Below are 288,358 nucleotides of genomic sequence, written 5' to 3' on the forward strand. Positions count from 1 at the left end.
GCCTGGCCACAAGGGCGCGCAAATGGCCCATCCAAAATTGATGGATGGGCCATTTGCGCGCCCTTGTGGCCAGGCCTTTTTTAGCCCCTTATAGGCCAATCTACCCCCTAGGGTACTTAAAAAGCACAAATTTATTGCAATGGATTGGTTTTGCATCAATATTTTATATGGATCCTTATGGACACCTTTTTTTTGGTCATTTCAAGCTTTGAATTCCTTATAAGATATCAAAACAAATAACATATTGGGAAACCAAGTGTCCAATGTAATTTGACTTTTTGGTGCAAGGGTGTAGTAGGTAGAACTAAAGCAAGTGATAGTTTGCTGGAAACTTCATTTCATAATTGATTTGAGCTTTTCTAGTGTCCTTGAGTGTGAACATATACTGGAATTGCCATAAAAAGGTTGCATTTAAATGAATGCTGCAAAACCAATCCATTGCAATAAATTTGTGCTTTTTAAGTACCCTAGGGGGTTAGATTAGCCTGTAAGCTGCAAAAAATGCCTGGCCACAAGGGCGCGCAAATGGCCCATCCAAAACTGATGGATGGGCCATTTGCGCGCCCTTGTGGCCAGGCATTTTTTGCAGCTTATAGGCTTATCTAACCCCCTAGGGTACTTAAAAATCACAATTATACTCAATTTGACTTCAATTACATACCTTGAAATAACAAAGTCAAAAAACAATTCATATCACCAATTGAAACAATTTTCAAGATTGACAAATCAGATTGAAAAGAATTTGCAATATAGAGAGACAATTTCAAATATTTTTTATTCCTTCTAGCACGGTGATTTTACATCATGTATCTGAGGAGTTCAGAATTTTTTTGACCATTTCCTGGCGCCTATTTTGCGCGTAAGGCAACTCCCCAGTCAAGAGGGACTGCGCTATGGCATTTGGGTCAGTTGAGCCAATGGAAGCATGTATCCCTATCTAGGCAAGCACTTTACCACGAAAGCCAGTGCCAAACGCTGTGCATACAAGGGATCTACGCACTAGGAACACTTGATGCGCAGTTTGAGCAATGGTACTCAAACACAAAAACTTGCTCAAAGCTTTTAACGACCAAGTCATAAAATGGGCTTGGGGAGTAAATTCATTATGGATAATGGCCACATCGCCAGGGGGGAGTTGTCCGAGGTAATGCGCAAGGGAAGCTTGAGGTGCAAAGCCCGTCCGCTTGCCACCCGTCCTTGCAGCAAAATCATCAACCTCCACAACATCCTGTCATAAACCGATGAAGGTTGAGAAAAAAGACAACGAAGGATAAAATAGTAACATGAAAATTAGGTACAGTTTACCTCCTGCTCCTTGTCATCCTCCTCCCTATTGCCCTTTGCATCCAAGTCAATGGTCCCATGCACCACAGATACAAGCTTTGGATCATCAGATGGGAGGTTGCATAATGGCATAGGCATCCTAGCAGCCTCAACCTTGGCTTGTGTGGCTTGGAAATCTTCATCAGCCACGTGCAACTACTCTGCTGCCAGGACCTCCGCACATACAACTGCAATAGTGTCAGCAACAGAGTCCCCATCTGGCAAGAGCTTGCTTTCTAGGGCATCTGGTGTATTGTCTAAGGGACATTTTCTGCTGTTGCATAGCACGCTCAAGCATTCATCCATGCGCAGGCCAAATGCTTTTTCCAAATCATGCAGGAACACAAACTCCTCCCTATCCACTAACACTGAGGAGAAGCGGTTAATTTCTACCTCTGGGATAGCCACATCCGTCAGTGGTAGTGGCACTGGAGTGTCACTAGGGCCAGCCGCAAATATGGATTTCTCAACCACTTCCTCAAGACCCCTAGGGTACTCCAGCTGGTGTGCTTTTCCTTCCGCTGCAGGGTTCATGGGGATAACCTGCTGCTCCTTGGTGTCCTTGATAAAGGACCCAACTTGAAGGTGTGGTAAGCGGAGCTCCTCCAAATCAGGTTCCTCGCTCACCAAGAAGATAAATGTTGCGAGCCGAGAAAGGTACTCCACCCCCAACTTGCGCTTCTTGAGCGCTTACACCCCAGGGGCTTGCTCGTCCAAGTAATGGCCTGCATTGGTTGCAATTTCTTGGAATCGTTGCAACCGCTTGGCGAATGGACGATCACCTTTGTGTATATAGCGCAAAAGATCGCAAGGCACCCAGATCCCTGTATGTGGGGGGATAGATACAGAATATTTTATGATGTGCTCCTCCATGAATGCAGAAATCTCCTCAAATGCATCCATGTGAAGGGCAACTGTGGCGTCAAGGTCGGGGAGACGAGTAAAAAAGGTGTGGAGGTCCAACTTCCCTTTGTATTTGGTGTCCTCGAGGAAGAGGATGAAGCGTGACAAAGGGGTGGATGTGGGTACACAGATGTAGAGGCTGTGGCAGCATCCATGTTTAGCCTGGGGTGTGGATAGAGAGTGGAGGAGCTCAGGAGTTGCAAAAGACATTAAAAAAAAAAAAGGCACTTTCACCAAAAAATGATTTGTCATCCCAATGCAAAAAATTATATTCAAAGGCATGATTTGCCGAAGCAAATCATGTTGATTACAGCGGGGATCAATATGAAAATTGCAAGAGTTACAAAGTTATAAGATCGATAGCATAGTTCCATCTATCCCCCAGTCCTCCTTGACCTTCAATTTGTCTTCCATTCTCTTCCCAATCTGCGGACATTCATAACAATAAGCATCTAATGATCGACAAACCATGATGTATTGAAAATGTGGTGGAAGGATTCTCACCTTGTGACCTTGTAAACGAAATTGTGCTTGTTGAAGGGCCTCAAAACCCATAATAACCAAATGTTCTCGAACATTACTGAGAGTCCAATGCTTGTTCACTTGGACTGCCTCCAAATCATCGTTGGGCATCTTCACTGCAATGTCAAAGCTTGCAATAGCGCCGTCTACACTCTGTAAGGGAGTCCACACTCCAAGCTTGCACATCCAACGATCATAGTGAAATCGTATGTACAAGGAGGTGCGGGATTTCAAATAGCGCATTCCAATACCTGAAGCTCCAACCTTACAACGGTACCGGTCCCCGTTGCGCATGCCCTCCACAAAATCCCAGTCCTCTTATAAAAGCCTTCCTAATTCCTCGTAATGCGCATCTTTACATACAAGCATTGTGGTAGTCTCCACAAATCCAAACTCTTTAAAAATGTGCACAAAACAATGAATAGGCAAACACCAGCTCAAGCCCACAGACCTAGAAGCTTTAGAGTATTTCAAAGAGTTTTGAACATCCATTATCATCTTTTGCTTGAAAGATGCTACCGACCACAAATCTGGGACCGGCCACTCCATACTTAATAAGGAAGTTACTTTGATGGGTTCAAGCGTTCCAAATGCTTGTGTAGAAGTAGGGACAATATAGGAGTGAGAATAGAAGAAAATCATTCTTTGAACCAGTTTGGTTGGGCAAAGATGCGGGAACATTATTGCTCCAATATCCGCATGTATAGCATTGAATGTGCCGGAGAGACTATGTAGTGGCTGCTCCTCCACCAACGTGGATGAAAATATGACTATAAATGCATGACAAATGTTAAGTATGAATCCATAATAACATTACACTGTGATTTCACACCTAGCTTTGTATTCTCAAAACATGTACTTACAATGTGTTGGAAATCGAGGTGGTTGTTGCAAGTGCATGGTTGACATTGAGAAAACATGTTGCACAATGGCTATGGTCCCCTTGTCTTTGCGGTTCTTGAAGCCAAGGAGCTTTCCTTTCCAATGAAGATCCAAGTTTGCACGATTCCGCACACGATGAGGGCCAACAGCAGATGGTTGCATGTATACCCAAGCACCTTTGGTGAACTCTTGTGGCACCCACTCATCATCTACACCTCTAGTGTTGTGGCATGCAAGTGCTGTGACCTCATCCTTTGGTCGCCTTTGCGAAGTAGAGTTGGCCATGGTTGAGCAAAGCAAACTAGGAGGAGGAGAAGAACCTTGCTTGTTGCTACAATGTAGGTGTGATAAAGTGATATGAGAAAATGGTCAACCCTTGTGGCAATGGGAGGAGAAGGTGGACAACCCTTGCTTGGTGTGGCACTGGGAGGAGAAGGTGGATAAGCCTTGCTTGGTGTGGCACTGGGAGGAGAAGGTGGATAAGCCTTGCTTGGTGTGGCAATGGAAGGTGGTAGGGGAGGAGAGAGGAGCTTCCTTGCTGCAGCAATGGAGATGGTGTAAAGAGAGAGAGTGTTGGAGTAGAGGATGAGTGTGATGGTTGCAACCAAGGAGGGGTTGGAAAAGGGGTTCTAGAGAGAGAAAATCCCTTTTTGCCTAATAAGTAATTTTGGGGGAGCTCTGGATAGCAAAAAAAGATTTTTTAAAAGTTTTTTAAAAATTTTGAATTTTAGGATTTTTGGATGCACGTTTTGACTTTTTGAGATCAAAAAATGCTTTTTTGACCATAAAATAGTTTTAGGGGGGTTTTCAGAAGATGAAATTTAAGTTTTGAAATTTTTGAAAATTTTCAAATTTTTGGGATTTTTTCAAAACCGGATCAAAAAGGAGGGAAGTTGGAGGTTCCATATGGCCCACCCCCCCCCCCTACCCCCCCCCCCCCCCCCCCCCCCCCCCCCCACCCCACCTTCTCACTAGGTAAGAGCCCATTTAAAAAGTGTAAGACTACTTTGTCCCCCTACATTTTTGAGGGCATAGAATGTGTCCACCACCCTCTTCTCATTGGCTGGCCTCTAATTAACGTTAATCCCAAAGGGCCCCTAGAGGGTTCATATTTTTCCTAATGGATGTCATCAACGCATATATCGACGCACCGCATCGATATCTGCGTCGATATAGACGTCCCTGTGAACCTGTCGCTATTTGCGTCGATATCTGCATGGAAAGGCTTTATTTGCGACACCGATATCGACGTAAATAGCGACGCAGATATCGACGGCCATAACAAAAAAAAAAATATTGGGCAGAGGGCAGGTAGCCTGGCCTGTGCCCAGTGAAAAGATGGACACAGCCACCACAGCCAGACTTCCTGCCCTCTGCCCAAGAAAGCGAGAAGCACCAAAATCAACCGTGCTCCCGCAAAAATTTCGGTAGAGTTCCCTTCATTTTTATATAAACTTTTCAAAAAATATATATCATGTATACGCCTCCTACATGATATCCATATAGGATCTCACATGAGATTTAAGGCCAATGACCATAACGAACCATAACCATAACTTAAAAGCATAACCATAACGAACCATAACCATAACTTAAAACCATAACCAACCAATATAACCACTTTGATCATAACCAGAAACAAAATTAACAATAACCATAAGCATAACCAAAAAGTTAAACATAACCATAAACAAAACATGAACCATAACTATATATGTCTATACAAGAATAGGAGAAATAACCGTGTCTATACAATGACAATGACAATAACCATGAGGGTCAGAAAAAAAATAACTGTCTGAACAATAATCATAACCATATATATATGTCTATACAAAAGGAGACACAGAAGCGTGTCTGTGTCTCACAAAGCATATATATGAAATCCGGTCTAGTGATGACTAGGCGTCACAACCTGCACATAGGACAACTCACAAAATTAGTATTGATATTACTTCACATATACTTACTTAATTAAATAAACTCACACATATTAACGTCTCACCTCAAGCGATCAGCGAGATTGTAAGGCCGCCCAGTCTACGGGCTCTCCTGAAGCATCAAGATCATTCAATACTTCATAGATACCTCTGCGATATCCATCTGACTCCTCCTGACGTATCGGGGCTCGATGCATCGCAAGATTCTGCGTTTATACAAAAATCAGAGTAATCAGAATACATGATTCATCGCGTTTTAAGAAACTCCATAGTTAAGATTGGATTAGAAACTCACAAACTCATAGCGAAAGGTGTCGAAGCCTCTGTTGCCAAGATGAGATGTCCCCCTGGTCGTTTGTCATATTTGTGCGGCCTCACGCTGCTGTCTGAACCGCGTGGCCGCTGTTCGCTCATCCTCCCTGATCTGTAGCCACGTCTCGTGTGGGATGCCCGAAGGCTTCGGCGAGCCGGTCCTGAAAGTCTTCCGAGATGCATCTCGTCGATGTTTCACGGTGTCCCGTGAAACACCCTTGATCCACCTCCTCGGAACAACGTTAGAACTCGGAGCAGGCTGGTACTCTCTTAGGATGGTCTCCACTACGTAAGTGACTTTGTCCTTTTCCTGCTGATCCCAAGACGTCAGAATGCTGGTCGAAAATTGTAGCTCCGCGAGCTGGCAAATCCGTTGTCTCATCTCAGTCCCGACTCTATCCATGTCAACGAAACCATCTAGCCGTACAATATAGAGCTTGGAGGCACTAGGATCGTGTGCCCCCCAAGGTGTCCGAGGTGTGCCAAGAGGTGTGTCGAGAGGTGTGTCTGGGTAGGACGGGGGTCGTGAGCGAGGAGGGGTCGAAGCATCTATGGACCCTCCTCCACAGCAACCACCACCTCCACCTAACGATCTTCGAGATCGGCGAGTGTGCCTGTACTGCGGAGATGAGGACGTACCCGCCTCTGCCCCACCCCTAGGTGTCGAAGCGGCCGTGATGGGAGAAGCAGGCGTCGTACCCATAGGAGTTCCCCCCCTCCCATAGGCGTCCCCCCTAGGCGTCGGACCCTCGGGTGTGAAGCCCGGAGGGGTAGTACCCGTGCCTCTGGCTACCCAGTATTGAGAAGCCTCTGCCATCTGAGCAGGCGTCATCCGTGTAACGAAGCCCATGAATGCATCTGCACTCATAGAAGCGGGATCTGGAAACTGGTCTGCCATACTAAATTCCTGCACAAAGAAAGTAAAATAAAGCGTCAAAACACAGTTGTTTAAATTAACTTTAAGCTTAATTTTAAATCAACGTCTTCACACAAACACTTACAGTCCTAGGCCTTGACGAGTGAGGCATCATTGATAAGGTCTTGCACCGTTTCATCATCTATCTCTAATTGCAAACATAACTCTGCCCCAACTCATTATGGAAGATTGTCTTCATCCATTGCATCTTCATCTACAAGTGTCAATTCTGGCTCGTCTGTGTCATCCCTCGTATATCTGTCAGCTTCCTCTGCCATACCTTCGTCCATCTCATCTAATGTCACAGTAGTATGGACGTCGTCTGACTGACTTTCCTCCAGGAGATCTTGCCCTTCAAATAATTGTTTATTTCTTGGAGCAACCTGAACCACAAACCACCACTGTCGCTCTCGAGGGTCCGGTACAAAGACCACTTGCTCGCAATGTTCGGGGAGAGAAAATGTGTCGCTCGCATCTGTCCAAACCTTTGTAGAATCTATTTGCACAAGTTTGTTTCCATCTCTGCGTACCGTTGCATTGCGATCAGAAGTAATCACCTTGAACCACTTCACATCCAACCAAAATATCTCAAACCGCCTGAAGCTTACTTTCAAGATATCTGACACCGGACCACAGTAATCTAGGTTGCTAGTGCTCTCATTCGTGTCTCTGGCACTAGCCCTGCTCTTTTGCATGAAACAAACCATTACCCCACTGTCAAACGTGTTTCTTCTACTGTCAATTTTTTGTGTTCTGAAATGCTTTCCATGCGATCACAGTGCCATGTATGTATAATACTTCCAGTCACATCCAATAGCCAGCTCTTCCTCTTCTAGAGATATGGGTTCTCCGATCTGTCGATCTGATCGCAATTGAAAGAATGAATTGCAAGAACTTATGCCAGTCGTGCGATTTTAGTCCTGACAGTTGATCGTCACGGGTGAATGCTGTCTTGAGACATCGCATATATCCTGTTGGCGTCCTGAACTCTGAAATCACCCTTTTAACTTGTGGCTCTTCGTGTTTTAGCAATACCCATGGCGCTCTTGGAAGTTTTGTTTGGCCAGCTGCATTGGTGAAAGGCCACAGCTCTGGCATCTTTCCAATTGACTACAAATCATCTCGTGAAGCTCGATTGTCTTTCATTCCCATGATTGTCTTCCAGAGAAGCTCTCCCACATTCTTGAATATATGCATTGAATCCAGCAAATGGTTAATTAGTAGATCACCCCAGTACGGCAACGAATGGAGAATGGACAAACGTTTCATTCCTGGAACAGGTTGCCCCTCATGTTGCTCCCATCGGCGACGCCACTCTTGTACATGCATAGGACGACATTCGATGCGACCAAGCTGACCTTCGCGCAAGTGATGGCCATCTGGAAGATAACGGTGGTGGCCTTGATAAATTGTCTTTCGAAGAGAGGCAGAATAGCTCACATCCAAAGACTGCCCGCAAATTGGATATGCATTGTATCCCGAAGTTGTTAGCCCTGCATATATTAAAGCATGAATCAGGCCAACGCAAAGTGCTTGCGAATAGCAAGAATTTTGTAAATCAAGAACCATTACCAGAAGCTTCTTCGTATCCTAGCCAATCATGCATAGTCCACATAAGAAGTCCATGGATCCTTGCATGTTGTTGTCCTACTAGTTCAACCGCATTTGCTATATCGATCCCATGCCATAACTCCTAGAGCTTGTCAACTAGTGGAGCTAGATAAACATCCATGTTTTTTTCCTTGAACTTACCAGGTACAATCAAGCTTAATATCAAATGACCCTTCTTAATGGCAAGCCACAGCGGGAGGTTGTAATTGATGAGGCACACTGGCCAAGTGCTCCATGACGAGCTTCTCAAGCCAAATGGATTGACTCCATCCATTGCCATGCCCAAACGCAAATTTCATGGTTCACTCTTAAAATGTGGCCAGGTATCTTCAATGTGCCTCCAGGCCTTTGAATCAGCAAGCACCCTAAATGTTGCGTCAGTGGATCTATTCGTAGAATGCCACCGCATCAACTTTGCAATGGAACCACAACGAAACATGTTTTTTATCCTAGGAATAATAGGGAAATGCCGCAACACTTTAGCTAGCACTGTCTCGCCAACTGCATCTTGTTTGTAGCGCATTGCTCCGCACTTAGGACACGATAGACAATCTGCGAATTCATTGCGAAAAAGAATGCAATCATTTGGACATGCATGAATCTTGTTGTAGTCCAAGCCAACTGAGGTCAATAGTTGCTTTGCGTCTGGCCTGGAGGGGGCCATTTCATTGCCAGCCGGGAGAAGTTGCTCCCGCAACAACCTCTTAAAAAGCTCTCCAAGCACGTCACCATTGCAATCGAAAAATCTCTTTTGTAAATTACGTACCTAAACAAAGCAGTGACGCTTGCATCTGACCACCCGTACACTGACTGAAGATTCAAAAACTCCAGATAAGTACGAAGCATCGATATTTTGGCACCTTCATAAATTGGCTAACGTGCCAACTTCCTCAACATGTCTTCAGGAGATAGGCGCACGGCTTTTGGTGCTGCTTCGTTAGCGTTCTCCTCGCTTGTCTGGAAGAAGGCATCCAGCATCTCCTCCATGCCGTCGTCTTCTGTCTGTAAGTCCTTTTCTGCTTCCATCCTTGGCTCTATATTGGTCGAACCTTTACGCATAATCCTTTTTCTCTCTCTCTCTCTCTCAGATGTAGGTGCTATGTTGCAAAAATCAATGCCCGTTCCGTAGGAGTCGTATCGTAGATTCTGTACGGTTTCTTTAGCAAACTCTCCGTACTTGTGCACATGCTCATTACATATCCTACGCTTGCGCAAGATTTGATACTTGCAAAGCGTACACGAGCATGCAATCTTTTCCTCCATGTTAGTTGATGACGTTGCCATCTACAATGATTATGAATGTTGTTTTAATATATATACTCCTCACAATGTAAACTACCTCGTATTCTCTAGTCTTGCCCAATCTCCGTACACCTCGGTCCAAAGGTGTACGGAGATCAGGACCACCGGGTCAAAATCTCATCTTTATTGGTCAAATCCTATATGGGTAGACACATATGTGCACTCCCAGGTGTACATGGCAATGCATGTACATAGCGGGCAAAACCCCTTTGCCTCTTTTGGTTCCATAGTTTCTTCAACATCCAACGGCTATCCGTTTCTTCTATCTGTTTGACCTACGGCTTGCCTTACGCTCTCTTGACATTGCTTTAAGACTACCTAATGGACTACGGATGGTTTTGGTAGGCATAGAAGCCATTTCCGAAGTCCGTTTGTGTTTTTTCGTAGAAAAACGCAACCGGATTTGACCTACGGTTGTATATTTGGTGTTTCTTCTATCCGTTTGACCTACGGATTGCCATACACGCTCTTGACATTGCTTTAAGACTACTAAATGAACTACGGATGGTTTCGGTAGGCATAGAAGCCATTTCCGAAGTCCGTTTGCGTTTTTTCATAGAAAAACGCAACCGGATTTGACCTACGGCTTGTGTATTTGGCGTTTCTTCTATCCGTTTGATCTACGGCTTATGTATTTGGTGTTTCTTCTATCCGTTTAACCTATGGCTTGCCATACGCGCTCTTGAAATTTCTTTAAGACTACTTAATGAACTACGGATGGTTTCGGTAGGCATAGAAGCCATTTCCGAAGTCCGTTTGCATTTTTTCGTAGAAAAACGCAACCGGATTTGACCTACGGCTTGTGTATTTGGCGTTTCTTCTATCCGTTGGACCTACGGCTTTCCATAGGCGCTCTTGACCTTGCCTAAAGACTACCTAATCATCTACGGATGGTTTCAGTAGGCATAGAAGCCATTTCCGAAGTTCGTTTGCGTTTTTTCGTAGAAAAACGCAACCGGATTTGACCTACAGCTTGTGTATTTGACGTTTCTTCTGTCCATTTAACCTACGGCTTGCCGTATATGGTCTTGACATTGCCTTAAGACTACTTAATGGACTATGGATAGTCTCGGTAGGCGTAGAAGCCATTTTCAAAGTTCGTTTGCGTTTTTTCATAGAAAAACGCAATCTGATTTGACTTACGGCTTGTGTATTTGGCGTTTCTTTTATCCGTTTGACCTACGTCTTTCCATACGCGCTCTTGACATTGCCTAAAGACTACCTAATGGACTACGGATGGTTTCGGTAGGCATAGAATCAGTTTCCGAAGACCGTTTGCGTTTTTCTGTAGAAAAACGCAACCGGATTTGACCTACGGCTTGTGTATTTGACGTTTCTTCTGTCCGTTTGACCTACGGCTTGCCATACACTCTCTTGACATTGCCTTAAGACTACCTAATGGACTAGGGATGGTTTCGGTAGGCATAGAAGCCATTTCCGAAGTCCGTTTGCGTTTTTCCATAGAAAAACGCAACCGGATTTGACCTACGATGTAGAGGCCGTTTATGAAGTCCGTTTACGTTTTTCCTTTAAAAAACCCAACCGGACTTCAAAAATGGCTTTTATTTTGGGCGTTTCTTCTATCCGTTTGACCTACGGCTTGTTATATGCCCCCGCCCAACCTTTTTTGAGGAGGAAGCTTGTCTCTAAGAGCAACGACGACGCTGTTGTTGCTCCCTAGAGGAATTTCATGTGTAAAGGTGAGAGTTGAGCTTCGAATGTATTTCGAGCTGGTCAAATGAAGTCATAGACTGCATCAGAGGATCCAGGTCACTTTGCCTCGACATGCACAACGCCCGGTCAGACTACTGACCATGGAGGAGATTGATGAGATCCGCCAACGACAGCTGGATCTCCTATGATCTACCTATCCTAGCTAGCTGTTTTAGCCGTTTAGTCCACACCCAGCAGTTTAGGATTCCATAATATTTTATTTTGTCATTTTGTCATCTTTTTACTCTGACTTTGTATCAGATCCACCACATTGTAACTTTCTTGTCTCATAGGTCACTTTGGCCTTTCGAAGACGTTAATATAACATTTCATTTCATTGATCTCTTTGATTTTTCGTTCTTTAATTTTAATTTCCTACGCGCATACATTAATTCTCTCTCTCTCTCTCTCTCTCTCTCTCTCTCTCTCTCTCTCTCTCTCTCTCTCTCTCTCTCTCTCTCTCTCTCTCTCTCTCTCTCTCTCTCTCTCTCTCTCTCTCTCTTCCTACAGACACACACACACATGATGTAGAGAGAGAGAGAGAAAGGTTGGGGGGGGGGGGGGGGGCAGAGTGACATAATACCTGCGCAACAGGTTTCGGCCACGATTTGAGCAGGCAAAAATGGCCCCTGCGTGCGCGGGTTTCGCTTTTTTCCCCCAAATTTTTTAGCATCGCATTGAGCGTCGATATAACCGTGGGTGGCTGCGTCGATATAAGCGTGGCAGATAAAGCCTTTCCACGCATATAGCGACGCTCATTGCGACGCATATATCAACACCTATATTGACGTGCTCTAATTCCATCGATATATGTGTGGAATGTCAGGCCAAGGGCAGGGCCAAGGGCCAGGACGGACATGCGGTCAAGGGGCGCTATATTTAGGGGCTAGGAGTCTATATATAGCACGGTTGGGTGGAGAGTTGCATGGTCCAGTCCCCCGCGGTCTCACATTGGTATCAGAGCAATGTGAGACCGCGGGGGACTTGACCATGCAACTCTCCACCCAACCGTGCCATATATAGACTCCTAGCCCCTAAATATAGCACCCCTTGACCGCATGTCCGTTCTGGCCCTTGGCCCTGCCCTTGGCCTGACATTACTCCCCCCTTGGAGAAGCGTTTTCATCCTCGAAAACACAAGTGGTAGTATCTTCATAAGACCACTAATGTTTTCCTTATTGGCATCCTCTACACGGGCCGATTGTCCATATGACCGATACCTGGTGCAGTGAGGAGGTTCAATGAAACCAAGAGCAACATCTTGATTTTCAACATTGTTGTCCTTTTGCAACCACCCGTATGGTAACTCATGATAACTCATGTGAGTATCTTGAAAATCTCATAGCTACTGAAAGATAGAATAGGGAGTGTCCTCATGTCAGACTTTTGAACATTTTGGAACACACAGAACCACATGTTCACCCCTAACAAAGGTTACATGCCAACATACTCTGTCAGCACACCTACTAAGTCCTTGACTTATGAAACTATCGATATCCAACCCCACCACAACAGGTGTTCAAAGTTGAAAACCTAACCTAAGCAAATTCTAGATCATATTCTCCACATGTGGAATATGTCTCAAGTAAGGATGCCAGGAAAAGTGACATCCATCAAGTACGAGTTGTACTTGTGTGTGGAGGTAACTACTAACACTCTGCGACGCGAGTGAGAGGGACCCTCATTATCATGCTCCACATTGGCTAAACCAAACTCCTTGAGTTCCTAGACCATGTTGTATCCCATGTGACAACATGTGCCAAATCGAACCCTACAAGTAGGTTCGTAACAGCGTAAAGCAAAAAGGTAGATTGGACACTTGGCCCAGAATACTTTGGGCCGACATGCCCTTGGCATGGCTCTGTAACATTCAAGCGTACTTATACATCTTGAAAAAAAAACAAGCAAAGCGTACGAAAAATGGAATAACACCAAATTAATAGATGCGTACCTGGAGGTTTGAACGTAATGTTCACTTACCAGTATTCAAACGGAGAGGAGCACATCTCCTACCTGAAAAAAAAACAGCATTGCACTGGGAACCGTGGGTGTTGCCTTCGCAATCCAACCCCTTTGGTTAAAATCTACGTAGCCAAACCCCTTGGTAAGACCCTTTGAAACTGCTCAACTAGCAGGTAACGGCAACCAACATAGTTAACCATGTACATAATGATTGGAATCAACTTGAAAAGTTGAGTTTGTCCGCTACCGCGTGGTAGATTGAGGAATTCTTTCCTTGAAAGTCTAACTGAGAAAGATCAAACTGTGATCCTCAATGCAGATCAACTGTGATCCTCAATGCCTATGGGGTGATGTAGCAGTCACCCATCGGGTCGTACCCCAAAACAATATGTCCATAGACACTCCGTAGGGATATAGAGAGAGCAGGAAATCCAAACAAGTGAACTGGCTAGCTCGTGTGGACAGCCATGCTGTCACCACTGATTGCTGCATCTATACTTCCTTATAGAGATCAATTGTTATGAGTTGAAGATTATCAAAAACTCAGCTTGAGTGTTGCACTGAAAACATGTAGTGCAAAAAGGACACCCTAAACATCCGTAATGACAAGACTCTTGCTCGTGCATTAACTTCGATGTATACTTCCCTGGGTAGATCTGTTCAATCTTGAAAACAATCACCCCAAAGAATGCCGATAGTTGGGTCTTACCTTTGGCTTGATAATGGCTCTTAGCCGGTGTGGCTCATAGCCCTTATGCAAATTAGTGTTCAATGGATGAACCGATGATGACTAATTTGAGTAGCATCTTAGTCACGTGCTAGCTGAGAGTTAGAGCACCTTGGCTCAGGCTGACTCACGAGCAAAACACGTATCCAAAGCTTCTTAGAAGATTTTTCATTTTTCCCTTAAAGAGAGGGAGAGAGAGAAGAATGACATGCTGGGCTGAGGAATTTTTCTTAAGTTTTTAGAGTGTGTGCCCAAACTGTGTGCTCTTACGCATCTTGTGTCTGACTTGCAGCTTATCGTATAAGCATTCCACAGATTTTCGGTATGACCGTCTCATCAAGAGAGATAACAGAAAAACACAAAACTCACTCCGACCCACCTACCTTGTAGGGGTCGTGAGTGTATGAGTACGACATAGCTTTGGCACTTTGCCTGGAAAATAAGTGCTAGATTGAGGTTCCTTTTAGTATTGTTGGGTGGTAATAGCAACCAACCATCAGGTTCAATAATCCATCACTTAGTCTGTCCTTGACAGAGTTATAGCGAAAGTGTAATCTATGAAGTGGTGGATTCCATGCCACTTGCATAGCATTCCTTGCAGGAAAAAGCGTAAGCCCTTGGCTAATATGACGGCCTCAAGCGTGAGAGCGGAAACCAAAAGTGCCTTGCACAATCTGCATTGGTAGTGGTACATCATAATGGGATATCACCAAACCTAAAATGGGAGCAAACTGCTCGTTATACCAGTTCCCCCAACTTGTGTGCCAACGCCCGTGATTCGAGGTCAATGGGCAGTAACGCGGCACAAGGGAGAAGCCTTGCTTCGTGTAAAATTGCCAAAGCACTTTGCTTTGCACAATGATAGTAATTGCCAAGGAAAGTGTAAACATGGAAAAAACAAGAAAAACTTAAACTTGGCGAACCTGGTTGTTGCTGTAACCAGTTGTCCCGAGATTTTTTAGGAGAAAACTTGCTCACAGATGGCTCATAGCCCTATCCTTCCCAAGTTGTATGCTCATAGCATATACCAAATATGGGGAGTGTTAATTCAAGAAGCCTGATGTGAAGCCTTGCTTCATAGAAATATGTTTGTGCTGACAGTCAACGAATGTGGCTGGAGATATCATAAAAATAATCGACCTTGTTGAGCAATTTCAAGTGAAATTAACCAATATTGTGTGGCAAGCATCCTCTGTCAGTTTGTAGAAATAGTGACAAGGAGTCAGCCATGGCAAGCAACTTGCTGCCCACAACAAATCTAGAAATAGGCCATGCCTATCTCCTTGAGATATTGAAAATTGGTCCTTGGCCGTGCCTTTGAAGCAAAATGTAACCTATGACGAGCGTGATCGATCAAGGTACTCAGGAGAAGCCATGCTTCATATAACTATGTCCGTCCTCATTGCCAACAAATGCTATCAGCGACGACAGATGTCATAGCAAAGAGAGTCAACCTTGTCGATCATGCACAAACAATTGACCGTGTGGAATTGTAATGTAATGGAAAAAATAGTAGAACCCATGCAAATTATGTAGCTCGTACCTGCTTGGCTCTACGAATGATAGCCGTGATCATCCATGCTAGTGCATACTAGAGTTATCAAACACATGCTCAATACTACTCTACTTCTGGCTGCCCTGGGCCTTGCCCAATGCGCAACCAATTTGGAATCTTGTGAGAACTTCCATAGCGTTGCCGTAGAATCATTCAAGCCTTGCTTGATAAATTCTACCTATCTCTTGGGCAGCAACTATTGCACCAGTCGGAATTCACAAAACCAAACAAAGTGCAGATGATTGTAAAGAATGCAAAAAGTAATGCCGAAACATAGACAAAAATACCTGGAGCGTTAGCAGATGCACCTTGAAGCCTCGCCAAGATGCCAACCCACGACCTTGTCATGCATGGTGTTGGATCTCGAGTCTGGTATCCAAATCGATTCCTTTCAAAAACACTAAAGAGCCTCGAATCGGCGTCCGCTAGTAATGTCGTGTATTCGATTGGCAATCCATGGCGAAGGTAGAAACCGTGTTGCCATAGCCTCATGGTGAACTGGAAGCCTTGATTCCCTAGCACTGCTGCATGCATGCCTTGGAAAAACCACCGTTGCCTCTCTTCGAGACACTCATGCATCTTAGCAAACCGGCCAGTTAGTCCGCGAATGGCCCTTACGGAGCATTGCGTGCAGCCATGGCTCCTTCAATCATTGCATGCAACCTTGGGTGGGGAGTCGCTAGTTCTTGGATGCATAGCCTAGGGCTTGCCTGTGTGTAACTACCCTTGCATGGGCAAGGTTAGGGCATATATTTTTTTAAAAATAAAAAAAACTTTGGAAAAAAAGAACCTGCAGGTCGTCATGGCGGCAGCGGACTGTGCAAGCAAGGAGTCTGAGAGGGTCGATGTTGTACACCGTTTCCGGGCAAGTCCCTGTGACGAAAAGTTCCCCCCATGGCAGCGCGAAGCCATCCCTACCCTCTGCGTTCAGATCCGAGCAGGTCGACTTCGGCTTCGTCTTGTGTGCAAGGGCCGCTTCCCGCGGCCTGCCTGTCGGCTCCACTGTCGAATCAAGGGACTATGCCCCCGCCATGATGACTTGACGACCATCGAGAGAGAGAGAGAGAGAGAGAGAGAGAGAGAGAGAGAGATAGAGAGAGAGAGAGAGAGAGAGAGAGAGAGAGAGAGAGAGAGAGAGAGAGAGAGAGAGAGAGAGAGAGAGAGAATGCAGTATAGCAAGGCTTCCTCCTCTTTCGCCATAGCTCCTCCATGGCTCTCCCCTCCCCCTGGCTCTGATACCAATGTGAGACCGCGGGGGACTGGACCATGCAACTCTCCACCCAACCATGCCATATATAGACTCCTAGCCCTTAAATATAGCGCCCCTTGACCGCATGTCCATCCTGGCCCTTGGCCCTGCCCTGGGCCTGACATGGAAAGGCATGGCCGTCGATATATGATGTGTCGATATCTTCAGGCTATGTTGTAGTGCATGATAGTGATTTTGACTTCAAAATCCATGAAATCCATTATTTGGAAATATTTAACAACACCTTTTGGGCTTCAGCTTCTTAACATGTTGTAGTCTAATAGGACACTTAGCTACATGATGTGTGTTGGGTTTCAAGCCCATTACCCATGGGAACACTCTCTTGGAGCATGCAAATACACTCCACTTCTTTTAGAAGTTTTCATAGCTAAAGCTATATATGTAAAAGGTTTCCAAATGATGAATAATAATTCATAGCGTGGTTTAGTTTTCCAATTAACTCTCTCTATGTCTCCATAATATTCTATTTTTCCTTGTTGTGCACGCTCTCAAAGCTGCCATGGCTCCCCGTTGCATTAGGAAACATATGAACAAGGTAGCCTTACACCTCTTAATTGTCTCTTACCTAGTGAGAAGGTAAGGGAGGTGGCTAGGGGAAAGAGCGAGGGGACCACTTTGACCTCTTTTCCCCCACTTTTTGGCTCGGATTTAAAAATACACTAAAAATTTCAAATTTTCAAAAAATTTCAAATTTCAAGTTTTCCCTCCTTAAAAGGTCCCCAAACCTATTTCATGGTCAAAAAAATATTTTTGACCTTCAAAAGTTAAAAATGTGCACTCAAAAATCCAAAAAATTGTTTTTTTTAAAAAACAAATCAAAACATCATTTTCACCCTCCAAAGTCTTTCCAAACCTATTCTATAGCTAAAAAGTGTTTTTCTCTCTCTACAAACCTTTTTCCAAGCTCTCCATTGCTGCAACAACCACATGCACCCCCTATAGTCTATCATTATCTCTCTGCTAGCTTTCTCCCACCTCCATTGTAGCACCAAGCAAGCTCCTCCTTCATCTCTTCCCCTTACCCACCACATAGTTTCACACCAAGCTAGCTCCTCTCCCTTCTCTCATCTCCATTACAACATGAAACAAGATTCTACTCCTTCTGCTTTCATTCACTCACACTACATGGAAACCTCTACTCCCGAAGGTGGCAAAAGTATGAGCTCACATGAGTTGCATACCACAACAATAGGAGGTGTGAATATCGCGTGGGCATTGCAAGGGTTCATCTCCAACATAAAGATAGAATGGTAAGAAAACTACCCTTGTAGCTTACATTCAGAGCTTAACATCATCTCCATCTTTAAGTTTATCATGCTGGAGAGAATTAACCTCTTTATGGATTTCAGTGTTTAGGCTTCACACCTCATAACACTGGGTGGTGCTATTTTGTTGATGACTTTGGTGCGCCATCTATAGTTGTGTAGCATGTGATTTGAGTCTCACAATGTTAGTAAGTTGTGTTATCTATGGAAAGTCGTCAAAGATTTTTCTTGTAATTTATTCTTTGTATAATTGTCATTAGATAATTGGAATGATATCATTTTGTACTTTATAACTTTGTGCTCACATAATCTTTTGTTTACTTACAGATTCAACTTGTTTTAAGAGGACATGAGCAAGCAACCATGTGCAGAGATGGAAATCACTCTATTTTTGTTCCTTGAGGAACCTTTCACTACCATGTTAAAAGATTTTGATAAGAATAATAGGTGTTTTTTAGAATCTTGAACCAATAGGGACTCTCTAGGAGCTCTCATAGAAGCCATCCATATAGTACTACTATCTTCCCTAGTGTCATAGACACACAAATACTCAAGTGTATATGAATCTCTAGATGAGGAAGACAAATACTTGTAAGATAAGCCTAACAACAACAACATTGTCTCCATTTGTAATTATTTTTCATGAGGCTGGATTCCTCTATAAATGCAATATAAATATGTTTTTTTGTTAAATGGTGTCGCATTGAGTGAGAGTATTTAATTTAGATTACTGAAGTTTCAGACAGATCTGAGAAATATTGTTTACTTTTATGGATATTTTGATTTGCATGTACGATGATTCAAGTCGCAAGTCTTAAGCACTCCACCTTGAAGAAATTCAAGCAATATTTTGATTTCAGTTTAATCATTAATGGTTATTCTTATTAAAGTGGATCGTAAACTTTGTCAAGATGTCCTCATTTGGGGATGTTGAATATATATCATTAGCAATGTTTCACAAGAACACTAGGTGGACACAAGGAAGTAAAAATTGGCTCCTTGTTTGGTCGATTTCTAGTGTTTAATGTTTAGTGCACAGGATTTGTGAGGCCGTTGACATGGGGAGTTCACTAAAGTATATGTAACATAGCACATGTGTTTAACAGAAGTGATTTTATATTCTTGTAAAGTTGCAGAAACATGTGTAGATAAGGCCTATAAGGGGTACTTTTAATCCATTCTAGTGAACGCACGTGATATAGGAAAATTTTACATAGTGAATGCTCCGGACCTTTGAACGCAAAGAAAGGGGGGGGAGAGGGGGGGAGCTCTAATTACATATGAGTGAAAAGAAGTGGAATTTTTACTGTCATGTTACATAAAGATTTGCTTTCACTTAATCTAAAAAAAATTTGGTATCTTGGGGTGCAGACAAGGCCATATAATGCAAAAAAAGGGGTGGCCACAAGCGCGCGTAGTGAGCCATCCAAAACTGCTGGATGGGCCATATGTGGGCCCTTGTGGCCACCCTTTTTTTGCATAATTAGGCTATTGCTGCACTCCAAAACCCTGGAAAAGATGAGATGAACCTAAAATTGAACTTTTCAAGCACATTATGTCTTCCTTCAACTCAACTTACTAGTTTCCTGCACTAAAAGGGAAAATCACATTGGACAGTATAAAAATCTAGTCTCATGCTGCATAAACATCTGGTTTCATCAAATATTAACATTCTTGCTATTATAAGGGGCAGACAAGGCCATATAATGCAAAAAAAAGGGTGGCCACAAGGGCGCGCAGGTGAGCCATCCAAAACTGTTGGATGGGCCATCTGCGCGCCCTTGTGGCCACCCTTTTTTTTGCATAATTAGGCTATTGTTGCACTCCAGGACCTTGGAAAAGGTGAGATGAATGTAAAATTTAACTTTTCAAGCACATTATGCCTTCCTTCAACTCAACTTAATAGTTCCCTACACCAAAAGGCCAAATCACACTGGACAATATAAAAATCTAGTCTCATGCTACATAAACATCTGGTTTCATCAGCTATTAACATTTTTGTCATCCTAAGGGGCAAACAAAGCTAGAAAATGCAAAAAAAAGGGTGGCCACAAGGGCGCGCAGATGAGCCATCCAAAACTGCTGGATAGGCCATCTGCGCGCCCTTGTGGCCACCCTTTTTTTTGCATTTTCTAGCTTTGTTTGCCCCTTAGGATGACAAAAATGTTAATATTTGATTTAAATTTAACTCTTCATGGCCAAAAACACTTAACTTAAAACACATGGATAAACAGAAAAGCCAAATCACTATGGAGACAGTAGGCACAACTCTTAATCATTTTGTCATTGCAAAGTCATCTGAAATGATGTGAGCCTCTACAACTTCTTGAATAGCCTCGAACGCTATTGCTTGCATTTTATACTGATTTCCATAGCTTTGAAGCACCTCCTTCACCGTGTGAGCATATTTTTGATGCATGGCCATGATTCAAGTGTTAAGTTTTTTTTTTTTTTAAAAAATTTAAAGTGTTGAACTTTTCGGTTGTTTTCAACAGCTTCTAGATTTCAATCGGCTCCGAATCTGTCTGGGCTTGTCTCACATGAATTTGTTCATCTCATCGCGTTCTTCGACCATCATGTGATGAGAAAAAATCATATCTTGCTCGCATTCTCCAAAAATCAATGTGCAAGTTGACAATTTATTTAAAAATGATGTAAAACATACATTTTTTACTTTTTTCTTAATCTACGGGCTCCAACGAGCATTAAAACCATGGAATCTGAAAATACTCAAAGAACCATTGTTTTTTATTGTGTTAAGGACTGTATTTCCTACATACAAAACTTTCCCAAAATCTCGCCCTAACACCTTCAAAAGTGGCTTCCAAGGAGTGTACTCGGTCAAAATTTGAAACTGAAGAAAAACAATCAGAATGAACTCCTAGACTGTGTATAAATTTTAGAATAACCAAAATTTCCTTCAAAAAAAAGTTATGCTAAAAATTTGAAAATAGCCCCCCATTGGACTCCCCATAATGATAGAAGTCAAAGGGTTCAAGGAGAGGTATGGTGTCACAAGTGCATGGTGGGAATCTCATTGAGGTTTATTCTGTCAAGATCTCTTGTACTTTATCATGTCTTCTCATGTACAATCTTACGGAAAAAAAAAAGATACTTTAAATGACTACAAATCTTATTTAACTTATCAAACAATCTAAAATATGGTAGACCAAGAGTGCTCTTACACATCAACAAACAAAAAAGTCCAAACTTCTTCTCATTAACTTTGATAAACATACATTCGTGAACAACTTTCAAGGGGTAGTGCAGTCATAGTTCTTACATCCATTCCATGACATGGTATGCTCATGGGGTGACCTATCATATAAAAATATCTCTGGTGGGGGTGCCCTCGTGTTAGGAAAGGGTGTGCTGCTGATGAAAAGTTGTTGTATTGTCCTACTAGGGGTCTCTCCATGTTAGCATAGTGATTTTTGGTGTAGTGGGAGCCACATTGCTTAAGGAGAGCTTTGTGCCACCGTAAAAGCTTCATGTTATGCTAGTTCCTTGAGCCATTCTTGCATTAGGATGAGATTACCCACCTCTAATAAGGGTGGATTTAAAGCACCTACTTGCAAGATGTAACAAAGAAGGCTGTTTTAGAGGAAAAGTGGTGACACTTGACCTCTCTAACCTGCACCCACTATTTCTTGTAATGCCACTGTTTTGAGCTAAAGAGCTTGACATTCGTGCATCCACGAATGCAAAGAAGCACCTGCACCCATACACAACCAATTGCAATAGCCTAACAAGCCTACTTCTCCCCTCCCATACACATTCGTCTCACCGACAATATGACGATCTTGGGATGACCTCTGCTCACCCTCACGTGCGGTCTTCGGTGCAAACACTGCGGACAAGCAATATGTACACTTTTGTTGTGCGGAGTACATGGTGGTGGAGGGATACGATTTGTGATGCCCGTGAGCACCATGGCAGTTGTTGCGTGAGGAAGCAAAGAATGAAAAGAAAGAGGGGGGAGGGAGAGGGAGGAACATGGGAGGAGAGAAGGGGGCAGAGGGGGAGAGGGAGAGAGAGGGGAGGAGGAGGAGAGAAGGGGGTAGGGAGGGAGAGGAGAGGAGAGGAACATGGGAGGAGAGAAGGGGGCAGAGGGGGGAGAGGGAGAGAGAGGAGAGGAGGAGGAGAGAAGGGGGTAGGGAGGGAGAGGAGAGGGAGAGAGGAGGAAGGAGGAGGAGAGAACAAAGGTTTTTTTTTTTGGGGGGATTTTTTTTTTGAAAAAGTGGACTTTTAGTGTTTGTAGGTTTTAAAAAATGTCAAAAAATGATTTTTTGATGTGTATATATGTTGGGAGGGAATTTTAAGTCAAAAATAAGTAAAAATAACTTTTTTGAAAAAAAGTCAAATTTTGGCTCTTAGTGACCCACGTTTTTGCTGATGTGGCCACACCCATTTACTCCCTTCACTTTCCAAAAGCTAAAGAGAGAAAGTGACCTCTTAGGTCCACATCCTACATGTGTCTAAAAAAAGGCTAAAAAAGTCTACTCAAAACTAGCTTCTTGAATGCCCTTGTCCCCTTAACCCTACACAACATTAGCCTTAATCCCTAAAAATTAGGATTCCTTACAAGGCCCATGCAAGGTTCATATTTCTCCTAATGGGCATCCGTCTGTGAGGTTTACCTAGTAACCTCATGAGAAGTGGTTTACAATAAGGACTTGAACCAAAAACATTGTTTTGGGAGGCCTTGCCACTTTTATCTTGTCGTAGTGTCTATAACTCGTACAATATTTGGCATGGAAGTAACTGGTAACTGATAGCCTAAAACAACCCCCCCTCGATTGAAACGGGGGGTGCCCATAGTACATTTTGAGACATTTTCAGCCATCGCCAGAGAGAGAGAGAGAGAGAGAGAGGGGGGGGGGGAGAGAGAGAGAGAGAGAGAGAGAGAGAGAGAGAGAGGAGAGAGAGAGAGAGAGAGAATTTTTTGAGTTTACACATTCTTTACTGGCAACTGATCACACACTATGTTCAGATGCTATTCCTAATATATTTTCTATTTTGAACTCTTTTTGATGGATCAAGTCCTTGTTCTTCGGTCTATCTGGTGGTTTTTGTACATCTATCTTCTTTTGGTAAGTTTACTTTTTTTTCTAAGTCTTTTTAAAGACCCAAATTTATAATTATATTTTTCTATACTACTTTTATGTAATGAATCCCTTTTTGGCTAGAGATCACTATAGAATTGCAATCCACTTTGGCTTGATCTGGCCTTTGAATTGGTATCACTTGTTGGTGAGGTCACTTTCTAGTGTTTCTCAAAGTCTTTTCAGCTTGTTTGGAGTTTAAAATCTCCAAATTTTCTTGTAATTTGGTCCGATGAGTCTAAATTTGAGACATTACAGATTTTTCAATTTTGATGTGGTTTCACAACTCTTTTAGCACCCTACTTGTGGCATTGATGATTGCAAGCATTAAGTGTTCAAATCTACAAGAATTCAATTTTACTACTTTAGGAATAATGGATCACAATCCATCATTCATGCCAATTGGATATCAAACTTTTCATACTTTCTCTATAGGATAAATGGACACCATTCCCTTGATGTTTTATGATTTGATTTCAATTTTCCTTGTTTTCTATCACTTTCCTTCAAATTTTCGAGTTCATGGTCTCTTTGTCCAAGTATCTCTCACTTTTATAGAGGGAGATGGGTAGGTACCGGTCGGTGTGACGCATTTAAGCCTTGAATAAATTAAAATAAAGTCAGATCATTGTCATCTCGCTATAATCAATCTTCTCATACATCTTACTAAAAGGCACACATTTTACTCTAGGGAATGTCAGAAATGTGGTTAGAAAAAGTTGAAAGAGGATTTGTGTGACACCCAATAAATACTCATTACCTTTATTTAAAAGAGAGGTACACAAATGTCAACTCCCTCTCAAAAGGGTCTACCTCTCAAAAGGGTCTACAAGAAACAGGCAAAAAGAAAGCTTATTTCCATGGGACACTAATTAGCAAGCTTTATCCAATGGTCCACATTTGCACCCAAAATGGAACCCTTTACTAAGGCCTTATGTAGTCAAAAAGAAAAGACGTTTTTTTATTGTTTTGATGAAAAGGTAGGTCTTATCGGTATTGGAAATAATAAAGCTCTCTTCTCCTCCTTCCTTGTTTTGAAAGAAAGTGGTTGAATTTAATTGGAATGATATAAGGTGAAGTTTCGCTTTGGCATTATAAAAGAATACAAAAATAAAATGCAAAAAAAGTTTAAGCCATGTGAACTTGTGAACTAAAACATGTGAGGTTCTCATATGTAGTACTGACAATTATAGATAAGTATGTCAAATGCAGTGAGCTTGATGGTTTGAGGACTTTATTACCCGAGATGGTGTCATTTGAAGATGATCATGAACAAAAGGCATGGAAGTGGTTGATACGTATTTCCAATACGATGCATTTTAAGGAGTAGGGGAGGTGCTTCAACAATTTATTATCTTGGATGGCGTTACTTGAAACACATTGATAGCAAGCAAAGGCCAATTTGGCAGTGGCAATACAGCTTTTGATGGAGTTTGATTTGTGCCATATGTTATGCTTGGCGATGCCGATAAGTTGAGAGATGACCATAAGGGCTTGAGGAGTTAATTTCCACGGCGAACCCACTTGAAGAACATTAGCAAATGGTAACCAACATGGCAATAGCAAGGATACTTCAATCAATATGACTCGGGAACCCTTTAGACAATATGTGCTTGGTTATGCTTTGAGTGATATGTAAATCAAAGTGGTGCTCTCAAGGAAAGTTTTTGATGAACTTTTGGATGTGAAAGGAAGGTTCTTCTCGAATGCATACTGCACCATGAAGATAATGGGTTTTGGGCATGTGAATGAACGCCTAAGATAGGAGCCAAAAATAAAACTCAACTATTGCTATTGTTAAAAACAAGCCGGGATCTTAAAAAGTGGGGCATCGTCGACAGCAAAAAGGGCTGTGGCGTGTCGCTAATTAAAGGAAGGCCGTCAGACAAGATGCCAGAGCCGTCATCGAGCACACAGTAGGAGACCAAGAGTGCTAGCTTTGGCAGAGACACGAGGAGCAGCCGGGCTGTTTGTAGTGCAGATCCGAGGAGGAGCACAGGAGGCCGTCAAGCAGCACCTTCTGTAGAGGAGAGGAGGTTAACGAGCAGGAGACTGTCGGGTTGCTTTTTGGCGAGGGTGAGCAGCAGAGAAGGCGTTTTTTAGGCCGTCAGAAAAAGCCAGGAGCACGCGACGAGAAGAAGAGAACGAGGGCCGACGGGCCAATTGGCAGAGTTGTGACGAGAGAAGGTGGCGAGGGCGAGCTTGGACGTAAGGCCGTACAACAGCTTCAGAAGGAGCGGATGTGCTGTGCTTTAGGAGCGAAGCGGGACGAGTTAGATGTGGCCGAGTTGTAGCAGGAGGAGCGTGCAGGTTGCAGTCATTTGTCAAGCAAGAGCTGCAGCGCATCTTGTTGGGAGCCGTTATCAACCAAGAGGTGGAGGTCAGTACTGTTGACGACGCTGTAAAGGCCTGGGCTGGCGGCAATTGTGTGGAGTTGGAGTGGAGCAGGAGGCCGACGTGAAGGGCGCCGTCAATTGTAGAATAAAAGAAGGCCGAGACCAGCAATACGTAGGGAGGAGCAGCGTGAGAGCTTTTCGGCGAGAGATAGTAGCGCAGGTGTGTGAGCAGGTGTAGAGTCGAGCTGTAGACGCCGCCTTCGGGCAGAAGGGGAATAAGGTGGAGAGTATAAAAAACAGGTAAGGAGGCTGTCGCCGAGGAGGAGCGCCGCCTTCTGTGCAGGAGTAGACTGGCAAAGCAAGAGGGCTTCGAGGTGAAGACGAGAACGGGAGTTGATGAGTAGTTGCTTGGCAAAGCGGGTTGTTTTGAGGGGTGATCGTCATACTGAAGATTGAAGGTCGCGTAGGCTGACGTATAGAGCATTGGCCGCATGCAGGACCACGTCGTGGACTACAGGTAGACCAAGAGGCCGACAAAGGGCAGTACAGAGCGCAAAGAAAGGGCTCTCTCTCTCTCTCTCTCTCTCTCTCTCTCTCTCTTTTTCTTCTTATCAAGAAGCTCCGAGTGCCATTAACAACACACTTTTGTGATTAGGCCCATCTTGGTTATGTATTATCAAGTTCCCATCTTGGTTATGTATTATCAAGTTGAGGTCCTCCAGAAATCAGTTGTAAGCCTTGAGAGTGAATGTTAGGCTCATTGTTTGGTGTTATGTGTCATTTCTCTCACTGGTTTCGCACAGCGGCCAGCAGCTCGGTGTTGATGCGACTCACTAATCGAACATAAAATGCTCTGACATCTTTAGTGAACCTGACGTGAAGCGAGTCGGGTTGAGAAATTTTGGCAGAGAGGATGACGACAATATCTCAAGTAGAAATGATGCAGCAGATGATGCAACTATTTGATGCCTTCTTACAGCAAAACAGCAGAAGGTTACTTTCGAGCAATTTTCTTTGGGCCAAGCTCTCGTCCAAATGAAGTTGAGATGAAGCAAGCAAAAGTGGATGAAGTCGTGGACGAAGCTTTGGATCAAGTCTATGCTGAAGAGGTAAGTTTGATGGCTATGATAGTGATGGGATACCTTACATGCTATAGGTCAGAGATGGAGCTTATGGGTATTTCAACTCAGCACATGATCAAAGAGTTTGAACAGTTAGTAGAGCGAGAATTACTTGAACAAATATGGGAGTTGATCGGTATGTATGCAAATAACTGGGTAAAATTTGAAGAAGCAGTTGTACAAGTGGGTTATCGGCATATAGCCTTGGAAATAGAGCAGATGACTCAACAGAAATAGGTTACCTTCAGTAAAGGTGATGGAGATCAATTGTAGACAATCAACTATGATGGATTTTGGGACCAGATTCATGCAAGAAGTAAAGCTAAAACAAATGCAGCTTTGTAAGTATGAGATTTAGCCCTAGAGGATTATCGTTCAGGTAACCTAACATGGGTAAATAATGAATTCCATTTTAAAACCATTGGTGAAAGTTTTTCAAAGCCTACTCGCCTGGGAGCTACTTCCATCATTGATTCTTGTGCGGATTTAGATGAAGATAGAGATAATACTGACATGCCTACCTATGCAAATGTTTGTGAAGAAATCCGAGCTAAGCTTGAAGTTGTTGTGGACCATTAGGAGATTTCGGAGGTCTTTTGGAGGGCCTTTTGGAAGAGAGAGGAAAATAAGCTCCTCCAATGAGAGAAGAGCCTACGTTACGTAGAAAAATAGATTGATATTAACAAAAATATAAAAGGTGTCCCTCTCCTCATTTAATAATTTAGTGGTCCTTGAAGACGATCACTCTCTTTCATTTAATGCGAGCACCTTTTTCAGAAGGTAGATGCGGTGCATTTGATACGGCTTACGTCATCACTAGAATTCAAAAAGTTACAAAACTATCAAGTGGTGGAAGATTTTGAAACTTTTGATACTGTCAATGCGTCCGGAACGCCCAAATATCCTAGAAATGAATGTCCAATTGCCTAGCTCTGACATCCAAAGAGGCAAAGAATGTCAAAAACCCCTAAAAGAACATTTTACTAACAGCGCACGAGGGGGCATTCCAAAATTTTGGAATGCTTCATCGCGCGCCGTTAGTTAAAAACGCCTTTTTTTCTCTTTTAGAGAGCTTTTTGAGAAGAAAATGTCAAAAAATCTCTAAAAAGGCCTCCATCTATCACATAGGTTTTTTCTTCATCATCTTAGCCTTAGAGATCATAATTTCGGATCTATAAAAGTGAGCACGCACACCCATTGTTACAATTCTACAAAGTGCATGCATTTTGATCACACACACACAGACAAATATAACATACACATAAACACACAGAGACACAAATATAACATACACACACACACACACACTCACAAACACACAGACACACAAATATAACATACACACACACACACAAACACAAAGAGCCCCTCTCTCTCTCTCTCTCTCTCTCTCTCTCTCTCTCTCTCTCTCTCTCTACTATAGGCGCGCGTAGAGAGGCACAACCGGTGTGCATGTCTCTATGCGCGCCTTTAGTACTGTGCATCCACCAGTGTATGTGTTTATGTGTGTATATGTGAGTGTTATAGAGAGAGAGAGAGAGAGAGAGAGAGAGAGAGTCTTTCTGTTACCTTATACTAACGGCGCGAGGAGGTGTTTTTTGAGGTCAAAACATGCTCCACGCGCGCCGTTAGTAATGGGAGTCTCTCACTCTCTATCTCTTTAAATATGCTAAGCTATAGAAAGGAGAGGGAGAGAGAGAGAGAGAGAGAGAGAGAGAGAGAGATACAGAGCATGGTGCAAAAGTGCAATAGAGAAACATGGGTAGGCTTTCTTGATAGATAATTGTCCAAAAATCACTAAAAGGAGCTTTGTACTAACGGTGCGCAGAGGGGCATTCTAGCATTTTAGAATGCCTCCTCGCGCGCCTTAAGTAAAAAACCCATTTTTGGAGGTTTTTTGACATTTTTTTCCTCTCCGGATGTCGGAATGAGACAAGTAGACATTCGTTTTTAGGGTATTTTGGTGTTCTGGATGCATTGGTGGTGTTAAAAGCCTCAAAATCTATCACTATTTGATAGTTTGTGACTTTTCAACTTTCAGTGATGACGTAAGCTCTCTTGAATGCGCCGCACCTACCTCCTGAAAAAGACGCTCACATTAAATAAAAAGTGACCGTTTTCAAGGACGATTGGGAATATAAATCTACTTTTTAAAGTGTCTGGTTGTCCTTTTGGACGTACTCACAAGGTGCAAGTGCATTTTAAAAAAAGTTTCTAGAGAGAGAAATACAATTTCTTACAAGGCCCTCCAAATGACCTCCGAAATTTTCTAATGGAGTGTTTGCTTGAAAATGACAAGTTATTGTGTAGTTGCAGATGATCAAGATTGCAAAGATGGTGTATGTAAAGCTTGGGATTCCATATTCTACAAATCCAGTTATGCCATTGGATAAGAATGACGAGATACGTAGTCTATAGATACATGAGGATTCAGATGGCTTGGATGTGCTAGAGCATATATCTATTGAAGTTGCAGATGTACATGGTTTGGTTGTGCGAGAGGAGATACCTGATGAAGTTGAAGATTTGCATGGCTTATCTGTACCAAATGAAGCTCCACATGAGGAGGAGTATAAATGGAGCACTCTAGGTAAGCTCGGTGAACCTACAAAGGGATGCATACAAGTGCATAATTACAATCATATACAGGTGCATATGGGTGACGGGATAGATTCACCACTTGATGCATACATATTTTGTGATCTTCACTTTCAACCGATGGTAACTGAACTTGAAGCACCCAACTTTATATAGATTACTCAGTGCTTAGTATTAGTTCAGAGGGGGTGCAGGAAGGTGTTGTGCAGTCATGCAATGCTCTTGTTAACCCAATCTATTATGATGATGCTCTTACTAGAAAGATTAATGACATCTTTGAGATGCATGCGAGATCTTGTGTTGATGCAGTTGAACGATATTTGATGGAGAGTAAAAGGGATGTAGAGTGTTTTACCAAACCGATGATCTCTATGCATGCTAATACTTATTTACATCAAGGTTCGGGGAGTTTACAGGTTTATGTGGACCAAGATATACAAGTTTTACAAGATTCTTGCAGATTGAGAAAGATCTAGAGCTTATTGCTCTTTGCATGATGCTTTAAGAGAATTTTTTGTTCCATATGCGAAGGACGTTTGAGGCTTGCATTTCATAGGCAACTCAAAGCAACGAAAAGAAGTAGATGATACATAACTCATGAAGATACTCGATGAAGCTTAAGAGGATTTCAAGCTTACCAGAGATGACATACCTACAACTTTTCAGGTACTAAACAATGATTTGGATGCCATGAATAGAGATGGTTTCTTGTTGCATACTAATACCTCCCTTGCCAAAGGGGGTGATGTCGAAATACATTGATAGCAAGCAAAGACCAATTTGGTAGTGGCAATAAAGCTTTTGATGGAGTTTGATTTGTGCCATATGTTATGCTTGGCGGTGCTGATAAGATGAGAGATGACCATAAGGGCTTGAGGAGTTAATTTCCAAGGCAAAGCCACTTGAAGAACATTAGCAGACAATGGCCAACATGGCAATAGCAAGGATACTTTAATCAATATGACTCGGGAACGCTTCGGACAATATGTGCTTGGTTATGCTTTGAGTGATATGTAAATCAAAGTGGTGCTCTCAAGGAAGCACGAAAAGTTCTTAATGAACTTTTGGATGTGAAGGGAAGGTTCTTCTCCAATGCATACTGCACCGTGAAGGTCATGGGTTTTGGGCATGTGAATGAACGCCTAAGCTAGGAGCTAAAAATAAAACTCAACTAAAGCTATTGTAAAAAACAAGCCGGACAGCTTAAAAAGAGAGGCATCGTTGACAGCAAAAAAGGGTGTGGCCGTCGCTTAAACGAAGGCCGTAAGACAAGACAGGGAGCCGTTGTTGAGCACACTGCAACAGCTGGAGACCAAGAGTGCTAGCTTCGGCACAGGACGAGGATCAGTTCCGTAAAGAAGGGCGTGAGATCTGCACCACGGGAGTTGACGGGCTGTTTGTAGTGCAGATCCGAGGAGGAGCACAGGAGGCCGTCGAGCAGCGCGTTCTGTAGAGAGGTTGACGAGCAGGAGATTGACGGGTTGCTTTTTGGCGAGGATGATCAGCAGAGAATGGATTTTTAGGCCGTCAAAAAAAGCAAAGAGCACGCGATGAGAAGAAGAGAGCGAGGGCCGACGGGCCAATTGACAGAGTTGTGACGAGAGAAGGTGGCGAGGGCGAGCTTGGAAGTAAGGCCGTACAACTGCTTCAGAAGGAGCGGATGCGCAGTGCTTTAGGAGCGAAGTGGGACGAGTTAGATGTGGCCGAGTTGCAGTCATTCGTCGAGCCAGAGTGCAGCGCATCTTGTTGGGAGCCGTTATCAACCAAGAGGTGGAGGCCAGTGTTGACGACGCTGTAAAGGCCTGGGCTGGCGGCAATTGTGTGGAGTTGGAGTGGAGCAGGAGGCCGACGTGAAGGGCGCCGTCAATTATAGAATAAAGAAGGCCGAGAGCAGCTGCACTACGTAGGGAGGAGCAGCGTGAGAGCTTTTTGGCGAGAGATAGTAGCGCAGGTGTGTGAGCAGGTCTAGAGTCGAGCTCCAGACGCCGCCTTCAGGCGAGTATAAAAGATAGGTAAGGAGGCTGCCGTCGAGGAGGAGCGCCGCCTTTGACTATGCAGGAGTAGAGTTGCAAAGCAAGAGGACTTCGAGGTGAAGACGAGAGCGGGAGTTGATGAGTAGTTGCTTGGCAAAGTGGGTTGTTTCGAGGGGTGGTAGTCATACTGAAGATTGAAGGTCGCATAGGCCGACATGCACAGCATTGGCCGCATGGACCATGTCGAGGACTACAGGGAGAGCAAGAGGCGGACAAAGGGCGGTACAAAGCCGCAAAGAAAGGGCTCTCTCTCTCTCTCTCTCTCTCTCTCTTCATTATCAAGAAGCTACGAGTGCCATTGACAACCCACTTTTGTGATTAAACCCATCTTGGTTATGTATATCAAGTTGAGGTCCTCCAGATATCAGTTGTAAGCTTTGAGACTGAAGTTAGGCCCATTGTTTGGTGTTATGTGCCATTTCTCTCATTGCTTTCCCACAGCCAGCAGCTATGTGCTCACACAGCTCACTAACCGAACATAAAATCCCTGGACAACATACAAAAATACACACACACACACACTATGTTACTTTAGTACTCTTGGTTTTTTTTTATAAAGATTTTTAACTTACTTTAAATAGACCATAGCCTTTCTTTCGGGACCCTTTGGGGGTGGTTTTTTATTTTTATCCTACTTAGGACCACTATCGTATATTATCACCATGGTGCATAGTCCTTGTAGTTAACCTATGAACTGTGTAGTGTTATTACCTCTGGCGTGGCCGAGCGTAAATAGATTTGGGGGTTCCTCTTTATTACACCGCGAAGGCGGCCTCACCATACCCGCTGTGGATCTCCCCACTCATGGATATCTACGTGCCAAGCAGGGCAACCGCCCTCATTCCTTCCTCTATTTAAAAGGTGAGGGCGCATCTCTGCCCCTCACTTAACTCTATTTGTGTTCATTATTTTGCATCAAACAGTTGCGTGACTGTTTCTACATGGAGCTCTCAACTCAAATAACACAAGTAAGCGGTGTTTTTTTACTATGGCAATATTGGTGCTGCTATATCATAAGGCATGACACTTTAGTGAAAATTCCCCGGTATTAAGGAATGTTGCAAAAGGGTTGATCCTCCACGAATGATGTAAACCTCATTTGGGGAGTTCTGATATGTTTTTGCGATGTTTCTGTTGTTGAATCTTATTGGGTACTTTTTTTGCGTTTTACTGTTCATTGGGGTATGTTGTTTATTATTACTGTTGCCTAGCTTGGCAATGTAGGGCCTCTTGTTGATGGCATGACATAATGTTGATACATTAAAATTTGTGGGATGGGAGATTACCCTACATATTTACTAGTCTTTTTTACTAACTGATGTTGCAGGTCGCGCAATATTACAAGCCGAACTAAGGAATGGGGTTTGGCCCTAATGCGTACTGTTATTGGTTTTTTTACAATGGTTGGTGGTCTTTTGTGTGAATACCCCGCAGCTAATAAACGCAGAAATCGTTCAAATAAACCTTTTTGAGGGAGATATACCCCGAGTGTTTTCTGGTTTTAGACTTGTTATTGGTTACGGAGCGAGCACAACACTGGCTTTATGGTAAATTGGGGGTTTGGCCCGGCTGCATACGGATGTTGGATTGTTTATAGCTGTTTGGTTTTGGGGTATGGCCCGGCGACTGCATATTGATACTGGACTTATTCGTTTACTAGTTGTCTTGATAAGGTATTACAATACTTTTGCATTCACAAGGTCATGTATAACTGAAATATAAAACCATAAACGCAGTTATTTCTTTGACTTCATGGTTTGACATACGGTTTTTCTTGATACCGCAAGGGCTCCTTACCACTTGGTTTGCTAAGGGATGGATAATTAAGCTAAGTGATATACAAACTGGGGTAAGACTAGTATTCCATGAACCCTAATGGGCATAAACTATATCTGATCTAAATAAACATAAATGAGCTTGATATTTTTTGAACTTCAAATGGTAAGGCTTCTTTTATAGCTTCATGTGGTGGAGCTTCATTAATTTGAAAAGATAACGAAAAAAGATATTGATGGGGAAAAAGACACTTGGATTAGAAGGGGTTATGGCCTTCTAATCAAAATCATATTTTTTGCTAAAAACTTGGGGTTTTAAATAAGTAACAACATCTTTACTTTAAATCTATGGACTAAGCTTGGAAAGGTTTAAAAAAGTTTGTAAGATGGACGTGGATAACAACTGATATAGTCCATTGATACCTGTAAAACACATCCAAGGCTAACTGAATTGTTGTCTTGTTTGGATGGATGCAGGTAAGGACTCTATGTTATCTTGGAAGGTTTTTATGACTTTGGCAAGCTGTCCTACACTGGATGGAACACTCACTTACGATTTGGAAAGTTCTTTCACTATCTGTATACTGAAAGAGGACCTCTTTCCTACAAACATTGTACTTAAATAGTTCTAATACTGAGTTGTTTTCTGTCCTTATCTATTCTTTGTTCCATTTCCAACTGTCTTTTGAATGTAAAAGTTCAATTATGTTTTATTATCTAAGATTAAACAGCTAGACACATATCCTATACATAAGGTTTTTCTTTTTTGAGAAATCGGGATGCTGGCTTTGGAAATTATCTTTGAAATTGAGTTGTAGGTTGGATCCATAGTCTGTAATCCCTTGATTGGTTGACTCGTGTTAGGTGGTCCTTCATAGACTCTATTTCTGGTCCCCTGCTCACGACTACTATAGTCTTTGACTTTGTCGATTTAAGGATTGCGGACCCAAAACTAGAGTTACTGTTTCTACTTTTATTTATGTTTATATTGTTCCTCTTTCAGGATTGCATTCCCTATAGAAAGACAGCCCGCATGAGCACTAAACACAACCCTGAGAATCATGCAAAGATTCTCGAACAGATTAAGCTATACCTTAAGGACCGTAAACCAAAGAATGCTTTGGCAATTAGAACTAGACCCTTCCTCTCTAGGAAAGCCAAAGATTGTATTACTTACTATGGTAAGTAAAAGTAAACCTCACCACGCTTTTTTGAGTTATTGCAGACTCTTGCTCTCTCACAAGGATTGGAATTGACCTCGGAGCCCCTCTCAGTGGCTACTTCTCTTATACTCAAATGTATTAGCAACTTGGATGTTTCTCAACTAATTTATGACTGGGCTCTTACCTTTGACAAGAAATTATTTGTCTTACATATGCTGTCTTTTAATGATTGGATCAATTGGCTAATCTAGTTAAAGACTCCATGGAAGGGGTGAATTTAATTACCCACTACATAGCCCAGCTTCCCCTACTTTCCTCACAATACCAACAAGAGCTTGCCCTATTTTCTTCCTCTGGTGCTGATGTGTCTAGCTTTCTAAGAAAGTTGTGTGGTCTCAGTCCCTCTTTTGTCTGTACACCAGCCACTCCAACCATTTCACAAACTGGTGGTATCTTTTGTCGGGATAGTGCAACCCTTGAAGCAGTTAAGGAATTTCAGAGTAATCTTTGTTCCCTCAATGACTCTAACCTCCTGGAGATGGTGCCTAAAATTTTCAAAGTTTTTCCTGTCTTACATGTTAGACTAATTGAAATTGAATCCCTTGGGGTTGACCATCAGCTTTGGGTCCTGCCCAACTAAGCATTCCTAGCACCCATTTTGAGTGAAACTTGGGTTTACCTTGCCAACCTCCCTGCCTCTACTGTGAAAGACTACAGACTCAAGATTTAAGAGAAGGACAATTTCTGGACAAAGAGGAGCTTATAAAAGCACCCCTTAACCTCAATCTCATCGACCACTCCAAATGCCTCTCCAATACCGGCCTCTACATCCGTACCAAAGGAAACATGGAATTTGCCAATAGTAATCCTGATTTTTACACTGAATCCATCTGGAATGTCTTTCGACCTTATGTAAAATGTGCCTGCAGATTTCTTGACCCTAAAGTCTCTTGTGAATCCAGCATCATGTGGTTCGATCTACCATTTGGTTTATTCTCAACCATCTGGACTTACTCTTCCAAGAAAAACCTGTGGATTTTCACCTCTCCCTCATTTGCTCTTGGTTAGGTGGCCAAGCTAAGGAAATTGTAATTGCGCAGATTGCCTTAACATCTTCTGTGGATTAATGCTGGATATCCTGAAGGAGTTAAAATCTGATGAACCTGGGATTTACTTAACTACTTATGGTAACTTTAAAGGTGTTAAGATCATCACTATTTTACTTAAACCATGTACTGATGAGGATGACTCCCCTGCTCTTAAAAGACCCAACTCTTTGACTACCCCCAACTCCTTCACTTCCTTTCTAACACCTAGCTCATCCTCTAACCGGGAAAAGCTTGTAGCTACACAAGGTATAGAGGCAGGACTCCCCCCATCAGGAGTTTCCCTAAAATGTAATCCTTGGTGATATTGCAAGTTACTACAAGCCCTTGCGGAATAAGAACTCTCGACAAAGTGGATCCGGACAATGGATTCATCTACATACAGTGTCTCTTTCACAATGTACTCCTTGATTGGATTTAACCAAAAGCTTTGAACTGTTTTTTGGCAATCACAAATTACTCGATAATATACTCTTAGGATGGAAGTATCAACATCCCATAAAGAATTTAGTTTACAGTAATGACTTTCTTCAACAGAATTCTATTCCCCATTGTACATGCTTTCAATTTACCACCTTTTACAGGAATTTTGAGGCATATGGTAAACATGTTTGTACCTGTCATCTTAGAATTATTGGAAATATCAAAATACGTAGAATCTTGGCCAAAGGGCTCGATCATATACGTAACTTTCCCAAAAACCCCTACCTTGCTCTATCAGCTATACTAAGCTGCCTCACTAACCTTGTCAGTGCTCTCCAACTGGAGATGACAATCCTACCGAACTTAAGGAGGAATGCTTCCTTCGAAAAATATCACAACTACCTAGAAAATGGTTATCCTCTGATGAATCCTGGCTTACATCTCAGCTAGCTTTTGATTTTCAAAAATCTCTGATAAATGGTTTGTTGTCGGGCTTGACAGAAGCTCTAACTGTCCCACTATTATATGCAAATACCTTGCTTGGAAGGCCGTCTGCAATCGAGTATCTGGAAAGGAATTACGTAGTATTAACCTCCACTACAAACAGTTACCGATAATGTTGCAAAACACTTAGGGAATCTAGGCTACCCTGTACAAAACACTAAGTTACCTGTATTATTTCCCACCTATAAAATTCATAAGCATAAGTTCAGATGGATATATGATGCTTCCAATAGTATCTTTACTTATATCACCAAGGATATTACGCTATGCCTTGACCTTATACTAGCCGAATTTGAGCTTATTTGTGCCACTAAACAGAAAATCTACCAAGACTTCTTACATATTTAGTACAATCCCTTTTGGCTTACAAGAAACTCTACAGAAGTCTCGCTTAATCTTCCTCAGCAAATCTTCCACATTTTTACTGCAGACATTACACAATGCTACGAAAACATTCCCCTTGAAGGGGATCTTGGCCTTAAGACCATTCTTGCCAAGGTGATTAAAATGGCATTCTCCAATGCTAAAAAGAAGAAACTTTTCTACATCTCTCTTTCCAAGAAACCCAGGTGGATTAAAAAAACTCACTCCTTACACTTCAATGAAGCTAAGCTTTGCTTTTACATCTCCTAGCTGCTTTGTAATTGCACTATATATAGTTTCCGGCGGTCTACGCTTCAACCAATGGCTAGGCATCCCCATGGGATTCTCTTGTTCTCCACTTATGTGTAATATTTACCTTGCTTTCTTTGAAAACAATTGTTTTCTCAAAACCATGGAATCATGCAAAAATAATCTTTCACAGTCGATGGATGACTTACTAAGTGTCAACAATAGAGACTTCCTCAAAGAAATTTGTCTGATTTATCCTCATTTCCTAAATATTGAATCCACATCTTTACATTAGATCATCACACCCAATGGGGCTTTTTGCACATTAGTTCAATTCCTTAACCTTTCTATCTCCCTTCACATCCCGTCTATCGGTGGGTATGACCTTAGGTTTTTTTGGAAAAGAGATCTTCTGAAACTACCACTTGTGGAATTCATAAAAAAGAATAGCAATAGGCCTCACAAGGCTACCATTTGCTCATGTATCAGCATGCTACACTTAATTTTCTATTCTTCCTCTGATTCTTTTTGTGCCTGGGAGGAGTTAATCTACTAATCAGAAAGTATTGCCTTAACGGGTTTAATAGAAACCAGGTCTGCAACATTATTACACAGGCTATCACCTAGCATAGTTGGCCTGGGTTACACTTTAACCAAGAGAATCTCATTTCTCTCACTACAAGCCATGCTTAACATTAGCGACGCTCATAGTGCGACGCTAAAAAATGAAAATGCACGGCGTCGCTATATGCGTCGCTATAGGCATCGCTATGTTACAAGTAACATAGCGACGCCGACAGGGCTAAAAAAATAACCGAGAGCGTCCGAAAACTCAGATCTCAGATCTCAGTTTTCGACGCGCGCTCAAGCAAGCAAGGTAACGCTCTCCCTCTCTCTCTCTTTCTTCTCCACATACATACATACACACACACACACACACACACGAAGAGAGGAAGGAGAGCCAGGTATGCTCCTTCCCTCTCCTCACTCTCATGTTCCCTTCCCCTCTTTCTCTCTCCTTCACACACACACACACACACACACACACGAGGAGAGGAAGGAGAGCCAGGTATGCTCCTTCCCTCTCCTCACTCTCATGGTCCCTTCCCCTCTTTATCTCTCCCTCTCTTTCACACACACACACACACACATTGTGTTTTTGAGAGAGAGAGAGAGATAGAACGCGAGAGAGAGAGAGAGAGCACAAGCATAAACAAAAAACGCACACACACATGCATACACAAAGAAAGCACACACACATTGAGAGAGGAAAAGAGAGAGAGCATGCATAAACCAAAAACGCGCGCACACACATGCATAATCAAAGAAAGCACACACACATTGAGAGAGGAAAAGAGAGAGAGAGAATGCATAAACAAAAAACGCGCACACACACATGCATAATCAAAGAATGCACACACATTGAGAGAGAGAGAGAGAGAGAGAGAGAGAGAGAGAGAGAGAGAGAGAGAGAGAGAAAAGAAGAAGAAGAAGAGAGTCTTAACATCATAGGAAAGTATCCCAAGAGACCTTAAAGATCTAGTCGACAGGAGTTGAACTCAAGACATGTTATTCGTAAGGGAAATGGCATAACCAATCTATCACACTTTGGTGATAGAAAAGTTATACCATTTTTCTCCTTTTTTTATTGGCATGCACACACACCTAAGAAGAAGAGAGTTTAATTTAACGTCATAGGAAACTAATTGAAGAGACCTAAAAATCTAGCCAACGAGGAGTTGAAACCAAGACTTGTTATTCAAGAGGAAAATGGCATAACCAATCTACCACACTTGGGTGATAGAATGGTTATACCATTTTCTCTTTTTATTGGCACACACACACACACACACCAACACAAGAAGAAGAGAGTTTAATCATCGTAGGAAACTATCCCAAAAGACGTTAAAGATTAGGTTAGATGTAGACTTACGTTAAATTAGATTTAGGTTTATTTAAGTTAAATTAGATTAGATTTAGGTTTATTTTTAGTTAGATTTACGTTTGATTAGATTTAGGTTTATTTACGTTAGATTTAGATTTACGTTATATTAGATTAGATTTAGGTTTATTAATTTAGGTTTATATATGCTATATTAAATTAGATTTAGGTTATTTAAGGTTAGAAGAAATGGCGAGGAAATCGTTTAAGATAAGGTTAGAAGAAAATGGCGAGAAAATTTTCTGCGCTCACAGCCTCGACAGTCCATGCGGACCAGCAATTCCACCCGCATGTTCGACTGCTGCTACCATACAATAAGCCGTTAGCTAATGGAAGAGAAAATTGAGCATACACAGAAATTAGTGATGCAAGATGACGATTCCAAGGGTCACACACACACACACACACACCACATCCCGTCAAATCTAGAATAAAAATTAAGTGCCGTGAGCAGACATGAGCTACATTGCAAGAATGACGTACCTGCATGCTACAAACAAAGATCTACTATGAAAAGATGTTAAGATGCTGTGAAATACTATAGCTAGAGAAGAGGCAAAGGGGTTTTGTCCACTACATGCAGTATCATGTAGACGTGGGTGTGTAGATTTCTTGTACCCACAAATATAGGCATTGACCAATAAAGACAAGATTATAACCCGGTGGTTCTGATCTCCGTGCACCTCTAGACCGAGGTGTGCGGGGATTGGACATGACTAGAGAATGTGAGGTAGTTTACAGTGTGAACAAAGAGAGAGAGAGAGAGAGAGAGATAAAAGACGAAGAATGTCAATAGAAGATTAAATTTGTTGTCCAGGTTATAAGATTTTTGCCCTCATTATGAGTAGTGACGAGGATGTGGGGCCATCCAACCGAAACACCTATCTCTCAACGAGGATCTTATGTCCTTGTAACCATTGCAAGCATGTTGTGCGACGGACAAGACGGGTTTCTTTGCAGCACGTTCGCGAATTTGGCGAGTTCGATTCATCTATTATAGATTGAGTTGTTGCCAATTATAACTCGTCGGACTCTGACGCTGGCCAACAGGCAGCAATCTTGCAACCCAAGAGACGTGTTTGCATGCGCTTTGGTCAAGCAGCATATGTGAGGCCACAAGATGTAGCCTATGACAGCTCTGGGGATGATCATGCAGACCACATTTCCAACGAGGCAATGTTTGAGCCCGAAATTGATGAAATGATCGAGACGATCATGGATTCAGAAAGGCTTGTCTATGATGATATGAAAAGTGAAGCCGATACGCCATTGTATAATGGAGCAAGTGTGTCTAGATTGAAAGCGCTCCTTGTTCTTCTCAATATGCAGACAAAGTTTGAATGGAGTGACACTAGCATCACATCGCTTTTCAGGTGATCTATTACAATTAGTTTACTTTAATAAAACTCTAAATGTATAATGATCTGATAGATTTTTACACAATTGTACGGTATTTTTATGTTGTGTAGATTGCTCAAAGAGCACATACTACCAGTTGATAATGTGATGCCAGATTCTCGAGAGGAAGCAAGAAAGATTTTGCGAAACTTGGGGATGCATTACAATTCGATCCACGCTTGTCCTAATGACTGCATTCTTTTCAGAGGGGAATACATAGACATGGAGAAGTGTCCGAAATGTGATTCCGAAAGATATCGAGTAGATCTCCACGGAACAAAAATTCCGCAAAAGGTTTTGTGACATTTTCCTCTGCTTCCTCGCATCAAACATTTCTTCGAATGTAAGTCCATGGCCGCCCTAGCATCATGGCATGAGGAGAATAAATCTTCAGATGGTGTGCTACGGATTCCTGCAGATTGTGTAGCCTGGAAACATATAGATGAAACATGGACGGATTTTTCCAGGGAAGCTCGAAATTTGCGCTTAGGCTTGGCTATGTATGGTGTAAATCCATTTGGTCAAAGATCAACATCTTACAGTGTATGGACCGTTGTCATCGTCAACTACAACATTCCCCCGTGGTTAACTACAAAGAAGGGGCACCTATGGCTAAGCTTGATTGTGCCGGGGCGATATAAAGTGAAGAATATGGATGTGTATCTTCGTCCACTATTGGAAGAGCTACAACAATTGTGGATTGGAATAGAGGTGGTGGATATGAGCCGACACACAGGTCGACGGAATGCTTTGATCAGAGGCATTCTAATGTGGACCATGCATGACTATCCCGAACTAACAGAATGCTCAGGTGATCTATTTACACTCCTCACTCAGACACTGTAAATCTTGCTTTTTCTCAAGTTGATCTATTATCATGTGTATACATGCAGGGCTTCAAAGATGACACGACTGGCATAAAATGTGTCAGGTATGTTCATAGTGGAGTATATCATAGTGAGAATTGTGTAACAAATTCGTGTGTGGACGTACTTTAATATCATTGTTGCACGTGTTTTGCAGTTTATTTTACCGGTTTCCATTGAGGGATGTCTGTCTCCTGACGTCCGTAACACAATCTACAAACTTGCGAAGTTGGTACAATGGATCTCACAAAAGGATATCAACGTAGACTCCATACCATTCGCCAAACTAAACGCTGCGGAGGTTGTGTGTATGTTTGAGAAACATTTTCCTACTACCATGCTAACCATTCAAGTGCATCTTCTTGTTCACATAGTTGATGAGGTGGAAATAGCCGGCACAGTACATTCCAGATGGATGTTCTTTTTAGAACGTTTCATGAAAACGCTCAAGGGATATGTGCGTCAGAAGGCACGTCCGAAGGTTAGCATGGCAGAAGGTTGACCGGTATCAGAGTCCCTAGTGTACATTGGAGAGTGGCTAGACGGATTTGATAAAGCCCGGGACACGCTATGGCGAACCATAGATGATGAGCACATATCTGGAATTGTCATGTGCAATCTCGGTGTTGAGAAGAAGATGACGGAAGATCTAGAGGCTAAAATTAACCGATTTTGCATGCTTCACAATCCAGTCATGCAGAAGTGGATCTCACAATATGAGGATGCAAAGCAAGAGCGACAAAGGGCAAGAATCAAGTGGAGACGGGGAAGACGACCACCGATGCACTATCTGACGGGTCTGGAGAGCCTACCAACATTCATGAGCTTAAGATGGTTGCACAACCAACTGAAAAGCACACAACAGTGTGGTGAAGAAGTGACTGAGAAGAGTGGGAGTACTCTAGGGGTTGCGCGACCAAGGTAAGTTTGCAATGTATGACTAGTAACTTTCTAGATGTTTGAATGGCCACTCATAATCTTTGTTGATTGTAGTATAAGTCATACACAACAGCATGGTGTAAAGGTCGACATTTTAGGGTGGAACGGATCAACAAAAAATGTTTTACTCAAGATTGTAGAATCATGGAAAAATTTGAACAGTCTAGTTGACGACGGTCCTCTGATGCAGATCTTGTGGTGGCGGAACTCACTTACTTCGGCACGCTACAAGAGATTTTGAGGATCGATTATAGAGGATTTTTTTTCGACTTGTTCGGCGTGCAATGGTTTGAGATAATCATGGAGGGTCGCAACGCTACTGTGCGTAGAGGAGAGTCTGGTTTTCTTGAGGTGGATTCAACTAAGAAATGGACTGACCTAAGAGACACTTTCGTACTACCCGAGCATTGTGAACAAGTAAGTATGTAAATAGTTAACGTGTGTTTAGAATTTATGTGCTTGGAAGCTCTCATGTAAGTTATGTGGCTCTGGCAGGTGATATTTCATCCCACAAAGTCTGCATCAAACTGGTGGTACGTCATAGAGGTAGCCCCTCGTAGTGCACGGACATATGAAGGCTACCATGTGCCAATCACAGCAGCATCAATGGAGGAGATCGGAGAAGATGCCAGTCAAAAGCCGTGGAGGTGGTGCCAGACGAACATCAAGCTGTTACTCTCTATGGGGTGCATGCAAAGAATCTACAAAATGAAACAGAGGACTTCCGTTTAAACGGAGAGCTCTATACAGATATAGGAAGTTATGCTGAGCCATGAGAGGATGAGAGAGAGATCTCTTAAAGCCATAAATATTGTATTTGAACAATTTTGCTCCGTTTTGTAAATTCAAAGTTATGCACTTGCCTCTTTCATCACTCAAGTTGAATAGAAGAAGAACTCTTTCTGTTACTGCTAGCCTTTGAACATTCCAAAGCTACAAGCACATTCAAGTTCTTGTACGATTCTCCGGCTCTTTAAGTATTTGAGTCATTGTATTTATATGTGTCATTGCATCATTGTATTTAATGGTCTTTGCGTCCACTCTAGGTACGTATTCTCTAGGTATGTTCTCATTAGCAGAGATGACGAGCACCTCCTCTCTCTCTCTCTCTCTCTCTCTCTCTCTCTCTCTCTCTCTCTCTCTCTCTCTCTCTCTCTCTCTCTCTCTCTCTCTCTCTCTCTCTCTCTATCTATCTATCTACTTGTTCATGTTTTCTACTCCATTCATTCAATATTAAGTTTAAATGTTCGTGTGTTTAATGCATGTATGAATGATGAGGAGTTTCTTTCTTCTTTGTCACCCCAGCAGAGACAGTGGTACGTGGATCGTCATCGCTCTGGCGCAACATCGCACGTTCCTACTCCATCCGCATCTCCCTCTGTTTTGGAGTCCTCAACACGCTCCGAAGCTTCGGTGTCGACGAGACGATCTTCACATTCGTCTAGGCACCGGCGCTCTAGTGGTGGCGGTGCCGGTGGCGGTTGTTGTGGGGGTGGCGCCACCGATGCTTCGACACCGCCTCGTGTTCGACGAGGCTCTTTACCCTCCCCTTCTTTTCCCGTCCCAACACCAGCCACGGCATCGCCATCGACACCAGGTTTTGCACGCCTGAGTGCCGTTCCCCACATCTACACACCACTAGCTACTCCTCCAGGAGTCACTCCAGTGGGCACTCCTCGCTTCAGGGCTCAGACTCCAGTGGAGACACCTGGCATCCAAACCCCCGTTGACATGCCGCTAGAGACCCCTTTCGAGACACCCAGGTTCACGCGTCAGCGGCGAGAGGGCTTGCCTTACTCCGTCGACTTCAGCGGCGACATCATCTTGGATGATGACGGCAAGAAGGTGATTTTGCGCATGCGCGGTCTTTGCTCTCAGGTGTTTAGACACTACATACTAAACACCTGGAGTGAAGTACCGAATGAATTAAAAGACAGAGTCATCATCATGCTTCATGACGAGTTTCCCGTTCCAACACGGGATGACCGCTTCAATGAAGATGTCATAAAGGTTCGAATGCGCGAATACTGCAAGCATAAGCGTTTCGAAGTGCAAAAGCAATCAAGCATGGATGGAACAGACCAGATTGGATGGCCAAAGAAGATTGGAAGCATGCGAAGAAAGAAGCGCACGAGAATCCCGACAAGTGGAAGCAAAAAAAGGAGGCAGCCAGAGCGCTAGTAGCTCGCACCACTTGGGGAGCGGCGGGTGGGCATCATTTGAGGCCGATTTTGTAAGTGTTTTCGCATCTATGTTCGATAGTTTAGGGTTTATGGGATTTGAAATTCTAACATAATGGATTCTTTGTATGTTTTGACAGTGGTCGTTTAAAGGATGTGATCCCACACTATACAAGCATGAGTACGCAGGCAGGAAGGGCTTAAACACCCTTATAGACATCATGACTTCTCGCGGCGGCATGGTTAGTATTAGGGTTTATTCTTTTTTATTTATTGTATTGTTTTATAAACGTCGCTCGCTATATGTTTATACTTACAAAAAGCTATCTTTTTTTTTTTTGCAGAATCCGACAGATACACCACTTGGACGCGATGAGACGTCTGATTAGACGACGTCAGTTTAGCCATAGCTAGATAGCATTAGTTTCTTTTTGTCATAGCTTATGTATCATGAGACCATGTAACTATGTATTTTTGAAAACCATGTATATTTTTTAAATAATGACAATGGTTTGTAACTATTACATTTGCAATGATTAACAATCAAGTGATTTTTCTGTTGTGTACAATTGTCATTTATTTACTTCCATCAATTCACGCTTTTCATTTTTGTATCTTTATTTTGCAAACAATACGTACTATGGATGATGGAGTTAATGATTATATTGTCTTGTGGGTGACTATTTTGGGTCTATATTTATCTTTGCACTTTAATTCAAAGGTAAAAAGACCAATGAAACATTCAATATGGTTGATGGGTGGCAGGGCATTCTATGTCCTGTCACCAAAAAATTTTAATCTCGGGAGTCGCTATGGGCGTTGCTATATTAGGCTATCTATGGCCCTGCAGCGTCGCTATAAAATTTAGACTAAAAATATTTAATCTCGGGCGTCGCTATAAGCGCCGCTATCTATGGCCCTGCAGCGTCGCTATAGCTGTCGCTATAGGCATCGCTATATAGCGACGCATATAGCGACTGCGATAGCGACCACTATAGCGACGTTCCCATATCGACGCTAATAGCGATGCTAATAGCGACGCTTTTAGCGACGTCGGGGGTTTTAAAAACCCAGTGTATTTCCGTCGTTGTAAGCGTCACAAGAGCACACAACCTCTTGTAGTGTCTAATTAGGTAGTAGGGCCATACACAATGGGCCTACTACCAACCCTTTGTGTATGGTGCCTCGGTTAGGGCAGGTACACACACACACAAACACACTGTGTTACTTTAGTACTCTTGGTTTTTTTTTTTCTTTAAGATTTTTAGCTTACTTTAAATAGACCACACATAGACCTATCCCTTTTTTCGGGACCTGTTGGGGGTGGTTTTTTATTTTCTGGCAATGATAAACACACACACAACTCTCTACCAAGGGCAGCTTAATTACCTAAGATCCTACTTAGGACCACTAGTACCATATATTATCACCATGGGACATAGTCCTTGTAGTTAAACTATGAGTTGTGTGTTACTACCTCTGGCATGGCCGAGTGTGAATAGATTTGGGTGTTCATCTTCATTACTCCGCGAAGGCGGCCTCACCATACCCGCTTGGATATCCCCACTCATGGAAATCTGCGCGCCAAACAGGGCAACCACCCTCATTCCTTCCTCTATTTAAAAGGTGAGGGCGCATCTTTGGCCCTCACTTAGCTCTGTTTGTGTTCATTATTTTTCATCAAGCAACTGCGTGACTGTTTCTACATGGAGCTCTCAACTCAAATAGCATAGGTAAGCAGTGTTTTTTTACTATGGCAATATTGGTGCTGCTATATCAAAAGGCATGACACTTTAGTGAAAATTCCGTGGTATTAAGGAATGTTGCAAAAGGGTTGATCCTCCTACGAATGATGTAAATCCCATTTGGGGGGTTCTGATATGTTTTTCCATTGTTTCTGTTGTTGAATCTTATTGGGTACTTTTTCTGCGTTTTACTGTTCATTGGGGTATGTTGTTTATTATTATTGTTGCCTGGCTTGGCAATGTAGGGCCTCTTGTTGATGGCATGACATAATAATGATACATTAAAATTTATGGGATGGGGGATTACCCTGCATATTTACTAGTCTTTTTTACTAACTGATGTTGCAGGTCGCGCAATATTACAAGCCGAACTAAGGAATGGGATTTGGTCCTAATACACTGTTATTGGTTTTCTTACAATGGTTGGGGTCTTTTGTGTGAATACCCCGCGGCTGCTTAATGCGGAAATCGTTCAAATGAACTTTTTTGAAGGGGGATATACCCCGGGTGTTTTTTGGTTTTAGACTTGTTATTGGTTACAAAGTGAGCGCAACACTGGCTTTATGGTAAATTGGGGGTTTGGCCCCGGATGTTGGATTGTTTATAGTTGTTTGGTTTTGGGGTATGGCCCGCCGACTGCATATTGAGTACTAGACTTATTCGTTACTGGTTGTCTTGATAAGGTATTACAATACTTTTGCTTTCACAAGGTCACGTATAATTCAAAAATAAAACCATAAAGGCAGTTATTTCTTTGACTTCATGGTTTGACATACGGTTTGGCTTGATACTGCAAGGGCTCCTTGCCACTTGGTTTGCTAAGAGATGGATAATTAAGGTAAGTGATATACAAACTGGGGGAAGATTGGTATTCCATGAACCCTAATGGGCATAAACTGTATCTTACCTAAATAAACATAAACGAGCTTGATATATTTTAAACTTTAAATGGAACTTTTTTTTGGCTTATTTTATAGCTTTATGTGGTGGAGCTTCATTAATTTAAAAATGTAACCAAAAAAACTGATAAAGATGTTGATGGGGAAATAAGACACTTGGATTAGAAGGGGTTATGGCCTTCTAATCAAAATAATATTTTTTGCTAAAAACTTGGGGTTTTAAATAAGTGACAACATCTTTACTTTAAATCTATGGACTAAGCTTGGAAAGGTTTAAAAACGTTTGTAAGATGGACATGTATAAAAACTGTTATAGTCCATTGATATCTGTAAAACTCATCCAAGGCTAACTGAATTGTTGTCTTAATTGGATGGATGCAGGTAAGGACTCTATCTTATCTTGGAAGGTTTTTTTGACTTTGGTAAGCTGTCCTACACTGGATATAACACTCACTAACGATTTGGAAAGTTCTTTTACTATCTGTTGACGGGAGCAAAGCGAACCCCGAGCCCCGACGGCCTCTAAATCGCTGGGGACCAAATGGCGCGCCTCGAACCTGTCACGGTAAAGGGAACAGGGGGCACCACCTAGCTTTGAGCGGCTCGGAGGCAGACCACAATGATATGAACACCGTAAACTTACACACAGTGAGAGAGAGAGAGAGAGAGAGAGAGAGAGAGAGAGAGAGAGAGAGAGAGAGAGAGAGAGAATGACAAATGATGAAAACCCTCGGGGGTGTGAGGGAGAATTATTTCTGCAGTATTTACAAATGACCTTCTTCCAATGAGGCGGCACACCGTGGTGATAGAGAGGTAGGGAGAAAAGATGGTGCAAACTACTTGGTGCGTTCTCTAAGACGACTCAATGATTGTGGATCTTGCTACCAAGAGCGTGTATACGTGTGTGCATCAACCATTGGAGTCGAGAGGTGGACGTGGGTCCCTTTACATGGTGCAAATCCCAAGGCAAACCATCACACAAGCCCCCTCCCTGTGATGCCAATAGTGCCAACTCTTCCCACTACACTCTACCAAGTGCTGACCTTTCATGAACTGCCCCCCCCCCCCCCGATAGTGACCTCTCAGTGCCAATTTATAGGTGTTGGATGCTTGGATTATGGTAATCCCGGTGTGATTAGGGTAAGCTAATCGGGGAGAGAAAGCAAGCCGTGGGCCCGGTGTGGTTGACCCTTGCTTTATTTTGGGAGGTTAGTAAAAGATGAGAATATCTAGGTGGGCCTTTGTGACCATCACCTAGAGAGCGGGAATTTACAAATTGAGGAATTTTACAATGGCTTGGTGAAAACTGAAGAAATGATGAACATACCTTACAAATTACTGAAAATGGTGTCGTGGTTGCGTGATGCCGGCGAATGGTGTGTTGCCGGTGCGTCGGTGTAGCGTGTACTCCGTTCCAGGGGTCGGCCGGGGCATGCCTTCGGCGCATTTCTCCTTTTTGTTGTTTGCGGGCATGCTTTAGGTCCTCCTTCTTTTTCGTTGTCATCGTAGTCGTGGAATCCTTTGGTTTTTTTTGTATTTGTGGTGCGCGTGTGTGTGTACGTATGGGTGCATGATTAAGTATGTGTGTATATTTATAGATGTGGGTGCGCATGCCTGAGTGTGTGTGTGTGTGCATTTGTACGTGTATGTGTGTGCACGAGCGTGTGTGGGAACGGGGCCTTATTATTATGTATATAGTATATATATTATATATTTATTTATTTAATTTTTTCTGTTTTTCGGGCTGGTGGCTTGCTGTAACTACACGATGCGGATGGGGGGGGAAAGGATGGTGAGAGGGGGGGTGTGAGTGTGCGTGGTGTGTGTGTGTGGTGTGTGTGTGTAGAGAGAGAGAGAGAGAGAGAGAGAGAGAGAGAGAGAGAGAGAGAGAGAGAGAGAGAGAGAGAGAGAAGTTTCGGCACCTATACAAGCCAAGAGAGAGAGAGAGAGAGAGAGAGAGAGAGAGAGAGAGAGAGAGAGAGGCTTGTGGGGCAGGCTCTGTGTGCAGAGCGCAAGAGAGAGAGGGAGATGAGTGGGGGGAGAGAGAGAGAGAGAGAGAGAGAGAGAGAGAGAGAGAGAGAGAGAGAGAGAGAGAGGAGAGAGAGAGAGAGAGAGAGAGAGAGAGAGAGAGAGTGAGGAAGGAAGAGGATTAGGCGTGTGTGTGTGTGTGGATAAGAGAGAAAGCATCCCGTTTTTTACGCGCCTTCATAGGCTGGGACGAGAGCGAGATGGATAGAGATAGGCCGGCTGGGGCTGTGCGCAGAACGCGCGTGAGAGAGAGAGGGATGGGGTGAGAGACTCGGGCCTACCCTTGGGCTCGACACAGAGAGAGAGAGAGAGAGAGAGAGAGAGAGAGAGAGAGAGAGAGAGAGAGAGAGAGAGAGAGAGAGAGAGAGAGAGAGAGAGAGAGAGAGAGAGAGAGAGAGAGAGAGAGAGAGAGAGAGAGAGAGAGAGAGAGAGAGAAGGAGGCCTTTTACTGCGTTGTGCTAAAGAGCGAGAGGGAGAGAGAGAGAGAGAGAGAGATTAATGAGGTGGTGGGGGGTGGGGGGGGTGGGGGGGGGGGGGGGGGGGGGGGGGGGGGGGGGGGGGGGGGGGGGGGGGGGAACGCCCTGGTGGGTCTCCGTCAAGAGAGCGAGGGAAGGGGGGAGGGGGGGGGGGGGGGGGGGGGGGGGGGGGGTTTTTTGGCATGAAGTGGGGTAAGGGGGGGTATGTGGTGAGAGAGAGAGAGGGGGGAGAATATCATCCTTCTTGTTTGGTGGCTCAAGGACGAGATGGAGGGGAGAGAGTCAATGGGGTGGGGAGAGAGGGAGAATATTAGCGGGCCAAGGGAGGGAGAATGAGGCCGAGGGAAGGGTGAGGCGAGCGGGTGGGGAAGAGAGAGGGAATATTTTCTGTCTATTGGCTTGCATGGGGTTTGGCACATGTGTGGATAAGAATACGAGAGAGAGAGGGTTCGCATGCGGCTTGACACAGAGAGAGCGCGAGAGAGAAAGCGAGAGAAGGGGTCGGGGTGAGTGCTCGAGGCCGCTCCTGACCGAGGATGGCCAGGAGCGGCCGAGGATGGCCAGTAAGGGGGGGTGTGGGTGAGAGAGAGAGGATATTAGAGAGAGAGAGAGAGAGAGAGAGAGAGAGAGAGAGAGAGAGAGAGAGAGAGAGAGAGAGAGAGAGAGATCTCATTCGATGCCCGCCTGGGGAATAAACTACAGGTAGAGAGAGAGAGAGAGAGAGAGAGAGAGAGAGAGCGAAGGGAGAGTGAAACCGAGGGCGGCCTGCTAGGCTGGGCGAGAGAATGGGGGGTGATAAGGCCGGCCAATCAAGAGAGGGAGCCATATGACGAGGCCATGCCAGTAAAACCAGCGTCATAAAGTTTTCCAGGCATTGCCGAGCCTTCCAACAATGCCGCCAAGGCTTCAGCAAGGGAAAAATAAGTTTTTCTTTTCTTTTTTTCTTTGATTTTCAAAAATCGGCCATCATTAGTCCTCCCCTTTTGGCTAGAGGCATTCATGTCTCTAGCCCTGACTTTGATTCTTCTTCAGCTGAGTTGTAGGATCCGATATCAAGTTGCCTTCAGAACTAGCCATTCAATTTGGCCATTGGTGAGATCTCTAGGATATTCATGAATCTGTAACAGGTCCGGGTGATAGCCTGTTCCTTGGAATAGTGTCGGTTGATTAAATGGGAAGCCCATGGCTTCCAGAACTTTGTGCCAATGTCCTCTTGGATCCCAAGTGAAAAATAGGATCATTGTCTGCGGTGTCTAAACAATAAAATTTGCATGCCAAATTGGACCAAATTTTATAACCACCAGTAGCGAGAGGGGAAATGAGCATCTTGGCTCCTGCAAAGACAAAACTTAAAATTATGATTCCCAAGAGTGTGCCAAGAATCCACCATATATGGCTGCCTTGTTGGTGTGGTGAGCTCCACTTGTCTTCAGAATCCTGCTTATTGTCGCGATTGGAAAAACCTACAAGCACATCATGCTTCTCTTGGGTGTGCTCAAACATGTCAGCTTCCTTTTCTGATGCTAGTAGTAAGCCATCTACCTTGCGGCTTAGATACAAGCGTGATCCACTTACCTTTCTCCAAAGAGAGGATGCACTATTTGTAAAAAATTGTATTAAATTGGGAATGAGGCCTTCATTCTTGCATTCTATCAGCCTTTTGTCTATCCATGGCTCCTTAGCTTTTATCTCCATGCTGATCTTATCTCTATATATTATATAGCGGCTAGCCATAGCCATAGGTCTGATGCATCCCATGTAAACACAATGCTGTGTTGTGGAGGAGTCTGGAACATCCTTAGAAGGTTGGCAACTGCATATTGATCATCAAACTTACTCTGAACACCCTCACATAAACCGGAGGCATTACCCATCTCCAAGTTTATAACACCCTTCAGTAGACTAGAGGCATTACCCATCTCTAAGTCTATGACACTACACAATAAAGTCTTGCTCGGCTGCCAAGCCTTTGGAGCAATATCCAACTCCAAACCTTTAGTCATACTTACCTCTTCGTTATGGTCCTCTAGTGAAACTTCCTGGATGCGAAATTCCTTTAGCTTGCTACATTGTCCTTGGTCCATGCTAATGCACAGGATTCCGTTTTCAAATCCCTCCCCTTTGCTTGATATGTTGTCGATCTTCTGCAAAGCCTTGCTAGCAAGCTGGTCTTCCTCTTCTCTTGTATCTTCCATGCTCTTTGCATTCCTCTTACTCTGACGATGCCTAATCAACACTTTACACCTTCTTACCCTTACTGCCCAATGCTGTCGATTGATTGCCTTGGTGCCAATTTCATCTAGGGTTAAAGATGTACTCACATTTGTAACACAATTTTCTTGACTTACCTCCCCCACTGGGGTAGCATCTTTTGACTCTTTAACCTCTTGTTCCACTGCTTCCGTCCTTTGAATAGACTTCTTGCTTGATCCTTCTTCTGTTATCTTCATCTTGACCTCTTCTACAAGACCAATGATACTTGGTGTGCTGGTACCAATTGGTGGTGGACGTAGGATGAGTGTAAGTGGTGATTGTGGTGGTTGTTGCATCGCTGGCTGTAGGGATTGAACTGGTGGGGCTAGCCATGGTTGCACCACTGGTGGTGGGATTTGAACAGGTGAGATTGGTTGCCTGGGCGGTGGTGATCTTGACCTTGGCGAAGAGATCTGATTCTGTCTCCCCCCTCTATTGAAATTCTACCTCCTTGGATGTGGGCAGTAGTACATTCCATGGTCATCTTCCCCGCAGTTGTAACAATGGTACTCTTGGTTCTGCCTTCGTTGTCCTCTTCCTTGTTCTGGATTCCTGACAGGTTCATGCCCTTGCTGCACCAGATGCACAGATAAACTCTCTAGTTGGGTGGTGATGTGACTCATCAAGTCTTGCTTCTCTTCCGATGCCTCTTGCTGTTGGGCTCTATGACTGGTTGTTGCAATCATTGGGGTTGGTCGGGCTGAGCTTGTTTCCTCTGACTCGTTTACTCTTGCTTGCATGCATAGCTTCTTGTCTTTAAGGCGGCCTACTTCGACTGCCAACTCATATGTTGCAGGAAACCTTCCCTTCACCTTCTCTCTAAGCGGCGACCATAGACCAGCAATGAAATGGTCCTTCTTTAGGAAATTAGGCGCTCCTTTGCCTTCCTCCAGTGAGGCAACCCTTGTAGGTGGCATACTCTAGCAGACCTCCCTGCTTCAATTCCGTCATTAGCTTCCATAGCTTCTTCGAGGTTGTGCCTCCACCAAACCTCTTTACAAAGGTAGCTCTTAACACATCCCATGCATTCTTGGTAGTCTGGGGCAATGCATTATACCAGGACTTGGCCTCTACTTTCATCAGTAGAGGAAAAATTTGAAGTCGTGAAGCGTCGTCATCTTTGTTGGAGATGACACAAGCAATGTCGAAATCATCCAAAAAGTCAGTGGTGAGATCCTCTCCTTTCTTTCCACTGAAAGTGGGGAAAGAAACACATGCCATGGTAGTGACTTAGAAATTACAAAACTTTTTTTTAAAAAAGATTAATACATTAACAACAATAGCGGCTCATAGCGGCTTTTTACAGGGTTGGGTGGATAGGTTAAAATAGGATAAAGAATGGATCACACAGCTAGAACAAAATAAAAATAATTGCATCAAAAGAGTGGTAGTAGTCCAGAAGGGGCAAGATGATGGGGCATGGAGATCTTAGGATTCCATCAAGCATCTCGGCTCCGAATAGGAAAACAATCTTTTGCTAGTAGAATATCTTCCTATCAATATACATGTTTACGTGCATGTGTTGCAAGAAACGAAAAGGAAATACTTCTGGCCTATTGTTATTATCCATGTTGGGTGTAGGGCAAGGATCTTGACCACTAGGGTTGCGTACCTCAGGTATTGACGAGGTGACACCTTCACCACATGCTCCTACCTCTTGTAGTAGTCCGCACAATCCTCCCCATTAGGTTCAAAACAGACTGTGCGAGAAGAGTCTACCTCAATCGGCTTTCCATTCTGCATACGGCGACGGCGCTTAGGTGGTTGAACTTCATTTGAACTCTCCAGGACTAGAGAGAGTGTAGGCCCACTTGTGTCCACCAAATGCTTTAGGCTTTCGTACTTAGACTTTGTGGTTGATGTAGTTGACGACTCCTTTCGAAGCATTAGAGAGAAAACACTTGGTGCTACAGAAAATATGACTGTTGTGAGAGTGCCGCAGTTTTCAAAAGTAAAACTCACCGTTCTTTCTTAACTTCCTGTCGGCACTCATTGACAGAATGTTGTGGCTGACAGCAGTGATGGCACTTCATAGGCCTCCCACCTGATGCTCTCAATTTGTGGTTAGAACGAGCAACACGAGATGGACAATTTACCTCTTGAATACTGACGACACTGCAGCCTGGTAGTAGTACTTCAATGAAGGCGGCTAGTGCCTCCTTAGTCTCCTCTTCTTCCGTCCTCCATTTTAAAAAATTCCTTCAGCCATTCGTCCATGATTGATGGCGTGCGTCACTTCCAGCATTGTAAACTGAAGGGTCTTAGAAGCCCTCCTCAGTGGGGGAACCAAATGACGGGAGCAAAGCGAACCCCGAGCCCCGACCGCCTCTAAAACGCCGGGGACCGAATGGCGCGTCTCGAACCTGTCACGATAAAGCGAACAGGGGGCACCACCTAGCTTTGAGCGGCTAGGACGCAGACCACGATGATATGAACACCGCAAACTTACACATAGTGAGAGAGAGAGAGAGAGAGAGAGAGAGAGAGAGAGAGAGAGAGAGAGAGAGAGAGAATGACAAATGATGTAAACCCTCGGGTGTGTGAGGGAGAATTATTTCTGCAGTATTTACAAATGACCTTCCAGCGAGGCGGCACACCGTGGTGATAGAGAGGTAGGGAGAAAAGATGGTGCAAACTACTTGGTGCGTTCTCTAAGACGACTCAATCATTGTGGAGCTTGCTACCAAGAGCATGTATACGTGTGTGCATCGACCATTGGAGTCGAGAGGTGGACGTGGCTCCCTTTACATGGTGCAAATCCCAAGGCAAACCATCACACAAGCTCCCTCCCCGTGATGCCAATAGTGCCAACTCTTCCCACTACACTCTACCAAGTGCTGACCTCTCATGAACTCCCCCCCCCCCCCAATAGTGACCTCTCAGTGCCAATTTATAGGTGTTGGCTGCTTGGATTATGGTAATCCCGGTGTGATTAGGGTAAGCTAATCGGGGAGACAAAGCAAGCGGTGGGCCCGGTGTGGTTGACCCATGCTTTGTTTTGGGAGGTTATTAAAAGATGAGAATCTCTAGGTGGGCATTTGTGACCATCACCTAGAGAGAGAGAATTTACAAATTGGAAAATTTTACAAAGGCTTGGTGGAAACTGAAGAAATGATGAACATAACCTACAAATTACTGAAAATGGTGTCGTGGTTGCGTGATGCCGACAAATGGTGTGTTGCCGGTGCATCGGTGTAGCGTGTACTTCATTCCGGGATCAGCCGGGGCATGCCTTTGGCGCATTTCTCCTTTTTGTTGTTGGTGGTGCGTGCTTTAGGTCCTCCTTTTTCGTTGTTGTCGTAGTCGTGGAATCCTTTGGTTTTTTTTATATTTGTGGTGCGCGTGTGTATGTACGTATGGGTGCATGATTGAGTATGTGTGTATATTTATAGATGTGGGTGCGCATGTGTGAGTGTGTGTGTGTGCATTTGTACGTGTATGTGTGTGCACGAGCGTGCGTGGGAACGGGGCCTTATTATTATGTATATAGTATATATATTATTTTTATTTTTATTTTGTTTCAGGTTGGTGGCCTGCTGCAGCTACGCGATGCGGATGGGGGGGGGAGAGGATGGTGAGGGGGGGGGGGCGGTGTGAGTGTGTGCACTGTGTGTGTGTGTGTGTGTGTGTGTGTGTGTAGAGAGAGAGAGAGAGAGAGAGAGAGAGAGAGAGAGAGAGAGAGAGAGAGAGAGAGAGAGAGAGGCTTGCAATGGTAGGCTCTGTGTGCAGAGCGCAAGAGAGAGAGGGAGATGAGTGGGGAGAGAGAGTGTGTGAGGGAGCGAGAGGATTAGGTGGGTGTGTGCGTGTGTGGATAAGAGAGAAAGCATCCCATTTTTTACGTGCCTTCAGAGGCTGGGACGAGAGCGAGATGGATAGAGATAGGCCGGTTGGGGCTGTGTGCAGAACGCGTGTGAGAGAGAGAGGGATGGGGTGAGAGACTCGGGCCTGCCCTTGGGCTCCACACACACACACAGATATTAATGAGGTGGCGGGGGGGGGGTTCTTTGGCATGAAGTGGGGTTAGGGGGGGTATGTGGTGAGAGAGAGAGAGGGGGGAGAATATCATCCCTTCTTGTTTGGTGGATCAAGGACGAGATGGAGAGGAGAGAGTCAATGGGGTGGGGAGAGAGGGAGAATATTAGCGGGCCAAGGGAGGGAGAATGAGGCCGAGGGAAGGGTGAGGCGAGCGGGTGGGGAAGAGAGAGGGAATATTTTCTGTCTATTGGCTTGCATGGGGTGTGGCGCGTGTGTGGATAAGAATACGGGAGAGAGAGGGTTCGCATGCGGCTCGACATAGAGGGAGCGTGAGAGAGAAAGCGAGAGAAGGGGTCGGGCTGAGTGCTCGAGGCCGCTCCTGGCCGAGGGTGGCCAGTAAGGGGGGGTGTGGGTGAGAGAGACAGGATATTAGAGAGAGAGTGTGTACGTAGGGAAAATGAGAGAGAGAGAGATATCTCATTCGATGCCCGCCTGGGGAATAAACTACAGGGAGAGAGAGAGACAAGGGAGAGTGAAACCGAGGGCGGCCTGCTAGGTTGGCGAGCGAGAGCATGGGGGGTGATAAGGCCGGCCAATCAAGAGGGGGCAGCATGTGACGAGGCCATGCTAGTAAAAATAGTGTCATAAGGTTTTCCAGGCATTGCCGAGCCTTCCAACGATGCCACCAAGGCTTTGCCAAGGGAAAAATAAGGTTTTTTTTGTCTTTTTTTCTTTGATTTTCAAAAATCGGCCATCACTGTATACTGAAAGAGGACCTCTTTCCTACAAACATTGTACTTGAAGAATTCTAATATTGAGTTGTTTTTGTACTTAATTATTCTTTGTTCCATTGCCAGCTGTCTTTTGAATGTAAAAGTTTAATTATGTTTTATTATCTAAAATTAAACAGCTACACACACACACACACACACACACACACACATATACATACATATATATATATATATATATATATATATACATATATATATATATATATACACATATATATATATATATACACATATATATATATATATATATATACACATATATATATATATATATATATATATATATAGAGAGAGAGAGAGAGATTAAATGGAATTATAAAATGAAAGGTGTATTTTAAGAAACCTAGTTAACATTTTAAAGTCTCAATCATCACTATACTGAAAACATTAAAAGTATGTCTAACTTAGCTCTCCTCTAAGGCTTCTTTTAGAAATCCAATGAATGTAGCTTTGGGAACCTACATTTGAAAGGGCGTGATTCCTTTCTTTTCAAGATTTTTGGACTGCATTCCTTAGTAAAGGGTTGGATTTTGGGTGCATCTCTAAACCATTGGATAAAGCTTGCAGATTAGTGGCACATGACAAGCTAATCATAATAAAGTTTTTTATTATTATTTCTTTTAGACACTTGTGAGCCATGTGTGGACATTTTTGTACCTCTCTCTTTAAAGAAGGCCATTGAATATTGTGTCAAACATTATTTTTTATGCTTTAAAAATATATTGTTATTTAATTAGTTCATTGTTACACTTTTTAAAAAAAACCTAATATTTTACTATGATACCACATGCTTTAAAATACCAATGTCCCTTTCTATTTTTCTCTCTCACAAAGAAGTCTCTTATTATGAAAATCTTCTCGGTAGCGTTATGTTGGCCATAGTGAATTTTCACCTTGTTAAGGTTCTTTTGAGGGACACATGTCTCACAATTAGAATTGAACAACCTTCACCAAAATGGATACTAAGGCCTTTAGCAAGCCAAAAAGAGCATATGTGATAGAAAATCAAGCATCATCCACTTTGTGGGATATCTCCCTTATACCATGCATAAGTGTGGCTTGGAACACATGTAGGTAGAGGTTGTTGGACCTTAGGGTCTTTTAAATAGAATTTTGATTTAATTCAACTCTCTTTGTATTCTTGAGTTGATCTCTTTGTCCATACTCTCCTATTCTTCTTCCTTTGTTGACTCTCTCTCTCTCTCTCTCTCTCTCTCTCTCTCTCTCTCTCTCTCTCTCTCTCTCTCTCTCTCTCTCTCTCTCAGCTATCGTGTAAACCAACATGGTATCAAAGCTAATGGTCATCATCCTTATCTTCCATATTCCACGCTTAATCCATTGTGCTTCAACTTCTCAAGTAGATGGCGCCTGAGTTACAAGACCCCATAAACTATCCAGCATGAGATGAAACCTCCCAATGCATGGAAGTTTGTCCCATCAAATTTGTCCATCTTTAGTGAGACTTTGATTTGATGATGCCATAAATTTTTGTATGAGGAAATTAGGAAAAACAATTTAATGACTTTGTAAAAACTTCATAAAAAAGAAAGAAACGTAGAAAATAAACCTTTAAAAAATAACTTTAAAGTTGAATCAAAAAAATTCCAAGAAACTTGTTGATTTTGAAAGACCTCATAAAGGAAGCCAAGATGTCGAACACCATGGGTATGAAAAGCCTCTTATATCTTTGAAATAAGTTGACCAAAAGCAAAAAATAGAATTAAAAAATTTAAAGTTGAATAAAAAAATTTTCAGGAAACTTGCTGATTTCGAAAGACCTCATAAAGGAAGCCAAGATGAAGAACACCATGGGTATGAAAAGCCTCTTATATCTTTGAAATAAGTTGACCAAAAGCAAAAAATAGCTTCAAAGAGTAAAAAGTAATGGAAAGCTTGAAATCAATATGCAACACAAAGATAAACATGGCAAGGGCCGAATTTGGAGCATCTACAATATCAGAACTTCTTCACTAGCCCTTGGTGATCTCTTTGGTGCTAAATCTAGTGCATCTCAACACAGCCCCTTTTCTCTCTGCACAGGATTTCTCTCATAGGTTAAAGCCAAGGCTACTGGCCCTTTTGCTATCATTGCACTAGCTCTCAATGATGTTTTTATTCATCATGTTGATAGTATGAATTCATATGCTTTTGCATGTCAAAAGCTTGACAAACTTCCTGTAGTTCAAATAAAAGACGCCAAGATTGTTCTCAAATGTCCAGTTTTTCTCACTTCTTAGGAAGAAAGATAATACACTTGATACTCATATCAACAATAGGCAGAGGCTCATGCTTCAAGTTTTTGAAATTTATCCTGAAGTAGATGAAGAGGTTGTTATTGTTGTTCTCTCGAAAACATTCAAGATTTGCTAGACTGTGAAAACATCATTACCACTTTGCAAAACTCTTTCTGGTTTTAATTTCTAAAAGTGATGGCTTCTCTTTAATAAAACACGAAAGTGTTCATTCAAATAATAATATATCACTTGAAGAAGTTTACATTCCTAGTCTTACAAATCAGCAAGGAAATCAGCTACAACTATTTCTTACACTCTATCTGTGGTAAAGGTGAAAATAAAATCAAGTGTTCAACATGTGGACAAACTAATTGTGTTCAACATGTGGACAAACTATCTGTGGTAAAGGTGAAAATAAAACAAGTGTTCAAAATGTGGACAAACTAATCGTGTTGAGAGAAATTTCTTTTACAAGAACAAATAGAAGGTCAATTGGTTTAGACGACCATCAACTCCTCCCAAGAGGAAACGTTCAACCCACAGTCCTTCTCCTTGTTACTCCAAATGGGAAGAGAGGAAACAAAGGAAGAAAAGGGGAAGAAAGAGGTCCGCCTCTTCTCCTTCTTCACCTTCCTCCTCTTCCGACGAAAGTTGTGGCTATTCTCCTAGAGAATACAAGAGGGGAGGACACCAAAAATCATACCATGCATGACGAAGGTCACAAAGCTCAAGAAGTTCAAAGAGGGAGGAAAGAGTATCTCTTTTCTTACCTATGATGGCACCTTTGGTGCTACCGACAAAGTGTTGGCCTTCATCTAGCAATTTGATGTGGCCTTTGAGAATGAGGGCTTCACAGAGCCCTCCAAGCTACGCCATGTAGCTATGCACTTCCAGAAATTGGCTCGTCAATGGTGGGCTAGCCTTCATAGCAATGGCGAAGCCCCAAAGACATGGAAAACTCTATGAGTTTCCATCATGAAGCAATTTCTTGCAAGCGATGCAAAGGACAAAGTGCTTACCGAATGGCGCATATTGAAGCTTCTCTCCCATGAGTCTATTCACAAACATATGGACAAGTTTTGGGATTTACATCTCAAGACTACTGTCTTTCAAAAGATAGACTTCGCCGCGAGCAAAAGCAGCAATTTTGTGCTGGATTACTTGAAGAGATGGCCGAATACGTCAACTCTCAACGGCTTGATTCTAGTACCGAAGTAATCCACCACACCATGGTTGCTTTCGCGCATCAATTTCCAGCAAGGAGCTACACAGAATGTCAAGCCCATGGAAAACAAAGACAAAAATTATGCAAATGGGAAAACCAATGCCTAAAATTCTTCCCAAGGCAATTTCAACAGCAATCGGTCCAAGGAGAAGGGAGTTTACAAAGGTAAAAACAAACTCTCTCCTAAAGAGCTTGAAGCTTTTTGCAATGACCATAAACGTTTTAAGTGTGGGGAGCAAGGGCACGGCTATTATTCTTGTGCCAAGATAAATGCTCGCAATGAGACTCATAGAGCTTCCACCATCGAAGCTCCAAAAGAGGTCGCTCATTGAAAAGGTTCACCTCTCTCCTATGCTTGGGGAAAGGTAAGGGAGCATGATGCCTTCATCTTGTTTGACCCTGGCTCTACTCACAACTTCATATCAACGGAGTTGGCCACCAAGTTGGGCATTCACGCTTTCGAGATGGGAGATGATGTGATGGTCGACACTGCTTTCAAGGGACAACGAGCCTTCGTTACTCCCTTGATTGGAAAATTGAGGCTCCATGTCCAAAGCTATGTCGACAAAGAAGACTTTTCCGTCTCTCCTCTCCAACATGAGGATGCTATCCCAAGGGCACCATGGTTTAACTCCATGGCTGCCAACATGAAGTTCCCTGAAAGGAGAATCTACTTCACCTACATGGAAAAGAACATGTATATAGATGCTCGTGAGTCTGATCGTACCATACCACTTGTAAATCCTCTTGCTTTTGATTTATTAAAGCAAAGTGTTAGGAATCAAGAATAAATAGACTTGTCTAATTTTCTAGAAGGATTCCAAGATGTGTTCATCGATGATATCTCTATGGACTTACTTCAAAAACCAAGGGATGCTGACCATTAAATTGAGCTCCTACCATGAAGCTCACCGCCTAACAAGCGTCCTTATCGAGTTTCTCAAGCTTAAGAGCGGATCATGAGGCAAGTACAAGAATTGGTCGACAAAGGGATGGTGAGGCGTAGCTCCTCTCCCTTTTGTTCTCCAGTCCTTTTAGTGCAAAAGAAAGATGGTACATACTGTATGTGTGTGGATTATCCAGCACTAAACCATATCACTATTAAAAACAGATTTCACGTGCTTTGGATAGAAGATCTGTTTGATAAGCTACAAGGCTCTACCTACTTCAGTAGGATTGACCTTAAAAGTGGCTATCATCGAATAAGGATAGTGGATGATGATATCCTGAAGACCGTGTTTCGTACAACGTTTGGTCTTTATGAATATCTAGTCATGTCTTTTGGCTTGACTAATGCACCAGCCACGTTCAATCGTCTAGTGGAAAAAATCTTTAGACCCTACCGCAAATTCACTGGAGTGTTCTTTGATGATATCATCATCTACTCCAAGTCCTTAGAGGAACACAAGAAACATCTCCAAGTGATTTTTTCCCTAGAAACAGAAATCTCAAGCTGTCTCAGATAAGCCCGATACCTGCTCATGGAGCCCTTCAAGCTGGACCTGTGCACACACAATCCCCACTCAACCTGAACCTGCTTCCTTCTCATCTAAGGATCTCCTCAGATGAAGGCATCAGACCCATTGTAAGGGAAAATACGCAACAAATGCTACTTCTTCAAAATTTTCTTTAGGGTATCAACCAGGCGTCTCATCTTACTTATGTAGATGCTATCAGAGGACATGCAAACAAGTTTGACAACCCACTAGAAAACCTACATGGTAAACCAGGTATGGGCTTCATGCCTTCTCTCATACATAACAATGGATGGAATGGGTCTGCTCCTATCGGACTCCAAAATTTATTGTATCTAGACCCATGTAGACTGAAGTTGTTGTTTCTCCTTCTTTTCCTACAGAAGCCCCTTCTCCATATGTTAGTAAATCTTCTCATTAGCAGACTGTGCCAGAAAATCAAGCCTAATGCCCTGAGGGAGGAGGAGGAATGTGTCACCATTAGCAGAAGTGAATTAGACTCTGGCATAATCAACTGGTAGATAGATTGGTTATAGGACTCTATTATGGCCCAAGCCCCTCTCGAGAAGTCCTCAAAACATGGGTAGCAATTAATTCGGAAAATAAAAATGTCTTCATTTTAGTAGATTGAATATCTACCAAACAATCATTATCTTTTTTTTTTTAGTATGCTAGCAATACTCTTCAAGTCATTATAGAAGGACAGTGGCTTATTCATAACAATCCCATTTCTTTTTTTGAGTGGTTTAAGGGGTTCAACCCTAGATGTGATAAACTTACTAAAGCCCTTGTGTAGGTGGACTTTTGTGATCTACCAGTAGGGTTTATTGCTAGTTAAGGAACATTGGGGCTTATGTTGGCAAGGTCTTTGGTCAAAAATCCAAAGGAGGAATCAACCCCAAATGGGACACACAACTTCTAATTGAGGTTGATCTATGCAATTCTCCTAAGCTAATTGCCCCTATTAAGGATTGTGAAGGCAACCTATCGCATGAACAGACAGTGTTGTATCGGAATCTACCTAGTTCCTGCTTTCACTTCTTCCAGCAAGGTCATCTTGTAAAAGATTGTCCTACCCTTGCTCAAGCCAAACAACAAAATAAGGTATCTAGGAAAATCAAACCCAATCCTCAAAAGGCCTTTCAACTAGTGAATAAGAGAAATAATACTAAAATGCCTACTTTGATGTTCTGCTAGAAGATGTTTTGATCCTTATGGTACTCAAGATGTTTCTAATGTTAAGGGAACAAGTAAACCCACTCATGTTGAGAAAGGAGAGACCAGTTCACCCAAGGTTCCTCACCCCACTCAAGATCCTAATGATAATGCAAGGGGACTCTCAAATTCTGATAGTGACCTTGAAGAATGTATCGAGAGCACTCAACTACACACTAAGGAAGCTTCCATGGATAATTTGCAGTTTGCTAAAGAGCTAGATGCCAAAGACAACCTAACAAAGGTGACTATGCAAACTCCCCAACCCCTACAATGGACACTTTCATGACTCAAATCCAGAAGAGGAGTCTCTTCCTAATATGCAGGTAATCAAAAGCAAAAGAAAGGTTGAGAAGTCTACTGATCCCAATAGGGATTTTGTCTCCATGGTCAAACCTAACAAAAGGAGTAAGAAATAATTTTCCCTAATCTTTCTCGTTTTTCCTTCAAATGTAAGGATCTTACAGACTCACAAGAGCTATGGGTATCAAAAAATGGATTCAAGATTTGTCTATGCATCGACTTTATATGTCTTCAAGAGGTCAAGCTTACAAGGAGATTGAGAACAATTTGAACGATTGGATTCTAGTTTTCAATGGTATTCAACTAATCATGATGTAGGTAGAGGTGGAGCAATTATAGGAATCTCATGCAAGTGGGCTAACCTGGTATCAAATGTGCAATACGCTGCTAGAGGCTTCTGGGTAGCCATCACCTTTTCTGATCCCATAAGATATACCATAGCTAGTGTTTATGCTCCTAAGTCTGTGAGAGAAATATCTCAGTGCTGGCAAGAATTGGCTACTCTTCCAAAGAATGTGGTCTTGATAGGTGACTTCAACATGGTGGCAAAAATTATTGACATATCCAGATCTCTACGGCATGTAATTTTTGGTAATGAAAAGGTACATTGGCTTGACTTGGTTGAGTTCTTGAATTTTTTCTTGATGTGTCGGTGTGGGATACACTTGGAGCAACAAACATGTTGGTGAATGCTTCAAATCAGCTAGACTAGATAGTGTACATGTATGCTGATGTCTTACAAGATCACTGGTTAGTATAGTACAAATCTAATGCTTCTATTTTATTATTTAATCACAAGCCTGTTCCGTTTGAGTTCATGAGATCTGAAAGTAGCTATAAAGCTGGCTGGCCTCACCTTGACCAGTCCCTGTTTGACATTGAGTTCATTAGAAACAAGCTTCAAGTGATTAAGAAAGAGTCCTTTGCTCTTCACCCCTCTCATCCCAAGGCTTGGGAGACAACAATAAAGGAAATACAGAGTGTTTTGACCAAGTACAAAAAAATGGCTAAGGACATTAGGGCTAGTAGCAGGATGATGATATCTGAGGAAATTCTTCAACTTGAAGAATCTCTCTCTAAAGCTGACCTCCCCCTCCTAGGCTCCTATAGCTTAGGTGTCTCTCAACCAGGAAGAGCTCCTTGAGGCTAACAATGCCCTTGCTTCCACTAGAGAGTTTTGGGCTGGTAAAATTGCTAAAAACATTTATGACTTGTTGAAAAAGAAAAAATCTAAAGATTTCATTCCTTTGCTGAGAAATAACGATGGCATTTTGGTTAAGTCTCATAAGGACAATGTTAAACTAGTCCATGAGTTCTTTGCTAAAATTTTCTCTAGTCTTCCTAAGAGAGATAGAGCAATTCAAGAGGCTAGGGCTTTTATTGCCCAGTCTAGAAGGAAGACTATAGCTCCACAGCAAGCACACTTCCTAGATCTGCCTATCTCTCTTGAGGAAATCAAAGATACTATTGGCAACCTCAAGACTGGTAAATCCCCTGGTATTGATGGCATCTCTAATGAGTTTTACATATAGTACAAGGATTTTGTGGCACCATATCTGATTCTAGTGTGGCAAGAAGATGTTAGACTAGGAGCTCTTCCTGCTTGTGTTAACATTAGAGTAGTTAAGCTCATCCACAAAAAAAGGGAGTAGGGAGGATCTCAGCAACTGGAGACCCATTACCTATCTCACTTCTATCTACAAGGTGTTTGCCATGTGTTTAGCTAGGAGATTCAATCCCCTTATCACTAGTTTCATTCTACAAGAGCAAAAGGGTTTTATTAAAGGAAGTTCATTTTGGATGCTATTATTACCCTCTAGGAAGGTATGGAACATGCCTTGGAAAATGAACATGACTTCTACTTCTTCAAAGTTGATTTTGACAAGGCTTATGATAGAATGGAGTGGGAATTTATTTTGCAATCTTTATTTGATTTGGGATTGGGCAAAAATTTTATCAAGTTTGTTCATGTTTTTTTGGAAATACCTTTGCCAGAATTTCAATAAATGATGAGAATTTCAATAAATGATGAGCTGACAAATGTAATCAGATTGATGAGGTCTATCAGGCAAGGTTGCCCTTTAGCACCAATGTTGTTTGCTATTAGCTCAGATGCTTTTGGTTGGCTGATTAAGAGAAGGATGCAGGAAGGAAAGTTGAAGGGTATCAAGATTGTTGGGTCCTCAAATGATCTTTGTTTGCAAATGACACAATTGCTCTTACTAATGCAGATATTGATTCAACAGATGCTTTCATGAAATGCCTAAATATTGTTTGTCAAGCCAATGGGTCCCAAATTAATCATCAAGAGGCTGGATTCAAAGCCTCCAATGGGATTACTCCCACCTCTGTCATAGAAGCAGGATGTAAAGTGATTCCTAATGGGCAGGTTTTCAGGCTGTTGGGGATCCCAATGGGTTTCAAGATAACCATGGAACAAAGGTGGGAGTGGGTTATGGAAAAATTCACAAGGAAAGTTTTTATGTGGCACGCTTTTCAACCCTCTCTGGCTTCTAGGACCTTTGTATTGAATCATTTTTTGCTTCTTTCTCTGATTTATTTCCTCTCTTGTTGGAAACCCACTTGCTCCAGCTAGAGCAAGTTGTCTCTAGGTATAAGGTTTCTATGGGGAGGCTCAAAGGACTCTACTAAAATTCCCAAGGTTGCTTGGAAGACTTGCTGCCTACACAAAACAAGGGGAGGCCTTGGTATTTTGGATATTGACAGTATGGCTGTTAAAATGGCTGGCAAATAGATTGTTAGAGCCAGACACTGGGGATTTTTGAGCCTGCTTTGATAAAATGACATACTACTAAATTTTATGTGCAGGATTACTCTCTCTAAGATGTGATATCCTCTAGCTGTAACTCAAAGCAGTAGGTTTAGGGTTGCCCAGAATTCTATATGGTTGGGGTGGGCTGCCAATAAGCTTGGGAAAACTCTGTAAATTAATGCTCATAAGTGTTTCAAAGCAGGAATCAAAACTTGGGGTGATCTGGAGCATGGCTAACCCCTAACCAGATCTATAACCAGTTTAATGTCTCTTCTTGCTGTCTGGAAGAAATTGTCTGCAGGTAAGATGAGCTAAATCTTCTTTTTCAAACCTGCTCAGTGTTCAGGCACAACAAGGGAATCTCTCTACAGCAATATGCTTAGAAAGCCTACAAGAATTTCTCCTGCATTCTAGAGTTTGAAGAACAGCTGAGAAGGAATCTGAACAAGAAATGGGCAGCTCTAAACAGTGGGTGTACAGGTTTAAGTGCTTATGGAGCTTTGCAATTCCTATAAAGCATATCTTCCTCGCCTGGCTGATTTTGCATCAAGGCATCTCGATTGATCAAAGAGCTCTCAAAGCTGGAATTGGGGATGGAAGATGCCACAGGTGTAATTCCCCAGAAGATCTTCAACACATCTTTGTGGACTGACCTGATAATTCTTCAAAGCTTCTTTCTCTACGCATGAGCTACAAAGAGATCCATCCTATGCAACTATCAGCACATGAAGTATTGGTGGGAGACTGCATTAGGATGGATATTCCACTCTGGAATATATGGAGAATGGCATACTTGGGGACTTGCTGGACTCAGAGGATTGAGACTATCTTTTAGCAGAAATTGGAGGACAATTCAACATGCTTTGTCATTCAGTTAAAGAAGATTAGTATTTCTTGTCTTAACCATATGAAAGATATGGCTAGTGGCCCTTTGTACATTATCCAAAGAGAGCACAGATGGCAGCTTTGGCAGGATCTTATGCTCAAGTGCTACTCTAGAGAGAGATAAATTATGGCTTTCACCTGTTTAGAGCTCTAGTTTTCTTTTTTGTATAAGGGATGCCTCTCGCCCTATCTGTGAGGCACAGTTGTATGGCTTTCTTTTTTCTTTAATACATTTCCTGTTCTCTCAAAAAAAAAAAGTTGGGCTTCTCTCCTTTCAATAATCGAAAAATTCATGCTGGACTAATTGAGTAAATATATGTCTCTCTCTCTCTCTCTCTCACACACACACACACACACACACATATACCATGTATCTTGTCCCTGGCCTCCCATAAATCGCCCACTTCCCCCCCTACCTCAAGACCACATTTTGTTACTTTGTACTCATCTTTTTCCGATAGATGGAGAACACACACATGTATATGTGAATTGCTCGCTCTCTCTCTCTCTCTCTCTCTCTCTCTCTCTCTCTCTCTCTCTCTCTCTCTCCACCCATGCTAGTCAAGCTATTTTGCAAACAGTTTTCCTTGCTCAGAGGATGAGAGAAATGCCATCAGATAGACTCACACGCAGAGCCTTCAAGGCCTCGGGACAGACTTCAGAGTTAAGTGAGCAAGAATCTTGGTACTCGTAGGTGAGACAGAGGTTTGGAGCACATGGACAAGACATAGATAGATTAATCCAGCTCACACACAATAAGAGGAACACAGTACTCGGATAGGATCTGTGGGAGCTCTATCATCCTCTTCCCCGAAAGATGTATCACAATGAGCAACTCTTGACCATGTTAGAGGGGCTCATCCAGAGACCACGCTACACGGACACATACATACCACGTTAGCTCACGAGTGGCGATTGTTCAGCTCCGGGAAGAGCTGCTCATACCCCCCGAGCTAAGAGGTTTTGCCAGCTATGCACAGAGAGGGCGATTGAGGACCAGGAGCACTTTGTCTACAGATGTAGAGCATATAAAATTATCAAAGACAGATTGAGGCTGTTTTCACAGGACAGCCCACACTCTTGACAGCTGCTGGCACCTGTAGCAGCACCAGAGGGTGGAAGACAGTCACATCTTACATACTTCATTGACACCACAACCCTTGCTTACATACTTCCAGAGGACCACCACTCTTGCAAACAAGACAGCACATAGTAAGCCGAGTAGGCGGTAGCTTAAGGGAAACTATGCTGACCCAACCAAACCCCAAACTTTGCCAAGACCACCCGAAAAAAACAAAACAACACAGAAAACTAAAACATGCAAGCACACATCTGCAGGTAGCCAAAAGCGCAGGCCACGCACACATAAAGCAAGCACACAAGCACATGATAGCCAACTAAAGAAGCCCCACAGGCATCTCTCTCTCTCTCTCTCTCTCTCTCTCTCTCTCTCTCTCTCTCTCTCTCAAACACGTCTTTTCACTGAAGTTTGAAGTCAAGATACAAACTAAGTTTTGAAAATTTACAAAAGTGTTCTGTACAAAACGTTTACAACGCCTTCGTATTTCTTAACTTCAATGTGAAGCTCACTATTGTGGTAGCAGTGTGTACACATTTAGAGATTCCAATATTTTGGCAAGTTGATTGACTAGTACTGAAGCTCCATTCTGTGGCAATAGTGTACATCTAAAGGTTTTATGGAATAAATAAACAGAGGCATTCAATAATTTTAGACTTGCCTCTTTTTGTAAGTACTTAATAATAAGTAGCTGCCTGTCTCTTACTGCTGCCACTGAGAGCTTTAAATTCACTTACCAACCAAAGCAAGATGACAGACGACGATGTTTCTTTGACGGCAAGGGTGCAGGGTCCCGAGGCATGTCTGGCGGTAGATGCCTGTGAAATGCTTTAACAGCACCTTCAACTCCGTCTTCCTCTTTCATAGCTTCAGCCAAACTGATGGCCCTTTGCTTAACCTTCACCAAAAAAACTCTCAAACAAAGCCTTATGCTCGGAAAAACCACATTAGCAGCTATTTTACCTTGTCGTCCAGCATGAAGCGTATAGCATGGACTAGTTTATCCAGAGAGAACTGATCAACAGGAATGGGAGACGGGCCCACCCCTCTTACATGCACCCGATCACCCCAGAAAGCCTGATCTCCGAAGAAAGGTACAACAGCCGTTGGACACTGTAGCAAATCATTCAGGTGACTACGTAAATCTCAGGAGTGAAGAACAAGGCAATGCTTCCCAAAGGCACATTCACTAATGAGCATTGAAAACTGAATGTTAATGACAAACAAAAGGCTCTACTTAGCTGAAGGAAACAAAATCAGCCTCCACCTCCACCTACCTTCATACTTGGAGACAGCTTCATAAAAAGCTCTTGTGGGTAAAAGAAGAATGTCTATATGAATACCTCCCAAAACACCACAAAGATTTGTGCGCAAATGCCAAGAAGGGATTTTGGGACTCTGGGAGACCTCTTTTCTTTATTATATATTGTGCTCCTTTCTTAGCGAACTAATTATCCATAAAATACCCACCACCCCCCCAACCCCTCCCCAAAAAAGGACATCTCATGGTGCATAAGAAGCAGCTAGGAAGGTCGTCAAGGCTGGCCATTATTCACACAGAATGTAACAACAATTTGTCACTTTTGTCATTAGTGTGCTCTCTTTAACCATGCCATCACTCATGTTGTGTGTCTATAAAGTCCCTCTTCATCTCCCCCCTCTCAAAATAGTAAGCCTACTCTTGGCCTAGTGTCTAAAAAGTGTGTCCATAAACAGCTCCCTGTTCAGTTCTCCCTCTTTTAAAAATTGCGTTACAAGCGTATCGTACTATCCTCCTGGCTTTACGCATGACAATCATCAGCTCTCACACTGGTAGCTAGCATGCACATCATTGGGCAAAGCTGGATTTTTTATGGGAGATTTTAATAGATGCCCTTTCATGGACCAAACTAACGCGGCACACTTTATAATAGATGATCCAGAAAGATGTTTTTGGGACTCTTGAGTCTTTCGTGTCCATGTTCATTAAACTGGACTTGTGGTCTTGGTTACATCCAAATGATCAAGGGTTACGTTACAATCTACTCAATATATCTTTGGACATTTTGCTCTCTAGGTGCAGAATTACTGAAGAGGGCATTGCTTGTGTGCTTCGCCATCTACCTAAAGATAAAAATCCACACAGGGATGGGCATCACTAAGGAATTATTATGCCTTCGCCCACTTATATGAAAAATTGGAGATCCATCTCTTAGATGGGTATAAGATATTTGCAAGAGTGTTGACCAACCTATTACATAAGGTATTAACCCTTCTGAATCCTGATACATCCTGCTCATTCCCAAGGGGGTGCAATGTTTTGTTAAGTGCAGCCGAAGGGTTTAAGGATTTTAACTCACGTCTAGTACTTTGCTCACACACAAGGCTACTTTAATTCACTTGAGAAAATTGAACAAAATGAAAGAGAGAGAGAGAGAGAGAGAGAGAGAGAGAGAGAGAGAGAGAGAGAGAGAGAGAGATGAAATGAAATGTTATATTAAACGTCTTCAAAAGGCCAAAATGACCTGTGAGACCAAATTGATACAATCTTGGTGATCTAATACAATGTCTGGGTACAAAATAAAAATGAAGTAAAGTGAAAAACTAAAATCATCATCATCATCAATGCCCGAGGATGCCCTGCCTCGGGCGCTATCCGATTAAGTATTGCACCGGTCGTTGAAGAGCATTGTCACCGCCTTTGTAAATAGTCGTAATGGACGTCTCCCATGTCGTGCTAGAATAATCCTGATCCTCTGATGGAGCCTCCGTGGATGTAGTGGTCGCCCTCGTAGACGTGGGCGTCTAGCCCTCCCAAGCTCAATGGCTGTGTCAACTAATATACCTCTGGTATAGCTGGGCTCTGAAGTCTGCTGTGAAGCTTGCTCATCTAATTGCCGAGTCCTTGCTCTAAAGAAGTGAGTGATCTCCCTCTGTGAATGTCTCCCACTGCCTGATCTCCTCAAGAGACTCTCCATGTGTCTTAATGTAAGAGCACCCAATCATTCTCCTTCAATTTCAAATCGCGACAATGGCGATCTACTGCCTTTTTGTCTTTCCTGAAATTTCTACAAAGCCTTCCGGACCAAGTCCCTCATGAACTGGTCGGCTTCAAAGAAAAATCTTATCTTTCGTGCTAAGGGTGAAACTTTCGTAGCAAATTCAAAAATCTCAAATGGCACCTTCCCCATCAAAGAGTTAAACGTGTTTCTGTAGGCATATTCCACCAAAGGTAAAAACCTTTCCCAAGTAGTCTTCTGATCCAACAAAGAAGACTTCAACAAATCTAGTACCACTGAATTAGCAATCTCTGATTGCCCATCAGTCTGTGGGTGGAACCATGACGAGAACTGCAACCACGTGCCTATGTTCTCTGAAATAGCCGTCCGAAACCAACTCGTGAACTTGGGTCCCTGTCGGAGACAATCGTCTCAGGCATGCCATGTAATCTGAAGGCCTGGGCAATAAACAATCATACCCACGCTGTGTTCTCGAGAGATGAAATCCATTGCAATACTCTCCCAGGGGTGGGTGGGTATGGGTAAAGGTTGTAACAATCCCTGTGCTTTATGCCTGTCAAACTCGACCTTCTCGCATACCAAGCAACTGCCCACAAACGTGGCCAAGAGAAGTATCTCTCTACCCCCTTCACGGTCGTAGCAATGCCGCGGTGACCCGTAAAGGCAGACAGTGGCATTCAGTTAGAACCTTTTCCCTCAACGACTGTGTAACGCACAACATGGTTTTCTTCATCCCCTTTCTGTACTCAACTGCATACATCTGCAAAATTTGTTATGTGGCGTATTGACCGACCATATCCTCGAAGTTCCTATGATGGAATAGTCCACTACTATCTCCCCTTTCTGTACTCAACTGCATACATCTGCAAAATCTGTTATGTGGCGTATTGACCGACCATATCCTCGAAGTTCCTATGATGTATCGCGGAAATAGCCAGAACCAATGGCTTTCAGGACAAAGTATTTGCCACCAATTTCTTATGTCCCTGCACATGGACAATCCGGAAGTAAACTGTGACAAGATATTTGCCCACTGCATCTATGTTTTCAATAGCTGCTTCTATGACAAGAAGTAGCGTAAACTCCCATCATCTGTGAAAACTGTAAAATCGGCTCCGAGTAGGTAATGTCGCCACTGAATAAGAGCATGGATAGCCGCCAAAAGCTCTTTCTCACATATCTGTACTGTCAATTTCGGCCTTGAGAACAATGGTAGGCAATGACATTGGCCTTCTTGCATTAAGACCGCATCCAGACTACGACCACAAGTATCACAATATACTTCAAACGACTTCTGCAAGTCCGGCAAAGTCAAAATTGGTCCCGTAGTCAATTTCTCTTTCAAAGTCTGAAAGGCAGTCACCTTTGTGGGTCCCCACGAGAAAAGGAACTCCTTTCTGTGTCAAGATATGCAAAGGGGAAGCAACCTTTGCAAACTCTCGAATGAACCGCCTGTAGTACGAACACCATCCCAAGAAGCTTCTAACTACATGGACATTCTTCAAATCGGGCCAATCACAGATAGTCTATATCTTGGCCGGATCCATTTGCACTCCTGCTGCTGATACAATGTGTCCCAGAAAGTGTATCTCTGGTAGGAATAAAAATTCACTTTTCTTCGCCTTAATCACTAACTTGTGATCTCGAAATGCCTGAAAGACCTGAAGCAGATGATGTCTATGCTATGCCTCATCCTTGGAGAAAACAATGATATCGTCAAAGAAAGTGCCAACAAATAGCATATACTCTCGAAAAATCGTATCCATCATCCGGTTAAATGTCGCAGGAGCATTGGTTAGGCCAAAAGGCATCACCAAAAGCTCAAATAACCCAAAAGTCGTACGAAAGGCTGTCTTGCAGACGTCTCCCGGCGCGATTCGGATCTGATGATATCCACTCTTCAAATCAATCTTGCTAAAACAGGAGGATCCCTGTAATCTGTCGAGTATATCATCGATCCTAGGAATCGGAAATCTGTTCTTGATGGTGATTTTGTTGAGAGCTCTATAATCGATGCACATTCTCCAAGATCCGTGTTTCTTTAAAACCAACAACATTGGAAAGCAATACGGTGAAGTACTAGGCTAGACAAGACTCTTTTCCAAGAGGTCTTTCACTTGGTTCATAATCTCTTCGTTCTGGGCTCGGCTCACACGGTAAGGTGGCCGGTTCGGTGGTGTGCTTCCTGGTATCATATCAATAGTATACCTAGATGAATCCAGGATAAGCCCAGCTTCATCTTTGAAGGAAAGTGCAAGGTATAGACCCATGGTAGTCACCCACAAGACAATATAACCATCAGCTCCATCATGCATAGTATTGACTAAATACCACGCCATCCCCACTAACGTCGTCAGTGCCCAATAGTGGGTGTAGAACTAGGTACTAACATATGCTCCTCAGCACAACACACACCAAACGCACACACGCATGAGCATACATCAACACAAAGTTTAGCGTACTCAGTTTCTGTCATGACTCCAGAGATCAAGGGCAGACTCAGCCATAATGAAGCCTAGCACTAAAAGAAGCATTAAATCAGAAGAATTAGCACAAAAAAAAGGTAGTTGATAGGGTATACGCACCACAAAAGATAGAAAGAATTAGCAATAGTATGATCCTCAAGACGAGTGGATGGTAACTCGCCTGACACGCCCTCTGGATGGCATGAGTGTGGAGAAAATCTTGGCGTTCTTTTGTTCAAGTCAAAACATATTCGACTTCATCCATCGTTCAGTTCTCTCCCAAAAAAAAGTGAGTGAAGAAACTGAAGTTCATCAAGTACAATCTCAGAGCCCTCAATTTGTCAAAGTCGCTTTTTCGCCCGGTAGTCAACCACGGCGTTGTTCTTGTGGTACCAAGGGATTTCGAGTAGAACGTCACAACCTTCCAAGGCAATTACGTACAACTCCGCGTGCCCTAAACACCCCTGTCATTGCAAACGAAGTTTGCCAATGCTCGGTGTAATGGCAACATCCCGTCCAGGTGCCACTTGAACTACCTCTGCCCGTGGCCTCAGCCTGTCGCACGTAATTCCAAATCGAGCCGCCAATTCAAGAAGTTGGCCTTGGCTCCTTCCAAAGAGCTTCTTAATCTTTCCCTTTGCTCGACAAAGTTTGCACTTTCATTCATTAGATTCGGTTCAGGCCCCACACAATGTGGTACGAGTTCTACTTTTTATCTGCCTTTTCTGCCAAGTCTCTCATCTGCTTTAGAACTTTCTGGCCTTTCTTCATCCTGTTCATTCGGTGCCTTGTTAGGGCACTTGGCGGAGATATGCCCAGTTTCCCCACATTCAAAGCACTTCCCCTCCTTTATGTAGAGAGCCCTGTCTTGAGGAGTAAGCTTGGGTCGTGCATCCTTTTCTTTCTGTTCTGGGTTGTTGTTTCTCTTTCTACTTTCATTTTTCAAAGTCTGTTCGGCTCTTTGCATCATGATCTCATATGTGGGGTAGGTCAGACTGCCAGAGTGAATGGAAAAACCCCGTTTCACATGACTCATCAACTCTTGAATGGAAGCTGACTTTTTCGACAGCCCCCCCTCTCCTGGAGTTCCCCCCCTCCTCTTCAGCCCCCCCCCTCCTCCCCCCCCTTGCTCCCTCCGCCTCTCCACCTCGCCCTCCTACCTTTGCCGATCCCCCTCGCCCCCCCCTCCCCCTCCCGCTCGAGTCCCACAGTCAACCTAGGGGGCAGGGCCCTCCTCGACTGCTAGGAGATCTCTTGCCAGCGCCTTTGCCACGACTCGTTTGGCGAGAGAGGGACAGCCTTTCTTGCGACCCCCTCTTCTTGTACAGACGTCTTCCCCCCCCCCCCCCCATCCCGCTCTAGTCCCACAGTCGACCTAGGGGGCAGGGCCCTCCTCGACTACTAGGAGATCTCTTGCCAGCGCCTTTGCCACGAGTCGTGAGGGACAGCCTTTCTTGCCACCCCCTCTTCTTGTATAGACGTCTCGCTTTGCAGTAGTCCCTCGTGGTCTGACGAGCTTCGACATTCGACGTCGGTGGGACTTCTTTGCCTACGACTTTACACGGTATCTCGGCGACTCCTCACCAGACCTTGAGGCAGCATGCTTCCGGGTTCATATTCTGTTCCTTGCAGCTAGGGGAATAGAGGCCTTGGACTCTACAGTTGGCTTCTCTTTTCCCCTATGCGGCAGGGACCAGACTGAATGGACTTTTGACTCAGTGTTGAAGTGGCTACAGACACAGGCCCTAGAGTTCTCCCATCACATGGGAGACCTATGGGTTACAGACATACTTCAGACTCTTTGGCCATTGGCCAAGTTTGCTGTGACACCTCTAGACGCAGCAAGATGTAGACACATTGTGGTTCACTTTTTTGCTGATACGCAATGCCCGCCATGCTATGTCCACATACATGAGGACTCCTGGACAGAGGAGGTTGCTTTACACACGGGTCAGTCTACTTGGCCTTGGGCTAGGCACTCTTTGCAGTCACGCTTATCTCGAGGACGCTCGGATGCAGATTACTCCCCATCCAAACCAGCCTTGAAGATCGCACGTTTAGCTGCTGCAGCAATAGCTGTTCTCTCTCGCTGCCCATGAGGATCGTCTCATGGAACGTACAGAGATTAGGTGGGCCCTAGTTTCAGCGTCAGAGGGGCCGACTGCGTCAGGAGCTTCAGCGATGCCTTGTGGGAGGACAGATTGACATTCTTATGCTACAGGAGCATCACCTGTGTAAGAGCCGCATTTGACGTTGTGGTCAGCTTTTGCATGGACATTATGATACTTTTTGGTCTGCTGTTTTTGGACCTAGTGGCATCCAGGGCAGGGTATGTATGACTATTGCGGATTCTTTGCAACAGACCATTGTGGGCAGAGCGATTATTGTGCCAGGCAGGGCTCAATGGATCACTATGCAGGTTCAAGGTTGTCTTGTGGGCTTCCTGAACATCTATGCGCCCAATGTGGCGAATGCACGAGCAAAGTTTTGGTTACCGATTGTTGAGTCTCTGCCACTGCAGGCAGAGCAATGGTGCATAGGGGGTGACTTCAACATGTTGGAGAACCCCTCTGACAGGATTGGAGGTAGCCATGCTACTGTGCGTGGAGTTGAGCTGGCAGCTTGGGAGAGGTTTTGTATGACTCTGAGGGTTTCGGATGTGTGGCAGCATTCTAGCTTTCTGAGACCCACAAACAGCCTGGCCTTCTCTCGTTCGGACCGCAAAGTGGGAGAAGTGAATCTACCGCAGATAGATCGCTTCTGTACTAGTAACCACTTCTATGACTTGGGTGGGACAGTTGGCATTCTGGCAGGGACTTCCTTTTTGGACCATGTACCAGTGATCCTCACAGTGACAGATAGGCAGAGGAGCGAGGGCACGATGCTACGGATCCCTGAGAGGGCCTTGCTGGACTCTACGCTCAGAGAGCGAGTGGAGGTTCTTTGGACAGAGTGCTTAGACATGCAGGATTCTCCTACTGACAGAGTGGCCTTGGGACTAGCTCAACTTAGTCGGTTCTTTCTTCAGGAATCTTTGGCTCGCCTGGCTGCAACGAGAGAGGAGGAGCAGCATCTCCGACAGGGCATTGCTTCCTTGCAGAGGATGCAGGAGTAGCATCCAGATAGTCCTTGGTTGGAGGAGCAGTTACAGCAGGCTCGCTAGGAGCTTGTTAGCAAAGAGGAGAGGCGCCACAAGTTTACTTTCCAACGACAGGCATCTCAGTGGACCCAAGTGGGTGACAGAGTGAAAGGTGCTTTCTTTGAGACAGCGGGACCTCACCATACGCATGCGAATGTCAATCAGTTTAGGAGGACATGCGTGCAGTTTCTACTGACTTCTACCGCGATTTACTGTCTGCAGAGCCTCAGTCAGAGCGTCAGAATGCATGCAGAGAGCAGGTGTGGGCACAGATGCCTTGTCTTGTGAGTGAGGAGATGCGTCAGAGGCTTGAGCTGCCTCTTCAGCTAGAGGAGCTGCACACGGCTCTTAGTGCACTCCCCCGTGGTAGCTGTCCAGGTGAGGGTGCCTTGACTCCCAGTTTTTTCTTGGAGTACTAGGACTTGCTTGGCCTAGATCTCTGTAGTGCTTTTCAGTACATCCTGCACACAAGGAGAGATGCCTGACAGCATGAGTGAGGGCCTGATCTACCTCATTCCCAAGGAGGGTGGCTCCTAAAATGAGATTCGAAAGTGGCACCCCATCACCATCCTCAACTCAACCTACAAAATTCTTGCCAAGGCTCTGAGTTTAAGGATTCAGCCACTTCTAGAGAGCATTATACATGGGACTCGGATAGGTTTTGTCAAGCAGTGTAGTATCCTTGACAACATCTTTACTTTTTGGGAGGCTTCTGCCCTAGTGCGGCTCCGTGGTGAGGATCTGGTGATTCTTCTTCTCGATTTTGAAAAGGCCTATGACAGAGTTGACTGGGACTTTTTGGAGGACACTCTACGCAGGATGGGCTTCTCAGATGTTTGGATCAAGGGGGTGTCAGCTTTGTACAGACGGACACATAGTCAGGTATTTTTGTCAGGAGGTAGAGGTGATCGCTTCATGCTCACACATTCGATCAGACAGGGCTGCCCTCTTGCTCCCTTCCTCTTTCTGTTCTATGCTGAGGCGATGAGCAGGTTTTTCATGTCGCAACAGGTTGGTTTACGTGGCTTAGAACTTCCTATTCCGAGAGATGAGCTACTGGACGTTGAGTTTGCAGACGACTTGTACTTGGATGGCCAGCAGGCCAACCTTCACAGGTGTGAGCACGCTCTTTGAGACTTTCTGTTGTGCATCTGGCGCATTGATCAACTGGAGAAAGAATATGGCTTTCTCAGTTGGTAGTGCTCCTATACCCGATTGAATGCCAGGTGAGGGTTTCAGGTGGATTCCCCCAAGGACTGTTGTTCGATACCTGGGTTGTCATGTTGGTTTGGACTTGTCTCCCAAGTAGCAGATTGCTCCCCTCCTCTTGTCTATCACAAGGAAGTTGTTACATTCCGCATGACTTTCTCTGGCAGGCAGAGTTGTAGTGGCCAACCATATTGTTGGCTACTATGTGGTGATGTAGGTGTTGTTGGCTACTATGTGGTACATCACTTCTTGCTGGATCTTCTCGAGTTCTTGTATCAGCCAGGTAGAGAGGCTGATCAGGAACTTCCTTAGGTCAGGGGTTGACACTCAGATAGCCCGGGCTAAAGTGGCTTGGCAGGTCATCACTCTTTCTTGTTCTCAGGGAGGGCTTGGGATCAAAGACCTTTTTTCACGAGGGTCCAGGGTGTACTCAGATGGCACTACCGTCCACCTGTGTGGCTTTTCCTCCCTCCCATTTCTTGATTTAGCCTCATTGTACATATGCTGTTTTTTCATTGGGAGAGTCTCCCCATCATGATTGTTGTAGCCCTCTCTCGTAGAGGTGGTTGTAGCCCTATGGGCAGTTTCATTAACTAATAGAAGGATCTTTTTCTCAAAAAAAAAAAAAAAAAAAAAAAAAAAAAAAAAAAAAACGAGGTCAGCTGATTGGTCCATCATTTCAGCTGCACAATGCTCAAAATGAACTGGTTTCCTGGCTGGAAAGCAGGCAGTCGATGCGGCCAGCAAGTGGCCAGTAAGCTGATTGGTTTCTTCATGATGAAAATGTTCCCAGGATGACGGGCTGCAAATGGGCTACTTCAGGCCGCTTCCCGGAGGCAAAGGATGGCTGACTGGAACGGAAACGGAAGCCTAAAACGCAGCTGATGTAGCAGCGCAGCAATAGAAAACTCCACAGCTGAAACGCAGGTCCTCCTTGCTGAGAAAAACTCCAACACTGGCCAGATGGGCTGACTGCAGAAAACACTGGTATGCTGATGGCGATGGGTGCCTAGCAGAGGAAAAAGCCAATGTTCGAAGTGCGTACATGTCCCATCACTGATCTATATAGAGCCATAATCCCCCGAATCAACACTATGGGCACAACAACTCCTGCAGTCTGCGCATCAATCGAGCTCTCGGTACCATGTCAAATGCTTTGCGGAAATCCACAAAGCTACAATAAATCTGTCTCCCATATGACCCGCACTCCTCAATGATGGCTCTGAGTGTCAGAATATGATGGAGAGTGGAGAAACCCCTGCTGAAACCGGCCTAGCCCTTTGCTCATACACCCTCACCCTCTTACCAATTATTCAAGTGCTGCTCAAGAATGGATGCATACAACCGTGCCAATGTATGCCCAACCATAATAGTGCGGTAATTTCCAGGCTCTGTAGGATCACCTGCTTTGAAGATAGGCACAATAGTAGACAACCTCCAAGACTCAGGTAACCCCTCACACATGGCACGATTGAACAACACTACCAGAACCTCTACCAGCATATCTCTAGCATGTATAAAGTACTCTCCTACTAGACCATCATGATCATATGCCCTGCTGGTCCTCATCCTGTCAATAGCTCTCTTTACCATCTCAGTGGTAAAGAAGGTACTAGCAGGTGGGCATGGCTCTGTAGGATTTGAAAGGGAATCCTGTCCAAGAACCATATATAACGATGAGGAATATTGGCCCCACACATCAAAAGAAGTAATCACGGGGGGAGGGGAGTGCTCATGAAAGAATCGCCATGCCTCTCCTAAGTCTCTACTTAAGAACAGTTGATACAAGTCTCGCTCCATCTAGTCCAAGTAAGCTCGTTTCTTCCGTCGCACAAGGCGTTAAGAAGCAATCCGACATTGCTTGTAAGTGATGACTCCTAAAAGAAGATCCCTCTGAAGCTGGGCTCTCATCTCTCTGGACTCCTCATCATACCAACTATTCTCGGGCATGCTCCCAGAATGTCGCCTCCGACCCGGCTGAGTGTGTGGGTATGCCTCTGATGTTGCACCATGCAGTGTCTCAGTCAATAAAGTAGTGCACTCCTCCACTGAAAGGCGAGGACCAACTATGCATAGACGGCTATAGATCTCCTCTTTATAAATCGAGTCAGTCTTTGGTGTAAATGTATAAACAAATATGTGAAATGCCTCTTGAAGTCTGGGTTGTACTATACTGAAATGAAACAGATAAAGTCAAAAGAGCATGATCCACCGCTACGCCCACTGGTCTGGCTCCTACTATGAAATCCTCACTACAAGTGAGTGTACAAGGACCTTCCTTACCTTTCCCTTTCTTGGCAACCTCAATCCATTTTTTAGCCTCCTCTACTTTCTTTTGTGTTGCAGAGATGACCGTGGCCCCTGACTTCTTCTCCTCGCCTTCCTTGATAACCCATATTTCTTCTCTCATGGTATTTGATTCTTCCATCATGGATGGCTGAATTTCGCCTTCTTGGAGCCGCCCACTTTTTGCTTGTAGATTTCGGGAATCTTGGATGACCACTTTCTCCTCGAGGGAAGCGATCCTCCTATGCATGCCATCTCTTTCTTCAGTCCATCTTTGAAGAATAGGTGCTCCTCTCCTTCCTCCACTCTTCCACTTCGTTTCTTCATTCTCTCATTTCCTTCTCTATTGCCGACATCTTCTTCCCTACCCCCATGAAAGAGGCTTTGTGGGTGGCCGACGAGGGATGCTTCTTCTTAGACGTGGCGGAAGCCGTTTGGCACTTCGCCAATGCTTTCCATGAGAGAGAGAGAGAGAAATGAAATGAAATGAAATGTTATATTAACGTCTTCAAAAGGCCAAAATGACCTATGAGACCAATCAGTTACAAAATAGTGAATCTAATACCATGTCTGGGTACAAAAGAACTAGAAAAGAACTAGAAGTGGAACAAAATACTACTACTACTACTACAATCTAAAACTATGTGGGTGTAGCAGCTGATACAATAGGTACCCGGTAAACTGGATGTAACAGTGTGTGAAACAAAGATGGAAGAAATGGTGAGGATCCATCCTCATCTGCACTCTGGATGTCGAGAGAGTATGGCTCGAATCTTCTGTTGTAGTCTCCGTCGATGCTGTGTAGCTCCTCTCCTCAGTCGCGGTCGTCTGTATCTCTGTAGCTCCAATGCTCGGTCGATGAGAGTGCCAGTAGTGGTCGAATGAGTGTGGGACGAGCTCTGCAGTGGTGGCTGCTCCTCTGGCTGTCCCATATCTAGTGAAAAGAAATCTCTAATGTGTCTCTGGGACTGCCTCTCTCTAGCTCTCCCCAGTAAAGTGTCTCTATACCTGTGTAACTCAAGTAGATATAGTCCAAGACATCTCTGATCCTCATAACTCATGACCCTAGATAGAGGACCAAAACCCTCTCTGAATAAGCAGTGGAAACGCCCCCGTATCTCATAGAACACTGTGCAATGACATATGTAGTGCAACTCTGTCTCTGACTCTCTCTGGCATAATCGGCATATCCTGCTGTCTGCTGGTATCCCTCTGAATCTACCAGTCTCAATCTCGAGCTGATGTGAGGATGTGCGTATCTGACCAATGGCACAACGCAAACCATGAGACATATGTGTGTCCATGTAGCTGGGTCGAATCACAAACCCATCTCCTGTGAGGTGGAGAAGATGCTCTCTATAGAAAGCCATCTTCGTGCTCAACTCCTGAGGCGGCTCTATCCATGTCCTCCTGGTGTCGAGCTGGATCAGGTCCTGACGAATGAGTCTAGTGATCTCCACCTGTGTAGGAGACAGCGAGGGTGCCTGAAGAGAATACTGGAAAGGGGGCAACCTGTCCATGGTGAAGCCATGCGTCTGAAACCATGAAGTCATCTGTGCATACCAGCATGAAGTGTCCCCCTGTAGAGCTAACTGTCTGGAAGACTCAAGGGCCAGTCTAGCATATCTGTCTCTAGTAGTATCCCATAGGCTGTGCACAAAGGACACTGATCTGGTAAGCGCCTCAATCTCCATGGGGGGGGCAGCTAGCTCTGCTCGAATGATCGCGTGAGGTACGGAGGCCTTGGCTCTAATCCATCGAGAGATCATAGATACCAAGGGCCTCTCCATACGTCTCCAACCATCCTGGCCTACAGAAGGTCCCCATACCTGTACCCCATACATCATAGCTGAGGCTACTAAAGTATCAAAGAGCCATAACTTTGTCCGAGGTTCCTGGAACTGAACCTGCGAACACATCCTCTCCAAGCCTCCCAAGGCCGCATAAGCTCTGGTCAGTCTAGTCTCTACTGCTCTCCCCAAAGAAAACCTCGGCCCAGTGAAGACTATCCCAAGGTAAGTGTATGCATCTGTATAGTCCACAATCTCTTGACCATACGTGAAGGTCGGTGCCGATCTCCTGATCCACTGCGGTGTGGTGTTAAACACCATGACCTTGGTTTTACCAAGGTTTACAGACAATCCACTATCCTCTGCAAAACTGTGTAATGCATCCAACTGTCGCTGCATACCCTCTAGTGAGTCAGAGATCAAGACAATATCATCAGCATATAACAACAATGGGATCCACGTCCCTGCCAGCTGGGCACCTCTATCACCCTCTCTGTCAATGTAATAAGACACCTCATCAACATACATACCAAATAGAGTAGGAGACAATGGGTAACCCTGTTTCACCCCGATAGTGGAGTGAACTAAGTCAGATATCCCCTCTGGGGTGCGTACATGTCTCATCACTGATCTGTATAAAGCCATAATCCCCCAAATCAACACTGTGGGCACCCCCATCTCCTGCAGTCTGCGCATCAGTCGAGCTCTCGGTACCATGTCAAATGCTTTGCGGAAATCCACAAAGCTACAATAAATCCGTCTCCCATGTGACCTGCCCTCCTCAATGATAGCTCTGAGTGTCAGAATATGGTCAAGAGTGGAGAAACCCCTCCTGAAACCTGCCTGTCCCTTTGCCCGTACACCCTCACCCTCTGCCCAGTTACTCAACTGCTGCTCAATAATGGATGCATACAATCGTGCCAGTGTGTGTCCAACCATAATAGTGCGGTAATTTCCAAGCTCTGTAGGATCACCTGCCTTGAATATAGGCACAATAGTAGACAACCTCCAAGTCTCAGGTAGTCCCTCACACATGGCACGATTGAACAACACTGCAAGAACCTCCATCAGCATATCCCTAGCATGTATAAAGTGCTCCACTACTAGACCGTCATGATCGTAAGCCCTCCTGGTCCTCATCTTGTCAATGGCTCTCTTTACCATCTCAGTGGTAAAGAAGGTGCTCGTAGGTGGACATGGCTCTGTAGGATCTGGAAGGGGATCCTGCCCAGGAACTGTATATAACGATGTCGCATACTGGCCCCACACATCAGGAGAAGTAATCACTGGGGGAGGGGAGTGCTCATGGAAGAGTCGCCATGCCTCGCCTGAGTCTCTACTCAAGAACAACTGATACAAGTCTCGCTCCACCTGGGCCAGGTAAGCTCGTTTCTTCTTTCGCACAAGGCGCCGGAAAGCAATCCGCGACTGTCTGTAGGTGATGACTCCTAAATGAAGATCCCTCTGAAGCTGGGCTCTCATCTCTCTGCACTCCTCATCATACCAACTATTCTGGGGCATGCTCCCAGAATGTCGCCTCCGATCCGGTTGAGTGTATGGGTATGCCTCTGATGCTGCATCATGTAGTGTCTCAGTCAGTAAAGTAGTGCACTCCTCTACTGAGAGGCCTGGAGCAACTGTGCATAGACGATCCCAGATCGCCTCTGTATAAACCGAGTCAGTCTCTGGTGTAAATGTATAACGGGTGTGTGACGTGCCTCCTGATTTCTGGGCTGTACTAAACTGAAAAGATACGGACAGTGTCAAGAGAGCATGATCCACTGCTACGCCCACTGGTCTGGCTCCCACTGTGAAATCCTGAATACAAGGAATAAAGCTCGGCTGTGTCATAACATAGTCCACTGTACTGGCCCCATGTCTGTGTGGAAAGCATGTGAAGCCTGCTGCTCCAGGAAACCGCTGTAAGCCATTAAGTATGGCTAGCCCATGTGTAGTCGTCATCTCCGTGAGGTATCTCCCATACTCAGTCTGCTCTCTGTCATGTGAGCATCTGTCAAACCCAGCTCACCCACATCCAACTCTCTAAGCATCTCATCTGAAGTGTCGTAGAAGACTGTCTGACAGTTGCCCGTTCGAGCATTGAAGTCTCCTAGGAGGATGATATCACCATCCCTAGAAAACTCCCATATATCATCATCTAGAATTGAGAAAGGCGACTGCCCTCTGGATACAGCATATACTGACGTACTGGGGGGGAAGTAACATATAGCAATATATAGAAATCGACCTGTGTCAGCTCTCAGCCTCACCCACATGTATCTAGCTTGATCATCTCTCCGTACAATATGTAGTAGTGGCTGTAGCTCCTCCCTAAACAACACCGCTACTCCTCCTGAACCTCTACTCCCATGCTCAGATCTCGTGACTGTTCTGTGGGCTGTCTCCCATTTGTATCCCACCACATGTGGCAACAGTTGGCCAGGGGCCTGGTGAGTCTCTGAAAAGAAAACAATGTCCTTGTCTCTGAAACTGTCCTCAAAGGCACCAACATCCAACCTCATAGACCCATTACAATTCCAAGTCGCCATCCTCAATGTGGTCCCATAGGTCTCGCACCGTCATGTAGAGCGCCGCTCTACAATCACCACCCGACCATCTCTGTAAAAGGCCATCTTCCCCTTCTCCCTTGCCGCTTGAATCTCGGGCATTACTTCTCTCATATGCGCAAGTTGTGAGAGAGTGAGGTCATCGCCTAAGAAAATACCTGTCTTCTTGAGAGTAGGTCTCTTCCTCAAGAATTCCTTCTTCTCTTCCAATGAAGGGAAGCGTAGTATGAGAGCTCTTTCCTTTGAAGATTCTCCGGGGCCCTCACTCTTCTTGCCCACTCTCCATGCCTTTGTGTGTGAAGGCTTCTCCACCCCCATCATTGATGTGAGGCTTGTGACCTCTTTTTCCACATTGTTTATGTCCTTGAGGCCGGTTACCCTCACATGTAGAGCCCGCACCCTCCTTCTTTGTTCCTCTTCAAGAGTCATGTTGATAAGAGTGGGTGTACAAGGAGCTTCCTTACCTTTCCCTTTCTTGGCAACCTCAATCCATTTTTCGGCCTCCTCTACTTTCTTTTGCGTTTCGGATATGACCGCGGCCCATGACTTCTTCTCCTCATTGAGAGAGAGAGAGAGAGAGAGAGAGAGAGACTCTAAAACAGCAAAAAAAGAAACCCGAAAAAATAGCAAGAAACGCTTGTGAAACCTTGAAAAAACAGCAAAATACATATTCGAAACCCTAAAAAACACGTAAAAAACAATGGCAAAACCCTAAAAAACAATAAGAAACAGTGACGAAACTCTAAAAACACAAAAAAATACTAACAAAACCCTAAAAAACAGCCAAAAAAACAGTTTCAAAACCCTAAAAACAGCAAAAAAATAGTTTTGAACCCTAAAAACAGTGACAAAACCCTAAAAATAGCCAAAAAGCAATTCCAAAACCCTAAAAACAGCAAAGAAGAAGTGACGAAACCCAGAAAACAATGAGAGACCCATGAGAGAGAGAGAGAGAGAGAGAGAGAGAGAGAGAGAGAGTGCATGTCGGATCCCAACCACCCTCAAGAGTCCCCTTGCTCTATTGATAGAGCAAGTACTTGCTTTGATTACTGCTTATACAATGGCTAAATGTTGAATGTGATGCGGTAGGCTAAGGAATTGCAATAACGCTAGGCTGCAGCTGATGCTGATTGATCTGGATTTGATGCTGAGGATACTGATGCAAAAATGCCAGGTGCTAAATGCTAAAAACACAGAACTGGGCCTGATCTGCTACAAACGTTGGGACTGATGTTGATCTGATGGTGATGCAAGGCTAATCCCAAAACACAAGGGAGTGGGTACTTGGTGCTACTTCCTCATCTTCCAATGCTCAAGGGCTGAAGCCAAGGATGACGTACATTGGATTTTGATAAGAGGTAGAGCATCATAAAAAAGTTAAAACCCACGATTCTACTTATAAGAGGTTTATTTACTAATAAGTTAACCTAAGCAACTTAGAGACTATTCATATGCTAGAATGACTTTATGATTGTAGTATGCAAGTGAGGGTATTCAAATATTGACCTACATGATCATGCATGTCCTTCTAGAGGCTCACAAAGTGCCAGGCTATATCCTAAGCTATACTAACTAAGACTGATGTTGACATGTAGCAGTAGCTTGTCCATGTGGCTCAAGTGCAATGTGCACGCGACATATTTTGCATAACATCCTAAAGTGTTAATAAAGATAGATTACACACATGCAACTAACCAAAAAGATGGTCATGATCCGTTGGGCCTTGAGAAGGCTTTTGATCATGTCTGTTTTGTCTTTTATGGCACAGTTGATGTATGGGCTTTGGTAGGTAACTAGACACACGTCACAATCAATTCATATGATTAGTGATGGTTGTCAATTCTTGTGTGTTCATTAATCGTGGAGTCATTGAACCTTTTACGCTAACACGTTCTTTACAGCAAGTTTGTCCATTGAGCCCTCTGCTCTTTAATCTGGTTGACTCATCCCATGATTACACCCCTTACACATTTGGCTCGTTGTGAAGGTTATCTCATTCACGCAAACATCTAGAGTTTCTGGCATACACAAAAATACATCTTCCCCTTCCGTGAAAGTTACTTGCCAACGTTTCTCATCAACGTACTTCATACAGTCGGTCTCACTTTACCCGCAAGCAAGAAATTTGTCTAAAGCTTTGGCTGATCACTCCTCTATGTTCTTAAAAGCCAAGAAAGCTAACATTGATTATGCTATGCATACTTGGTCTTTCTTTGCCAAAGCATCTAAATTACATTTAAATACACAGTCTTCTTTTATCAGTTGTATGGAGAGAGATTAACGACAGCTTGGCTATCACAACTGTGTGATACAAAAGGGTACCATCTACATAACTTGGGATACCCTATTGGTGTTAATGTCTCTAATGAACAATTACTTGATTGGATTTCAAGCCGCATTGGGGACAAGTTTGTTTATTGGAAGTCCCAAGCATGGCCATTCCATGGTATACTAAAAGTGGCAGAAGTGATCGTTCTCTCCCTCCTTTACCTTTTCTTGCCTCTCTTGCCTTGGTCTCAAAATCCTTGAGAGTCCTTACACAACAGATTTATATATTGCAACGGTCGCTCAAGTTTTCTTTCTTTAGTATGGCAGGTAGTTAGTTACAAGACACTGTCTATCACCAAAACAATGGCTGTTTGACTGCCACAATTGTGGGACAAACAATCAAGCACACAATGTATTTTTTGCTTTCTTTTGATGGTTGGGCTTTCTTTCGATGGTTGCGCAATGCCTTTCTTTTCGATTCTTAGTCGAATGTGACATGTGCATTTGTGGCTTGCTACTATGATGGATCTCTTTGTTGATAGATGGACAAGTCATTTGCAAGGAGCAAGCTCTTTTCATGGCTGCATGCTATACGAACGCTTCACATGTCTTGAGAGAGTGTTTTCATAGGCTATGTACAAGGCCTCATAAGTAGGAAATTTGCCTACTTATTTCCACTTATCTTTGATTTAATTTGACAAAACAAACATCATGAGAGAGAGAGAGAGAGAGAGAGAGAGAGAGAGAGAGAGAGAGAGAGAGAGAGAGAGAGAGAGAGAGAGCTTACTGCTGCTCTCAAGCCGGCAGCTGTTGTACCTGCTCCACCATGATGTACCTGTTTCATCCAGAGTTCTAGTTAACTGCAAAATCACATGCAGGCTGAACGAGTACAAAACCTCCCATTTAAAACAGTAAAAAACACGCCCAATATTGATGTGCTGATGATGATGATGTGTACACACATGCAGGTGTTATGTCATGCACAGCTCCCGCATTTCATGCCCAAGGATGCTACTTTCCATCAAGCATTATTGTAAATATTAAATCACATCCGAACTTTAGTAAACCAACCACTCGAAACAGCTTAATCCCCTCCCAATATACCTGATAAAAATATAGTCAGCTGTCACCTACAATCACCATAATAGTATATTCTGGAGGCATCACAACTCTCATCAGTGAATCTGCTTTTGCTCATCAATGCCCAAGTCACTAGGAGAGGAATGCTAACACTACCAAAAACGTGTTAAAAAGGGGAGGAGGAGGTAGAAAGTGGGAACCGACTCTAGGGATACCTTGCACAAGGGTTTACCTAGACGAAGCTCTTATTTAGTATCCTTCATATCTATTCTCCATTCCTTTACTCCCATATAAGACGATGCCTATGCTATTTACCAATGCCTTTTCTGATAAAAATAGCTGCCTCTCAATGTGCTCAAAGACTTGGATGGTTTACCCTGCCATCTTAGTCAATCACCACAAGAACTCACGCTCTATACGTGGGTTCTAGTTCCCTAATTAAAGAATCCCAATATGAACAGTCTGTCACTCTTATGTGGCAAAAGATTCCGCTAAGTGAAAAGACTCGTAAGAAAAATAGAGCTGCATGACACATTGTACAAGAAGTGAACAGGGAGACATGGTCATGGAAATTTTTTACCTAACTGCATCTGAGCACATGTCGCGACTGCAGTACTTCTGCACTCTCATTAATCATTTGTAAAAAGTACCTAAGGCACTTGCACCGTATTAAAACATAGGCAAAAAGTGCAAGAGACATGAGTTTAAGTTTCAATCCCTCATGGCTTAAGCCAAGCTTTTTAACCCTCAACACGGCATACACTAACTCCTCATGAATCTCCCATGACGAAAGCTTACATTAGGGTAAGCTGAAATAGCGCTAAAGATGACACAGGTCTACACTCCCAGTCAATCCCCATGAGCAGGAATTGCATTTTTTTTCTTAAGATAGCAGCCCTAACAATACATGAAGAGACCATATGGCCCATGGGGCTGTAGACTTCATTTGGATCAAGGTTGGGCTTCTTCCTTGACACTCATGCCAAATAATTCTCACTCCAGCACTCCCTCCTTGCATGAATCTCGTAAGCTATGAACAGCACTCCAGTTCTGCCTACTACAAATTTTATATGATATCTGCTATTCAAATAGGCTTACAGCTTTTCATAGCACTACATAGAGCTTCTGTCAAACCCATGCCCTGAATCATTTCATCATGTACCCTGGAAACCATCCCTTTGGTCTCAATCATCCTTAACATTGAGAGGATATAAACACACTTACCACAGCTGCGCATTGTGAAAATAACCAATCGTGAGGGCAATTATCTAGAAGATAAACCGACTCTGGTAGGTCCACCACTGCACCAAAAACGAAAAATCGAAAGAATCATTTTAGTCAAACACATCAAAGATACATACTTGCGAGCCCCACATTGTCTTCTACACTCAAACAACCGAAGGGTGAAAGACCTCTCTCTCTCTCTCTCTCTCTCTCTCTCTCTCTCTCTCTCTCTCTCTCTCTCTCTCTCTCTCTCTCTCTCATGGGTCCCTCAAAGTTTTTAGGGCTTCGCCACTTCCTCTTTGTTGTTTTTAGGGTTTCGAAATTGTCTTTTGGCTGTTTTTAGGGTTTCGTCATTGTTTTTTTTCTGTTTTTTAGGGTTGTCACCGTTTCTTGCTGTTTTTTAGGGTTTCAAATCTGTGTTTTGCTGTTTTTTAAGGTTTCACAAGCGTTTCTTGCTGTTTTTTAGGGGTTTTTTTTTTTTTAGACTCTCTCTCTCTCTCTCTCTCTCTCTCTCTCTCTCAAAATCATGGGAAGTGCCAACGGCTTCCCCCACGTGTAAAAAGACGCATCCCTCGCCGATCGCACACAAAGCCTCTTCCATGCGGACAGGGCAAAGCATGCGGCAACAGAGAAGGAAATGAGAGAATGGAGAAACGAAGTTGAAGAGTGGAGGAAGGAGAGGAGCACTATTCTTCAAAGATGGACCGAAGAAAGAGATGGCATGTGCAGGAGGATCGCTTCGCTCGAGGAGAAAGTGGTGATCCAAGATTCCATCATCCGAAATCTACAAGGACAAAGTGGGCAGCTCAAAGAAGGCGAAATTCAGCCATCCATGATGGAAGAATTGAATACCCTGAGAGAAGAAATACGGGTTATAAAGGAAGGTGAGGAGAAGAAGTCATGGGCCGCGGTCATCTCCGCAACACAAAAGAAAGTAGAGGAGGCCGAAAAATGGATTGAAGTTGCCAAGAAAGGGCAAGGTAAGGAAGCTCCTTGTACACCCACTCTTATTAACATGACCCTCGAAGAGGAACAAAGGAGAAGGATACAGGCTCTACATGTGAGGGTAACTGGCCTAAAGGACGTAAACAATGTGTAAAAAGAGGTCACAAGCCTCACATCCATGATGGGGGTGGACAAGCCTTCACACACAAAGGCATGGAGAGTGGGCAAGAAGAGTGATGAACCGGGAGAATCTTCAAAAGGGAGAGCTCTCATACTACGCTTCCCCTCCTTGGAAGAGAAGGAATTCTTGTGAAAGAGGCCTACTCTCAAGAAAACAAGTATTTTTCTCGTTGATGATCTCACTCTCTCGCAGCTTGCGCATATGAGAGAGGTAATGCCACTGAATACGGCAGCAAGGGAGAACGGAAAGATGCTTCCAGAATATCGCCCTCGACCCGGGAGTGTGTGGGATTGCCTCAGATGGATCCCCACTGAATACGGTAGGATCCATCGAAGTTTACAGATTCAGCCCGGAAAACACAGATTTCAGCATCTGCATTTTCAGCACATCGTCGTCGCATCGTCATCATCGACATCGTCATCGACATAGAGTCAGAATTTAGTAGATAAAGATTTGCAGATTTCAGTCCTTAGCATTTTCAAATTTCAGCCCGTCTTGTCGTCGTCCTCATCGTCATCGACATCGTCAGCAAGTCCAAAGCATTGTAGAGATTTGTGCAATCAATAGTAGACCGCTCTCGCCATAGAGAGTGGGGCCTTCGGAGGAGGGTTGACAACATCTCTGGTGTCGTATTCTCTTCTCTCTCTATCTCTCACTCTCATGCACCTTCATTCACAGTGTTCACCACTTTGTTTGTGTCCATTGCACTCTCTCACTAAAGGAACGGAAGGCTCTCACTTCCGTAAGTAAAAGGAACCTTGAGCACATGTCGATGCACCCATCTTGAGAAAAGTTCAACATTCATTTCCGTTGCACCTTACATTGGTATCAGAGCTGTGGAAGTGTTTTGTATCAGTCAAGGAAAGAACCACAAGAATCTCAAGAATTTTTTTTTAGCTTGTTGCGGTCGCACGAACCCAAGTTCGCTTGGGCGTGTCGATTCCTAATCGTGTTTTTGAAGAGTGACAGGAATTCCAAGAAAGAAGGGCTTGTCCAGCCTCCCCTTGTGTCTCTTTTCACTCATTGAGAGCGGACCGTGCACTTAGCGGTCGGCCAATCGACGTGAGGTGGGAAAAACAATCTTGCTGTGAGCGCAAGGCCGCCAAGGGGTGCGCCCGCAGAAAGGAGTAGAACTCGGGTGAAGAGAAGATCCTTCTCAAACACAGATTGCAAGCGAAAGAAAACATCAAGAACCTCAAAAACCTCAAGACCCTGTCACAAAGTGATGACGTGGCGGACAGCAGAAACCCTAATTTCTGCCAAAAACCCTAAAATTCCTGCAAACCCTAATTTTTGCCAAAACCCTAAATTTCGGAAATCGCGGAGGCGGATTATTATAAAAATAAAAAATAAAATTGGAAAATGATGAGCGACGCGAATTTTGCTTTTGCTTTTTTTTTTTAAATAAAAAAAAGAGAAAAGACTCTCTAAGAGAGAGAGAGAGAACTGATGCTTTTGATTTTAAAAGCTTTTGGGGCTCTGCTTTTGGGCATCCCTTGTAACCTTTAAATTAGTGGTGAGGGCCTCACTTCTCAGAGCATCTGGACGCAGAGTCTGAGAGTGAAACCCTAACCGCTCTCTTGTACTTTGATGATTGATTAATATAAAAAGAAATACCGAAAGGGGCGCCAGTCATTGGGGCCAATATCTCTAGGCACGGAACTCTGCCGGGCCAGTGCAAATCTATTGTGATCTGTGAATTTTTTTGAAGTGGTTATTTGGTGCTGTCGCGGTTGATTCTTGACTTGGAGTGTCCAAGTCTGTTACAGTGGTATCAGAGCACGGCCGATTTCTCTTCTACGGGAAATCCGATCTCCGAATTTTTTTTCCGCGGCACCTATGGCTTCAGGCAATGATCAGTCGACTCCCTCTGCATCTGGAGATGCGGGCTGGGATCACAACGAAGATTCAGGCAGAGAGTATGGCCCGCCTTGGCCTACTTAGGCGGAGCGGCGAGAGATAGAGCGTCGCCAGTTGATCAGTGATGCAACAATGATGATGCTCAATTTTGCCAAGGACCCGAAGATGGCAAAATATATGAACCAGACCTCTTTGGAAGAGGTACAGATGGAGTGGCAGAGAACCACAACACCACTCCCGAAACCCGCTCTCAAGAAACCTTCTGCCTCCAAGAAATATACGGAGAAGGAACTAGAGAACGTGGTTGATGCACGGATTGCTCAGCTTTTTGACACGCAAAAGAAAGCCAAAAAGCACGGCAAAAAGCAGAAGAAAGGCACTGACTTCCCGGGATATTTAGGTCGTCGGTCGGCATTTGACAAGGCAAAGAAATTGAAGAAGCGCGTCAAGTTTGAAGACCTACCCAGTTCTTCTTCTTCTTCTTCTGACAGTTCTTCTTCTTCTTCTTCTGACAGTTCTTCTAGCTCCTCGGATTCGAGCGAAGAAGACAGAAAAGGTAAAAAGCGAAGCAAGAAGCAACGCTTTGGAAAGGGCAACAGAAAGGCAAAGAAGGCTAAATCTCGCCCAGAGACTCACAGTTCTACTGAGGACTCGTCTACAGACAGCTCTGGTTCCGATGACGGAAAGTTTTATGCGAACAAGAAGAATTTTCACAAAGCCAACCAGTATGACTTTCTCGAAGATAAAAGCAAGAAAGTCCGAGAGTTTAAGGAAGGTGGCCACTCGATCAAGTTTCATACTTTTCAGGATACTGAGATGCTTCGAAGGCTTTGTCTTTTATACAACAGTTTGACATCGCTTTCGCGGGAGGACGCTATTCAGAGCACTCCAAGATTCGGAGAGCTGCCTCTTACTTTAAGGGGAATGCTCGTACTTGGTGGTCCACGCTTCTATTAAGCAAGACTGTGCCAGTTACATGGCTGAAATTCAAGAGGCTTTTTATTTCTTCTTGGTTGACTCAGGAGTTTGAGCGAGATATACGAGTTGCTTGGAACCATCTCCGGATGACCAAGAGCGATACAATGAATTCTTATTGTGAAAGATTCTGGAGCTCTTCATTCAAGAAGATCTCGTTCAGAGAACAGATTGAGCGGTTTACCTTGGGTCTACCTACAGAGATCCGAGATCACTGCTTGGAACAGAAGTCAACTTCTATTCAGGAGTTGATGAGTCATGCGAAGCGGGGCTTTGCCATTCACTCTGGCAGTCTGACCTACCCCACAGATGAGGCCATGACACAGCGAGCCGAACAAACTTCTGGGAATGAAAGTAGAATGAAAAAGAGCAACCCACAGAAAAAAAAGGATGCACGACCAAAGCTTACTCCTGAGGAGAGAGCTCGCTTCATCAGAGAGGGGAAGTGCTTTGGATGCGGGGAACATGGACATATTTCCGCAAAGTGCCCTGATAAGGCACAGGAAGAACTGAATGATAGACGACGAAGACAGGTCTGAGAGTTCGAGAGCAGCTGAGGAATGTGGCAGAAAAGGCAGATAGAAAAGCAGAACTGGTACCACATGGCGTGGGACCTGCACCGAATCTAATGAATGAAAGTACAAACTTTGCCGCTTTCGGGGCAAAGCAAAGGATCAGGAAGCTCTTTTGAAGGAGCCAAGGCCAACTTCTTTTCACTTGGAATTGGCGGCTCGATTTGGAACTACGCCCGACAGACTGACGCCACAGGCGGAGGTAGTTCGACTAACACCCGGATGGGATGTTGCCATTACACCGAGCATTGGCAAACTTCGTTTGCAATGACAGGGGTGTTCAGGGCACGTGAGTGACGTTCTACTCGGGATCCCTTGGTACCACAAGAACTACGCCGTGGTTGACTACCGGGCCAAGAAAGCGACTTTGATAAATGAAGGGCTTAGAGATTGTACTTGATGAACTTCAGTTTTCTTACTCATTCTTTTGGGAGAACTGAACGATGGATAAAGGTTGAATATGTTTTGACCTGAAGAAAAGAACGCCAAGATTTTTTTTCTCCACGCTCATGCCGATTGCTTTTGAGAGGGCCTGAAGATCATACCATTGATCTGATATCTGGAAGCACGCCACCGAATCGGCCACCTTATCGTGTGAGCCGAGTACAGAATGAAAAGATTATGAACTCAGTGAAAGACCTCTTGGAAAAGGGTCTTGTCCAGCCTAGTACTTCACCGTATTGCTCTCCAGTGTTGTTGGTTTTGAAGAAAGAAGGATCTTGGAGAATGTGCATCGATTATAGCACTCTCAACGAAATCACCATCAAGAACAGATTTCCAATTCCTAGGATCGATGATATACTCGACAGGTTACAGGGATCCTCGTGCTTTAGCAGGATTGACTTGAAGAGTGGATATCATCAGATCAAGATAGCACCAAGAGATGTCTACAAGACAGCTTTTCGGACGACTTTTGGGTTATTTGAGTTTTTGGTGATGCCTTTTGGCTTAACCAATGCTCCTGCGACATTTAACCGGATGATGGACAAGATTTTTCGAGAGTACAAGCTATTTGTTGGCACTTTCTTTGACGACATCATTGTTTTCTCCAAGAATGAGGCAGAACACAGAGATCATCTGCTTCAAGTCTTTCAGACATTACAAGATCACACGTTAGTGATTAATGCAAAGAAAAGTGAATTTTTCCTACTAGAGATACACTTTTTGGGACACATTGTGTCAGCACCAGGAGTGCGAATGGACCCAGCCAAGATAGAGACTATCCGTGATTGGCCCGATTTGAGGAATGTCCATGAAGTTAGAAGCTTCTTGGGACTGTGTTCGTACTACAGGCGGTTCATACGAAAGTTTGCAGAGGTTGCTTCCCCTTTGCATATCTTGACACAGAAAAGAGTACCTTTTTCGTGGGGACCCCCAGAGGTGACTGCCTTTCAGACGTTGAAAGAGAAATTGACTACGAGACCTATTTTGACTTTGCCGGACTTGCAGAAGTCATTTGAAGTATATTGTGATGCTTGTGGTCGTAGTCTGGGTGCGGTCTTGATGCAAGAAGGCCATGTCATAGCTTACGAGAGCTGTTTGTTCTCTAGGCCGCAGATGACACCACAGATCTATGGGAAAGAGCTTTTGGCGGTTATCCACGCTCTTACTCAGTGGCGGAATTACCTACTCGGAGCGGATTTTACTGTCTTTACAGACCATCAGAGTTTGCGCTACTTCTTGTCACAGAAGCAGCTTTCGGAAAAGCAGATGCGGTGGGTGAACATCTTGTCACAGTTCCACTTCCAGATTGTCCATGTGCAGGGACAGAAGAATGTGGTGGCAGATGCTTTGTCTCGGAAACCGATGGTTCTAGCTATTTCTGCGATACATCATAGGAGCTTCGAGGATATGGTCGATCACTGTGCCACAGATACAGATTTTGCAGATATTTTCACACGGATACGGGATGGGGAGACAGTAGCTGGATACTCCCTTCGGGAAGGCTACTTGATGAAAAAGACTATGTTGTGCGTTACACAGCCGTTGACGGAAAAGGTTATGATTGATTGCCACTGTCCACCTTTTACGGGTCACCGCGGCATTGCTACCACCATGAAAGGGGTAGAGAGAGATTTCTTTTGGCGGAGACTGAAGAAGGATGTGGAAGAGTTTGTGCGCATTTGCTTGGTATGCCAGAAGGTCAAGTTTGACAGGCATAAGGCACAGGGATTGTTACAGCCTTTACCCATACCCACCCGCCCTTGGGAAAATATTGAAATGGATTTCATTTTTTTTTATCTCCCGAGAATACAGAATGATCACGATGATTTTCCAATTACATGGCACGTCTGAGACGATTCTCTCCGACATAGACCCCAGATTTATGAGTTGGTTTTGGAAGGCAATTTGGGAGAACATTGGCACGTAGTTGCAGTTCTCGTCATCGTTCCACTTGCAGACTGACGGGCAATTTGAGATTGCCAATTCAGTGATTTTAGATTTATTGAAGTCTTGTATCTCGCATCAGAAGACTCAATGGGAAAAGAACTTACCTTTGGTGGAATTTGCCTACAATAACACGATACACTCTTCGACGGGGAAGACGCCATGAGAGATTGTTGAAACTGCTGCGAAGGTTCCATCCTTCCTGAGCACGAAAGATTAGAAATTTGAAGCGGATGAATATTCGCGAGATTTGGATACGGCTTTTGCCAAGGTTCGCGAGACTTTACAGAAGTCTCAAGAACGACAGAAAAAGGCAGCGGATCGCCATCGTCACGACTGGAAACTGAAGGAGGATGATTGGGTGCTCTTACTTTTGAGAAGGCACGCCTAAGAAAGAAAAAGGGAAAGGAGAGGCTTTTTCCAAAGCTTAGTATGTGATACTACGGACCTTTCCAGATTACTGACAAGATAAATGATGTCTCCTTCCGATTGGAACTGCCAGATACTTGGAGGATTCATAATGCATTGCATGTGAGTCTCTTGAACCCTGTTAAGGGTGATGTGCCTGATGATGGGGAGCCTGATGAGCAACCCGAAGTGGAAGAAAACGAGGAGATCCTTGTTCCTGAACAAATTTTGGCACATAATGATACGAAGAAAGGTAAAGTCCGAAGGCGGTTCTTGGTTAAGTTCAAGAACTTTCCTGCATTTGATGCGAAGTGGATGGAGGAGGAGGACCTAGCAGATACTCCTCGGATTGTGAAACTTTACCTCAATGTTTTGGTTTAGCATAGTCTACTCCAAACGGAACCCAGAACTCAGCTTGGCCGAAGATCTGGTGCAATGGGATGCACAAGAGGGGAGTTACTTCGCTCCCTTGTCAACAGATGCCTCGATTTTGATACTAAAGTCACTGATGTCTCTTTGAGCTTCAGGGATACTGAGAGCTGACAGTATTCTGCTGGATGACTTTATGAAATGGAATTCCTGATTATGATACTGATTTGTTCTTGACTTCTTGTGAGTGCAGGAACTGGTAGACGAAATGACTGCAGCATTTTGGTCTACTTGATCTCGAATAGATATGGTTGCAATAGGGGTTAGTCAATCGGACATCGATGAGGTCCCGATTGGACCTAGATGTGATTGCTAGCTACATTGCCGATAAATCATGGTCTAAGATCCGAATGAATGTTGAATGTCATGTGATGTCCTGTGATGTCTGGTGATGTCCTGGGATGTCGTGTGATGTGACTGTCGATTTTGTACATGTGCTAGATGTGTGTTCCTAGTACGAAGGTACTAACAGTCAGTGTCTGCTAAGACAGTTTATGGCTTTTGTCGGTTTTGCAGGCGTAATCGCGGTCGATTACAATGCTTTCAAGAGGGGGGTATGTCACAAAGTGATGACGTGGCGGACAGCAGAAACCCTAATTTCTGCCAAAAACCCTAAAATTCCTGCAAACCCTAATTTTTGCCAAAACCCTAAATTCCGGAAATCGCGGAGGCGGATTATTATTAAAAATAAAAAAATATAAAAAATTTGGAAAATGATGAGCGACGCGAATTTTGCTTTTGCTTTTTTTTTTAATAAAAAAAAAGAGAAAAGACTCTCTAAGAGAGAGAGAGAGAACTGATGCTTTTGATTTTAAAAGCTTTTGGGGCTCTGCTTTTGGGCATCCCTTGTAACCTTTAAATTAGTGGTGAGGGCCTCACTTCTCAGAGCATCTGGACGCAGAGTCTGAGAGTGAAACCCTAACCGCTCTCTTGTACTTTGATGATTGATTAATATAAAAAGAAATACCGAAAGGGGCGCCAGTCATTGGGGCCAATATCTCTAGGCACGGAACTCCGCCAGGCTAGTGCAAATCTATTGTGATCTGTGAATTGTTTTGAAGTGGTTATTTGGTGCTGTCGCGGTTGATTCTTGACTTGGAGTGTCCAAGTGTGTTATAGACCCTCAAGAACCCAAGAACCCAAGACCCTCAAGAACCCAAGTTCCTCGTGAACTTAAGAACCAAAAAGATCATAGAGCATGGTCATCACCCGAAGCGCAATGGATACTTCGCATATTGGTGATGAGCATGAGAGAGGCGACGAAGAGTTCTCCCCACCAAGAGATTTTTCCGACCCTCCCCCTTCTCCATCTACGCCACGAGTTGTACCAACTTCCATGGAGGTGATGGTCAAGTCGATGTTGGACATGATGGCCCAACAAGAAGAAGTGAATCGCGTGCGCGAAGAAAGAAACGAAAGAAATCCCACACGACAAGAAGCAAAAAGCATTGCCTTGGAACACGAGCGCGATGAACGAGAAGAAAGAAAAGCCCAAAGACAAGAGGAAACTGAAGCAAGACGAGCGGCCTTGGAGGCGGATCGCGAGGCTTAAAGAGAAGCAAGACGAGCGGCCTTGGAGGCCGAGCGTGAGGCTCAAAGAGAACTCTGCACTGAAGGATTGGTTCGACAAGTACTTGCCTCGAAGTTCAAACCAACCAAAGACCGTGGGAGTTTCTCAAGTGGCGCAAGCCACGAGGCGGATTCCGACAATCTAGTCACAAAGAAGTTGACTTTCACTAAGTATGATGGTAAGATGGATGCTACGGTTTTTCATTCTTGGTTGCATCAATTTGATGCTTATTTTGCGACAACTAAAAAGACAGGGAATAGCAAGGTTTTGACGGCAGATATGTACCTTGCTGGTGATGCCATTAATTGGTACCACGCATCGCAACAGGCACAGTTAGCCGTGCACCTAGAGGAACCCGACGAATTCACGCCCCTTTCCTTCAATTGGGTTGATTTCCAAGACAAGCTCAAGGCGCGGTTTATGCCACCTCAGTACCTCGCACGATTGAAGGACGATTGGCGCACTCTCAAGCAAAATGGTATGCTGGTTATGTCTTTTTCTAATCGTGTTTTGCAGCTAGGTACCCAATTACGCAAGTCGGATGATGAACGCAAAGAGGCATTCCTTTATGGATTGGACGAGTATATCAACTACGATGTTGAGGTGCTCGATCCTATCGATCTGAACAAGGCGGTAGCGATTGCTCTCGCACAGGAGATGAAGCACAACAAGGGAAATCCTAAGGAGAACAAGACTTCCACAAGTACCTCTCAGACTTCTCAGAACCCTCAGAACAGTAAGAACGGTAAGACTGGTAAGAACGGTAACTCTTCTAACCAATCTTCCAATAGTCTCTCTGAAAAGAATTCTTCCAATGAACCTCAGGGTAAGGCTAACACAATTGCTAAACCTAAGCTTACTATTGCTAAACCTAAGCTTACTCCAAATGAAAAGGTAGCACAAGGAATTTTAGGAGGATACATCACGTCGGAAGAGCAAACCACTTATTCTAAGAAAGGTCGTTGTTTTCATTGTCACATTAAGGGTCACATAAAAAGAACATGTCCTAAGCTTGAATCGAATGAATCTAAAGAATCCACAGAACCCACTTCCTCTGTCAATGCAATTACGAGTGTGCTCCAAGTTTCTCTTGACCCTCCCATTGATGATTTTCTCATTAAATGTTATGGTCATATGTCGGGGCAGCGTTTTGTCATATTGATCGACCCAGGTAGTATGCATAATGTGATCAGTCCCTCTCTTGTTGAGAGAGGCCACCTAGAAGTTAGTCAGAAATCTCCTCTGGAGGGTTCCCGGTATTGACTCTCTCATCACGCAAGAGTGTCTTGATGTGTTGTTTACAATTCAACAAGCTGCTTTCAGTAGAAGATTTTTTGTCTCCTCTCTCTCAAGATGTGATATGATTTTGGGCATTCGATGGTTTCGTGAGCTTAACCCTCGCATTGATTGGGAGGCTAACACTTTCACTCTCTATGCCAAAAGTGACTCTCCCATTGTCATTCGTGGAGAGGAAGTTGTTCATTCTCCCTCTCTCATTGCTAATATGCAGGACAAGATTGAAAGGATTCAGGAAAAGAAGACTCTCTCAGTCTCTTCTTCTCCCAAGCATGACACACAGAATTTGCATGATGATTTGAATGACAATGATAAGCATGATGATTTTGATGTTAATGATGAGCATGATAATTTGCATGAAGATGACGTGATTGTTCACAAGGATGATGAGTTAGTTGATGCTTTTTCTAGCGAAGCTAACCTCGTTGCAGATTTGATCAACCTCGTTGGATGTCACGTACACATCCAACCCTATGTGTCTGTGGACAAGCTACAGCATGACCAGGGTTCAGTTCAGTCAAGTCAGTCTAGGATAGGAAGTGATCTGACACTTTTGTGAGTCTGTTCGCAGACCGTGCATGTCCAGACACTTAGATTAGATGCACATCCTCTGGTTGCACACAGCATGATCATCATATTTCCATCAGAACCCATCAAGAGCATTTTTACAGTGCATAACCTATTTATCCTATTTTTGACATTTTTCACTTATTATTTTTAAGTGACTTTTGTTGGAAAGTAGGTAGGGCAATTTTGCTAAGTTTGTATATAAGCAAACCTAGTTCTAGCACTTTCTTGCAGAAGAGGTAGCAGGAGCACCTTGCTCAACAGGCAACTTCTCAACAAGACACCCCACCTCAGCAAGGCTACCGTTTTTGCATCTGCAAGGACCTAGCGTTTTCATCTACAGGCAGCCTGGCGTTTTGTGCACAGCAGATCAGCCCCGGCAGCAGCAAGACCAATCAAGAAGCCTAGCGCTTTGCACTTGCAGGACAACCGACAGCAGCAAGACCATTTTCAGCCCTAGCGTTTTTGCATCAGCATAGCGTTTTGCAATTTCATCGCGACGGAACACCAAGACGCATCAGCGTTTTTCAGTTTTCGGCAATTAGCACCCGCAGTAGAACCCCCGAACCTCGCATATCTCACCTTCCCGCAGCAGTTCCTCGCCGCACGGTGGGATCCATCGAAGTTTACAGATTCAGCCCAGAAAACGCAGATTTCAGCATCTGCGTTTTCAGCACGTCGTCGTCGCATCGTCATCATCAACATCATCATCAACATCGTCATCGTCGTCGTCCTCATCGTCGGCAAGTCCAAAGCATTGTAGAGATTTGTGCAATCAATAGTAGACCGCTCTCGCCATAGAGAGTGGGGCCTTCGGAGGAGGGTTGACAACATCTCTGGTGTCGTATTCTCTTCTCTCTCTATCTCTCAGTCTCCTGCACCTTCATTCACAGTGTTCACCACTTTGTTTGTGTCCATTGCACTCTCTCACTAAAGGAACGGAAGGCTCTCACTTCCGTAAGTAAAAGGAACCTTGAGCACATGTCGATGCACCCATCTTGAGAAAAGTTCAACATTCATTTCCGTTGCACCTTACAAGTGCAGAGAGAAGAGAGCCCAGCTTCAGACGGATCTTCTTTTAGGAGTCATCACTTATAGACAATCTCGGATTGCCTCCGAGGCCTTGTGCAGCGGAAGAAACGAGCTGACTTGGCCCAAATGGAGCGAGGCTTGTATCAGTTGTTGTTGAGTAGAGACGCAAGAGAGGGAAGGCGATTCTTTCATGAGCACTCCCCTCCCCCAGTGATTACTTCTCCTGATACGTGGGGCCAGTATGCCTCATCATTATATACGGTTCCTGGACAGGACCCGCTTCTAGATCCTACATAGCCATGCCCACCTACTAGCACCTTCTTTACCATTGAGATGGTAAAGAGAGCCATTGACAGGATGAGGACCAGCAGGGCATATGATCATGATGGTCTAGTAGCAAAGCACATTACACATGCGACAGATATGTTGGTAGAGGTTCTTGTAGTGTTATTCAATCGTGCCAAGTGTGAAGGGTTACGTGAGACTTGGAGGTTGTCTACTATCGTGCCTATCTTCAAAGCGGGAATTACCACACTATTATGGTTGGGCACACATTCGCACGGTTGTATGCATCCATTCTTGAGCAGCAAATGAGTAATTGGGCAGAGGGTGAGGGTGTATCAGCAAACGGCCAGGCCGGTTTCAACAGGGGTTTCTCCACTCTTAATCATATTCTGACACTAAGAGCCATCATTGAGGAGGATAGGTCACATGGAAGACGGATTTATTGAAGCTTTGTGGATTTCCGCAAAGCATTTGACATGGTACCGAGAGCTCGATAGATGCACAGACTGCAGGGGATGGGGGTGCCCATAGTGTTGATTTGGGGGATTATGGCTCTATATACAGATCAATGATGGGACATGTACGCACTCCGGAAGGGATATCTGATTTAGTTCACTCTACCATTGGGGTGAAACAAGGTTGCCCATTGTCTCCTACTCTATTCGCTATGTATGTTGATGACGTGTCTGATTACATTGACAGAGAGGGTGATAGAGGTGCCCAGCTGGCAAGGACGTGGATCCCATTGTTGTTATATGCTGATGATATTGTGTTGATCTCTGACTCACCAGAGGGTATGCAGCGACAGTTGGATGCATTACACAAATTTGCAGAGGATAGTGGATTGTCTATTAACCTTGGTAAAACCAAGGTTATGGTGTTTAACACCACACCACAGTGGATTAGGAGATCAGCACCGACTTTTACGTATGGTCAAGAGATTGTAGAGTATACAAATGCATACACTTACCTTGCGTTGCCTTCACTGGGCCGAGGTTTTCTTTGGGGAGGGCAGCAGAGACTAGACTGACTAGAGCCTTTGCGGCCTTGGGAGGCTTGGAGAGGATCTGTTTGCAGGTTCAATTCCAGGAACCTCGAACAAAGTTATGGCTCTTTGATACCTTAGTAGCCTCAGCTATGTTGTACGGGGTGCAGACATGGGGACCTTCTGTAGGCCAGGATGGTTGGAGACGTATGGAGAGGCTCTTGGTATCTATGATCTCTCAACTGATCAAAGCCAAGGCCTCAATACCCGACGCTATCATTCGAGCAGAGCTAGCTGCCCCTCCTATGGAGATTGAGGCGCTTACCAGATCACTCTCCTTTGTGCACAGCTTGTGGAATATTACTAGAGACACATATGCTAGACTGGCCCTTGAGTCTTCCAGACAGTTAGCTCTTTAGGGGGACACTTCATGCTGGTATGCACAGACGACATCATGGTTTCAAACGCATGGCTTCACCATGGACAAGCCTCCCCCTTTCCAGTACTCTCTTCACGCACCCTCGATGTCTCTTACACGGGTGGAGATTACTAGATTCATTCGTGAGGACCTGATCCAGCTGGATACTAGGAGGACAGGGATAGAGCCGCCACAGGAGTTGGGCACGAAGATAGCTTTCTAAAGAATGCATCTTCTCCACCTCACAGGAGATGGGTTTGTGATATGACCCAGCTACGTGGACACACATAAGTCTCATGGTTTGCGGCATGTCATTGGTCAGATACGCACATCCTCACATCATCTGGAGATTGAGACTGGTAGAAGTAAAGGGATACCAACAGACAGCAAGATATGCCGCTTCTGTCAGTTAGAGCCAGAGACAGAGCTAAATTACACATGTCATTGCACAGTGTATTATGAGATACGGGGCCGTTTCCACTGCTTATTCAAAGAGGGTTTCGGTCCTTTCTCTAGTGTCATGAGTTATGAGGATCAAAGGTGTCCTAGGCTATATCTACTTGATTACACAAATATAGAGACACTTTACTGTAGAGACACTTTACTGGGGAGAGTTAGAGAGAGACACAGTCCCAGAGATAGATTACAGATTTCTTTTCACTAGATATGGGACAGCCACAGGAGCAGTTATCATTGCAGAGCTCGGTCCACACTCATTCGACCACTACCCGTTACTCTCATCGACCGAGCACTGGAGCTACGGAGATCCAGACGGCAACGATTGAGGAGAGGGGCCACACAGCATCGACGGAGACTACAGCAGAGGATTCGAGCCATACTCTCTTGATATCCAGAGTGCAGATGAGGATGGATTCTAGGAGTAGTATCTAGTTCTTTTGTACCCACACATGGTATTAGATTCACCATTTTGTAACAGATTGGTCTCATAGATCATTTTGGCCTTTTGAAGACGTTAATATAACGTTTCATTTCATTTATCCTTTTGTTTTGTTTTTGTTTTATTTCTTTTGTACCCAGACATGGTATCAAATTTACTATTTTGTAACAGATTGGTTTTGTAGGTCATTTTGGCCTTTTATAGACGTTAATATAACATCTCATTTCATTTCCTCTCTCTCTCTCTCTCTCTCTCTCTCTCTCTCTCTCTCTCTCTCTCTCTCTCTCTCTCTCTCTCTCTCTCTCTCTCTCTCTCTCTCTCTCTCTCTGCGGTCAGACTACTGACCATGGAGGAGATTGATGAGATCCGCCAGCTGAGATCCGCCAGCGACTGATGTTGGATCTCCTGTGATTTAACTATTTAGCTATCCCAGCCAGCTGCTCACTTTGCTTAGTTCACATCGAGCAGCATACGATTCATGTTGTTATTTTGTTACTCTGACTTTGTATCAGATCCACCACATTGTGGTCTCATAGGTCACTTTGGCATTTTGAAGACGTTAATATAACTTTCCATCTCATTTTATTTCTCTCTCTCATGGGTCTTTCACTGTTTTTAGGGTTTGTCACTTCTTCTTTGCTGTTTTTAGGGTTTCGAATTTGCTTTATGACTGTTTTTAGGGTTTTGAAACTGTTTTTAAGGGTTTCGTCAATGTTATTTTTCTATTTTTTAGGGTTTTGCCACTCTTTTTTGCTGTTTTTTAAGGTTTCACAAGCGTTTCTGATTGTTTTTTAGGGTTTCTTGTATTTTTTACTGTTTTAGAGTCTCTCTCTCTCTCTCTCTCTTCCTCCTCTCTCTCTCTCTCTCTCCTCCTCTCTCTCTCTCTCTCTCTCTCTCTCTCTCTCTCTCTCATGGGAAGCATCGAAGAAGTGCCAACGGCTTCCCCCACGCGTAAAAAGATGCATCCTTAGCCAGCCGCCCACAAAGCCTCTTTCATGCGGACAGGGAAGAGGATGTCAGCAATAGAGAAGGAAATGACAGAATGGAGAAACGAAGTGGAAGAGTGGAGGAAGGAGAAGAGCAGTATTCTTCAAAGATGGACCAAAGAAAGAGATGGCATGTGTAGGAGGATCACTACGCTCGAGAAGAGAGTGGTCATCCAAGATTACATCATCCAAAATCTACAAGCAAATAATGGACAGCTCGAAGAAGGCGAAATTCAGCCACCCATGATGGAAGAATTGAATATCATGAGAGAAAAATACGAGTTATCAAGGAAGGTGAGGAGAAGAAGTCATGGGCCGCGGTCCTCTTTGCAACACAAAATAAAGTAGAGGAGGCCGAAAAATGGACTGAGGTTGCCAAGAAAGGGAAAGGTAAGGAACCTCCTTGTACACCCACTCTTATTAACATGACCCTCGAAAGGAACAGAGGAGGAGGATGCGGGCTCTACATGTGAGGGTAACCAGCCTCAAGGACATAAACAATGTGGAAAAAGAGGTCAAAATCCTCACATCCATGATGGGGGTGGACAAGCCTTCACACACAAAGGCATGGAGAGTGGGCAAGCAGAGTGATGGCCCGAGAGAATCTTCAAAATCAGAGAGCTCTCATACTACGCTTCCCATTCTTGGAAGAGAAGAAGGAATTCTTGAGAAAGAGGCCTACTCTCAAGAAGACACGTATTTTCCTCGGTGATGATCTCACTCTCTCACAGCTTGAGCATATGAGAGAGGTAATGCCAAAGATTCCAGCGGCAAGGGAGAAGGGAAAGATGGCCTTTTGCAGAGATGGTCGGGTGGTGATTGTAGAGTGGTGCTCTACATGATGGTGTCAGACCTATGGGACCACACAAAAGATGGCTACTTGGAATTGTAATGGATCTATGAAATGGACATCGGTGCCTTTAAGGACAGTTTCAGAGACAGGGACATTGTTTTCTTCTCAGAGACTCATCAGGACCCTGGACAACTTATGACGAGATATGGATGGGAAACAGCCTACAGGACAGTCGCGAGATATGAGCATGGGTGTAGAGGTTCAAGAGGAGTAGCAGCGCTATTTAGGGAGGAGTTACAGCCACTACTACATATTGTACGGAGAGATGATCATGCCAGATACATGTGGGTGAAACTGAGAGCTGACACAGGCCGATTTCTATACATTCCCATATGTTACTTCCCCCCCCCCCCCGTACGCCAGTATATTCTGCATCCAGAGAATATTCTGCATCCAGAGAATAGTCGCCTTTCTCTATACTAGATGATCATATATGGGAGTTTTCTAGGGATCGTGATATCATCCTCCTAGGGGACTTCAATGCCTGAACGGGCAACTCTCAGACAGTAGTCTTCTACGACTATTCAAATGAGATGCTTAGAGAGCTGGATCTGGGTGAGTTGGGGCTTGACAGATGCTCACATGACAGAGAGCAGATAGAGTATGGGAGATACCTCACGGAGATGAGGACTGAACATGGGTTAGCCATACTTAATGGCTTACAGCGATTTCCTGGAGGAGTCGGTTTAACATGCTGTCCACACAAACACGGGGTCAGTACAGTGGACTATGTTATGGCACAGCCAAGCTTTATTCCTTGTATTCAGGATTTCATAGTGGTAGCGAGACCAATGGGCGTAGAAGTAGATCATGCACTTTTAACATTGTTTGTTTCATTTCAGTATAGTACAACTTAAACATTAGGAGGCAGGACACATACCCCTTATACATTAACACCAAAGACTGACTCGTTGTATACAGAGGAGATCTATAGCCGTCTATGCACAAATGGTCGTGTCCTCTCATTCGAGGAGTGCACAACTTTACTGACTGAGACACTGCATGGTGCAGCATCAGAGGCATACCCACACACCCAGACGAGTCGGAGGCGATATTCTGGGAGCATGCCCCCGAATAGTTGGTATGATGAGGAGTGCAAAGAGATGAGAACCCAGCTTCAGAGAGATCTTCTTTGAAGCACAATATCATCAACGTATAGTAACAACGGAATCCATGTCCCTACTAGCTGTGCCCCCCTATCCCATTGACGCTCTACATAGTGCGAAAACTCATCCACATACATCCACATAGTCCGAAAACTCATCCACATACATCCACATATCATCAACGTATAGTAACAGCGGAATCCATGTCCCTACTAGTTGTGCCCCTCTGTCCCATTGACGCTCTACATAGTCCGAAAACTCCCTGAATAAAACTGCCACTCTCCTTGAGCCCCGTCCTCGATGCTCCGATCTGGTCTCCTGTCTGCATGTTGTCTCCCATCTATATCCGCTCACCTATGGCATGGATTGACCAAGTGCTTGATGCGTCTCATAGTAGAAAATGATGTCTCACTCCGTGAAGCTATCCTCAAAGGCTCCTACATCAAGGCGGAGTGACCCATTACAATTCCAAGTTTCCATCTTTAGTGTGGTCCCATAGGTCTCGAACTCTCATGCGGGCCGTCGCTCCAATATCACCACCTTTCCATCCCTGTAAAAAGCAATCTCCCCTTTTTCCCTTGCTGCTCTAATTTCCGGCATTACTTCTTGCATATGAGCAATCTGCAAGAGGGTGAGGTCATCTCCAAGAAAGATGCCAGTTTTCTTTGGAGTCAGTCTCTTCTTCAGGAAGTCCTTCGCTTCCACAGAGGGGAAGCGGAGAATGAGTGCCCTTTCCTTCCAGGTTTCTCCATTGCTCCAGCTTTTCTTAATGCCCACTCTCCAGGCCCTCGTATGCGTCTGCTCGTTGCCCCCACCAGAGTCATGAGTTCTTTCACCTCTTCATCCACATTATCTTGGTCTTTGAGGCCACATATCCTTACGTGTAAGGCTCGCACACGTCTCCTTTGCTCCTCTTCTAATGAAAAGTTGATGATGGTTGGTGTCGGGTGGGGGTTATTTCCTTGCCTTTCCCTTTTTTGACAATCTTGACAATCGCGAGTGTGAGCAGCCGGGGGTGGGGGAGCACGTGCGTGCGTAGGGGCAGCGAGACAAAGGGGGCGGGGAGCGGGGGGAGCGTGAGAGGCAGGGGAAACGGGACAGAGCATGTGGGGGAGCGGACGAGCGAGCAGGGGAAGGTGAAGAGAGAGAGAGAGAGAGAGAGGCAGGGGCAACGGGACAGAGCATGTGGGGGAGCAGAGGGGGGAGCGCGAGAGGCAGGGGCAACCGGACAGAGCATGTGGGGGAGCAAAGGGAGCGGACGAGCGAGCAGGGAAAGGTGGAGAGAGAGAGAGAGAGAGAGAGAGAGAGAGAGAGAGAGAGAGAGAGAGAGAGAGAGAGAGAGAGAGAGAGAGAGAGAGAGGAAATGAAATGTTATATTCACACCTTCAAAAGGGCAAAATGACATATGAGACCAATCTGTTAACAAATGGTGAATCTAGTACAAGTCTGGGGACAAAAGAACTAGAACAAAGATACTACTACTAGAATCCATCCTCATCTGCACTTTGGATGTCGAGAGCGTATAGATCGAATCCTCTATTGTAGTCTCCGTAAATGCTGTGTAGCCCCTCTCCTTAATCGAGTCGTCGGGATCTCCGTAGCTCCAGTGCTTGGTTGATGAGAGTGCCGGTAGTGGTCGAATGAATGTGGGCCGAGCTTTGCGGTGATGGCTGCTCCTCTGGTTGTCCCATATCTAGTGAAAAGAAATCTGTAATCTGTCTGTGAGATTGTCTCTCTCTATCTCTCCCCACTAAAGTGTCTCTATATCTGTGTAACTCAAGTAGATATAGCCCAAGATCTGATCCTCATAACTCATGACCCTAGAGAAAGGACCGAAACCCTCTCTGAATAAGCAGTGGAAACGGCCCCGTACCTCATAGTACATTCTGCAATGACATATGTAATGTAGCTCTGTCTCTAGCTCTAGTTGGCATATCCTGCTGTCTACTGGTATCCCTCTGAATCTACTAGTCTCAATCTCCAGTTGATATGAGGATGTGCGTATTTGACAAATGGCACACCGCAAACCATGAGACATGTGTCCATGTAGCTGGGTCGAATCACAAACCCATCTCCTGTGAGGTGGAGAAAATGTTCTCTATAGAAACCCATCTTCGTGCCCAACTCCTGTGGCGGCTCTATCAATGTCCTCGTATCAAGCTGGATCAGGTCCTGACGATTGAGTCTAGTAATCTCCACCTGTGTAAGAGACATCGAGGGTGCCTTAAGAGAGTACTAGAAAGGGGGCAACTTGTCCATGGTGAAGCCATGCGTCTAAAACCATGATGTCATTTGTGCATCCCAGCATGAAGTGTCCCCTGAAGAGCTAACTGTCTTGGCTCAAGGGCTAGTCTAGCATATCCGTCTCTAGTAGTATCACACAAGCTGTGCACAAAGGAGAGTGGTCTAGTAAGCGCCTCAATCTCCATAGGAGGGGCAGCTAGCTCTGCTCAAATGATAGCGTGGGTATGAAGGCCTTGGCTCTTATCAATCGAGAGATCATAGATATCAAGCGCCTTTCCATACGTCTCCAACCACAGAAGGTCCCCATATCTGCACCGCATACAATATAGCATATAGCTGAGGCTACTAAAGTATCAAAGAGCCATAACTTTGTCGGAGGCTCCTGGAACTGAACCTGCGAACACATCCTCTCCAAGCCTCCCAAGGCCGCAAAATCTCTAGTCAGTCTAGTCTCTGTTGCTCTCCCCAAAGGAAACCTCGGCCCAGTGTAAACAACCCCAAGGTAAGTGTATGCATCTGTATACTCTACAATCTCCTGACCAAGGTTTACAGACAATCCACTATCCTCTGCAAAATTGTGTAATGCATCCAATGTCGCTGCATACCCTCTGGTGAGTAAGAGATCAACACAATATCATTAGCATATAACAACAATGGGATCCACGTCCCTACCAACTGGGCACCTCTATCACCCTTTTTGTCAATGTAATCAAACACCTCATTAACATACATACCAAATAGAGTAGGAGACAATGGGAAACCTTGTTTCACCCCAATGGTGGAGTGGACTAAATCAGATATCCCCTCCGGAGTGCATACAGGTCCATTCTTGAGCAACAGTTGAGTAATTGGGCAGAGGATGAGAGTGCATGAGCAAAGGGCCAGGCGGGTTTGAGCAGGGGTTTCTCCACTCTTGATCATATTCTGACACTGAGAGCCATCATTGAGGAGGGTAGGTCACATGGGAGACGGATTAGCTTTGTGGATTTTCGCAAAGCATTTGCCATGGTAGTGAGAGCTCGCTTGATGCGCAGACTACAGGAGATGGAGGTGCCCATAGTGTTGATTTGGGGGGATTATGGCTCTATACAGATCAGTGATAGGATGCATACAATCGTGCCAATGTGTGACTAACCATACAAGTGCGGTAATTCCCAGGCTCTGTAGGGTCACTTGCTTTGAAGATAGGCACGAGAGTACACAACCTCCAAGTCTCAGGTAACCCCTCACACATGGCACGATTGACCAACACTGCAAGAACCTGTACCAACATATCTCTAGCATGTGTAAAGTTCTCTGCTACTAGACCATCATGATCATATGCCCTGATGGTCATCATCGTATAAATGGCTCTCTTCACCATCTCAGTGGTGAAGAAGGTGCTGGTACCTAGGTGGGCATCGCTTTGTAGGATTTATAAGGGGGTCCTGTCCAGGAACCGTATATAACGATGAGGCATACTGACCCCACACGTCAGGAGAAGTAATCACTGGGGGAGGGAAGTGCTCATGAAAGAATCACCAAGCTTCGCCAGTCTCTACTCAAGTACAACTGCTACAAGTCTCGCTCTATCTGGGCCAAGTAAGCTCGTTTCTTTCATCGCACAAGGCGTTCATAAGCAATCCGAGATTGTCAGTAAGTGATGACTCCGATTTTTGACTCTCCAGAGGGGATGCAGCGTCATTTGGATGCTCTGCATACATTTGCTCGTGACAGTGGATTGTCTATCAATTTGGGGAAAACCAAGGTTATGGTGTTTAACACCACACCACAATGGGTCAGGAGGTCGGCACCCACATTTATGCATGGTCAGGAGACTGTGGAGTACACAGATGGATATACGTATCTTGGAGTTGTCTTCCGTGGACCGGTGTTTTCACTAAGGAGAGCATCAGAGACTAGACTGACAAGAGCATATGCAGCTTTGGGCGGACTGGAGAGGATGTGTTCGCAGGTTCAGTTTCAAGAACCGCGAACAAAGCTTTGGCTTTTTGACACTCTGGTGACTCCAGCTATGCTCTATGAAGTTCAGGTATGGGGACCCTCAGTAGACCACCTTGGGTGATCCGGCAACACAAATGGATGGAGATGTATGGAGAGGCGTCTGGTCTCTATGATCGCCCGAAGGATTCGGGCTAAGGCCACAGTACCACATGAGATTATCCGAGCCGAGCTAGCCCCCCCCCCCCCCCGTGGTGGAGGCATTGACGAGATCAGTATCCTTTATGGACGGTCTATGGGATCTTCGCAGGGACAGATACGCTCGGCTTGCCCTGGAGTCATCTCAACAACTAGCTCTACAAGGCGATACAGCATGTTGGTATCGACAGATGACAGCATGGTTTCAGTTGCATGGTCTCAACATGGATAGATTACCTCCGCTCCAATACTCTCTGGATGCACCCTCCTGTCTCTCACACAGACAAAGATCGCCAGACTCATACGTCACGATCTGATTCAGCGAAATACCAGAAGCACATGGATACAGCCAACATAGGAGTTGGGCACGAAGATGGCCTTCTACAGAGAGCATCTTCTCCAACTCACAAAGGACGGGTTTGTAACTAGACGTGCATACATGGATACACACTTATCTCATGGGATAAGATGCGCTATTGGACACATACGCACATCTTCACATCAGCTTCAGATTGAGACCGGCCGATTTCGAGGGGTGCCGACAAGAGCCAGGACATGTCACATGTGTAACTTACAGCCAAAGACATAGCTGCACTACACATGTCACTGTCCGACATACTATGAGATACGCGGCCGCTTCCACTGCCTGTTCAGAGAAGGGTTCATACCTTTTTCTAGAGTCATAAAATACAAGGATCAAAGGTGTCTCGGATTGTTCCTACTAGAGCTGCGTAGACTTAGGGAGAGCCTGTTGAGGACATCAGGGAAAAGACAGCCTCAGAGACGAATCACAGATTTCTTTACACTAGCTAGAGGAGAGCCAACGGAGCAATCATTACAGCAGATCTCAGAGCCTGCTCATACTAAAGAAGGCGGATGAGGCCGAGAAATGGATAGAAGTCGCTAAGAAAGGGAAAGGGAAAGAAACCACATCCGTCCCCACTCCTACAATCATCAACATGACTCTAGCAGAAGAGCGGCGAAGGAAAACTAGAGCCTTGCATATAAGAGTAACCGGTCTAAAAGACCGAGATGATGTGGAAGGGGAAGTCGAAGAACTTCTCCGCATGATGGGTAGTGAGTCTACTCATACAAAGGCATGGAGGGTAGGAAAGAAGACACAAGGCAATGGGGAGACTTCAAAAGGGAGAGCTTTAATCATCCGTTTCCCATCCACGGAGGCAAAGAAGGACTTCTTGAAGCAGCGCCCTACACCAAAGAAAACGGACATATTCCTTGGAGATGACCTCACTCTCACACGACTTGCGCATATGAGAGAGGTAATGCCAGAGATTCAAGCGGCCAGGTAGAAGGGAAAGACGGCCTTCTACAGAAATGGCCGGGTGGTGATTGTAGAGCAGCGCTCCACATGATGGTGCGAGACCTATGGGACCACACTCAAAGTTGCCACCTGGAATTGTAATGGATCTATGCGCCTTGATGTGGGTGCTTTTGAGGATAGTTTTACGGGAAGAGACATCGTCTTCTACTCTGAGACACATCAGGCCCCGGGGCAATCTATGCCTCACATTAGTGGATATAGATGGGAGACATCCTGTAGCCAGGAGACACGATCAGATCACAGAGGGCGGGGCTCAAGAGGAGTGGCAGTGTTATTCCGGGAGGAGTTGCAACCATTGATACATAAAGCCCGCAGGGATGAGCAAGCTAGGTACATGTGGGTGAGATTGAGAGCAGAGAGCAGATATCTTTACATTGCTAATTGCTACTTTCCCCCGAGTACGTCAGTTTATGCACCACCCAAAGGACGGTCCCCCTTCTCCATTCTGGATGATGACATATGGGAGTTCGCTAGAGATGGTGACATCATCATTCTAGGGGATTGCAATGCTAGGACTGCCCATCATCAGACAGTATTTTATGATACTTCAGAGGAGATCCTGAGAGAGTTGGATGTTGCAGAGATGGGCCTATCCAAACTATCACAGGATGGAGAACACACCGAGTATGGACGACACTTGATAGACATGGGGACTGCACATGGATTGGCTATCTTGAATGGCCTACAGAGATTTCCCGCTGCAGGGGGGTTTTACATGCTTTCCACACAGACATGGAGCCAGCACGGTGGATTATGTCATGGCACAGCCGAGCCTCATCTCTAGTATGCAAGACCTCACGGTTGGACCCAGACCTGTTGGCGTGGCAGTGGATCATGCTCTTGTGTCGTTTCTTTTCAATTTAGTGTAGCACACATGCTACGGGCAGCAACCCCTACTCGCTGCACCTTCATGCGGGAGACGGACTATGTATACATAGATGGGATCTAAAGACGCCTGTGCACAAAGGAGCCAAGGCGACCTCTGGAGGAGCTTACTACTATACTGACACAAACACTACATGATGCAGCAGTAGAGGCATACCCACATACCCAGCCTGAGCAGAGACGCCGTTCAGGAAGCATGCCCCAGAATAGTTGGTATGATGAGGAATGCCGGGACACTAGAGCTAGACTTCAGAGAGAGGTGCTTTTGGGGGACATCACTCACAAGCAGTCACAGATTGACTTCCAACGCCTAGTGCGGTGAAAGAAGAGGGCATTTTTGGCTCGACTAGAGCAGGATCTATACCAGCTATTCTTGAGTCAGGACTCACGTGAGGCATGGAGGCTCTTTCATGAGCACTCCCCTCCCCCTGCCATCACTTCTACAGAGGCTTGGGGCCAGTATGCATCATCTTTGTACACAGTTCCTGAGCAGCCCCCCCTTCCCGACCCCCCCGATCCATGCCCACTCACATGTGCTTTTTTCACCGTTGAGATCGTGAGGAAGGCCATTGAAAGGATGAGGACTCGGAGAGCATATGATCATGATGGCTTAGTGGTTGAGCATTTCACACATGCCAGAGATTTACTAGCAGAGCTTCTAGCAGTTATGTTTAACCGTGCCATGTGTGAGGGCTTGCTTGATACTTGGAGCCTATCTACTATTGTACCTATCTTCAAGTCGGGAGACCCTATGGAGCTTGGGAACTATCGCACTATCATGATTTGACACACATTGGCACGGTTGTATGCATCTATTCTCGAGCAGCAGTTGAGTAGATGGGCAGAGAGGGAGGGGATACGCGCAGCCGAGCAGGCAGGTTTCAGGAGGGGTTTTTCTACTCTTGACCATATCTTGACACTCAGAGCCATCATGGAGGAGGGCAGATCGCGTGGGAGATGGATCTATTGTAGCTTTGTGGATTTCCGCAAAGCATTTGAGACAGTGCCCAGAGCTAGATTGATGCGCAGATTACAGCAGATAGGAGTACCCATTGAGCTCATTTGGGTGGTCATGGCATTATACAGGTCAGTAGCGGGGCATGTACGCACCCCAAAGGGTCTATCCACACCGGTCTACTCCACTATTGGGGTGAAGCAGGGCTGCCCGCTCTCTCCTACTTTATTTGGTATGTATGTAAATGAGGTTTCTTACTACATTGAGAGAGATGGTGATAGAGGTGCACAGCTGGCAGGGACATGGATTCCACTATTGTTATATGCTGATGATATTGTGTTGATCTCCGACTCTCCAGAGGGGATGCAACGTCACTTGGATGCTTTGCATAGGTTTGCCCAAGAAAGTGGTTTGTCCGTCAACCTTCGTAAAACCAAGGTCATGGTATTTAATACCACCCCACAGTGGATCAGGAGGTCAGTGCCCGCATTCACATACGGCCAGGAGAAGGAATACAGACACTTACACTTACCTTGGAGTGGCTTTTAGTGGACCAACATTTTCATTGAAGAGGGCAGCAGAGACTAGATTGACCAGAGCCCATGCAGCATTGGGTAGACTGGAAAGGATGTGTTCACAGGTTTAGTTTCAGGAGCCTCGGACGAAGCTCTGGCTCTTTGACACTTTGGTGGCTTCTGCATTGCTTTATGGAGCTGAGATTTGGGGACCTTCACTGGATCATCACAGGAGGACAGGCTGCAGTGATGGATGGGGGGACATGGAGAAACCTCTCATCTCTATGATCTCGCGGCTCATTAGAGCCAAGGCTTCAGTACCACGTGCTATTCTACGAGCAGAGCTAGCTGCCCCTCCACCGGTCGTTGAGGCGCTCACCAGATCTATCTCATTCATACACCGCATGTGGGAACATCCCAGAGACAGATATGCACGCCTTGCACTTGAGTCCTCTCAACAGTTAGCCATGGAGGGAGATACAGCATGCTAGTATGGGGAGATGACATCATGGTTTCAGGCGCATAGGTTCAGCATAGACACATTGCCTCCCTTCCAGTACTCATCACTGGATGCGCCCTCTCTGACTCTTACATAATCCCAGATCGCCAGGACTTGACTTAGCTAGACACCAAGAGGACATGGATACAGCCAACACAGGAGCTGGGCACGAAGATAGCTTTCTACAAAGAGCGTCTCCTCCAGCTTCAGAGGATGGTTTTGTGACCAGGCCCAGATACATGGACACCCACTTGTCTCATGGGATACGATGTGCTATTGGCCAGATACGCACATCTTCACACCAACTGCGGATCGAGACTGGGAGATACAGCGGAGTACCAGCAGAGGCCAGGACATGCCCCCTGTGTGACATCGAGCCTGAGACAAAGTTGCACTACACATGCCACTACCCCGTATACTACGAGATACGAGGCCGCTTCCATTGATTGTTCAGAGAGGGCGTTGGACCATTCTCTAGAGTCATGCGGTACGAGGATCAGAGATGCCTGGCTTTGTTCTTTGCTCAAGCTGCGCAGACACAAAGAGAGCTTGATGAGAGGAGAGGCTAGCCAGTCTCAGAGACAAATCACAGACTTCTTTAGAGCTGCCACTGGACACCCAGAGGAGTTACTACCACAGCAGAGCTCGTCGCTTTACACCAGAGGCATACTCATCGACCGAGCGATTGAGCTGGGGAGATCCAAACGCCCACAACTACGGAGGACTACACAACATCGACAGAGACTGCATCAGAGGATTCGGGTCACTTTGGCTCGACATGCACGACGCCCGGTCAGACTACTGACCATGGAGGAGATTGATGAGATCCGCCAACGACCGATCCTGGATCTCCTGTGATCTAGCTATAACAGCTAGTTGTTTAGCTGCTTATTCCACACCTAGCAGTTTATGATTCCATAGTATTTTATTTTGTCATTTTGTCATCTTGTTACTCTGACTTTGTAGCAGATCCACCACATTGTAACTTTCTGGTCTCATAAGTCACTTTGGCCTTTTGAAGACGTTAATATAACATTTCATTTCTCTCTCTCTCTCTCTCTCTCTCTCTCTCTCTCTCTCTCTCTCTCTCTCTCTCTCTCTCTCTCTCTCTCTCTCTCTCTCTCTCTCTCTCTCTCTCTCTCTCTCTCTTTTTTTTTTTTGGGAAAAATCAGGGCTGTATATTACTGAGTACAATAGAATCCCCGACGGATGCCAAAATAGCCTGTCACGTGGGGTGTACAAGCTCAATGTAAGGATGAGAGCCACTATAGTGACAACTCGACTAGTACAATCTCATGGTGGTCTACGTGATGAGTGGAGGAGAAACCACTGAGGAGGCGCATAATGCCATGAAATCTGTCCACCTGTAAGTGTGAAGAAGAGTGGAGATCTTGCCCAACGCCGAAGGAAATCAAATCGACGAGCCTCGGCTGCTCTAGATGTGCCTGACGAAGAATCCCACTGCCAGATCAGGGTGTGAATGATGTCCAGCCAAATGACAGTGAGGGTATCCTGAAGGAGCTGCGGTGCCGCACTGAGAATATGAAGACAACGAGCTCTCCAAACATTCCAGAGTGCAATGCTGGTGATTACTGAGAAGATTTCATCACGTGTTTGAGGATCTCCTTGCCAAGCAATCTGTGGTAACATAGCCAAAGTCCCTCGTCTGTAACCAGTCGCGGTAAGCATAAGAGCTGGATCTGTGTCTGAGCCCTCGTAGAAAAGATGCGGTCCGGGCATCGGCATCAACCAGGAAACAGATCCCCAAGTGAGAAATCAATGCTGAACTCCAGCTCTGCTAAGCAAAAAACCAACTGCTAGCCAAACTGCATGAGAAGACAAGCATGACCAAAGGCAATGCGCAGGTGACTCAGGTAGGCGCAAAGAACATCGAGTACATAACGGATCGTGACCCATAGAAGCTAACCAAGTCCCAACTGGAAGTCCTGCATGTGCAATCATCCAAAGGAAAAAGGAAATTCGACGAGCCACATGTAAATCCCAGATGGCTGACCAAAATTGCCGTAGATAGGCGTGTGAGAGACCTGAATGTAACCAGAAACGCATACGAGTGGGCTGCTCTGGATGCTGTCTCATCAATGCGAATCTTCCAATTCTGACTGTATACTCAAAGAATGATACATGTGCGCCGGTAGGGTTAGAGTGAGGCCAATGCCACTCTCCTGGGTCCCAATAAAGCTGAGATAGGGCACGACCCTCCCACACCCAAAGCCTCCAAAGTGCAGCATCAGCAGAAGCGAAACGGGGGTCAACACAATGACGCTTCCCGCGGGAGCCAACTACTCATATGGCCTCCCAGCGAGCATCGGGGTAGACAAGGTGCGGACAGGTAGTAGCATAAGTCAGTCTAGCATGCATCCCCGAAGAGTAGTCAGTATCAACTATGAACAGCATAGTGTCGAAACAAACTAGTAAGAGAGTGCTCTGATAGAAGAAGCCTTCCCAGCCACAATGTGGAGGCATCTGAACTGTACCGCGCATGACTGCGTCCCAGTGTGAAGGAATGGCGGAGCCAATCTCAAGCAGTCTGTCTGTTACCCCGCGACCAATGTCATAATGTTCTGCCACAAAATCTGCATCCAGCATACGCGTCTCATGAAACAACCGCATAGAGGCAGCAGGTCCAGTGTCCCAAGCAGCCCAGTCAATGTGAGTCCTCTCTCCAAGCTGACGAGGTGGATTAACTGAAGAATCAAGAACTGCATCATTCCAAATGAGAGGCTGGCGCTCAATCTCCTCACGGCATGAGGGAGGTGAGCGTTTGATAGCACGTCGCATGGATACCCAAATCTGAAGGAGCGAACGAATGAAGGGTGAGAGAGTGCTGGTGCACAAGGGGGCATCCGTGAAGAGAAAACGATACCCTGTTTGCCAAGTATGGCCATCTCTAGTTCCGAGGCGCGGAGTCGCTGTGGAAAGAGCGGCCTGAAGAAGCATCTTCCAAGGTTCTTGGCTGGGAAAAAGACCCCGAACAATAAGCTTGGTAAGAAGGGCGCGACTCTGTAATTCTGGATCAATAATGCCAAGGCCCCCCTCTGATCGAGGACGAATAATCATGGACCAGCGAACTCGAGCACGAGTATCAGTAGTCCCATCTGTGCCACTCCATAAAAAGTTCCGCACGAGTCTGAGTAGCTGAGCTATCACACCAGAATGTAGCATCCAACAGGAGGCCGTATACCATACTGTAGCCAGAATGACCTGGTTGGCGACCAATGCGCGGCCAGCCAACGACAAATGACGTGAAGACCAATGACAAAGCTTCCTGCGAATAGACTGTAGCACAGGTGCAAACTGCTGCTGTGAGGAAACGTCAAATCCAACCTGGAAGCCCAGATATCTGCATGTCTGACCTGGCTGTAGCCATGTGAAACCATCAGTTACCCCCCAAGTAGGTATGTCATCACTGCCAATCAATAACCCATAGAATTTATGCCAGTTAATGCGTGCACCACTGGCAATGCAAAAAACCTCCAGGGCTCCCCGCATGGCATCAAGAGCTGCTAACTCATAGCGCAACATGATCGATAAGGTCCGGAGCTGAAGGTACTGGCATGGTCAAGCCACGAAATGCATGACTCTGAGCACGAAGAAAGTCTGACATAGTCTCGCCCACAAACAGATACAGATATGCTGCTAAAGGGCATCCCTGACGGACAGATCGAGAGAGCTCAAAACTGCGACTGACACGACCACCAATAGTAATAGCACTGCTGGCAGTTCTGAAGAGAGCGGAAGTGCCTGAGATCCATCTTGAAGGGAAACCCATCCTAGCCAATGATCCTTCGAGCAACTCCCACTCAACACGATCGTATGCTTTCTCGAAGTCAAGGATGAAAAAAGTGAGAGGTTCCGAAGATGATCTGGCCCACTCTACTGCCTCATAAAAGGTGAAGATATTGTCCACTATGCATCGATCCATAACAAAGCCTGTCTAAGAAGTGTGAATAATATCTGGTAAGAACGGTCGCAAGCGATGGCTGATCAGTAACGCTAATATTTTATAGACCGAAGGGAGAAGAGTAATAGGTCTCCACTGGCGAACCTGAGTGGTGTCACCCCCTTTCGGAATAAGAGATATGAGTCCTGAACAAAGATCTGGATGCATATAGCCTGATGAAAAGATATCTAGGCAACCACGAAGCAGTGGTATATGCAATACATCCCAATAGGTTAAAAAGAAAGCTCTAGTGAGGCCGTCCTCTCCTGGACAGGAAGATGGATCTAGACTCTCGATAGCATCATGAAGCTCTGCAAGTGTGAATGGGGCTAACAAGATCTCTGCCATAGTGTCTGTACAACGATAGCGAGTGTGCTGCCAAATCTGCTCACGGGCAAGTAAAACCTCAGTAGTGCATACATCAGCAGTGAACAATGCCTCAAAATAATCTGCAGACATATCAAGAATAACATCAGGATGCATATGAAGTGTTCCTTGAGCATCGCACAAAGTCCTGAGGGTGGTGCCAGGAGGGCGCTCTTTATGCGCAGTGAAGAAGTCCTTATTCATTCGATCAGCTTTAGCTATCCAATGAGATACTGAAGCATGATGAGTGAACTCATACCTAGCCTCTTGTATGCTACGAATTTCCTGTATGAGTTCTGTCTGTCTAGCAGCGAGATAAGCATCCTGAGGCCACTCCTCAAGCAAGCGCTGTGTGGAACCAAGAGGAATGTGGAGGTCAGACTCACGTACTCTCAACTGACGATGAATACTAGCAGTTTGAGCACGGCAGTAAATACTAGCGAGCTCGTCACCTGCGCGCGAACCCTACGAACAGCAAGCCTGCGCACGCGAACAGCTGCTGCAACAAACCTACGCGCGAGCTCTGCTGATGCCACATATCGCGCACGCAGTCTGCTGCTGCAACAGTTTCTGCGCCCGAACCTTGCTGTCTGCAACCCCTCGCCTACTGACCTCTGAGTCCCCCTGAAACCCTAATCTCTGCAAACCCTAATTTCCTGAAACCCTAATTCCCCGAAAACCGTAATTCTCTGAAACCCTGACGGTCTGTCAATCCCACCTGTTTCTGGCAGAGGCATATTCATGGTACGTCTTTCAGATCCCGCCACTGCCTCAGCTCTCCTGGCTCGCTCCCCGATACTCTCTGATCGCAGAATGATATACTTGACAAGGTGGTATCCGGAGTTCACTATTGAGGAGTTTGACAGTCGACATCTTATCCCCCGATTCCCTCTGACGCTTTCCTTCCCGGATATGCCTCTCCATTTTATTGATGAGCATCTCCTTCAGATGATTGCTGCTCATTTTGGCACAGTAGTCCCAGGATCCTGCATCTTCTCATCTGGTCCACCTCGCATTCAGGTCTTGGTGTTTGGGGATACTACATTGCCAGATAAAGTTACAGTGGCGGTGCGTGATCGAGACTACTCTTGCCGAATGGTAGTCACTGGACGCCCAGGACAATGTTTACGTTGTCATGAGATGGGACACTTGGCACGCGATTGCCCCACTCAACCACGCCATCGGCGACAACAACAGACAGCTCGTGGCACCCACACTCAAGTCACGTGGTCAGCCACAGCCGGCTCCTACTACTACTACTCGAGCACCTCACCAGCCTAAGGGTGCTCCCAGAGCTTCAATCGTCCATGTTCCTCCCTCTGCTTCTGTTCCTACTGAGACTGCATGGCAGACAGTAGGTCGTAACCATTCCTTCCGTCCTCGTCAGCAACCCACCCCGCAAGCAACCCCCAGTGTTAACTCTCCTGCTCCCTCTCAAGTTTCTGCCACTCCCTTATCCCCAGCTTCTCCTCACCATTCTTCTTCCTCAGCCCAGGATCACTTACCTCTGCTACCAGCTCCTCCTTCACTTGTCGTAGTTCCCTTGCCTGCTCCTTCCCCTATTCCCGAGGTTCCTATTCCCATGCAGATGGATCCTTCACCGTTGCTCCCTCTTCCTTTTCCTCCTCTCCCTCTCGCCCTTACTCCCCCCCCTCCACCTTCTGGTCCACCCCCTCCCTCAGCCGCCCATACTTATGTCCCTCGCAGTTTTCTAAGTTCTTGCCCTCTTTCGTGGGGCACACATCGAGCTGAAATGTGCGGTGACTCAGAAGGACCATTGCGGGTGCAGCTCTACCTTATGCATCACAAGTCAGGTTGTGTTCCCTCTTTAATAGGCAGTCGCTCTCAGCCTACCCATTCCTTTTTCCTTCCATTCCATGCAGCTCAGAAATGGAACGAGGATCAGGTTCTGCATTTTGTGCATGCACAAACTATGGCTCAGCTTAATTTATGGTTGACTACTTCCGCTCCAGATGTATTGTCTCCACACTTCCCTTCATGTATTGGTGCAATGGAATGGAGTGATGTTTATGCTTGCTATTCATTGCCTATGATCATTCATGTATCCTCAGATGTGGTGCTTCCTATGTCTATGCGCATTTGGGGTGTTAAAGCTGCAGCATCGGTCATGCAATGTAAACAAGCTGAGGTCCGCAGTTGGTGCAATGAGACGCCATATTTTAGAGAGGGCTTACATGTTGCTTTCCTCCCGCCAGAAGCTCATCCCTTGGATGGCCCAGCTGCCTCCAAGAAGATGCGTAGTTAGTCAGATGCTTTATCAATTCTTCCATGCAGACTATGGATTTACATGTAGTTTCTTGGAATACTAATGGTTTACAGACTTCTCGAGTAAGAGGTTCACGCAAGCTTTTACTTCGCAGAGATTTACATGCTCATGTAGTAGGCACTGTGGATGTATTACTAGTACAGGAGCATAAGCTTGCCAGTCCCTTTGGCAATCTCATGCCCTCGGGCGCTCACACTTTTTGGGAGCCTGCTCTAGGCATTCATGGACAGAGTTGCGGTGTATGTATCTCAGTGGGGTCACGATACTTGGCATCAGTTCAGCAGCATGGCACCCTTGTTGCTGGCAGAGCAGTCTATGTTTCTATTCGGATTCGGGACTCTACCATTGGCTTTATGTCAATATATGCACCCACTACTCCTCGAGAGCGAGCTACTTTTTGGTCATCCTTGGTTGCTGCTCTACCTGCTGTGGACTCTTGGGTTGTTGGAGGAGATTTCAACAACGTCGAGAGAGACTCTGATTGGCGATCGCTCACTCCCCCAGTTCTATCATCCATTTCTCCAGATGAGCAGCCGGCTTGGGATCGATTTCTTCTAGCTATTCAAGGTGTTGATGCCTGGCACATACCCTCTTTCGGTCATCACCCCGCTACACTTCATTACTCGTGGGGGTTTCAGAGACAACAGGGAAGACTATTAGAGCGCCTCTCTCTCTCTCTCTCTCTCTCTCTCTCTCTCTCTCTCTCTCTCTCTCTCTCTCTCTCTCTCTCTCTCTCTCTCAAAAGCAGGGAAGTGGACGTTGCGGATGCTGCTACTAGTTGCTCTCTACATTGCGCTTTTCTACCTGGGCCGCCCCCTGTACTGGAAGCTCTCTGCCTCTGCCCACGATTACTCGCTCCACAATTTTTCCGCCCAACAGCTGCAAGGTTCTGAGGTCGTGAACGATTGAATTGTCAACATCAGATATCATGAGTTTGCCATCCAATTCAGCCTGACGAACTCATTATCACTAAAATATACCACTAGCTGATGGCTCTTCAATGCAGAGACATGTAAGAAAGGAAATAATTTTGGTAAGAGTGTCACGTGGTACTGCATCTTTGTGGACCCAGCTGGTGGTTTTCTGCTCGAGATGAAGTTACTGGGCTTCAAAGCACCTATTATGCTCCAGATAATACACGCACCAGTTTAATTTAGTGAAGAGTTCTCTGAGCCTTTCCAAGGAAGTGAAACAAATAGGCAAGAAAGATGGCGGCGCACTACATGGTCACAAGCAAGAGGAAGACATCCATTGAAAGAGAGTTGAAAGAATGCAAAGCTCACATGGATGAGTGGAAGAAAGAGAAGAACTCAATTCTTGAATGGAAAAAGAGGGAGGAACAGCCGAGGGAACTAGAGCGCAAGGAGTTCCGAGCTGAAATTCAAGCTCTAAAAGGTAGCATCCCAGCCCTTCGAAAGAAACTCAACGAAACCAAAGAGAGAGGACGCCTTGAAGATGGAGAAATTCAGCCATCAATGATAGATGAGTTGAATAGTATACGAGCACAAGTCAAAGAAATAAAGGAGGAAGGAGAAAAGAAGACCTCATGGGTGGAGGTTCTCTCCAAAACGCAAAAGAAGGTGGAAGAGGCTGAAAAGTGGATTGAAGTTGTCAAGAAGGGGAAGGGCAAGGACATTCCGACTACACCCGACATCATCAACAAGACACTTGAAGAGGAACAACGAAGAAGGGTACGCGCTCTACACGTGAGAGTGACCGGCCTAAAAGATTCAAATAAGGTGGACCAAGAGGTGAAGAGCCTCATGTCAATGATGGGGGCAGAGAAGCCCTCGCACAAACAAGCTTGGAGAGTGGGCAAGAAGAGTGAAGGTAATGGGGAGAGTTCAAAAGAACGGGCTCTCATTTTGCGCTTTCCCTTCGTGGAAGAAAAGAAAGACTTTCCAAAGAAGAGGCCAACCCTCAAGAAAACAGGCATCTTTTTAGGAGATGACCTTACCCTCTCACAGCTTGCACATATGAGAGGTCATGCCGGAGATTATATATACCTTCATAAGTTCAGAATAGTCTGAACTCACGAATTATAAGTGGGAATAAAGCACTCATAAAACTATAAAAGCAAGGGACACAAGAAAAGAAAAGAAAAACAAAAACAAACAAACTAAATCACTTTGTTTGCTACGAAACAAAACTAGATAAAACAAAACATTATTAACTTAAAAATGTTTTTAAAAAAGGCATGTGTAAAATAAGTTGACGCAACGTATTTGGCTTATAACAAGTACTCAACTTGAAGCAAAAAAAGGATAAGACATCTTAAAAACTTAATCCTAGAAATCAAACTTCACACAACGACTTCTAACGAAACACATTCTTAAGTCCTCAGGTTAGCCTTCTACAGAAATGGACGAGTAGTGATTACAGAGCACCGCTCTACATGACAGTGCGAGACCTATGGGACCACTCTCAAGATGGAGGTTTGGAATTGTAATGGTTCATATAGACTTGATGTGGGGGCCTTTTGAGGACAGCTTCAGAGACAAAGACATTGTTTTCTACTCAAAGACTCATCAGGCTCCAGGACACTTGATGCCGCATATATCAGGATACAGATGGGAGACAGCTTGCCGGACATGCACCAGATCTGAGGATGGGACTAGAGGATCAGGAGGTGTAGCAGTTCTTTTTAGAGAGGAGCTCTAGCCACTACTGCACATAGTTCGGAGAGATGACCAGGCCAAATACTTGTAAGTGAGGTTGAAGGCAGAGACTGGACGTTTCTTGTACATCGCCATATGCTATTTTCCTCCCAGCACTTCAGTATATGCTTCACCCAGAGGACAGTCTCCTTACTCTGTACTTGATGATGATATCTGGGAGTTCTCCAGGGATGGAGACATCATACTTTTGGGGGATTTCAATGCCCGTACAGGAAGTTCACAGACGGTTTTCTATGACACCTCAAAGGAGATGCTCAGAGAGCTAGAGCCAGAGGAGATGGGGCTTAAGAGATGCTCACAGGACAGAGAGCATACAGAGTATGGGAGATACCTAAGGGAGATGACGACTACTCACAGTTTAGCCATACTAAATGGTTTACCGACTTTCCTATCGTCTACAGGTTTTACTTGTTTTCCACACAGACATGGGTCCAGTACTGTAGACTATGTTCTGACACATCCGAGCTTTATCACTTTCAGGATTTCACAGTGGGGCCCAGGCCTGTTGGGATAGCAGTAGATCATGCACTTTTGACATTATCAGTCTCCTTTGAGTACAATACATCTCAGGCCTCACATTGTGGTAGACATCCACGCTATACTTTTACACCAGAGACTGACTCAGTCTATGCAAAGGAGATACGTAGGCTTTTATGCACATCAGAGCCAGTATACACAGTGGAGATCACATCTATGCTGACAATGACATTATATGGGGCAACGACAGAGGCATACCCACACACTTAGCCTGGTCAGAGACGTCGGTCGGGGCACATGCCTCAAAATAGCTGGTATGATGAGGAGTGTCGACAGAGGAGAGCTCAGATACACCGGGAGCTTGCATTGAGAGTGATCACCTATAGACGGTCTCGTATTGCTACACGACGACTAGTGCGACGGAAGAAGCGAGCTTCCTTGGTCCAGATGGAGCAAGATTTATATCAGCTCTTCCTTAGTAGAGATTCAAGAGAGGCTTGGCGTCTATTCCATGAGCAGTCTCCCCCATTGGTGATTACTTCTACAGAGATATGGGGGCAGTATGCAGCATCTTTATACACTGTACCTGGACAGCCACCACTACCAGATCCACCACAGCCATGTCCGGATACGAGCACCTTCTTTACCACTGAGATGGTAAAGGAGGCCATTGACAGGATGAAGACCGTCTCACTAAGATGGTAAAGGAGGCCATTGACAGGATGAAGACCAGACAGGCACAGGATCATGAGATTTTGGTAGCAGACCACATTATACATGCTGGGGACTTGTTGGCAGAGATGCTTGCATGGTTATTCAACCGTGTCATGTGTGAGGGCTTTCCTGAGTCTTGGAGATTATCGACTATTGTACCTATCTTCAAGACAGGAGACCCCTCAGTGCCGGGGAATTACCGTACTATCATGGTGGGACACACATTGGCACGGTTGTATGGATCCATCCTTGAGGATAGGCTGAGCATTCGGACACCTAGGCAGGCTGGTTTCAAGAGGGGTTTCTCCACACTGGATCATGTCTTTGCACTTAGAGCTATCATTGAGGAGCGTCGAGCACATGGTAGACGGATATATTGCAGCTTTGTGGACTTCCGCAAAGCTTTTGACACAATACCGAGGGCCAGATTGATGCGCCGACTTATAAAATTCGGGGTACCCACAGAGCTGATATGGGGGATTATGGCATTGTACAGTTCAATGATGAGTCATGTACGCACATCAAAGGGGATATCTGACATAGTTCACTCCACTATCAGAGTGAAACAGGGATGCCCATTGTCCTCTACTTTATTTGGTATCTATGTTGATGAGGTCTCTGATTGTATTGACAGAGGAGGAGATAGAGGTGCTCAGCTTGCAAGGACATGGATCCCTCTTTTATTGTATGCTGACGATATCGAGTTGATATCACACTCACCAGAGGGTATGCAGAGACATTTGGACGTATTGCATAGTTTTGCAGGGGATAGTGGATTGTCTGTCAACCTTGATAAAACCAAGGTCATGGTATTTAATACCACGCCACAGTGGGTTAGGAGATCAGCACCTACATTCACATATGGTCAAGACAGTATGGAGTACACTGATGCATACACATATCTTGGGGTGGTCTTTAGTGGACCGAGGTTCACACTGAAAGTGGCAGCAAACACTAGATTGACCCGTGCCTATGCAGCCCTAGGCGGTTTAGAGAGGATTTGTCGCAGGTTCAGTTCCAGGAACCTCAAACAAAGCTCTGGCTTTTCGACACTTTGGTCGCTTCAGTTATGCACTACGGGGTTCACCATCTGTTGACAGTGTTGGATGAAGTAATATAGAGAGCCCCTTGATATCTATGATTTCTAGGCTGATTAGAGCCAAGGCCTCAGTTCCACATGACCTCATACAAGCGGAGCTGGCTGCCCCACCTATGGAGGTTGAGGCACTCACCAGATCAGTATCATTTGTACACAGCTTATGGGACACCACTAGGGACAGGTATGCTAGGCTTGCTCTTGAGTCATCGAGACAACTGGCATTACAAGGAGATACATCATGTTGGTATGCACAGATGAGCTCATGGTTTCAGAGGCATGGTTCAGCATGGACACGCTGCCCCCTTTCCTGTATTCTCTTGCCGCACCATCCTTGGCCCTTACACGGATGGAGATTACTAGACTCATTCGGCAGGATCTTATCCAGCTTGATAGCAGGAGGACATGGATAGTGTCACCAGCGTGTGACTACTATCTATCCTTTTTGTTGATTTCTTTCTTATTATCTATTTACTTTCACTTTTTGGAAACACCCCTCGGGAAATCTAACTTCCCTGCATTGCATAGCTAGTGTGGAACTGTCCAGAGAGAGTTTAGGCCTGAGGGCAAGAGAGCACTAAGGTTGGACAAGGACTATGGTTAGCCAAGTGGGGTCATTGACTAGCCAAAGTGGAATCCTTTGCTACACAGGCTACATTTCAGTTCTGGATGTGGCCGCAGTGTACAAAGAGGGTCGGATGACTAGAAAGATACAATGGCAGCATCTCCTAAAATTTAGGGAACTGCTATTTTGGGACCTGAAAATGTGTTGACGTCATTACCTCCGGAATGACAAAGGGAACATTTTCTTACTCTGCCGTGAAGTCAATTGGGCAGCCGGTTGGGAGATTTTTAGGCGGCAACCCCGAAACGGGAAAATGCTTGTAAATGTGTCAAGTGGCACATTCTGGTGCAGTTTCTAATGCAAGAGAGGGTTGGCGCTGAATTTTAAGCTGGGAGAGGCTCATTTGCAGCTTTTGTCACAGGTTAAGAGCTATGGAGTGCTTGCTTTCCCTCTTATGCACAGTGCGGTGCCAGGAGTGATGCCCTGCACGCTACGCACTGCCCTCTCTCTCCCCTTTGGCAGTATGTTATGCCCCTCTAGTGGGCTCTTCATTTGACCAATGTACAGTTGTGTGGGTTCATGCACGATTGCCGAGGCAAGAGCCTCTTGCACAGGTACTAGATTAGCTAGCGGCTAATCCCCCCGCAGGTACAGGTGAATTCGGAGAGGTTTCACGCCAGAAATCTCGTCCGATTCAATGGGCAAGTAGCCCTACAGGTGCGGGAGCTCGAGGACTTGCTACAGATGCGACTGGCACGCGAAATGGAGCCCGAAACAGTAAATTACAGCCTGCTGTGTATTTTTGCAGGTTTAGGGTTTTGGCCCTAAACGGACCCTAATACCCCCAGGAGGTTCGGGGACGCAAGGGGACCGCTGTACAGGCGATCTGGCGCATTTTCAGGGCTGAAAACAGAGAATTCAGCGTGCTGCAGATTCTCGCCAGGTTTTGCAAAGTGCCCGTATGCGTCGGGAAAGTCAGTCAATGCGTGGGAATACTAACTGTGAAGGGTCCTAGTACAGTTATGCTGCCGAAATCAGGCCGGAACAGTTGAAATTCAGCCAAGTTTATGTGGGGCAGCTTGTAGGGATCTACAACATTTATTCCCTCTTTTGAACAATAAAGAAATACCGATAGGGGCGCCTAAGTTAGGGGCCAATCTGGTGTCGGTCTACTCATACAGGTGCAATCTAGCAGCCTGTATCCCTCTCCCCTTTGTTGTGTCTTCAAAGTACAAGTAAAATAGACGACTAATAATGGGTGAAAGCTAAATCAAGGTTTGAAGTAAAGTCTACCGCCCTTTTTAGATTGAACAGGCCGGTTTCATGGTTCCATCGACGGGATTAAATCACTTTTTCCCATAGAAGTGAGCCAGTTTTGGGCTTGAAGACACAGGGGATCATAGACCAGACACAGGGAATTGCAATTATGGCTGACAGACCAGATGATGTGACTGAAGAGGTTTCCTCTTCAGAGGGTCAACAGACACATGAAGTGGGTGAGTCCTCAAGACCACCACAGACAGATGACGATATATTCAGGACCCAGTTCGCTACTGTTGTGGCTATGTTCACACAAGTAATGCAGAATCCGAGGTTTTTAGCCTTTCTGCAACCTTCTGTTCCGTCTCAGCAAGTTGGGTCACTGAATCATATTCAAAAGCCTGTTAAGGCTCGAGCACAGGTGATTCATACCGCACAGTCAATGGAAACACCTGCACACTTGACGGAGAACATGCAGTCTCCACAACCTGTGCCTAAGGTGCAAGAACAGGTGGCTGAGATGCCAGTCTTTCAAGCTGTACCAGTTCAGCCCGCCACCTTTCAGCAGCCTATAGCTGGTTCTAACGGGCAGGGAAGCAACCTACAGGCTATGCAACAGGTCTTCCCACCACCTTCAGTACACCCTGGCTATTTTGGAGGTGGATCGGTATTCCAGAGCATGGCTGGTCATGCACCTGGAAATCAGTTTTACACGCCAGGAACAGTGTTTGGGGGTGCTCAAACGATGATGCCTAACCCCATGTATGGTGTCATGGGCATGCTACCAGGGTTTCAGAGCACTCAGGGCCAATTTGGGATGCCACAAGCAAATTTTGGTATGGCTGGAATTACAAATCAGCAGCCAAATATGGCGTTTCCAGGTCAAGTTAATAACGGCCAAGGAACACAGATGAACCCTAATAGTGTTCCCATGTTTCAGTCACTTCCATATGACAATTTAACGCCGCTGGAGAGGCCAACTCCGTACAAAGAAGGTGGCAAAGGTGTGTCTTTCACGACCTTTAAAGGGTTTGATGACAGGAAGAAGGCTCTCTCATTCCTCCAGCAGTTTGACAAGGCCTATGCAGGGGGAAACTTTACAGAAGCTTCAAAGGTCCGCAAGGCAGCCACTTTCTTGACAGGGAATGCGGGACAATGGTGGACAACTTTATTGCTTCAAGGGCAAGCTCCGTCCACATGGATTTACTTCAAGCAGATTTTTGCAGCAGCATGGTTATCTGATGACTTTGAAGCAGATGTCATGACAGAATGGCACCAGCTTAAATACTGCCACTTGCAGAAATCTCGATGATTACAATCGGAAGTTTTGGAAAGCTCTACTTCCAGTAACTTCCTATAGGTTTGTGCCATTGACAGAACAGATTGAAAAATACTGTTGTGGCCTACCTAAAGGATTGAGAAAGTACTGTACGAAGACAAAAGTCACTACTTTGACGCAGCTCATCGAGGTAGCAAACACTGACAATGGTTTGCTCACGGGAGAAGATTGTGAATTTAACACTGGCGTCAAGGCAGGATCAGGCAAGAAAAATTCAGCCAAGAAGCACGTTCCCAATGAGGCTCTTAAAGGGACTCAGGAGTCAGCCAACACAGGAAAAGATAAAGCTACGGCTGAATCAGAAAAGGGACCAGCGAAGAAATGGAAAAGACGTTTTCCTCGCAAGTCAGAAGAGCAAAAGAAGGTCCTAAGGAAAGAGAACAAATGCTTTATTTGTGAGCAGCCTGGCCACATTGCTTACAACTGTCCTACAAAGAAAAGGCCAGCTGATTCTGAAGACAAGGAGGACAGGAAAGGAAAGAAGCCCATGGCTAGTCTAGTGCCAGATATGGTGGGCGACAAGCCAAATTCAGATGCAAGTGAGCTTTGCAGAGCATGGGGAAAGGTCAAGGATCAAACAGTGCTTATCTTCTTTGATCCAGGTGCCAAAGCCAACTTCATTTCCCCAGAATTGGCTTCAAAGTTGGGAATCACACCTGAAGAGATGGGGTATACAGCAGAGGCAGGTTTGGCATGTCCTGGCCATACAGAGGCTGTGACACCCATCATTGGAAAGTTGCGTCTACATATCCAGTCCTATGTAGATGCTGAAGAATTTTACATCATGCCACTGGACGGATGTGATGTGTTGTTAGGTATTCCTTGGTTGTTTCGTGTACACGGAATCATGGATGCCTACAACAAAAAGATCACTGTACAGAGCAGGGGAAAGACTTACATTCTGGATGTAAAGCTTAAAGGGGAGTCTATTCCCACTGTATCAGCTTCTGCTATTACTTCTGTAATGAAAAAGCATCTTTCTGCGTACTTGGTTTTTGCACGTGAAGTGTCAGATTGTGATGGATCAAATTTATCTGTGCTAGATAAAGAAAGGTCAATGTTTTTACAACAGTATAGTGACTGTTTTTCCGATTCATTACCGCTAGAGAGACCCGAGGACCATGCGATAGATTTGGTGCCAGGCAGTAGCCCACCAAATAAGCCTCCATACAGGGTTAGTGCGGCTCAGCAGAAAGAGATAATGGGCCAAGTACAGGAGTTGTTAGAAAAGGGGCTGATTCAGCCCAGTTCATCTCCATTCTGTTCTCCAGTGTTGTTGGTGCAGAAAAAGGATGGCTCATGGCGTATGTGTATCGACTACCGTGCACTGAACAAGAATACCATCAAGAATAGGTTCCCTATACCTAGAATTGATGATATTATGGACAAATTAGAAGGAGCAGCTATGTTTAGCAGGATAGATCTAAAGAGTGGGTACCATCAGATCCGCATTAGATCAGAGGATGTGCACAAGACTGCTTTTAGAACAACGTTTGGCCTTTACGAATTTTTAGTGATGCCCTTTGGTCTCACAAATGCTCCTGCTACGTTCAATAGGATGATGGACAGAATTTTCCGTCCACACTAGCAGTTTGGTGGTACATTCTTTGATGACATGATAGTCTACTCAAAGAATGAAGAGGAGCATAGGCATCACTTGGCCATTGTGTTCAAAGAGCTACGTAGTCATAGGTTGCTCATCAATGCAAAGAAAAGTGAGTTTTTTCTGGAAGAGATTCACTTTCTGGGACACATTGTCTCAAAGGATGGTGTCAGAATGGATCTTGCAAAAGTTGAAGCGATCAAGTCAGGGCCAGATTTGAAGACGGTGCATGATGTCCGAAGTTTCTTGGGATTATGCTCCTATTACAGAAGGTTTATCCGAAATTTCGCTGAGATTGCTTCACCTTTACATGCTCTTCAAAAGAAGGCAGTCACCTTTAGATGGACACAGAAAGAGATTTCAGCTTTTAATCTCTTAAAGGAAAAGATGACTTCGGATCCAGTCATTGTGTTGCCAGATCTTAGGAAGTCATTTGTGGTCCAGTGTGACGCCTGTGGTAGTAGCATTGGTGCAGTGCTAATGCAAGATGCCAGGGTAGTAGCCTATGAGAGCAGAATTTTGCAAGGGCCAGAGATGACCATGCAGGTCTATGAGAAAGAGTTACTGGCTGTGATTCATGCGCTCTTAAGTTGGAAACACTACCTGCTAGGTGCAGATTTCGTTGTCCAAACGGACCATCAGACCTTGCGGTACTTCTTGACACAGACAAAGTTATCTCAGAAGCATATGCGATGGGCAAATATTTTGTCCCTGTTTCATTTTCAGATTGTGCATGTGGAAGGCAAGAAGAACGTTGTGGCTGATGCCTTGTCAAGGAAGCCACAAATTTCAGCTGTGTCAATTCCTTATCATCATGAACTTGATGATATGAGAGAACAGTATGAAAAAGATGAAGATTTTGGAAGGGTCTTTGAGCAGCTAATGGATGGACAACGTCATGAACACTATCTTCTTAAAGACGGGTTCATGATGATGCATGGCAGATTGTGTGTCACAAAGCCATTGCGACGCAAAGTTATGGAAGAGAGTCATGTCCCACCGTATGCAGGGCATCGTGGTATCGATGCTACAATTAAAGCGGTTGAGACATTCTTCTACTGGCCTACATAGAGAAGAGATGTGGATGCCTTTGTGCGAGAATGCCTAATATGCCAAAAGGTCAAGTTTGACAGGCAAAAGGCACCAGGGTTATTGCAACCACTACCTATTCCAAATAAACCATGGGAAAGTATTGCTATGGATTTTATCTTTGATCTTCCGAGAACGCAGACAGGAAACGATGGTATTTGGACCATTATTTGCAGATTCAGCAAACAGGCTCATTTTATTCCTGTCAGAAGAAGATAAAGCCAGATCAGATGGCACGCTTGTTTATGAGCAATATTTTCAAGTATCATGGCATGCCACAGTCGATTGTTAGCCACCGTGATCCACGCATGACAAGTTTGTTCTGGAGAGGCTTGTTTGAGAATATGGGCACCACGCTCAAATTCTCTTCGTCATTTCATCCTCAAACAGATGGGCAGTCAGAAAGAGGCAAATTCTACTGTCCTAGATCTGCTGAAGTGCTATGTGTCAGAACATAAAGGAAAGTGGGAGCAGTATTTGCCATTGGTGGAGTATGCATACAATAATACAGTGCATTCATCAACTGGCAAGGCACCCTTTGAGATAGTTGAAGGTGGCAAGAAAGTTCCTCCCATACTGCATACAAAGGACAAGATATTTGAAGCAGATAAGTATGTTCAGGACATGATGAAATGTACAAGAAGGTCAAAGTGGCCTTAGAAAGGACTCGGGCAAAGCAAAAGAAAGCAGCTGATCGTCACCGTCGTGAAGTGGTATATTCACTTCGTGATTGGGTGCTTTTACGCTTTGAAAAGGCAAGGTTAAAGAAGATGAAGGGCAAGGAAAGACTGTTTCCAAAGCTCAGCGTGCGTTACTATGGGCCTTTTCAAGTCTGCGACATAATCAGTGATGTTGCATATAGGCTGAAATTGCCTGACAGTTGGAAGATTCACAATGCGTTTCATGTGAGTCTTCTCAGACCCTATGTGGGTGATGTGCCAGAAGATATGCCTGCTGAAGATCAGCCGGAAGTCGAGGAACTTGACGAGATCTTGGTCCCGGAACAGATTTTGTCACACAAAGAAAGGAAAGTGAAAGGCAAGGTTGCTAGGCGATACTTGGTAAAGTTCAGAAACTATCCACCAATGGATGCTAAGTGGATGGAAGAAAGTGAACTTGCAGAGTCACCAACTGTGTTATCACTTTACCTTGAAGCCTTCGATTTGCAACCTACCTTGACCCCTTGAATTTCAACGCTACATGGATTGTCAGTGTGACAATGGCTTCTGAAACAAATGATGTACATGGTATTTAAAGTGAGCTCAAATGAAATACCTGTTACATGAACGTTAGAGCTGTACAGATTGTCAGTTTGGCAATTGCTCTTATGGAATGTCCAAAAGTTTGGTTAGCGCTATAGAAGTGATTATTTCTTGTCAGTTTGTCAAGGATACAGTAATTGCTTCTATTAAAGAGTACGTGTGTAACTGCATTCTTAAACTGTTGGTTTGGGTATGCTCGAAAGTGTTACGGGATCCAACGTGTACTATAAGACAGTGGCAAAATCTGCAGCTACCATTTTGTCATTGGAAAGTTAGTGACTCAAAGCAATGGCAGAGTGCGCAGCTACCACTATGTCATTCGGACACGGTTCACACGCAGGCAATGCATGTGTCGACGAGGTGTTGAATACACCAGGGTTGACAATGAGCATGTATGTGTCGTATATGTGTCGACAGGTGTTGTATACACCAGTGTTGACTAGGAGCATGTACGACATATATGCAAACGAGGACGTTTGAGATTTCAAGAGGGGGGTATGTCACCAACGTGTGACTACTGTCTATCCTTTTTGTTGATTTCTTTCTTATTATCTATTTACTTTCACTTTTTGGAAACACCCCTCGGGAAATCTAACTGCCCTGCATTGCATAGCTAGTGTGGAACTGTCTAGAGGGAGTTCAGGCCTGAGGGCAAGAGAGCACTAAGGTTGGACAAGGACTATGGTTAGCCAAGTGGGGTCATTGACTAGCCAAAGTGGAATCCTTTGCTACAGAGGCTACATTTCAGTTCTGGATGTGGCCGCAGTGTACAAAGAGGGTCGGATGACCTAGAAAGATACAATGGCAGCATCTCCTAAAATTTAGGGAACTGCTATTTTGGGACCTGAAAATGTGTTGATGTCATTACCTCCGGAATGACAAAGGGAACATTTTCTTACTCTGCCGTGAAGTCAATTGGGCAACCGGTTGGGAGATTTTTAGGCGGCAACCCCGAAACGGGAAAATGCTTGTAAATGTGTCAAGTGGCACATTCTGGTGCAGTTTCTAATGCAAGAGAGGGTTGGCGCTGAATTTTAAGCTGGGAGAGGCTCATTTGCAGCTTTTGTCACAGGTTAAGAGCTATGGAGTGCTTGCTTTCCCTCTTATGCACAGTGCGGTGCCAGGAGTGATGCCCTGCACGCTACGCACTGCCCTCTCTCTCCCCTTTGGCAGTATGTTATGCCCCTCTAGTGGGCTCTTCATTTGACCAATGTACAGTTGTGTGGGTTCATGCGCGATTGCCGAGGCAAGAGCCTCTTGCACAGGTACTAGATTAGCTAGCGGCTAATCCCCCCGCAGGTACAGGTGAATTCGGAGAGGTTTCACGCCATAAATCTCGTCCGATTCAATGGGCAAGTAGCCCTACAGGTGCGGGAGCTCGAGGACTTGCTACGGATGCGACCGGCACGCGAAACGGAGCTCGAAACAGTAAATTACAACCTGCTTTGTATTTTTGCAGGTTTAGGGTTTTGGCCCTAAACGGACCCTAATACCCCCAGGAGGTTCGGGGACGCAAGGGGACCGCTATACAGGCGATCTGGCGCATTTTCAGGGCTGAAAATAGAGAATTCAGCGTGCTGCAGATTCTCGCCAGGTTTTGCAAAGTGCCCGTATGCATCGGGAAAGTCAGTCAATGCGAGGGAATACTGACTGTGAAGGGTCCTAGTACAGTTATGCTGCCGAAATCAGGCCGGAACAGTTGAAATTCAGCCAAGTTTGTGCAGGGCAGCTTGTAGGGATCTACAACATTTATTCCCTCTTTTGAACAATAAAGAAATACCGAAAGGGGCGCCTAAGTTAGGGGCCAATCTGGTGTCAGTCTACTCATACAGGTGCAATCTAGCATCCTGTATCCCTCTCCCCTTTGTTGTGTCTTGAAAGTACAGGTAAAATAGACGACTAATAATGGGTGAAAGCTAAATCAAGGTTTGAAGTAAAGTCTACCACCCTTTTTGGATTAAACAGGCCGGTTTAAGATAGAGCCATCACGGGAGTTGGGTAAGAAGAGGTCTTTCTATAGAGAGCATCTTCTCCAACTCACGACAGACGGATTTGTCACACGGCCCCGCTACATGAACACACATCTATCTCATGGGTTACGATGTGCCATAGGCCAGATTCGCACATCTTCACACCAGCTTGGGCTTGAGACAGGTAGATTCAGAGGCATACTGTAGCGCAAATAGTGTGTCGTGCTCTCTACAGTGGGTGCTCCCCAGTGCAATGTGCGTGACAATCTCGCTCAAAACAGACTAAAAACAGGAAACAATAGACAACAACTGAACTCACAGAGACACAATAGCAACAGTAGACCACAACAAATGACTCGACTATCTCAAAGAACTGATACAGACTCTGGCGTGGCAGCACACTCAGCTCAGCCCAGGACTCTCAAGTACAATGGGGTGTCAAGGCTCAGATGTGCAGGGATGGTGAATAAGTGCTCTATGTATAGACTCTCTCCCTGTTAAGTATGGAGCCTGATTTACCCTTGTAATTTTCTGTGGTAAAAGCGCACATTTGTAAGGCCCCCATTATGAGGAGAAGCCATCGTGCGTGAAGGAAAATCACTCACCGGAAACCAAAATTTTCACGGACAAGAATCAAGGGCAACTTTAAAGGCCGGAATATTATGGCCGGACGGCGACCGGAAAGTGGTCGGAAAACAACCGGTCGGTTGGCCGGTGGCCAGTAGTCAATGGTCGATGGCCGGTAGTCGGAAGTCAATGGCCGGTGGCCGGTGGCCGAATTCCAAAGCGGACTTGTCTTCTCAAGGGCGGCCACACATGGGCGGATTGGAGGGTCCGATTTGGACTTATTCGCACAAGGGCGGCTACACATGGCTGTCTCTCATAAGAGAGGGCAGCCCTTTGGCCTATAAAAGGAGGCCATTTCTACACACATTTCATAGTGTGAAGTTGATGCAACAAGGTGAGTGTGAGGTGGTGAGAGTGAAGCAAGGCGGGAGCTCCATTAAGGGTATAATCCCTTTGTAAACTACTTCTTGTTTTGAAGTACTAAAGCCATTGAGTGGCTGCTTTCCCGTGGACGTAACCCACATTGGGTGAACCACGTATATCGTGTGTACTCTCTCTCTCTCTCTCTTTACTCTATAATCTCGTGTATATAAATCTGTCTCTCTCCATTAAGTAATCTACTCAATTATCTATTTAGCTACGTCTTATTTCCTAACACTCCCCTAGACGACGATGTTGGACCATATATCTAAAAGATAATCCCAATGACCAACCGCTACTACTCATATGTACCACCCTAAATAGCCACCAACTGCTCATAAATGTCATCCATGTGGTGACCTGGCCACGATGTCCACTAGACCGGCTGCCACGTGTCACTGCCCAAAACAGAGAGTCCGTCCAGTGTGAGCCAGCCTAGACCAACTGTACTAACTGTGTGTCCTGTGAAAGTGACTGTGGCCTGCTTCAAGTTGTCCGCCACAAGACCGCTCACCATCCCGGTGAGAGGAATACTGAAAAAATTGTGAAAAAACCAGTAGTTGCCCCATCTGTACGTCCTTTCCTGAAGTAGGTGTGAGGCCCAACCATGACCTTACATGCCTCAAAAGTGGGGTTAAAAACACTGCACTGCTTACAAACCCTTTAAGCCTTTGAATAGGCGGGAACAAAGTATGATTGCATAGTCCAAGAATCCCAATTGGCAAAACAGAATGAGGCTCCACTACAAAGAGATATGCTCGGTTAGGATCCAGCGCATCTGGTAGGGGTTATGTAGAGGGCGAGGCCTAGGTAGGGGAAGGCTAGGGGGGAAAGGGTAGGGGCGAGGCCTAGGTAAGTAGGGGTGGGTAGGGGCGAGGGCTAGGTAGGAAGAGAGGGGGAGGGGGGGGGGGGGGGGGGGGGGGGGGGGGGGGGACGAATTGGGAAGGGGGAGGGACTAAGGACGGGAGGTTTGAGGTGGACTAGGGCTATAGATGAAGTCCACGGTCCACTGGTTGAAAGAGGAGATGCTACAGAGCGTAGCCACCATGAGCAAGACAACTATCATGAGAATGGAATTCATCAAGCAGGACGAGTTCTATGAAGGGAGCTTTGGTTTGGGAGAAGCAGACACCAATAGGGCTGATTTTTGAGGTTGGGTGAACTCCTATCGAGGAGATTTATGCCCACTTCTATGATCCTCCATAGGCTCACCAAATTCAAAGACTTCCACCAAGGGCGATCCGGAGTAACTTCTATGACCTTCAACCTTTGAGCTGGCTCAGGTGGCTCATTGGGTTTAGTTACTATGGAAACATTGGAAGAGGGTGTACTCTAGGCAGGGAGTGAATAGAGACTCCATAGCACGGCATAGATTTGGTAGCCTCTAACCACTCCAGCAGATCTTCGTCTGACCCTTCAGGTGTAGTAGGTTGTTCTTGTTCAGGGTTGGTTTCCATTGACAAAGAAACTTGCTGCACCACAGGATCCATACCTCCTCCTAAGAGAATGGGTTGCATCGGGGAGCCAGAAGTATGTATCCACATTGCATCATTTCCCCAATCATGAAGTGCTTTAGTGTGTCGCAACCATGGTCTTCCAATGAGCAAGGGAAATCCGCCCTCAACCTCGGGAAGACGAACCACAACAAAATCCAAGTTAAAAGTAAAGTCTTGTATCTGCAGAGGCACATTGTCCACTATGCTCACTAGGTAGACTGTCCGCTGGTCGCGGCCAATGTAACTGTGAAGGGAGCAAGGCGAGTAGGCTGTAGACCTAGAGCTAACATAGTGAACTCCGGCATCAGGTTGATGCCAGATCCACCATCCACTATCACTCCTGAGAATTGCCGACCCAACACGGACACTGTCAAGCGAGGGCTTCTATAATCAATGAATGGAGCAGCGGGATTGGATATCATATAGGACTCTGATGGTCGCACTAGGAGGTGCCCGCCACTAGGACTTACTCCGGGGTAAAGTGACTAAATAACAGCAAGGGTGTCACTTCTAAAATTCGCATCTAGTCGTAGCATGTCATAGAGGGACACTTGTTGGAAGGTGTTCTTCAAGACTGTCTCTGCTGTGAACTTTTCTTCTTCTACCAGTGGTTTCTCGGGTACCTTGATCTTTTGTAGATCGGAAACTGCTTCCAAGAAAGCTTCATCAATATCGGAGAGCAAAGATTTGGATTCTTTCCTGGCACTGGGGAATGGCTTGTTAGCAGCTACAGGCAAGGTATCCACTGGTGTGAGAGTGTGTGGGGGAGTTGAACTTGCTGGAATGCTAAGACCGAGAGCGGCTCTTTGGGCCCGGGTGAGGACGCCCGATGGCTCCTCTGCCAACTGCGGCGGCTTATTTTGAGGGGTAACCGCGTGGGTAGAAGGGGGCGGCTGAGAAACGGTGCTCACTGCTATCAAATTGAGCTTGGGAAAGGCAAACTCATTCTGGCTTTGACTTGAGTTCGAAGCCGTGGATGCACGAAGTTTAGGGAAATCCTTACTGTAGTGATCCTTCGTTTTAGGGCAATGACGGCAAGGAGGGGACCCTTCTGGCAGGGGGCATTTGCTTTGGTAATGCCCATATTCCCCGCATCTGTAGCACAAAATGGGCCGATTCAAAGGGCGAGTCGAAGGGCGAGGTGGTCCTTGCTCCTGGTGCATTGAGTTGGAGGTGGAGGCATTGAAGCTTTGAGGTGATGAGGGAGCAAGGGTATGATAAAAGCTCTGAGACGGAAAAGTATGGCATACCTTGCATAGGAGGGGTTGTCAGCAAAGGTGGCATATGGTGTGGATGGCCACAAGGAGAAACCATGTTGGATGCAAGTGATGGCCCTTGTTGAAGAGTAAGACCAAGACTTTGCTGTATTTGTCGCAATCCCTTGAGGTAGTAACAGTCCTTGTCCTCATGTCCAGATTTTTCACAAAAGTGGCAGTAAACCCGAAGGGGGCATTCCTATGGAGGGTGCCTTGGAGAGTAGCTCATCAGGTGATGGCCCTTGTTGAAGAGTAGGACCAAGACTTTGTTGTATTTGTCGCAATCCCTTGAGGTAGTAACAGTCCTTGTCCTCATGTCCAGATTTTTCACAAAAGTGGCAGTAAACCCGAAGGGGGCATTCCTGTGGAGGGTGCCTTGGAGAGCGGCATGAGCTACACCAAACCATAGCCTTAGTCTCTTGCTGACCCTTGAGCTCTTCTAGCTCGCGCTTGATCTGTTCCAATGCCTCGTGATGTGGAGGCTTCTCCTGTCTAAGAGAGAAGGACCTCTCCTCTTGAAGAGCTCGCTGTAACTTTAGGGCTTCCAGTTCCCTGCGTAAAGAAGTTAATGGATCAGCAGAACTTTCTGAAAACCCAGAGGGGGTTTCTATGTGAGGGGAGTTGTTGAACAGCTTCCTAGCCCCCTCTAACCTAGTAGCAGTTGCGATAAACTCCTCCAGAGTGGCGTCGGGTCGGAGACTCTCTCGGAGTTTTTGCTGAGAAGTTTTGGGAAGCGCCTTCTCCACCCACTTCTTAACCATGAATTCACCGGGTTGCTGGGGAAGCTTGGCAACCAGAGACTTGGTTTTAGTCATAAGCTCTGCAAAAGTCTCCTCTGGTTGGAGCACCATGTTGGCCAACTCATCCAACACCTTCTCCTAGTAGTCATCTGGCCTGAAAGCTACACAGAACTGTTGTCTTAAGGCTACCCAAGTTGCAAAATGGTTCTCTGCAAACTGGCTGTACCATTTGTCTGCTAAGCCATCCAAGGTGGATGGAAAGAGTACCAAATAAGCATCTTCCCTATTAAGACCTCGACCCCTACGGAGAGATACAAACCTCCTTGCATGGTCGTCAGCATCTTCTGAAGAGAGTCCTTTGAAGGTAGGGAACTTGATGTTTACCTTGGCCAAAACACTTGCCAAAGCCTCCATGGCCCCTTGCTGAGCCTGTTGCTCAATAGCCTGATGTAGCAGAATAGGAGAGAGCTTTACTGGAGAAGGTGATCTGGAAGATGTGGAACCTAATGAAGCAATGGGTGATGTATGTGGAGGTATGGGTGATGAGGGTGATGGATTTCTACTAGGTACCAAAGGTCGTCTTCTATTGTAGTACTTTAGAGGGCTCAATAGTGCGCTTTGACACTCGACTGACCGCCTTGTATGTGTCATGCAGTGACCACCAACCCAACCAAGCTTTGGGCAAGAGGACCTTGAACTGGCTGAAGACTGGTCTAGACTCTACTAGATCAGGCAAGTGACTAGACCAAGCTAGACCAGGGACGAGGAGGACTAGACCAGGGACGAGGACTAGTTTGGACCAGGGCGAGGGAGGACTAAACCAGTTGGACCAAGCGAGAGGAGAACAATGCAAGGCAAGGTACGCGAAGCTAGGCAAGGTAGGCAAAGCTAGATAGACCCAACTAGCTTCAAGATTTGTACCTCACTGAGTGAGATTTCAGTTGAGGTCCCACCGTGATCGCCAAAATGAGAGCACCTATAGCGCAGAAAGTGTGTCGTGCTTTCTACAGTGGGTGCTCCTCAGTGCAATGTGCATGACAATCTCACTCAAAACAGATGGAAAACAAGAAACAATAGACAAAAACTGAACTCACAGAAACACAACAGCAACAATAGACCACAACAAATGACTCGACTATCTCAAAGAACTGATACAGACTCTGGCGTGGCAGCACACTCACCTCCAGCCCAAGACTCTTAGGTACAATGGGGTGTCGAGGCTCAGATGTGCAGGGATGGTGAATAAGTGCTCTGTGTATAGACTCTCTCCCCTCGAGGATGATGTTGGACCATATATCTAACAGATAATCCCGATGACCAACCGCTACTACTCATATGTACCACCCTAAAGAGCCACCAACAGCTCATAAATGTCATCCGTGTGGTGACCTGACCACTATGTCCACTAGACCAGTCCGTATCTCTGTTGCCACATGTCACTGCCCAGCCCAGAGAGTCCGTCCAGTGTGAACCAGCCTAGACCAACTGTACTAACTGTGTGTCCTGTAAAAGTGACACTGTAGCCTGCTACACATACCAGCAGACAGTAGGATATGTCAGTTATGCCATGCAAAGCCAGAGACAGAGTTTCACTATATATGTCACTGCACGGTCTACTATGAGATACGGGGACGCTTTCATTGTTTATTCAGAGATGGTTTTGACTCGTTAGATAGAGTCATGAGATATCAGGATCAGAGATGTCTCGGATTATTTCTACTTGAGATACAGAGACATAGAGACTCTCTATTGAGAGGGTATAGACAAAGACAGCCCCAGAAACACATCTCAAATTTCTTCAATCTGAGTACCACAGAGGCAGAGGGGACACCACCATCACAGAGCTCGGTTCCCACCCATACACACACCATCAGTACTCTCATTGACCGAGCTATACAGTGGGGAGATCGAGACGACCGCGACTGAGTAGTGGAGCCACGCAGCACCGGCGGAGATTGCGGAAGAGGATTCACAGGATTCTAGCACGGCACCCAGAGTGTCGATCAGGATAGGATTCATGCTATTGCTATATTGTATCATGGTGACACTTATCCCCACTTTGTACCTTTGTGGCATGATACCATTGCTCAGCCTACCTGCCACCCATAGGAGTCGGTAGCACTCCTATCTCAGTGTTTAGTTTGTAGTTTTCTTTGTTTGTACCCAGATTTGGTACTAGACTCATCATTGTAATCAGTTGGTCTCATAGGTCATTTTGGCCTTTTGTAGACGTTAATATATCATTTCATTTCATTTCTCTCGGGCAGCGCCCAGCCTCTTCTGCGTGCCTACTCTCCTCTCTCTCAGGCTCGTCGTGGGTTCGTGGACCTAGGGCACCCACCTCCATCACAGTCAAAGGCACACAGGCAAAGGTCACATATTGGGGCAAACATGAGAAAATAGCAGCTATGAAGCAGACAAGGTCCCTCCAAGGGACCCCATTGCAGATGAAGAATAGGCCAAGATGTTGGCCAAAGTTCAAGAAGCAAGGAAAAATGGCAAATGGGCAGTATACAGAGGTGGGAAAGCAGTCATTGGAGTGTTTCATACTCCACCCCCGAGAGGAGGGAATCCATCTCCCATGTAGATTTATACCTATTTGCACCCCCCCATGTAATGAATCCCGATGTAATGTAATGTGAACTCTTATGATTCATAAGAGTTCTGAAGAAGATACTACCCCCCCCCTTCCTCTTTTTTTCAGTATCCGGACATTGTAATAGATTCACCAGCAGGTTGTAACTTGTTGGTCTTATAGGTCATTTTGGCCGGATTTCAACCTTCCATCCTTAGATGAAAAAGAAAAAATCCTCTACTTCATGGAGGAAAGAAATCCCCCTCTGTCATCCATAATCCAAAACTTGGTACAATACTACAATAAAATCATCAACCTGCTACCCACTAGATAGCTGGCTTTGTTTACAGTTTCAAAAAAAAAGAGCATTTGCAAAAGGCACAGCAAATCTACCAATCCATCTCCTCGAAGAAAACACAGCCATAAAAACCTGCTTCAGAATTGTTGAAGAAGATCCTATTGCTGTCCAAACACTTCTCGAAATGAAACGGTTCCCCCTCTAGATCCAAAATCCGCATGCATGCTCCCTTCGGGAAGGCACGGCAACATAAACCGCACAACCCAGCAATGCTTCACATTCTATAACGTCCATCGGGTTCCCAACGATGAAGAGAGGTCGCGGTAACCAAGGGTAAAAGATGAGGAAGTCGTAGATGAGAGTCCCATAGCCTCCACATACCCAACCAGCCCTAAACTCGAGAAAAACCAAGTTAAAACAGCACCCTTCTTCTCTCTCAATCAAGTCCAAAACGGTACCGAATCAGCCAATAACAAGCATCCAAGGTGGTCGGGACACCTAGGGCACTGTTACCATGTCAGAATAGACACTGAATTTTCTTCGGGTGATAGTCTAGTGTGGTCCTCGTCGCCTGACCCAAAGATTTGTATCACACAAGGGACGTGTGTGTTTTTTATTTTGACTAGGCCACCAAACTGATTCTACATCACAGTTTTCAGTAACAAAAACCATCTTTTTGCTGTATACATTGTCCCAAAAGCAGCTGTGGGCTGCCTTTTCTTTTACACCATGCCGGAGCATCGAGCAGCCCTCCAGCTTGTGCCTCTTGTTGCTTCCATGATTTGCATGTGAGTGAGGTGTGACCCTTTACTTTCTCTCGAGCACATAGAAGCTGTGCCTTTCTTTCAGTTGTGTGGCCAGAAGCCTAAACTTGTCCTTTATCTTTCCTGTTATGATGCAGGGTGGGCTCCACTCAAATTGGCACCCCTCAACTAGCATCAACTCCTCTTTCTCTACTTGCTTGCATGGTCTAATACAAATATTGCAAGGAAAACCATAAGCTCAAATATAAATAAAAAATTTGTCCACAGCTTTGACCTCAAGCCTCAATGCACACATCATGAGGGGCCCAGTCGTGTGGCCATCCAGCTCCGCCACACACAGGGAAACACTGGCATTGTAGCTACTAACAAAAAGCAAGAGTAGAGCTTTTGTGAGCTTACTAGAGCACATTACTGCATGCACTTGTGTTCTTATAGAAAAGAAAACAATTCTCTATGACATTTGAAACACAGTGCCATGAACCTACTTCAAACTATGCAGGAAATTTTGCATAGTTGCTTATAACCATTAAAACTTACTTGTTCCAATGCCGCCCCATCCTTTGTTGATAATCCCCCTCTGAGAAGTTTCATTCAAAGCATTCAAAATTATTTTTGTCATTCCAGAAGGATCTTCCACTGGCTGCAAGACGACAGATTCCCCAAATGACTCACATATGAACAGATATCAATAATAAGGGCTCAACAAACAATTTTTTCAAGAATTGCCACAAAGCCAATTCCGCAGATTCAAGTGACTGCATACTGGTCAGGGGCTACTATTTCCCGATTCCAGGAACAAGAGCTTACCAGACTTCCAAATCCAATATAAATTGGAGGTGGTCCAGCAGCAAGCCATTTCACCAGTTCATCAGGAGGCTTATAATCTTGGGCCAAATTTAAAAAACAAAACCCTACAACATCAATCTTGGGACCCCAATCTGTAAACCAGGAAAGGTATCAAGACTATATACCTTTTATCAGAAAATCAACAACAATCTCTATGATAAGTTCATTCATTAAAGAATTGGCACTCACCGTTTGGTTTCGGCACAAGATGAGGGCTCCAAATATACCCAGTGGGAAGCTTTGACATGGATTGTTGAGAGCCACCCAAATATGTTATTGGACGTAGTCCAAGTTTTTTTTTCCGGAAGTCATTGATCATACCACGTATTCCCCACCATATAAGGGAATCAACAACTTGATAAGACAACTACATTCAATGTAACTCTTTAACTATTAGACAGTAACAATGAACCCTTTTCACACCGTACAAATATACAATTGCAAAATTACCCTATTAGCAGCAACATGACCAACACGTGAGAGAGGATGTGGAAACTCGCTTGTTGGTCTGGTTTGTGGAAAATACATAAAAAAATATTAGCTGAGAAACTTATGCTACATAAAAATTTTTATAAATATTACCACCCAATAACAGGATTCTTTTACTACCATAAGAAACTAGTTGCTTTACGAATGTATGTACCCTCCAGATCTACTTCACAGCCTAGTAACGCTAGCTAATGAAAGTTTTGTCAACGATATCCACCCTATTGCCTATTTGTTTTCTGTCTAAACTATTCGATCGATGATATCTCATTTCTCAACGAGCAGCGGAAGAGATGGTGACAAAGAAATGTGTATGCATGGATATGTGAGTGGGGTGTGGTTGGGGTTTTGGAAGGGATGGGGTGGGTTTTTTTTTGGGGGGGGAGGGGGGGGGGGGGGTTAGAAAGAAAGAAATTCTATCATGTCCTCTGGAGGCCAAAGCTGACCTATGGACCAAGATACATCCAAATTTACATTCCACTTCCAGTACATAGCACCGTTTTCTTGAAATGTTTTTTTGAGTGGAATCAATAGAGATTCCTTTTAAAAATTGTAGGTACAAGTAAGATAGAAGCTACAAGCTAAACTCTAAAAACATGCATGCAGTAAAAACATCATGAAGAAAAACGCGCTCACTGCTGCTGCACCTTTCACCATCGCTCCCCGCTGCTCGCCCTCCACCCTATCAAGCTTCCCCTGCAGCAGCCTTCCACCCCCGCCTTTCACTGCCCTCAGCCCCTCCCCTTCGCGCTGCCCCCTGCCTCAATCTCCCCTGCCCCCCCTCCCTTCATCTCCCCTGCTCGTGTGCCACTTGGACCTTCAACAGCTTCATCGGCTTCTGATGATTTGACTAGCAGTCGAGCTCCTCCTTCGCCTTCGCTTGCAGTAGCAGACACAGATGGATGCTCGTGCTCCACCCCAGAGGGACTCAGATGAAGGCCCCGCAAGCGACCCCGCCGAGCCTACTATCCGACTTGCTCTATTGCCAACAGAGCAAGCGAGCCTTGCAGCAGAGGTGGAGCGCCTCCAGGCCACCTCCGTCCTCTGCAAGATCATTGGCAGTCGTCCCAGTAGAGGGGAAGTGCGAGACCTCCTTCAGGCCGATCTCTTAGCTGAGGTGGGAAAGATTGTCGACAGTTAGCTTCTCAAGCGAGCACACTATAAAATCAAGTTTGACACCCCCGAGATGGATTCCAAGGTCATCTCGATGAGCCCATTGGCCCTTCGTGCGATCAAGGCTCACTTCAGGCAGTGGCACCATGGATTCGACCCAGCTATAGATGTTCTTGTTAAGGAAGCAGACTTGCCAATCTCGATCTGCTTCCCTGGACTGAGGAGAGAGTACCTCCCGCTCCTTTCCAGGATTGGTTCCACAATTGGAACAGTCTTGGAGACTCCGCGCACGGTAGCGTCAGTTGCTGCCAATGCAGCGGGCATTCACACACTTCGTGTTCTGCTTCAAGACTCCCACACTCTCCGACAAGTAGTCCTACCGAGGGTGAGTGGTGGCTGGTTCCGACAGAAGGGAGACTATTCGCGTCTCCCGAATCAGTGCTTCATCTGCCGACAGATAGCTCGCCCCATTGTCCCCCCTGCGCCAATCCTACAGTAGTGGGTTCCAACAGGTAACCGTTTTGACCCTCTTCAGGAGGAGGACATAGTGGAGCCTCCCCGCCACCGCAGCCTCGAACGATATCGCATTTCTGCATTCTTGAATTGTCCTGAAGCCCATCGGAGGTTAATGGGAATACCATAATGATCTTCACATACAATACCGCGCCATGCCTCATCAGAGGCATCAGAATAGACATTCAACGGTTTGTCTGTAGAAATATTGAGAGGGGGAAGATTCTTGCAAACATGCTAAATCTTCATTATGGGTTGTGATAGCTCATCAAACCAAAAAATACTTTGCTCCTCTCTAAAGATTTAAAAGGAAGTAAATCCTTTGCTACATGGGGGTACTGTGGAGCAATCCCTTGCATGCAACGATGAAAGATTGCACTTCTTTTCGATCTTTTAGTTGATCGGAAAATGCTTGTAATTTTTGCAGCACATGTTCCTGCATTTTGATACATCCTGTAGAAATCTCAACACCTAAGAAATCAACTTGGGGTTTGCAGAGCTCAATCGTTTTGAGGCTTAATACAAGACCTGTCTTATGCAGCTGCTCTACAAACAGCTGTAGATGTTTGATATGGCTTTGGATATCTTTTGAGAAGACCAAGATATCATCAATGTAAAGAAGCAAAAATTCTTTACAATCAAGAAACATTATTTCAATTCTTTCTTGGCAGAGAGATGGTGCAAGCTTTAGTCCCGTAGGAAGTACATTCCATTCATAAATACCTTGAGAGACTATGAAACTCATCCTGTATTTGTCTTTGGGCTGGATTTTGAACTACCAAAAAATTACTTTTTAAGTGAAATTTTGAGAAGGCCTGGCAATACTTGATTCTTCTAAGTAAGTCATCCTTTAGTGGTAGTGGGAATCTCCTGTGTTCCAGCCAGTCCTTGATGGTTTTAGTTGATTACCAGTATCTTTTTTCCTCTTTTCTATTCTGAATAGTTATTCACATAGAAAGCTTGACAGGTGAATGCATTATTCGATGGTGAAATTAGGGCATCCTTAAGAAGATGATTAATTTTGTCACATGACACATCCAACCCTATCTGTCCATGGACAAGCTACAGCATGACCAGGGTTCAATCAGTCAAGTCAGTTTAGAATAGGAAGTGATCTGGCACTTTTGTGAGTCTGTTCGCAGATAGTGCATGTCCAGACACTTAGATTAGATGCATATCCTCTAGTTACACACAACATGATCATCAGCATTCCTATCAGAATCCACATCAGAATCCATCAGGGGAATTTTACAGTTCATTGAACCTATTTTTCCTATTTTTGACATATTTCACTTATTTATTAAGTGACTTTTGTTGGGAACTAGGTAGGGCAATTTTGCTAAGATAATATATAAGCAGACCAGAGTTAGCACTTTCTGGCAGATGAGGAAGCAGGAGCATTGCTCAACAAGCCAATCCTCAACAAGAACTAGAACCCCTCTCAGCAAGACCACCCCCCCCCCCCCCTTCATGCTAGCGTTTTCAGCCTTGGCGAATTTCAGCAAGAGGACTCCAGCGATTTCCTTCAACGATTCAGCCCTGCCCTAGGCGCTTCCAATTGCAAGGTTCTGCATCAGCATTTTGGTATTTGTGCCAGCATTTTACATGCAGCAAGCCAACGTTATGAGATCTAGTGTTTTTTTTAGCCTTGCCTTGGCGATTTTGCAGCAGCAACACAGCCTTTAAAACAGCGTTTGCATCAGCCAGCAGGTAGCGTTTTCGGTACAACAGCAGCAGCGTTTTCCCAGCAGTGCAGGCCAGCGTTTTTGCACATGCATGCTAGCGTTTTCAAGCCATAAGAAGCAACGTCTTCAGCCATAGAAGGTAGCGCTTTTTCCAGCCATCAAGCTAGCAGATCAACCCCCGACTTGGTCCAACAGTTACCGACTCGAAGCACTCAATTTTCAGCATTAGACTCGTCCTAGTCGTCCGCACCGTCGACGTTGACATAGCCCCATTAGATTTGCATCAGCATCTTGTACCAGATTGTGCAATCAATAGTAGACCATTCTCGCCATCAAGAGTGGGGCCCTTGGAGGAGGGTTTGACAACATCTCCAGTGTCGTATTCTTCTCTCTCAATCTCATGCACCTTCACACACAGTGTCCATTCACTTTGTTTGTGTCCATTGCACTCTCATTAAAGAACGGACGGCTCTCCCTTCCATAAGAAAAAAGGAACCTTGAGCACGATCGGACTACTTATCTTAAGCAAAGTTCAACATTCATTCCGTTGCACCTTACATTGGTAGCAGAGCTTTGGCAGTGTTATGTATCACTCAAGGAAAGAACCACAAGAACCACATAATTATTTTTCTTTTTGCTTGTTGCAGTCGCACGTAACCCAAGTCCTCTTGGGCGTGTCGATTCCTAATCGTGTTTTTTAAGAGTGACACGAATCCCAAGAAGAAGGGCTTGTCCAGCCTCCCCTTGTGCCTCTTTTTCACTCATTGAGAGCGGACCTTGCACTTAGCGGCCGGCCAATCGACGTGAGGTGGGAAAAAGCAACCTTGGTGTGAGCGCAAGGCGGTGAAGAAAAGATCCTTCTCTAACACAGATTGCAAGCGAAAGAAGAACCTCAAGACCATCAAGACCCCCAAGAACACAAGAACCCAAGACCCACAAGAACCCAGGTTCTTTGAGAACTTAAAAACATAGATCACAATATATGGTCATCACCCGAAGCGGAATGGATACTTCGCATGGAGGTAGTGAGCATGGGAGTGGCGAAGAAGAGTTTTCCCCACCAGGAGGTTTTCCCAACCCGCCCCCTTCCCCATCTACGCCACGGATTGTACCAAATCAAGACAATGCTGGACATGATGGCACAACAAGAAGCGAATCGTTTGGCGGCCGAGGAAAGACAGGCAGAGCGTGTGGCATAGACTGAACGACGCATGCAAGATTGGTCCGACGTGTTCTCACCTCGAAGTCCGAGCCAATCAAAGATGTTGGTAGTTCATCAATTGACGCAAGCCGAGATTCTGACTCCAACAACCCAATCACAGAGAAGATCCAGTTCAGTAAGTATGATGGTAAGATGGATGCTACGGTTTTTCATTCTTGGTTGCATCAATTTAATGCTTATTTTGCGACAACTAAGAAGACAGGAAATAGCAAGGTTGTGACGGTAGCTATGTACCTTGCTATATATGCCATCAATTGGTACCACGCATGGCAACAATTAGCCGCGCACCTAGAGGAAGCCGACGAATTCACGCCCCTTTCCTTCAATTGGGCCAATTTCGAGGACAAAGCTCAAGGTGCGGTTTATGCCACCTCAGTACCTCGCACGATTGAAGGACGATTGGCGCGGTCTCAAGCAAAATGGTATGCCAGTTATGTCTTTCTCTAATCCTGTTTTGCAGCTAGGCACCCAATTACGCAAGTCAGATAATGAGCGCAAGGAGGCGTTCCTTTATGGATTGGACAAGTATATCAAGTATGATGTCGAGGTGCTCGATCCAATCGATCTCAACAAGGAGGTAGCGATTGCTCTGGCGCAGGAGATGAAGCACAACAAGGGAAAGCCTAATGAAACGAAGACTTCGACAAGTACTTCTCAGAGCTCTCAGAATCCTCAGAACGGTAAGAACAATAACTCTCTAACCAATCTTCCAATAGTCTCTCAGAAAAGAACTCTTCCAATGAACCTAAGGGTAAAGCTAACACAATTGCTAAACCTAAGCTCACTCCATATGAAAAGGTAGCACAAGGAATTCTAGGAGGATACATCACGTCGGAAGAGCAAAGCACTTATTCTAAGGAAGGTCGTTGTTTTCATTGTCACATTAAGGGTCACATAAAAAGAACATGTCCTAAGCTTGACTCTAATGAATCTAAAGAATCCACAGAACCCACTTCCTCTGTCAATGCAATAAATGACAACACGAGTGTGCCCGAAGTTTCTCCTGACCCTCCCATTGATGAGTCTCTCATTAAATGTGATGGTCATATGACGGGGTAGCGTTTTGTCATATTGTTTGACCTAGGTAGTATGCATGATGTGATTAGTCCCTCTCTTGCTGAGAGAGCCCGCCTAGAGGTTAGTCAAAAATCTCCTCTCGAGGTCTCTAGCTTCGCTCCAGGTATGGACTCTCTTATCACGAAAGAGTGCTTTGATGTGTTCTTTACAATTCAACAAGCTGCTTTCCGTAGACAATTTTTAGTCTCTCCTCTCTCAGGATGTGATATGATTTTGGGCATTCGAAGGTTTCATGAGCATAACCCTCTCATTGATTGGGCAGAAAATACTTTTACTTTCAATGCCAAAAGTGACTCTCCCATTGTCATTGGTGGAGAGCAAGTTGTTCATTCTCCATCTCTCATTTCTAATGTGCAGACGAAGATAGAAAGGATTCAGGAGAAGGAGACTCTCTCAGTCTCGACTTCTCCAAAGCATGACACACGGGATTTGCATGATGATAAGCATGATGATTTGAATGACAAGGACAAGCATGATGAATTGCATGATGATCACGATGTGATTTATCACAAGCATGATGAATTGTATGATCAAGACGTGATTGTTCACAAGGATGATGGTTTAGTTGATGCTTTTTCTAGCGAAGCTAACCTCATTGCAGATTCGATCAATCACGAAGAATCGATCTTGGCTTTCGAGTCGAGGTCCACAGCACCCCCCCCAGGTAGATTCGATCAAACACGATGATTCGATCTTGGCTATCGAGCCTAGGTCCAAAGAACCCCCACAAGAAGTACTATGTGTTCGCATAATTAGTCAGCACGCATTCTTCGAGTGTTTCATTCGTGATCGTTTCCTCTATTTTAGTCAGCATCTTTATGTGATCCCTTTTCCTAGGCACGACATATTGTACATTGAGCACGATTCAGTCATGAATGAGCACGGTTGTATGCGGATTACTCATGGAAAAATGAAATGTTTGCATTCAAGGAATTCACATTCTATGCCTCTTCCTTGGCACGACACAATTGTAGAAGAGCACAAGAAAGTCTGAGCACCAAGCATGGGCATTTCCGTTGTGATTTGTCACATTTGATTGATTTAGATCACCAAGACAACATTCGAACTCATTGTTTGCGTAGAACCATTTGGAACTCCGTCTATTTGTTCATCTACATTGCATGCACAGTCTTTGAGGAAGACAAGATTTTATCCACTCACTTTACATGGAATGGTATGTTCTTGGTTTTGTGTTGGAAGTGGTTTCGAATTTTCAGACATGGAGATTCTTGAAGAAGGTGGACTTACGTCCATGGACAAAGTTAAAGCATTGAAGGATCCACAGATGACTTTGTGTCGCTTTCGGCACGGCCCAAAGAAGCAAGCTTTGCAGACCTTTATGAAGTTCAAGTATCGCATGACCCACGCATCAGAGTGAGCCAGCGAAGAGTCCTTCCCAGGATTCCAGACTCTGTTGGCGATCTCCCTCGACACCATACAGTTCGGTACCACTACCTCACTTTGAAAAGGAGGGGATGTCACATGACGCATCCAACCTTATGTGTCTGTGGACAAGCTACAGCATGACCAGGGTTCAGTCAGTCAAGTCACTCTAGAATAGGAAGTGATCTAGCACTTTTGTGAGTCTGTTCGCAGACCGTGCATGTCTAGACACTTAGATTAGATGCATATCCTCCAATTGCACACAGCATGATTATCAGCATTCCCATCAAAATCCATCAGGGAAATTTTACAGTACATTAAACCTATTTTCCCTATTTTTGACATTTTTCACTTTTTTATTAAGTGACTTTCGTTGGGAACTAGGTGGGCAATTTTGCTAAGATAATATATAAGCAGACTAGAGTTAGCACTTTCTGGCAGATGAGGCAGTAGGAGCATTGCTCGACAGGCCAATTCTCAACAAGAACAAGAACCCCTCTCAACAAGACAGCCCCCCCCCCCCCCCCCCCCCCCCCCCTCATGCTAGCGTTTTCAGCCTTGGCGAATTTCAGCAAGAGGACTCCAGCGATTTCCTTCAACGATTCAGGCCTGCTCTAGGCGCTTCCAATAGCAAGGTTCTACATCAGCGTTTTGGTATTTCTGCCAACATTTTACATGCAGCAAGCCAGTGTTATGCACAGCCAAATCTAGCGTTTTTTTCAGCCTTGCCTTGGCAATTTTGCAGCAGCAACACAGCCTTCAAAACAGCGTTTGCATAAGCCAACAGGTAGCGGTTTTGGTACAACAACAGCAGCGTTTTTCCAGCAGTGCGGGCCAGCGTTTTTGCACGTGCATTCCAGCATTTTCAAGCCATCAGAACGTATTTTCAAGCCATAAGAAGTAGCGTCTTCAGCCATAGAAGGTAGCGCTTTTTCCAGCCATCAAGCTAGCAGATCATCCCCCGAGTTGGTGCAACAGTTACAAACTCGAAGCAATCAGTTTTCAGCATTAGACTCGTCCTCGTGGTAGGCACCGTCGACCTTGACATAGCCCCATTAGATTTTCATCAGCGTCTTGTACCAAATTGTCCAATCAATAGTAGACCACTTTCGCCATCGAGAGTGGGCCCTTGGAGGAGGGTTTGACAACATCTCCGGTGTCGTATTCTCTTCTCTCTCTATCTCTCAGTCTCATGCACCTTCACGCACAGTGTCCATTCACTTTCTTTGTGTCCATTGCACTCTCTCATTAAAGAACGGAAGGCTCTCCCTATTATAAGAAAAAAGGAACCTTGAGCAAGATCGGATCACTCATCTTGAGCAAAGTTCAACATTCATTCCGCTGCACCTTACAAATTTCCTCATGACATAATTTAGTATCTTGTAAGGACATCCCTAGATGTGTTGCCTCTGAGTCTTGTAAGCTTAGGATCACCTGGTAGAGAAATCCAATATTCTTCTTTTTCCCATAATGCAGGTGGATTAACTCTTGTTTGTTGGGCCAGTTGAGAGGCAATATGGTCAAGTTCTATAGCATACTTGGCTTTCTCTTCTGCAAACCATTCTAGAAATCGCTCGTTCTTTTGAGGATTAGGTAACATTGGAACAAACCCCCCAAAACAAAAAAGAGCCGCGTGGTTTGTGAAGTCAGTATACGAAGTGTTGTTGAGCCAAAACTGGATGGACGCTTTGGGACATTAGTATACGGAGTGAGTTGAGAAATAAGATCAGCGCCAAGAGTGATATCTGTATTGGGATGAGGATGTAAATAAAGATAGATCTGCATCTTAGCATCTCCTAGAGCCAATTTGCATAATACAATTATATTGATACAGCTCTTTGAATTATCAGCATAAAACACCGTAATGCCCTAAGACAGAGTTTGAATGAGGTGTGGTGGAACCAAGGCTTGAATGATATAAGAGATAATAGAACCTGAGTCCCAAAGAGCATCTAATTGAAAAGATTGTTCTTGGGAAAACTTTATCCATACCTCTGAGTAGTGCGCCTTATTGTATGTTGGATTGAATTGAAGAACATGAAATCATTTATGTTGCGATCAAGAATCAAGTCAGAGACAAATTTAGCTTCAGTAGCTGCTATTTGGGATTGGACACCGAGTAGCTGATGATGCATCTCATCACATTTGTAGCTCACTTGTTGGATAGCTTCAAAGATAGCCGTATCATTTTTGCTACAGAGTTGAATATATTCAGCAGCTTCATGTATAGGATGAAAGCTCTAAGTAGAAGCTTGACTTTGACGATGGTGATACATAAAATCAGGTCTTTGCATGGGCTCAGATCCGTGCATGGGCTCTTGACTGTGAGAACCCTCTATAGGCCGTGGAAGAACCTGTGTAGGTCATTAAGGTACCTGTGTAGGTTGTAAACCAGGATGCATAAATCTTCGCCACACTTCTTGTAGAGCAATAGAATTTGCTTGCTCAACCATATTTCTAAACAGTGGCAAAGGAGTATATTGTTGTTCTTTCTTTGATGAATGCAATTTTAGTGGTCGTTGCTCTTTTTCCCAAGATTCTGTTTCATTAAAGGAACTTAAACTAGAACTAGAGTTGGATAGCACTACCTCTTCTTTTGTGGAAATGAATAAAGCTTTGGTACCATATTGGCTACTCTTAGTTCATTGATATCAGAAAATTCTAACAACTCAAGACTTTTTAGCAGCGGTGCATTGGTAGAACTCTCACCTGACTTGTCTTTCAATTGCTCAAACTCAAAATCATATTGGGCATATTTTGCAATAGGAAAATCTTTCTTTTGCAGAACATTGCAATAGACAACTTCGTATTAAGGACTGCTTTGCCGAATTTCCTTTTCTTTGAGGGTATTCTAGTGTAATATGCCCTTGCTTATTACAGATGTAGCATCGTACCTATTTCTTTTCTTCTTTGCTGAATTTGCGTTTTCAGCGTGCTAACTCAAACTTCTTCCCATACTTGTTCTTCCGTTGCTTGATCTTGCAGTTACATTTGGCTTTATCTCTACACCAAAAAGTCTTGGCTTTATCTTCTTTGTCACAAAAGTTAAGAGTTGAATCCTTTGACATGTTTAATATCTTTCTTCATCCTGATGCGAGTACATTCCAAGTTAGTTACTTCATCAATGAAAGAATTAATTTGGGCTAAAGAGATAAATTTCATTTAAATAGAGACCAGTTGCTTTAATCCTTTCCTTCACAAGATTAGCAAATGACTGAGGGAAAGAGTTGATGTAATACTACTTATACTCAAATTTAAAGTATCCTCCCGGGAATCGATACATAAGATGAGTCATATACTGCTGGTATTTTTTGATCTGAGTAAGATCACATAGCTTGCTTTGAACAAAGCTTTCTTATTTCGTTCTTAAATTTTGTTGGTGGATCCCAAGAACTGCATGACCAATGCTGCAAAAGATAAAGAGATTACATTCTTAAAGTTTCCATGACCTTCTAATCCACCCTGCATAATATAAGCTTTGTTGTCAGTGCTGAGATCATCCCACAAAGCTCATAGCATCCCTTGAAAGCCTAATATGATCATTGAAACTGATTGCCTTTTTGTACGGTCCTTGTAATGAATTTTGTATTGAGTAGAATTATAAATGAACTCAAAGACCTTCCAGACCTCATCTTGATTTGATCCATCTATGTCCAAGATAGTCATGTCGTCAATTTTGGTAACTCCTTTCAGAGTTGTAGAAGAGGAGGATGAAGGGATTTCAATTTTTACCTCTTTTGTCTGCATTGTCACAGGATTGATATTTCCAACTTTATCTTTTGAGTTGATTTTTGATAGTTAGAAGAGTCTTCTGGAGCTGGAAATATCTGGGTAAGAATTATATCAAGTTCATCTAATTCCTCCTCCTCATATTCTACACAACTATCATCTTGAAATACTGTCCATTGCACATCTTTAGGAAGAATAATACTAACAACTTCTCCCATTTCTTGCCTTTGCTCCCAGCTTTGTATTTGGGCATTGAAGTCCGAGCGATGATAGGGATTAAACCCCATCTTCAATATCTTCATCAGCGAAGGGAGACATTTCTGGAGGAAAGTTGGATACAAAAGTAATCATAGGTTCTTGCAAAACTGTAGAAAACATTCGTGAAAAATCCTTGTTCTTTGGACTTCCACCAAAACAAATAGCTTGTTGCAAAGCGGCATGTTGTGTATCTGTAACTTGTGCTTTGCCTTTTTTATCATGAGTCGTAGATACCCCCGGGGGGAAAAGGTGTAGGTGTAAGATTGAGAGAGAAGAGCGAGTTTAGAAAGTACGTGGTATTGTAGGGTAGCAATCTCTTTGAGAGCATTTGTATGCCAATTAGAAGTAGACTCCAAAGGTTGCAGCCGAGTATTGGGAGAAGGGACAATACAGGGAAGACTATAAACAAGATCCTTCTCGTCGATGGCAGCCTTGGTGAGGAGATCAATACCATTAGAACCAAACTCAGAGGCAATAATGCGATTGCAGAGTTTGCATCTGAATAATCTTTCATAATCCTTGTATGTTTCAGGATGAATACATGCCAGTGAAGGAGGATGATTGTGGCGATGAGAAGTTAGAGGGAGAAGTTAGAGGTAGAAGCATGACTTGCTTGGGAGCCATAATCTTTCAATTGGTAAACTGGTTTCTCGACGACAGAAGCAATTTCTTTTTTGATTTAGCCCTGCTTAAGACTTTGTATTCATCAGTAAAACCTAGCCATTGCATATTCAAAGAGGCAAGTTACTAGACTTCATTAAGCAAAGTCTTGGACATATCTAATTTCCATTATGCAGGAAATTCCACTTCTTGCCATTTCACCATTTCTGGTAAAGTACCTTGAGTGATATCATCTACCTTCATGATTATATTCTGACCTTTACCTTGGGATTGAATATTATGCAAATAGCCAGAATTATACACAGAGGGAAGAGATGTATTGACAGTGCGAATTATCATTCGGTAAGCAATTTGTAGGTGATCTGAGTTATGCTTTAGATCTAACCCATGTGTCGTGATTAGAAGAGAAATTACTTCATCGATGTATTTATCAGTGAGGCTTTAGAGAAAGTTTGGAAAACATTCAATGTAGAAAGGTCTTCCGTTCCTTTAGTGAGAGAGTGCAATGGACACAAACAAAGTGGTGAACACTGTGAATGAAGGTGCTGACACTCAAAGATAGAGAGAGAGAAGAGAATACAACACCGGAAAGTTGTAAAACCCTCCTCCGAAGGCCCTTCTCTCGATGGCGAGAGAAGTCTATGATATTGATTGCACAATCTGGTACAAGATGCTGATGCAATGAGTCTAAAGTGCTGCTATGCCAAAGTCGACGGCGACGACGAGAACGACGATGACGGCAGATCTACTGGAAATGCTGATTTTGCTGCTGTCTTATGGCTGAAGAAAACGTTGGGTTGCTGCTGGTTTTACTGCTCATAAAACGCTGCCTTTGCTGTCCATAAAACGTTGAATGTTGTCCTTCAAAAATACTGAATGCTGATAGCAAAACGCTGGTTCATTGGGCTGAAATCACTGCTGCAAAAACGCAATAAGGCTGGCTATGAAAAACGCTGGCCTGGCTGACTCTGCAGGTGCTGAAGTGAGGGGCTGAAATCGCTGGCACTACAATGCTGAAACCGCTAAGGGTACAGGACTGAAAAACGCCAGGTTCTTGGAGGGTTCTTGCGGAGAAGCGGTCAAGAGGGCCTGCTGCAACTGGTGCCTGTGCTCTCCTTGTTCCACTTCTGCTAGATAAGCCTAACGCTTGTTTTCTTATATATTACCTTAGGCAAATTGCCCTACCCAGTTTCCCAACAAAAGTCACTTAATAAATAAGTGAAAAATGTCAAAAATAGGGAAATAGGTTTTATGCACTCGAAACTGCTCCGATGGATTCTCATAGTAATGCTGATGATCATGTTGTGTGTAACCAGAGGATATGCTTCTACTGTAAGTATCTGGACATGCACGGTCTGCGAACAGACTCACAAAAGTGCCAGATCACTCCCTATTCTAGATTGACTTGACTGACTGGACCCTTGTCATGTTGTAGCTTGTCTACGGACACATAGGGTTGGATGTGTCACGTGACATCCCCTCCTTTTCAAAGTGAGGTAGTGGTACCGAATTGTATGGCGTCGAAGGAGATTGCCAACAGCGTCGGGAATCCTAGAAAGGACTCTTCGCCGGCCCACTCTGATGTATAGGTCGTGTGATACCTGAACTTCATAAAGGTCTGCAACGCTTGCTTCTTTGGGCCACGCCGAAAGCGACACAAAGTCATCTGTGGCTCATTCAACGCTTCAACTTCGTCTAGAGTCATGCGTCTACCTTCTGCAAGAATCTCCATGGCTGAAAATTCTTGAAACCACTCCCAACACAAAAACATAAACATACCCATTCCATGTAAAGTGACCGGAGAAAATCTCGTCTTCCTCAAAGACTGTGCATGCAATGTAGATGAACAAATAGACGGAGTGCCAAACCGTTCACCACACACACGCAAACAATAAGATCAAATCTTGACTTTCTGATCTAAATCAATCAACTGTGGCAAATCGCAATGGACATGCCGATGCTTGATGCTCAATCCTTCTTGTGCTCTTTCGGATATTGTGTCATGCCAAGAAGAGACATGGAATGTGAATTCCTTGGGTGCAAACATTTCATCTTTTCATGAGTACATGCATCTGTGCTCATTCACGAGTGAATCGTGCTCAACGTACAATATGTCATGCCTAGGAAAAGGGATAACATAACGACGCTGACTAAAATACAAGAAACGATCACGAATGAAAAACTCGAACAATGCGTGCTAACTAATCATTCGAACACATAGTACTTCCTGAGAGGGTTCTTTGCACCTAGACTCGAGAGCCAAGATCGGTTCTTCCTGAGGGGTTCTTTTTGAGGGGATTCTTTGGACCTCGACTCGTGAGCCAAGATCGGTTCTTCGTGATTGAATGAATCTGTAATGAGGTTAGCTTCACTAGTAAAAGTATCACCTAAACCATCATCCTTCTGAACAATCACATCGTGATATACAAATCTGTCACGTGACACATCCAACCCAATGTGTCCATGGACAAGCTACAGCATAACACGGTTCCGTCAGTCCAGTCAGTCTAGATTAGAAGTGATCTGGCACTTTTGTGATTCTATTCGTAGACCGTGGATGACCAGTCACTTAGTATAGATGCATATCCTCTGGTTGCACACAGCATGATCATAAGCATTCCCATCAGAATCCATTAGAATCAGTTAGCGGATTTTTCCAGTGCATTTAGCTTATTTTACCTATTTTTGACATTTTTCACTCATTAATTTAAGTGACTTTTGTTGGAAAGTAGGTAGGGTAAATTGGGTAAGAAAACTTATAAGCAAACCAAGGTTTGCACTAAACAGCAGATGAGCGAGGAGCACAGCAGGCCATTGGCGACAGGTTCCCCCCTCTCTCAGCAAGAATCACCAAGCACCCCCTTGCCTTGGCGTTTTCCTCACACAGCCCTAGCGTTTTGCATCATCGCTAGCCACCCCCTTGCCCTGGCGTTTTTCAACAAATACTTGACCGCAACCCCCCCTTGCACCTGCGTTTTTCATGATCGCCAGAAGGCCTTGTTCCCTAGCGTTTTCAGCATCAGATGGCAGCAGTACAGCAACGCTTTCAGCCCTAAAACACAGCAGTAAATCAGCATTTTCAAAAGCCAATTCAGTGTTTTCTTTTGCATCCAAATTTCAGTGTTTTACTTGCAGCAGATTTCAGCAGTGAGCGTTTTTGGACAGCAGGTAAAACCATTCAGATTTCAGCCCTATTGTCGGCCTCGCCATCCCCGTCGACATAGTCTAGACTTGCATCAGCTTCATGCATCATCATTGTACCCGTTTGTGCAATCAATCGTAGACCACTCTCGCCAACGAGAGTGGGGCCTTCGGAAGAGGGTTTTACAGCAGTCTCTGGTGTCCTATTCTCTTCTCTCTCTAGCTCTCAGTCTCATACACTTGCACGCACACTATCCACTCACTTTGTTGGTGATCATAGCATTTTCCATTAAGAACGGAAGGCTCTCCCTTCCATAAGAACTAGAAGGAACCTTGAGCAAAATATGGATCACTCATCTTGAGAAAGTACAACATTCATTCCGCTGCACCTTACATTGGTATTAGAGCTTTGGCAGTGTTCTGTATCACTCAAGGAAAGAACCACAAGAATCACAAGAATTTTTTTTGCTTGTTGCGGTCGCACGAACCCAAGTTCGCTTGGGCGTGTCGATTCCTAATCGTGTTTTTGAAGAGTGACAAGAATCCCAAGAAAGAAGGGCTTGTCCAGCCTCCCCTTGTGTCTCTTTTCACTCGTTGAGAGGGGACCGTGCACTTAGCGGCCGGCCAATCGACGTGAGGTGGGAAAAAGCAATCTTGGTGTGAGCGCAAGGCCACCAAGGGGTGCGCCCGCAGAAAAAGGTAGAACTCGGATGAAGAGAAGATCCTTCTCACACACGGTTTGCAAGCGAAAGAAAACCTCAAGAACCTCAAGACCCTTAAGCACCCAAGAACCCAAGTCCCTCATGGACTTAAGAAGCAAAAATCATAGTGCATGGTCATCACCCGAAGCGGAATGGATACTTCGCATACAGGTGGTGAGCATGAGAGAGGCCACGGAGAGTTCTCCCCACCAAGAGATTTTTCGGACCCTCCCTCTTCGCCATCTACGCCACAAAGTGGACAATGGAGGAAATGGTCAAGTTGATGATGGACATGATGGCCAAACAAGAAGAGACTCGCATGAACATGATGGCCAAACAAGAAGAGACTCGCATTGCTTTGGAACGCGAACGCGACGAACGAAAGGAAAGAAAAGAACAAAGAAAGGAGGAAGCGACAGCACGACGCGCGGCCTTGGAGGCCGAGCGTGAAGCTCAAAAGGTGGCCTTGGAGGCCGAGCGTGAAGCTCAAAGAGTGGCTTTGGAGATCGACAGCATCCAACCCTATGTGTCCGTGGACAAGCTACAGCATGATCAAGGTTCACTCAGTCCAGTCAAGTCTAGATTAGAAGTGATCTGGCACTTTTGTGAGTCTATTCGTAGACCGTGCATGCCCAGTCACTTAGCATAGATACATATCCTCTGGTTGCACACAGCATGATCATCAGAATCCATTACAACCAATTAGGGGAATTTTCCAGTGCATTTAGCCTATTTTCCCTATTTTTGGTATTTTTCACTTATTATTTTTAAGTGACTTTCCAACAAAAGTAGGTAGGGCAATTTTGCTAAGTTAATATATAAGAAAACCCAAGTTAGCACTTTCAGGCAAAAGAGGCAGCAGGAACCCCCCAAGTGACCTAGCGTTTTTGCTCCCAAGCAACAACCTAGAGTTTTTGGATCAGACCAGCCAGCGTTTTGCATTGCAGAGCCACGGCGACAAGACCACAGCAGATCAGCCTAGCGTTTTTGCATCTGCAGAATCCCAGCGATAGAAACAACAAAAATCAGCCCTAGCGTTTTTGGTTGCAGATCAGCCCCGGCGTTTTGCACCATCATCGCGACGGAAACTCGAGAACCATCAGCGTTTTCAGTTTTCAGCAGTTAGACTTCGCGGATCAAGTCCCGAACCTCACAAATCTCACCTTCCCGCAGCAGTTCCTCGCCGCACGGTCAGTTTCCGCAAGGTTTACAGTTTCAGCCCGGAAAACGCAGATTTCAGCATCTGCGTTTTCAGCACGTCGTCGTCGCATCGTCGCCGTCGACATCGTCACCAACATAGAGTCAGAATTCAGCAGATAGAAGATTAGCAGATTTCAGCCCATAGCGATTTTGGACAACAGTAGAAAGATTGCAGATTTCAGCCCTTAGGTCGACTTCGTCATCACCGTCATCGTCATCGGCATAGTCCCAGATTGCATCAGTCCATTGCATCGTCATTGTACCAGTTTGTGCAATCAATAAGTAGACCACTCTCGCCGATGAGAGTGGGGCCTTCGGAGGAGGGTTTTACAACGTCTCTGGTGTCGTATCTCTCTTCTCTCTCTATCTCTCAGTCTCATACACTTGCACGCACAGTGTCCATTCACTTTGTTGTGATCATAGCACTTTCTCATTAAGAACGGAAGGCTCTCCCTTCCATAAGAACTAAAAGGAACCTTGAGCACACTTCGGAGCACTCATCTTGAGCAAAGCGCAAACAATCATTCCGCTGCACCTAACAGCAAGCCACGATGCGGATTCCAACCATCCAGTCACAGAGAAGTTGAGTTTCAGTAAGTATGATGGTAAGATGGATGCTACGGTTATTCATTCTTGGTTGCATCAATTTAATGCTTATTTTGCGACAACTAAGAAGACAGGAAATAGCAAAGTTTTGACGGCAGCCATGTACATTGCCGGTGATGCCATCAATTGGTACCAAGCATGGCAAGAGGCACACTTAGCCGCGCACCTAGAGGAAGCCGACAAATTTACGCCCCTGACCTTCAGTTGGGCTGATTTCCAAGACAAGCTCAAGGCGCGGTTTATGCCTCCTCAGTACCTAGCACGATTACAGGAAGATTGGCGCAATCTCAAGCAACATGGTATGCCAGTCATGTCTTTTTCTAACCGGGTTTTGCAGCTCACCACTCAATTACGCAAGTCGGATGATGAGCGCAAGGAGGCTTTCCTCCTTGGGTTAGACGAATACATCAAGTTAGACGTAGAAGTCTTTGACCCTGCGGATCTCAACAAGGCGGTAGCGATTGCTCTCTCCCAAGAGATGAAGCACAACAAAGGAAAGCCTAAGGAGAACAAAACTTCTCAAGGAACCTCTCAGAATTCTCAAACCACGCAGAATGGTAAGAATGGTAATTCTTCTAGCCCTTCTTCCTCTAATTCCTCGGAAAAGAACTCTAACAATGAATCTAAGCGTAAAGCTAAAGCACTTGCAAAACCTAAGCTAACCCAAATAAAAAAGCTGCACAAGGAATTGTAGGAGGATACATCACGGCTGAAGAACAAGTGATTTATGCTAAAGAAGGTAGATGTTTTCAATGTCATGTCAAGGGTCACATTAAGAAGGCTTGTCCTAAGACAGCCCCACTTAAAGAACAAAAGGCACCCATAGCAACCACAAGCACTATCATACACCACCCTGAATCTTCTCATGCCTCTGACACACACATTGATGAGTCTCTCATGAAGTATTATGGTCATGTAAAGGGTCAGCGTTTTATCATATTGTTTGATCCAAGCAGTATGCATGATGTGATTAGTCCCTCTCTTGTTGAGAGAGCCCGCCTAGAGGTCAGTCAGAAATCTCCTCTCGAGGTTTCTGGCTTCGCTCCTGGGATGGACTCTCTCATCACGAAGGAGTGCCTTGATGTGATGTTTACCGTTCAACAAGCTTCTTTCAGTAGGAAATTTCTTGTGTCTCCTTTCTCAGGATGTGATATGATTTTGGGCATAAGATGGTTTCGTGAACTCAACCCTCTCATTGATTGGGACACTAACACTCTCACTTTACATGCCAAAACTGATTCCCCCCTCATCATTCGTGCTCATGAGGACTTGCATTCTTTGCCCCTCATCTCTCATGTGCAGGTAAAGCGTGAATTACGACGAGGAGCACAAGCGGCATTCATCTATGCTGCTCCAGTTTCCCAGAGCATTCAGGCTCCGGCTAAGTATTCAGAGTTGTTTACGAAGTTTAAACATCTCTTTTTGCAAGATAATCTTCCACCTCGTCTCCCACCCGAGCGGCCGGAGGAGCATCGCATCAAGCTTATGGAGGGGGCACAGCCTGTCAGTAAGGCTCCCTATCGTTTGAACAAGACACAGGAGGAAGAGTTAGAGCGACAACTCACGGAGTTGGTGGCTAAAGGATTCATACGTCCTAGTGTAAGTCCTTTTGCTGCCCCTATTTTGTTTGTTCGCAAGAAGGATGGTTCGTCTCGTTTGTGTGTTGATTACAGGGCATTAAACAAGATGACCATCAAGAACAAGTTTCCGATGCCTCGCATTGAGTATATCCTCAATAGGCTCAATGGGGCAAAGGTTTTCAACAAGGTCAATCTCAAAAGTGGATACCATCAAGTACGGGGTATTCAAAGGCGACATTTTCAAGACCGCTTTTCGTACCGAGCAAGGACAATGGGAGTATATTGTTATGCCTTTTGGATTGACAGGTGCCGTGGGTACATTTAATCGTCTCATGGTAGGTCGTTTCGGCGATATGGTCGATGTATGGGTGTTCATCTTTTTGGATGATATTCTCAATTTTTTCTGCATCATGGGAACAACATGAAAGAGATGTCAAAAGGATACTAACTTGTTTAGATGAGTGTCAGTTGTACATTACAGCCAAGAAGTCTGAATTTTTTCTTATTGAAGTCACTTATCTGGGTTATATCATTTCTGCAGAAGGCATCGAGCTAGATCCCGCGAAGGTGGAACAGGTTCGTAATTGGGATTTGCCCAAAACTGCATATGATGTGCGTTCTTTTCTTGGTTTATGTCAAGCATATAGTTCGCACATAGAGAATTTTGCACGCATTGCTGCACCTATGATTGATGTTTTGAAAGGGGTAAAGACTCGCCGTCAGCGCGTAGACTTGCCCAAGGCAACCATTGAGGCTTTCGCAGCTCTCAAGGTTGCGGTGACAGAAGCACCGTGTCTTATCCTTGCCTCTTGGGATGATCCCTTTGAGGTATGGACGAATGCGAGCAATGTCGCCATAGGCGCTGTGCTTCAGTAGCATGGTCGTCCTGTAGCTTTCCTTAGCCGGAAGCTCAATAGTGCGGAAAAGAATTATTCAGTCCGGAAGCTCAATAGGCTGGCTATGAAAAACGCTAGCCTGGCTGAGTCTGCAGGTGCTGAAGTGAGGGGCTGAAATCGCTAGCCCTGCAATGCTGAAACCACTAAGGGTCCAGGACTGAAAATCGCCAGGTTCTTGGGGGGTTCTTGCGGAGAAGCGGTCCAGAGGGCCTGCTGCAATTGGTGTGTCACAAACGGGAGCGCATACCAATATAAAATACATTCGCATAAATAGGATTTATCACTTATTACTGAAGCCACAGGATATAGAGAGAAATAGATAGAGAGAGAGATAGAGAGTGAGAAGATCGACACAGTACTGGGGACCAGAAGATGGGCTGGTCCCCCCCCCCCGGTAATAGTATCTTTATTAGTAAGGAGAAGTCTATACAAGCACTTGAACCGAATGTATTACCACGTTCGTTCTAGAATAAGACTTGATGGTTCCTGGAAGCCTCGGCTTCCTATTCCTAGGGCAAAACCCTATTCCAAGGAACTTCCATTCCTTATTCCAAATCCTCGAGAATCAAGGTTCTCGCCTCTGGATCTCACCTTCCAGACTCACGGCATGGCATCCCTGCAACTCTTTTCCAACTCCGTTTCCAGAATTCTGTTCCTACAGAATAACTCCACTTTCCTGGACACGAAGTCCTTACTTGGGAACCTCAACTTCCGAATCACAACTCGAGAGACCTCCTCTCTCCGATCAGTGGATCTACTTCCCAAACTTGGGTACGAAACCCTTGGGCTGATCTAGCTCTAGTTCCTTAGAGCGCTTTCTCCTGCAGAGGCTCATACCTTCCTCTGCTCCTACTCCCTCACTAAGAGGAAGTACACCTGCAAACAAATACTCAGAGTTCATAACATGAAAATCGTTACCTTCAACGCTCGAAACGCAACTTGGTTCTCGAAAAGCAATTCCCCGAAAGAGATCTCTACATAGAAAATCCTCTCTTCCAATCCTACACACTAAAGAGGTGCGTTCTCGGGTTCCTTCTCGTAAATCAACCCCATCTACGACGTTGATGGGCTGAAAACAGAGGAAAACAGCAGCTTGTCGCGATGGAAACACGCTCCGTAGGCACTTCTTCGCGAGGGAACTCGCGCACTTGGTCTTGGCGACATCTGGTACACTCGGGGCAGCCATGGGCATCACCGGCAACGTCTTCTTTGCGGATGAAATCTGCAGCAGCATCTTCTTCTTGCAAGAACTGATCTTCCTCCTTTGAGTGAGGGCATGTGATGCTTTTATAGCTCCTGGCCACGGCACGAATAGATGCTCGCATAGAGATCGCGGCCGTTTTATTTTTCTCTTTTTTTTTTTTTTTTTGGGTGCGCTGTTTTACCAGAAAAAGAGAGAGAAAACGCTGGCTGATCTGTTGCCTTATTTATCAGATGGCTGCCCACTTATTAAGTGGGCGGCTGGCATATTTTATAAATAGTATGAATCTGTCCAAAAACTCAATAAAAACTTATAAGTCAAAAACAATGCTTTCACAGCACTTCCGAGGTGTCCGTGGATGCAATCACATGCACAGTTGCAATGCAAACATAGACTTCCTTGATGCTTTCCCGAAAAGCAATCCAGCTTTCTCAGAAAGCATCCGTTTTTTCCTCAAAGTTTCCTCTGAACCCATCTTCATTCAAGTGCTTGCTTTTCCTTGTCCACAATTCTAACACAATTCGAAATTTCCTCGTGACTATGGATATTCCCTTTTCCGATGCACCTGTCACCCACCTTGTGAGACATCAGGAATACCCATCACCTAGTCCTTTCCTACTGAACTTATGGTACAATCTCCTTCGCGATGCTCTATGTCATCCATCCTATGAGGCATCAGAGAAGTCCGTTCCCGGATGGTCGGATACTTCTTTCCGGTGTGACGCATCAGAAGTACCGGTTCCTCGTGGCCTTATAGATATTCCCTTTACAGTGCTCCCATCATTACTCTGAATAACGCACTAGAAATACTCTGTACTCGGATGTCTTTAGTGAGAAAAATCCTCTCACTTAAAATTCTAAAAATTCATTTAGAATTATTTTTCCTTGGTGTTCCAAGCGAGAAAACCCTCACTTATAAATCCAATAATTCATTTAGAATTATTTTCCTGTCAGATAAAGCCAATTTAGCAACAGGTGCCTATGCTCTCCTTGTTCCACTTCTGCCAGATAAGCCTTATGCTTTGTTTTCTTATATATTACCTTAGGCAAATTGCCCTACCCAGTTTCCCAACAAAAGTCACTTAATAAATAAGTGAAAAATATCAAAAATAGGGAAATAGGTTTTATGCACTGGAAACTGTTCCTGATGGATTCTGATGGTAATGCTGATGATCACGCTATGTGCAACCAGAGGATATGCATCTGCTCTAAGTGACTGGACATGCACGGTCTGCTAACAGACTCACAAAAGTGTCAGATCACTCCCATGACCAAAGGTTTGAAACTTTGAAGTCCCACCGCAAGAAAGCTCATGTTAGAAGCCTCTAAGGACCAAAAGCAAAGTCCCTTTATAAAATCATCTTAAGAGAGACAAAAGAGAAAGGCAGTAAATCTAAAGAGCAAACAAAGCAAAAAATGCACTCTTTGATGGACACGGAAGCTTCATCTTCTTGACAAGTATGGATATCACACAAAAGTAAACTAAAAAGAAATCTTGGTGTCTTCTCACACGTAATTGACTCTGATAAGGCCGTCACACTTCACCCCTCAGCAAAAACTATTTCACCATGGCTCCCACTACCTCACTGAAAGTCGGGGACCAAATAAATACACCATTCGCTGTACTTTCTTGAGAAAGTCTTTGAAGGCACCTCTTGAAACAGTGAAGGGTTCTATACTTTTAGAGAATGTATTTGAAAGAATCTCTTGAAATAAACAGTTGTTAGAATTTGCTCCAAGAAGCAAGTGAAAAGCAGCACTAAACAAGACTCTGTATGATGTGTTCTACAGGTGCTCCAGCCACATATGTGTTTCATTCCTCCTCTGCAACCCCTTACAACCATCCGCAAGGAAAAAGGCACCACTACTTTGGTATACGGTTAGCTAACTGCTTTGAATTCAAGGGCTTTGTGGTTGGTTAACATAGATAACAAATAAGTAACTTCTATGAGAGAAAAAACGAATACTTTCCTACACTAACTGTCCTAACCTACTGCATGTCATCTTGCAAACTTACGTCCAAGGCATAGTGAAAAAAATATGGATTGGCACCTTCAGAGCTTCAGCAACATGAACATGACCTGGAATCCACAAAAAGGAATGTTTCAAATGCTCTGATCAGCTAAGCAGCTCTGTAAACTTCAAATTTTTTTGTGCAGAAATCTGCCAACTTTGAGATGAAATGACAGTAAAGGTTACCATAAGCGGGAGGATTGGCAATAATTGCCTGCACTTTGAACGGAATTTCAGACCCATGAGGTTTAGTGCATGCATCTGAGAGAGAATTTATGATAGATTTCAACTGCTTCTTCTGAGTCCTTATTTCCGATGGCCCAGAGGGTAAAAAACCTTTGTTTTTAACCATGTCTAGACAAATATCAGAAGATGCGAATGTTAGTTGGCCAACCTTTATCATTTTGAAGCATAAAAGCTACACAACGCTGATATACTTTACATTAACATACATCCAGCAAGAACTTTTGGGTCCCCTCCTAGTGGATAGAACTCGAGTCCTGCTTTCAAAACAAATTCTTGGAAGTTTGAGTGAGTTGCCAACCTTACGCGATGCCCATGCTCCTACAGTCGCCAGGAAGACAACGTTACCTCAAAGCTACTTTATGAAATCCCAAAATCCTGGTCAGGATACCTGCAAGCGCTTGCCTATTGCCACAAAAGGCTGCACATCGCCACGAGTTCCAACGATAAGCATGGCAATTTGCAGAGGAGGGATGGCCTTAGTCTCGTTTTCACCTTCAGCTGTAGCATAGAAGTCTTCCAAGTCCTCGGGCTCAAAGATATCAGGTGCAAAGCGTGCACTTCTCTCAAGATCCAGCTCCACAGTGCCATCTTTTTGCAAGGTGTACAACTTCTTCATGAGCTTCTTCTGATGAGAGTAGAAAAACATTCAAGAAAGCGATTTAGACCCTAATTTGCATTACCAAGCTAAACTTTAAAAGAATACCTTAAAGTTATAGAGCGATGACCTTGTTGCCTAAGAAATCAAACGATCCAAAGAACATGCTATAGTTGAAGTTATTGTACAAACAACCTAAACTGCATTTGAGGACGATTGACTACGTGTATTAACTGTATCAAGAATGTTGGTGTATTGCAAGCATCGTATCGTATTACAAAATGGGCAAAGGAGTTTGCAATCCAGGTATTGGCTTGAAACGTTTAAGGACCTTCAGGCTTTGATGTCTACATGTAACACATTGTTAAATCAGAGATGAAACATAAACTTTGAAGGAAATCAAAAACGGACTCCAAACTCGAGTGAAAGCAGTGTTACAAAATTTTTGTGGAGACTACCCTAGCAAGCAAGTACAAAGATGGTAACTAATAAAGTTTTGGAAGCCATGAAGCAAAGAAAATGACAATGTCAAGAAGATCGACAAGTATTGCAGGCCAAAAAGAATTTGAAGAACAGTAAAATATTTTGTAAGTTAAAATATTTTAGGCTTTGAAAATAGAGCAGCAAAAGTTATCTAACACTTGAACCAATCCATCACATTTGGAAATGTACCTGCTTTTTCTTGGATAATTTAGGGCCAGAGGCGCGGGGACGTCCATCTGCTTTTGATTTGTCTGTACTTGACCTCTTAAAAGTTAAGGGTCTACTTGGACGCACTTCCCCATTGACAACCTCCAGAGATCCAGAGGGCATGGTCTTCGCACGTGGCAGTTTATTTATTTCTGCAGAGTTTCAGTGAAAATGGGTAAGCTTATATACCTATTCCAAAATTGTCTATAGATTAAATTGTCTATTCAAGCGAACAAACCTTAAAAGCAACCCAAAACAGAACCAGATCTTTGAGATCAAACCATTTTCTGATGCTTCAACAAAACAACAATTACGTCACATACACGACTCGTGCACACTCCAATATTCGATAAGAAATGATTTCATTACTACAAAATATATCCACAATCAAAAGGCCTTCATGACAAGAAAAACCAATGGAATGGACAAGTCAAATGAAAACAATAACAAGCAGTGGATGCATTCGTCTGGGAGAACTTTATGGGGATACATGTTAGTGGTCAGCGTGAGATATGATGCAGCATAGCAAGAGCTATCGAGCACATAAAAATATTTGTGAAACACAGCGTTGTGATCAGACCAAACTGGGCACACCAAAATGACATCAAGAGGGTCTGAAGTTCTTAACATTCATCAGACCTCTTAACTCAATCTATGTGCCCAAGCTTACTATGCAAATGCTCAAAGAGACCAAATGTGGGACCGACAATCAGCCATATGGTCAAACAAACAAACTAAAGGCATGAACAGGATTCTTAAACCTATAGAACAAGCCTAGATGCTCAACAAAATAATTGAACGTCATTTATCCATTTATAATTACAACATTCTAGGGTGCAAACAAACTAATTATGTAACAACCTACCAATAACTGTTTGAAACATTTACCTATCCATACAAAAGTGCAAAACACATACATGTCACATTTACACACATACAATTAACCAATAAATGGGAGTAAATTGAAGGGCTGATAGGACAATAAACATCTGATTTATCAAGAGGAGAAGTTCCTTAGCATTAGAGATATAATAGCTTACAACCTGCTTCATTTGCACACGAAGAACACAAGCAAGTCACACGAGATACAATTTTTTTCAAGCTGCAGCAGCTCATGATGTTACTACTAAATGAGCTATAGCTTAAAAAACTATAATTCTAGATTAATTAATGAGAGAGCATATATTGGATGCGTCATCAAAGGATGACTCGATCATCAAAGACGGAATATCCCTAGGACCATCCTAGAACGGGAACTCCTAGTGCGTCATTCCAGAGATGATTAGAGCGCTGCTATGCCACCTAAGAAAGGTACTTTAGAGTCACATCAAATGGATGATAGAGAGTATCGAGAAGGGATTTCTGATGCATCACCAGATGGGCGACACTGTGAAATAGAGCATCGCTGAGGAAATTGCTTGTAAGTTTGGTAAAAAAGTGACCAAGTTATGAACACTTCTGGTGCGTCACAAGGTAGGTGACGGGAGTATGGGTACAAGAATGTAAAATCGTCTAAGAAGATTCTGGACTAAATTAGAGTTGCGCACAAGAGGCAAGCAAGTGAATGAAGATGGGTTCTCAAAAAGTTCATAGAAAAAGCGGTGGTTTTCTGGAAAAAAAAAAATGCTTTTCCACAAAATTGAAAAGAGTCTATGTCAGCTTTACATTTATGCATGAGGTAGCATCTGGGGACACCTGGATTGAGTGTGTGTGTGTGAGCATTTCACTTAAAAATCAGATTTTATAAGGTTTTGCAGGTCTTGTTAAGCCATTGAAAAGTCAACTGCCCTCTTGTTAATAAGTGGCAGCCAACAGATAAAACAGATCAGCCTCAAATATAGGCGCCCCAACAAAAACAGCCCTCTCCCAATTTTGGCACAAGAAAAAGCCCAATGATTTTCTCTCTAGAAAAGCAACCCCCTTCTCTCTATTCTTCTACTATTCTTGCAGTTGCCAGGAAAAAGCAACCCTACTGATTCCAGCTGCCAGGAGCTATAAATGCATGCCATGTTCCCTTTTCTCCATCAGTTGCAAAAGGGCCCAAGTGCTTGTAAAGACAACTGCAGAAGGCACCTCTGCTGTCCACAAAGCACAAAGCTGTGGCAAATTTCAGCCGTTAGGAAGTTTCCGAGCCCTTGTACTACTGGCCCAAGGGTACCATGATGCCATGACCAGTACAAGAGTTGCATCACAAAGAAGTGTGTTCCAGAGGTTCCTCCATCACGACTAGGGTCCTACTCTACTTAACCTCCCTTCAATGAAGGATGTGTTCACGCACAAGGCTAGTTCACACTGGCCAGACACTATTAAGATGCCCATCATGATGCCTAGGGACATAACACTCTCCTCCATATATTGAATTGTTGTCCTCGACATTTTTTCCAGCAATGGACCAAGGGACCTGTTCAACGGCCTCGCGAACTCCCAAGTCAGCAGTCGACTCAGGTCTATGTTTCCAATTCATCAGGTGACACGTACTCTAAATAAGAGGTCCAACAAGACCACTTACCCTTTGGTCAAGACTCAACACCAACACGGGTTCAAATGAAACATACCAATAGTATCCTTCAAGTTAGTAACCACGTTCCACAAGTATATTTTTATCGCATTCACTTATCTTGGGTGACCCAATTGCACAGGTAGAGATTGTTGGAGAGTTGTGGGAAGAGATGTCTAGCCAGCTTGGGAGTCAATTTCTAGGATTGATTACTTCTAGATCTCGTGGTTCCACGTACAGCACACAAGATTGACAGTCTATTGGAGGCTTTGTCTAGCAGCTTGTTCTTCTCTTGCAGAGCTTGGGAGCAGGATCTCTTGATCTTGCGGTATTAGTTGCAATGTCACATGCACACCTAACCCTATGTGCATGTGGACAAGATAACTCCTACTTCATGGTTTTGGATAGCTTAGGAAGTGTTCTGGCACCCTTGTAAGCATTTATGTAGGACGTGCATGTCCAGGCACTTAGATTAGTTACATACCCTCTGAATGCACATGAGCCCAACCAATGTATGCTAGGTGTAGGCATTGGGGAGTGTTTCCATAGTCAAGCATCAAATCCCAGCCTAGGTATTTACCTGCATGTGAAGCACCTCTTATAAGTGAGTATATAACTAGCATAAGTTAGTACTCAGAATACTGTTAGAGTTCAGATTCCTATCCAATGGTGACTCTAGTATCTCCCAAGAGCAGATTAGGGAGGCTGTTTTGTGGTTGTGCTCGGCCAAATCTGAGGTAGACGTACCTTTTCTCGGCGATGCACTCCACGTGTTGCCAGGCTGGCATGGGGTAGAACCATTGTTCCTAGGGTTTCCCGGGGTCAGAGTCTCCAATCTGCACTTCTGCTACTATGTGTGTGTTGCAGGTCACTTTTAGTGAGTCCACATTTATTAGCATTTTAGCCACTTTTCATGATCATGGGGTTTGTGTTCGATTTACACCACTCTGTTGCTTCACAGGTCTAGGGCATACATGTACGGCTAGTGTGCCTCCGAGCTGGCCACCCTTTGCATATGCATGTAGGCTGCATTGTCCGGTCGCCCACCTTGTTCGGGCGTCCTCATATATTTCCATATACCATTTATTTCTTGTTGGGTCGTGGGGGATTTTTCCACGCATTGCCCTACTGTAACAAACTTGGACTCCCCGAGTTAAGATTCTACCGCGACACAACAGAGATTCGCTTCAAAAATACTTCACAAATCAAAAGAGAGTCGACACGCCCGGCGTAGTTCCGTGCCAAGAGGTACTGGCCCCAAAGACTGGCCCTTCCGGTATTTCTTTTATATTAATCATTGAGCAAAGTACAACCGACACGCGGATGCTCGCTCTCAGACTCTGCATCCATATGCTCTACAAAGTGAGCCCCCCTTGGGTCCTTATAAACATAACAAGGGTTGCTAAAAGAAGAGCCCCAAAAGCATTAAAATCAAAAGCAAATTGTCCCCAAAAACAACTCGTCTAAAAAATGCCAACAAAAAGCAGTCAGTGTAATCTACAAAAAACCGTACGCTCTACCACGTTAGCAAGTCAGCATAAATATAGAAAATCCATACGTTCTGCCACGTCAGCAGGCTAGCGTGAATTACGGGATTCTGTAGAGTTGCCACGTCGGCAAGTCAGCGTACATTGCGGGAATCCGTACTGACAACCATGTCATCACGTATGTGTTGTGTGTGTGTGTGTGTGTCCGGGCACTGCCACGTCATCAGTTTGTGACATACCCCCCTCTTGAAAGAATTGTAATCGCCCTCGATTACGCCTGCAAAACAGGCAGAGGCCATAAACTGTCTTAGTAGACATTGATTGTTAGTACCGACGCACTAGACACGACACATCTAGCACTTCAACAAAACGACAGTCACATCACAGGACATCACTCGACATCTCAAGACATCACATGAAAATTCATTCCAAATGCCAAACCATGACCATCAGCAGCGTATTTAGTAATCGCATCTAGATCCATTTCGGACCTTACTGATGCTCAATCAAGTAATCCTTATTGCGATCATGTCTATAGAGATTTATGAGACCGAAATGCTGCAGTTATTTCGTCTTTCAGTTCTAGCACTGAAACAAGTCAAATGAGAGAGTACAAATCAATCATATTCATTTTTGGGAATTCCTGTCATAAAGTCATACACCAGAATACTCGTCAACCCATTAATATCCCTGAAACCCAAAGGGGACATCAATGACCTTATTCAAAAAGCGGGGTAATCTGTTGACAAAGGAGCGGAGTAACTCCCCTCTTATGCAAACCCGCTGCACTAAATTCACCCTCGCTGAATTCGGGGTTCTATCAGAGTAGACTATGCTAAACCAAATGCTTCAAGGTAAAGTTCCAAAATCTGAGTACCTGCTAGGTCCTCCTCCTCCATCCACTTCGCATCCAATGCAGGATAGTTATTGAATTTAACCAAGAACCGCCTAATTATTTACCCTTTATCTTTCTTTCCTTGTGTGCCAACATCTGTTCTAGAACGAGTATCACCTCGCTTTCCTCCACTTCGGGTTGCTCATCAAGCTCCCCATCAACAAGCACATCACCTTTAAAAGGCTTCAATAGACTCACATGGTATGTATTGTGAATCTTCCAAGTATCGAGCAGCTTGAGTCGGAAGGAGACATCATTTATCTTTTCTTTTATCTGGAAAGGCCATAATATCTCATGCTAAGCTTTGGAAAAAGCTGCTCCTTTCCTTTTCGTTTTCTTAGGCGTGCCTTCTCAAAACGTAAGAGTATCCAATCATCTTTCTTTAATTACAAATCTCGTCGATGTCGATCTGTTGCCTTCTTATGTCGTTCCTAAGATTTCGTCAAAGCCTCCAGACCTTGGCAAAAGCAATGTCCATGTCCCTCGTGTACTTGTAAATTTCAAAAATCTTACCTTTCGTGCTAAGCAAGAGTAGAACCTTCGGAGCACCTTCAATGATCTCAATGGCGCCAAAGGCAAATATTTTTCCATTGCGTCTTCTGATTAGAGATGTAAGACTTCAATAAATCCAGAACAACTGAATTTGCAATCTCAGGTTACCCATCTATCTGCGGCTGGAATGATGACGAGAATTGCAACCATGTGCCAATGTTCTCCCAAACAACCCTCCAAAACAAACTCGTGAAGCAAGGATCTCTGTCGAAGACTATTGTCTCAGACATGCCATGTAGTCGAAAAATATGTGCAATGAATAGTCTCGCTAAATGATCCGGCTTGATTGTTTTCTTCACTGGAATGAAGTGAGCTTGCTTGCTAAATCTATCGATGACAGTCCAAATGCCATCATGCCCACTCTATGTCTTTGGGAGATCAAAAATGAAATCATTGCAATACTTTCCCGGGGCGGGTGGGAATGGGTAAAGGCTATAGTAATCCCTGTGCCTTATACTTGTCAAACTTGATCTTCTGGCTACTAAACAACTGCAAACAAAGTCGTCCACATCCTTCTTGAGTCTCGGCCAAAAGAAGTAACGCTCCACACCTCTCAAGGTGGTGTCGATGCCGCGATGACCCGTAAAAGGTGGACAAGGCACTCAATCAAAACCTTTTCCCTCAACGGTTGTGTGACGCACAACATTGTTTTCTTCATCAAGTAGTCATCCCGTATGGAATATCCCGCTACTACCCCCCATTCTGTATTCGAGTAAATACATCGGAAAAACCTCGGTCTGTGGCGTATTGATCAACCATATCCTCGAAGCTTCTAGGATGAGTTGCGGAAATAGCCAAGACTAGGGACTTCCGAGACAATGCATCTGCCACCAAGTTTTCTTGTCCCTGAACATGGACAATCTGGAAGTGAAGCTATGATGAGATGTTAGCCCATCGCATTTGCTTTTCTGAAAGCTGCTTCTGTGACAAGAAGTAGCGTAAACTCTACTGACCAGTAAAGACCGTGAAATCGGCTCCAAGTAGGTAATGTCGCCACTGAGTAAGAGCATGGATCGTTGTCAATAGCTCTTTCTCATAAATCTATGCTGTCAATTCTGGCCCTGAAAACAATCGTCTTTCATAGGCAATCACATGGCCTTCTTGCATTAAGGACTATCGGACCAATGTTGACTTTGTCGGACTTACAAAAGTCATTCAAAGTATATTGTGATGCTTGTGGACGTAGTCTGGGAGCAGTAGTTTTTCTTTAAGTGTCTCAAAGGCAGTCATCTCTGTCGGTCCCCACGAGAAATGGACTCCTTTCTAAGTCAATATGTGCAAAGGGAAAGCTACCTCTGCAAACTTTCGAATGAACCGTCGGTAATAAGAACACAAGTCCAAGAAGCTTCTAACTTCATTAACACTCTTCAAATCTGGCTAGTCACCTATAGTCTCAATCTTGGCCGGGTCCATCTGTACTCCTGTCGCTAAGACAATGTGTCCCAGAAAGTGTATCTCCGGTTCACTCTTTTTCGCATTCATAACTAATCTGTGATCACGCAATGCCTGAAAGACCTATAGCAAATGGTGTCGATGTTCTGCTTCATCCTTGGAGAAGACTATAATATCATCAAAGAAAGTGCCGACAAAAGATCGATACTCTCGGAAAATCCTATCCATCATTCGGTTGAATGTTGCTGGAGCATTGGTAAGACCAAAAGGCATCACCAAAAATTCATACAAACCGAAACTTGTCCAAAAAGCTGTCTTGTAGATGTCTCCCACAACGATTTTGATATGATGATATTCGCTTTTCAAATCAATAACGCTGAAACAAGAGGATACCTGAAGTCAGTCAAGAATATCATCGATCCTTGAATCGGAAATCTGTTTTTGATAGTGATTTTCTTGAGAGCTCCGTAATCAATGCACATTCTCCAAGATCCGTTTTTCTTTAATACCAACAACACCGGAGAGCAGTAGCGTGAAGTACTCGGCTGGATAAGACCCTTTTCAAGGTCTTTTACTTGGTTCATGATTCTTCATTATAGGCTCGGCTAACACGGTAAGGTGGCTAGTTCGGTGGTGTGCTTCTAAGAATCAAATCAATAGAGTGATCCTCGGGACGAGAAGGGGATAACTTGCCTGGCAGGCCTTCAGAGAAACAATCAACATGTGTGTGGAGAAAATCTTAACGTTCTTTGTCAAGTTTAGACATGTTCATTTTGTGTTCATCATTCAACTCTTTCAAATAGATCGAGAAAACAAAAAGACTGGATTTCATTAATTTGAAAATGGCCGAAGCCGATACAATAGGGACGGACTCGCCCTTCAGTTTTACATCAAAGTACAATTTTTTTGCCCTTTTCTTTTGTCAAGGTTGCTTCCTAAGCTCAATAGTCAACCACGACGTTGTTCTTATGGTACCAAGGGCTCCTAGGAGGATGTCACATCCTTCCAAACGCATGATGTAAAAATCCTCGTGCCCTAACTACCCCTGACAATGCAAACAAAGTTTGCAATGACAGGCATAATGGCTATATCCCACGCGGGCACCGCTAGAACTACTTCTGCTGGTGGTCCCATCCTCTTAGGTGTAATCTCAAGCCGCGCCGCCAATGCAAGTGAAATGAAGTTGTCCTTGGCTCCTCCATCGAAAAATATAAGGGCTTCTTGATCCTTCACTTTGCCCTAAGCTCGGCAAAAATCTGTACTTTCATCTATCTAGCTTGGGTCAGTACCCATGCAATCTGGTACCAGTCCTGCTTTCATCTTGCCTTTTGTGCCACGTTCCTCGGCTACTGTAGAACTCTCTAGCATGTCTTCAGTCTGTCCATGCTGTGTCTTTTTGGGGCACTTTGCAGAGATGTGCCCTTGTTCCCAACAACCAAAACTCTTCCCCTCTTTGAAATAGTTAGCCCTTTCTCGAAGAGTCGGTCAGGGTCATGTATCCTTCTTTTCTTGGGAACTCTTTTTCTTTCTACTTTCATCGTTGGAGGCATGTCTAGTCCTCTGAGTCAAGATCTCATCAGTAAGGTAAGTCAAATTCCCCGAATGTATCAAGAAACCCCGTTTCGCATGACCCATTAATTCTTGGATAGAATTCGACTTTTGTTCGGAGCATTAATCTCGGATCTTTGTATGGAGTCCGCAGCAAAACTGCTCAATCTGTTCCTTAAATGTGAACTTCTTAAATGAAGAGGTTGGTAGAAAAGAGTCCCAAAACCTCTTGCAATAAGCGTCCAAAGAATCTCCCTTGGTCATCCGAAGATAGTTCCAAGAGGTTCTTACATCTCGTTCGTACTCCCAGGTCAGCCAAGAAGAAATAAAGAGCCGTTTGAATTTCAACCACTTGACTCAAGCTTCTTTTCTCAGAAGAAGAGTGGACCACCATGTTTGAGCATTTCCTTTTAGAAAAGATACAACCCTCTTGATCTACCCTTAGAGCATCTCGGAATCCAAAAAAGGATTCAAATTTTATCGATTGTCCACCTTCTTTGAACTCCTTAGTCTTCTTGCTCTTGTCTTCGAGGAAGTCGTATTGGTTGGCTCTAAAGAAGTGCTTCTTCTTCGCATATAACATGTGGTCATCGGAGTCCGAACTGTCAGAGGATGACTCCTCCGTAGAGCTATCAGAAAATGGTCGAAATCTGAGTTTCTTTGCCTTTTTCTTGTTCTTTCCGAAGCTTTTCTTTTTGCTTCGCTTTTTGCCCTTTCTGCCCTCCTCACTCGAGTCGGAAGAGCTAGAAGGACTGTCAAAAGAAGAAAACGAAGAAGAACTCGGTAGTCCTTCAAAACACACACGTTTTTTCTGCATTCTTGCAGATGCAAAAGAAGATTAACGGCCCAAGTAACCAAGGTAGTCAGTCCCCTTCTTGCGCTTCCCAATTTTTCAATTGATTCTTCGTGTCCAAAACCTGACTGATCTGGGTCTGAACCACCTCTTGATGTTCTTGTTCTGTAAACATCCTCGAAGAAGGAAATTTCTTGATTGGTGGTTCAATGGCTTTCTGCCACTGAGTGGGCACTTCAACGATGGATTGCTGAGACAGAAATTTTGCAACTAAGGATCTTTAGCAAATTGAAGCATCTGCTTTGTGCACTTGTCAACATGTTGTCGACGTTGCATCTCTTGGAGTTCATATTGTGTAGGCCAAGGTGGCCCGTACTCATCTTCTATTAATTCATTTAAATCTGTTGCGTTGTCTCCTCCCACCTCAGCAGTTGCAGAAGAAGTTGGATTATTCTTTTCAAAATCCATAAGTGTCGTGAGAAAGAGATCGGATTTCCCGATAGAAGAGAAATCGGCCGTGCTCTGATACCACTGTAACAAACTTGGACACCCCAAGTCAAGATTCTACCACGACACAACAGAGATTCACTTCAAAAATACTTCACAGATCAAATGGGAGTCCATACGGCACGGCGTAGTTCCGGGCCAAGAGGTACTTGCCCCAAAGACTGGCGCCCCTTTCGGTATTTCTTTTATATTAATCTTTGAGCAAAGTACAACCGACCCGCGGGTGCTCGCTCTCAGACTCTGCGTCCAAACGCTCTGCAAAGTGAGCCCCCCTTGGGTCCTTATTGTGAATTACACCACCGTTGCTTCGCCATTTTGTACGGCTAGTGATTGTCTCGGGTTGGCCACCCATCGCACATCATGTAGATTGCATGGGTGGACACTTTTAGGCTTTAGCACATGTCCGGCCGGTCATTTTCTAAGCCTATCTGGGTGCGCACATTTTTAGCCATGTTTGAGCTTTTATGTCTTTTTGCACCAGTTACACATTTTTGCCCTATCTCAACCTAAGATTTTATAAATAGAATGGTTAGGGTCTTGTAGTCATTCAAATTGTGTATTGAGAGCATCATTTGCAGAGCACTTGTGTTTTCTCTCTCTCTTTCTCTCTCTCTCCCTCCAACGTTTTCGGCACGCGTGGCTCACACTTTTTCCGTTGCTCACTCTCACACTTAAAAACATTACAAGGGTTGCTAAAAGTAGAGCCCCAAAAGCATTAAAATCAAAAGCAAACTGTCCCCAAAAACAACTGGTCTAAAATTTGGCGACAAAAAGCAGTCAGCGTAATCTACGAAAATCCGTACGCTCTACCACGTCAGCAAGTCAACGTAAATCATGGAAAGCTGTACGTTCTGCCACGTCAACAGGCCAGTGTAAATTACGGGATTCCATACAGCTGCCACGTCAGCCAGTCATTGTACATTGCGGGAATCCGTACTGACAACCACGTCATCACGTCCGTGTTGTGTATGTGTCCGAGCACTGCCACATCATCAGGTTGTGACACCTGTTGAGCGCCCGACGGTTTGTGCAAGTGAAAGAGCACGCGAGAAAGTGCGGTGTGTGTGCAGAGAGGGGTGGCGAAAGCCAACAGGAGAGGAAGCGCTAGCAGAACGATGGGGGAGAGAGAGAGAGAGAGAGAGAGAGAGAGAGAGAGAGAGAGAGCTCACGTTTTTGGGGAAAACTCGATAAGTGGTTTTCCCACTTTTATTATAAGTGACCTTTAAAAAATGTGTCCAGGTTTAGGGTGAACCTGGACAAAGTATAAAAATGTACAAAAAAGGGGTTATTTAGGCCTTTAACCCAACAACCTCCCACTTAAAGGCATAAATGACGCCTTTAAGTTAACCAACTCCCACGAGCTGTATGCAATGCTCATGTTGAACCTTAGCAAGACTCTTGGTGAGAACATCTACAGGGTTATCCTGTGTTGGAATCTTAGTCAAGGTGACTAGACCATCCTCCAATACCTGTCGTATGAAGTGGTATCGCACATCAATGTGCTTTGTCCGTGCATGAAACATAGCATTCTTGGCCAAATAGACAGCACTTTGGCTATCACATCCCAAGACAGGAGTACTAGCAGGCATACCAAGCTCTTTGACAAGTCTGCCCAGCCATATGGCCTCTTTAGAAGCCTCAGTGGCTGAAATATATTCAGCCTCAGTAGTACTCAATGCCACAATTTTCTGCAGTCGTGAACACCAAGAGACGACACCACCAGCAATAGCAAACACATAGCCACTAGTGGACTTCCTGGTATCCAAGTCACCTGCCATATCTGCATCACAATAGCCCTGCAACTTCATGTCACTTTTGCCATAACATATACACCTAGCTTGTGTACCTGACAAGTATCTCAGAATGCATTTCACAGCTTCCTAATGTGCTTTGCCGGGATTGGACATGTATCTACTAACAACTCCCACCGCATGGGCAATGTCAGGACGAGTGGCAACCATAGCATACATAAGAGAACCACAAGCTGATGCATAAGGAATTCCCTTCATAGCATTCACTGCCACGTCATCCTTTGGGCAATCAGCTTTGTTAAGTTTTGTGTGTCGAGGTAAAGGTACTCCAAGTGACTTAGCTTCAGCCATGTTAAACCTGTCAAGTACTTTAGCAATGTACTTTTCTTGAGATAAGAAGAGCAATTTCAGCTTTCTATCTCTCTTGATTCTCATGCCCAAGATGTGTTGAGCATCACCTAAATCCTTCATTGCAAAAGCTGAATTCAGCTGACGTTTAAGAGCATCAATGGTAGACTTATGCTTCCCAGCAATCAACATATCATCTACATATAGCACACGGATTATAGGACTTCCATCATTATCCTTCTTTGTATACAAACAATGGTCTGAATGGCTGCGTTTAAAGCCTTGAGACAACATAAAAGTATCAAACTTTTTGTACCACTGAAGTGATGACTGCCTCAAACCATACAAGTTCCTTTCTATCAGGAACTACAAAACTTTCATTGCAAAAGCTGAATTCAGTTGACGTTTAAGAGCATCAATGGTAGACTTATGCTTCCCAGCAATCAACATATCATCTACATATAGCACACGGATTATAGGACTTCCATCATTATCCTTCTTTGTATACAAACAATGGTCTGAATGGCTGCGTTTAAAGCCTTGAGACAACATAAAAGTATCAAACTTTTTGTACCACTGAAGTGATGACTGCCTCAAACCATACAGTGCCCTTCTTAGTTTGCATACAAGTTCCTTTCTATCAGGAACTACAAAACCCTCAGGTTGCTTCATGTAGATATCTTCATCAATGACACCATGAAGAAAAGCTGTTTTTACATCCATTTGATTCAATTCTAAGTCAAGCACTGCAACGAGAGCAAAAAGGACACGCAATGTCGTAAGCTTTACAACAGGAGAAAAGATCTCTTGAAAGTCAATCCCCTCTTTCTGTGCATACCATTTGGCAACTAACCTTGCTTTATACTTGGGCTTTCCATCAACACATTTGACCTTGTAAACCCATTTGTTAGGAAGAGCCTTTCTTCCTTTAGGCAATGGCACAAGATCCCAAGTATTGTTTGCATGCAAAGATTTGATTTCCTCTTGCATCGCAAGCTCCCACTTACTGCTTAACTCACATGATTTTGCCTCTTTATATGTAAGAGGCTCTCCCTCATCTGTCAACATAACATGATGCAAAGAGGGGTCAAAGCGCTGTATCAACCTTCTGACACGAGTAGACCTGCGTACCCAATGATCTACATTCTCAGGCACAGGTTCTACATCAGGAGGCAATTCATTTTCAGCATGCTCATGCTGCTGAAAATCATTTTCAGCATGCTCATGACAGGTGGCTGTCCATCCTCATTTGGAGCATCTAAATCATGTCCTACCTCTTCTGGCTCAAGGTTAACTAGCTGATTATCAATTTCAGCTTGCGGTAATGCATCTGAGGCTCTTTTTCAACATCAATAGGTGGCAAGAGAGACTGAAATTTGACCGATTTCTTGTCAATTTCAGAAGATGTAGCATTTTTTAGCAATTTAGCCTCTTTGAACACTACATCTCGGCTACGTACTACCCTCTTAAACTGAGGCAACCATATCCTGTAGCCCATTTCACCCTCTTCCCCATAACCTAGGAAGAGTCCTTGGATGGACTTGGCATCTAGCTTTGTCCTCAAGTCATTACGAACATGGACAAAAGCCTCGCAGCCAAACACTCTCAAATGATCATAAGAGGCAGGTTTGCCAGACCAAACCTCCTCTGGAATGTCATTTTTCAGCGTACTGTTAGGAGAGCGATTGCATACATGAACTGCAGTTTTCAAAGCCTCTCCCCAAAACCCATGAGGGAGATTAGCCGTGGACAACATGCAACGCACTCTCTCACATAAAGTACGGTTATACCTCTCAGCCACACCATTAGAAGATGGATTATAAGGGGCTGTCAACTCCCTTTTAATCCCATATTCTTCCCAATAACGCTGAAATTCAGCAAACGTGTACTCCCTCCCATTGTCAGATCTTAGACATTTAAGCTTACTACCCTTTTGCGTGGTCACAAAAGCATGAAACCTCTTAAGTGCATTAAATGTCACTCTTATTCTTTAACAAATATGCCCAACCTTTCCTAGTGCAATCATCAATGAATGTAACAAAGTATGATGCACCACCAAAAGACTTAACAGGCATTGAACATACATCGGAGTGAATTAAATCAAGAGCATTAGCTTTGCGCGAGACACCAGAATAATAAGAAGACTTCTTTTGTTTACCATACAAACAGTCATTACAAAAATCTAACTTGGTGCCCTTTACATCAACCCTCTTCAAAGAGGAGAGCACATCAAGTCCCTTCTGGCTCATATGGCCAAGTCTTTTGTGCCACAACTCCAAATGAGAAGCAACTTCGGCCAGTGCAAGAAACTTGCCAGGCAAAGCTTTGCCATGTTAATAGTACAATGTACCACTCTTGCATCCCTTGACAATGAGCATTGATCCCTTAAGCAACTTCCATGAACCCCCAGCAAAAATGGTTGTATAACCCTGTGCATCCATCTGGCCAACAGACAATAGACTCTTCTTGATGCCCGGTACATACCTTACATCTTTACGCTTAAACTCTTGGCCATTGTTTAATGCCAAGCGCACAGTGCCCATTCCTTCAATGTCACAAGCATGGTTATCCCCAAGGTAAACCTTGCCATACTTGCCTGCATGATAAGAAGCAAAACACTCCACAGATGGAGTCACATGAAATGAGGCACCCGAGAGTCTACTATCCAAGACTGTGTAAGGCCATCATTTGAACTTAGCAATGCATCAATGACATCTCTACGTGAGATAAGCATGTCTTCTGCATTTGCTACAACAATCTGAGGGGCATGAAGCTACAACCAAGATCTCCTCACTGTCGGATAACTCTGTGATAACCACACTAGAGGATACATTGACAATCTCCGAATCCTTGGAGAAGGTACCTGCTCATTTTTCCCCTTTCTTATCCTCTGTCTTCTTCTTCTTCTCCTGTGATTCCTTCTTTCTTTCCTGCTCTTTCTTGAAATACCTGCAATCTGGCTTCTTATGGCCTTTTCTGCCACGCTGGTAACAAGTCACATCCTTATCCCTAGACTTGCTTTTGCTCCTGTTTTAAGTCTTGGTACCTGTATTTTGCTTCTGACTTCTGCCTCTCGCATTGTAAGCAGAACTACCACCTTCCCCACCACTGGACTTGCGTCTAATTTCCTCATTTAAGATGGAGCCTCGCACTCCATCATATGTGAGGTTGGGGCTATTATTCAAAAAAACCACAAGCGTTTCCCAAGAGTCTGGTAAAGTCATCAACAAAAATATGGCTTTCAACTTGTCATCAAAAGGTTGAAGCCCAGTATCCTGTAGCTGACTCATAACACTGGTGAAAGCACTTAAGTGCTCAGAAGCCGACTTGGCTTCGTCAAGCATCATGTTCACCAGTTTGCGCATCAAATGCACCTGATTCACAGGGGTGGCATTCTCATAAGTGGCCTTCAACTTATGCCAAATTGCATGTGCACTTTCCAAGCCCTTTATGTCCACCGGAATGTCATCGGTCACAGCCATTTTGATGTAGGCCTTTGCCCTCTTGTTGAGCTTGGCCCAATCCTCATCCGGCATATCCTCAGGCTTTACAGCCAAAAGGGCATCCTCACAATCCTTGAGGAACAAAATCCCCTGCATCCTGTCTTGCCATAGGTTGAAACCTATACCGTCAAATCGCTTGATTTCCATCAAGCTCTTGGCATCAGACGACGAGGAAGTAGAGGCCATTTGCACGGATAAAAATGTAGCAGAAAGTGTCTACACAAAATCTGAAAATTTCCAGTGATCACAATGTGCAGCACGTTGCATACAATGTGCCGAAAATTTCAGCAATTAACAAGTATCCCCAATGCGTACTTGCATAAACCCACAAAAGGCGTACATAAACCTCAATTTGTGTACATAAAAACAATCCAATTCTGAATTTTCTGCAAATTTACTGTTTTGGCGCATCAATTTGCATCAAATGGACCTGTTTTGAGTGGGAAAAGCAAGGGGCATTCACGGGAATCGATTTAGAACACCTGCGTTTTGCTGTTTTGACCTGTAACTTTCTGGTTTTTACCTGTTTTGACCTAATTTCAGCCTGTTTTAGGCTGTTTTGGAAACCCTATTCACCCTAGGTGACACCGGAAACAAGGGGCTTTGCGATGAAAGCGGAAATTTGACACGAGAGAAGCCTTTCGCCTGCTGTCCAGCCACCTGCGCAAAGCTTCTGAAACCCTAATCTGGCTTTGATACCAGTTGTTGAGCGCGCGGCGGTGTGTGCAAGTGAAAGAGCACGCGAGGAAGTGCAGTGTGTGTGCAGAGAGGGGTGGCGAAAGCCAACAGGAGAGGAAGCGCTAGCAGAACGATGAGGGAGAGAGAGAGAGAGCTCACGTTTTTGGGGAAAACTCAATAAGTGAGTTTTGGGTTTTCCCACTTTTATTATAAGTGACCTTTAAAAAATGTGTCCCGGTTCAATATGAACTTGGACAAAGTATAAAAATGTACAAAAAAGGGGTTATTTAGGCCTTTAACCCAACAACACCTACCTTCCCTTGGGCACCTATTTATGGGGCCAGGGGGGTACCCACTTCCATATACTGATTGTATTGAGGTCTTCTGTTCTGATAGTCATGGGGGGCTGATCGCCCCCTCTTCACCAGATCTTGCCTTTGTGGTCTACTGTCTCTCTCTCTCCTCTCTCACGCTTCCGCAAACGCACTCTCACATGGTATCATTAGCTTCAAGATCTGCCGTGTTCCAAGGTGCATCCCTGCATCAAGTACCCCTCCCAAGGTTAGATCTGCAAGCGTTTCTGCAATTGGAGCCAAATCTGCTAGCGTTTTGCAAAAAGCCGGCAAGCGGCGAAATTTGGAGTTTTTCATCGCGGAGGGCCCCCCTCCCTTCAACTGCGTTTTTGCATATCAGGCCAGCGTTTTTGCTTTTGGCAGCAAGCGCCCCACTTTTTGGGCTTTTTTGTCGCGGAAAACCACCCAACCCATCAGCATTTTTGGGTGCAACAGCGTTTTTTTGCAGCAGAGGGGGCAGCACTCATCTTTGCCCACCTGGATCTTGCCTACGACACACGGCCTTGCATCCAGTGCATTGCCGGTCAAATTCCTCTGCAGATCTACAGATTTCAGCCATACACCTGCTGTTTTTTCTCTGTTTTCAGCCCACCAAGGGTTGTGACTTTGATTCCCCACCCTCCCTACACCCTCTGCACCGCTCCGGATCCTGCGGGAGCTGAGCACGCTGAAAATAGCTGGACAGCAGCGTTTTCATCACCTCACAGTTGCGTTTTCTCTGTTTTCAGCCCACGAGGGGTTGTGACTTTGATTCCCCACCCTCTGCACCGCTCCGGACCTTGCGGGAGCGTACAAGCACGCTGAAAATCGCTGGACAGCAGCGTTTTCATCACCTTGCAGTTGCGTTTTTTTAGTGAACAGCAGCCACATGGCTTATGTTTTTTTACAAAGGATGAAGTTACCTCCTGCTAGGACACTATCCGGGGGTGGTCCATGCGGTCTCTCAGTGACTGCTACAATACACGGTATCTTCAACATCGGCTTGATCATATACGGACGTACGATCCTTGGGAGATCCATTCATTCCAACCATCATTTGGCGGTTGCGCACTCTACAGGGGTGGCGACTTTTAGTTTGCTATGGACACACCTATGCACTCATCAGAGGAGTTCACATGAGATATGGCCATGCTCATGCAATATGGGATTCCGACATTACCAGAGAAGACACCACCATCTTGGGTGGACAGACACTTACCACTTGACCTCGACACGTCAGATCACTTGCTTATATAGGAGCATCTACATGGACTTAGGGAAAGGATCTTAGATCTCTTCTTGGATAAGTTCATTACTTGGATCTACAGACTGGATAAGGACTTCAATTCTTTAAACTCTCTTTGAGAGTTTACCCGCAAGATGCGGGACATGAGGCATCATTACGCGACTACATCCGAAGTCACCCGGAGCTTGGCTTGGATGGTAGTGCATCTGCTCTTCTACACTCTTGATCATTTGGATTGCTACCTTCAGAGTTTCTTACACTCACCCTCGGTAACCTTACCGCAGAATTATCCCTCAACCTAGCAGTAGGCCACTCCCAGCTCATTCACATTGTGAGCCACACCGAGATGCGGTTTGGTGGTGGTGTTGGCGCAGATTCTGTTTTGGTTGACACTGGAGGATTGGAGGCAGGAGAGACATGCAAGACGGCGCAGACAAATTGGTTTGGCTGTTCCTTTGCTCAGAGGATCTTCAAAGCGCAGACTGCTCCGTTTGGCTTCCCCACTCATACAGGATGATTATGGTGCAGACATCTTGGTCTGACCACACCTCTTCTCAGAGGCCCTTCACTGCGAGACTGTTGAGTCTAGCTTTCCCCTCATCTTGGATTACTCTACCTACTGACAAGATACCATCCAATGGTGGTCTGTCACTCTTCAAAAACACGATTAGGAATCGACACGCCCAAGTGGACTTGGGTTACGTGCGACCGCAACAAGCAAAAGAAATTATTGTGGTTCTTTCCTCGAGTGATACAGAACACTGCCAAAGCTCTGGTACCAATGTAAGGTGCAACGGAAGTGAATGTTGAACTTTGCTCAAGATGAGTGCTCCGAACTGTGCTCAAGGGTTCCTTTTACTTACGGAAGGAGGAGCCTTCCGTTCCTTTTAGTGAGAGAGTGCAATGATCACAAACAAAGTGAATGACACTGTGAATGAAGGTGTTGAGACTGAGAGAGAGAGAGAGAGAGAGAGAGAGAGAGAGAGAGAGAGAAGAATACGACACCAGACTGTTCTCAAACCCTCCTCCAAGGGTCCCGCCTCTCTATGGCGAGAGAGATCTATGCTATTGATTGCACAAATCTGGTACAATGGTCTAGATGCAATGGACTTGCCGACAACAATGATGACGACGATGAGGACGGGCTGAAATCTAAAAATCTGCTAACTGCTGAATTCTGACACTGTGTCGGCGAGGACGGGGATGGGGACGACGCGGCGACGATGCACTGAAAACGCAGATGCTGAAATCTACAGGCAGCAGCCTGAATCTGAAAACACTGGCTGATCTGACGGTGCGGCGAGGATCTATTGCGGGTAGGTGAGATCTGCGAGGCTAGGGGTTGATTCTGCGGTGTCTAAGTGCTGAAAACTGAAAACGCTGATGCTAGGGGTTGATCTGACCCCGGAAATCTGCAAAACGCTAGGTCAAGTGCTGCAACTGAAAACGCTAGTGGATGTGTGGCCAAAACGCCAAAACTGATCTACTATCTGCTGAAAACATTAGAAACGCTCGGCTGATCTGCAACCAAAACGCTTCTGCTTCTTGTTGGCTGGAAAATGCTAGTCCTCCTGCTGGTCTTGTTGAGAAGGTGCACTGCAAGTTGCTGGAACTTCTGCTGCCTCTTCTGCCAGAAAGTGCTAGATCTAGGTTTTATTTATACCAACTTAGCAAATTTGCCCTACCCAGTTTCCTAACAAAGTCACTTATTAAATAATAAGTGAAAAATGGATAAATAAGGAAAATAGTTTCTGTGCACTGTCAAATGCTCCTAATGGGTACTAACTGTCATGTTGATGATCATGTTGTGCGCAACCAGAGGATATACAGTTACTCTAAGTGCCTGGACATGCACGGCCTGCGCACAGGCTCACAAGGTGCCAAAACACTTCCAAAGCTGACCTGAACCCTGGACCTGAAGTAGCTTGTCCACATGCACATAGGGTTAGATGTGCACGTGACACATACCTTGTGGGAGGGCCTACTGGTATACTTATAATGCAAGAGCATAGATGATTTGCATCATCTATGTGAGAGCCGCATTCGGCGTTGTGGATACACTTTGCGAGATAGATATAAGACATTTTGGTCCACTGCTTTTGGACTTGGAGGCATTCAAGGAGGTGTATGTAAGACTATTGCGGACTCTTGGTAGCAAGCCATTGTGGACAGAGGGGTCATTGTGTCAGGTAGGGCCCAATGGATTACAATGCACTGGATTGTAGGTTTTTTAGACCTATATGCACCCAATCATGCATATGCTCGGGTAGAGTTTTGGTCCGATTTGGTTGATGCATTGCCACAGGTAGAGCAGTGGTGCATTGGGGGTGACTTCAATATGCTTGAGAACCCCTTGGATTGGGTAGGGTGTTAGGTGCAACGGAATAAATGTTTGCGCTTGGCTCAAGATGAGTGCTCCGAACTGTGCTCAAGGTTCCTTTTGGTCTAATGGAAGGGAGAGCCTTCCGCCTTTTATGAGAGAGTGCAATGATCACGAACAAAGTGAGTGGACACTGTGCGCGCAAGTGTATGAGACTGAGAGATAGAGAGAGAAGAGAGATAAAAACCCTCCTCCGAAGGCCCCACTCTCGTCGGCGAGAGTGGTCTACTTATGATTGCACAAACTGGTACAAACTGAATGCATGTGACTGATGCAAGTCTAACATAGTTACCAGGAACGGGAAAACGGAACGAGAACGCGGAACAAAATGCCATTCCCTGTTACGGGTACTCACGTTTGAAACACGGAACGGGGATTCAGAACGGGAACTTGGATTGGGAACGGGGAACGGAGACCTGAAAACGGCCATTCCCTGTTACTATGAAGTCTAAGCTATGTCGGCGATGACGATAGGGATGACGACACCAACCTAAGGGCTGAAATCTGCAATCTTTTATCTGTTGTCCAAAAATGCTATGGGCTGAAATCTACTACAATGCAAAAACGCTGATTTTGGGGCTGTTTTCTGATGATCTTTGTCGCTGAAAATCTGCAGGTCTTAGGCTGAAACCTGAGGTGTCTTGGGGTTGAATCTGATACTCTTTAGGGGCTGAATCTGCAGGTTCCTTATGGCTGAAAAACGCTGCATGGCTGAGGGTTCATCTGCTGAAAACGCTAGGTCAGGGATCTCCAAAAACGCTAGGTATGCTGGGATCAAAACGCTGGGAATGGGGCTGTGGATGGCGATGGCAAGGCTGAAAACGCTGATGTGTTGCAGCTTTGCCGGCAGTGGCTACCTGTTGCAAAAACGCAAGGGCTGGGACTTGCTTGGCGATGATGCTTTGTTGAGAAAACGCTAGGGGATGCTGATGAAGAAAACGCAAGGGCTGGGACTTGCTTGGCGATGATGCTTTGTTGAGAAAACGCTAGGGGATGCTGATGAAGAAAACGCTAATGCTGAGTCTTGCTTGGAGGGGAAAACCGCCAAGGTCTTGTTGGAGAAGTTGCCTGCTGAGCTTGGCTCCTGTTGCCTCTTCTGCTATTTAGTGCTAGTCTAGGTTTGCTTATATACAAACTTACTCAATTTGCCCTACCTACTTTCCAACAAAAGTCACTTAAAAATAATAAGTGAAAAATGTCAAAAATAGGTAAAATAGGCTAAATGCACTGGAAAATCCCCCTAAAGGATTCTGATGGATTCTGATGGGAATGCTTATTATCATGCTGTGTGCAACCAGAGGATATGCATCTACACTAAGTGACTGGGCATGCATGGTCTACGAATAGACTCACAAAAGTGTCAGATCACTTCTAAATCTAGACTAACCAGACTGATTGAATCCTTGTCGTGATGTAGCTTGTCCACGAACACATAGGGTTGAATGTGTCACGTGACATAGGGACAGCCATATTGCAGTGCATGGAGCCAAGTTGGTTGTTTGGGAGAGGCTATATATGACTTTGAGGTCACAGATGTACGGCACCATGGGGGCTTTACCCAAGCTCAGGAAAGCCTATCTTTCCCTAAATCTGACAGGCCAATAGGAGGGGTGAACCACTCACGGACTAACCGTTTTTTTGCTAGTGACAGCATATGTGGTGTGGGATGTCACAAGGCGGACACCACATGCCAATATAAAAGAGCAGAGTGAACAAACTTTTAGCACTTAAATAGCAACTGAACTGAAATAGAGAGAGACGACACGCGACACGGAGTGGTGTAATTCCACCCCAGAGAGTATTGGCCCCAAACCTTGGCGCCCCTTTCGGTATTTCTTTATGTTGCATCAACACAGTACAAGCCGGTACTCGAGACTCTGCACCTTCGTACTGAAGCATGCCAGAGAATGAGCCCTAACCTCATATTTAAAGGCCCTTGGCCTAAAAAGCAGTTTACAATAAAAAGCCTTCAAACTTAAAAGCTTCTGGTCCAAAAGCAAAGCCAAAAAGCTGCCAACGTAAATCACGGAAATCCGTACAGCCTGCCACGTTATCAGCCAACGCAAAATACGAAAATCCGTACAGCCTGCCACGTCATCACGCCAGCGCAATTTTTGGAAATCTGCCACGCTGTCCTTAGGGTTAGGGTTTCCAAAATTAGGGTTGCAGGTTTTAGGGTTAGGGTTTTCAGAATTAGGGTTTGCAGGTTTTAGGGTTAGGGTTTTCAGAATTAGGGTTTCAGCAGTTAGGGTTTCTGGTAGAAATTGGGGTTTTCATTCTTTAGGCTTTGACACGTCAGCAGTTTGTTACATCTCCCCTTCTTGAAAGAGAGTAATCGTCCTCGATTACAGCATATCTGCAAAACAACTCAAGTTAGCTCAAAAATTTTCAAGAGTCATTCCGAGGGACAATCAGTTTGCTCTTTTTATTAAGGAGTCAGCTTCTCCTTTCTACTCTTTTGATCAAGGAGTTTTCGGTGGAGTTAGCTTCTCCTTTCGTCCAGATCGGAACTCTTGATATTCCGGCGTAGAATTAGCCATCACACCCAGATCGTACTGATCTTCCACGGGTGTCTTGATGCACTAAAATTACATACCCAGACAATCTTATCCAATTAGGAATATTCAGTGGTTGGCACATCACAATGCAACACAAATGCTCACATATGCATGTTACAAGACATAGAAACATAAAGCCGCCGATGAACACTCCCCCCGCAAATAACCATCCAGGTCCGGGCCATGAGCTGTTTAACGACTCCCTCATCACTCCTCCCGCATAACCTAACAAGGTCCGGGCCATGAGACATAGAGGCCTTTTACAACCAAACGCCCCCCAGACCGCAGCCTGCGTCGTTTGGAGGTGCTGAGAGTAACCACTGCTCAGACTTCTTAATACTCCCCCAGTAAATAACCATGCAGGTCCAGGCCATGAGTAAAAACAACAATTTTCAATCATTAATACTTCCCCCGCAAATAACCACAAGGGTCCGGGCCATGAGTATGAACAAGCATTCTCAAACATCTGTTCTCACTACTCCACCCGGGAGTAAAATCACCAATCATTGAAACCAGTATTAAACCAGAGTAAAACAATTCAAATCCGCACCAAGACAGATTCAAAATAAATACCATCCATTTCAAACAAATTTCAAACAAAGCTTCAAACACTACTTTCTCAAACAAAGTTCAAAAGTATCTAACTATAGAACAACTAGAGAGTTCATTCAAGGTTTTGTTCGAACAACCGAACTTTGAGGACGATTGGCTTGCCCTTCCGCATAACAGTGATGGTTTGGTTCCGGACTTGGAGAGTCGCATCATTCTTGTCATGCCAAGGCATGCCTAATAGAACGTCACAATTGCCCAACTTCATGATGTGGAAATCAGCTTTTCCATGATAATCTTGAATAGTCACTGGAAGAGCACCAATGAGCGGTACTACTTTCTGAGTTTGCCCTATGGCTAGCTCAGCTTCAATTTCTCGACCCTGTGCATCATAATCAAAGTCCATCTGCTTCAAGAATTGTGGATGGATAAAGTTCTTTGTAGCTCCTGGGTCAAAGAAAATTAGGGCTTTCAAACCGTTGACTTTGCCATATGCTCGACACAATTCATTTGTACTTTCAAGGCGTATGCCATAGATGTCAGGTACTAATCCAATGGCCGGTTTAGCTCGTTTGGCTGGAGATGGTCCTGAGTTTCTGTCGACCGTCGACGCGGGAGTCAGCTCCGCAGGTCTGTCAGTGCGTTGGGAACAACCAAAATAGTTATGTCCTATTTGAAAACATCCAAAACATCTGCCTTCTTGTAGTAAGGTGTCTCGTTGTTGAGGTGTCAAACGAGGCCTTTGTGATTGACTTTCACGAGACTCTCGAGAATTTGTTCGTTGTTGCCGATAGTTGTGGTTAGTGGCCGGAGATTCTTCTGTGGTAAACTCTAGCTTTCCCTTCATCAGTTTATAGCCGACCGCGGCATGGTCCATAAGTTCTTGCATGGTAGAGACTTGCTTGGATAGACAATATTCTTGCAATGGTGATGGTAGTCCAATGGTGTATCGCTCGTATTGGGCCTCCAAGGGAACAAATCTAAAGAAGGACACCGGGAGGTACACGTCGAGAAACCTTTGGTTATATTCGTCCATGGTTTCAATGGCAAGCATTTTCAAGTTGCCCCATTCTGCCAAAATCCGCACTTCAAACATAGAAGTCATGTAACTACGTGCAAAAACTGTCTTGAAAGCTTGCCAGGTCCTTGGAGCATGCGGTTGTGTCGCGATTGAACTCCACCATTGCATAGCATTATCTTTAAGAAATCCCGCTGCTCGAGAAATCTTGGATTCTTCTGTATAGTTCCCTAAAGCATAGATGTTGTCGAATTGCTGTAGGAACTGCAATGCTTTCTTGCGATCTTTCACCCCGGAAAAAGTGAAAAATTTGACTGTCGTGCCACCATCTTTGAAATCTTTGGGTTGGTTTGGCGCATATCTCGGGTATGGATAATAAGGGTATCCATATGGGCTCCAACCATTGTACCCTGGTGGCGGTGGCGGTGGTGGTGGAGGTGGGGGCAATGGCGGTGGCAAAGGCGGTTGCACTGGATCAGGGTCAAATGGTTGCACCATATTCTTGAAGACTCCCTCGATTGGAACCGATGGCTGAGAAGGTTGCCGGTTGGAAGCTCTCGTACTTTCTGGTGCCGGAGGAGGAGGTACCACCTGGGGCATCAGAGGGGGTAACATGTAGTTTAAAAATTGTTGAAAACTTTGCAGCATCGGAAGATTCTACTGAGGATGCCGCGAAAGAATGTCCTGGAGTTCGTTGAGCAAGAACTACAAATATTCTATTGAATCCATGAATTCCAAGTATTGGGTTCTTAATTGGCTTATGCCCTGTAAGACACTGCGGTGAACACGGGAGCGCGCCCGATGCGCGATGAAGTAAGGGTGGGAGTGGCTAGTGAGTCCGGGTTGGAGGGCGAAGATACCTCAAATGTCTGCTCTTTGGTAGGACCGGTATGCTTTCAGAAAAGCACACGCCTGATGCTCTGATACCACTGTCACAAGGCGGACACCACGTGCCAATATAAAAGAGCAGACTGAACAAACTTTTAGCACTTAAATAGCAACTAAACTGAAATAGAGAGAGACGACACGTGACACGGAGTGGCGTAATTCCACCCCAGAGAGTATTGGCCCCAAACCTTTGCGTCCCTTTCGGTATTTCTTTATATTGCATCAACACAGTACAAGCCGGTACTCGAGACTCTGCACCTTCGTACTGAAGCATGCCAGAGAATGAGCCCTAACCTCATATTTGAAGGCCCTTGGCCTAAAAAGCAGTTTACAGTAAAAAGCCTTCAAACTTAAAAGCTTCTGGTCCAAAAGCAAAGCCAAAAAGCTGCCAGCGTAAATCACAGAAATCCGTACAACCTGCCACATTATCAGCCAACGCAAAATACGGAAATCCGTACAGCCTGCCACGTCATCACGCCAGCGCAATTTTCGAAAATCTGCCACGCTGTCCTTAGGATTAGGGTTTCCAGAATTAGGGTTTGCAGTTTTTAGGGTTAGGGTTTTCAGAATTAGGGTTTGCAGGTTTTAGGGTTAGGGTTTTCAGAATTAGGGTTTCAGCAGTTAGGGTTTCTGGCAGAAATTGGGGTTTCCATTCTTTAGGGTTTGACACGTCAACAGTTTGTTACATGGGAGGTTCAATGGGTATCCTTGCAGAGACCACATTCTCTGATCATGCACCAGTGAACTTGGCACTGATGGCAGACCGAGGAGCACTAGCTCCATGCTCAAGATCCCAGAGAGAGTGCTTTTGGATAGAAAGTTGAGAGCACAGATTGAGTTGATTTGGTCACGGAGCATGGAGGTCTTGGGTGACCCTGCGCAGCTGAAAGCCACAGGCATTAGAGAGCTCAGCCTATTTCTCCATCAAGAGGCAACAGCTCGACTTTATGCAGACGAGGGATAGCATCTCTATAGAGGATGTAGGAGAGATACCCTGATAGCCCTTGGATGGAAGGACAAATGCAACAAGCCAGACAGGAGCCGATAGCCATCAAAGAGCGATGACATGAGATTGCATTTCATCGTCACGCCTCTTACTAGTCCCAAGTAGGGGACAGAGTGACTGGAGAGTGGGGCCTTCGGAGGAGGGTTTTACATCCCTGGTGTAGTATTCTCTTCTCTCTCTATCTCTCAGTCTCATGCACCTCCATTCACAATGTCCATTCACTTTGTTTGTGTCAATTGCACTCTCTCACTAAAGGAACGGAAGGCTCTCCCTTCCGTAAGTAAAAGGAACCCTTGAGCACAGTTCGGAGCACTTATCTTGAGCAAAGCTCAAACATTCATTCCGTTGCACCTAACATTGGTATCAGAGCTTTGACAGTGTTTTGTATCACTCAAGGAAAGAACCACTAGAATCACAAGAAAAAAAACTTTGCTTGTTGCGGTCGCAGGAACCCAAGTTCGCTAGGGCGTGTCGATTCCTAATCGTGTTTTTGAAGAGTGACAGGAATCCCAAGAAAGAAGGGCTTGTCTAGCCTCCCCTTGTGCCTCTTTTCACTCATTGAGAGCGGACCGTGCACTTAGCGGCCGGCCACTCGACGTGAGGTGGGAAAAAGCAACCTTGGTGTGAGCGCAAGGCCGCCAAGGGGTGCACCCGCGGAAAAGAGCAGAACTCGGGTGAAGAGAAAATCCTTCTCAAACACAGATTGCAAGCGAAAGAAGAACCTTAAGAACCTCAAGACCTCCAAACACTCAAGAACCCAAGAACCCAAGACCCGCAAGAACCCAAGTTCCTCATGAACTTACGAACCAAAGATCATAGTGCATGGTCATCACCCGAAGCGGAATGGACACTTCGCATACAGGTGATGAGCATGAGAGAAGCGAAGAAGAATTTTCCCCACCAGGAGTTTTTTCCGACCCTCCCCCTTCCCCATCTACGCCAAGAATTGCACTAACTCCTATGGAGGCTTTCGACAAGATGGTGATCGACATGAAGTTAGACCGCAAAGCACAAAAAGCAGAAAGAGAAGCATACAAAAAGGCCTACGAAGAAGAAACGGCAGCCATAGAGCGTCAGTACGACTTGGAAGAAAAAGAAAGTCAAGCCAAATTGGATCGCGAGAACAAAGAAAGAGAAGCACAATTTGATCGCGAGAACAACGAAAGACAAGCTGAATATGACCGCGAGAACAAAGCAAGACAAGAGAAGAGCGACCAACACATGAAAGAGTTCTTACAACTCTTTTCTCAAGTGCAAGTGCACTTTGCACAAAATCAGGAACAAGAGACTCTCTCAGTCTCTACTTCTCCCAAGCATGACACACAGAATTTGCATGATGATGATTTGACTGACAATGATTTGCATGATGATTTGAATGATAATGATGAGCATGATGATTTGAATGCCAATGATTTGGTTGACAATGACAAGCATGATGATCAAGATGTGATTTCTCACAAGCATGATGTTTTGCATGAAGATGATGTGATTGTTCACAAGGATGATGTGTTAGTTGACACTTTCTCTAGTGAAGCTAACCTCATTTCAGATTCGATCACTCACGAAGAACCGATCTTGGCTCTCGAGTCGAGGTCCACAGAACCCCCACAGGAAGATTCGACCCCTCAGGAAAAACCGATCTTGGCTCTCGAGCTTAGGTCCAAAGAACCTTCACAGAAAGTACTATGTGTTCGCATGATTAGTCACCACGCATTGTACGAGTGTTTCATTCGTGATCGTTTCCTGTATTTTAGTCAACGTCTTTATGTGATCCCTTTTCCTAGGCATGACATATTGTACGTTGAGCACGTTTCACTCATGAATGAGTACGAATGTATGCGAATTGTTCATGAAAAGCTGAAAAGTATGCATTCAAGAAAGACACATTCCATGTCTCTTCCTTGGCACGACACAGTTATACAAAGAGCACATGAAAGTATGAGCACCAAGCATGGGCATTTCCGTTGTGATTTGCCACAGTTGATTGATTTAGATCAGAAGAAAAAGATTCGATCTCATTGTTTGCATGTATGTGGTGAACGGTTTGGCACTCCGTCTCTTTGTTCATCTACATTGCATGCACAGTCTTTAGAGAAGACGAGCTTTTCCAGTCACTTTACATGGGTACCGAACCGTATGGCATCGAGGGAGATCGCCAATAGCATCCGGAATCATAGAAAGGACTCTTCGCGGGCCCACTCTGATGTGTGGGTCGTGCGATACTTGAACTTCATAAAGGTCTGCAATGCCTTCTTCTTGGGCCGCGCCGAAAGCGACACAAAGTCATCTGTGGCTCCTTCAATGCTTCAACTTCGTCTATAGTTATGCATCTACCTTCTTCAAGAATCTCAGAGGATGAAAATTCCTGAAACCACTTCCAACACAAAAACATGAATATACCATTCCATGTAAAGTGACTGGAAAAATTCGCTTGCAATCTGTGCTAGAGAAGGATCTTCTCTTCACCCGAGCTCTTCTCTTTCCGGCGGACGCACCCCTTGGCGGCCTTGCGCTCACACCAATGTTGCCTTTTTCCACCTCACGTCGATTGGCCGGCCGCTAAGTGCACGGTCCGCTCTCAATGAGTGAAAAGAGAAACAATTGGAGGTTGGACAAGCCCTTCTTTCTTGGGATTCCTGTCACTCTTCAAAACACGATTAGGAATCGACATGCCTAAGAATCTTGGGTTACATGTGACCGCAACAAGCAAAAAAAAATCTTGTGGTTCTTTCCTTGAGTGATACAGAACATTGCCAAAGCTCTGATACCAATGTAAGGGTACCTCACTTTGAAAAGAAGGGGATGTCACGTGACACATCCAACCCTATGTGTCCTTGTACAAGCTACAGCATGACCAGGGTTCAGTTCAATCAAGTCAATCTAGAATAGGAAGTGATCTGGCACTATTGTGAGTCTGTTCGCAGACTGTGCATATCCAGACACTTAGATTAGATGCATATCCTCTAGTTGCACAGGTCATGGAAGCAATCGGGGGGTGAGAATGGGGCCACAGCATGATCATCAGATTTCCATCAGAACCCATCAGGAGCATTTTTACAGTGCATAGATCTATTTTCCCTATTTTTGACATTTTTCACTTATTATTTTTAAGTGACTTTTGTTGGAAACTAGGTAGGGCAATTTTGCTAAGCAAGTATATCAAGAAACCTAGCACTAGCACTTTTTGGCAGAAGAGGCAGCACGAGCACTTACTCAAGAGACAATTTCTCAGCAAGACCAACCTCCGCAACAAACCTAGCATTTTCAGCTCATCTAAGAAGCTAGCGTTTTTGCAAGACAGACCAACCAGTGTTTTTGCATTGCAACAGCCTGGCGATAGCACGACCATAGATCAGCCCTAGCGTTAGCAGATTTCCACAGTAGAACAAGAATCAACCCTAGTGTTTTTGCATCAGCCTGGCACCTCAGCGTTTTTGCGGATCTTCGCGACAAAACCAAGTTGACCTGCATTTTCAGTTTTCAGTAGTGCAGCATCGCAGTAGAATCCCCAAACCTCGCAGATCTCACCTTCCCGCAGCACATCCTCGCCGCACGGTGAGATACATCAGGGTTTACAGTTCCAGCCCGGAAAACACAGATTTTGGCAACTACGTTTTCAGCGTGTTGTCGCAGCATCGTCGCCATCGACATCGTTATCGACATAGAGTCAGAATTCAGCAGATAAAGATTTGCAGATTTCAGCCCTTTGCATTTTCAGATTCCAACCCATCTCGTCGTCCTCCTCATCATCGTTGACATCGTCGACATCGTCGGCCTCATCGTCGTTGACATCGTCGGCAAGTCCAAAGCATTCATTGTAGAGATTGTGCAATCAATAGTAGACCGCTCTCGCCATAGAGAGTGGGGCCTTCGGAGGAGGGTTTGACAACATTCTGGTGTCGTATTCTTCTCTCTCTATCTCTCGGTCTTAGCACCTTCATTCACAATGTTCACCACTTTGTTTGTGTACATTGCACTCTCTCACTAAAGGAACGGAAGGCTCTCCCTTCCGTAAGTAGAAGGAAACAGTTCGGAGCACACACCTTGACCAAAGTTCAACATTCACTTCCGCTGCACCTTACAAACTGGGCATCTACTGCACAAAAACAAAACCACTTCTGTGTGGCTGCCAACTCGACGTCAAGAGCACAAAAAACCGTCCAGATACATATCATATAGCGAGAGTACCGTAAAGGGGAACACCAACTACCTGTATCACCGAAGGTGCCTCAACATTCGAGCACACCCCATCTCAAAAAAACCTCACGCTATCAACCCTCCAAAGGAAAATGCAGACACAAATGGACTAGCCACAGTCTCAGAAAGGGCTCTTCCGGTCCGAGTCTCACAAAGGACTGGGAAAAACTAACAAAATAGCCAAAAATGGCTCCACACATAGTACAGTGGGTAGTGTCCGCAACTCAACGTACATGAGTAAATGTAAGGTGCAGCGGAATGAATGTTTAACTTTGCTCAACATGAGTGCTCCGGACTGTGCTCAAGGTTCCTTTTACTTATGGAAGGGAGAGCCTTCCGTTCTTAATGAGAGAGTGCAATGGACACAAACAAAGTGAATGGACACAGTGAATGGAAGTGCATGAGACTGAGAGATAGAGAAGAGAATAAGACACCAAAGACGTAAAACCCTCCTCCGAAGGCCCCACTCTCTATGGCGAGAGCGGTCTACTTATGATTGCATAAATCTCTACAATGCTTGGACTTGCCGACGATGTCGACGAGGATGAGGACGACGACGAGACGGTCTAAAATCTGAAAACGCTAAGGCCTAAAATCTACAAATCTTGTATCTGCTGAATTCTGACTCTATGTCAATGACGATGTCGATGGCAACGAGGCGACGACGACGCGCTGAAAACGCAGATGTTTAAATCTGCGTTTTCCGGGCTGAAACTGTAAACCTTGCGGAATCTGACCGTGCGGCGAGGTCTGCTGCGGGAAGGTGAGATCTGCGAGGTTCGGGACTTGATTTGCGGTGTCTAAGGGCTGAAAACTGAAAACGCTGAGGTTTCTTGATGTTCCGTCGCGGTGAATCTGCAAAACGCTGAGGCTGATCTACAAATCAAAAACGTTACGGCTGAAAATGGCTCTGCTGTCGCCGGATGGCCTACGACTGCAAAACGCTAGGTCTCTTGTTGATTCTTCTGTCGCCAGGGATCTATAAAAGCAAAAACGCTGCCTGATCTGGTCCAAAAACGCTAGGTGGTTGCTGTGGAGTAAAAACGCTAGGGGCTTGGGGTGCTACTGAGAAGTTGCCTGTTGAGCTCCTGCTCCTGCTGCCTCTTTTGCCAACTAGTGCTAGTCTAGGTTTGCTTATATACAAACTTACTCAATTTTCCCTACCTACTTTTTAACAAAAGTCACTTAAAAATAATAAGTGAAAAATGTCAAAAATAGGAAAAATAGGCTAAATGCACTGGAAAATGCTACTGATGGGATCTGACTAGAACCTGATGGTCATGCTGTGTGCAACCAGAGGATATGCATCTACACTAAGTGTCTGGGCATACACGGTCTGCGAACAGACTCACAAAAGTGTCAGATCCCTTCTAAATCTAGACTGACTGGACCAACTGAACCCTTGTCGTGCTGTAGCTTGTCCACAGACACATAGGGTTGGATGTGTCACGTGACATCCCCTCCTTTTCAAAGTGAGGTACTGGTACCGAACTGTATGGCGTCGACGGAGATCGCCAATAGCATCTAGAATCCTGGAAGGGACTCTTCGCCGGCCCACTCTGATGTGTGGATCGTGCGGTACTTGAACTTTAAAGGTCTGCAATGCTTGTTTCTTTGGGCCGCGCTGAAAGCGACACAAAGTCTTCTGAGTCTCCTTCCTTGCTTCAACTTCATCTAGAGTCATGCTTCTTTCTTCTTCAAGAATCTCCGTGGCTGAAAATTCCTGAAACCACTTCCAACACAAAAACATGAACATACCCATTCCATGTAAAGTTACTGGAAAAGCTCGTCTTCTCTAAAGACTGTGCATGCAATGTAGATGAACAAAGAGACGGAGTGCCAAACCATTCACCACACACACGCAAATAATGAGATCGAATCTTTCTCTTCTGATATAAAGCAATCAACTATGGCAATTCACAACGGAAAAGCCCATGCTTGGTGTTCATACTTTCATATGCTCTTTCTACAACTGTGTCGTGCCAAGGAAGAGACATGGACTGTGAGTTCCTTGAATGCATACTTTTCAGCTTTTCATAAACAATCCACATACATTCGTGCTCATTCATGAGTGAAACGCGCTCAACGTACAATATGTCATGCCTAGGAAAAGGGACCACATAAAGACGTTGACTAAAATACAGGAAACGATCACGAATGAAACACTCGTACAATGTGTGGTGACTAATCATGCGAACACATAGTACTTTCTGTGAAGGTTCTTTGGACCTAAGCTCGAGAGCCAAGATCGGTTTTTCCTGAGGGGTCGAATCTTCCTGTGGGGGTTCTGTGGACCTCGACTCGAGAGCCAAGATCGGTTCTTCGTGAGTGATCGAATCTGAAATGAGGTTAGCTTCACTAGAGAAAGTGTCAACTAACACATCATCCTTGTGAAAAATCACAACATCTTCATGCAAAACATCATGCTTGTGAGAAATCACATCTTGATCATGCAAGTCGTCATGCTTGTCATTGTCATCCAAATCATCATGCAAATCATTGTCATTCAAATCATCATGCTCATCGTTATCATTCAATTCATCATGCTTCGTATAATCATGCAAATCCTGTGTGTCATGCTTGGGAGAAGAAGGGAGTGAGAGAGGCTCCTTTTCCTGATTCTATGCAAAGTACGCCTGCACTTGAGAAAAAAGTCGCCACAACTCTTTCATGTGTTGGTCGCCCTTCTCTTGTCTTGCTTTGTTCTCGTGATCATATTCTGCTTGTCTTTTGTTATTCTCGCGATCAAATTTTGCTTGTCTTTCTTTGGCTTCCAAGCGTGCTTGCTCGCTCTCACGCGCTATGGCTGCCATTCTTTCTTGGTATTTGCGCTCTATGGTTGCTACTCTTTCTTCGCTTTCTAACTTCCTGTCCATCATCCTCTTGTCAAAAGCCTCCATAGGAGTTAGTGCAATCCTTGGCGTAGATGGAGAAGCGGGAGGGTCGGAAAAATCTCCTGGTGGAGAAAATTCTTCTTCGCCTCTCTCATGCTCATCACCCTCCAAGAGAAGTATCCATTCCGCTTCGAGTGATGACCATCCACTGAAGTTGTGGATTCTTGTGGGTTCTTGTGGTCTTGGTTCTTAAGTTCACGAGGAATTTGGGTTCTTGCGGGTCTTGGTTCTTGGGGTTCTTGAGTTCTTGAGGTTCTTGCAGGTCTTGAGGTTCTTGCAGGTTCTTCTTTCGCTTGCAATCTGTGTTAGAGAAGGATCTTCTCTTCACCCGAGCTCTTCTCTTTTCTGCGGGCGCACCCCTTGGCAGCCTTGCACTCACACCAAGGTTGCTTTTTCCCACCTCACGTCGATTGGCCGGCTGCTAAGTGCACGGTCCACTCTTAATGAGTGAAAAGAGGCACAAGGGGAGGCTAGACAAGCCCTTCTTTTCTCGAATTCTTGTCACTCTTCAAAAACACGATTAGGAATCGACACGCCCAAGTGAACTTAGATTCGTGCGACCTCAACAAGCAAAACAAAATTCTGTGGTTCTTTCCTTGAGTGATACAGAACACTGCAAAGCTCTGATACCAATGTTAGGTGCAGCGGAATAAATGTTGAACTTTGCTCGATGAGTGCTCCAAACTGTGCTCAAGGTTCCTTTTACTTATGGAAGGGAGAGCCTTCCGTTCTTAATGAGAGAGTGCAATGGACACAAACAAAGTGAATGGACACAGTGAATGGAGGTGCATGAGACTGAGAGATAGAGAAGAGAATACGACACTAGAGACGTAAAACCCTCCTCCAAAGGCCCCACTCTCTATGGCAAAAGCGGTCTACTTATGATTGCATAAATCTCTACAATGCTTGGACTTGCCGACGATGTCGACGACGATGAGGACGACGACGAGACGGGCTGAAATCTGAAAACGCTAAGGGCTGAAATCTGCAAATCTTGTATTTGCTGAATTCTAACTCTATGTCGATTACGATGTCGATGGCAACGATGCGACGACGATGCGCTGAAAACGCAGATGCTGAAATCTGCGTTTTCCGGGCTGAAACTGTAAACCTTGCAGAATCTGACCGTGCAACGAGGATTTGCTGCGGGAAGGTGAGATCTACGAGGTTCGGGACTTGATCTGCGGTGTCTAAAGGCTGAAAACTGAAAACGCTGAGGTTTCTTGATGTTCCCTCGCGGTGAATCTGCTAAACGCTCGGGCTGATCTGCAAATCAAAAACACTATGGCTGAGAATGGCTCTGCTGTCACCGGATGGCCTACAACTGCAAAACGCTAGGTCTCTTGTTGATTCTTCTGTCGCCAGGGATCTGTAATAGCCAAACGGCTAGCTGATCTAGTCCAAAAAGGCTAGGTGGTGGTTGTGGAGCAAAAACGCTAGGGGCTTGGGGTTCTGCTAAGAAGTTGTCTCTTGAGCGAGTGCTCCTGCTGCCTCTTCTGCCAATTAGTGCTAGCCTAGGTTTGCTTATATACAAACTTACTCAATTTGCCCTACCTACTCTCCAACAAAAGTCACTTAAAAATAATAAGTGAAAAATGTCAAAAATAGTGAAAATAGGCTAAATGCACTAGAAAATGCTACTGATGGGATCTGACTGGAATCTGATGGTCATGATGTGTGCAACCAGAGGATATGCATCTACACTCAGTGTCTGGGCACGCACGGTCTACGAACAGACTCACAAAAGTGCCAGATCACTTCTAAATCTAGACTAATTGGACTGACTGAACCCTTGTCGTGTTGTAGCTTGTCCACGGACACATAGGGTTGGATGTGTCACGTGACAGTAAACTGCACTCAAACAGGCGCTAAGAACTGCTGCATGTAGTAAGAGTAATCCTTGCGGGGATATCTGCTCTCAAAAGAGCTCAATTGTTAGGTGCAGCGGAATGAATGTTGTATTTTCTCAAGATTAGTGATCTTTATTGCTCAAGGTTCCTTTTAGTTCTTAGGGAAAGAGAGAGCTTTCCGTCTTAGGAAGAGTGCTGTGATCACGAACAAAGTGAGTGGATTGTGCGTGCAAGTGAATGAGACTGAGAGAAGGAGAGAGAAGAGATACGACACCCGAGAGGTTGCAAAACCCTCCTCCGAAGGCCCCACTCTCGTCGGCGAGAGTGGTCTATTCTTTGATTGCACAAAGGTGTACAATGCGTATGCAATGGACTATGCAACTTGGTCTATGCCGATGACGACGACGACAACGACGACGATGACTGAAATCTAAGATCTTCTAATCGCTGAATTTCGGGACTGTTTCGTTGGCTGAAAATGACTGTTTTGGCTGCGTTTTCTTGGCTGAAAAATGGGGTTTCTTAGGGCTGAAAATTGATGGTCTTTACGGACTGAATCTGCTACACTTTAGGTGAATAATGCCCGTCTTAATTTGCTGCTGAAATCCAAAAACGCCAGGGGCTGAAATTGGTCCTTCTGTCGCCGGGGTTCTGCAAATGCAAAAACGCTAGGCTGATCTGCTATGTCGTGATGACGCCGGGGCTGATCTGCTGTGCACAAATCGCCAAGGCTGATCTGATGCAAAAACGCTAGGTCTTCTGTGGAGAAAACGCCAGAGTAGTCGCGGGGGTTGGTCTTGCTGAGAAGTTGCATGTTGAGCAAGGTGCTCCTGCTGCCTCTTCTGCCATTTAGTGCTAACTTGGGTTTGCTTATATAGAAACTTAGCAAAATTGCCCCACCTACTTTTGTTGGAAAGTCACTTAAAAATAATGAGTGAAAATACCAATAAATAGGAAAATAGGCTAAATGCACAAGAAAATTCCCCTAACTGATGCTAATGGATTCTGATGGGAATTCCGATGATCATGCTCTGTGCAACTGGAGGATATGCATCTAAGCTAAGTGACTGGGCATGCACGGTCTACGAATAGACTCACAAAAGTGCCAGATCACTGCTAATCTAACTTGATCGGACGGACTCAACCCTGCTGTGGTGTAGCTTGTCCACGGACACATAGGGTTGGGATGTGTCACGTGACATCCCCTCCTTTTCAAAGTGAGGTACTGGTACCGAACTGTATGGCGTCGAGGGAGATCGCCAACAGCATCCGGAATCCTGGAAGGGACTCTTCGCCGGCCCACTCTGATGTGTGGGTCGTGCGGTACTTGAACTTCATAAAGGTCTGCAACGCTTGCTTCTTTGGGCCACGCCAAAGCGACACAAAGTCTTCTGAATCTCCTTTCTTGCTTCAACTTCGTTTAGAGTCCCGCTTCTTTCGTCTTCAAGAATCTCCATGGCTGAAAATTCCTGAAACAATCTCCAACACAAAACCATGAACATACCCATTCCATGTATAGTGAAGGAAAAAAATATTGTCTTCTCTAAAGACTGTGTATGCAATGTAGATAAACATAGAGACGGAGTGACAAACCGTTCATCAAACACATGCAAACAATGAGATCGAATCTTTTCTATTCGATCGAAATCAATCAACTGTGGCAAAGCATAATGGAAATGCCCATGCTTGGTGCTCATACAATCATGTGCTCTTTCGGAAACTGTGTCATGCCAAGGAAGAGACTTCCTGACATACAAACTTTTCAACTTTTCATGAACAATCCGCATACATTCGTGCTCATCCATGAGAGAAACGTGCTCAACATACAGTATGTCATGCCTAGGAAAAGGGATCACATAACGATGCTGACTAAAATACAGGAAACCTTCACGAATGAAACATTCGAACAATGCGTGCGTATCAATCATGCGAACACATAATACTTCCTGTGATGGTTCTTTGGACCAAGGCTCGAGAGCCAAGATCGCTTCTTCTTGAATGATCAAATCGTCTTGTGGGGTATCTGTGGACCTTGACTCGAAAGCCAAGATCAAGTCTTAGTGATTCATCGAATCTATTAGCTTCGCTAGGAAAAGCATCAACTAACACATCATCCTTGTGAACAATCACATCTTCTTCATGCAACTCATCATGCTTGTGAGAAATCACATCTTGATCATGCAAATCATCATGCTCATCATTGGCATCCAAATCATCATGCTTAGCAATATCATTCAAATCATCATGCTTATCTTTGTCATCCAAATCATCATGCTTGTCATTCAAATCATCATCATGCTTCACACAATCATGCAAATCCTGTGTATCATGCTTTGGAGAAGAAGAGACTGAGACAGTCTCCTTTCCCCAAATCTCTTGCATCTGTGCCTGAACTTGAGAATAGAGTCGCCAGAACTCTTTGTTTTGTCGGTCGCTCTGTTCTTGTATTGCTTTTCTTTCTGCTTTGTCTTCTGCGTGTCTACGATCCATTTCTGCTTTTCTTTCTGCGTGTCTACATTCCATTTCTGCTTTTCTTTCTTTGCATTCACGATCAAATTCTGTCATTCTTTCTGCATTTCTTGCTTCGCGTTCTAACTTCCTTTCCAGAAACAACTGCTTCAACTCCTCCATAGGAGTTGGTGCAATCTTTGTCGTACATGGGGAAGGGTCGGAAAAACCTCCTGGTGGGGAAAATTCTTCTTCGCCTCTCTCATACTCATCACCTCCAAGCGAAGTATCCATTCCACTTCGAGTGATGACCATTCTGAAGTCGTGGGTTCTTGTGGGTTCTTGTGGTCTGGGTTCTTAAGTTCTCAAGGAACTTGGGTTCTTGGGGGGTCTTGGGTTCTTAAGTTCACGAGGAACTTGGGTTCTTGAGGGTCTTGAGGTTCTTGAGGTCCTTGATTCGTGAGAATCTAGGGGTCTTGAGGTTCTTGAGGTTCGTGAGTCTTGAGGGTCTTGGGTTCTTGAGGTTTTCTTTCGCTTGCAAATCGCGTTGGAGAAGGATCTTCTCTTCACCCGAGTTCTACTCCTTTCTGCGGGCGCACCCCTTGGCGGCCTTGCGCTCACACCAAGGTTGCTTTTTCCCACCTCACGTCGATTGGCCGGCCGCTAAGTGCACGGTCCGCTCTCAATGAGTGAAAAGAGACACAAGGGGAGGCTGGACAAGCCCTTCTTTCTTGGGATTCCTGTCACTCTTCAACAAAACACGATTAGGAATCGCCACACCCAAGTAAACTTGGGTTCGTGCAATCGTAACAAGCAAAAAAATTCTTGTGGTTATTGTGGTTCTTTCCTTGAGTAATGCAAAACACTTCCAAAGCTCTGATACCAATGTTAGGTGCAGCGGAATGAATGTTGTATTTTCTCAAGATTAGTGATCTTTATTGCTCAAGGTTCCTTTTAGTTCTTAGGGAAAGAGAGAGCTTTCCGTCTTAGGAAGAGTGCTGTGATCACGAACAAAGTGAGTGGATTGTGAGTGCAAGTGAATGAGACTGAGAGAAGGAGAGAGAAGAGATACAACACCCGAGAGGTTGCAAAACCCTCCTCCGAAGGCCCCACTCTCGTCGGCGAGAGTGGTCTATTCTTTGATTGCACAAAGGTGTACAATGCGTATGCAATGGACTATGCAACTTGGTCTATGCCGATGACGACGACGACAACGACGACGATGACTGAAATCTAAGATCTTCTAATCGCTGAATTTCGGGACTGTTTCGGTGGCTGAAAATGACTGTTTTGGCTGCGTTTTCTTGGCTGAAAAATGGGGTTTCTTAGGGCTGAAAACTGATGGTCTTTACGGACTGAATCTGCTACACTTTAGGTGAATAATGCCCGTCTTAATTTGCTGCTGAAATCCAAAAACGCCAGGGGCTGAAATTGGTCCTTCTGTCGCCGGGGTTCTGCAAATGCAAAAACGCTAGGCTGATCTGCTATGTCGTGATGACGCCGGGGCTGATCTGCTGTGCACAAATCGCCAAGGCTGATCTGATGCAAAAACGCTAGGTCTTCTGTGGAGAAAACGCCAGAGTAGTCGCGGGGGTTGGTCTTGCTGAGAAGTTGCATGTTGAGGAGCACCGAGGAAGGTGCTCCTGCTGCCTCTTCTGCCATTTAGTGCTAACTTGGGTTTGCTTATATAGAAACTTAGCAAAATTGCCCTACCTACTTTTGTTGGAAAGTCACTTAAAAATAATGAGTGAAAATACCAATAAATAGGAAAATAGGCTAAATGCACAGGAAAATTCCCCTAACTGATGCTAATGGATTCTGATGGGAATTCCGATGATCATGCTCTGTGCAACTGGAGGATATGCATCTAAGCTAAGTGACTGGGCATGCACGGTCTACGAATAGACTCACAAAAGTGCCAGATCACTGCTAATCTAACTTGATCGGACGGACTCAACCCTGCTGTGGTGTAGCTTGTCCACGGACACATAGGGTTGGGATGTGTCACGTGACATCAGTAGCACTAGGTGTGCTCACAACAAAATGCATATGTCAACAAATCTGTCCGCAGAGAACCTGTTGTCGAAATGACTGCCAAATTGCCTATGAAAGCATTGTGTCTGGTAATCTAGAGAATCACGTTGAAAAACCCCGTGTAACCGGTAACCTGCATGTCAATGTCGCTATGTGCCGATTTCTGCCGCCGAGTAGAAATACTCTAGTAGAATAGCCGCCAAAGGTGTCGTAGCCGAAAACCGTGCCGTACAGCGCGATCGGTGCGCTCGATGCCGATGTCAGGTGTCACTCCTCTATGGTAGAGACACCTCACCCGTACATATAGCAAGTACAGCTGTCGATCGCGGAAAAATGTCGTCCACGTGAAACCGGTGTCGGGTCGGATATCGAGAAATCGGTCGCACTGTGTAAGGATGTCGAGCCGGTGCGCTAGAAATGGTGTCGAAAATTGATGTGTCGATGCGGAGCAGTAAATCGTTGATGTCAGGGAGCCGGAGCTCTCTCTCTCTCTCTCTCTCTCTCTCTCTCTCTCTCTCTCTCTCTCTCTCTGAGAGTAATGACGATATCGATGTCAATGTCGCCTTCCACCGCCAGACGAAAGTGGCTAGCCGAGTAGATGCAAACACCTAAACTTAAAGCCGTTCTCGAGCCGTAGAGACCGAGTCGGATCGGTGTCGAAACTGATGTCGGGTCGCCGAAATCCGAAGTCGAGAAGAAACCGAAGAAATGGGCCAATGCCAGGTAATGCTCGGACTTACTCGCTGTAACCGGCCTGTTAACTTCAAAAAGGGCGGTAGACTTTACTTCAAACCTTGATTTAGCTTTCACCAATTATTAGTCGTCTATTCTATCTGTGCTATAATGACACAAGAGAGGGGAATGGGATACAGATGCTAGAATGCATCTGTATGCGAGTCAGACGCCAGATTGGCCCCTAAATAGGCGCCCCTTTTGGTATTTCTTTATTCTTTAAAAGAGGGAATAAAAGCTGTGGTTCCCTACAAGCTGCCCCGCACAATCTGCGTTTGAATTTCTTCTGTTCTGGCCCAATTTCGGCAACATAACTGTACTAGGACCCTTCACAATCAGTATCCCCACGCATTAGATGACTTTCCCGACGCATACGGACACTTTGCAAAACCTGGCGAGAATCTGCAGCACGCTGAATTCTCTGTTTTCTGCCCTGAAAATGCGCCAGATCACCTGTACAGCGGTCCCCTTGCGTCCCCGAACCTCCTGGGGGTATTAGGGTCCGTTTAGGGCCAAAACCCTAAACCTGCAAAAATACACAGCAGGCTGTAATTCACTGTTTCGGGCTCCGTTTCGCGTGCCGGTCGCATCCGTAGCAAGTCCTCGAGCTCCCGCACCTGTAGGGCTAGTTGCCCTTTGAATCGGACGAGATTTCGCACGTGAAACCTCTCCGAATCACCTGTATCTGCGGGGGATTAGCCGCTAGCTAATCCAATACCTGTGCAAGAGGCTCTTGCCTCGGCAATGGCGCATGAACCCACACAACTGTACATTGGTCAATCTGATGAGCCCACTAGAGGGGCATAACCATAAAGAATAGGGGAGAGAGAGAGCAGTGAGAGGTGTGCAGGTCATGACATCCTGCACCTCACTGTACATAGAGGGTAAGCCAGCACTCCATTGAAGCTCTCCCACCTGTGAGAGCACTAAAAAACGAGCTCACACCTGAAAATCACGTTTTTGCCTTCTCTTTAAGTAGTAAACTTGCCTCAGAGTGCCAAGTGTCACTCATTTGTGCATTTTCCCGTTTTAGACCCTCGGGTCTAAAAAAATCTCACCTGCAGCCTCTGTTGACTTGGCCACAGAGTTACAAAATGATCCCCATGTCAAACTGCACGTAATGAGGCGAAGACATTTTGCCGTCCAAAAATAGCACTCCCTAAAATTTAGGAGTTTCTGCCATTACATTCTTCTAGGTCATCTGACCCTCTTTGTACATTGCAGCCACACCCAGAACTGAAATGTAGCCTATGTAGCAAAGGATTCCGCTTTGTCTGGCCAATGACCCCACTTTGGCTAACCATAGTCCTTGTCCAACCGTAGTGCTCTTTAGCCCTCAGGCCTGGACTCTCTCTGAACAGTTCCACACTGGCTATGCAATGCAGGGCAGTTAGATTTCCAGAGGGGTGTTTACAAAAGGTAAAACAAACGAAATTCCCCAAAGAAAGAGAAAATAAACAAAAATGGAATTGCCACTGGCTGGTGACATAACCCCCTCTTGAAATCTCAAACGTCCTCGTTTGCACCTATGTCGTACATGCTTACAGTCAACACTCGGGTGTATTCAACACCTGTCGACACATGCGCGACACATACATGCTCATTGTCAACCCTGGTGTATTCAACACCTCATCGACACATGTATTGCCTGCGTGTGAATCCTGTCTCAATGACATAGTGGAAGCATCACACTCTGCCATTGCTTTGAGTCCATAACTTTCCAATGACAAAATGGAAGTGTCACATTTTGTCACTGTCTTTTAGTACACGTTGGATCCAGTAACCTTTCGAGCATACCCAAACCCAAACCGACAGTTTAAGAATGCAGTTACACATGTACTCTTCAATAGAAATAATTGTTATACCCTTGACAAACTGACAAGAAATACTCACTTCTATAGCACTAAACAAACTTTTGGACATTCCATAAGAGCAATTGCCAAACTGACAATCTGTACAGCTCTAACATTCATGTAACATACACTTCATTTGAGCTCATTATAAGTAACATGTACATCATTTCTTTCAGAAGCCATTGTCACACTGACAATCCATGTAGCTCTGAATCTCAAGGGGTCAAGGTAGGTTGCAAACCAAGTTTTAAGTTCCCATACTTTTAGTGACTCTGCAAGTTCACTTTTTTCCATCCACTTGACATCCAGAGGTGAATAACTTTTGAACTTTACCAAAGAGCACCTTGCAACCTTGCCTTTTCTTTTCTTTCTTTATGTGCCAAAATCTGTTCCGGGACCAAGATCTCGTCAAGTTCCTCGACTTCCGGCTGATCTTCAGCTGGCATATCTTCTGGCACATCACCCACATAGGGTCTAAGAAGACTCACGTGAAACGCATTGTGAATCTTCCAATTCTCAAGCAATTTTAGCCTTTATGCAATATCACTGATTTGCATACTGAGCATCGAAAACAATCTTTCTCTGCTCTTCATCTTGATCTTTGGAGATTAACCTGTGATGTACCCTTATGCTGTCACTTTTATTGGGCTGAGAATTCTCTTTTTGACCCAATTTTGCCAGCATAACTGTAGTAGAAACCTTCACAACCAAAAATCCACATATCCAAGTGATTATCCACGCATAATAGAGCACTTTTGCAAACCTGTCCTGGAAATTCAGCACGCTGAATTCTCTGTTTTTAGCTCTAAAATGCTCCAGATCACTTGTATTACTGTCCTCTAGCTTCCCCGAAGCTCTTGGGACAAAAAAGCATCAAATAGGGTCAAAACCCTAAATCTGCAGAAAAATACAGCAAGCTGTATTTTCTTCTTTCGGGCTCTGTTTTGCGTGTCAATCGCACCAATTCGTAGCCTTTGATCTTCTGCATCAGTAGGACTACTTGCGCTTTGATTTACACGAGATTTCTCGCAAGAAATCTTGTTAAATCATCCTGTACCTATTTTGAATTAGCCTTTAGCTAATTCGGTACTTGTATGAAATCATTCCAAGTGGAAGGAGTCTGTCCTTGTAACAACAGTGTATTCCACCACTGACTTGCATTTTTTTCCAGAAAAGTGGCAGCTTTCCTGACTTTAAATGCTCCTTCCAACAAATGCTTTGTCAAACTGTTCGAGGAAAGAGAAAACCTTTGTCCTCTCATCAAAGCCATTGAATGTGTCAATGGACTCACTGATCATCTTCTTTGTATGGCTTTAGCTTATCCATAGACTCCAAATTGTCAAAAGAGACAGTTTGCATAATGGGTACACCTGTGGGAGCCATCTGTACTCCCTGGCCAGTAACATGTTGATGTCCAGGTGTCATATTCACTGATGGGATTGAAAAACCAGCCATACCCAAGTTGCCTTGTGACACCCCAAACTGACCTTGTGTGCCCTGAAATCTTGGGTGCAAACCAATATTTGCATACATGGGATTGGACACCATGCCTTGCATACCCCTAAACACTGTTCCTGGCATGCCAAAACTGCCTTGAACTTGATGTGCTATTGATGAAGATTGTATGAACTCCATAAATCTTGGATTCTCCATCAATTGCTTGAACATGGTCACAGCAGTAACAACCTGCAAAGCTTTCTCTGCTTGGCCTGAACTCTTGCCAATTTCATGTGCAGTTGGAATAGGCTGTCTATCCTCTGAAGAGGAACCCTCTTCCTTGTTGCCATCCATCCTGTATCCAAAGAAAGACTCGTAGCCTTTCTCACCTGTATCCAAAGAAAGACTCTCGTAGCCTTTCTCACCGGTAAATCCAAAGAAAGACTCGTAGCCTTTCTCACCTGTATCCAAAGAGAGACTCTCGTAGCCTTTCTCACCTGTAAATCCACTCGATCTACATTCAAACTCTCTGTGTTTTCAAGGTCATCCCAAACTCTCTCTGTGTCTTTAACCCAAACTGACCAAAGCTCACTTTTTGAGGAAAAAGTGATTTAATCCTGTCGATGGAACCATGTAACCGGCCTGTTAACTTCAAAAAGGGCAGTAGACTTTACTTCAAACCTTGATTTAGCTTTCACCCATTATTAGTCGTCTATTCTATCTGTGCTATAATGACACAAGAGAGGGGAATGGGATACAGATGCTAGAATGCATCTGTATGCCAGTCAGACACCAGATTGGCCCCTAAATAGGCGCCCCTTTCGGTATTTCTTTATTCTTTAAAAGAGGGAATAAAAGCTGTGGTTCCCTACAAGCTGCCCCGCACAATCTGGGCTGAATTTCTTCTGTTCTGGCCCGATTTCGGCAACATAACTGTACTAGGACCCTTCACAGTCAGTATCCCCACGCATTAGATGACTTTCCCGACGCATACGGACACTTTGCAAAACCTGGCGAGAATCTGCAGCACGCTGAATTCTCTGTTTTCTGCCCTGAAAATGCGCCAGATCACCTGTACAGCGGTCCCCTTGCGTCCCCGAACCTCCTGGGGGTATTAGGGTCCGTTTAGGGCCAAAACCCTAAACCTGCAAAAATACACAGCAGGCTGTAATTCACTGTTTCGGGCTCCGTTTCGCGTGCCGGTCGCATCCGTAGCAAGTCCTCGAGCTCCCGCACCTGTAGGGCTAGTTGCCCTTTGAATCGGACGAGATTTCGCACGTGAAATGTCACGAGGACGTGGAAGTTATTAACCATGTCACAGAGATGTGGCAACTGCTAACCTTGGTTGTTGGTTTCTTTCCAATGGGGTTTATTTTATTTATTTTGAGACCCTCTTTTTGAAGTAGCAAACGGTCGGACATTGTATGGCCAATGTGAACGGTAGATTCACCCGCAGACGGGAAGTGGTCGGCACTGGAATTCGTATGGTAAGAGGATGTCTAGGCTCAGAGCAAGATCATATAGGTCCCCCCGTCGCACTTAGCAAGTTGGTGGATACTAGGAAGTGAACTCAATTAAGGCGTAAAGTCAAGGTGGGACTACCAACAAAAAGTATCCGACAGTTGGGCCACATTGCATTTTTGGATGCGGTCCCAATGAGGATAGATGGTCAGAAGACCAGTGGGAGCCCAACGGAAGCATCTCCTAAAATTTAGGGAACTGCTATTTTGGGCCACGAAATGTGTTTGCGTCATTACCTTCGGTATGACTAGGGGAACACTTTACAACTCTGCCGCGAAGTCAACTGACGCACCAGTTGAGATATTTTTAGCAGGGAAAGCCCAAACTCGGAAACTGGGCGACGTGTCAGCTTGTGAGCGATTCTGCCACTCTGGGAGGCAAAAACGAGCTGCATATCAACAAAGGGGGCGCCATTTTCAGCCACAGGCGGATTGCAACAGGTACAGAAGCTATGGAATGCTTACCTTGCCCTCTATGTACAGTATGGTGACGGGAGTGATGCCCCGCACGCTACATACTGCTCTTTTTCTCCCCTACGTGCAGTTATGTGATGCCCCACAAGAGGGCTACTCATTTGACTGATGTACAGTTGTGTGGGTTCATGCTTTTGTGCTGAGGCAAGAGCCTCCTTGAGCAGGAACAGGGGTAGCTAACTGCTGCTCCAAAGCAGGCACTGCTGAGGGTCATAACCTCACCGTACAGGTGCAAAATCAGCGCTGTGTATGCGCTGTAATTTGACTGTTTTTCAGCCATACGGACGCCAGGATCATTGGGAATCGTGCCCCACTGGCAAAGGACAGTTAGGGGACTGTTTGGGGCTGAAAACAGGGCAAAAACCAGTAAATACAGCGTGCTGAATTTACTGTTTTTGGACAGGAATCAGAGGGTATACGACAGTGCAAGCGAGTTCCAGCAGGGGAATTGGTTTCGCGCAAGTTTTGGGGCTGTTATGCTGCCGAAATTTGGCCAAATCAAATGGTATCTAGGTGGATACACGTGAAGGATTCCCAGGACCTTACCTTGTAATTTACCCTCCTAAAGAATAAAGAAATACCGAAAGGGGCGCCAATTTTGGGGCCTACAGGTTGTCGGCGCCTGCTCGGAGCATTCTAGCTTCCGAGCCGTGTGTGTGATGAAGTGTTAATTCTCGTTACAGGTCTCCTTTGCAAAGTGCTCTGTGTGTGTGTTTAAGTAAAGATTTTCGGGTGAAAGCCAACGCCTACCGCCCTACGGGCCGGTTACATGAAACCTCTCCGAATCACCTGTATCTGCGGGGGATTAGCCGCTAGCTAATCCAATACCTGTGCAAGAGGCTCTTGCCTCGGCAATGGCGCATGAACCCACACAACTGTACATTGGTCAATTTGATGAGCCCACTAGAGGGGCATAACCATAAAGAATAGGGGAGAGAGAGAGCAGTGAGAGGTGTGCAGGTCATGACATCCTGCACCTCACTGTACATAGAGGGTAAGCCAACACTCCATTGAAGCTCTCCCACCTGTGAGAGCACTCAAAAACGAGCTCACACCTGAAAATCACGTTTTTGCCTTCTCTGTAAGTAGTAAACTTGCCTCAGAGTGCCAAGTGTCACTCAATTGTGCATTTTCCTGCTTTAGACCCTCGGGTCTAAAAAAATCTCACCTGCAGCCTCTGTTGACTTGGCCACAGAGTAACAAAATGATCCCCATGTCAAACTGCACGTAATGACGCGAAGACATTTTGCCGTCCAAAATTAGCAGTCCCGAAAATTTAGGAGTTTCTGCCATTACATTCTTCTAGGTCATCTGACCCTCTTTGTACACTGCAGCCACACCCAGAACTGAAATGTAGCCTATGTAGCAAAGGATTCCGCTTTGGCTGGCCAATGACCCCACTTTAGCTAACCATAGTCCTTGTCCAACCTTAGTGCTCTTTAGCCCTCAGGCCTGGACTCTCTCTGAACAGTTCCACACTGGCTATGCAATGCAGGGCAGTTAGATTTCCAGAGGGGTGTTTACAAAAGGTAAAACAAACGAAATTCCCCAAAGAAAGAGAAAATAAACAAAAATGGAATTGCCACTGGCTGGTGACACTCGCCCATGCGTGCGTGCGCGCGCTGAGTGCACGCTCTCTCTCTCTTTCGGGTTTTCCTTGTTAATTCTATGTTTGTCTAATTAAGGCTTTGCTTGCTTGTTACCGATTCACTGCAAATCTGACTTCATCTTGCAATTCCCCTAGCTCGTTAACTGCCAGAATTGCCTGCTCAATGTCGAAGCTTCAAAGTTGCAACTCTACACACAGGTTCTCGGCTCAGAGTGTGTGTATGAACGAAGCCTTGCACACACTCAAAGTGTGTAAAGTCAAAATTGTTAAAAGAATTCTTTACTACTTTGTCCAAATCAGCTGCATAGCCGAGTGTCGGCGTTGACTATGTGTGTGGGAGGCACAGGATGAGGAGTGTGTGTGTGGTCTGCTCTGGCTCGCGATCACTCCCAAGTTCTTCAAGCTCGTGCAGTGATGCCTTCAATTGGTTCAATTATTTACACACTGCCCGAAGGCTCCTCGCTACCTTGCTTTTTGCTCAATTCCCCTTGATCTCCTGTCAGCCGTGTCCAGTCCTTGACCTGCTCGTTAGACAGCATGTGTGTGTGTTACCGCACAAGCTCGCAGTGCTACCTGCTCTCGGCACCAACCCGCCCTGAGTAGCTGCTGTGACCAGCCCGAAGATACTGTGCCGGCCTAGATTCTATGTTGAATTGGACTATGAGCAACAGCGCCTGCAAGCTCGATCTCCTCTCTAGATTTCCCCGATCTGCAATCTCCACCGCTTCCGTTCCCACCTGAGCTCTGATACCAATTGTAATGCTGGTGCTGAGTGTGCAAGAGAGGGAAGGAGTGTGCAAGAGATGGAAGGAGAAGGGGGAAGAAGATGATGCACAGCACTCTGGGTTAGTGGAGAGGAAAGTGAGATAGTGGGTCAACTCTCTCACTTTCTCTCCCTCTAATGATTAAAGAGAAAAAAGGTAAGTAAGGGTGGTTTCCCACGGCCACCTGGCCTACACCCATAGTTACACGGAACGGGGGGGACGGGCCCTAGGGCCGGGGGACGGCCGTAAACGGGCCGGGAACGGCTGGGAACGCCGAGGGACGGACGAAAAACGGGCCGGACGGGCGGGTCGCAAGGGGGACGGTCGGGGCCGGACGGACCGGACGGGGACGGCAGGGGTCGGACCGGAACATATTCAAAAAAATGGCCGTTTTTTACCATTTGCAACGGCTCTGTGCAACCCCAACTGCCATATTTTTTAAGCCTTGGCCCTTGGGAGGCTATAAAAGGCTCCCTTGGGCCTCTTAATACTCATAGTCTCAATGCTCAATGCTCATTCCATTTCCCTCAAGCTCAAGGCTCAAGCTCATTCCATTTCCCTCAAGCTCAAGGCTCAAGTTTGAACTTTGAAGCTCTCCTCTCCCTCTTCTACCCACTTTGAAGCTCTCCTTTACTCTCTCTCCACACAAGCTCTCATCTAACCCTTCTAACTTCTAAGCTCTACTCTCTCGAGTCTCTCCACCATCATGTCATCTCAAGCCAACTCCACTTCTCAAGCCGCTTCTTCTTGAAGGAGGCCCGCCGTGCAAACGTGGTCGTGGTGGGATGAAGTCGACTTTAGCTCGCGTGGCAAAGGTGGCGGTGCAAGACCATGGACGTGCAAGCTATGTCCATACAAGAGATCGGGTGGTTCAAACAAAGTGCGAGCCCATCTTCTTCATGAACCCGGTCACGAGGTGAAGTTTTGCCCTCATGTAGCTCCCGAGAAGAGGTTGGATCTTCTTGAGAAGCTCACGGTGTGTGAGGTTGCGGAAGCGGCCAAGAAGGGCCGTTTTGTTGCCGTTGATCCCTCCGCCACGGCGACACCGCGAGAGCAAAGGGAAGCCAACCTTGACGACATCTCTCGAACCTTCAAGAGCCATGGATCTACACCGTCCTCTTCCCTTCCGCATCGCCAAACCACTCTCAACGAAAATTGGAATCCTAAATTGAAGGAAGAGGTGCATAGGTCGGTTGCCCGATTCTTCTTCCACGACCACATTGCCTTCCATGCTTCGCGGTGAGTTTCCCTTGGCATATGCACATTGCAATCTTCCATTTTGTATTCATAATGGGTTATAATTTTTCGACTCTCCATACTAACGCAACATGCTCTATTTTGTGAGGATAGGTCTCCATACTTTCGAACCATGGTTACGAAAATAGGGGAATATGGCTCCTCTTATGTGCCACCTTCATCGGAGAGGCTTCGCACCACCCTCCTTGACAAAGAGAAGCTTGTCGTGGAGCAAGCGGCCCAAGCAACAAAGGATTTGTGGGAGACCAATGGCGTCTCTCTTCTTGTAGATGGATGGAGCGACACCCGCAAGCGGTCCATCCACGGGGTGGTGGCCTACTCTCGGGGGGAGATATACTTTGTGGAGTCACATGATGCATCCGATAGAATGTCCTTTGTATGGTTGCAGATGGAGAGGCGTCAAATAGGGCAGCCGAAGCTATCATTGAGGGCATGTATCCCAGCATCCATGTCACATTTTGCATGGCGCATTGCCTCAATAACCTCCTCAAGGACATAGGGAACTTGTCATGGATTTCACCCACCATTGGTGACGCCTCTCGAATTGTCTCCTTTGTGCTCAACCATCAAAAAGTGCGCCATGAATGCTCAAAGAGGAGCCACTTGTCTTTGCTCAAATATTCAGAGACAAGATTTGCATTCAATTGGCTTATGCTAGGCCGCTTGTCTACATGTGGCGGAGCCTTAAGGGGCCTCTTTCTCAGTGATGAGTTCCAGGCCATTACGGAGTCTATATCAGCAGTAGGATTGAAATGCCGAGAATGGGCCGACGACGCCGCTTGGTGGGAGGAGGTGAAGACTCTTGACGCCATGGTCAAGCCTATTCTACACCTACTTCAAGTGGTGGATGGCTTGCAGCCAAGCATTGGCAAAGTCTACGAAGCCATGGATCGGATGATAGAGGCACTTGAGAAGCTTGTGCCTGACCCTGTTCAGTATGCGGAGATTCATGGCTTGTGTGAGTCGAGGTGGAATGGATACTACTCTCCACTTCATGCGGCAGCTTATGTGCTTGACCCTGAGTTTCAAGGAAGGCGTCAAGAGACCGACAAGGAGGTGAGCAAAGGATGGCGGCTTGCATTGGAGCGCCTTGAGCCTAGCAGTGACATTAGGCGCAAGATTAGAGACGAGCTACTCAACTACAGGCAAAAGAAGGGCTCCTATGGATGTGTAGATGCACAGCTTGATCGCAACAAGATTGGCTCGGTTTTGTGGTGGGAGGACTATGGAGGAGATGGCCCACATTTGCAACGCTTGGCTGTTCGTGTCCTTAGCCAAGCATGTACCACTAGTTGCTTGGAGCAACTATGGAGTGTGTACAGCCACATTGCCTCTAAGAAGAGGAATCGCCTTGGGGTTCAGAGGGCCAATGATTTGGTGTTTGTGAGCGCTAACTTGCGCATGCTTGCCAAGAGCGTCACACACAAGGCAGATCCTTTCACTGAGTGGGAGATGGCACAAGAGAATCCATCTATGGCCGATACTCTTTCGGAGGAGCTAGAGGAGGATTTCGAGCCTCAATGCAAGCCTCCCGAGCCGGAGCCCTCATACGTCGCTGACGACCTCGACTACGACGACGATGTGGAGATTCAGCAAGCGAGCACTTCTTGAGTTTGATGATCATTGATCACTCGACTCTCGAGTCTAAACTCATGAGTCTACGACTCCACCTACTACATAGCCCTTTGTACTTTTTGTTATCCTTGAGGCCTCACACTTGTCCTAAGTCCTTTAGGCTTTTTGACTCTTGAGCCCTTGTGGCATGCACTTCTCATTTTGTATCCATCGATCATCGATGTTTTATTAGCACATTTCAGCCTATATGACTCGTGTTCTTTGGTATATTTAGTGTAAATTTATGGTCAAAGTGATGCTCTATGTGTGTGGCATGTGTGTAGGTCAAAAAATGCCAAAAAAAACTCTCTTTTTTTTTTGCCGTTCCGAACCCCGTCCCCGTTTCCTGACTTTTGCCGTCCCGACCCCGTTCCCAACCTCGAACCGCCGTCCCATGTAACTATGCCTACACGCCAACAAGAGGCTGTTCCTCGTTCCCAATATAGCTTCCCGTTCCAAACCCTCGTTTCGTGTTTCAGACATGAGTGTGCGAAACAGGAATGGCATTTCCTACCGGTTGCCATTCCCCGTTCCAATTTCCCGTTCCGGGTAAATATGTACGCCATGCCCATCCTAGGATGCATCAATTGAGGAGCCTGATGGGACAATCGTCACTAAACCTGAGGGCATGCGTTGAATGGCTTCATACTTCTACAGAGAGCTTCTCTCAGCAGATCCTCAGATAGAGTATAGAGAGGTCTGTACAGAGAGGATCTGGGCTCATACGCTTTGCTTGGTCACTAAGGAGATGCAACAAAGTTTATGTTGGGGTATAGGCGCCTGTGCCTTGCCCGACAGCCCAAAGTCTGGGCGCCCACTGACTTGTATACCTTATACATAGCATAAGTGTATAGGGGGCTGCTCACTCTTTGAGTCTCCCCACCCATATCTGTGTCGTGTGTCTCCTTCTCTCTCTCTCACTCTCCGTCTGTGGTGCTCTCCGATCCCCTTCAATTGGTATCAGAGCGACAGGTGTGAGAGCGTAGATGGACAGCTTCGCGATGAACTCGTCGGCTATGGCGGAGAGGTCACAGATCCGAGCAAAGAAATAGAGGAGGCTTTTGGACAGCCATACAGAGGCTTGCAGGAGAGCTCTCAGGAGCTTCCTAGTACTCACAGATCAGTCCACAGTTCCTCTACAGATCAGCCCATTGTATACAACATTTTCTCTCTTCTCGGCAAGCTTTGCAACGGCCACATCGGCGGCAGATTGGAGCTTGGAGCTTCCATAGACATGGAAGCATTGTGAGATTGATACATTCAGCTCACGCATCGAGGTGAAAAGTGAGTTTGAGCCTTTCTATAGGCTCAAAGAAGCACAGAAGAAAGTCATTCAGTTTTTGGCAGTTTGACAGCAATCTACTGTTTTGCTCATAACTTGAGCTACAAAGCTCCGATTCCAAAACTTTTTGGTTCAAAACGGAGCTGGCTTCAAGCTCTACGACTTTGTAGAAGGAATTGTTTTCTGATTCGGAGTGCAGGTGGGTCTAAAATTAAAAACACAAAGACTGTTTTTCAACACAGTTTTGGGCTTTGTTGTTTTCTTTGCTGCAGACAGCTTACCCATGCACACTGCAGGTAGCAGGCACATGTCAGGTGTTACAAGATCGGGTTTGACTCCCAGGTACAGGTTGAGTCTAGTACTCCCACAGGTGTTGCCAGTTGCAGTTGAGTGGTTCTTCTGCAGTGTTGTGGCTTGCATACATGGTCTTTGAGCGGGTAATGCTCTATGTATGCTTATGTGGTGAGTAGTAGATCTTGTGAGCAAGTGCAAAGGTTGGTTGTGGATGATATGTATGGTCATCTGTGGTACTCTTTGTGAGCATTTGTTGGACACAGGTTTGCAAAGCTTATGCATATATATTGAGTGTAGTTTGATGCGCATTGATTGCTCATTGTATTGAGCTTGCAGGACAATGATTATTTTGTGTTGATAGCCATTGTGCGTTGAAACTCTGGCGAAATTTTCCCGAGAGTTTTATGCGCATCATTTATGCGATCTAGGTAGAGATTGCGGGTTGCACTCAGCATTTGCGTGCGGTGTTCTCTGCACGTGGGAGATTTGTACGTGTGTATGCATCGATACCGCACAGTGTGGGCTTGGTGATTAGCTCACGGTTTGACAGACGTACAGTTATCTTGGCACACTCACACGAGTGAATATTGTGATGTATGCTTGTGTGTCTACGAGCTAGGTAGCCGGATTCGAGTCATATTGACTTGTGATTTTGTGCAAGGTTTTGCACGGTTATTGGTGCAATTTTGCATCAGGTTTTGAGCTATATTTGCAGACTTTTGTTGATGCCATTCGAGCCAGTTTAGGGCTGATTTGGTTAACATTTGCTACTCATTGTTGGTTGCTCTTTTGCGAGCATTATGGCTGATTTTTCATTTGACTTCCAGCGTTGTGGTCTGACACAATTTGATGGTGCAGATTTTGTTGCTTGGAAGAAGCATATGCTTGTTGCATTGGCGGATTTGGGGCAAGATAAACCCTTGCGTGGTTTATCGGCGAAGCCCAAGTCTATGCGTGATGATGATTGGCAGGATCTTGATGAGTTAGCCATGTCTACGATTCGTTTGCATCTGGTTGAGTCTATTTACTGGCAAGTCTCGAGGGAGACTACAACTCATGCTATGTACGCGACATCCATGTCTACAGGGGAGTCTAGTCCCACTTCTATGTCCATGGGAGAGATTGGTCCCACACGCAAGTCTCGACGGCATAGAGACTTGACATGTTGGCATTGTGGACATAGAGGGCACATTAGGCGTCGATGTTTCAGGCGTTTGAGACAACGGAGGCGACAGATGCGTGATGCCTATTTGGGCATGACAGATGCTAGTGAGATCAGTACGGTGGTTACTGAGTATGCTTGTGACAGCGATGTCACATTTACATCTAGCTTGTCTTCAGACGATCTTATGTCTACGGATTGCATATCGGATTGCACATTCTCTTCACATTGGTTACTAGATTCAGATGCTACTTTCCATGTCACGTCGCATCGTGAGTGGTTTAGCACGTTTTCTAGTGGGAGACTTGATTGTGTGCACATGGCTGATGGTGTTGTGTATGACATTGAGGGTGCAGGAGACGTATGTTTGTCCTTGCCCAGTGGTATGAGATTTACCCTGCGTCATGTGCGTTATGTGTCAGATCTGAGACGGGATTTGATCTCAGTCAGACAGACGGGATAGTGGATGTTGGGTATCGCTGCTTGAGCGATCTTTTGCGTTGCATTTGGGTTCGCTAGTGATTACAAGAGGTGCTAGAGTTGGCACATGGTACCCATTGCACGTAGTACTGGTGCGAGATGGTCGAGTCTCAATCTTGTTACAGCCATGCAGAGAGCGAGAGACCCAGACAGTCTCTTTTGCTCATGGGTTGCAGGGTACTTTGCATGGAGTGCAGAGTAGTGAGCTCGTTGTGCATACAGTTGGGGCACGACTTGAGCAGTCACACAGAGAGGTGACAGAGTCAGACATGCATGCTTTGCTAGTGACTGAGCAAAGCAGAGAGTCAGTTGTGCGAGATACTTCTATGCAGGATAGACAGGTAGAGCGGTCTTGCTCTAGTGAGTCACGACAGGAGGACGTTGTGCAAGAGTCTATGCATAAGGAGTTAGAGCATGAGAGCTCTAGTGAGTCACAGCAGATTGAGTGGTCATGTTTGCAGTGGATGATTGCAGAGGAGGCTGAGATGTCAGCGATTATGCAATCATTCCTTTCTATGCTCGATAGTGAGCATGGGGATATAGTTGTGCAGAATATGTCTTCCAGCAAACACCTAGAGCAGTTGGTTTGCTCTGAGGTTGCACGACAGGTTGATGCATCTTTTGCGGACAGTCAAGAGATTCATGTGGCTGACACGCCTTGTCAGTCAGAGATGCCTATTGCTAGGGATATATATGTTGATGCATGCTCCGTAGAGCTAGCAGGGCCCGCTAGCATTGCATCGGCATTCGGTGGTCTCATGTATGAGATGTTGATCTTGAGACCGGATATCGCAGCTGCAGTGGGAGCATTTGCAGTTGGGGTTGTCAGTCATTTGTTGACTGATGATGGCATAGTGCACGAGGGAGATATGCAGGTATTGCGTACATACTTGCAGTACGTGTGCGGTACGTCTGGTGGTGTATGGACTTACACGGGAGCAGGATAGCCGGATGCACACAATCACAGCCAGCCAGTGGGCATCAGTTGAGAGCGATTTTCTCTCGCCTTTTGTAGTCTTTAGACTAGGTTCCCTTGCTTAAAGGCACAGTCGCCTTGAAGTGGGAGGTTGTTGGGGTATAGGCGCCTGTGCCTTGCCCGGCCGCCCAGAGTCTGGGCGCCCACTGACTTGTATACCTTATACATAGCATAAGTGTATAGGGGGCTGCTCACTCTTTGAGTCTCCCCACCCATATCTGTGTGTCGTGTGTCTCCTTCTCTCTCTCACTCTCCGTCTGTGGTGCTCTCCGATCCCCTTCAGTTTACATATGCCTTTCTCAGTGGAGGAGTTGCGAGATGCATTATGTGCTTTACCTCGCGGCAACTACCTTGGTGGTGAGGACGGTTCGACACCCGCCTTCCAGTGTAACAGGAAACGTGGGGAACACAGCCCAAACCAGTGTGACATAAAAACATGTTTCATGAAGATGAAACCCCGAAACGTATGAAACGTTTTGCTGAAACGCATGAAACGGACATGCATTTTTTATGAAACGTTTAAAATTGGGGCTTTTTTTCCATTTTTTTGAGGTCTAGCTCCAGTTAACAGATGATTGTGGTCCCTAAAACTTATGGTTTGTGAATTAAGTTTGAACTTTGTCCAATAGAAGTACTTTGCTAAATGAATCAATGATGGATCAGTTATGATTCATGAAACTAGTGGCTGTGTTTTAACTTTCATCAATACTGAACATCTCTTTGATCGTGCTCGCTTGAAGTCGCTTCTAAGCAGTGAGCACGTCTCTCTCTCTCTCTCTCTCTCTCTCTCTCTCTCTCTCTCTCTCTCTCTCTCTCTCTCTCTCTCTCTCTCTCTCTCTTGTGGGACATTAAAGTCTAGAGTCATGTGTGCTACATTGTATACATATTTATCATATTTTATTAATATATAATTTAATGTCGTTTATGAAACCTGTTTCATGTTTTTGACGCTATGAAACGAAACGTTTCAAAACCTCGAAACCCCGAAACAATCGAAACCACGAAACGTTTCATGTCACACTGGCCCAAACGTTCCGAAACGGCGTTCGGCATGAGTCTCGTTCCCGAAACGGAGATGGGAACGGAATGCCGTTCCAGAACGGGGTGTAACCGGAACGATGTTCCGGAATGGGGGGAACGAGGCGGAACGGCGAAACGCGGGGTAATATGGACAAAAGTAGGCATTTGGGGGCAGATTTGGGGCTGTTTGGGGATTATATTTGGTGCACTTTGAGGGCAGGTTAGGGGGCAGATTTGGGGTTGTTTAGGAGTTTATTTGGGACTAAGCTGAATGGAGGTAATTCAAGCCTTACTTTAGTGGACCGTTCCGGCCCCGTTCCCGTTCCGCCCCCCCCTCCTCCTCCCCGTTCCCGTCCCGTTCCGGACCCTCCCGTTTCCATTCCGGGTAACTATGCCGCCTTCTTTCTAGAGTATCGGGATGCTATGGGGGATGGATTATGCATGGCTTTTTAATACATCATGGGCACAGGAGACATGCCTGACAGGTTGACAGAGGGATTGATCTATCTTATCCCCAAGGAGGGGGGGCCTTCTAGATGACATTAGGCAATGGAGGCCCATTACGATTCTCAACTCAGCCTACAAAAATATGGCTCTGAGTTTGAGAATCCAGCCCCTATCGGACACTTTGATACATGAGACACCGACAGGCTTTGTCAAGGAGCGTAGTATCCTTGACAATATCTTCACATTCTGGGAGGTGATTGCGCCCAACTACGGGGAGAGGACCTGGTAGTAGTACTCGATTTTGAGAATGCATATGATCACGTGGATTGGAACTTACTCGAGGGCACTATGCTCAAGATGGGCTTTGCAATTGATTGGATTAGAGGTGCCTTTGCTCTCTACACTCATGCCCAAAGTCACATTTTATTGGATGGGGACAGAGGGCCACGATTCATGCTATCACGATTAGTGAGACAAGGTTGTCCACTTGCCCCCTCTCTCTTTTTATTCTATGCTGAGGCGATTAGCAGCCAGAAAGAAAGAGGCATGCCAAGCTCCAGTGTAGCAATTTCCTCCATATCGAGAGGAGGCAATCGAATACGCTTCGGCTGGATGACTCTGACTGGAACAATGATCTGCGGTGGTGGTTCTTTGGATTGCTCCTTGAAAGTCCACCCTTGTGGCGGCAACTCTTCTAATCCACTTTGAAAACTCTCTGTGCATATAAGAAGCTTTTACTAGTTAAGAACTATTTAAGGCCTAGGTAGGGTAAATCCTCTGTCAGTTTATAAAATAAATCAACAAATTGACTTATAGCCGAAGACTTCGGCTGTAAAATTTTGGATAAGTCTCGGCACATCTGCCCACCCGGGAATCCGATTGACGCAATGAATGGCTCATTGGATTCCTCTAACCTAAAACTACATGCACGTCATGCCAAATGTAACATCATCTGTCAAAACGCTTGCACAATCCGTTTATGCAAGAGGGTTTCAAAACTGGAAAACCTAATGTAATGGACTTGTCCGGACATGCAAGTCCTCCTGCAAACATGCTCACAAAATTGCCGTACTAATCTTCCTAGGATTCTAGACCCTGCTATCTAGGGATAGGTGGAAAATTGGCTCTAGAAGTCGATGAAGCATGTACACGTAGCACAGAGAGCCATGTGCACGTGACAAGACCGCAACTCGCGATTACCAGCTATATTCAACCAACTTAGTGCTCAACTCCTTGGCACAAGTATGGCTTTCTATAGAAACTCTATTTTACCACAAGTAATATTCGCATAGCCAAAGTACATGAAAACACGTCACGGGATCAATTTCCCAAGGAAAAAACTCAAGCTTCCTCTTACAAGTTGAGGATTGGAACGTGGCAATGTGGATCTGTACAGCCTGCCCAATGACTTCCACTTGCCAGCTGTTACGGTCAAGAGGCTGAGAAAGAAGAACACTAAATATGCCGTCTATTATAAAATGAAAACTTTGTGTTCTCCTTTGCAAGGCCACACAAACTAGGCCGAGTTGATTTGCACTTACAAAGGTGAATGAGTGCTAAAACTGCCTCCCGTGATGGTAACAAAGATTCTATGCAACATGCAGTCAAAAGTACGCTGAAAAGCACTGCTGAATGGTTTTATATGTGCGCCAAAAAGAATTTTCTAAAAAACAAAGACCTGAGATTGCCTCTGAAATAGATATTATATTGTGCATTCCAACATATAAAATCAGATAATACTTAACCACCATGCAGCAAGAGAATCGTGAAATTGCAACAGCAGATGCGTTAAAATAACAGATGCCATTAAAAAACTATTATGCAATAACCTTGTAGGTACTGAGTACCTGGTGAACCATCTTGAAGACTCTTAGATGATTTACTTATTGTCTCAATAGCATGTGTAGGTCTGTTGGCTTCATCGTCCACAAGTCTTGTGGAAGATATTTTGGGGGGTGACACTGCAGTCTCTGCTGAATTCTCCCTTAGGTCCATTGCAGTGTAGCTATGCCTGGCTACAGGTTCCAAAGTATGAACTGGGGGATTGTTAGCTTGTGAAAACTGATCCATATTGCAAATGGCATAAGGACTATCATGATCTCTTGAAGCACAGGCGCTATCATAAAGACCAGTTGAATCAATACTTGTCTCGGCAGTTGCACTGTTTCTTGGACTGATTGCACCAGTTTGCCTACTTTCATCCTTCGAGATTGTGTCTTGTTGTCTATTAGAACCCCCACACCCAACTACTTCACTTGGAGCTCGATGAGGAGCTTGATGATGAGTTTTTCCACATCCGCCGTTACTGGAAGTAGAACTGGCTGCATGTAAATCGAGTTGAGTGACATCAGGACTTGATTTAGACCCATTGCATAACCCCACTGCTTGAGTAGGCTCCATTGTTTGTGGAAAATACATGTTGGAGGTAGTATCAGGTGTTTGACCATCATAACTATTAGTAGTGAACTCCTCGGACGTACTACCGCAGGCATCATCAACACACACTTGATTTCTACAGAGACTTGACGGCTCTAATCTTGGAGTGTCATTACTGTCTTTGAGCTCTTCCGTAGCCTTGGAAGCATCAAGACAATCCTGTTTAATTGAAGAGCCCAAGATGCACTCATCTGTATGACCTCCTTCTGCAGAAGAACTTGGTAATGCAGCTGGAAGAGTCTCTTCAATTGCACTGGACGAGGCCTGATCAATGTGTGCATGAGCAGGCGAAGATGGTCCTGAAAAAGGTGAAGATGAGGATGAAGATGAGTGTGACGATGATGGAGCCGAAAGCTCTTTCTGCGACGAACGAGACGATGCAAATGACTGTGGATGGGAGGGAGATGACGACGATGAAGATGACGACGAATGTGAAGATGGTGGAGATGACGACGAGGACGAGCTTCCAGGGTGTGCGTCTCCTTCATGGTCTGCTTGATTTTCCATTTTCTGTCTGGAGGCACAAAGGGCGTATCATGCCCAGCAGAACACTAAGTTTGCTTGAAAATTACGGATCACAACCTGAAACAGAGAAGGTAATCTCTCAGCAGGAAGCAAGAAGCACCACTGAAATTGAAAGAGGAGAGAATAACAAGACATTGAGTCAATCAACACAAGCAGATTGACAGAAATTCGGAGCTACCCATTTGACTTACAATAGACAACAGGTGAGGATTAGCTCGCCCCTCGAAGTTCATTGTTGGGTGATCTCTCTCCTCTCTCTCTCTCAGGAAGGAAGGAAGGAGCTTATCGTGGCAGCTTACAAAAGTGCCTGGACTCGAAGACAACTCCAGCGACCAATATTAACTTTCCGTGCCTGGATTCGAAATCACGACCTGTGACCACTTTCTTGCATGTTGGAAAAAACATTTTGAGTTGGCTCGAAGCCTCTGGAAGCGCCATCTCCGACAGTCCGACTCCCGTCGTGTTCGACATGAATTCCATTTCGTTCAGTCACTTTTTTATCCCTTTTTCTTTCTACCATAAAAGTAGAGAGATTGTATTGGAAAGCAAAAATATACGCATTTGCAAGATAAGGGAATCTAACATGGATGCAAAAAGCTAGCCCCCGAGTTGTGTTCCCGAGGTTTTTGCCCCTCTAGATGCAAATCAGGGGGCAAGAATCTCAAGAGCGTGGTTGGGCCATCGCTGCTACGGGAGCTCTCAAAGAGATGCTTTTGTTGCCGAAAGATTGAAAGAGTACTCTTGATCATATCAATGTTCAATTATTTTGAGTGTAATAGTGCAGATATCACTTTGCATTATAATTCTTATTGCTTCGATTATGTTTTGCGTGCAATAGGAATGTGTGAGATGGTGGTATGGGTTCATGAACAAACACACAAAAAATATTGTGTATATCAGTGAGTTACACACCAACAATGTGCGCATCAATGGTGGAAGTGGAGCTGAATTGGTTATGTGACAGCTAAATTGCATGACATGTGAGATAATTGTATTTATTCTCGTTAACTTTGTGACACCTACTTGGCTCTTTGTCCTTCTCTCCAAATCTTTCTCTTTGCTTTGGCTTTGAGGGCTTCAATGATGAGAATTTTGTCAACTTGAAGTTTTTAATCAAAGGATCTATTGAATGTGATGGCTTTTCAATTGACAAAATAACCATGTTAAGTTTCCAACTATTTTATCATTGTTTTTCAAGCCATAAATAAAGCTACGTATTGAACATGGGCACCCAACGGTTATTTTAGTGTCCTCTAAAGGAAGCTTAAAAATAACCATAACCTCCAAATGCTCATGTTGTGTTGCCTTATCTTTCGCCTATGTCAACTATACCTTTCTTTCCTTCTCTCTACCCTTTAATAAGTAGGTATACTTGTGAGCGTCATGAATCCCCTCATTCTTCTTAAAATGATTTGAGAAAGAAACATACACGAGTGTTTGTTTGATCGCTTATAGCTGTAGATGTTGTTGATCCATGTGCATCATGTTGTGTAATTTGCTAAGGAATTGTTCACCATTCATGCTTTGGGACAACATGCATCACATCTATAGTCTCTCTTTATTTTTCAGTCAATGTTTTGCATTGCATTGCCACAGTCAACAAACAAGCGTATGTTGATTGTCTTCATCTCCATGCACGTGTGGAGTCTCTCTTTATGCTTGTGAAAATGTGTTGGCATTGTATTGATCGAGTCAACAAACAACCACATATTGGTTGTCTTTATCCCCATGAGCTTTTTGGTGTTGCATCTCCCTAGCAATGGACAATGTGGTCTTTCAACTTTTTTTTTTCTTTTCTTTCATTAATAAACCTATGTTTTATACTTGGCAATATTATTCCATCCTCATCACAAACGTTACCTTCTCTATTGCATGGAATTGCTCTTTCTTTCCTTATGTACAAATTTCCACTTGTTTAGCTTCATTAGTTGTCAATGGATATATTGTTCACTACTTGTTGCATAAAAGAAATATTGATTTTATTTATATAAAAAAATTATAGTGAAACAATTCTTCTCCTTTCTTTTTGGCCTCTAAAGGCCTTAGTAGCCCAAGGGTGAAGTCATTCAATTTTCATTGTGAGACAAGTGTCCCTAAGGGACCCTAAAAAATCTTTGTAAATAGAAAGAAGACATAGCCTTTTAAATGCTATTCTCTACAATCTGTTTTTCTTTATCTTTTGGGATGCTTAAAATAAGCTTTATGGAACAAAGAATTAAACATTAATTCACACGAGTTTGATCCCATGATGTGAGGTATTGATAAAGGGTCTTTTTATTTAAAGACTTTAAAAAAATTCATGTCATTAAATTAGTATTTTTTTTATGTTTATTAAATCTATATTACATTAATAAGAAAGCATTAATATGTTTTTTGTTTAAATTTTTAATTGTTTCCATGATATATAAATTTCTCACAAAATGTGAGAATTATCATTTTTTTAAAATCTTATTATATCCTATGCTTATTAGACTTACATTTTGCTATGAAACAATCGGCTTTTCTTTTGTTTAAATTTGGCAATGGGTTCCTTTATTTATTTTACATCCTTTTCGTTTTATTTTGTTTTAGGCTGGTTACAGACTAGGGGTAGCACCCGCTACTATTAGACTCATAGCCAATAATTGTTAGGTTTAATGGCCATGTGGCCGACCGCCCATCACTAACTGCCGCTAACCTTAAGTGTACAGCTATACACTTGTGTGAGCCACTAACACTAAGTACAATGTGTATTGTGCCTTATTGCATAAGATAAGAGAAGAAAGAAAGGGGGCATACAGTACGTTGGCTCTCCCCCTTCAACCTGTGTGTGGCTATGGTGGTGTGTGTGTGAGTGTGTGCGTGCGTATTCTTCTTCCGTTGTGCTCCCAGCTCCTCCCCATCATCTGGTATCAAAGCGGTTTCATTCCCGAAATCGTTTCCGCGCGCGCGCACTTTCAAGAGTGCAAACAGGATTCCGATTTTGCCATTGGCAAGTTCAGCTTCCCGAGAGCGTTTTCAGCAGGTGTCCTGCGGTTTTACCCCCCTTTTGGAGCCATTCAAGCCATCAAAAACCCCATTCAAGCTACGGTTCAGGAGCTGAAATTTTCAGCCGTCTTGTGGTAATTTGTGTTGCAGTGCTTCCATAGCCAATTACAGGTACCTTTGTTGCAGTCTCTTCCATCTACGAGAGCCCACGGCTCATTCGAGAGTGTGTAGTCTCTTTCGGAGTGGCCTCATACACACACATAGAATGGGAGCTTAACAGCATTGTCTTCTTCGACTACAGGTACAGGTACAAGTACAGGTACACACTACAGGTTTCAGTGCTTGCGATATTATGGTTCCAGTGGGAGCAGTTGTTTATGCGTACATGCATATGTTGACACTTTTGACAGTGTTTGAGCCCTTTTGAGAGCAAATTGACTCCCAACAGGGATGTTTAGTTGTAGGCACATGCTTTTGACGCTTGTTTGAGCGTCTTGACAGACTTGTACGTCTTTGTGGATAATGCCATTGGACGCTTTTGTGGAGCCATCTTTTGGCTAGTACGGCAGTCCCGGCCATTTCTGAGACTTGGTCCGGAAGATAGCCATTTCTGAGACTTGGCTATACGTTTTTTGTTGCATAACCTACGTTGTTGAGGGTCGATAGCGTGAGGTTTTCATTGAGCTGGGGTATTCTCAAATGTGGAGATACCTTCGGTGATACAGGTAGTTGGAGCATCCCTTACGAGGCCTCGCCATAAGACATGTATAGAGTGGTATAGGTGCTTTTGACGCCGAGTTGGCGGTCTATGGTCAGTTTGAATGTTCATGCGCCTCAGTTGGTCTCTATACAATGTGCTTTTGAGAGGCATTGCTCTCTTTTATGCTTTGTGAGTGACATACTTGGTCATTTTGTCTTGTATTTTGGTTGACATAGTCCCAAATACAAAGGAGACTCTGCCGAAATTTTCCTGGAATCTTTTGGTAGTTTTGTCACCATGTCTACTAGCAAAGACCGTGACATTTATGACATAAAGAAGTTTGATGGCACTAATTTTCAGCTTTGGAAGAATCAGATGCAAGATGTGCTTGTCCAAAAGAAACAGAAATTGCCTTTTATTTATGCGACACGGACTGAAGAGATGAATTTGACTCAGTTTCAGTGGGAGAAGCTTGATGAGCTATGCAGATCTACTATTAGATTGCACCTTGCTGAGTCAGTGTACTTTTTAGTGCTAGAATGTGAATCTGCCTATGCTTTATGGCAAAAGTTATGCAACACTTATGAGAAGGATACGGCAAGTAATAAGGTTTTCATGATGCGAAAACTATTTAACCTTCGCATGAAGGAGTCAGCCAGTGTTGCTAGTCATATTAATGACTTTGATTCTCTATTTGCCCAGATTTGTGCACAACAAATCAATATTGATGACGAGATGAAAGCAATCTTCTTACTTTGTTTGTTGCCACCCTCATGGGATCTCATTTGCACAGCTGTCAGTAACTCTGCTCCTAATGGTACGCTAGTGTACATTGATGTCACTAGTTCTCTTTTGTCAGAAGAAATGCTCCGCAAGGCTATGGATAGCTCGCATCATGGCGTAGCTCATTATGTGCAAAAGGATGGAAAACAGCGTAAAGGTCGTTCTTGGAATCGTGAATCCAAGAAAGAGGGCAATAGAGATGCTTCAAAGGGTAGATCAAAGTCTCATGGTCTCGTCGCAATGTTCAATGCCATTATTGTGATAAATTTGGTCACATAGAGAAGGATTGTTATGCTTGGAAGCATGACAAAGGTAAAGGCAAAGGCAAAGACAATGATGATAAAAAGGAAAAACCAAAGAGGTCGGTTAAGATTGAAGAACTGAACATAGTGCAAGATGATTGTGATGCACAAGACATCAATATGTTAACTGAAAATAATGATGTATTTTATGATGCACAAGAAACTCTATCTTTGCAGAGTTCTATGCCAGCAGAGCTACTTGTTAGTAGTGAAGTGTCCCATACATGGATTCTTGATTCGGGCGCTTCGTTGCATGTCACACCTCATAGGCATTGGTTTACTACATATGAGGAAACCATTGGCACTGTTACGCTAGGTGACAGTGATGAAGGAAATTTGGAATGGCGGCCTCTACACCAAAACAAACTCCATTGCGCCACAAGGGAAATGAGATGAGGGCACCACCTAGTCTTGGAAGCGTGGACTAGGACCGCTACACAAAGAGAGAGAGAGAGAGAGAGAGAGAGAGAGAGAGAGAGAGAGAGAGAGATCACTATGAATGAAGCATTAACCTTAGTGTGTGTACAAGGAATGGATAACTTCAAACACTCCCAACACAAATAGCATGTAGATTACTAAACAACCACTCAAGGATTAGCCAAAATCACATCAAGCACTCTCACACACACATAAAAGATTTCTCTTAATTAACATAAGTAAGAGGAGGGGAGGTTACTAGCATGAAACAATTTGCACTCTAGAATGTGCAAGAATAGAGTGAATGAATGAGCTTTATGGGCTCATGGTGAGTGATACAAAGACTCAATGGGGCTGAGGGAGGCTTGAAATTACAAAGGGGAAGGCCTCTTTATATAGGAAAGAGAGTGATTAGGAGTGAGGTTAAGATCCAAGTGTAATTTGTACAAATGAAGCTTGATTAGGGACATTCAACCAATGAAGAAGCTCCTTCCAAGTGATTTGTTGACCAATTTGCAACTAATTGGCTCCATCATCACTTGTGTTGTCTTCACTCCTTCCTCCATAGCTTGAGTCCAAGAGCTTCCTTATTTTAAAATGTAAAGAATCTAAATAAAATCAATACATATCTAGTAATAATAGAAAGGGGTTGAATGAGAACTTATGAATTACAACAAGATTAAGCATGACTTGAGAGGTGATTAGAAGAGGAATTTGTGATGGTTTTTTGAGCTTGAGAGAGAGGAGGAAGGAGGGGAGGGTGAGAAGACTAATGGCTGATTTTTAGAGAAGGTCTCAATGTGGAAAAGGAAGGGTGTGTGTGTAAAGGTAGAGGGGGTGGTCTCCACCACAGTTGAAAAAACTGGCGTCCGCCATTTTGGCCATATCTCCTAAACCGTAGATGCAAAAATTATAAAAAAAATATGGTCCAAATCTCCAGCTCATCAGCTACAACTTTGATGAAGACAACTTTTCTTGGATCAGAGTGGAAGTATTTTTTAAAAATCCAGCAAAATCATGTGTCTGGTTCCTTCCTTTACCAAGTCTTCCACTTGGGTCCAATCTGTTTGAATCATCATATGGCTCCAAAGCCATGATGATATGAGCCACTCATGACCCTTGAATCATGGGTGCATGGCTCCACAACCACATCATATCTTTTCTTTTCACATTTACATATTTTCCCTTCCCTTTACCACTAGGTTCTCCCTCTACCTTTCACCTCCGGTGAACTAGTCAAGAAAAAATTCCCATCAAATCATTTTTTTAATTTTTCCAAGAGGTTGTTCTCACTCTTTCTTTTATTGTAAACCTCTAGAAGCAAGGAAAACCAACAAAATATAGTAAACAAAAATTTGTGATAGGCTCGGATCAACAGCTACTCTTGTGACATTCTGGGCATAGGTGATATTGCTATGGTTATGGCAAATGGGGTGAGGTTTACCATACATAATGTGCGTCATGTTCTAAATTTGACACGAAATTTGATTTCGGTTGGACGTCTTGATGACTTGGGTTACAAAGTCACTTTTCATCAGCAGTCTTGGCGTATTGCAAAAGGTCATCTTATTTTAGCCCATGGTTCTAAAGTTGGTACACTTTATCCTCTTTATGTATCTGACAAGAACAATGTTCTTTCTGTAACCGAGCTGCCAACTGTTGCTTTGTGGCATAGCCGGTTAGGTCATATGTCAAAGAAGGGAATGGAAACTCTTTCTCGTTTGGGCTACTTATCGTCTTTATCATTTTCTGATTTTCTCTTTTGTAAACACTGTCAATATGGTAAGCAAACACGAGCACGTCGTACACAATCTTTTGACAAAGAAAGAAAGCCCTTAGAGCTTGTGCATAGTGATTTATGTGGGCCTATGCCTTCTAAATCCCATGGTGGTGCGTCTTGTTATGTTACATTCATTGACGATGCAACACGACATGTTTGGGTTTATGCCATGAAGTCTAAAAATGAGACTTTTTCTTGTTTCAAAAAGTTCTTATCTAGTGTGGAAACTCAGTTTGAACATAAGTTGAAAGCTTTACGCTCAGACAATGGTGGAGAATATGTCTCCAAAGAGTTTGCAGACTTCTGTTCAAGTAGGGGAATTAAGCGCGAGTTTACAGCTCCTTATACCCCTGCACAAAATGGTGTTGCCGAATGAATGAATAGGACCATCCAAGAGAGGATTATGTCTATGCTATCATAGGCTAATTTACCGCAAGCGTTTTGGGCTGAAGCATTATACACTGCTGTGTATTTGATCAATAGATCACCACATGCTTCATTACAGTTTCGTGTACCTTTGGAGTTATGGTCAGGACATAAGTTGTCTTATGAAAAACTCTGTACATTTGGCTGCGAAGCTTATGCACATGTACCCAAGGAGTTGCGTGCTAAGCTTGACCCTAAGTCCATGAAATGCATCTTTATTGGCTATGGTGTAGATGGTCAATTTGGCTATCGTTTATGGGATCCGAAAAGTCGATCAGTAATCCGTAGCAGTGATGTTGTCTTCAATGAGACCAAGATGCATAGGCAGCCAACGAAAGAGGTTGAATTCCAAAAAGTGACGTTTTCCAATGTATCACCTTCTGTACAGATAGCTCCAGAGCCAATTACTACATAGGCTAGTACAAGCTCTGATCAGTCGAGGAGATCTCAAGGAGTCTCACATCCGCCAGAACGGTTTGTTCCAGGCGTGGACTTTGTGTTGCTGACAGATAGTGGTGAGCCTTCTTGTTACAAAGAGGCTATGCTAGCCAATGATAAGGTTCAATGGGAACATGCTATGAAGAGGGAGCTATCCAGTACTGCAAAGAACAAAACATGGGAACTTGTTTCATTGCCAAAAGGTAGGAAAGCTTTGCCTTGTAAATGGGTTTACAAGAAGAAGATTGCATCCAATGTTGAGAATTACAAAGCTCGTTTAGTGGCCAAAGGTTTCAAGCAAGAATATGGTGTAGATTTCCAGGAAATCTTTTCTCCAGTGGTCAAGATGACGACACTAAGAATGTTGCTTGCTTTGGTTACCACTGAAGATATGGAGCTTGATCGGTTTGTGCTCAAGGCCAAGGAACATTTGGTCTATAAGCTTCTGAAAAGTCTCTATGGCTTGAAGCAATCGTCCAGACAATGGTATCAAAAGTTTGATGCATTTATGTGTTCCCTATGCTATAAGCGCAATAATGAGGATCCATGTCTTTACATGAAAAGACAACCAAATGGACAGCTTATTATGCTTATCCTTTATGTAGATGACATGCTTATTGCTGGTCATTCTAAGAAGGACATTGCTGACTTGAAAACCAAGCTGAAAAGTCAATTCGACATGAAAGATTTGGGTGAAGCCAATCACATTTTGGGTATGCGCATTACTCGTGATCGTAAGAAGAGGTTGTTGTACCTTTCTCAAAAAGAGTATGTGCACAAGGTTCTTGATCGTTTCAACATGCAGAAGGGGAAGGCCTTGAGTACTCCATTGCCTGCATATTTGAAACTTAGCAAGAAAGATTGTCCCAAATCTGCTGAGGAAAAAGCTGCGATGGCTAAAATTCCTTATGCTTCAGCTTGTGGTAGTCTCATGTATGCCATGGTGGCTACAAGACCTGACATTGCACATGCAGTGGGAGTTGTCAGCAGATTTATGTCTAACCCTGGTAAAAAGCATTGGGATGTTGTCAAGTTGATTCTCAGATATATTGAGTGGCACTGCAGATAGACAGTTATGCTATGGTTGTGGAGAGTCATCCATTCAGGGATTTGTAGACAGTGACTATGCAGGCTATGCTAACAGTCGTAAATCAACAATAGGTTGGATTTACACATTTGCTGGTTCTGCTATTTCTTGGAGATCTATTCTTCAAGATTGTACATCCATTTCTACCACAGAGGCAGAGTATGTTGCATTGAGTGAAGCATGCAAAGAAGCTATTTGGCTTGCTCGTCTAGTGAAAGATCTTGGATTGGAGCAGTGTACACCAATTCTTCATTGTGACAGTCAAAGTGCTATTTCCTTGGCTAACAATCCAGTGTTTCATTCCAGAACGAAACACATTGATGTGCACTATCACTTCAGTCGTGAATGCCTGGCAAACAAGAGCCTTGATTTAGTGAAGATTCCTACGTCAGAGAACACAACGGATGCACTCACTAAGAGTCTCTCCAGCCATCAGTTTCAACACTGTCGTAAGTTGATGGGCATTGGGTGAAGAGTGGTGCTCTTCCATTTTTATAGTCTCCCACATTGGCCATCAAGTGGGAGAATGTTAGGTTTAATGGCCATGTGGCCGACCGCCCATCACTAACTGCCGCTAACCCTAAGTGTACATCTATACACTTGTGTGAGCCACTAACACTAAGTACAATGTGTATTGTGCCTTAGTGCATAAGATAAGAGAAGAAAGAAAGGGGGCATACAGTATGTTGGCTCTCCCCCTTCAACCTGTGTGTGGCTATGGTGGTGTGTGTGTGAGTGTGTGCGTGCGTATTCTTCTTCCGTTGTGCTCCCAGCTCCTCCCCATCAGTAACTCCTTTGCACGTGGATTTGGGCGTTGCTGCTTGTTACACACCACTGTTGCGGAGACGATGCCATATCCTAGCTGTATGTCAGTAACGTCCAAATCTGCTAAGAATTTGGACGACACCCAAGAGCTTCCCAAATATGGTGGGTAGGTTTTCCACCAATCAGAGCACGTGCTTTCGACATGCTCCATACGCCCATCATTGTGGCTAAATCAGTGTCCACAACGCCCACATCGACGCTATGTGTTGGGCAAGCTGGGTTTTTTTTAATATGGCAATGTGTAAACTCCCTTAGAATGCTAGTGTGAGCCTTTCTACTTGTTTAAGTGGGCCCTTTGTAACATATAAACCATTTGTGATTATGTGTGTATAATGGATAATAAAAAAATGTATTAAAATATAAAAAAATGACGTGATTGTAAGCACTCATTCATACCCGCTTGTTAAGTATGGACCCTGATTTACCCCTTATAGTTTTTCGTATTAATAACGCACATTTTTAAGGCTCGCCGGAACATTCCTTTTCGCTGGAATATTATGGCCGAACGGCGATCGGAAAGTGGTTGGAAAATGACCGATCGTTTGGTCGGGTGGCCGATGGTTGGTAGTCAATGGCAGTCAATGGGAGGTGGCCGATTTCAAAGGTGGACTTGTCTTCTCAAGGGCGGCCACACATGGGTGGATTGGAGAGTCCAATTTGAACTTGTCTACACAAGGGCGGCTACACATGGCTACCTCTCATGAGAGAGGGCAGCCCTTTTGGACTATAAAAGGAGGCCATTTTTACACACATTTTGTAGTGTGAAGTTGATGCAACAAGGTGGGTGTGAGGTGGTGAGAGTGAAGCAAGGTGGGAGCTCTATTAAGGGTTTCATCCCTTTGTAACCTACTTCTTGTTTGAAGTAGTAAAGCCATTGAGTGGCTGCTTTTTCGTGGATGTAGCCCACATTGGGTGAACCACGTATGTCGTGTGTGCTCTCTCTCTTTCTCTACTCTATAATCTCTCGTGTATAAAAATTTGTCTCTCTTTATTAAGTAAGCTACTCAAATATCTATTTAGCTACGTCCTATTTCCTAACACCGCTCCCCATAACTTTTATCCCCCCTGATGATGGGTCTTATCTTTAGTAGGCCTTTGTGAGTCTTCACCTTGCTCTTTATGGCACCCTTAAAAGTATCCCATTTCCACTTGTTTAGCTTCATTAATTGTTATTGTATAAAATGTTTACCCATTAATCTTTGTTATTACAATTAAACAATCCTTCACCTTTCTTTTTGGCCTACTTAAAAAAGCCTTAGAGAACAAGGGATTAAGGAGTGCATTCATAGGAGTTTAATCGTACGATGTGAAGTATTGACTCAATGAAAATCTTTTCAATATTTTAATATATGAAAGAGTTCTTTCATTTAAGGATCTCACGACGGTCCATTTCATTAAATTGTTTCATTATTTCCTATACTTATTAGACTTACCTTTTCTTATGAAAGCATTAAAATATTCTTTTGTTTTAATTTGTCAATGGGTCCTTTTAATTTTATTGTTTTTACTTTACTTCCTTTTCATTTTGTTTGTTTTAAATACCAATGTGCGCCTTTCAGCATGTTGTTTAAATCGGGCCCTTTCTTCTCTCATTGATCTTTGGCAATTGACTCCACAATAATGTCAATTTAAAGGAGCCCTAATACTATTGAGGACACCCAAATTGAAGAGCTTCTCACTCTAAACTATCCTTCACAGTTTGAATGATTGAGCCCTAATACTATTGAGGACACCCGAATTGAAGAGCTCCTCACTCTGAGCTATCCTTCACAATTTGAACGATATAGAGAACATATGGAAGCTCAAATAAACAAATTTTACGGTGCACTTTCATGTTTTGCTTGAAACATATATGATTCAATGTAGGAAAATGGCACCCCAAAAAGGAATTTGTGTCTAGTTGTATCCCAAATTCTTTCTGATCAGTTTTTTGCGTGTAATCCCAACTATTTACAAACCCAACCATCGCTATCTTCTTTTTGTCTTTCTAAAAGAGGGCTTAGAGTTGAGCTGGGTTAGGCATACTTTCGATGTTTTCAATGATGATTGAGACTTACATTAAATGTTGTTTCAATTTTAAAATAGTAAATGGATCTTTTTATTTCACTTTCATTTCATATCTTGACATGTCTTGACTTTTCTTGCATTCTATTGTTTTAGAATGTTAAAGTGAAACTTCACTTGCATAATTCTAGTAAATCCTATGGATACACACACACACACACACACACACACACACACACACACACACACACACACATATTAATGAGTTTTTTTTATTTCACATTTCATTTCACAGCCTCACATGGCTTGACTTTTCTTACATTCTATAACTTAATTCTAGTAAATATTCAGGAAAGTCTCTTTTATTAAGCGGCTGTCGACTGAGTTTCCTTTCCACAAAGAAGCAAACAAAAAATACTAGCATAAATTTAAAATTTGCAAGATTTTTGAACTATTTTCTCACATATTTCACCAGTTTTTCTTCCCTTTACCATGGTCTGCAACCAACTAGTCTCCATTTTCAATCGGCTCAAGGCTACGGCTCAAGGCTAAGCTGAGGTAATCCTTTCTTGAACACTGAATCTACTTAAACTAAACCTAATGATTTTCTCAGGTTCTAATTATTTTAGAAAGCCATCGTGATTCTTTCACTTGTTTGAGAACCTTTGGGCTTAAGTTTGCCCGTGATATGCGGCCTTTCCTTGTAACCTTCACATCTTGGGGCTACTAATTATAATATCACTCACAAACAAGTGAAAACTACTTGGTGCTTTGTGTGTGTGTGTACCTGTTGCCCAACATCTTGATTGAGATATGGAAGGATAAACCGACAACCACAAAGTTAAGGAATATTTTTTTGCACATGTAAGATCGAAGTTCCAATGTCTTCCTTCACCAAACTAGTTTTATTGTGGTGGCCATTGCACCAAGGAAGGATCCAATCGCTCTCCAAGAGGCAAGGATCATAGTCCACGATGCTCATAAGAGCTCATTGTGGAGAATGTGAAACTCTAGTAACACTTGAGTAAACTTAAGGATATGAAGGCAAAAGAGAGCCAAGATCTACTTGCAAAACAACACACGAAGTCGAAGTCTCCCTCACTAAAATTGTCAAGACGACCCATAAGGAATCCCATGAGGCAACACTTAAGAAAATTGATAACAATATACAATTGGACTTCAAAGAATACCGTCTACAAGAATGTATTGGTCTCAAGGTCAGGATTGGAGGTCTTCACTCACCATGGTGCACCAAGGAGGACACCATTGAAGAAGGAATCACCAAGCTCAATGACATTCATCAACGAGTTCACACCAAGCCCTGCATTGTCTCTTGGATCAATGGTGTGTAGGCATGTGCCACCCAGGCAATGCATCCTCACTTTCAAGGACAAGGAGGAGTAACTAAGGTTGCTATGCCAATCCTACCGCCTCAAGGGGAAACAACTTTTGATCGTCGATGAATTGACCATGAATCAACTCAAGAATAAAGCAAATGAGCTCAAGTAAATGCATAGTTTTTTTTTTTTTAATTCTTGTTCTTTTCCTTTAACCCCCTGATTGTAAGACCGCGGGGGCCTGGACCATGCAACTCTCCACCCAACCGTGCCATATATAGACTCCTAGCCCCTAAATATAGCGCCCCTTGACCGCATGTCTGTCTTGGCCCTTGGCCCTGCCCTTGGCTTGACATTACTTCCCCCTTGGAGAAGCGTTTTCGTCCTCGAAAACACAAGTGGTAGTATCTTCGTCATAACACTGATGTTTTCCTTATTGGCATCCTCTACACGGGCCAATTGTCCATATGACCGATACCTGGTGCAGCGAGGAGGTTCAATGAAACCAAGAGCAACATCTTGATTTTCAACATTGTTGTCCTTTTGCAACCACCCGTATCTAAATGGTAACTCATGATAACTCATGTGAGTATCTTGAAAAGTTCATAGCTACTGAAAGATAGAATAGGGAGTGTCCTCATGTCAGACTTCTGAACATTTTGGAACACACAGAACCACATGTTCACCCCTAACAAAGGTTACATGACAACATACTCTGTCAGCACACCTACTAAGTCCTTGACTTATGAAACTATCGGTATCCAACCCCACCACAACAGGTGTTCAAAGTTGAAAACCTAACCTAAGCAAATTCTAGAATAAGGAGAGAATCACCTATTCAGAATGCATTGTGCTAACGTATGCTCTTAGCAGATCCTTTAGCATGGTTTACTAACGCATGCGCTTAGCATATCCTTTAGTACTAAATAGAATACTTGTCAACTGCCTATCCAACGTGGGATGAATAACAGCAGTAAGAGTGAGTTACTTTCCCCAACCACTTACAGACAGTCTTCCACGACTGACGACAAACTATGACTCAATCATTGAGTATCCAGCCATATACTCGATATGGAATGGAGACAACCAACTAGGTTGAAGGTAGATTGGAGGTTCCAACAACCAATCACTAATATCCATACTCAGCCATCACCTTGTATGGCAAGGTGTAAACTCATACGAAATCTGCAAGAGAGATTGCACTAGCAATGCAAAAGGGTGCAGAAAGAATAAAGTCCATGGATTTGCATGCCGCTCCAAATAAATTTGTGTTAAACACTAGGGCCCATAACACCTAGTGTGCATGCATTTAACACAAACATATCCAAGCCGTAATTCCATGACGAGACTTTCCACGATACTTACGTGAAAATCTTGCAACAAAGTTGGACCATCATAGAATGTGACAACCTGGTCACACCTAGGAACCAACCATGAGACCTTCTCATGAACGTAGCATACTTTGCAGCAAAAGTTGGACCATAATAGAATGTGACAACCCGGTCACACCTAGGAACCAACCGTGAGACATTCTCATGAACGTAGCATACTTTGCTATATGTAGAAACGACCCTCGGTGGTTTCACATCACTTGTAATCACAACAAGTCTGTACTTAGTACCCGACAATTTTTGGCCACTGAAATTGTTCCTGATACTGTGTTCGTCAATTGGTCTAATGAACGGATGCGACCAGCACCTAGGGACTTTGTCGCGACACATCATTTCGAATTGGGCGCCAGTGTTAGTCCTAGAGACTCATATTCTCCACATGTGGAATATGTCTCAAGTAAGGATGCCAGGAAAGTGACATCCATCAACTACGAGCTGTACTTGTGTGTGGAGGTAACTAAGAACACTCTGCGACGCGAGTGAGAGGGACCCTCATTATCATGCTCCACACTGGCTAAACCAAACTCCTTGAGTTCCTAGACCATGTTGTATCCCATGTGACAACATGTGCCAAATCGAGCCCTACAAGTAGGTTCGTAACAACATAAGGCAAAAAGGTAGATTGGACACTTGGCCCAAAATACTTTGTGCCGACATGCCCTTGGCATGGTTCTGTAACATTCAAGCGTACTTATACGTCCTAAAAAAAAAACAAGCAAAGTATACAAAAAATGGAATAACACCAAATTAATAGATGCGTACCTAGAGGTTTGAACGGAATGTTCACTTACTAGTATTCAAACGGAGAGGAGCACATCTCCTACTTGAAAAACAAACAACATTGCACTGGGAACCGTGAGTGTTGCCTTCGCTATCCAACCCCTTTGGTTAAAATCTACGTAGTCAAACCCCTTGGTAAGACCCTTTGTAGAAACTGCTCAACTAGCAGGTAACGGCAACCAACATAGGTAACCGTGTACATAATAATTGGAATCAACTTGAAAAGTTGAGTTTGTCCGCTACCGCGTGGTAGATTGCGGAATTCTTTCCTTGAAAGTCTAACTGAGAGAGATCAAACAGTGGGAATCCTCAATGCAGAGCAACTGTGATCCTCAATGCAGATCATCTATGATCCTCAATGCCTATGGGGTGATGTAGCAGTCACCCATCGGGTCGTACCCCAAAATAGTATGTCCATAGACACTCCGTAGGGCTATAGAGAGAGTAGGAAATCCACACAAGTGAACTGCCTAGCTCATGTGGACAACCATGCTGTCACCACTAATTCCTACATCTATACTTCCTTATAGAGATCAACTGCTGTGAGTTGAAGATTATCAAAAACTCAACTTGAGTGTCGCACTGAAAACATGTAGTGCAAAAATGACACCCTAAACATCCGTAATGACAAGACTCTTGCTTGTGCATTAACGTCGATGTATACTTCCCTGGGTAGATCTGTTCAATCTTGAAAACAATCACCCCAAAGAATGCCAATAGTTGGGTCTTACCCTTGGCCTGGTAATGGCTCTTAGCCGGTATGGCTCATAGCCCTTATGCAAATTAGTGTTCAATGGACAAACCGATGAAGACTAATTTGAGTAGCATTTTAGCCACGTGCTAGCTGAGAGTTAGAGCACCTTGGCTGAGGCTGACTCACGAGCAAAACACGTATCAAAAGCTTCTTAGAAGATTTTTCATTTTTCCCTTAAAGAGAAGGAGAGAGAAGAAGAAGAACATGCTGGGCTGAGGAATTTTTCTTAAATTTCTAGAGTGTGTGCCCAATCTGTGTGCTTTTACACATCTTATGCTTGACTTGTAGCTTATCCTATAAGCATTCCACAGTTTTCAGGTGTGACTCTCTCAATGAGAGAGGTAACAGAAAAACACAACCACATTTTGACCTACCTGCCTTGCAGGGTCGTGATTGTATGAAAATGACTTAGCATTGGCACTTTGCTTGTGAAATAAGTTCTAGTTTTAGGTTCCTTTTAGTGTTGTTGGGTGTTGATAGCAACCAACCATCATGTTCAACAACCATCACTTAGTTTTTCCTTGACAGAGTTGCGAGTGTGACAGCGGAAGCGTAATCCCGGAAGTGGTGGACTCCATGCCACCTGCTTAGCATGCCTTGCATGAAAAAGCGTAAGCCCTTGGCTACTAGGACATTCTCAAGCGTGAGAACCCAAACCAGAAGTGCCTTGCACATAATAAACTGGTAGGGATTCTGTGAGGTGACATTCCCTATTTGGTCAGTTCCCCAAACTTGGGTGCCAATGCCCTTGATTCCAAATCCATGGGCAGTATCTCGGCACAAGGGAGAAGCCTTGCTTCGTATAAAATTGTCAAAGCACTGGTCGTTGTTGCTGCAACCAGTTCTCATGAAATTTGGAAGGAAAAACTCTTTCCAAAACGGCTCATAGCCATATGTGCACAGACGCCCTCGTATAGCGTATACACCTGTCTGGTACATAATGAAATAACCTGCAGTAGGAAATAACCTGCAAACACATTGCCTATTCCTTCCCAATTGTGTATGCTCATAGCATATGCCAACCGTGGGAATCTTCAATGGCAGATGCCCAAATTGAAGCCGTGCTTCACATAATTACTTTTGTTCGCATAGCCAACAGATGCTTCTGCTAGGTGTTAGTGCCATTACCCGTGACAAGGTACATGATGTGTGAGATGATGCATAGGTATAAACTCCATGCTCCACCATTTAGGATTGTCTCCATCGACTGACGTGCGGAAGTAATTTGCCAACGAGCCATGCCCTAGCAAATTTGGAACCGCAAACTCAAAGATGGAGAAAGAAAGACTCATGTCAATCGTGTGAGAACTGCAATGCTCAGAAACCATGCCGAGAACCGGAATTGGCTGGCGCCAATAACAACCTTGCTGTAAAAACCTTCAATCCATGCTTGGAAAACCAATACACCCCTTGGGCAGCAATCACGGCACAAATTGACATTCACAAACCCAACAAAGTGCAGATGATTACATAACCAAATCAAAAAATTACTGCATACCATGCGACTTGCCTATCTGTCGATGACACATGAGTATGCATGCCAAGCATGTCGAATCACGTAGTGAACTGTGCTCAACAATCAAACGTCACCTTGGAGGCTAAGCGAGCCTTGCTTGAACATAACAATGTACAACTTATGCACCATCTGTTATGGATACCGCCTCCCAAAACTGTGCAATCACGTAGAACCTGCATGACAAGAGCGGAAGAGCATGCTTCGAGGGCCTTCCCGAAGTGCTTCCTTGAATTGACAAGCCGTGCATAAGGCCGTATGGCTGATATTTTCAAGCTTCATGCGACCTTGACTGTCTTCACCCTTCCCGAAGTGCTTCCTTGAATTGACAAGCCGTGCATAAGGCCGTATGGTTGGTGTTTTCAAGCTTCATGCGACCTTGACTGTCTTCACCCCTCTTCCTTGAACTTGAATGGTTGCTCGTAACAATGATTGGCAACCCTCAAGCATTAGACATACAATACCCGAAAGCTGCAAGACTGCAGAAACGTGTACTGCACTCGATGTGTAGGTCAAAATTGTCCTTGCTTTGTCGTACCGGACGAATAGGGTTGGAGGGGGTTCATCGTAGGCACCTCCCCTTAACTGGAAGGGCCCTAATCCCGTTGGGCGGAGGACATGAGGACTCCCTCTACAAAAACTCCCTCTGTAGTGATGGCGGAACTTGCGCCCTGCAAGAAGTGCTCATCATATGAGTTATGGGCCAAATCACAGTGCGCTACAGGGTCGAAAAGTGCTCCTCTCCCTGCTGTGAGCCCAAAGACACCGAGGATACTCAATTCGGCTCAGGTCCAGTCCTGGATCTCCTTGTGCGCAGGCAGCCGCTTCCACGGCCCTGCATGTCGAGCTGTCCAAGGGGCGTTGCCCGCCTTGTGGGATCCATAACCGGAGCTTTCCGAAGGGCTTTGCATGCAAAACTGAAGCATCATGCAAAGCTTCCACGAGCAGCATGCAGCCCCTTCGACCTGCAGCCCCTCCATCTCCCATGCTATGCTAATTCCATGGCAAAAGAAAGACGAGAATTGATTCGCCTACGCTTCTCCATGCTTCGAGAAAGATCGAGAGCGCGAGAGAGAGAGAGAGAGAGAGAGAGAGAGAGAGAGAGAGAGAGAGAGAGAGAGAGAGAGAGAGAGAGAGAGAGAGAGAGAGAGAGAGAGAGAGAGAGAGAGAGAGAGAGAGAGAGAGAGAGAGAGAGAGAGAGAGAGAGATAGTTCTATTATCGTCCTGGGAGGTCAAATATGACCTATGGGACCAAATGAACATGTCACGTGGTGTGAGTGGAGTTCATAAGTGACTCTCGATGCTCAAAAATGGCTGAAATGAGCGTCGCAATAGAGAGTCCACATCGTGGTTGGGAGAGGAAGGTATGTAGGGAGAGCTCATGGCTGAATATATGGGGAAAAGAGGACCTAATGTGGTCAAAAGCTGAGCACTCAAGTAGTGTGTGGTACTCACTCTCTCGCACTTGACGAGGGCATAAGGTGCAAAGTCGATGACACTCCTCGCCAGTGCCCCAACGTCCTGTCTCACAGCGTAGAGAATGGGAGCTAAGACGAATGGAGGCAATGGTGCGGATCGCACTCAACGGGATGGGCTCAAGGATGTAGGAATGGGTTCGGTTACCTCGTTCCGAGAAGAAGAGAGATTTGTAGTTTGGGGCAACGTGTGTGGTGTAATGGCTGAAGCGAGAACCTCCAGATTTCTCCCAAGCCATGATACATTGGCGTTGTAAGAAGGCCTCATTAACTTGGGAGTCGATCGACGCATCCTTGACCAAGTGACATGCATCCCATCTTCCAAACCATTTCTTGATATCAAGCATCCACCCCGAACTTAGTATTTTGCTCTTGCATGTCTTTTGAACCTTTTGACTTGCTTCATATGCGATTCTAGGAAGTCGATGCAAAGGGCTACGTTGTGTCTTACGCATGTACTCCACAACCCTTTCCATGCCCAAGACCTCAATGGGAAGCGATCCGGACTCAAGAAGTAAGAGCATGTAAGGTGTTTGTGTCTTGACTTGGAGAAAGTTGGTGAGAAAACGCTTTTGGACATTCTCAAACTCTTTCCAAGTAGACTTCCCGATGCTTCCACCCCACACCTCCACTCCATAAAGAAGCACCGGTGTCACCAATGTGTCAAAGAGGTACTTTTTGAGAGCCCAACACTTGATCTCTCCTGCATTGCACATGTTCTCAAATGCATAGTAAGCCCTCTTTCCGGCTTCCAAGCGACGCATTGCACAATCCTTCCATTTATGATTGGATGGAACCTCAAGGCCAAGGTACTTGAAGTGATCTACCACTTCAAGTTTCTCATTGTTGTATACAATGCATGGATTTTCGTCATTGAGGGTCTTTACAAGCATAACCTTGGTTTTGGATCCATTCACGATCAGCCCGCTATGTAGGCAAAAGCGTTCCAAGACACTCATAAGCTTTTGTGCATCTTCTAAGGTATGTGCCAAGAGCACTACATCATCGGCATAAAGCAAAAGCATGATCACCGCATTTCCAATCTTAACCTCTTCTATGCCTTCTTGCTGCATAAAATCAAGAACCATGTATTCCAATTCATCAATGAGTAGCCCAAAGAGGGTTGGGGAAAGTGGGCATCCTTGTTTGACACCAATAGTGCTTGCAAAAAATTCTGAAATTCCATCTCCCATACGTAATCGACATATCACTTTTTGGTAGATGCGAAAGACTGCATGCATAAATTCTCTCGGCACTTGAAGGCTTTGCATACGTCTCCAAAGATTTCCTCGCGGTACCATGTCAAAAGCTTTCTTGAAATCCACAAAGCAACAATACAACTTTTTTCCTTTCAATCGAGACGCTTCCATAAGAACTCGAAGAGTGACAAGGTGATCAATAGTGCTATGATGCTTTCGAAAACCTGCTTGGCCAAGCGCACGTTTGCCATTCTTTTCAGCCCATTCACTTATCTTCATCTCCATGATACATCCAAATAACTTTGCCATCAAAGAACCAACCATTATAGTGCGATAGTTGTTCACATTGTTTACATCTCCTCCTTTGTGCAAAGGTTTGATCCAATTTGCACTCCAATCATGAGGCATGCCATACTGAAGTGCAAGGTTAAACATATCGCATATCCAATATCGTGTTTTCTTGCTTGTCCATTTAATCATTTCAGCCTTGACACCTTGAAGGTCACCTGCCTTGCGAGTAGCAAGTTTCTCAAGCGCGCGGCATACATCTTCAATGGTAAAGAAGGGAGACATAAATGGAAGGGAGCCTCCATCTTATCAACATTGGGTTGCTCATAGAGGTTCTTACAATGCATATACATATCCTCAAGAGTCAAGTCACCAAAGCTCTCAACGCGCTTGCCTTTTAGATTTTGCCAAAACTTGCCACATGCATGTGCTTTCTCTTGTGCTAAAAGAAGTTGTTTTTCGACTTCCCACCTTCTCCTCTTCTTTTGAACAAGTGCTTTGTATGTGTGTGAACATTCCAAGTAAACTTCCTTGTCTTTGATTGCATCCAATCTTAGCAAGTGTTTTCGGGCTTGACTACATTCCATGTCAAACCATTTCTTCTTGGTGCTACCCTTCTTAGACCTTTTGCAAGACATGTGTTTCGCCGAAAAGCATTCCTTCGCACAAGAGAAAATTACTTCTTTGAAAACTTTCCACTTGCATTCTAATGTTGGGCTCCCTTGATGCTCTATCATGCTTAACATTTGGTCCACCATATCAGCATATATAAGTGCTCGTTTGAAGTCTAGACGTAGGTACAAATGATTCACATCATGATTGGAGGCTACATGCTCGGGCCGTTTACCACACTTGAGGTCAATACATAACATCCTATGATCCGATTCCGGATTCCATTCACCAAGTGTAAAGCTTTGTATGCATTCTAGAGTGGCTTCTGAGAACAACATATAGTCAATCACGCTAGCACCATTGTGCTTTCTACATGTAAAGTCATTGGTGCCTTGCCATAGAGATACACCATTTGCAATGAGCATTCCGGTACTATTGCACATATGTAGAAGTGACTTTCCATAGTGATCCACTTCTTTTGCATCATTAGAACTTCGATTATACATGTATGAGTCATCCACTCTTCTTGATACATGCGGCATGTCAACTTGTTGTGTGTCGTGTTGTAACATATTTGTGCGAGCATTCATGTCTCCAAAAACAATGACTTCACCTTGATTCTTGTAATAAGCAATGTCTTCCTCTAGTTCAACAAAGGGCTGATCTCTATCCATATTCAAGCGAGCATAAAAGTTGGAGTCATAGTGAGGAATGTAGCAGCCGGCCACAAACATGACTTGACCATTTGGTGGGCTGATTTTCAGCCATAAGTAGCGTTTATACTTATCTTCTTTGACAATGGAAACATCTTTCAAACCCTTTTTGGTCATACATGCTATGCCTCCTTGGCCTCTTCGTTGCTTTGCATTTTTGGCCCACATCAAAGAATGTACATCGTATTTGTCAAATCCAAGAATTCGTTGCGCATCATGCTCCCATGTTTCGACAAGAAGTATCACATCGGAGTCATTGGTAAGCTCATCAATGCCAATTCCCGCATTCCATGGATACCCGTTACAATTCCAAAAGCTTATTCGCAAGCGTGAGTTGGTCTCATAGATCATGTGTCCCTATTTGTTGGGTGGACTTGCATCCTCCTCAAGTGCCTTTTCTTCTTGAGATGATACCTTAACCTTCTTGCTTCTTTCCTCGTATGCTTTGCGACGTACATTTTGTTGCATAAGAGTGCGATCCTCATATACATTACAACCCGTTCCTTTGAGGTAGATCCAACCATTGTCAAGGATGATCTTTCTCTTTACCTCATCAGCCATGGTACATACAATAGGTCTTTCTCCCGAGCGAGGGACTCCTTGTTTTCCAACTCGATGTGCACCATAAGCCATGATTCCTGACATGCCAAAGTGTGTAGCAAAAAACTCTTCAATAGCAACCGCAAGAGATTGGGGTGTTTCCATGCTTTCCTCCTTGATTCCACGAATGACGATGTTCTTTGAGCGTTTTTGTCGTTCTTGCAATTCTTGAGTGTCCACATTCTCTACATTCTTTGCTTGGACAACGGCTTGCGTGATAGGAGATGTAGAAACCACATTATCCTTACATATATCAGCCCATGATTTGGATGCATTTCTCATCTCACATACATCATGTCGTATTGTATCTATCGTTTCCTCTTTCAATACATGATCACTCTCAACTTTGCTCAAGCGCTCTTTCACTACATTCATGTCCACAAGAGAGCGTTTACATTCTTGAACTTCATTCTCAAGATGCATCAAGCGCGTTGTTTGCATTTCAAGAACCTTCTTGAGGTGCTCATTCTCCACAACGAGAACTCTTAAAGTACCATTTTCCATTGCAAGTGCGCGCAACTCTTCACCTTGCTTGTTGACGGTTTCTTGTAACGAGATCAAGTAAGCCATGATCATTGCTTCCGTTGTTGTAGACGATGTGGTTGGATTAGCATCCAAATTCCTTGGAGATTTTGCATCATTCTCCATGGCGAGTGTGGCTTTTCCACCCTTGCGAGTTTTGTCTGACATTGCCTTCAAGTCGGCAACAAAAACGCAAAGTTTTGACAGTTTTTTCAGTTCTGAGATGCTGTTACAGCAAAGCCTTCCATTACACAGAAAAATTCTGTCTTTACATCAATGCGTAGAGGGCTTCGTGCTCTTCGATTGAGGCTATAGATCACCTAAATCGGAGTTCGGATGAGCAAGTTATGGTCAAAAGAGTGAACTGCTGTCTACTAGGTCAAAAAACGGCTGTGTGTGTGTGTGTGTGTGAGAGAGAGAGAGAGAGAGAGAGAGAGAGAGAAGGCCCTGCCTCTTCCCCTCCTCCATGGCTGCTCCCTCCCTTGAGCTCTGATACCAATGTAAGACCGCGGGGGACTGGACCATGCAACTCTCCACCCAACCGTGCCATATATAGACTCCTAGCCCCTAAATATAGCGCCCCTTGACCGCATGTCCGTCCTGGCCCTTGGCACTGCCCTTGGCTTGACACTGATGGAATCTCTGTCCTTAACAATTATGTATCTAGCACCCTCACTTCAAAGAAACGAATGTAATGTTTTATTTTGGTCCCATCGATCATATCTGACCACTGTGGAACATGATTCGATATCTCTCTCTCCCTCTTCGTCTCTCTCTCTCTCTCTCTCTCTCTCTCTCTCTAAAGATGGAAACTATGAATATGAGGCACAAGGTCAGGAACCCTACAACTCCACCTAGCCACCTCCTTGGGTCCCCTTGCTGATTCCACTAAGTCGTGCCCAGACCCTTGGCCTCACATTACTCCCCCCTTGGAGAATCATTTTCATCCTCAAAAAGAAAAGTGGGAGATTTCTTCTTAAGAACACTAATGTTTTCCCAAGTGGCACTTTCTTCAGGTCCATCTTTCCACTTAACCAATGCTTGACATACATTATGACGAGTACATAAATCACGACTGTCAAAAATGCCCTTAGGTTGATGCGGCTAGGTGGGAAGCTCAATGAAATGAGCCAAGGCCTATTGATAAGCTACATTATCATCCTGATACAAGCATTTACATAAACAACTTACATGAAAAATCGGATGAATACGAGAGTACGCAAGTAAAGAAAATTTGTAGGCCATGTCTCCAACTCGCTTGATTATTTTGAATGGGCCACAATATCTAGGAGACAACTTATTTTTAGGGCCAATTTTCAAACTTTCTAAATGTTCAGAAACATGTAAGAAATCTTCCATGAAAGTGACTTGCCATCGTTTCTCATCAGCATACATCTTGTATCTAATATGTGCTTGCTAAAAATTTTGACAAGCAAATCTTCAGCATATCCATGTGATCTTAGTAAAGCCCTTAACTTGATAAATTTTCTTCATACCAACCCCTTCATAGCTGGTGACCTTGTTTGTTGAAACCTTCACATAAGCATGAAGTAACTAAACCGAGTAGTGGTGTTGAGAGAGGCCTGAGCTCATGAGAGCTTGTATCGTATGACTTTCTCATCATTCCTGCCCTTTCCCCTCAATATTTCAAGGCCCTTTACTCCCCATCTCTACTGAAAGCTCCCACCCTTCCCGCTTTGGGGGAAAGATGAGATGTCTCTTCAAGAGGCTCTCCTAAATGAACTACAAGCATGCCCATAAGCAACAGTCGTCAAGATTTAATGGCGACCTCGGCTCAAATTAGCAGAAGACCTCATAGCGCTCATCAAATAGCAAATCTATAGGAGAAACATATTTCTCTGCCATCTTCTTCCTCTTCCCCAAATACTACAAGGGAAAACAAGCAATCATGGGAGTAGTCCCTTCATTGTTAACCTTTTCTAGCAACAAGTACAACATTAGCACCCCACCATGTTCTCTTCTTATATGGGACCTCCAAGGCCTATGTTTTAGATTGATGCTATCAAATGTAACAGGTGAGATTCTAGAATCCTTTATTCAGGCTCTCGATCTTTGCTGAACAACGTAACATTCATCCTTTTGGATCTTGGTCAATAAATGAAGGCAATGCACTAAAGGCTACTAGGAACAGTCTTCAAATTGGCCTAGAAGTTGTAGTCCCTAGGATGGTGGTTGTCCAATCCCCCTTTAACTCTGACGATACTCCTCCCTTAGATAATCAAAATTACCAAATGTATGCGGACCATCAACAAGAGGGGTCTAACTCAGAAGTAGCTTTTGAATGAGAGAACCAGAGTTTGTCATAATTAACAGAAAAGACCTTGATGTCTGGTCTGCTCAATTAAGCGACATGATAGTTATTGACTTGTGCCATGGTCCTAGACCCTCTCTAGATACCCTGACATTGGATTGCCCATAATTGGGAAAATAGAAATTTGTTTCTTGTTCATATAAAATACCTACCTAATAATTTCTTGTTCATATAAAATACCTACCTAATAATTTCTACCTTTAAATCTTCTTTCAAGATGCTAATAGTGCTTTGTAGATTATCATTAAGGGTCAGTGGGTGGATGATTAAAAGTAACCCCATTTCTTTGTTCAAATGGCATAAAGGTTTCAACCCTAGAGGTAATAAGCCTACTAAAGTACTTGTCTGGGTAGATTTCATTAACCTCCCAGTATAATTCTACCCCTAGTTTAAGCCGGTTGGGAGCATGGTTGGAAAAGTTTATGTGTCAAAAATCCTGAGGAGGCATTAACCCCAAATGGGATCCTTAGTTGTTGATAGAAGTAGACATAAGTAAACTTATCAAACTGACAGTCCCTATTAGAGATGGGGATGGTACCCTTCTCCATGAACAAAAGATTTTATACAGGAACCTCCCTCACTCCTATTTTCATTGCTTCCAGCAAGGACATCTTATCAAATACTACCTTGTGCTGAAACTAAGCAAGGATGATGATTCTAATCTTGAAAGCAAATAGGTTTCCCAAATGCAAGGCAACCAATACAGCAAGAAATTTGTCCCTAAACAAAAAAAAGTAGGGTGTTGCTAGCTCTAACTACTTTGATGTTCTTCTTGAATAAGTATTTGATCCCTTCAACCTGGATCTCCCTAGCACTAGCCATCCTAATGGCTCTCAAGAACACCCTACCATAAGTCTAATCAAGATCAAAATCTAGAAGAAAACTCTAAAGAGCAGTCTCCACTAGCACAACATATGGACCCACTTGATAGCCCCAATGAAACAAACTAGAGGAGTATCAGATTCTGAAAGTGAAGGGGAGGTGATCATGAGCACCCACTAGTCATAGAATTCAAGTCAACCAAAAGAAAAATTGAGGAGCAATAGTTTGAGAAGGAACTTTATGAACAGGACAAGCTAACCAAAGGACACTTGGCTTCTTCCCTAAACCCTCAGTGGGCATTCCCATGACACAGGCTGAAGAAGAAACTTTACCAAACCAACTTGTTTCTAAAGCTAAACAAAAAGTGGAGTCCATTGATCCTAATAGAGCTTCTGTCTCTATGACTAAGCCCACTAAAAATAATAAGAAATGACTTGTCCTCACTTGAATGGTTTTCCCTTAAATTGTAAAGACTTCACTAACCCCTCTAGGGCATTGGCAATAAAGAAGTGGATGCAAGATTTTTCTTTTCACCCTTACACCAGTTTCTATAGGAACTAAAGGCTTATGGCAAGGATTTGGACATTAATCTATGTAGGCTCAATTCTTGATATATTTGGCACTCAACTACTCATATTCATGGAAGGGGAGGCACTACTATCGGAATAAATGAAAAATGGAGTATCCTGATCAAAGAGGTATGGTACTCTCAAAAAGGTTATTGGGTTGCAGTAGCTCTTTTAGATGTGGTCAACTACACTTTGGTAAGTGTCTATGCTCCAAATGCAATTACAGAAAAAACAGCCTGTTGAAAAGAGATGGATGAGCTTTCAAAAAATGTTGTGCTTGTTGGAGACTTCAATACGATTGAAAGTTTTTCAGATGGGCCGTTGGCTAAAATTCAGATGGTGAATGTCGCAAAAAAGGTACAATGGAATGAAATGTTGGATTCTCTTAACTTGTGTGATGTCTCTAGAGACTCTGGATTTACTTGGAGCAATAAGCAGAGCGAAGAGTGCTATAGATTTGCTATACTTGATAGGATATACATGGAAGCTAATGTGATGAACATACACTGGCACATTGATTGCAATATTGATTCCTCCCTTCTACTTTGTGACCATAAACCTTTAATGTTAAAGATTTTGAGGTCTAAGCACAACTTCAAAGCTAGTTCGCCTCATCTCGATAAATCCCTTTTTCGTCTTAAATTTATTAGAAGTAAAGTTCAAAACATCCTCAGAGATTCTTTTCATACCTATAACTCCTCCTCTAAGGCCCAGAAAGATGTTGTCAAGAAGATCAGGAAAACTTTGACTGACTACAAGAGATTAGCTAGGGAAATCATGGCAAAAAGAAAAGTGATGATAAATAGGGAGATTTTATCTCTAGAATCTATCTTTCACACCGACCCTCCCCTTCTAGGCTATAGAACTCATAGAAAATAGGAGGCAGGAAGAGCTTCTTGATGCCAATAGTACCCTTGCTTACACCTTAGAATTTTGGGCTGGGAAAATAGAAAGACCCACAAAAGAAATGTTTGACTTGCTCATGAAAAGAAATCCAAGGATTTCATTCCTTCGCTCAAGGACAAGCATGCTTTGCTGGCCAATACTCACAAGGAAAACTTGACCATAGTTTATGAGTTCTATACTAATACTTTCTCTGGTTCCCCCAAGAAAGGTAGAGGAATCCAATAAGCAAGACCTAAATAACTAAGATCAAAAGGAAGATGATGGCCTGAGCATTTCCCACTTCCTTGATCAACCCTTCTCTAAGAAAAAGATCAAAGAAACCATTAGTAACCTCAAGGTGGCAAGTCCCTTGGAATTGATGGTATTCCTAAAAATGAGTTCTACATGGAATATATAAATTTTATTTGTCCCTATCTGCTTTAGGTGTGGCAAGAAGCTACTAAACAAGGATCTCTTCTTGCTAGTATCAACACTGGAGTTATAAAACTCATCCTCAAGAGTGGGAACAAAGAGAATCTTAGTAATTAGAGACCCATTATGGCATCCCTAGCCTTGGGAGTGTAGACTAGTTGATCATGAGTGCATATGAAGCTCCTTTTTTTTCCTCTAGATATGTGGATACAAATGTCCCTTAGGATTCAGAAATTTATTTAGCCGCTTGTGTATAAGGGCCACATGCAGGTTACAACTTGTGCATAGCGATGCTTGTGGGCCTATGCAAACTCCATCCTTGGGTAATTATTTGTACTTCGTGATTTTCGTTGATGATTTCTCCATGCATGCATGGGTGTGTCCGCTTAAAGTTAAGTCCAAAGTGCTCATGTGTTTCAAGAAAGTTTTGGTTATGGATGAAAATGTCTCTAAATGTACTATGGACAACCTTCATTTAAATCGGGGGGGGGGGGGGGGGGGGGGGGGGGGGGAGTATATGTCTCATGCATTTAATGCATTTTTGGCTAGTCATGGGATAAAAAATCAATGTACAATGCCCATATACACCTCAACGAAATGGTGTTGCTGAAAGAAAAAATAGGTCGCTTACAGAGATGGAATGATGTATGGTCAAGAGTCAAGATTTTCCACATTTGTTTTGGCTTAAGGTTATCATTGTACTACTTTTGTACTTAATAGGTCCAACCAAATAATTGCACTCTATGACTCCTTATGAAGCATGGCACACTAAGAAGCCATCTATTGATCACATGCACATTTTTGGTTGTTTGGCTTATACTTTGGTGCCACAAAAAACTTTACTAAAGTTGGATGATAAGGTTGTCAAATGCATTTTTGCTGGTTAGAGTCTTGAAAGCAAAGGTTATATGTTATACCATCCGCAAGCAAAAAAGTATCTTGAAAGCAAAGGTTATATGTTATACCATCCGCAAGCAAAAAGTATCTTGATTTCATAAATTGTTGTGTTCGTGAAAGATTTTGTTCAGCCTTTGTTAGCATGTACCAAATATAGTAACGTAAGCTCACATGATATTTATGACACTTTGTTGCCTCGTTTAATGGTGTTAACTTGAATGCAAATTCCAATGAGGCAAACATACATCCTATGGAGTTTTCAAAAATGTTAGCGATCACCCTATTATTGATGCAGACATACATGATGTACTTGATGTGGAAAGGGCTTAGAATGAAGAGTCCAGCGGTATGCCGAAAATGATGGATGCATACTTTGTGTGATAGTTAATCACATGCACCTATGTCTATTTGTATTCATTCAAGCTCTCACCATGCATCACATGCGTCATATTGTAGTGGTTGTTTCTACTTTATGTGATAAATAGGAACCTCTTTCTTTTGATGAAGAACATAAATCCAAAAATTGGATGGCTGCAATGCAATCAGAATATGATTGTCTTATAGAAAAGGAAACATGGACTTTATGTAATTTTCCTCGTTGGCAAAAAGGCCATTGGTACAAAGTGGGTTTACAAGTTTAAATGTAAGCTGGATGGTGAGATTGATCGTTTCAAGGATAGATGTGTTGCCAAAGGTTATGCACAATAGAAAGGCATTAACTACTACGAAGAGACTTTTGCTCCCACTTGTCGTATGACCAATGTTCATTTTGTATGCACTTTGGCAGCTTACTTTGGATGGAATGTACATCAATCAGATATTGTTACTACTTTCTTGAATAGTGATATATTTGAGGAAGTATATGTAATGCAGCCTAGCAGTTTTGTCAAGAAAGGACAAGAAAAGAAAGTGTGCAAATGTAAAAAGCTTAATATGGGTTAAAGCTATCTCGTCGTGCTTTGTGAGAGAAATTTGACACTCATTTGGTTAAACAAGTCTCTTGTAATAGTCTGACTAAAAGCACTTTGTATCAAACATGAGGAGATGTATATTTCATTGTCATTTTGTATGTGGAGGATTTACTAGTCCAAATGAGATACACATTGCTGAATTCAAGGCTAGATTGAATGCTACTTTCAAGATGAAAGTTTTGGGGCTTTTGCATCATTACTTGGGCATACAGTTTAGGCAATGTGATGGAGGTATTGCTTTGTGTCAAGCAAGATACATAGAGACATTGATATGTGAGTTCGGACACGAGCACTGCAAACATATTGCTACTCCAATGGAATTTGGTTTGAAATTGAGCCTTCATGATGTTGAAGATCTTGTAGATGTGTTTTACGCTATGGATTTTATATATTCCTATCAATCTAGGAATAATTGTTCTACTAGCACACTAAGCAAAGCTTATTCATCTTCTCCAAGTTGTGTGAGCATCCATGCAACCCTAATTCAAATAGGATTGAACCACCCCCACCATTGCCTTTTGAGCAATTGTTGCTAGAAAGATTCCACCTAGCTTTTCCTTTCCTTTGGTGTCTTCTTTTATAGTCATTGGTAGAGACACTTCCTATTGAGAAGAAGACATTGGTGAGAGTGGTGTGGATATATTGTCAACTTCCTCCACCATGATCAATAGAGTAGTCATTAGTATCATTATTATGGTAATTTTCTCTTTGTCAATCTAGAGAAACTTTTCCTAGTAATTTTGGCCCCTTTGTCTTTTGTGGTGGCAATTTCTCGTTTCTCATGTTGAGTTTGTTCTACAATTTCTTCTCTAGACAATATTGATGTCTCCTCTTGTTGTTTCCTTTCTTGCTCTTTGTGTTGCTTCCACATCTTCTCAACTTCCAACACTTTGAAACTTGCTAAATTTTCTAGAGTTCTTCATGTCGGGCATCTTCTTAGGCTAGATTGGTGCTTTCTTCCATTGTTTGCTTTAGGGTTACCTCCCCTTATGATTTCATTGTTGCTTCTTCTTCTGGTTGGATTCTTTCATAGAGTTTCTAATCGTTTTGTCCTCCTATTGGTTGTTGACCGTTTTCTACGAATCTTCAACTTTTCTCTTAATACCCTCCCCTAGTGTCTATTCCTTCTTCTTGGTCAAACCCCTGCTTCTTAACCCTTAGAGGCACGTGGTGTTACCTAGTATGCAGTGCGGAGTCTGAGTGTGCAGTGTTTGCAAGTGCCGTATTGCATAAGCGACAAATATAAATGGGTAGAGTAGTGTGGATAGAGATGCTATATAAAGGGATGCACATACAATGTGTTGTATCTGAGTTTGAGATCACTGATAAATATAGATCTGTAGTTGTGCCTCTATCTTCTTATTCTTCTATCTTGATGCTCTTTCTGAGTTTGATGTATGAAATCATGTATCTTTGAAGAGGGTGATCAATCACATATTGCACTATTCTAAATGCAACTTTTGTGACCACAATGTGGACATGATAGTGATGCATGCACACACATTGACAAGGCCTAGTGGAGGGACTTATAGGTGTGCTTTCAACTCATTGTGCATACAAACGTGCAAATTTTGATGAGTGATTGTCCCTTGATAGCATCTTTTCTCTCCCGAAGGCCATCAAATTCTCCACAAACGGAGGTTCAAAGTTAGTGGCATAGTAGGTCATGCTTGCCATTGAGGTGTGCGGAGCACTTGCACCTAAGGATTCCCCAGTTCTGTTGCCTATTAGGTGGTTGGTCAAATTCTATTTCTGACTCCTCTTCCCCTTCCACCTCCACCACTCCCACTTGAAGAAATTTCTAGAGGTATGGCTCCACCAACATTGTGGCATGCACGATTCAATGAGAAGTCAATGAGGATCCAAATGTGCCTGTGTGTCAGTTTGACAAAACATTGAAGTAAATCAACCTAAAGTAGTGGACATAGTTCTAAACTCATTTGGAAGAAGACATTTTTTGATACCACGTTGGATGAAAAAGCTTTGAAGTGACTAGTAGAGGATACATCGAATGCTTTTCACGATTATGATGCAATGAAACTAGCCTTTCTGAATTGTTTCATGTGGTGAACACAATTCCTCAAGTCGTCGAGAAATTGAGGAGGCTTCTGTACAATGGAAGAATATACTACCCATTTCCAAGAACTATTGTAGAGATTGGTGGAGGTAGCAACACATCTTGCTCTCCCCATTGTTAATGAACTTTATGTTAAAGAATTGAACTAGTCGTTAGAAAAGTGTTGGCAACCATTGATAAGATTGAAACTCAAATGGATGTTGTGATCAAAGATGCCATTAGGGCTGGAAAGGCTTTGGATGCTAATGGGGATTCCGTTTCTAGGGATGATCAAAATTTGAGAACAAGAAAATCAAAGAAGATGAAGCAAACTAGTAGTAGTATGAGCAGTTCAGGTACTGACAATTCATGAGAGGAGTCCAATAAGCATAAAGATAAACCAATAAGTTTTGGAGTGGTGCATAAATCTCATAAATATTCTAAGAAAGGGAAGAAAAGCATGATAGACAAGGGGGATATAGCCAAAACCATTCTAAAAGAATTATGGTGTACAAAGTGTCAAAATCTGGGTCATTAACTTGTCGGATGTGTCTTAAATCAGAAGTGATGCCATCTATACGAGATGGACATACATAACACATGTGGTGAATGGTTTTGCAATGGGAGTACTTAAAGAGCACAAAGTCCTAATAAAAAAAAACTAGGGGGACCAAGTCATTGAAGAATATGACTTAAACAACTGATAATGCAAATATTATCAAGTCGGACAAGGTCATGGATGAGGTGCCAGAGGACAATGTGGTGCCTGAGTCAAATATTGCCTTTTTTGTACCGAGGAAGGTCATTGGATTTTTGAGTGTGAAGAAGCCAAAGAGTAGGATTAAAAACATGCAAAAACTAAAGTGGGTAAACAACCAAATGTATCGATGGTGAAATCGGTTGAGCATCGTGGAATGGTGCAAGCTAATACTGATTTGTAATTGGTTACTCGCTACTCCTTATTGTTCTATATGATCAAAAGAATAGTTAAGGTTAGTACGATCAGTGTGATGGGTGTCCAACCAATTGGCATGAATCCTAACAATCTCCCACTTGAAGGTCAATGTGGCCCAAGTGACCTATGTATGTACAACTTGTACAACTATGAGGAATCCTAGTGGCTTCACCCTACACCCATCATCTCCATGCAATGTGCAAACTACTCGGAGGGTAGGCCCTTCGTGAGAGCATCTGCAGGGTTGTCATCCATATGAACCTTGACTAGCTCCATGCACTTGCTAGCCACTAAGTCCCGTATCACATGATAATGGACTTCTATGTGCTGACTTTGAAGTAAAACATGGGGTTCTTTGCTAATGCAATCACACTTTGAATATCACAATGCAACACTAGAGTGTGAGTGTTGCCTAGATCTCCCATGAGGCAAGCTAACCATAAAACCTCCTTGCTAGCATTAGAAAATTCCTGGTGGAAGATGACGTACAATCTTGGAGGCATGATCCCCATGACACGGATGCTCCAACAAATAAGAAAACATAACCAGATGTGGATCTATCCACACAACTTGCATAATCCACATCCGTGTAGGCGACAATGGATGTATCATTATTCCCAAAGCGTAAGCACTTGTCTCCCATATCTTTCAAATATATCAAAATGTGCTTCACTGTTTTCTATATCATAAAGTTTGTGCCATCAAACCTCTTAATATAATACTCTTCTTTCTCAAAAGCTCTAGCCATGACTGACAAGAGCAAATGAAAGAGAGTGAGACTAAGAATTTATGGAAAAATTTCTACGAAAATTTTGGCAAAGTCTCCTTTGCACAGAGATCAAAATCTCAACAAGAAAATTAGAAAAATCAATGTAATGTCGATCCAGAAGAGTGCTATAGATAAACTAAAGGACTTGAGGGAAAAATCTGGTAGAGTGTCCTCTATACAGAGATAAAAAACTCAAGCCAAATCAAGACAAAATCAACACATAAGTATCGACAGTGTTGACATGGCATAAACTGGCATGTACTGCTCAAAGAAATTGTCAGCTTGATGTTAAAGCACCCATACACGTCTATACATATCCTATGGTGAGGCCACAAATGGGGATCTCCAACAACCTAATCCACCTCACACTTGGTAAGCCGGTCCCCACTGCTCGGCTTAAAAAAATGTCACGCAACAGCCCTTACAAAAGGTTATGTAGACACAACTAGCCACAGTCTTACAAAGGGATCTTTGAACTGAGTCTCAAAAATGGTCAAGACTGCCAAAACAAGCCAAAATCCGCTCCACAACAACGTACAATGGCAATATCCATAGCACAACATACATCCAAAATGTAGAACAATCACTACAAAATCGCAGGACATGCGCTCAAACTAGCAGCAATGAGTATGCGAGCCAAAGCACGCAATCAGCTCCTCGCGGGGAGTAAAACGCTCTCAATAGAGCACAAGCACTCTCAGTGCTAGTCACGCATAAACTATATGCATCCAAAACTCCCACTTGAACTGTAATGGCTGTCATTGCCAAAATAAAATATTTGTGAAAACCTATAAAAGAAGCTCCACCTATAGGGCCAATGCTGATAACTTTTCCTCCATCGGAAATGAGTATCCGTCGTTCAAATCTACCCTCTTCTTCTTTACCCAAATCTTAAAAAAAACCTCAAATCTTAGGCTCAGCACAAGCTAAAAGTGCATCTTCAGCTCAAAATTAATGTACTCAACTTTAAGCACCTATCATGCTTGCAAAAGTGCATCAAACTTACACACTGTGCGAAAATAGAAAATTTTTTTTATAGCCAGTCTGAGAAAAATATTAGCAAAAATGGTGAGGAATTTGCAAAACATTTCTCTTATATACTTGTATACCATGTCAAAACCTAGGGGCTTAACGGGCATAATTTTCAAATCTGCAATCTATAAGGAGAAAACAAATTTGAAAACAATGCTATTATGTACATAGCTTTTAGGGTGGCACCTTCACCTACAAACAATCTTCCGCACTCTCTTATCAACTTCCATAAGAGCATACATCACTCTTAGCTGAGCTCACAAGTTCCCATTGCGTTCTCACATAGTTTTCAAGTTTTCTTGATCTCTCACCACCATTGATAGTAGCGAGCAAGCTATTGCCACAAAGCTCTCAATGCTGTCATGCTCTTGACGGTGATCACCAAGTCGTAGCTTTGATACCTCTTGAAGAGTGAACAAATGCAGTGCATGCACACACACACACACACACACACACACACACACACACACACACACACACACACACACACACACACACACACACACACACACACACACACACACACACACACACACACACACACTAGTATAGCCAGGAAAGGTACTATTTCTCATGAACACATAACTTACACACACACATTTACACGGGCCTTAATTTAATCTTGTAGTATCTAAACCGAGCTTCTTCTTCTCTCAATAAAAATTTGCTGCATTCCCTCAGCAAACATAAATCATTCGAGGTGTATGAAGACCTTGGACAATGTCTTGTCCCCACATGGGTATGTGCATGTACGTACACTTACTCTGATATTAATATTGAGGTCCTACCTAAAACGATGTAAGCAGTGCTTAGCAGCTTTCCTTCCCTCAATTCCTCTCTAAGTCCACTTGGTGCATGCACCAAATCTTCCCTCTCCCCATATCACCCAAGTGGTCTGCCAAAACTGGGTATTTTTTAAATACCTTCTAGTTGAGTAGCTTTGTCACCTAAAACTACCTACCATGATTAATGCTTTATTCATGCTACGTAATCCAATCCTATTTTCTTATTAGCTTGCATGCCAATCCTACCCGCTTTGTACTCACTGTTAGCTTGGATAGCGGACGAACAGGCATGCGCTAACACACACACACACACACACTCTCGCCCTTGCGCAGGTATGAAAGTCAGAAAACATATCTTGATCGTGAGTTGGCTTCGTGCAACATATCTGGTAAAGTAGTGATTTCTAGCTTTGTTATTGATACCGATATATAATTAAAGCAAACTCATGATGATATGTATGGCATATTGGTACTGATGAAATGTTTGCAAGGGATTCTTGTGAATTGGGATGATTGGGGTTTGAAATATTGAGACTCACTAAACAACTTGAAAAAACATATCGACTGGTTACACTTACTATGCATAATTGTTAACTTTAGAAATTTGAATTGAGCAGTAGCTTGATGGTTTTTGATGTGAAAAATAACACATTGACAACTTTTACTTTTGAATAATTTATCTTTGTATTGGTTGCTAGAAGCCTTAAACCTCATGTGAGGGTCTCATCAGAGATGGCATCAAATGGATATTTGAGAAATTGTCCATTTTACAAAGGAAATGATGCCCAAATTTTTACTTTTTCTTGTCATAAAATCTAATCTCTCCTAGGCTGTTAGTCTCTTTGTAATTTTGGACATCGATAACAAGGGGAAGGGGTCATTGACACATGTTTTCCCAAGTAATTCTAGTACTGACGTGCTTGTGTTCTTGGATGGTGGCAGGTAAGAGGCTCCTTCCTTGGGATTACGAAGGAACTGCAGTAATAGTTAGAAATCTTCCTGTGTTGGTTTTGGTACTTGTAAACACTTGTAAACAATGTATATATAGTACTTGTAAACACTCCTTTGATAAGTATACATATGCGTAAGGTGTACAATTGTTATCAATACATCGAGTCTAAATGTTGTCAAGTGTACAATCTTGTCTCTGTCACTTTTATTTACTACAAAGATGTATTTTTATGTATTTATGTAACCCTTGTCTATTCTCTAGTCCCAATGTATGGTTCAATAGTTTGTTAAATCAAACTATTGTTAGGTAATCAATCATAAACACACACACTCTTGTTTCTAGCTAGCCTTTGGTCGGGCTAGCACCATAAAATGGGCCTAGAACAATCATTCATCTTTCAACTTGACCTACCCAATCCAAGAGGATGGTTTGGGGCCAATGGCTCCTCATCCGATCAAGCACATAGTAGCTTATAATAATATATTCTAGATAAAAAACTCATTGTCTGATTAAATTAGATAGAGAAATGGGCAAGATGAATTCTCTTACGTGTATCCATATTATTGGCACTGATATTTGCTCTAAATATGGTAATAGTGACGATATATAGTTTGCATATTATAATATATTGTTATATATGTTACCATGATCTGATCCTCTTTTTTGTAGATATGTCTATAAGCCCTATGAGCACCACTTTTACCGAAAGGTACCCTTTGAGAACATATTTGAGAATTTCTTTTGAGCACAAGATAATAAATTTTTGTGAATGATCTAAACTTTCATTGAATCTACTTGGTTGAGGTAGGGTTCCACATGGTGGGCCCTACCTCCCACCATGTGGAACCTCTCCTAAGGTTGGGGGATGGCCACACACACACACACACACGCACACGCACACACTCTAGTATAGCTAGGGAAGGTACTATTTCTCATGAACACATAACTTACACACACACATTTACACGGGCCTTAATTTAATCTTGTAGTATCTAAACCGAGCTTCTTCTTCTCTCAATAAAAAGTTGCTGCATTCCCTCAGCAAACATAAATCATTCGAGGTGTATGAAGACCTTGGACAATGTCTTGTCCCCACATGGGTATGTGCACGTACATACACTTACTCTGATATTAATATTGAGGTCTTAACTAAAACACTGTAAGCAGTGCTTAGCGGCTTTCCTTCCCTCAATTCCACTCTAAGTCCACTTGGTGCACCAAAGCTTCCCTCTCCCCATATCACCCAAGTGGTATGCCAAAACTGGGTATTTTTTAAATACCTTCTAGTTGAGTAGCTTTGTCACCTAAAACTACCTACCATGATTAATGCTTTATTCATGCTATGTAATCCAATCCTATTTTATTATTAGCTTGCATGCCGACTACCCTCTCTGGCATCGTTATTACTTGCACAGGAAATAGACAAGTACATAACCTGGTATCAGCCGTTTGCAAGCAGTATCAAGGCACAAACACAGGCAAGCCGAATACGGACTTGGTGATATCCTGACCGCAAGTCGATTTTTGTAAAAATTCGAGCATGTGTTAGCTTATCAAATAACTCATCTACCCTTGGCAATGGGTATTTGTTCTTAACTGTAACCGCATTTAAACCCCGGTAGTCTACGCACATGCACATACTGCCATCCTTTTTCTTCACCATAAGGATAGGCGAAGCCCATGGTGAAGAACTGGGTTGTATAAACCCTCTGCTAAGGTAGTCAGCAAGTTGACGTTCCACCTCAGCAGCCTCTGAGTAACTCATATGGTAAGGTGGTTTACTAACAATCTTATAGCCTGCAGTCACATCAATACCATGTTGTATTGAGTGTGTCGGCGGTAAACCTGATGGAAAATCATTAGGAAAGACATCTTGAAATTCATTTAATAATTTTTGTGATTGATTAGCAATGTTTGCTTGTGTAGAATTAGCCATTGGTGGAATAGAGGAGAGAGAAGCATGCGGCGTTGAGGAATGTTCAACAGACTCAATGTTAGAAAGAATGAGACAGTGAGTAACACAAGAAAACCTGTTCTATTTCATTATCAGAAACGAGCTGCATAAGCTCAACAGTACAAATCCGTGGTGATGAAGGTATATCCTTTTCTCCTACCAACAACACATGTGTGCCATGGGAATCAAACATCAAACTGTTGTGCTGATAGCTATGCTTCAGTGATGATCCTAGGCTATGCAACCACTCCATACCAAGAACCACATCATCCATTTCCATGTTCATAACATGAAAATCCAAACAAGTAGAGTACCATTGTACTTCCAATGGAACAGCCCTGCGCACCTTGTGCCCTTGTAGATATCCGTGCATACATACTAACTCATGTGGTCCAAAGGTTTGTTGCCACATGGAAGCTGTGAGACAGCATTCATGCACCACCTCAGTGTGTGTTACTTCCACTGTGGAGAGTTTAGAGGAAGACTCAAGAGGCAGTAGTTGCACCGTGTGCACTGCTTTCTCCTTCCCCTGAGAAGCAGATTTCCCCTTGGGACAATCCTTTTTGCCATGGCCTCTTCCTAAGCATTGAAAACATAGCTTCTCTTTCTTCGCTGTATCAAAATCCTCAGGAGAGAGGGGACCCCTGGACCCCTTCGGTTTTATAGATGCATCTGAATTAGCAACTAGAAATTTTCTTTTATTATGCCCGTACTGAGTGCGTGTATTACCATGTATACTAGCAGGCACGCTACTATTATGTGTTTTCTTCTCATCAGGGTCATCATGAATATGTGCTTTCACTATGGCTTCCTCAAGTGTTTTAGGGTCCTGGGACTTGACACACTTCTTAAGTTCTGGAGTCAGACCTCGTATGAACCCTCGTACTTGTTGAAAGGTATCCAAGCCTTCCAACTTGAGGATGACGTCTCGATAGTGAGAGATATATTCAAGGAGTGATGGATATTGGCACATGGAACACGTGTCCCAAGCGGTCCAATTCCAATCAGCCTCGTTTGTAGGCAAAAATTCCTTGGTAAACATTGATTCAAAGGCTGCCCAACTCTGTGGTATGATGTTCTTCTCCTTGAGAGACATCCACCATTTGTAGGCGTTGCCTTCCAGAGTTAAGCTCGTTTGTAGAGCTCTTACTGCATCCGGAGTACGCCGTAAGGTGTGAATTCCATTCCATTTTACTGAGAAAGATGTTCACTGCATCCTTATTGCGGTCTCGGTCTTCGCCCCTGAAAACTGGTGGTTTAAAATTCTTTAACAAGTCATCTACCTCTTTGGCAGTGAGAGTATGCAGTGTTTCATTAATTGGGCCTTGCCCTTGTGTTCTAGCTCATGCATGTGGGTGTCAGCAGGACTCTTAGTCTGCTGTTGCATTAATTGAATGACTAATATGGAAAGTTTAGTAACATTTTCCTTTAAAGCCTTAAAATTTTCATCCATGACTGTCATGCGTGTATGAAGTGCACAAAATTCTTGAATATCGAGCAATTCATAAGTATCTTCTCCTGCCGTAGCATTGCGGGTACTCTCGTTGAGAGGATCCGGCCGCGAGCTGTCATTGGCAGGATCAGGAGTACTTTGCTCAAAATCGAATGTCATGTTGATATCCGAATCCATGGCTACACAGTGCAGTGAAAGAAGTACTCAGAAAAAATACATGATTTTGGTAGCACTTGCCAAGTATAGCTAACTCCCCTTGTGTGTCGTAGCACCTGACCGTCGAATAAAGAAGAACTTGCACTAGCGGCGTACAAATCTAACTCCGCACAATCGTCCGTGGTTCAAAAGATGACTGAAATCGTGCAGTGTAGATGGTTGAAGCGTCACAGTTGTGAAGCAGCTTAATTATTGAAAGCTTCGGCTGTTATGTTGCTTGAACACCACTTGAAGCCATCGCAATCGTAAAAATATGCAGGTTGTTGGAATTTCCTGCAATAACTGAGTTGAACCTTAAGCTGTGAAGCTCGAGGGAAAAGCCGAGACGACTTGTAGCTTGCCCGCACACAAAGGCTCGTCCTTGTGCTGCCTTGCCTGTGGAAAGGGCCACAAAAAATGGCCAAGACTCAAAAGTGTGTGTCAATTGGCCATGGCATGTGAAAACCAACGTTTTTTTTTTGTGAAGAAAAGACGCAGGCAGCGCAGTCGACAGCACGAGGAGAGAGAGAGACTTGGTGTGGCTAGCCCAGGCAAGTAGAAGCCACGAGGTGTTGGACTCCCCCCCTTCTTCCCAGGGCGCTTCCTTCAAGCCCAAGTGCACGGAATTTCATGCACCGTAGCGCCTCGTCCAAAACAAGAAATACTGCCCGATTTAGACAGTGCCTTGCTAAAAATGGAAACAGCCTTACAAAGGCCACAGTTCTCAGGTAAAGTTCCTATTTTTAGGAGCTAAAAGTGACCACGCCTAGAGAGAGAGTGGAAGAGAGACTCCTAAGCTCTGATACTAGTGTAAGAACTAGGGAAAACTAGACTGAAGATCCTTCTCCCAACCTCCCTTTATATAGGCGGGCTCCTAGCCCCTTGCCCTAGATGGATCCCTTGTCCACATTGTCTAGCCCGACCCTTGGCCGTAGTCCATGACCATCCTAGTTCTTAGGGTACAGGACCCTTGTCCTGACTCTCTCTCTCTCTCTCTCTCTCTCTCTCTCTCTCTCTCTCTCTCTCTCTCTCTCTCTCTCTCTCATGTCTGTAGCTGAGCCAAGCTCCCTCTCTTTCTCAAGTCCGCACCGATGCGGACTATTTCAAGAGGTCTTTTCTTGGTTTTTGGATGTCGCTTACCATGCCAAATATATATATATATATATCTCACACACACACACACACCTCTCGCATTTGTAGGTGAGCTGAGAAATTGGTTATGCCATTTCCCTCTTGAATAATAGGCCTTGAGTTCAATTCGCCTCGTCAGATAGATTTTTAAGGTCTCTTGCGATAGTTTCCTTTCACCATTAGAATTCTCTTCTTTCCCCTCTCTCTCTCTCTCTCTCTCTCTCTCTCTCTCTCTCTCTCTCTCTCTCTCTTTTGGACACCAAAACATCTTAAGAAAAGAAAAAATGGCTTGCCAAAAGATGGCAACCCCGTGTTTCAAAAATGACAAAAAAACTCGCCGGCGTGGACTATTTCATGAGTTTTTCTTTAGTTTTTAGAAGTCACTACCATGCCGACTCTCTCTCTCTCTCCCTTTCTCTCTCCCTCCCTCTTTCCCCTCTTACTCTCTCTCCCTATCTCTCTTCCTTTCCCTCTTTCCCTATCACTCTCTATTCCTCTCTTTCCCTCCCTCTCTCTCTCCAACAAAAAACGTAGCCGTTTTTTGACCTAGTAGACAACAATTCACTCTTTTGACCATAACTTCTTCATCCGAACTCCGATTGGGTGATCTATAGCCTCAATCGAAGAGCACGAAGCCTCTACTCATTGATGTAAAAGAAATTTTCAAAGTTATGAAAGGCGTTTCTGTAACAGCATTTCTGAAGTGAACAGGTTCAAGAAAATTGACTTTCATCTCTTATTTTACAAACAATGTCTTCCGGCACTCGCAAGGGTTCTTCTTCTTTAACAAGGTCCACAACCATTGTGGAAAATGATCCAAGCAACACAACCACCCAACCAACGACATCGGAAACCATGATCATGGCATACTTGGTATCATTGCAAGAGACCATAAACAAAAAAGGCGAAGACTTATGAGCACTTGCAATGGAGAATGGCACACTAAGGGTACTTGTGGTTGAGAATGAGAATCTCAAGAGGACACTTGAGATGCAAACAACATGTTTGATGCAACTTGAAGAGGAAATCAAGGAATGTAAACGCTCTCTTGTGGACTTGAATGCTTTGAAGGAGCGGATGAGCAAAGTAGAGCATGACCATGTATTGAAAGAGGAGAAATTTGACACCATGAGCCGGGATGTATGTGACATAAAAATGTATGCACAAAAAAGTCTTGGACTGATGGATGTGGTAGCAATGTGGTTGTTAATTCCTCACTCATGCAAGATATGGCTCAAATAAAGAATGTTGAGAATGTGGATGTGGAGGAGTTGACGGAACGGGAGCGACGTTCCAAGAACATTGTTCTTTGTGGAATTCCTAAAGAGAAGCTAGAGACACCTCCTTCTCTTGCCATTGTTATTGAAGATTTCTTCAAAACCCACTTTGGCATGTCCGGAGTTATGGTCTATGGAGCACATAGAGTGGGGAAGCAAGGAGCTGCTCTCTTGGGAGAACGGCCAATTGTATGCACCATGCCGGATGAGACCAAGCGAAAGATTATCCTTGATAGTAGTTGGATCTATTTGAGGAATACAAATTTTTTTGTATGTGAATATTGCACTATTAAGCAACAAAATATGCGTTGCAAGGCATATGAGGAAAAGAATAAGAAAAACAAGAAGATCTCTCATGAAGAAAATGTGCCCAAGGAGGAGACAAGTCCCTCGAGCAGAAAGGGATGTGTGACCTATGAGACCGAGTTACAACTGAAAATATGCTTTTGGAATTGTAATAGGTACCCATGGAATGCGGGGCTTGGCATTGATGAACTTACAAGGAAAGCCGATGTTGTACTTCCTGTTGAAACTTGGGAGCATGATACACAAAGGATTAACAGCTTGGAGAATTACAATGTACATTCATTGATGTGGTCAAAGAATCTTAAGTAACGAAGAGGAGAAGGAGGGATAGCATGTATGGTTAAGAAAGGATTGGAAGATTTTGTATCAATGCTGAAAGATGACAAGTACAAACGTTATGTACGGCTGAAAATTATGACACCAAAAAGAGCACCCATTTTTGTAGCCGGTTGCTACATTCCTCATCATGATTCTCCCTTTTATGCTTGCATGGATAGAGATCAGCCATTTTTTGATTTAGAAGAGGACATTGCTTATTTCAAAGGTGAACGTGATGTTATTGTATTTGGGGATATGAATGCTCGCACAAAAACATTGCAACATGATACTCAACAATTTGATATGCCATACATTTCAATGGAGTTGGAGGAAGTTCACTTGTATGATTGTACTTCAATGGATGAGAAAGAGCCGGATCACTATGGAAAGTTACTTTTACACATGTGTAATAGCACGCGTATGCTCATTGCCAATGGTGTATCTTTGTGGAGTGGAAACAATGGATTTACATGTAGGAGACATAATGGGGATAGTGTGATTGACTATATGCTACTCTCCGAAGCCATCATGTATCACATAAAGAGTTTTATGTTTGGCCAATGGACCCCGAAATCTGACCATTGCACCTTATGTATTGACCTTTCATGTGGAGAAGCAACTAAGCATGACAATCTCAGCCAAAGGAAAGAGAAATTATCACTATGTATGGATTTCAAACGGGCACCAATGTACATTGAAATGGTTGAGCAAAATTTAAGGATGAAGAAGCTTCAATATGATGCACCATTGGAAACTAAACGGGAAGCTTTCAAGAAAGTTATTTGTTCTTGTGCCAAAGAATGCTTTGCTATAAAGCATCTCCATGGTATCAACAAAGACAAATCACGAAAAAGGTGGTTTGATAAAGAATGTCAAGATGCTCGAAAGTCCTTGATAAAGCTTGATGCAACTATGGACAAAGACAACTATCAAAGTCATTTGCATACATACAAGGCATTTATTCAAAAGAAGAGAAGAAGATGGGAAGTAAAGCAACAACTTTTTCAAGTCCAAGAAAAGGCACATGCATGTGGAAGATTTTGGAGAAACTTGAGGGGCAAGTGGGTTGAGAATTTTGGTAATTTGAGTCTTGTGGATATGTACACACATTGTAGGCAATTATATATGCAAGCAAATGCTGAAAAAATACCATTTTATGGTTCATTCCCATGTATGGCTTCTTTTTTTACTATTGAGGATGTATGCGGTGGGCTTGAAAAGTTGGCCACTCTCGCAAAGCGGAAGATCTTCAAGGTATCAAGCTGGAGATGATCAAATGGACGGGAGGTTTTACCCATGAGTGAATGTGTGATATGTTCAACCTTGCACTTCAACATGGTATGCCTTATGATTGGAGTACTAATTGGGTTAAGCCTTTGCATAAAGGAGGGGATGTAAAGAATGTAAACAACTACCGGACTATAACGATTGGCTCTCTTATTGGGAAGTTGTTTGGGTGCATAGTGGAGATGAAATTGAGTGATTGGCCTGAAGATAATGACAAGCATACAAAGGGACAAGAGCGTTTTTGTCGATGCCATAGCACCATTGATCATCTTGTCACTCTTCGTGTTCTCATGGAGGAAACTCTATTGAAAGGCAAGAGATTGTATTGTTGTTTTGCGGACTTTAAGAAAGCCTTTGATATGATTCCACGTAACAATTTGTGGAGAAGGATGGAAGAACTCCAAGTACCAAGTGAGTTTATGCTTGCGGTTTCTCGAATCTATGAGAAGGTGATTTGTCAATTGCGCATGGGATGAGAAATTTCAAAAAAATTTGTAAGCACTATTGGGGTTAAACAAGGATATCCATTGTCACCAACTCTCTTTGGTCTATGCATCGATCAATTGGAACAAATGGTACTTGATTTTATGCAAGAAGAAGGCATTGCATAGGTCACTCTTTGCAATGCGGTAATCATGCTTTTGTTGTATGCGGATGATGTAGTGCTTCTAGGACACACTTTAGAAGATGCACAAAAGCTTATGTTTGTCCTTGAGAACTTTTGCTTGCATAGTGGGCTGATTGTGAACGAATCCAAGACAAAGGTTATGCTTGTTAAAACCAACCATAAGGAGAAGCCATGCATTGTGTACAAGAATGAGACACTTGGAGTTGTTGAGAGCCTTAAGTACCTTGGCCTTGAGGTTCCGTCCAATCACAAGTGGCATGAATGTGCTATGCGTCCTTTGGAAGCAGGAAAGAGAGCATATTATGCATTTGAGAACATGTGTAATATGGGAAACATCAAGTGTTGGGTTCTCAAGAAGTCTCTTTTTGATGCATTGGTGACACCAGTTATTCTTTATGGAGTTGAAGTGTGGGGCGGAAGCATCTCAAAGTCTACTTGGAAAGAGTTTGAGAATGTCCAAAAGCGTTTTCTCACAAAATTTCTCCAAGTGAAGACACAAACACCATATATACTCCTACTTCTTGAGTCGGGATGTCTTCCAATTGAGGTTATGGGCATGGAAAGGGTTGTGGAGTACATGATAAAGATGCGTCAAAACCCCTCACATCGACTTTCTACAATTGCATGGGAAGCAAGCAAAAAAGTTCAAAAGACGCATAAAAGCAAGATCTTGAGCACGGGATGGTTGCAAGACATAAAGAAGTGGCTTGGGAGATGGGATGCATTACACTTGGTAAATGGTGCTTCAATTGACTCCCAAGTCAATGAAGCTTTTCTACAACGCCAATGTATTTCGGCTTGGGAGAAATGAGCTGGGTCACGCTTCATACATTACACCACCCATATTGACCGCGACTACAAAACCACGTTCTTCATTGAAAGAGGAAACCGTACCCATAGTTACATGCTTGAGCCTATCCCCTTGTCGGCGATACGCACTATCGCAGCCATTCAGCTTAGCTCCCATTTCCTTCGATGTGAGATAGGGTGTTGGGACAATGGAGAAGAGTCAAATCGACTGTGCACATTATGCTCACTGCAAGTTCGAGAGTCTAAGTACCACACACTACTAGAGTGCTCAACTTTTGGTCACATCCAAACTTGCTTCTCTCACATTTTCAACCATAACTTAGACCTACACACTTTCCTCTCCCAGCCAAAGTGTGGGTTGTCCATTGCGACTCTCATCACCACAATTTTGGAGCATCGAGAGTCACTCATCAGCCATACACGTACTACATCACATGTAACTTTGGTCCCATAGGTCATATTTGACCTACGAGGACGATAATAAAATCTATCTATCTATTATCTCTCTCTCTCTCTCTCATGTGAACACGCACGTCTGTAGGTGAGCCACGACTAGAGAACATCTAGAGAATGTTACATCTAGAGAATGGATGGCCGTATCTCTTCATCTCCCTCTGTATATCTCTCTTTCCTTCTCTTTTTTTATATTTTATAAAACTATGCTTTTAAAACTACCAGGTAATGACCCTATGGCCCGCCGACTGGGCTTCCCTCTCCCTCTTTCAAAGCTTGGGAATAACTATAATATCCTCATGAGGATTTAGGTTATGTAAGTATTTGTGTGCTACCATGTGGTAACTCTTTACCGTGGGAACATGGTTTGGCCATAAGGTGTATGAAACCCATAATTTTTTGGTGCCAGCTATATTTGGGTCGTGTACTATTGGGGAAAGTTCACTAATCATCACTTGAAGGCACAACGCGACATGATAGGAAATAAGAGCTTCTCTGCGGGATGTTGTAGACGCCGCTTGCTATCTTTGGGGTGCATGCAACTAGCACCGCCCCTGCGCGGGTGGGTGGGCATTCGAATGCGACGCCAGACTCCATGTGCTCGTGAGCGGGCTCCACGGCCGGAGGCGGGAGACTGCAAGGCTTGACACTACCTTATAAAGGTGAGCATAACGCTCACTTAGCTGCCATTGAGCAAAGGATATTCTGTTCTTTCATGTTTTGCCATACATTGAGTGGGTAAGGGTGTGAGAGGTTTCACCTTGTCTTTTTCAATATTGTTGCACACACTATACCGTGGGTGAGAGGATTCATCTCTGCAAGTCTTTTGGTGATGGCTCCCAACAAAAAATCACTGGCCAAATCTAAAGAGGTACCTTGTGTGATTTTAATACTAAATGGCACTTTGGGTATGGTTTGCTTTGATATAAAGGACTGAAATGATGGTTTTTCTGCTGGGTATTTCACTGATGTTGATTACACCATTTTCGGTTTGAACTGTGCAAAATAAATTATACGCTCTTGCAACTTCTAATGGGGAACTTAGAAGCTTTTGGCAATATTTGGTAATGATAAGTCTAATCAATGGTTTCAGACTGATGCACGGATCATTGTATCCACTATGGAGTAATGTTTGAGACAAAGAGTAGTCGCGGGCTGTTGGACCGCTCTTCTATTTGAGATTGAGGAGTTCGGCTTGACTTACCTTGACTCTTGCCAATATTTGGTAGTGGGGTGTCTAATCAGTGGTTGGAATAAGGTTGATTGTTCGACTGTGTGATGATCCTTGCCGATGTTTTGATATATGAGAGGGGGAGATATCCTATGCTGGTCTAGACTGGGTTTTTTTGACCGATTGGTTTGCTATACATTCAATGCCGACTGACTTTTTGGGATTGATATACCTTGAATCTTGGCACTATATGGTGGTCTCGGGCTGTTAGACTGCTCTTCTCTCTCAGTTTGAGGGGTTGGGCTTGGTATACCTTAACTCTTAGCAATATCTGGTAATGTTGTGTGTAATCACGGGTGGGACTGAGATTAATTGTTTGACTTTGTGAGGATCCTTTCCAATGATTGATACATATAAAGGTAAGCTATCTTATGCTGGTCTTGACTGGTTTTTTTGCCGACTGGTTTTTGCCGAATCTTGTCAATATCTGGTAGTGGTATAGTGATAGGGTGACTGGTTTTTCCGACTGGAGTACTGATGAATTAAACTGTTGCCTAGACTGAATGGTTGGTGGTAAAAGGTTCTTCTTTCTGCTGATTATGGTCTCGGATCATGTTCGACTTTGTGAGGATCCTTGCCGATGACTGATATATGTAAAGGTAAGCTATCCTATGCTGGTCTAGACTATTTGATCATGTTTGACTGTGTGAGGATCCTTGCCGAGGGATGGGATATGTAAAGGTAAGATATTCTTTGCTGGTCTTGATTGTTTTTTTTGGCCGATTGGTTTTTGCCGACTCTTGGCACTATCTGGTAGTGGTATATTGGATAGAATGATTGGCTTTTTTGACTGGATTGCTATAAATTAAACTGCCGCCTAGACTAAATGGCCGGTGGTAAAAGGTTCTTCTTTCTGCTGATTATGGTCTCGGATCATGTTCAACTTTGTGAGGATCCTTGCCGATGACTGATATATGCAAGGGTAAGCTATCCTATGCTGGTCTAGGCTATTTGATTATGTTTGACTTTGTGAGGATCCGTGCCAATGATTGATATATATAAAGGTAAGATATCCCTTGCTCGTCATGAGTGGTCTTTTTTTGCCGACTGGTTTTTGCCGACTCTTGGCACTATCTAGTAGTGGTATATTGGATAAGATGACTGGCTTTTTCGACTGGATTGCTGGTGAATTAAACTGCTGCCTAGACTGAATGGATGGTGGTAAAAGGTTCTTCTTTCTGCTGATTATGGTCTTGGATCATTACTATGGATTTTTTTGAAGAGAAGCTGTGACTCAAAGATTGCTATAACTCACTAAAATAGGTTTTCTGAAATATTTTTGATGGTGGAAATACTGGTAGAGGAGGACAGCCATGCCAATGATTGTTTAATCTGATTGAAAAACACCAAAACTCGACTTCACAGTAACATAAGAAACAATTGGTATAGCGGGAACACTGTTCTGGGCTATAAAAACTTCACTTAAAAGTACGGAAGGAAAGAACTAAACTTGAACTAAAACTGGAAAGTTGTTTCAAAATTTTATTCTAGATTCTGGAAATAAAATATTACTAATCACTTTAAACCTTAGCAGCATGATTTTTCTTTTTTTGATACCTTGGTGACATGGATGACAACTAGGTCACCCTAGTTACCTGCAATGCTGTTTAGAAGCTAAGGAATGGTTTGTTTTCTTACTGTGGATGTAGGTAAGGGTGTCCTCTCCTTGGCTATTGATTTAGAAGATGAAGTGCTGTCCTTGTAACTATTGGACTATAACAGGACCATCCTACCCTTTAATGGCCTGTTACTATGATGTATTTGCTTTGGATAAACTGTCGAAAGAAATACATGACTTTGTACTTTATCTGTAGGCCAAGGTCTTTGTAGAATATCTCATGTGTTATGTATATTTTTAATAGTTAAAACTCTCTCTCTCTCTCTCTCTCTCTCTCTCTCTCTCTCTCTCTCTCTCTCTCTCTCTCTCTCTCTCTCTCTCTCTCTCTCTCTCTCTCTCTCGGATGCCAAAACATCTCAAGAAATGAAAAAAAAATCCACCATATGTTGGTAACGCTTTGTTTTCAAAAATTACAAAAAACCTCTTGAAACAGTCTGCGATAGCATGGATTGTTTCAAGAGTTTTTTTCTTAGTATTGAAGATTAGTACCAATGTCGCATGTCGACTCTCTCTCTCTCTCTCTCTCTCTCTCTCTCTCTCTCTCTCTCTCTCTCTCTCTCTCTCTCTCTCTCTCTCTCTCTCTCTCTCTCTCTCATGAATGTCAAAGCATCTCAAAACATGAAAAAATTGCCGTGCACCGTCAACCCTTAAAAAAAAGAAAAGCAAAAAAACACCTCTTGAATCAATCCACGCCCATGCAGACTAGTTTAGGAGTTTTCTTTTTGTGTTGAAGGTCACTACCAAAGTACCATGCCGATACTATACTCTCTCTCTCTCTCTCTCATGTCATGGAAGAGTATTTTGAGCTCAAAAATCGCCTCTACAAGTTAGAAGAACGCTTCAATTCCATGTTTGACCTCGCCACTGAAAAGGTAAAGGAGGTTGAGGCAGAGGTTAGCCAATCTCACTCAAAAACCATCACCCAAGTGAAGACTTGTGTAACAAAGGAGCTCTCCGAACGAAGACTTCAAAAAGAGAATGCCCTCAAGGTCCACATCGGTGGGCTTCCCTTGCTGTGGTGCACCGTTGAGGACACCCTTGAAGAAGCAATTACCAAGCTCAACAAAATTCTTCAGCCAGTCAACATCAAGCCCTAGGTTGTCGCTCGGAGCAATGACACACATCGACATGTGCGTCCCGAGCATTGCGTCCTTACTTTCAAGGAAAAAGATGAGCGGTTGGAGTTTCTATGTCAATACCGTCTTCTCAAAGGAACAAAGCTTGGATTACCGAGGAGTTGATAACAAATCAACTCAAACTTAAAAAGAACGAGCTCAAGAAGATGTCTGAAGCCCGCAAACAAGGTAAATGGGAAGTCTATCAAGGTGGTAAAACTATCATTCACGAGTTTTGGACTTCAAAAGGGTTTTCGCCCCTCACTACTCCCCCTTAGTTTCCCCCCCCCCACCCACCCCCCCCCCCCTTTCTTTTACCCTCCCGATGGACCCTCTATCCTTAACTGATATGTATCTCATGTCTTTACGTAGAAGCATGCCGCTGTAAGGTTTTGCATCCGGTCCCATGGGGCATATTTGACCTCCATGGACGATATTACAATCTATCTATCTATTTATCTCTCTCTCTCTCTCTCTCTCTCTCTCTCTCTCTCTCTCTCTCTCTCTCTCTCTCTCTCTCTCTCTCCCTCTCTCTCAGGTGTTTCAAAAATTAAAACAAACGTCTTGAAACAGCCCGCACCGGCGCGGGTTGTTTCAAGAGTTTTTTTTTCATGTTTGGAGGTCACTTGCATCTACAAAGTCCAGACGGACAATCATCTTATGTAGCAGCAAACAAACACGTGCTTGCACTTCAGCAAATCAAAATAGTAAGCGCTTTTCAAAGAGGAAACATAAGTTTAACCTCATAGCCGGAAGGATACTTGCATATGCAGTGCTCCTCAGTCTTAGGTTCCCACTGAGAGATTTAACACATACCATCTCAGTGTCCAGCTTGTGTGATGGTACTATGTTTATCTACCGGATATTATATTTCATGCCTATGTAACTCTGACATAGATTGAACCATGGTCTCTATATAATGCCATATTCAACCCTCGTGTCTGTGTAGATATCAAGCATGTCTGGCTGATATCGAGCTGCAGAAGATTCCATCTGATGATGGTGCATTTAGTGAGTATTGCAAAGGAGGAAATGTGTCCATGGTGAATCCATGTAGCTTTAACCAAGAGGGGGCTTGTGCATACCATGCTGAGGTGTCCTACACCTCTATTAGTACATCTACCTGGAAGACTCCACGGCTAGTTATACATGCATATGTTTGGGAGCTTTTAAAGAATTTATACAAAGGATATTGATCTCGTCTCCAGTATAATCCGGACCGTTTGCAGGCTTGCTTTGATAATGTATGGACACTCCATGGGCATTTGCGCATCGTGAGAGAGAGAGAGAGAGAGAGAGAGAGAGAGAGAGAGAGAGAGAGAGAGAGAGAGAGAGAGAGAGAGAGAGAGAGAGAGAGAGAGAGAGAGAGAGAGAGAGAGAGAGAGAGTCGGCATGTCGGATTTGAGGGATTTATCCACTCATTTCTCATTTACCAAGGGGATTTATAGGTTACATAACAATCCAAGAGATGTAGGATGACAATCAACGAGAAACACGGCATGTAGCCATTGCCGGTTTCCATACATAACATATGATCATTGCGTCTGCAAGGTCCATTTTAATCATTGAATATTTTCATTCACTTACGTGTGAGAAGTGAGGAGGATGTGATGGCGCTGATTGCTTGGGCAAACTCCAAGTGCCCAGTGGCCATCATGAAGAAGAACAAGAGAATGAGTTCTCTTGATATTTGTGCTCACATTGTTTGAGTTGGGTTTGGTAAGGACTCCAATTGCAAGATGTATGCCATTAATGTTGGGGCACAAATTAGTGCATGCAACGGAGCACCTACAACATCCCAAATACCCCCATTTGGTGTCTTCTCTCTTAGCAACAATTTGACAAAGAAGGGCCTGCGGAGAGGGCCATGTGATGGCAGCGTTCCGGGAGATTGCTCTCGGACCCAAAGATTCCATACAAATCTTAGTTACAAATCAATGAGTTTTTTTTAATTTGATCGAGTAGAATCTATCTAAAACAGTCCGTGTTGATGCGGCATGTTTCACATATGCTTTTGTATGGCAAGCTTTGTAGTGGACGAGAGAGAGAGAGAGAGAGAGAGAGAGAGAGAGAGAGAGAGAGAGAGAGAGAGAGAGAGAGAGAGAGAGAGAGAGAGAGAGAGAGAGAGAGAGAGAGAGAGGGAGGAACACTACCTTCTATGACAAAGAATACATTTGCATTAGATTCCTTGAACCTTTACCACCCTAACTTTAGCTGCATATGTGAACTTCAGATTATTATATGTATTTTAGGTACTTTACAAACTACAATATGGGTTCCTCTTTGATTTTGTCCACTAAAAAGGGATGCCATAGCTTTGGACAACCCCAACCCCCATTCAAACCTATATTTTGGCCCTATTCTGTTATACTTAAAGTATAGTAGGTAATGTGTAAAAAGTCCAAAGGTTGCAAATGCAATAGGTCTTCTTCGGCAGGAGCAAAAAAATTATAAAACATAATGTGTTGCTACAATATTGATAAATTGCGACATGAAAAGAAGGTTAAACAAGAAATATATTCTATGGTTGTTAGTTGGCTTCAAAGGAAGATACTACTCTAGAGAATACAAGTGAGAGATAGCTTCAATCTTGAGTCCCAAACTCGATATTAGAATTCCCTAGTTTGTGAAAGATGTTGTGTTCTTCCCTAAGTAGAACCTATCTATGATATGATATACTTTGGCCTACTTGATATATTTTAGCTTCTTAAATGCACTAAAGTTTTATGTGAATGTTGTTCATTAAATTGTTTAATCTAGCTTGATATGTCTAGATTAGATGGTTGATTCCTTTTTACAATTTCCCACTTCATGAAAATTGTCTACTAGCTAATGTTGAAACGACAATGAGGTTCATGGTATTAGAGGATATGTCAATATGTGCTAATGGAAATTGAAATTTTTTGTGTTGTCCAATATTACTTTATATAGGAAATGATTGCACGTGCCTATGCAAATTATAATTGTTTATATCTTCCTCTTTCTCACCCATCATGTCTCTCTCCTCACTATGTGTGCTCTTAATATATGCTCTTCCTCCAAGGTCCTCATTAAATGACAAAACAAAGATGCTTTTTGGCTACTAATAAGAGACCTCAATGATTGTGAGAAAGTCGCTCAGTTTTGTCCTTGCTCAAGAATGTTGACTAGCCGTTTGGTAAAACTCAAAATATGTAAGTGTAGCACGTGAGTTCACCTAGAGGGGTATTTTATATACCTAAGAGTTACAGAACTACATGTACAAGAGGGGTTTAAAAATGGAAAACTGAAAAAAATTTACAAGTTTATGAAGGAAGAGAGGTCTTTTAATTCATGATGAAGTGAGTGTGTAGAGGGGTTTTAAAAATACCTCTTGAATGCACGTGCTATAGGTAGTTTTGAAAGGTGGACCTCCCAAGGGCAAGGCTACACCAAATCATCACATATTAAAGTTTTGAGTTGATCTTGTTCTTTTTTAGAGTGAGGCTTTCATGACTGGGATTTTTTTTCTTTTCTATTCAATTGCTTGGGCAAATGTGGTGGCATGGGAGACATTTGTGGTTTTTGTCTCATATGGCTATTCTGTTGAACAAGTCGGCACACATTGACAAAACACAGTATGTGTGGACCTCCGAATGTGATAGAGCTTCTCACATTTTAAAGATTTAGTTATTTAATGCCCCAGTGATTACACCTCTTAATGAGAGGAAAGTATTCTATGTGTTTGTGCATGCATTTGATGGTAGTGATTGGTGCCGTTTTCTAATGCAAGGATCAAAAGGGGGATTGTTGCTCAACTTTGGTCTTCTAGCTGAGGGTAGTATCTTTTGATTTTATTGATATTGATTGGATTTGGTAGGCTCCCAATTACAAGTTTAGATGGTAGGCTTTACTTTGGTTTGCAATGTGCTTCTTGCCACTATTTGGGGTCTTTTTACTTACTGATGATTGAAATGGCTTTTGATATCCATAATTGGGAATCTCCATCGTAGTAATTGGGGTTTTTAATGTAATTTTGGCCATCGAATGTTTTTAAGGAAGAATGGTACGTTTGAGTGACTTCACTTTTTTTTTGGTGTAGTTTGTGATGATTTGTTGTTTGTTGCTCTGACTAACTATTTAGAATTGTTTGCAAATAATTTTTGGTTGTCATGGGCTCTAGGTGCCATTACTCAAGATGAGCTGGTTTGGAAAGAGACTTCCATTACATTTCAAAGGCCTTGAGATTGGTATTTTCACATTCAAGACTACCTAATAATTTTTGGTTGTCATGGGCTCTAGGTGCCATTACTCAAGATGAGCTGGTTTGGAAAGAGACTTCCATTACATTTCAAAGGCCTTGAGATTGGTATTTTCACATTCAAGACTACCTAATATAGACTCATGAGCACACTCTCTTGGCTAGGCCCCATAAAAGGTGATCTTATGTTGCAAAATTGAGAGTTGCTTTGGCTTGATGTATTCGAGTGTAGATTTGCAAAGCTTGTAAGATGTGCCATCCGAAGGGTGCATTTGGATGGCCTTTCTTTGTTAAAGCCTTTTGAAAGCCGTGTGGCATAGAACATTGGCATTCAATCTCAAATCCACTAAGGCTAGTATGGTTTGACAATTTTCTTAAAAGTTTACCAAGAGTGGGCCTTCTCTCTTGCTACCAATGCAATTGATTTGCATTTTTTTTCCTTCAAATTTTTGCCTCATTCCTTTGATTTTTCTTGAGCTTATACAATTTGTAACAATTTCCTCTCCTCCCATTATTAGCTACATGCAATTTATCCAACATTACATTGGTTAGTGGCTCATGGTTTCTTTAATCCAACTACCATTGATGTAATTTGCCATCTATTCAAATTTGTTTCGTTAATTTTGTCACTTTTCTATGGAATGCTTGTGATTTTTTTAAGGACTAACCATTTGTGGCTATATAATAGTGCTATGTATACAGCGATATTCATCTCTTTCTTCCAACCCCCCCCCCCCCCCCCCCCCCCCCCCTCTCTGTCTCTCTCTCTCTCTCTCTCTCTCTCTCACACACACACACACACACACACACACACACACACACACACACACACACACACACACACACACACACACACACACACACACACACACACACACACACACACACACACACACTCTTATCTAGCTTTCACCTTCGACAGACGCCTTAATATTTATTTTCTTGAGTCAAGGACCAGGCTTGCCGGTCCAATAGGTCTGTAGGTGATCGTCGATGAGAGGTACACCACTTATCTTATTTTACAGTAGATTTGCAATGACCGGCCACTGTGGGAACCCATGTGTGAATGGGTCAAACTCTTATAAAAGTCCATTTGACCTAAAATTCCTCATTCTCTGAGGTGTAAGCTAAGAAGTGCTCTTGCTCCATCTCTGTCCTCTCCTCCTTTGTGTGCTCACGTGTGTGTGTGTGTGTGTGTGTGTGTGTGTGTGTGTGTGTGTGTGTGTGTGTGTGTGTGTGTGTGTGTGTGTGTGTGTGATGGAGCATTACAACGGCATTGGCGGCAATAAGGCGATTGAGCGCGGCATCGCTAGCGGCTCCTTCTTCTTTGCAGCACAGGATCCTTCACAGCAAAAACATTAAGTAGTGACACACCATTGTTTCTTTGACCTTGCTAGGACTATCTAGTTGTGTGCTTGTAGCCTTTCAAGGCTCACACACAATGCACAAGCAAGCTCCTAGCCTCCGATACGTGCGGCAAAGCGTACATTTTTGGCACCGCCGTCGGGGATTGCCTTGCACTAAGCGTGAGGAGCACTCAGTGCTACCTTAGGAAGCCTTCACTTCTACCATTTCTAGTTTTTTGCTGAGTTGTGTAAGAGCTGTTAAGTGGTTGTAATATGTAGTTTTAGCAGGTATTTTCTAGCTTACGTTAGTGGTTGTAAGGTGCAGTTTTAGCAAGTTTTTCTAAGCTCTTTGAAGTATTGTAGTGTACTTGTTTTTGTTAGATTTGTTAGATCTGTTAGATCTATAATGTGCAGGTCTTAACAGATCTGTTAGTAAGTGTAGACAATGTGCACTAGTTAGTGTAGACAATGTGTAGCTTACTATGTTAGTTGCAAGGAGGTTAGACAGAGCTGCTAGGAACTACTTTGCGTGAGTTCGGTGTCCACACAGCAACATCATCCCCAAACCCAAGCCCGAGCCCGAGCCCAGGCCCAAGCCTCAATCCTCAGTCTTATGATATAGTATACACACTACTTTATATATAAAGGCTAGGACGGCAAGTGAAGGGAGGACATGTGGGACAAGTTCCTCAAGTCCTCCACCATTCCCTTCACACTCATCCTTTGAACTTACTAATTCTAGCCCTCTTCCCACCTGGGAAAAGACTATTTTTAGGATTCTGAGGGCTTTACCAAACCGAATTGGGGTTGTAAAGCATGGCACGTCCCTGTAGCCAAGATGCTCATTTTGAGATTTCACACACCATATTTTGTGGCTTGGTTAGAAAAAAGGACCAAAAATAACAAAACAATTGGGTTGTAAACACCTAAAGAACTAGGTGAGCGGCATTCACCAGCACTCACCACTACTTATAGGGAGTTGAGGTCGCATGCACCTACACTCTGATTTTGTGTTAAAGGACGATCACGTAGAGAGTGTCTTCATTTATGCCGGCACTCATTATTCCTCACATTAGGCTCTAGGCCCTCAACGGGAACCCAAGGTAGTACCACACACTGAGGACCCACATATTGGGTCTAGTGACTCTTTCTCTAAATACGATGTCATGGAAGGTTACCTGATGCCTAATCCTGATAGTTTAAGCCAAGACATGCATGCAATGGGCCCACGATTTGATCCGAACGCGTATTTAGCAAGACTTTTAGTAGAGCCACTCGCTCCGAACATGGAGCTAACGATGTGAATGAAGGGGGTGGGAAAGCAAATTCATCATTCATGACCAATGTAGACCCCATGCTCCTAGAGAGTGTGCATATGAATACTCCATTCACAGCACCCCCGGACTCTTCAAAGCTATTCCCCTTCGAGGTTATATTACTTGATGGTACAAGCCTTGCCTAAGTGCAAGAGCTTGAGCAATATATCACTGCCGCTAGGGAAAAGGAAATCGAGAGCCTACGCAAGGCAGAGCAATAGAGAGAGTTAAAAATGAAGGCCCCTATGTAAACATCCATGCTAGGTGAGCAATCAAGTGCCCCTAAATCAGAAACCACTAAGGGTTGACCCATAGAGAGCCACATTCCATCTAGTTCAAAGGACATCCCTAGCACCTCAATCCTAGATGGAGCGTTTCTAAATGATAATTGGGAGTATGAAGTACAAACAAAGACTCTTACCGACCTATTCACATGTCACACCTATCACGTGGGTTGGTTAGATGTCCTACAATCCAAAAACTGAAGTGGATCGGGGAGCACCACAGATGGAGAGTGAGAGAGAGAAGGAGACACACGACACAGATATGGGTGGGGAGACTCAAAAGAGTGAGCAGGCCCCTATACACTTATGCTATGTATAAGGTATACAAGTCAGTGGGCGCCCAGACTCTGGGCGGCCGGGCAAGGCACAGACTATACCCCAACAACCTCCCACTTAAAGGTGACTGTGTCTTTTAGCAAGGGAACCTAGTCTAAAGACTACAAAAGGTGAGAGAAAACCGCTCTCAGCCGATGCCCACTGGCTGGCTGTGATCGTGTGCATCCGGTTGTCCTGCTCCCGTGTAAGTCCATACACCACCAGACGTACCGCACATGTATATCAAGTATGTACGCAATACCTGCATATCTCCCTTGTGCACTATGCCATCATCAGTCAACAAACGACTGACAACCCCAACTGCAAATGCTCCCACTACAGCTGCGATATCCGGTCTCAAGATCAACATCTCATACATGAGACCACCGAATGCCGATGCAATGCTAGCGGGCCCTGCTAGCTCTACGGAGCATGCATCAACATATATATCCTTGGCAATAGGCACCTATGACTGACAAGGCGTGTCAGCCACATGCATCTCCTGACTGTCCACAAAAGACGCATCAACCTGTCGTGCAACCTCAGAGCAAACCAACTGCTCTAGGTGTCTGCACAACTATATCCCCATGCTCACTGTCGAGCATAGAAAGGAATGACTGCATAATCGCTGACATCTTAGTCTCCTCTGCAATCATCCACTGCAAACATGACCACTCAATCTGCTGTGACTCACTAGAGCTCTCATGCTCTAACTCCGTATGCATAGACTCTTGCACAACGTCCTCCTGTCGTGACTCACTAGAGCAAGACCGCTCTACCTGTCTATCTTGCATAGAAGTATCGCACAACTAACTCTCTGCTTTGCTCAGTCACTAGCAAAGCATGCATGTCTGACTCTGTCCTCACCACTTTGTGTGACTGCTCAACCAACTGTGTGCACAACGAGCTCACTACTCTGCACTCCATGCAAAGCATCCTTCAACCCACAAGCAAAAGAGACTCACCTGCTCTCTTGCTCTCTACCTGGCTGCGTGATCACAGAGACAACACCGTCTCTCGTGTGATCCACATGCAATGGGTAACCTGTACCACTCCTGGCACCTCTCGCAATCACTAGCGAACCCAAATGCAATGCAAAAGACCGCTCAAGCAGCGATACCTGACATCCACTATCCCGTAACTATCTGACTGAGATCAAATCCCATCTTAGATCTGGCACATAACGCACATGACGCAGGGTAAATCTCATACCAATGGGCAAGGACAAACATACGTCTCGTGCACCCTCAATTTCATACACAACACCATCAGCCATGTGCACACAACCAAGTCTCCCACTAGAATACATGCTAGACCACTCACGATGCAACGTGACATGGAAAGTAGCATCTGAATCTAGTAACCAATATGAAGACAATGTGCAATCCGATATGCAATCCGTAGACATAAGATCGTCTGAAGACAAGCTAGATGTAAATGTCACATCGCCGTCACAATCATACTCAGTAACCACCGTACTGATCTCACTAGCATCTGTCATGCCCAAATATGCATCACGCATCTGTCGCCTTCGTTGTCTCAAACGCCTGAAACATCGACGCCTAATGTGCCCTCTATGTCCACAATGCCAACATGTCAAGTCTCTATGCCGTCGAGACTTGCGTGTGGGATCAATCTCTCCCATGGACATAGAAGTGGGACTAGACTCCCCTGTAGACATGGATGTCGCGTACATAGCATGTAAACTCTGCCATAAAGCATGAGTTGTAGTCTCCCTCGAGACCTGCCAGTAAACAGACTCAACCAGATGCAAACAAATTGTAGACATGGCTAACTCATCAAGATCCTGCCAATCATTATCACGCATAGAATTGGGCTTTGCCGATAAACCATGCAAGGGTTTATCTTGCCCCAAATCCACCAATGCAACA

At 44.2% G+C, this 288,358-nt stretch overlaps 1 protein-coding gene across 1 annotated transcript; it reads right to left on the reverse strand.

Annotated features, from left to right (window-relative positions):
- Positions 1–68,060: 68,060 nt before the first annotated feature.
- Positions 68,061–229,256, reverse strand: LOC147460543 (sterol 3-beta-glucosyltransferase UGT80A2-like). The gene is made up of 15 exons (XM_086507928.1): positions 229,032–229,256; positions 227,727–228,897; positions 169,590–169,759; positions 168,711–168,947; positions 168,529–168,640; positions 168,263–168,430; positions 168,081–168,144; positions 145,102–145,159; positions 144,841–145,018; positions 144,613–144,743; positions 144,343–144,445; positions 88,690–88,766; positions 87,173–87,220; positions 68,626–68,775; positions 68,061–68,560 (listed from the first exon to the last, which is right to left on the reverse strand). Exons 2-15 carry the CDS (start codon positions 228,820–228,822, stop codon positions 68,396–68,398), a joined length of 2,757 nt encoding a protein of 918 aa, XP_086364054.1. The 5' UTR covers positions 228,823–228,897; positions 229,032–229,256; the 3' UTR covers positions 68,061–68,395.
- Positions 229,257–288,358: the final 59,102 nt, after the last annotated feature.

Source organism: Adiantum capillus-veneris, chromosome 3, assembly GCF_014529385.1.
Source record: "Adiantum capillus-veneris isolate H3 chromosome 3, ASM1452938v2, whole genome shotgun sequence".
In the NCBI taxonomy this organism is placed as follows: Eukaryota; Viridiplantae; Streptophyta; class Polypodiopsida; order Polypodiales; family Pteridaceae; genus Adiantum; species Adiantum capillus-veneris.

What these genes read in the sequence shown, in the direction of transcription:
- LOC147460543 (XM_086507928.1), bottom strand. Translation starts at nt 228,822, where the DNA reads ATGGAAAATCAAGCAGACCATGAAGGAGACGCACACCCTGGAAGCTCG. An exon ending in GTCATGTTGCTGCTAATAGG is followed by an intron (nt 145,019 to 145,101) that starts GTAATTTTGCAA and finishes CATTGAATGTAG; the next exon opens with TTGTCTTATCAAGTTGTTGA. An exon ending in TCTTGTGCCGAAACCAAACG is followed by an intron (nt 144,744 to 144,840) that starts GTGAGTGCCAAT and finishes CCTGGTTTACAG; the next exon opens with ATTGGGGTCCCAAGATTGAT.